The sequence below is a fragment of the Phalacrocorax aristotelis genome, chromosome 8 (assembly GCF_949628215.1).
Source record: "Phalacrocorax aristotelis chromosome 8, bGulAri2.1, whole genome shotgun sequence".
NCBI lineage: Eukaryota > Metazoa > Chordata > Aves > Suliformes > Phalacrocoracidae > Phalacrocorax > Phalacrocorax aristotelis.
This window is the reverse complement of record NC_134283.1, coordinates 25,828,749-26,100,368: the sequence shown is the minus strand read 5'-3', so window position 1 is coordinate 26,100,368 and position 271,620 is coordinate 25,828,749. Positions and strand designations below refer to the sequence as shown.

Here is a 271,620-nt window from a genome sequence, read left to right as displayed (position 1 = left end):
ACCCCAAACCATAAAGTTTCCAATTTAGTGGGTTTCTTGACCTTTCTCAATAGATTTCCTCATGATAAATTCTTCAGAACTGGACAGAGGGCTTGAATACCTAAACATATTAATATATGAACATTGAGCCGTGAAAGCTGGTTCTGGTTCTGGATTTTTGATTTTTTTTGTTTGTTTTTTAATACTAAGCTGTTTGAGGGCTACATACACAGATTTCACTCTGTCTTTAAACCAGGGCATTACTAGATCTTTTCTTAGAATTGGAGGTCCTTACTTTTAAACCACTGGCCTTCTGTTTCATCACTAATTTTGTCCTGATAAGTACTGACTGGATCATTACTGTCCCCCCCTTCAGTAAGCGTGTTAATGTAGTCAGCCCTAAAGGAAAATAAGTTCAGGCTGCGCCAGCTTTTTCTGTGATCATATATCACTTCTTATAAAGCTGATGAATGATGTAGCACCTATGCCATTTAGCTACACTGTAAACAAAGAAATTGGGTCAATTTTATTTCCTTATGGTGATACAGAGGAATGGATAACTAGACCAAAGTAAATTAATTGTTTTCATAAAATTTTGTTGCATAAACCACATTTGCATTAATGACTTCTAAGCATGTATATTTAATTATCAAGCAATGGAAAGTATTTGCATGAGACCCATGTATTTAATCAGCAGTAAGATTAGATGAAGAACAACACTGGGGTTCTGTGCTCAAGTTTTGTGTTTAAGAGAGACTGTGATGCTATAAAACCAAGAAAATAGAAGAAGCGATTAAAAATACAGGATATCCTCTGTCACTGAGTCCCTTTCCCTGTTGTCATGGGCAGTAGTGATGTGTAATCCATGTAGGTGGACTGGTTGCATGCAGCCAGAGCTCCAGCTCTGCCTCTGAACAATTGTGAACCCAGATTCCTGAGATGCTCTGGTGCTCTATGGATACACCAACGATGTGATATCTGAATTCATTATGAAATAGTGTAGCTCAGTATTTTTGTTGATACTTGGAACCATTTATCTGCTTGAATTTATTCACAGACAATAGCACTACCTCTATGAAAGATCAGAGGCTTGTATGAACTCTAGGTAGAAAAGGGAAGTCAGCAAATCAGAACCTTCTGGGGGTTACATTCTTCTAGCTGGTCTTCATTTAAAACCTACCAGTTTGAAATTTCACCCCATTTTTGAAATACAATTATCTTACTGACATGCTTGAGGCTTTTGTGTGCCTCAGTCTTCTCAGAACATTGAAACTGCATTTAGCATATATGCTAAATGTAGCACCACTAATATAATATACACATATGCTAAAATAGCACTACTAATATCCATTTTTGCAAATATGCTTCCACTAGTATTAAATATGTAAACACATTTTAAATTATTTTTTTTTTTCTTTTTCTGGCTCCTTTGGATCACTTTATTTACTGCTAAAGATCTATGCTCCGTGGCTTACCTTACATCTCCTTTCAGAATAAAGTCCTTTTCCTTTTTGAATGAAAGGAAGAAGAAATCTTGGCAAAATGGTAGCAGGTGTATTCTAATGTCATTCACAAAATGTGCAAGAGGAACAAACTTTTTAAAATTAAGCCCGTGCCTTGTCCAGTCAGCATCCCCCAGCTTAATTGTACAGATCCAATCTGTCATCTTTTAAAAAGTTCATTTTAGTAGCTTCTTTTAATAAGCATCTCCTGGACATTAAAAGCCCAGTGCCCAGCAACCACTCCTTATTTCCTTTACTTCACTTTGTCTTGTGAATTAGACAAAAACACATTTTCTGTTAAATGTGTAACTTAAAACTGTCTTTTGTTTAACAGCACCCTGTTCCGGATTAGACTCCTATTGTGTAAAAGACTGTCTCATTCACTAAGAGTAGACTAGGGTGTGAGTCAGAGAAATGGAATATATGGGGGTTTTCCCCCTGGAAACTGGGGGGGATTAATACATTTACTTTTTGGACCAGGCTAGACCTACAGCACAGCAGCTGTTCTGGGACATCTGTGCTGGTCTTACTAGGTAACTATGTAAGCATAAGGCCTAAGAAATTTGGGGTTAAATACATGCCCATTGACGGAAGCATAATTCATAACTTATCTAGACTGAAAAATAGGTGCTTTGTGGAGAAAACAAAGAAAGAAAACAGAGAACAGAAACACTATAAGAATTCAAATATTCTAGGAGTTCACTGTGCTCTGTTTATCCTTTTCGCTTGAGGTGAGCTAAAGGGATGATTTGGACAGATAAACAATTCAGTATTTGCCATCAATATGAAAACATAAATCATACCACTTGTCCTCAAACAGGACAGTTGTGTTGAATCCCAGCCAACAGTTAAGCAAAGTCTAGCAGTGGCACGTCCAGATATCCAAGCTTAGTATTGCCGCTGTGAGATGTGTAGTGTAGCACCTCTTGATGCCAGCTTGCCCTGCTGAAAAGGATAATTTGTAGGAATAGCAAAGTAAATTAGGATGGGATTCTGTGCTACAGAGCTATTCCCTTTTCTGTCCCTGAGATAGCTTTCATACTGCTACACAGCACTGGATTTTAGCTCTGTTGTTATATTACTGTTGAAATAAGGAATGCTGTCAATAACGGAGTGCAAGCTGCAAGTTGGGAGCTGAATATGAGTCCAAGAGCAGTCAAACAGTGAGTTTAGAGCAAATCCACCTTAGTGTAATATGTGTATTGATGAAGCTAGAGGAAAGTATAAGTATGCACAGGCTTCAATGCTCTCTGGACTCCCTTGGTTGTCTATTACTATCTCACTTCTGAGTCTGGCCTAGCAATTCTTGCATGGCAGCGTAGATCTCTGATGGCAGGGCAGGTAACTTGGGCAAGTGGACTCCAGTGTTAGAATGAGTCATCTAATTTCAGTCTAGGATTTCCCTGCAGGAAAATGACATAATATTCTTTGTAAGGAATTTGCAGAGAAGAGTCAGCAACAGGTAAAAAAATCTCAAAGCCATTCAAAATCTTCCAGTTTGCCTTCTTAAAATGCTAAAAACAGCCTTTGTATGGTAAAAGCAGTAGAAGGGACTTTACCGTCCGTCACAGAACTAGATGGTTTCATGAGCTAAAATAGGCTTTGGATAGACCTTTTAATCTATTCTATCCTGAACTTTCAGTTAATGTTTTCTTTTTGTGGATTTGGAATTTTCAAGAGTGAAAAGGATATATTGCCTTTCTCAGCAGTTCTGAAATTTTTTGAACCAAGAATTTTGTACTCTCATATTTGTTTTCTAATTACGAAGAGAAATGCTTACACTATCAAATGCACAATTTCCTTTATCAGAGAAGATTAAACCCCCAGCAAATTTTAATGAGACTTGTTATCAGGCCAGTTTGAGAATACATATAGCTGAGAAAATTATTTGGAAATCATAATTTTATAAGTGATCTGAGCAAGCTTTATAAAAGAATAGTGACCATGGAGACGAGAAGTTTCTTGGGAGACACAGCTCTCATGAGAATAACGAGAATTATTATCTTATAAAAGGCTTGCCAGCAACACATGCTTTGGGCATTTAAGCAAACAAACAATTTGGAAATTTGTTGAGAAAGTGGCACGAGCTAGGCAGCAGCTTGGAAGAAGTGCATGGCAAATTGAGAAGTGTGGTAGCAAGATTACACTTTCCAGCTGCTAATTTTATCACCTTGTAGGATGTCATTAGGACTGTGATGAAAGGTTATATTTCTGATTCATTTGGGAATACTATTGCTGAAAATTAGATGAGTTTTGCAACAGCTGCAAACCTCTTGAGAAATGGGTTTGTTTTCTTCTTGAAACTGAGGAATTTGAAATGAAAATAGATATTCTGACTGAAGTTTCTGTGGCAACTAACAAATTTGCCACAAAGGCTACAGAACTGCAGTTAAGCCTCTGGTATTTGCAGTTAATCTGATACATGCTAACTGTTCAGCCCCTGATAGAGGTGTGTGTGTCCCTCTCCATTTCTTTTTCCTCAGCATCTACATACTAAATAAGAAGAAATAAGCTTTTATGGTGTGGAAGTGATTACAGAATTTGTTGAAGGAACATAGGGAAATTTTCTTTAAAAAGTGCCTTTACTTCATGGAAAAAATTTAGATTTCAAGCTTTTGTTGTTTTGGGGTTTTTGTTTGTGGTTTTGTTTTGTTTTTAACTAATTCTATTTATTTTCCAGTGAAGAAATTAATTTTGTAGATGATATATAGTGGCGATATAAGTAAAATAGTTTTATGTTGTACAATTCTGTGTAAATGAGGTGCATACTAGATTCCTATTCCTTCATGGTCATCTTCCTGTCACAGGACAGTGTTCACCCTTTCAGTACATTTCCTCTGCCTTCAGAAATCTTCAGGGAGAATGTATTCACATATTGCTACCTGTGCTGCTCACCCCACCCTGCCACTGAGAACACTGAGTGCAGACGAGTCATCTGCTCACAGATTGCCGAGGTGGTACCTTGCGACACGGGGCGCTGGCACAGGGCAGAGCCACTCGCAGAACAGAGGGAACACACTGTGGCAAAGGTGCCTTTGTCCTACTCATTCTTGTCCTGTGCAAAGCTCAACCACAGTGGAAAATTGTCTTCTAACTGAAGTGTGCAAATTTGAGTTATGCACCTGCAAACACATATACAAACACACATTCTTGTTTTTGCATATTAAATACTTAAATATTTGAGCCTGTATGCATAGGAGATTGAACTTGAGTTTGCTTTTATGTCCAGGAAAATCAAAAGTGCAAACAGACAGAAATCGTAACACATTGTCCCAAATCACAGATTGATTCTTAGATATTATTCAATGTGCACGGAGTCTAGCATAAACACTTCAGTAAAGGAAGGAATCTTGCTTTTGGCAGATCTATGGAGCAGCAAATTAAACAAATTCTTCATTAAACATTTTTGAAAGCTATGGGTCTGACTGCTGTTCAGTTGTTAGTACTTGTTCCATCTACCGTGCAGGTATACAAATGACATTTCAAAGTACAGATGGAACTGGCTGTGTAGTGTATAAATCAATACAAGTATTGTGTTTCTTGGTTTCCTTAGCGATTCCTGTCAGTTGTAATAATGATTAAACCTTTCTGGGGAATGTGAAGCATCCACAAATAATTCTATGGAAGCTGATGGCGCTCTCTCTAGATGCTTCATACATGCGCCATCTACAAATATCCTAAACTGAACTGAAGCCCACAGGCTCCTTCCCTGCTCTATAGAGGTGAAACACTGCAGAACAGAGATGGTAGGAACCACATAGGAGTAAGCTGTGTAGCTTTCCCTTGCCTCAGTAATTGAAAGGCCTTTTCTTTTGTTAGCATTTTTTGCCATCTGCCATACCAGCCACCTTTCAACATTGACTGACAAAAGGGCTCTTAGATAATGGCAGCAACTCTTTCCTAGTCCCAATTACAGAGTGATAGCAACACTGTTTTAACAGTCTGTGTCGTCTTGTGCTTCTATATGTTTCAGTCAACTTTTTGTAAGCACCATCATCAACAGCAAAGCTGATGGCTGAGTGATCATTCTGTAAGCAAATAAGGGAAGGAATGCTTTACTTTTTGAAACCTTTATTGTTCTCCAGATGATCAGGTTCCCAATTTTCGTATGCTATTTCAGTAGTGTGTGGTTGAAAGACAGACCTGCTTTAAAGGAGGATGTTTTCTCGTACCTCAGAGATACTATCTGGAAAGCAAAAAATCTGATTCATTAGGTTATATTAACTGTACTTGATGCGAATCATCCATTATTATTTCAATATAGGTAAGCTTTACAGAGCCATTTACAACTAAAGACCGAGGTTTAGCATTAATTTATCAGGAAAAAAATGGTATCATTTGTCTCAGGACAGATGGTTATAGTAGGGGAGAAGCAGGTTGTACTGTATATTCTCTATTTTTTCTGAATCTTGCATAAACTTTGCCATCTTGACTGCCCTGGCAAGTGTCCTAGTCCTAATCTAAAAGAAGCAAGTTCTCTGTATGTGGCTGTTCAACCCAGCACACCATGGTTGGGGATGTTTCCAGCACAGGTGTAAGGTGCAAGCTCCAAGTGAGAAGGAAACCCTCCTCCAGCAGCAGCAGCTGGGGTAAGAGGCCCTGGCAGCTGCAGTTCACTGCACCTGGATGGGTGTGAAGCTTAGTGAATTCAACAGTGTTAAGTAATAGTAATCCTTGTGATTATATAACAGTAATGATGGTAGCGATTCTTTCTTTACAGTGAAGAGGAACTTTTTGACAAGAGAGAGGCAGTTTCTAGCTGTCATTCTTCTTCACATTTCAAGAATCAGTGAACACAGATCCTTAAGTCTCAAGATTTCTGCTTTTTTTGGAGGTCAGTCCCTTTCTACATTGTCTAGAGAGAGTGCTAAGCCCAAGTGCATGGTGAAAAAAGCCCAGTAAATCCATGCTGGCCTTTTTAAAGTTGTGTTGTAGTAGATAAATGGGTTTCTACTCATTCATGTAGATGGTAGACTACCAAGGATTTACAGACACACCATAGTAACACTGAATATCACTGTCTTTGATGTAAAGGTGAAGCTGCCTGGACAAAAATATGCAAGACCGCACAAGGTACAAAAGCTAGCGAAGTTATTAAAGAGATTGTAATATGCCAGTTAAGATTCTCTCCTTGAGCACATTTCCTTAGAAGTACACATATAGAAATCAACCTAGAGGAACAACCCACTTTTCAGATGTGTGTTTAATAAGTCTTTACCAACTATTACCTAATGAGGTTTATTTTATTGTAGAGACTTAGGGTTTAATTTAATTTAATTTGTTTTCACATAATTTTTAGATACAGGTAACTTTCTTATAAACTTCTCAGATAAGGGTATTTCTATACTTGATTTTTCTTCAAAAGTGTGATTAAAAACCTGCAACTCATTTTAGATGTGAAGGAAGGTGAAATAATGAAATTCTTTGGGGATTTTGTTCGTTTGCTTTTACACAAGAGTGAAATGCAACAAAAAAAGAGGGAGAGAGAGCGCTTGTTTGCCTCTTGCTTAGAGTCACTTAAACCACTAAGTTGCCTGGATGTCCTCTTATACGTCTAGAGAATCCATATTTTTCTCTCAGAATCCTACAGTTCACTGCTTATTGGGTTGTACGTTGGTTAACAAACTAACGTAAAGGTGTTAATTCATTGCAGTAGCTCTGAATAAGATGAATACATGTTAGTCACAGAATGTCTTAAGGATATATTTTATTATACTAAACTCATTAATATATCACTCTGGAGTAACTGGAGAATACATTGATAACCAGTATTATTGCCTCTAGCTCACACTCTGTGACTGTGATTGGATTTGTCACTTCCCTGCAGATACTCACCTAAGCACTTTAGTAAAATTAATTAATCTAAATTTGTCTCTATTTTATATATTCTCTCAGAAACAGTTAAATAATTGAAATAGATAACTTAAATGCATGAGTTCCAAAGTCATGCGCCTGTATTTTTATATGTTTAAGAACGCGCTATTAGCTGCGTACTTAGTTATACAGAAAGCAAGCACCTCATGTAAGTTGTTTGGCAGTCCAAAGTTAATCTGTCTTTGAAATATTGCATACTATAGAGCACCATTTATAAGAAATCTGATAAGATAAATATATTAAATGAAAAATTTTAATTGCCCCTTTAAGTGTTGCAAATAATTTTCATGTAATTATAACTGTCAGTCTTTCCCCTCCTTATTTCCCACCCCCTCCTAGGTAAAAAAAAGGGGAGGGGGGAAGAAGTAAGATTTCTCAAATTATTACTTGTGTATTATTTGGTAATCCTTAAAGGTTTCTCCTTATTTTCCCTTGTTTCACAATACTGAAATTTCTTTTACCTCCTATGTTGAGATTATTTTGTATGCTTGCATAAAACACCCCTTCTGACATGTGAATCTTTCCCTCTTGTTGACTGCTTAGAGATAGATAAGCCGGTTAAGTGTTCCTTAATTAGGTTCATTCTCAACAGTTGCTTGAAGTTATTAGGAGAGATTATATGGCTGCATTATAGAAACCAGTAAGATGCGTGTTTAACGGTCGGTATTAGTAGAAAGAGTAAGAAAATTGTTTTATTCTCAACTTTCCTGACATACTAGGAGCAACGTAAATGACAGTTCTCACAGATTTTTCCCTGTGGAGATAGCAGCTTTTTCTCTCTCTCAACCTTTGTATTCACCCAACCTACATATTATTCATAATAATATTAAAATGTACTTATTATTTTACATCAGTGTTATATTGGAACATCATCAAAGCTACAGTACTGTAAAAGATTAACCTGCCAAACATCTTGAAAAATGTAACCTGTCTGTAAATCTCCTTCTGCGGTATTTTATACTCAAATATTTGGATTACCTGTTTGCAAACATTTCAGACTATCAAATGAATGCACTAAACTATTAATTGCTCATACCGCAAAAATCTATATGCCTTGTCTTATATTGCAGTTAAATCACTATATATTTATGTCAGGAGCTGCATTTATTTCTTTTCTAACAAATGTTGTTAGGTCTCTTAGAGAACATAAAACTTTTAGTTACTTTGCTGTATATTTCTGTAAAGATTGTCCCTAAATGCCCTACTACAAATGGGAGCTAGCTATCGCAGTCAATTGACATGTGTACTTGAAGGCTTCAAGTGAAGCCTGATACAATACTGGTTTAGGACAGAAATTTATATCTATTTTTGCACCCTCTCCTAGCTTTATTTATGCGTAAATATTTTAAAAAGCAACCAAAACAATAGCTTGAGCTGTGGGGGGAAAAAACCCCAAACACCACAAGACAACAGAAAAACATAAATTATTTTCAGTAAATATAAGAAGTACCACCTTTCAATGAAATCCTGAATAAGAAGATAATTTAAAGATGCAGGTTTATGTCAAATGTTTCATGAAGAATTACTTAGATAGCAAATCATGTGAATCAAAGAGGTTATTAGATTGCTCATCTATTTGCTATGTATGTAACCTAAAATATTTTATGATGCATTTCACAGAAAAGCGATATAATTTATTAATACTTTAATCATTTGCTGTTTCACAGACTCACAATTCTTAAGAATTTTGAATTATTAGTCCCTCTTACGGCAGCATTCAAAATTGTTATTTGTTGCAGATTTTTTTCTATTTTCAAAGATTTGTGGTACTGTATATACTATTCTTCACTACTGTTTTTACAGTGGATAAAACATCATAGTTCTCAGATGAGCATCTTGGAATCAGTAATTTGACACTGGTTATAAAATATAGAAACACTAATTAGAATAAGTCTTTCTATATATTTATAGCCTTTACTAGAAAGGGGATCTGGCAGGGGCTGAAAGGAAAGAGAGAGAGAGAAAAAAAAAAAAAAATTGTTTGCTTCAAATACTTGCCAGATGTTCTTTGAATGATATATGGTGAAAGAATGACATATATTCTAGAATAATTTTATTATAATAGATATAATACTCAGAGGCTTCTCAAGTTGCTACACTTCTTTCTTAATGAAAAATTGTTCCTTTGAGTCTTGAAATAGAAAGATACATAAATAAACACAGTGTCAAGAGCAGGAGTGAAGTGAATTTTTGATAGTTCTGAACTCTCACATCTTCTACTATAATCATCAGGACTTTTGCAAACAAAGAAACATGGACAAGGATTATGAAGTCTGAGCCTGAACATTGGTTCCTATGTGTAGACTTACGGAGGGAGAGATGTAATACAGAATTCTTGGTTTTGCTGAATGACATGGGGAGATGGCAGTGAACTCTTCCATGCAGAAAAACTCTAGATCTCAGTTACACAGTGACACTGAAACAGTTGGGTTGCTACTTTACTTCGAACCTCGGAGAAAGAAAGTCTCAGCCAGCTGTTGCATTATGTCATGTACAGTAAGACAAATATAATGGGTATGACTGCTTGCAGCAACAACAAAGAAGCCATTGTGCTTTTATCCACTGGCTGCACAGGGTTAATTTGTGAAGGGAGTAGTTGCAGCATAAGCATGGACAGAGTATTTGTATCTTCCAATCAAGTGAGGCTATAGTTTAGCAGATTTATTAGAATGCTACCTAACAAACCTGCAGTTTCATGGGATGGTACCTATCCCCAGTATCTTCATCTCCTTCCCCCTCATCTTTGGTAATTTTACTTTACATAACCTCATTCAAACTTGATAATAGTGAAGTAACCCATCAGCTTCAAATTAAATCCATCTGAAGGCATATATTTGGTTCATCTAAAAGGTTTCCATTTCCTCCACTATTTTGGCAGCTTTGTGTTTATTAGTTCTTGTATATAGTAGGTAATACATTTATATATATCCATAGAAATATATAAACTTAATCAGCTCTGCCATCTTTTCATATATGTATTAATACATATATTATATAAGAGACAAAATAGTTTAGGCAGTGGACAAAAAACATTATGTTATAGGACAACTGGAGGAAAAATAGCACTTTAATGGCAGCTATTTTTATCCTCTTTATCCTATTTCCCAGTATAATTATTTCTGGATCAGTGTCCTCCTTTCTGCATGCAGGCTTCTATGAATATACTAATTTTTTTCCCTTTGCTGTAATGCATCCTTTAATTTGTTTTTCCCAAATTTTATAGCTAACCTTTCTCCATTTCTCACAAAAGTATTCATAGATTTTAAAAAATTTGCTTAATGCTTATATTATTTTGTAAGCACATCATTTCCATTTAAACATGTCAGCCCTTTCTTTCTGACAGTGTTGGTATTTCTAATTGAATCTTAGACATGATTTCTCTATGCAAATGTTATAGATGTAGATAATAAGATACAGATGCTATTCCTCTGTTTAATCAGTGTAATGTGTCATATGGCCTTAAAGTCCTAACATAAATTCAACTTTCTAAAGGCTGAGTGCTTGAGTTTATGGGGAGAAGGACACCAATTCCCTTTGAAATGCCTTGAGAACAAGGATATTAATTATCACTGATCAACTTCAGTCATGTTCAAGATGAAACTGATGATCAGTGGATGAAAACTGTTGTGTATAACTTCTGAACTGATGAGACTATAATATTGTGTTTGCTATATGACATGTATGGGAGCTAGGCTGGATAAAGAACAACTTCTGTCCAATTTTCAGCAGAGGAGGCAGTTCCACTATCAGTACAGTGTATTACTGTGCTTATTTTTTACATAATTATTACCCAAAGTTTAAGTGAATAGAATTCTCTATCACCAAACTCTAAACTTTCTCCCAGGTAGCCTTTGCTTTAAAAATAGTGTTTGAAAAATGCTACAACTGTAATTTTAGATTACCTGACTATGTTCATTTTTGCCAGCTTTCATTGTGGACAGTGAGTTCTGACCACCTTTATAGTATCTCTCTGCAGACTCCTCATTTTATGTCTTTGAAGCCTCAGCTACTTCTGGTTAAGCTTAGCTACACCAAAGTCTGAAATTATTAGTCTGAAATGTCTTTACTTGCATGTATTATTCTAATTATAAAATTTTTGAGTGTGAACCTACAAGCACATATGTTTAAGCTCACATAAATGCAAGAATACTTATACATGAGAGGGACCTAGCATATACAAATCTTGCCTCATGAGAACACTACAGCTGACAAAAAGATGGGATAGCCTCATAAAGACCCAGGTCTTACTAAAATTTGTTTCTGTGTACAACTTTCTGTAAGAGTCCACACTTGTGCTGAAGGACAAATTATAGTAATAGCCACATGGAAAAATTCTGACAATAATAAAATTTCTTATTGAAATCTGTTTGTCAAAATACTCTTAGGGAACTTTTAAGTTTTGTCTGAGCTGCAGAGAACCTTGGGCTTCTTCCTCCGAGGAACGTCTGTAGGCTTCTGAATCTTTTCTGATTCAGGTCCTCAGCAGTCACACTGCTAAACAGAGGAGTATGGCCTAAGCTTTTGGGCTTCTGTCCTTCCAACAACAGCTCTGGAGAGAGTGGTCACTTGCCGTGTCTTATTATCTGGGCTCCCATTACCCACGGATCAGGAAAGCCCTCTTGCAAAAGGCTGCAACAAAGTGGAAGTTTTGCAGAGAACTTTCGTGTTTCTGGATGTTGCCGTCCATTATAAATTCAAATGTCAGTCCATTGCAAAAGAAACTTTGCCTTTTCCTAGTCAAAAATAATGATGATACTGCCTTTCTCATCCTCCCTTTCCCTTAAGTGTCTGCCTTACTCATTTAGATTATTTAGCTTGCAGAGGTCTGTTGATAATCTTAGTTTCTACGCTACCTAGTACAATTAGATCTTGTGGTGCTACTGCATGGCAGCCTTTATTGATGAGGTAACGTTTATATAACGAAGCTTTGAAAATAATTTATCAAATACCTAATGAGAATTGCCAACTTTCCTCAATTAGGTATTTTTTTAAATCAGTGGCAGATTTAACAGCTAAATTCCAGTCAAAAATTCTTTCTGTGGGAGTGTTGTTGAATGACTGTCAGTTTCAGCAACCAAAGACTACCAAATAATTCCAGTTATCATTATCTTACAAGTATCATTTTAGTAGCAGACAAAAATATTAGTTTTACTAATATTTCTTTCCAAGTAGATTGTCTTTGTTCTGATTATTTCCCATTATGTCCTAAAAAATTAATTACATACAAAGTTGCTTTACTTTTTCCTTTTGCTAATATCATGATATTTATACCTCTTCCTTTGGTATCGCTGAGGTAAGAAAAGGAGTAATATACTTTCATAGAATCATACCGTTATTTAAGTTGGAAGGGACCTCTGGAGGTCGTCTGTTCTAGCCCCCTGCTCAAAGATTGGATCCAGCTCTAAAGTCAAGGTAGTTTGCTTAAGGCCGAATCCACCTCTGTTTTTAGTGTTTCCAAGGATGGAGTTTCACAGCCTTTCTGGGTAGTCTGGCCCAATGTTTGACCTGTCTTCCTGTGAACTTTTATTCCTATTTATCTAGCTGGAATTTCTGTTCTTGCAGTTTATACCTGTTCTTGGTTATTTGCACATTAATACTGTTTACCAGAAGGTAACGAAACAATCCAAATCGTCTCAATGTATAACACAAAACCTATCGAGAAGTGGGAGGAAAGGTGTGATTTGGGTTCAGTCTTCCTGTACCGTGTCAAAAGTTAGTCCTATCACCAGTGAAACTCTTAGTGTTTGAAACTTAACCTTCCTCCCCACCCCTTCCAATCTACCATGGTGTATTGCTGCTGACAGCCTGCACAAGTTAGCTGAAATGCCAGAAAGCAATACAACTACACAATCAGGATTTGACACTGTTTGTGGTAAACAGGAAATAATAATAGTCTATGTCACAGAGTATAACTGAGCATGTGAAATGGTAGATGAAAACGGGAAAGGAGGGGAGTTGGGTGTAATAATGACAGAGTAGCAATGAGCCTTCTTCAGCCCACAGCGCTCTCTCACAATGCAGTTTCAAAAGCTATTCCTATCAATTGTACTGAGTACTGAGGGAGAGGAAGTGTTCTTAGAAACAACATCAGTAAAAGAAAACACTGATCTAGCTAGGTTTTGCAATGGTTTTGACAAATGCAGATACCTAACAAAAGAATGAAAGTTCAACAGAAGTTGAACATAAGTTGATTGCTCTACACCAATTTCATTTGTTTTCCTATCCCCATCTACTGGGAGGAGGCTATATTACACAGCTGTATGCAATGGCACGTGTGGTTGCCTAGACTGTAAGACTACTTTAGCACTAAGCTCAATTTTTATGTTATTCATCATATTAAATGACTGCAATAACTAATCAAGAGAATATGCATGTGAATCAGATTTTTTTCTCTTGAAAATATTGTTATTAATCCCATTTTCAGCTTCTTCTGCCCTATAATTCATAGGTGCATGGTTTTGGAGAGTAGCAACAGAAATGAAATGCATTGATCATGAGTAGTAAGGCATCACTGATTTTTAATAATCTGGTTTTGGCTCATAGCACTAATTAATTTTATTAGTAGTAGTATGCACTTATTAACGCATTTACAAAAATATTTAATTTATTGCAATAGCAGCCTGTAAAGTTTAACAGTTTGGTTAGATTACAGCAGCAAATCTTGTGGAATTGCACTGGTAAATTCTCTAAAAGTAGAGACATTAGTGCTTTGAAATAGCCTTAATAAAATGTGTATTATATTCCATACCCTTACCAAAGTTACTTATCTTTTACGTCCATTATATATTTCCACAGCTGTGGAAATTTTGGTCATGTTCTCTCATTTCTGTCCTGGTGGACAGAAAGCTCAGCATGAGCGAACAGTGTGCTGCTGCAGCCAAGAAGGCCAACAGGAGCTGGGTTGCATCAAAAAGGGCATCACCAGCAGAGATAAAGAAGTCATCATCCTGCTCTACTCAGCGCTTGTCAGGCCACACCTGGGGTACTGTGTACAGTTCTGGTCCCTGCTATACAAAAAGGATGCAGACAGGCTGGAGGGGGTCCAGAGAAGGGCCACCAAGATGATCAAAGGACTGGGAAGCTGCCATACGAGGATAGGCTGGGAGAGCTGGGTTTGTTCAGCCTTGAGAAAAGGAGGCTTAGAGGGGATCTCATCTCCATGTACCAGTACTTGAGGGGCAGCTGCAAAGAAGATGGTGAGTCCCTTTTTACACGGAGTCCCATGGAGAGGACAAGGGGGAACGGACACAAGTTGCTCTTGGGGAGATTCCAACTGGACGCGAGAGGAAAATTTTTCACACTGAGGACAGTCACCATTGGAATAATCTTCCCAGGGAAGTGGTTGTGTTGGCCACGTTGGACACCTTCAAGAGTCGTCTGGACAGGGTGCTGGGCCGTCTTGTCTAGAGTGTGCTCTTGCTAGAAATGTTGGACTAGATGATCCCCGAGGACCCTTTCAACCTGTGATTCTGTGTGATTTGTTTATCCACAATGTGCTGAATTATTTTTTTTGTCAGTAAAGAAGAAAGTAGGGTTTGACATCTGTAGCTCACTGGACCAATTGAGATTTACATGACTATTCTGCATGATTACTGCTGATGATGTGTTCTGGAGGCACTAGAAGTTCCCAGCAGGGAAGCTGCTAGTCTTGAAGTTTACCTTTCTCTGGTACACCAGCAGCCCAATTTGATTAAGTGTAGACTACAATTCAAGCAGAATATCTTTATGCCCAGCCTTTCCACTGTGCCATATTTTACTAAAATATTTTTATCTGAGCATAAGCTATGTATACAGTCATTCATTCAACCCCATGTGAATCCAACCAGTTATCTGACTCAACTGTTGCTTGAACTTCCCAGCTTATTTTTACTTTTATCTGAACATGATTACGTAAGTAACTTTTGCTCACTAAGAGGCCTGATCCTGAGTTTTTTTTAATAGGAACAGTGTGAAAATTTTACTATTTCTGTCAAGAAGATGATCAGGCTACTATTTATGTGTTTTCTTCTATCTGAACTATGATCAAACTGAAGTTTAGATGTGCATTCATTATATAAAAATTTGTTAATTTTCATCCAAAGACAGTAACAATTATATAACAGTGGTTATGATATGAAGAAAGCTATATTGGTCTCTAATTGCTTTGTGGTGAATTTTGCAGTTTATTTTTATTTTAAGTCATGTAACATGGATGTTACATAACCAAGTAAAATGTATATGTGTTTCTTGACATACTTGACAATAAAGCCTTGGTTTCGAGGCCAGAAAAATTCCATGTGCATCAAAATTGAGTTTAGAATTCTATTGTGTTTCAAGAACTTGCACCAAATATTACAGCTTATCTCAGCTGACCCTAGTCAGGTACTAAAATATGGCTGTGGAAGTGTTATGAAGTCCATAGATTTTGCTCTTTGAAGTACAGAAAATCCTTTCCTAAGGAAAGGATATCCATACCTTGAAATTTAAGAATTACATATTTGCTGAGTAGGAGCTGTAAAATGGGGTTTTCCTTTGAAAGGGCAATGACTTCAGGTATGACGGATGATTTTTTTCTCTATGATATTATAGATTCACACTCATGTAAATATAGTAGGCAACAAAAGATTAAAATGACCAATCAGTATTCAAAAAGCAATTATTCTTGGTATAATACACGATAACTGGTATTCAACAGCTGAGAAATATACGACTGAAGTATAACAGCATTTGTAGAACTGTGTTTTTTGTTCAGGAATTAATTAATGAAGGACAGCTCATCCCTTCTCTAATGCAAAGCATGAACTGTGCTTTGAAGTCTAGTTATTCTCTGTTACATAATTTATATATTATTTGCAAAATTTGTAACAATCCTCTTGAGATGTGACTCCTGTGTAAATCAGCAAGTATGAAAGCATAATGCCTGAGTAGTACCCCTGTTCTCCGAGGTACTTTTTATAGATTGATTTTTGGGTTTGCAGAGTGGAATTTGTACTTCTCGTGTTGAAAGTCCTACCTGAAATTGTTGACACATGAACTTCTGACTGGGTCAGTCAACAACAGCATCTAGTACGTAGCTTAGTTGTATACAGTGAGGAAAGTAATTTTATTTTTAGCAGATACCTGCTTTTATGTGGAAGTCTCAAGGCAGAATCTTAATAAAAATCTGTTGTATATTCCCCATTTCTAGCAGCAGTTCAGTGTATGCTACGGGTGTGGGCAATTTTTTGTGTATCTGCAAAACTTGCCCCATCTGAACTTGAAACTGTCTTTGCATAATTCCTAAAATCCTGTAGTGTCATTCAGCAAGCAAAGTCTCAATTCTGTGATTACCTGGCTAGCAACATTTAAATAATCTAATTAAAATGTTTTAGAAAGTGTTTCTGATCTTTCTACTTCTTCTAAATCTTATTACCATGTCTAATTTTTCCAATAGGAAAGGAGTCTTTAAAATTTTTCCGGGATCATAGCATGAATAAATCATCCAATTTAACGAAACGTTAAACTTAGAGCTTAAATGTGGTTCAGAAAATCATTAGCTGATCTACACTAGAGATATGATATGATAATGATTTAACTTGGAATCAGTGCAGTCCTTTTAGAAACTACCTTGTCTTTTTCAGTACAACTTTACCAAAAGAATTGGGGGTGCGTGGTGGTGGTGGTGGTGTTTGTTTTCCCCTAATCTTTCCAGTTATTTAGATGATGATTAAGGCACAAAATACCTACATTTGTTGAATAATGCCAATGATGAGGAATAATATCAGATATTTTGGAATAGAACTGGTAGTGCATAAAACTATGATTAAAACTAAAAAAAGGTTACAGGTGGACTAAAAGAAAAATGTATGACCTTTTTGGTACATCTTTAATAGTTGTTGTCCACAGTTACACCTATGCAACACGTGTACTTCTGTACCTATAAACACAGTTATTTCCTTCAGCACACTGACATTTATGCTCAATATGGGTGAAAATACTTGTATATATTCAAGTTAACTAATTTTTCTCAATTTCAGTATCTCAGGCTTACGACCTTTTCTTGCTTTTTGCAAGTGATAAATTTGTCAGCTTTGCCAGAAATACAGTTTAGGTACTGAAATTTTATTCTTGAGGGAAATGGGAAAGATTTTAACTCCTAAAATTCTTCAATGAGACAAAAGGAGACTTGAAAATTCAGATTAAATTTTCCTTATTTAAACACCTCCATTATGTGACAACACTTAGAATTCAGGAGCCTTTGCAGCACAAGCAAATTCTCCTAACTAATCTTTCTCACTCATTCATGAAAAAATTACTACCCCACCTATGAGAGAACTCATTAGGGTAAGAAAGCAAGCATTGGATGGTAGCATTGCTTTAGTTTGGAACTCAATAGTATAATATCACCAGAACTATCAAAATTGTCTTCTGCTTTCCAGTGTCCAAACTGAAAGCTAAAATGGTCTGGTTTTTTTAGAGGACATCCAGTCACTTTCAGAAAAGTGTTCTAGCTTAACTCAACGTCTTCAGAAACTCAGTCATAATGTGAAGATGTTGAAGCAAACTGCTTCAAGAGGGTGGTGTACACAAGCTCAGTACTCCTCAATTTTTCTAACAATTGGTGAAAGGTAACTTTTTTTAAAAATCTGTCTACAGCTTTTCTGTGGTAATAAGCAAACTTATAAACTATTATGAAATATTTATCAAGTAATGAACCCTTTAATATTACTTATTCAAGAGAAAGCTGGGAACAGGTTTTAAGAAAAGTTTTTGAGGTTTGGGATTTTGCATCAAAATCAAATATTATAATTAGAGTATAAAAATATATATTTTAATAATATATACCAAAATCCAAATAAGAGACTATAATTCTGCTTAATAAAAAAGGAATTTTGTAGGATCTGATATGTGATCTGATTCTCACATTTCTGTTAGAGTTAATGCAGAAGGTGGGAAGGTAAATCCTTATTGTTTACTGCTATATAGAGAGTTTAATCACAATTTTTTAAGGAGAAGGAAGAAAAGAAAAAAGCCAGGTAGGTAGTGGAAGATATTCCTTCTTTTTTAATTTTTAAATGCCGTATATTTTTTAGACTAACAATTTAGCCTCTGAATAAAAGAAAGATTTCCATAACAGGTCACAAAGAAAGTAATTGCTGGAAAACTACTAATTGTTTAGACTTAAATAAAAATTCCTCCTTTTCTCAATGTTCTGATCTCCAACAGAGTGTAGTAGAGGAACTCATTTGCAAACTTATTAACACAGTAATACAAATACTTTTCCAGGAAATAAGATTGTTAGAAAGTTCAGTAGTTTATGGCCTGATTTGAAGCCCGTTGAAACATTTTCCTTTTGAGAATGTGGATCAACACATAATATATTACATGGAAGTCAATTCCCAAAATTCCCATTTCCTTTTACTGCAAACAAGCTTAAAGCCTTCTGCTTTGTTCCCAGACAAAACAAAACAGCTTTGTTGAGGTTAAGCCCCTGAGCTATAGCCTAGTAAAGTGGGAATTTAAGTAAAGATTGTACATAAACTTATTTATCAATATGATAAGCATCCAGTTTTTGATAATTCATGTATTTGCCCTGCAAACTGTGTATATAATGCAGTTACATTACAGGAACTAAAGCTGATTAGAATATTTTATATGTAAGATAGGCTGTCCTGAACACAGGAGTCTTTCACTCTTAAATCTCTAACACTGTTGTGTATCTGAAGAGTAATAACAATATTTTGAGTGCCTTCAGGTTTCAAAAATATTTTAATTAATATGTGTTTCTAAATGTTGAAGGGATTTTGGATGTGGAAATTAAAATTAAATATCACCCGTCTCTTAGATGCCAGTTAAAAGTTTATTCACATTGAGTGCTACCAAATACTTTGGCCTAAGAGAATAAAATATGTTTTTGTGCTTAAGATTTTTTACCCCAATTAAAATTGCTATACACCTGCTAACATGGGATAAGTTCCATAAATGATAACTTAAGGAAAACTACCCTTACAGTAATTAAATTGTGATTCTCAACTCTATCATCTTACAAAGGTTTTATTCAAGATTCCAGTTTGATTCTCCTGATCATTATAAAACCTCTAAATTTGTTGCTTAGAAAAAAATGAGGTAATACTTCCCCTACTCATCTATTGTCTTACTTAGTAATACAGAAAGGCTAAGCTACAGATGCTTTGCGCACATAGCTCTTCTGCCATTATATTTATGACTTTGAATGTGTTTTTTTTTAAAAAAAGTTAAGTTCCAGAACTACAACTCATGTATCATCCAGCCGGACTGTTGATGCATTGTCAGCCTTCCCTTCCCAAGTTTGTGGTAGCTTGAAAGTGTCCAATTTCAAGTGTCACTTTTCTCCCTGGCATGAGCAGAATGGAGCACCTTTGTGAGTTGCTAAAGGTGTGTCACTGACGAAGCTTGTTAATGGGCTCAAGATGAGCATTATGCAGAGATTTACTAAATTCTTGCTGCACGCATGTCACCGCAAGAGGATTTGAGGTAAATAACAAGACTGTTTATCTACATCAGTAGATAGGGTCATGGAATGTCAGTACGTGGAGACTTCTCTGGTACTCTGGAGCATAATATGTTGGTTTAAGATCTGTTATTTGAAACATTCTCATTAGTACCATTTTTACAGCAGATATCTTTGTCTTGATCATGGGAAAGTTTGACAGCACAGATTCACCTATGACAGCAAAACGTAATTAGATTTGGTTTTATAAGCTGTAATACAATCATCAGTTCCCGGCAGTACTTTTTTTGTCAGAATTACTTAATTTAGGCAGTGTGGAAAACCTGCAAACATTTTCTTAGATCTATAGAGTCATCCTTTTCTCAGATGATGGCCAGCAACTTATTTGGAAGCAGAAATTTCATTCATTGTTGCCAGAAGTATCTATGGCTGAGAAAGATGAGTGGAAAAAGCTAGGATTTTTGGATGAATGTGTAGATCAGAACCTATCTTTGAATGCTTAACACTTTTTTCTGGAGTTTCAGAAAGCATTAGAAATTGCTTCCCTCCCATTTTTCAAAGAGAATGAGAAAACCCTTGGAAGAGAAAGCCATACATTCTAGCTAGGGTTCCTGAAGGGTATGCATTTTAGAATCTGCTTTTATAAAACTAAAACATATTTTAAAAAAATATTTCAAAAAATTTTAAATATCTACCTTATGAGTTCCAAACAGTTTTCTGCTGCCTTTCACTCTTAACTTCAACGCTCTATAGCAAATTTGATCTCTTTTATCAAAACTTGATGGGCAGGTGACTTTGAAAATTTGTAAGATTGTTAATCACAACTCATTGCTAAGGGTCTACCTATCTTCTTCTGGGTAATGCACTTGATTCTCTTCTACACCATTTTAGTATGAAGTGTTGACTCTGAGTGACCATGTACAGGCTGATGCTATTTTAGCAGAATTTGTCCTAGCTTTACATCTCAAGCTCTCAAACAAGTTTTCAGTGGCTGGAGACAGACAGTCCCAATGTAACTGGCCACAGGTGAGTCACGAGGTGGAGAGTACCATTATTGGGGAAAACAAAGTCCCTTCAGTGCATCAAATATGCCTGATAGGAGCACATGCCCTTGTTTCCCATTTTACAGTATCTGATCTTACAGTTTTCTGATCTGAAGGAGACACTTAAGCGGGCAGTAAACAGGTGAGTGATGGGTATCCAGCCCTTGCAGCAGGGAGGGAGGAATGCAGAAGACATTCTCTTTGCACATGTCCCATTAGCCAGTCAGAGCTCCCAGGGCAGAGCCTGATGAGAAAGATGCCTTAATACATATTTTTCTCTCAAAAACCCCAAGTCCAATAATAACAAAATAACTTCCTTAATAGATTGTAAGTTGAATCTGAATTATGAAATCCAGAAGTAAATTGTCCTCTCATATATATGTGTTATTACAATAGTTTCACCTCTTCCATTCTGCTGCGCACCCCCCACCCCCCACCCCATCTGCCAGGGACATCATTTGGTGCTACATGATCACAAGAAAGTGATGATGAAATAAATGTAATCAAATAATTGTAAAAGATATTCTATTTCAAAAGTAGTGAAACTAAATGAAGACTTAATTTTGTACGATGCAGGCTATTATATTCAAAATTTGAAAACATTCTGGTTTTGAATTTGAGAGACTTCAGTGGAATATGACTTCCAGATTCTAAGACACTCTGTTCTTCTTAGTTACTTCAAACAGTGTTTCCAAATGACCCATTGCTTCTTAATATCTCAAAGCTGGTGTGATTACTGGACAAAGAGAAAAGGTCTATAACAACTAGACACATCCAGCAATGCTGAAGACCAAAAGATAGGTTTACTAAGGGAAGATTTATTTAGGTGCTTTGATGAAACAGTCAGATGTTTAACAGAATTATTTAAAGGCAATTTAGACATCAGTACCTACTTCCCACTGAATTTCACTTAGTCATTTCTGTAAAGCCCATACATATCTTCTACATCTTCAGGCACTTTAAATATCTGGCCCAAAGGCTTTTTGAACAGCTGAAGTCTGTTAAAACTATGGGCAGAATTCTGTTGTCCACTATTGGAAGAGAATTGCATTTTTAAGACTAGTCCTTAATTTAATAAGAGTCTCAACTTTGGAGACTGTTGTTCAACAGGGACATTAAAATTGTTTGTGACATTCAGTCATTGTGACCTGTTAGAAACTTCTGTACTTATTTCTTTTTACTAATGCAATTAATTTTGTAAGAAAAGTAACCACAACTGCACTACTTATATCAGCTTTCCTTTTTCTTCTTTCTTTTTCCTCTCATTCAGTGATTAAGCTATTAAACATTTCTGGACGAATACCAATTCTAATATTTTGTAAAACTAACAAATCATAAATCAAAGTAAATATAGCTGTTTCTTTGTAGGAACAGATTTTTTTAATTTTCTAAGTAACAAACTCCTACAGAATTGGAGACATAAATTATAGCGCTTGGTGTTGGTTTTTGTTTTGTTTTTTAACTATATATATTAAGCTTTTCTACTTTTTTTTAAGCTTACTCAGTAGTATGAACTAGGAGTGAGTAAAGCCCCCACTGCCGATATTTCATTTCTAAGACAAGCAGCCAAACCCTTTGTTGGGTTTATTTAATAGATGACTCACATAACCAACACAATGGGAAACACATCTTCATATACAACTGTCTGTTATGACACCATGCCAGAACATGGAAGGGGAGAATGGACAGTGGTTTTCTTTTCTAGTCTCAATTGATATTACCATTTGCTTTTCTTTACATTATCAGACTGAATGCATGGAAGAGGTTTCCAAATGCATCATCTAATATGCTAAATCTGTTTACAAAATGTGCATGGCTTCATAATAAATATAAATCTTCACTCTGGAAAAGGTAGATATGGGTAAGGATCAGGGGGAAGGCCAATAAGGGAGACATCCTGGTGTGAGCCTGTTATAGACCACCCAACCAGGATGAGGAGACAGATGAAGTACTCTGCAAGCAGTTGGCTGAAGTCTCACAATCTCTAGCCCTTGTTCTTGTGGGAGACTTCAGCTTACCAGATATCTGCTGGAAATACAACACAGCAGAGAGAAAGCAGTCTCGGAGGTTCCTGGAGTGTGTGGGAGACAACTTCCTGACGCAGCTGGTAAGCCAGCCAACCAGGGGAGGTGCCCCGCTGGACCTGCTGTTTACAAACAGAGAAGGCCTGGTGGGTGAGGTGGTGGCTGGAGGCTGTCTTGGGCTCAGCAACCATGACATGATAGAGTTTTCAATTCTTGGAGAAGTAAGGAAGAGGGTCAGCAAAACCACGACCCTGAACTTCAGAAGTGCAGACTTTGGATTATTAAGGAGTCTGGTTAACAGAGTCCCTTGGGAGGCAGTCCTGAAGGGCAAAGGAGTCCAGGAAGGCTGGATGTTATTAAAGAAGGAAGTCTCAAAGGCCAGGAGCAGGATGTCCCCATGTGCCGTAAGTCGAGCAGGCGGGGGAGAAGACTGGCTTGGCTGAATAGGGAGTTTTGGCTAGATCTCAAGAAAAAAAGGAGAGCTTACTGCCTTTGGAAGAAGGGGCAGGAGACTCAGGAGGACTACAAGGATGTTGTGAGGTTATGCAGGGAAAAGATTAGAAAAGCAAAGGCCCAGCTGGAACTTAAACTGGTTGCTGCTGTTAAAGATAACAAAAAATGGTTTATAAATATATCAGTGACAAAAGGAGGGCCAGGGAGAATCTCCCTCCTTTGTTGGATGTTGAAGGTAACCTTGCCAGGAAAGATGAGAAGGCTGAGGTACTTAATGCTTTCTTTGCATCAGTCTTTAATAGTCAGACTGGTCATCCTCAGGGTTGTCAGGCCCCTGTGCTGGGAGATGGAGATAGTACGCAGAATGAAGTCCCAGTTGTTGGAGAGGTGGCAGTCACTGACCTGCTCCTTCACCTGGATGTTCACAAGTCCATGGGGCCGGATGGGATCCACCCGAGGATACTGAGGGAGCTGGCAGAGGAGCTCGCCAAGCCACTCTCCATCATTTATCAGCAGTCCTGGTCAACCGGGGAGGTCCCAGATGACTGGAAGCTAGCGAATGTGATGCTCCTCTACAAGAAGGGTTGGAAGGAGGGTCCAGCCAGCCTGACCTCGGTGCCAGGAAAGGTCATGGAGCAGATCATACTGAATGCCACTACACAGCACGTGCGGGACACCCAGGGGATTGGGCTCAGCCAGCATGGGTTTATGAAAGGCAGGTCCTGCCTCACTAACCTGGTCTCCTTCTATGATAAGGTGACCCACTTAGTGGATGAGGGGAAGGCTGTGGACGTTGTCTACTTGGACTTTAGTAAGACCTTTGACACTGTCTCCCACAGCATTCTCCTGGAGAAGCTGGCTGCTCACGGCTTGGACAAATACACTCTGCACTGCGAAGGCGGAGCCCAAAGAGTGGTGGTGAATAGAGTAAAATCCAGTTGGTGAGCAGTCATGAGTGGTGTTCCCCAGGGCTCAGTGTTGGGGCCGGTCCTGTTCAATATCTTCACTGATGATTTGGATGAGGGGACTAAGTGCACCCTCAGTAAGTTTGCAGACAACACCAAGCTGGGTGGAAGTGTTGATCTGCTGGAGGTTAGGAAGGCCCTACAGAGGGACCTGGACAGGCTGGATCATTGGGCCGGAGCCAACGGTATGAGATTGAACAAGGCCACATGCCGGGTCCTGCACTTGGGTCACAACCACCTCATGCAACACTGCAGGCTTGGGGAGGAGTGGCTGGAGAGCTGCCTGTGGGGAGAAGGACCTGGAGGTGTTGGCTGACAGCCGGCTGAACATGAGCCAGCAGTGTGCACAGGTGGCCAAGAAGGCCAATGGCATCCTGGCTTGTATCGGGAATAGTGTGGCCAGCAGGAGCAGAGAGGAGATAGTGCCCCTGGACTGGGCACTGGTGAGGCCGCACCTCAAGTACTGTGTGCAGTTTTGGGCCCCTCACTACAAGAAGGACATTGAGGTGCTGGATTGTGTCCAGAGAAGGGCAACAAAGTTGGTGAAGGGTCTAGAGAACAAGTCTTATGAGGAGCGGCTGGGGCACCTGTGGTTGTTTAGCCTGGAGAAGAGGATGTGAGGGGAGACCTTATCGCTCTCTACAACTACCTGAAAGGAGGTTGTAGCGAGGCGGGGGTCGGTCTCTCCTCCCGAGTAACAAGCGATAGGATGAGAGGAAATGGCCTCAAGCTGCGCCAGGGGAAGTTTAGGTTGGACATTAGGAAAACCTTCTTCACCGAAAGGGTTGTCAAACAGTGGAACAGGCTGCCCAGGGAGGTGGTGGAGTCTCCATCCCTGGAGGTATTTAAAAGAAGGGTAGATGTGATGCTTGAGGATATGGTTTAGTGGTGGACTTTGCAGTGATAGGTTAGCGGTTGGACTCGATGATCTTAAGGGTCTTTTCCAACCTTAATGATACTATGATTCTATGACTGAAGGATAAGATTAGTGAGAGTGCTGGTATGGTCTCAGGTCAATACTATTTTTTCTTTTTTTTAAGCACCTATTCTTATAATGAATCAATTTATATAAAAACCAGAAGCTTATAGCCTACAAATACTTATTCACACTTTAATGTTGAATTTTCAGGCTAGAGGAGCTTTTTTGTTATTAATCATTAAGGGTGTCTGAAGATACAGTTTCATATAAAACACAGAACATTGCTGCAGCATTATCCATGGCTTATTGGTACTTGCATTTTAGAAAGGAAATGCTGTTTGCAAGATTATTAATGAAAAGGTAGCACATAAATTTGCAAGCGAGTATGCCCAGTAAATACTTGCATGCTTCTCAGTAGGTTTTAGGTAATTGATTCAGGAAGTGAAAGAAATATCAGGTATCTTTAGTGATGTAGCTAAATTAACTGAAAGGGGTAAAGGTTGAACACATAAATCAAGAACAGATCTTACTAGTTCATAAGTGAGCCTGTAACATTTTTTTGCATGCAACTATATAAAACAGTTAAGAGGTGATTAAATAGTTGTGACTTGCAAAAAGATTTTATTAGAAGGGAATAACAGTATACTGATCACTCACACATAATTAGAGAGTTGTAAATGGTTTACCAACTGTGAATAAGAGTGTGGAGGAGAGTCTAATGAGCTTACGGATGATATGCAGAGATAGTGAGTGACCTTATTTACTCTCTAGGCTGCTATTGGATGCTTATGCCCAAAAAAGGTTCTCTTTTTATTTGCTTTATTTCTTCCTCTGCTATGTTTTTCTACATGAATTAAATGACCATGTACTGTCTTAAGAAATGCTTCTGTAGCACTATGAAACATTCTAGAGGTCATTATTAATAAGATGACACTCAACACTACAGTAACTTTTTCTCTAACCCAGATCTTGCAACTTTGCTGCTCTTATGTTAGCTAATTATTAGAGGACTGTGGATAAAAGGGGAATAGCTGTAACTTGCTGAGACTAAAATAGGCCTTTCTCTCCCCGATGTGCCCTTATAGAGATGCACTCAAATGAAAACCTAAATGACAAATGGTTAAGGAAAAAAATAAAGTGGAATACAGCAAGTTGCACCGTCTTTGTTAGAGCAGATTGCAACATGGTTCAGGTTTAATGTCTTCATAGACTGAAATGTGTTTTGGCAGCTTTGGTACCTAGGGATTACTTCTGATATGCAAGATGAAACTGCAATGGTTTTCAGAGCAAAAGACTTGGCCTATCCTTTGCAGGCTACAACACAACTATATATTAACCAAAATCTCCACAAAGGAGCTGCTCTACTCTTATGCGCGGTAGTGATTTAACCAGATACAAAGAGCTCTAGACTGGACTATCAGAGGACACTATTGATCATAGCAACTGTCTATCTGCTAATCTTAATGATCAATTACTTGAGAGGAGTCTCTGAAGCTGGTTGGTTTATTTGGGTAGTCTACCAAGAGTGATAAATGAAACCTAGCGTGGAAAGAAACTGATGGCAAGAATAGTATTTCTAGGAGAGTTATATTCTGTGCCCATAGTACAAAGCACAGTATTTCTAACGTATTTATTTTACAGACTTGAAAAAGAACTTGACTTATCCTGCATCAGAATGTGTATATAAGAGCTGACATTTTCATAAGGCTGTTGCTGATTGCAAGGAAGCGAGACACTCCATTCTAGCTAATATAATCTATTTTGGTAACAGACATTTGGGTCAATCTGTTCTCATACAAATTCTTAATAAATACTTTCTTCCCCCACCCCACCCCATGCAGTCTGAATAGATGGGAAAATGTAAAGCAAATGGGCAAGACAGAAGAACTGCATCTTTATATTTCCAAGAAATGTTGTTATTGTTTACTACTATATAGTATGAGGACTATAAAAATAAATCTTACTTTTTATTGTATTCTATGAAGTTTCAGGATACAATTTCAAAACATATTTTCTGAGTCAAAGAATAAAAGCTGGTATTTCTGCAGACAGATGGCTAAGCATGTAGTTATCCTGTCTGCATGTGCAAACAAAGGTTATTGCAGTCTCATTGGCTGCACAGTGCTTTTAAAATTTGGTTTTCATTTTATTTACAGAGCTGTTTATTAAATAATGTAGGAAGTTGATTCCACTGTGCCTCTTTTTCACAAGGGCTGTGGAATATAAATGAATTAGGGTTGTGTTCTGAAACCATTTTATCTTACAGCAAGATTTGATGTGAAGTACATGTAATTAAAATTAGAACTTGTTTGCCAAATTCTGATCTACTCTAATGCTTATATATTTGGTTATCTTAGTACTAGCATTAAATTTTTCAATAATTGAAAAGTATTATTGCAGTTAAAAATACTTAGCAACTACTGCACCGTTGTTAAATTTAATAACCTAACCAGTTTGACTAAAATAATTTAAAATTATTTGAGTCTGTAGTACATTTCAGACCACTCAGAATAATCTGTGAGCTGGAAGAGTTGGTTTCACAAGCACCATCAAATAGCTTGTGTCATTCAGCACGTTATAAAATAAAAGATAATTAAATGCCTTCTTGAGGGATTTGTCCTTGTGAACAAGAAACATTCCTTTCTAACCACCGAAGAATTGCCCTGTAGGATATAATAATCAGAGGGCAGAGAGAAATAGTTCCAGTGACTGGAGTCTGGTGTGTGTGTTGTTGTGTGTGTACCAATTTGGATTTTTCTACTTTGTTTTTTTGTTGTTGTTCTTGTCATTGTTCAGGAGCGGTTTTTTTTTTTGGTTGGTTGGGTTTTTTAGAAGGTAGCCCTGTAGACAAAGCAGCTTTTTCTTGTTGCAGACAGCATTCCTCGCTTCTAGAAATCAAAGATTAATTTTTTGATGAATTTGCAATAAAAACCAAGCCTTGGGATTGTATTAGATTCTGGGGAATGTGGTGTCTATCTGTTATGTGGCTTTGTACTAAGAAACATGACTGACAATCTCTGATCAGGAAAACTTCAAAATTAGAGAAGCTCTGCCAAGATGCTTCTCAGGAAAACCTTCCTGCATTAGAACCCATTATCGGGTATAAGCGCTTTATTCTTGACAATAACCACTGAAAAAGGTCCAAATATATGCATGCATGATGCTCGGTGCTGTTGTCGCAGAACCTGTGTGTTACTGAATCCCAATTTTAAGTCTTTAAGTAATAGAAGCTCAGTTTTGCTCTTGAGGGTTAATTTTGCCAGGATCACGATTTTCTCAGATATTTTAATTAAAAGAAAATAGAACCTGAAATTATGGTGTCAGCATGAAGGGGGAAAAGAAAAAGCCAAACAAAAAAACCCCAATATTTTTTCCCCTGCATATTCTGCTTTGAATGACAGGATGAGATGAGAAAAGAGGAGGGTGGGAGGGCGAGTTTTTCTAATGAGTAATTTGATGACTCCTCCTTTACACTGAAGTACGGTTGATCTTTTCTGTTTGGGTTGGGATTTTATTTTTTTGGCTGACAACTTATAGTTCTAGTATAAATCTATGTAAAAATCAGTGTTTTATTGTGCATCATGGCAAAGGTGGTTCAATTCTGCATGGATCACGGACAAAAAAAATATCAATATAATAAAGTATTTAAAGGGGCAAAACAGAGAAGGTGTCCTAATTGTGATGATGAGAGGCTGCTGTCATTTTCCATGGTTCACCAGTGAAGGGAGGGGTGCATACTATAGTTTATGAGAAGCAGGGCTTCAAGAAGGCTCTATAGCCCTTCTGAGTCACTAAAGACAGAAGTGCTTCATCACTGTCCCTTAATTCTGCTTTGTTTTTTTCTACTAGTTTTGTCAATAATGATTTAGGTTTTGTAGGATTTTATAATATACAATCCAAAGTACTGAAAAAAGTGGAAATGCGGCAGCATTTTTGTGTATGTCTTTCCACTGCGTGCAGTCCATGTCGGTATCTTTGTTGGTTACCTTGGAAACTATCGCGGGGGGAAATTTGATTGGCTGCATTCTCCAATTGATTATTAAAGTCGTGGGCAGTTTCAAGTGGCAGACATCTCATAGGTTGCACAAAGTAGCACTAAATGATTCACAATTTAAGATTCTTTTATTTTGAAGTAAGCCACATGAAGCGGTACATCTGTAATGCCTTGAAAGTTTGATTGGAATGAGTAATGGCTTGGAAATTTCATCTTTTTTGAAGCTATAGTGGGTTTGGGTTTTCCTTCCCTCCCAACACTTTTAACCCTTCCTTTCATGTCTAGAGCTATTCCTTGCTTTTTTTTCTGATGATATCTGCTATGGAACATATTTCTGCCACTAAAAGCAAGGAGAAGAAAAAAAAAAAAAAGAAAATCTTAAACAAAAAAAGTCCCCAAACAATCCCAAAACCCCATACTGAAAACAGGACTGGGTTTGTAAGGAACTATTTACTGTTACAAAATATAAATTTATATTTTATATTGTCAGAAGAATAGGAACACTTCACATCCTTTCAGCTGCTTATTTTCTTCCCCTTTTTTATATCTTAAGAATTTACATCAAAATTATTTAATAGCCTGTCCTCACATTGCTGCCTTCATGAATACTGATAGGCTGGGAGTGATGCATTCAATATGCTTGATTGTGCTTTGCTTACATGTTTTTCAACAGTATAGGAACACATTTTTTGTTTTCAACCAAAAATTCCCTGGTGACTAAGGGCTCCTTATGTCAAATTGTCTGAGTTACTTTTGAAAAGGTAAATTGTATGGCATAAAGCAAAAAAACCTTTGTCTCAAGAAATTATTTAGAAAGTCATGGATGGTAATGTAGTCCCCCTATACTTTGGTGTTCTCTTCAGTATCTTATGTTACTTGACTATCAATGTCTGTCAAAAGGTAGAATATCTGATCTTAGTGAAGAGTTTATATCACATTGCTAAGAGCAAACATCCCAGATTACTCTACAATGCTTATATGATTGTATTAGGAGGAAGGAATGGGTGTAAAGTAAAATTACTGTGCCGTTTAGAGATATACTTACCATCTATATTTTCAGCTGCTACTTTCTTAGGAGTAGCATTTCTTTTTCATTCTTGAATGACTTCTTTTTTATATATATATAATTGTAGACATTTTTTCAATTCAGAAAATAATGTATAGCTAAAGTACTTTTTCATCTCTGTGCTCAGTCCTCATAATAATTAATAGCAATGGAACAGGTTGCCCAGGGGTGTTTCACAGTCTCCACCTTTGTAAGTTTTCAATAGCTGACTGGATAAAGCCCTGAGTGATCCTTTCTGATGTCAGAGCTAAGCCTGCTTTTTGCAGAAGATTGGGCTAAATGACCACTGAGGTCTCTTCCAGCCTGAATTATCCTATGCTATGAATCATCTCCTTGATAACTGTGTCTTATTTCCAGCTAATGTTTATCTGGCTGTAGCTTTTAGGTACCAGTTTCCATTACTCCTTGTCCTGTTAAAGAACTCTTTGGTACTTGGTGCCCCTCTCACTGTGAGTGAATACTTACATGTAACAAGCAAGTTACCTCTCAGCCTATTTCAAGACAAGCAGCTAGACAGACACTTAATTTGTCTACCCTGTAAGTCATTTGCTCCATTTTGCCCTGGACAGGACAGGAGAAAAATATTTAAACTTTTTTTGTAATACATATATGGAAGCTGGATGCAGAATTCCCCTTTCGGAGTTTTCAGTGATGCCCACAGAAGTCTCCTCTTCCTTCCTGTTCCAAGTTGGACAAAAATATTCTGAGCAACACTCTGAATCAGAAATGTCCTGATCAAATAATTTTCTGTGCAATTTTTTTTTTATTATTTATTTTGTGAAAAGGGATCTGAAGCAATTCCTGTCCTATTTCTTACGAGGTTGCTCACTTGTTGGACAGTCAGATATTAAGCACAGACACCCTGCAGGGCTGCTGCAATCTCTCAGTCTAGCTAGATCACTCATTCTTTCAAAGCAGAAAACCCCAGTAGTTCAAGGGCTAACCCTCCAGAGCAATAGCTACTTTCTTCTGCATGGAGAGAGTACAATATTGAACTGTACTCATTTTTGTCGCCCTGCAAAAATTAAGTTTGTTACATATAGGCAACTACCTTCATCGACCAAATTTGTAATCTTTGGAAAGAATAAAATCAAGCCTTTTGTCCAGATCAATTGTCTCTAAAATCATGTAGCTGGGAATTAAGTACTTTTCTATACTTTAATTTGTCAGACTCTTGCAGCAGCTTTCTGTTATTTTGCCAAGAACTGAAGTTGGGCATCTGGCCTGTGGTTACCTGATTCACCCCTCTTGGCATTTTTAGTATGGGTACAACGTTGGCTCTCTTCTAATCTTCTGGAGTTTCTCCAGTTTTCCATGATTTATTAGAAAATTAACACTAGCGGACAAGAGATTTCCTCTGCCTCCTCTCCTTTAGTAGTCTTTGGGGATTTTTGTTTGGGGTTTGGGGTTTTTTTCTTCTAGTTTTTCTGATTTTTACATTTATCCTTGGTATGATTTCCTTAGCATCCTTCCTAATAATTAATTGACAGCAAATTTTTTTGTCATTTTTCTCTGCAACAATTTGTCCCGGGCGTTGGGTTTGGTTTATTCCCCTCCCCGACCCCACATAAATCACTACTGTTTGTACTTTTTTTAAATTGAATCCCTGATTTTTATGCTATGAATTATATCATTTGGTACTGTATATATACTACAGCTAGTTTTTTCTCCTTTATATGGGGCTTCTACTTTTCATGAAACTACACTAAATTATTTAGAACAGTAGGCTAAGGCTGATTATACCTAGGAGTTAAAAAAAAAATAATTCAAAATTTATTCCAAATTAAAAGTGATGGAATTAACTTAATCTTAGCAGTCCAACTGTCAGTGAGAGGATCCTAAATTCAAATTGTGACAGAATGGATCGAGATGGCTATATTTCTTACTGAAACATGAAGACTAGAACTTATTAAAGGTTTTCTGTACAAATAATGCTAAAATCAAAGATGAAAAATAAGAATATGCTTAAATATCTTAAGATTTCCTGGGCTAAAGACACTATCTTTATTTTATCTGATAAATTTTCCATGCTTTGTAACTTTAAATTTACATTACTTACTTTCTCCTTCACTTTTTTTATTTAACTAATCCAACTTCCACCTTCACCTGATCACTGAAATGAAATTGTCTCTTTCAAGTACTCCTGGTCTGTAGAAACCTTTGATTCTCAATCTTATTTTTCTAAGTTTTTCTTGCTGGCCAACAGATTTCTTATTTTGAGGGAAAGAGAGCCTTCTTAAGCACTGAGGATGGGGAGTGCTGTCTGTTTGTTCACCTGAAAGAAATTGGTCAGGATGATTAGTCTCTAAATGACTACCAAAGTTCAGAATACATTCAGCTGTAGTGTTTTCTGTGTTTTGAAAATGTAATAACATTTTATTACTCTGGCTGCGTGAAATGGTTGGCCAGTCTTCCGTACTGCAGTTCTCCTGACACGCTGCTGAGCCATGTTCCCGGTGTGTGTTGAAGAGATGTTTCTTCCTGTTCTGTAGGCTGGTTCAGAGATCGGCCTTCCTGGGCTTGCTAGAGCATGAAATACTCATTTATAGCTATGAATTTGAAGTTCTTGGATCTCTGAAACAAGTGATGAATTTCCATCTGCTTGCTAATTTAAATGGACTATAATCAGTGATTTCGATTCCAGTAACCATATAATATCAATTATATATGTATTTGTTTCTCATTAGTGAGAATTGCCAATTTATCTTTCATGTTATCCAGTCTTTATCATGAACATACAAACAAATGAAACACACTTTCTCTTGTTCTTTACTTATATTTGATACCTTAGTATTTTGGTTACTGTTATGTTAAATAATACTTTACTGATGATTTTCTAGTCCTCTATTCAGAAAGTTAGCCTCTTTTTATAGAAAGATTGAGCATGCTCCATTCATTCTGTCTTTCTCATGGAAAGTTTATTCAATATTATACAAATTAATATCATTAGTTTCATACCAACCATCCAACAAATTATTTCCTCCAGTTTTAAGGGCTATTAAAATATTGCCTGCACCCCACCCACCCCACCCCCCCAAGATCTGCCTGGAAATAGTCTTACTATGTTAACTAGTTAACTAGTATAACTTATGTTAAGTTTAGCAAACTGAACAAATACTTAACTTCACTGGGTTTGCAGTATTACGTTTACAACCGTCATTTTCTAAATTTCTGATTTGACGGAGTCCTGATGCTTGTGGTGAATTCCCTAATGGTTTTTCAAGGACCTGGAATGTTGCATAGTGCTTTCTCTGATGGATACTTAAATGTTTGAAGTCAGATTCTGACACAGAGTAGCACCCTCAGGTGTCATCAGTTAGATGGGAAATCCCAGCATACTGCGTTATGGCCGGAACGGCTGCTGCCTGGTTTTCTTGTATTGAGCTGTCCCATTCATTCTGTTTCCTGTCCCCTGGACAATCTCTAGACTTTCCTTCTCCACTGGTTCTTGCTCTTGCTTCAGCTTTTCTCCATAAAACGTTCCTGTCATTCTCTGTTTCTAAGATTTTGTGGTACAACTAACTCTATCCTATTGCAGATTGGACGGGGTGTACCCTAGCTGAACTGCCTGATCTGTATTCTGTGGCAACTCACTTGGGGCCAATTTGTAAAGATGTTTAGGCTCTTAACTAATTTTGAAATCAACAGGATTTAGGCATCAGGAAGTTTTTTAAAAACAGTGATATGCCTAAATATAGTTAAAAACCCTTTTACTTTGTTTCAGTACCTTACTCACGCCTCAAAGATTTACTTGTGAAAGTGGAGCACTAGAGATTTGGGAGGTACTGAAACATATACCCCAGATAAAGAGCTGCAGTGCTAGACAGCTCTCATACAGCATGCTTGTTTACCAAATGATTCCATAGATTATCAGGTGCTGCTGGTAGCAACAAGTCCCAATGGCTATGTATGAAGTCGTGAGGATGCAACAATACTTAAGAGATGGTGTTCTGAATATAGAGTTAGGCTGGGAAACTGTCTCCTGTAACATCTCACTAGTTTGCAGAAATGAACTGACTTAGGAATAGTGCTAAGTGGCCAGTTATACCTGACTTCAGTCATCATCTCCCCATTAAGTTGGCTGTAAAATTCTCAGCCTCATCATACTTGCATCAGTTCATATTTCCATCCTAGGAAACATTACTGTGAGGAACTGATAGATACAGAGCAGCTGTAGCAGGTGTTTTTTGCAACCGCCACCACCAAAAAAAACCACCAAACCAAAAAACCCACCCTCAAACCAATTAATGTCTATCGCTGTTTTGATAGTGTTTAGACTGCTTACAGGCCCAATTCAGGGAAACTAAATTTTTGCCTGACTGGATTTACATAGGAATGTTGTTGCTTCTTGTAGTCCAAACTTGATGATAGGCAGTTAAAGTGCAGATATATGGTGACAGGCTTTATATAGCTATAATTTTTCAAGAGGAAATAGGTGAATCAAATTGGAAATACAATTCCTTGTCTGTGGGGATTCTGAGATGAAGCATGGTGTTATCTCCCTTTTACCTGAAATTAGGCAAGTTAATTTACTGCGTCCTACTACCTACATGTATTTCAGGTATTGAAATAGTTCAGTAGCTGCTTGCTGCTCATTTCTTACCTTTCTGATAAGTAAGCCACTCTGAAGCCTGCTTTTAGTTTATTGTATCCATGCTGTATGTATTGTTCTGGACAAAGTATTAGATTTGCAATATAAGAAAATCCATAGAATCATAGAATCGTTAAGGTTGGAAAAGACCCTTAAGATCATCAAGTCCAACCGTTAACCTATCACTGCCAAGTCCGCCACTAAACCATATCCTCAAGCACCACATCTACCCTTCTTTTAAATACTTCCAGGGATGGAGACTCCACCACCTCCCTGGGCAGCCTGTCCCAATGCCTGACAACCCTTTCGGTGAAGAAGGTTTTCCTAATGTCCAACCTAAACTTCCCCTGGCACAGCTTGAGTCCGTCCCTCTAAACTTTCTAAAAGGAGCTTTCTGTTTGGTACTATTTTGTCTAATTACTATTTTTCATGCTCCCAGGCAAGCAATATTGGTCGGGCTGTTGTATATGGGTTTTTTTTCGCTTGTTGTTGTTGTTTTGTGGCTTTTTATTTCCCTGATAACACACACACTTGATTGTTAGACTGATGTTCAGAAGAATATTTGATTAAAATCGTGTAAATACTTCTTGAATGTGTTACTAAAATCTATATAAAATAAATGCAGAAACTTGCTAATAGAATAGATGAAGGATGCCTGCCTTCCCCTCCTTTTCTTTCTGAAGTTGTACACAGACTAGTAATAATCTACAGTGGTTTAAACTTCACAGAACTACATGTGCTTAAGAAATGTCACTAGATATTTTAACTTGAAACTCATAACTTACAGTAAGCAGCAGGCGTTGCTTTGTAGGAAGTAGGAAGGCTTCACAACCCAAAATTCTCTAAATTCTTACAGCTATTCTGACTGAAACTGGTTGAAAGCTGGTGCTGAGGTGTGGTTTGAGGATGTCTCTGCCTGACTCGGGCTTGGTCAAGCACTACACAGTGAAGGAATTCAGAAACATCCTTCAGTCCATTGATGCATATTACTAGAGCTCACTGAAAGATCCCATCTGCAGATCCTGTATCATACCTTGGTCCCTTTCTGCCCTTTTAGGAAGGAGGCAACACAAAAGTGAGGGCAGGCAATGACCAGCTGAGATGTGAATGCCTTGCCCCTTTGTAAGTTTAATAACATCTCCTGCCAAAAGCTCTCTCATTTGCCTACCAAATCTTTTCTCTGCTTTGATTAATATAGGTTTTTCTAAAGCAAAAGCTAACTTGGCCATCTAGATTTGACTCACTGACTTTTCACTGGGGTCGACCTAAAGACAAGAAATTCAGAGCAAGTACTTCAGAATGTGACTAAGTTTGGGGTTTGAGGTATGCCTATTGTTTTAATGTGGAAATGGTTGTAATTTTGCTACTGTGTTGTAGAATAATTACTGTCTTCTTTCACTTGAACCCAACATTAATCCTATTTGAAATTTCAGATAAACACTACTCTTGAAACCGTTTTCTCCTAAGCACTGGATAGTCTTTGTCATAAAAAATATATTTAAGTGCAGAGTTCCAATCGATTTGTTTACTTTTTTTTTTTTTTTTTTTGTCCTGTGCTTAATAAGAAACCGTCAGCAGATTTAACCTTGGATGGTGGAAACTAAGCCTGATGTACTGCATTGAATAGTCACAAGTAATTGTCAAATGTGTTTTATTTGTGATAGGATCAGAGCCAAAAGTTGAATGTGTGAACTTGGAAGAGATGCTTAACATATAACGCTTACCAGTTAGTGTACTTGCTGTTGATATACAACATCTTTGTACGCATCTTTATTTACCTGAAATGTTGAAGTGTCCTCAGAGAATTTGACCGAAAAAACACTAATTTAAATTCAAAGAAGTCGGTTGACACAGCTATAGTGCTCATTCTTTGATAGACTGTAGCACAAAGATAATAACGAGCAGATGAGCCCCTGCTTCTCTGGACTGGCTCTTTCAGCAATCATAGGAGGCTTCCCACTTTGGATTGCTTTTCCAATGCCCCAGCAATGCAGATTACCTAACGTTATAGTTCTTTAAGGGCAGGAGAAGAAACAGAGAGATAAAAATAGGTATGCAGATGGAAACTGTTTCACTTTTCCATATGCTAATAGCAAACTATTAGGCCTCTTAATCATCCCTCTCATTAGTGGCTGCATTTTTAAAATGGTCTGAAAAGGATCTTTAAATGTGAATAGCCAGAAAGAGATCTGCACAGATAAAATTGAGCAAAATTTTGAGGAAGACAAAATTAGATGCAAAATGTTAGTGTTGTCGTGGCATAACTGGAACACAATTTTGAGTGTGCAAATAGATGGCACATAATAAAGCATTTTTTTAAATCTAAAAGTGTCTTTAAATACCATTCTCTTTGAACAGTATAATGGGAAGTCTTTTACATTATTGTCTATTGTTAAAGGTGATAACTTTCTTAAAATGTTTAAATAAGAATTTTTTTACTTACGAAATTTTAAGAAGAAGGGATCAGTCTTAAGGCCAGGGACCCACTGATGTCAAAGACAGTAAGATAAAACGTAATGTTGGAAACATACAAATGTGTTCTCAGCATATCAGTGAATACATATGGCGAAAATGCAATGTGGTGCATCTTTGGACCTTGAGAATAGGTGGAGACTTACTGAAAGGAGTGTAATATTCAGCAGATTTATCTGTATATGTTCAATGAAAGTCTCAGATTCAAATGTCCAATTGCATATTTTTCTGAGGAACAGAAAGATACTCCTCAAAGATGGAAAAAACCCCAGACAAACCCAAAAACCTCTCCAGCAACACACTATGTTGTTGATGTTATCAGTGGTCACTGCATATTTTGTAATTATACATTATTTTAGAACAACTAAAGCCTTGTTTATTTAAAATTTAAGTAAAGATAAATGAAATGTGTTGCATATTATGCGAGGTGTTATGAATATACAATAAGACATCTCAGTTTATCCATGATTTATAATATGGATGAATTTCTTAAAATGGACATGATTAATTTCTAAGAGTTATAATATTGTGGCAGCAATCACTGTCAAGTTTTAGCTGAAATTTTCCTTAGAGTCCCTTTACCATAACATGCAATGTCTTAGCTTTTGATTTACTTTGCAAAAAGATTTATACTGAGCCTTCTAAACACTAAAATCTTCTTAACATAGATCCCATCTTTCCTACATTGTATGTGATGGATTTTGATGGATTCTGTTGAGCACAACAGAATCATATCTGCCCAGTGAATATTCGCTAGTTCCCTGATTTATCTATCTTATTTGCAGATGGAATTTTCTCCTCATATTTTGAAACAGCCATTTATAAAACGGTCCTGTATTAAAAATGAATTGTTTAATATTGTAAAAATATTTATTATATAATAGAATATGCAGTCATATTAATGACTAAGCACTAGAATATATTGTTTTCCCCAAATCCAAGCGGTTCCTAGAAGATCCATGGGCTGTGTAGTTAGAAATTTGGGGAAAAGCATTCCTACTAATTTTAAGTTTAGGAAGCAGACAGACAACACACAAACTGAAATTTGTGCTTCTAAAGCCCACAGTAAAGATACACAGAACTTGCAGATGTGTATCTGTTTTAAATAATTTTAAGAAGCTGTTCTAAGTACTGAAACAAATCACTGGTTTCCAATCAACTGATACCTCTTCAGTTATCGAAGAGTTTCTGATAGTAATTGCTAATGTTTCAACTCTTGAATTGCTAATCTCAGTTATCACCTGTAGATGCTAAGTTATTGCTACTTTTATCTTTATCCAATGTTACTTCACCTCAGTTTGTCTTTATTCTTTTGTATAACACACATATAGCCCTTAAAATAGGTTAATATACTTAGAAATAAGTGATTTATAAAAAATTCATCTTCCCCTATTGTCTACCTCCCCAACTCCTCTTAGTTAATAGTTCCTTATTCTGTGCCCAGTTGGAAGGCCTTTGAAAGTCTCTTTTTAGGAACAAAGCTTCCTGCCCAATTTATTGCACAACTTTATAGAACAGCATTGAAGATTTACACTGTAAATGTCAATTTTAGATTATTGTTTAAAATCTGTGACTTAACAGCTGTTTATTAATTATTTGAACTCTTTAGGCTTCCTCTAGTTTCACACAAAACCAAAAAAAGGGCAATATATTACAGTTTCCCTCTTGAAAATTCACTACGTTTCTTTTAATCCACATTTAGGCTAACCTCAAAACAGTTTATGGTTTCCCTGAATCTATATCATGCTTTCTTTAAATTTACAACAACTCTTGCCTTTAGTACCTCATCCAAATAAATACCACTAATATGTTTCATGCATTCTGGAGTATCTCTTGAGGTTTTTAAGCTTTGGTTTTCAGCATCTTGTTGAGACCATAGCTTGGAAAGGAATGCGACATTAGATGGAATTACTCCAGAAATTAAAGGACAGCACCACAATTTTGAAAGCATGTGTCTGTTGCCAGAACTCACCGGTCACTTCAGTAAGGGTGTTTTCCTTTGAGTGTTTGGTGGTGGTTTTTTTTTGTTTGTTTGTTTGGTTGGTTCGTTGGGGCTTTTTTAATAAGTAAAGCCTATTCTTTAGGATTTACATGTTTTTAATGTATCAGAATCAATTTGCCAAGAATCAGCAAGTTGTATTGTAAGTATAGTGACATGGAGGAACATATTTAGAAGGCATATGGTAGAGAAAGCAGGGTGTGCTGCACCCTGGGAGATCTCTTCCTATTTTCCTGCAGTACTTCACTAACTAGAGCACATGCATATGGGGCTCTCTTGAATGTGTATTAATTGAATAAGAGATCATTTCCTAATGATAAATTCTATGCTCATTTAGTTTCTTTCTTGTTTACAAAAATAACACCCTTGAACAGTCAGTATATAATAATTGCTGGTCTCCTCTAAAAGAATTAAATAACATGCCTTTGTTATTCATTATTCAGTTGTTTCGTGTGTAACATACAACTTTCAGCTGAAGCAAAGCAAAGAAAAAGCAGAAGCATATATAATATTATATGTGATTCAGGTATCTATTCCCTCTCTACACATATGTAGAGAAGATATGATTAATATATGACATAACATAGTATATGTGTATATCCTGTATTCATCCTCAACTTCCTGATGTTTTGTTTTCAAGCTCATTGATGCCTGCAATCAAGGGCAAAATGCATCTTTTTGCAGGGTCTCCTATACTGCAGTTACAACAAGACTAAGTTACCTTTTAGGCTAGCACACGTTCCAAACACCAGCAGTGAGCTGCAGCGTCGCAGAGCTGAGCGTGGCCTGCAAGTGCTTTCTGAGAAGCCTGACTAATTAGTGCATGCTGAGCTTCATGCTGCTATAGCTGAGTTCCTGATACCTAGGCTAAATATAGTTCCACAGGAAACCCCTCCAAAGACACAGTAGTGTAGATATGTTTTTTGAAAGGTACAAATTCAGAGACAATGTACTACTTCAGTCTCTCTTGAACAGGGCTTCTGTGGCATAGGTCTAACGGACTGTTTTGTAGCCCACTGTAAACATTTCAGTTTCCCTATTATTCAGTGGAATCTGTCCTGAATTATACATCATGAGGAAGAGTAAGCCATGCGCTGACTCCAAAGCTAAGCAAGAACTAAAACCAGCATGAGTACTCTGCATACTGCATCTAGAGATGAATTACCCGAGCCAACGGTTTTATCATACGTATTCCATTCTTAACTTGTAATAGTAGTCTATCCACTTTAATGGCCAACAACAAGGAAGGTGTGAAACCACATGGTGCAACTAATTTGGAAGTCTTATCCTTTGACCTTATGTGAATTGTGGTCTAGAATTTATAGCAGGAAAGAGGGCAATAGATATTTCCCGTTCTACTTTTGGCTAGCTATTTGTTTTTGAGAAAGTCTCAGCCTTTCACAGATGTTTCATCTGACTGATGGAGATACTTTGAAGTGGTAATATATATTATTTTTTATTTATCTTAGTAAGCTTGGCATGGAATTTTACTATAATGTTAGCATACCTATCAGTCCTTAATTAGACTCTGTATAGCAGACCATATATGTCTCAGATCAGACTTAACCTGAAAGAACATTCTTGCTCTTTGAGGAGTTCTACAGGTATTACCTCCCAGTTTTCTGAAGAACTCTGAGAAGTTAGAGAAATACAGTTCTTTCAAAACCTAGTCTGGTGTGTACACATCATGAAGGTATTAACTCTGTTTCATAGGTTGTCTGATAGTGCTTTTTCCTGCATTCATCAGTTCTTTCAAAACTCTGGGGTAAAGTAATGTAATTGTTAAAACAATTTTATTCCCTCTCTTATTTCACCCACTGCTCTTATACTTCTTGATATCTCTATCTTTGGGAATGCCTCAAAAGTGGCTTTCCACTTCACTTCTGTGTATCGATATCTCGTATTCACTATGTCTAAAGAACTAAGTAAAAAAAGATTGTCTCACTGCAAGATCTCTGGGGGTACTGAAAACCCACACGTATTCTGCTAAGCTTCCAAAGTTTGTTTTTTACCATATTTTGTTCTTATTTTTGGCAATCATGTTGGCATTTTAACCTCCTAGCCAGCCATTGTTTAGGATCTTACTTACTGCCATAATCTGAGTTTGATTCAGAAAAAGTGCCTTGAAGGCCTACAAACTTTATATTTAAACCACTACCTGCCCAGTTCACTTCATTTTTGTTGTTTTGATATGCAAGAGTTTTCAGATCTCTCCCCTGACTGTCTAACAGGATGGTGTCCCAGCTGCTTCCTATGGATCCTAGTTTCCTATTCTTTTTACTTCATTGTCTTTCAAACTGCTGTAGCCTACTCACGTAAAAAGAATCTGGCTTCTGAATTTCAGTGTTGCAAACTACTGCTTAGTTTGATCTCACGAAGCATGTCAGATTTAATTATATTATGTTTTTTCTTTAGCAGTTCAATCATACTTATTTACAGGAATTATTTCAGAAAGTCACTTAAGGCAAAGTCAAGAATAGCCTATTCTCTTGTATGCTTCAGAATGAGCTGTTCCAAGATGCAATTGTCTATTACTTTCAAAATTGTCTTTCCAATTTGTGTTGTGATGTGACATTCAACTAATTTATATTTGGTATGATAATTGTCCTAACAGACTTTGTTACAGATTGTCCTAATCTCTCTAAAGACCAGCAAATGCTCAACTGTAAGAGTTCTACAACCTGGACCATACTACCTAGATTCTGACGTATGACCCGCATACACAACATTGCATACTTAGAAATTTCTCTGAATTGGCCCAAGAAAGACCATCTTAGAATAAGAGTTATCCTTCAGGTGCACAGAACCAAAAATTTCATGTACCAGTCTGGTGCCCATCTAGCGGAGGAAAAAAAGGCAGTAGTGTTGGGGTGGGGAGGACAGACATGACACTCTTCTCATGTCACATTGATACTGAATGACATAGTGCAGTGTGAAAAGACAATGTAAATTGGTGTGACCTTCAAAATGTTGTACTGCTGTGTTGGATGCATATAGTCACCAGCAGAATCATTATCATTAGGGCAATGCAAAGAGCCACCGCGGGTAACATTAGTAAACAACCTTTGACATGTACTTTGCATTTTTCTTTTCAGGTTACATGGTATATGCACACCCAACTGTGTACATACAATGTCAGCACACTACATACTCCCAAATCTTTATACAGACCCTGATTTCTTCATGTTCATGTATTTGTGTCTTTTGTCATTGGCCGAAAATATTTGTCTTGTCATGTTTCAGAAGTGCAAACTTGCCCCCAAACCCTGTGAAGCTTACTTTAAATCTCATGTTTGCAGATTTTGTTGCTAATTTATTTATTGTACCAATGTATTTATTTCGAAAGGATTTATTATGCTATTCACAATTTTCCTGTTCTGGCATAGACTGCAGGAATGAGAATTTTAAAACGCTTTTCTTAAAAGAGAGGCAGGGTTACTGATGATATTCAAAACAATAACACTGGTGTGCTTACATTCCTTGCAAAATAAGTTTGTTCTTACAAATAAATTTATTATGAGAATGTTTCCAGGTGATGAAATAGGAGGTGAAAATGGAAGGTAGTTGGTTTTTTCCTCAAAACAAAGTCTGAAGTGAAGGAATGGTGAAAGAATCACTTCACTTGTAGAGGCAGTATGAAATAGAATCATAATAAACTTTCATATTATAATAATCTTAAGAAAAAAGAGGTCATTCATACAGAATTATATTTGGCAGTAATGGACAAATCTCCTGTGCATATGGCATGTTTCCCTGTGGGGCTATGGACTCATACAGCATCGTCAGAAAACTGATAGGTTCAGGAAAAAAAATGCAAGTGAATGACAGCAGCATCCATCAGCCTTGCCCTGAAAAGAGAACTCTTTCCATAGCCTCAACAATAAGTTGTGACAGTGTCAGCTGTATCTTTTACTTAGTGTAAAAGTCATAACAGGGACTAATGCTGGGAAGAAGCTGGTCAAACCCAAAGCAGAAAAAAAATTAAATGGGACTTAAACTTCAAGAAACTAAAGAAGAAAGTGTTGAACTCTCAATGTCTTGACATGTTCAAATGACCCTTGGTGCCTTATGGTGGTGCAAATTATCTATATTTATAGAATGGAACTGGAGAAATTAAAAGGTATTTGAAAGACAGGTCCAGCTCTTTTTGAAGTTGAACTCTGAGGCATGACGGACATACAAGTTATTCACCTATAGGATCAGGGTTATCAAGCTTTGTTGTGGAAGTTATATAAAGTATACTTGATATTTTCATAGAGAGCTGATCAGCTGGATATAGCTAAATGCATAAATAAAGGCGCACAATTACTTTACTCTACAGAGAAGATCTTACTCTAAAATCTGCTTCTGGTGGTTTTTGGTAGTGACGTAGAATTTATAGAGTTACTCCTGATGAGCATGAGATATCCAAAATGGCCATTTTAAGACATAAAATGCAGAGCAATACTTTGAGTCTGCTGTGTAACAACAACAACAAATACGAGTATTACTCAGCTGCTTTTTTAACCTGTGAGAATAACTTTGCAAAGTTAATACCATGGTTAGTACTACTACCCAGAGCTGTTCTTCTGTTTCCAGTGACAGACTCTTGGTCTGACTGGTTAATTCACAATTCTTCAAAGCTGCTCCGAAGACAGTTTTATTGCCCGGTTTAAGATATCACTGATCTGTCCATGTCTGGAGGAGTAACCAATAATACTAGTTGTTAAAGTGACCTTATGCTGGCATATGGGGGATAGATAGGATGTGTCCCTAGACGTTAAGGAGGAGGTCACCCAAATCAAATTCAGAATGGCAGTTTACAATTGCTTCAGAGGCCCTCTTAGCTCCCCCACCATGGCTTGAGGACTGAGCATACTTGTACTAGACTTCGATCTCTCTACCATAAGATGCATTCTCTGTTTTGGAAGCTCTAGCTTCAAAAAAATTTAAGACCCTGAGGATGTTTTCATTTCCATCTGGTACTTCATTAGATAGAAATTACAAAGCATTTCTTTTTAATTTCCCTGGAAATATGGTAAAGACCATATTGGTAAGAAGTTATTGGATAATCATGACTCTTGGGCACTCCTCCTTGATGTTGCTGTTCCTGAGCTGAATGTGGGTTTTGCCATTAATTTCAGTAGGAATTGGCTTGTGTGCTTAGCCAGTGTGTGCTCCATCTACCCCATCTGTGAAATAGGCAAAATAACAGTGTAGAAATTTAGTTATTTGCATGAATGAGATCTCTTCCAGGTCATAGCTGTTGCTAAATTACTAAGTATGAGCACAAAATGGGGTAGGAGGAGATAATGAATGATAACCCTCCACAGAAACAGTGGAGTATTTTAGAGAGATCCTTGGATGCAAAGTGATAAATACTGACTGTATTGCTAAGTTTTGCATATAGCTTCTTGTGAGGGATTATTTCACTGTTGGTTTTGTTGTTTGTTTGGGTGGGGGTTTTTGGGTGGGGTTTTTTTATTATTTTTTTTTTCCCCCTCCTGTCCTGGCATTCTGAATTGTTTTTCCAGAATTATTATAATTTCCCCTAGGACTGATTTGCAACACCTGCAATACTCCACACTAGATTTTACTTTCTGTTTTCAGATTCCACTTTTGTGGTTCATCCACTCATCTGATCTTACCTATTTTGCACTGCTTTAATGTGCTTTGATGCATACATACCCATAAAGTGTAAGTTGCTTCTTCGAGTGCTCTGTGTGATAAGTAGAAAGAGTGTTTTTGCATTTGCTGGATAAGTCCCTTGCCATCTTGACTGGCCTTCAGTCCATTTCCATGGTATACCATTTAAGTAATAACACCCTTTCTGTAGAGGGTAAAGCACTCTCTAGTCAGCAAAAGTATTGCATTCTGACTTAGTAATTCCTGTTGAGCAGAAACATCTGTCTGTGAAATTTCTACCTTCTAGCATCTGTAAATAGAGGCAGATCACATGTAAACCAAGTATTGATTCCATGAAACATTTGGCTTGCATGCTCAAAGTTAGAAAGCATCAGTCGGGCAAAATGTGCTACAAAACCTACATTTATGGTTACTGCCACACTGTGGGACATCTCCACCTCACTAGGACCAGCTGAGGATTTAGGATAGCAAGGAAAGAATAGGAATATTGACACAAGCTCGTTTAGGGTAGGCATGCAAGAATGTGAAAGATGATGAGGAGCACTAGTGTGTTCTCCATTTGTCTCCAAAAACAAGACTCCAGTCTCTGGGACTGGACTCTTTTCAGTGGTGCCCAATGACCGGAGAAGGGGCAATGGGCACAAGTTGGAGCACAGGAAGTTCCAGCTAAACATGAGAAAAAACTTCTTTCCTGTGAGGGTGACAGAGCAGTGGCACAGGCTGCCCAGGGAGGCTGTGGAGTCTCCTTCCCTGGAGACTTTCAAAACCCGCCTGGATGCGTTCCTGTGCCCCCTGCTCTAGGTCTGCCTGCTCAAGCAGGGGGGTTGGACAAGATGATCTCCAGAGGTCCCTTCCAACCCCTACCATTTGGTGATTCTGTGAAAAAGGCTTGAAGTAATAGCACTATACGTTTGCAGAGAGCAGTTTTATCTCCCTTTCTAGCGCCCTGATAAAAGGAGAGCTGTAATCTGTTTTACAGTAAGATACAAACTTGTATTCTCCTAGTTCTTGCTGAAAGAAGTCTGAAGAGCAGTTAAAGTATTGCTCAGACCCACTGACAGCACTTCTCCTTGAACTATGACTAAGTTTTTAACCTGGATGATTGTTTACCAGAAGATATAAGGAGCTTGTTTGAGTTAGAAAGTGCGTTGCATAATACTGGTATCTTTTTAAATAAACGTGTGAAATATTTTGCATTCTTAAAATAGAATCCACTGATTATGCTTTGGCTGTTGTATGCTGGTCACAGTTAGTTTCTTCAGGTTTTGTTTACTTTTATTAAGGCATTTTTTATGTGAAAATATATTTTACAACTATAAATGGCAAGTTAGAATAAAAGTATCCTGTCAATTTTCCTTATTTAGAGGAAAAATAGATTTTAAGTTTCAAAATATTTCATCTGGACCAAAACATGTTTGACAGTTGGTATCACAAAGGTCAGGAGTCTCAGTAATCTCCCTTTGTCTAGACAATAAAGAATTGGTGCAGGAACTGTATTTTATTTCTGAGATAGAAGGTATGTTTCATGTTTTACATGTTAGTTTAAATGAGCATTAATTTTTTTGGGGGGGGGAGGGAGGAGTCACTGTTAAATAAACGGTGCTCCCCTCTTCATATTTTATTGTGCCATGGCATAACACTTGCCTCCACTATTCTTTCTCCCCTCCCCCTTCACTACTTGTTCATGTGTCCTGTTAATTTACTTATTTCATTTTGCTGTCTCAGTTCTTACTTCTTTTCCCCATTGTTGTACCCTCACCTGGTGAAGGTGGTGGTAATAACGCAGAGGAGTTTTCTGAAGTAGAGAAGTCCTTGCAGCTAAGAAGAATCCAGCTAAAACTCTGTAGATTTCCATTTTAGTCTTAAAACTGGCATACAGTTATACCAGACCGAAGACTGATATTTGAAGCTAAATGGCTTTAAAAAGAAAACAATTTTCATTTTTCATCAAAAGCTTCCAACCTAAGTTTCGGGACCCTCAGATATTGTTTATAGCAGTATTCTGGAATGTATTACCCAGTATAAAAAAAATTAGGAAACCAACTCTCTGTCCAAGAGAGCTTAGAAGGGAAGACCAAATCCTGCAATCAATTGATGCAGACAAATGCCACTCCATTAATTTAATAACAGGTTTCTGCAATCTGCTTTCAGGGCTGAATCTTACACAAAACAGCATGGAGGAGATTTAGACACAGAGTGACAAAATCTTGGTGTACGTTTTGTGCTGTCTTTTAAGTGCTTTACTATCCTTACCCTATGCAATCACTCCTTGTGCCCTGTCCTGCCTTTCTAGCAGAGGATGTGTATACTGCTGGTATTTCCTAGCTATCTAAGAGCCAATGTAGCTAAAATTGAGGAATTCAAAAATTGCTGTCTATATAGCTGTTAAACTAATTTATGCCACCACTTTGAAGGAAATAGGGCTTTTTGTGGTGCTTTCATGATTTGATAAGAGGACTGTAGATTTCATTCTATCATAATTCTAGGTGCCAGACATTTTGTATTTCACTCCAGTCCCCATTGAGTTGCTAACAATTGTCTGCAATCAAAGCACTTGTGGATGTCTCACACAACCTTTTACTTCCATTTTTTTAATCTGTAATTCCATTTCACATTAAAAGACTTTCCTCAATATATATCTCAGATCTGCTGATCCCAAGCTACACAAAAGATTTCTGTGAAAAGATACAGCAGGTCTTTGGCTCATGAAGTATAGCCTAGGTCGTGATCTGGGGTAAGTTCTTACCTATAGCCCTGTGGGGATGCCATGCAGTGAGTCACAGAATGAAAAAAAAAAAATAAGCTCCAACAAATAAAGTCCTACCTAAGGATGTAAACCGATAAAGGACTATTACTTGCCCCTCCCATTTGCTCTTCTCTCGCAATTAAGTGAAATTCATGCTGTATCAAGCGGTACTTGTTTCCTAAGCAACTTATCAGACTCAGTTTCTGTACAGTAATGATCATTTCATATTTTTTAAGGGCCAAGTGGAGTATAATTGACAGGTCGTACACTATTGCTTTTGTCTGATAGCTTTACCACTCGGGTTTCTTTTAGATATACAGTAGCTGAAGCTAATATGAACCTGTAAATCACAAAAGATTGTCACTGTGCAAAAATGAATTCCATTGCCCATGAAAAGCAGAATCATGGTACACCTGCATGAATAATTTTGTCTGTGTATGTGATGTAACAGCGGTCAGGCTGTCAAGGCCTGCTGACAGGCCGATTGCTAATGGGATGGTGCGCGGTGCGTGGACTGTGACATCCTAGATCTGAAGACCTAAAATGACAAGTGAAACCAAGAAAAAGTATATTGAAACTTTGATCAGGAAAATTCTACAAGGGTTGACTATGTTTTGTTTTATTTACATGAATTTATAGACTTACAGGAGTCAGAAATGGAAATAATATATCAAAATAAATTATTACTAGCATTCTTCTGTAAATTAGAGAATAAAGTCTTACCTGACACATGGAAAAAACTCTTATCCGGTGTTTCTGATACTACTGCATCTTATCCAAATGCTCAAAACCTCAGGAAACATCATTTTCATAGAATTCCATTCACACCAGCCTGTTGGGGTGCAGTGAAAGAATTTTTCTTTTTTAAGAGGGATTTTGCCCTTGTGATTACTTGTGATTCAGGACTACTGTTCTTGGGTGAGCATAAATTCAGCATCTCTTCCGTCTCTATTGACTTGAGTGATTGGATCACTTGAGAACTTATCTTGAAAGTCTTACTCCATCTGAAAGCTTACTTTGCATAATCTACACACTTAGAGCAAACCATTTGAAACCACTTCAGAGCAGTTCTCAGCACATGGCCTGGGATACTGCTTGTGGTGGCAGGAATGTACTGGTACAGTCAAGGGTTGACAAGACAAGCAAAGTACGACGTTACTTATGGCCCATTTCTTGCACAGGGTCACATGTGGGTTGGCAAGGACTGTGGGTCATTCATCTTGAGCATTTCTGTTTTGGAGGGTATTCTTTTGCACTCCTCAAACTTGAAAGCCAAGAAACAAAATAATCTGCAATTGACATTTAAAATATGACCATCTTTGCTGGCTTCTCTGCTAGGTTATGGTACTTGTAATGGAACTGAGATATTTTAGAGCTAGCAGTATCATATCCAGCTCGGAACCAGGTTGTGTTTCCCTATTGTGAGACACCCAAAATCTTAGTTAGCAATCCTTAAACATGTTACATGAACAGTTCTGTATCTTGCCAGTACTGGTGTTTGCACCAGTTATTTCCTCTCCTTTTCAATCAAACACACAGACACAAGTGAGAAAAAGAGGGGAACGATTTCTTTGACAAGTTGCTTAAAATAAATGGGAGATTTTGAAGGTGCTGAGAAATTTTGAATGACAGAGAGATCAGAACCCTGTGGTCAGAGAAAAAGTGGTACTGTCAAAAGTGCATAGCAAAGCATGAAACCAGTTGCAAAAGGAAACGTATTGGATCACTTTGTGTCCGTGTATAACAATGGTACCCCTGTGCCATACGCTGGTTTGGGCACATAGAGCCTGGAATGGTGGTAAGGAAGAGTTGGTGGTATCAACCCATTCGGACAGTGGTGCATTTACAGCTAGCAGAAATAATGAGTTATGCACATCATCCCAAACATGGCTCAATAGTACCTTTATGCTTCCAAAACCCAAGGATATACATTAGTTTTCCATGCAGAATGCATCAGGATATCCTTATGTACTGAATTTGTTGGAGATGCATTCCATTCCTTTTTTGCCAGAATAGCAGGACTGAGAGCAGGTTTCGCTACATGTGGCACAGCCGTACTATGGGCCCAGAATGAGCGGGCCCTGATCATTTGTGCATACATCAGATCAGAGCACAAATGCTGGATATATTGGCTTGGCTTCTTTGGGTGTACTATTCTAATACTCCCATGGAAATATGGTACTTTTCTGCTCCTGATTTTATGTTGATGTGTAAATCAAAGATTCCTGTGGGTCCAGCACTGCATATAACCAGCTTTCAGCCTCAGGTTCTTGTGGATATCTGGTTCATATTCAGATGCGAAAGAAACATCACTGTGGTGTAATGGTAATTAATAGCGGAGACTCAGAAACAGCTCTGAAATCAGGAGTGTAGGAGGTAGTCCCGAGGTTCACAGCGCAGGGTTGAAGTGTTTTACCTCGAGACCTCCGGTTCTCAGCGTATGATTGCAGGAGGGGAAAAAAGTGCCTATCTTACTTCCAAAGTAAAAGCGCTTCGCTGCCCTGAGCATCCACCATCTTCCGTTCAGGGCTAGGTTTCAGGAGGTCTGGCAGGGACGCAGCCCGGCACTGTGAGGACAGAAACCTCCACGGTCGAGCAAGGAGAGCGGCTCCGTAACGGCAGCCACGCAACAGCAAGCTGAAAAATCTGGAGGGGGGGCGTGTAATTTTAACAAAGGCTTAAACGTTCTTTAACGAAGCTGTTTGCGTTTGGTGGTTTGTTCTTTTTTTTTCTCTTGACTGCACAAACGAGACATTTAACGTTTTTCACACACACAAAATCTTGTCTTTCATCTGGGAAAGCATTATCTTCTCCCTCCGTATACTCCCAATCGCCACGAAGAGGAGAAGGTGGTGACAATATGCCTTGGTGAGTTCCCCCAGCCCCCCCAAGAGGATGTCCTTTTTTCTTTTTCCTGGAAGCAAAACCCCAGGCAGACACTTACTTGATCTCAAAGGCACAGTGTGGTGTTTCAAGGCACTGACAGCGGGGGAGGGCGGGGGCAGAGGGGACACGGTTTGTCCGTCCGCTGGAAATAGTGCCGCTGCGCTCCGTGGCGGGACGGGGCCGGGGGCGCTGCCCGGCTCCTCGCGGCCCCCCCGCTCTTCAGCGCTCCCGCCGCCGCGGCTGCCGGGCCGGGTTAAATGGCTGCCTGCTTTTCGGGGCTGCCGGCTGCCTTCCCGTTTTGCTCTTTATTTTTTTAGCCTCTTCGAGGGCAGCGCCCCCTCCGCCCCGCCGCTCCCTCAGGTGAGACTTCACCCTATCGCCCCCCCCCCCCCCCCCCCCGCCATTCCCGGGAAGCCGCCGCCGCCGCCTCCTCCTTCTCGGGGGCAGCCCCCCCGGCCCCGCACCCACCCGGGCCAGGCACCCCCGGCCGTGGGAGGTGGCTACAGCCGAGCACCGGCGGCCCGGCCCGGGGGCTGCGGGACGGGGCGGGACAGAGCAGGGCAGGAGCCCCGCAACGCCCCGGCCGGGGTGCGTGCGGGACCGAGCCGTGCCGCGCAGCCAGCGGGCTCCCCAGCCAGCCCCGGTCTCCGTGCAACACCCTCCCCCTCCTCCCTCCCCTCACCCGTGTGTGGTTTTTTTTTTTTTCCCTCCTCCTCCCTCCTGCAGCGAGTTAAATATTTCTTTTGTTAATTGACGCCCCAAGTGCTCCCAAGCCTTCCCCGGGCCGGCCGAGGACGTGTGCCCGCCCAGATCCCCTCCCTGAAGCAGCGCAGATCCGCGGGGCCGAGCGGCTCTGTGCGGGAGGAGGAGGGAGGAGGAGGAGGTGTAAAAGGAGCTACGAGCCTAAAGCAGATTTGCGAGGAATAATTTAACTCCGGTGTCTGTTGTTTTTTTGGGGGCTTGGGTTTTTTTTCCTTTTCCCTTTTCTCTCTCCTTTCTATCTCCTTTTTTTCTGCTCAGGATTTAAATGTCACTCAAAGCATCCCTAAATCAGCGTTCAGCTCGGCTCCGGTTTCTTCCGAGGCATTAATTGGATCACACGCTGCATTTGAAGAGCTCGGGTGTTTTACCCACGAAGGTAAGTGGGCTTATGAACCTGCCCCGGCTCTGCCTGGTCACTGAAAGCTTGCCCTGCGTGTCAGGGTGTTGTTTTTCTTCTTCTTCCCCCCTCCCCCAGCCCCGTGGCCCCGCTTCGCTCTACCTGAGGAACTTGCATCGCTCGAGGGATGGGAGCGGGGCTGGGAGGCTCCGCGCCTGCCCCTCGGCACCTGCGAAGCCCCCTGGAGCCGGCGGTGGCAGCCCCCCCCCCCCCCCCGTGACCTCCCCCCCGCGCTTCTGCCCCGGAGCAGCGCCGGGCAGCGCAGCGAGGAAGGAACCAGCCAAATCCCCTCTTACAAGAAACTGGTCGTCATCATTTTTTTTCTTTTTTTTTTAATCCCGTGAGAGATACCGTAGGCGCCCATCTCCCCTCCTCCCGCACCGCCCGCCCCCGCTGCAAGCCCCGGCTCCTCTGCCCGCACCTCGCCTCCCTTCGGGCGGTCCTTTCCAGAGACCAAAAAAGTTCAGCTGCCCCCCCCCGCCCCGGCACCACACGTACGCTGCGCGTTCCCTTCTTTAACCTGTTCCCCTTCTGCCTAACGCGAGCCCACCCCCCCCTTTAAACTGTGTTGCAAAGCCGACGTACCCAGCAACTCCTAAAACTTCTCTCCTTGCTGTGATTTATATTCTATGCTAACAAAAAGGACAAAAAAAATATACTCGAGCCTCCTGTGGATGACTTTTTTTTTTTTAATAATGCATTTCCTTCTTCCCCTTTAATTTTTTTTTTTTTTTTGGCAAGGAAATTTGCTCCATCTCCAGCAGCAACCACTGCTCCTTTTGATGTTGTGGTACGCCGTGCGCATGCGCCTCACATTAGAATTACTGCACTGGCCAGAATAAGTTGGATCTCTTCTTCTCTTCACTGAAACCCTAAATCATATCAAAAGCTAAAGGGATGCTGAGAGTCCGGAAAAAGGGTTCCTTTGGGATATGGTCATTCCCGTTAATAATAGCCGTGGTGTGTGCACAGAGGTAAGTGATGAAGATATCTCTTTTGCTTTACTTTGAATTGCAGTGCATGCTGCTGCTGAGAGGAATGAACAGCTCGGGGCTGAGAAATAAGGAATAATATGGTATTATTCTTCTTTTTCCTTTAGTGTCAATGACCCTAGTAATATGTCACTGGTAAAAGAGACCGTGGATAGACTGCTGAAGGGCTATGACATTCGCTTGAGGCCGGATTTTGGAGGTAATTTGACTGCTTTTGAATGAGAGGTTGCATACCCGGACTCTGTACCTTTGGTGTCTGTGTGGTTGCTAAACGTGTCGTAGGTGCTGTTGCTTTAGGGGGTGGGGGGTTGGGGGCGACGCTGTGTGTGTTGCCATTTTCCCAAGCTGATCCGAAGTTAAGCCCGTTGCCACTGGATTTTCTTAGCACCGGATGCTCCTAACGCGATCACTCGCATCTCTTGCATATGGGTAACCGGTCCTTCGTTTTGCGTGTGTGCCGACACTTTATTAACATGTAATTAAACCCTCCTTTAACTGGTTTGCTGGAGATGCAAATCTCTTAAGTTCACCCAACCTTTGTTCCTCGCAGTGTAACGTGCTTGTGATCGCAGTTACTATTTTCGAGTGCGAGATGTGCCGGTAACTGACACAAAAATGGCATTTAACCCCCTGCGTACGCCTACTTCCATCCAACTAGTTGGTTTATTTCGGACGGGTTTGCTGGGGGTGTCCCCACTTTTTCCCCCCACGCCCGGTTTCGGGGCTCGCCGGAGCGCGGAGCGTGGCCAGCCGGGTCGCGGTCGCGGAGGGCGGGGGAGCCCCCGGCCCCCCCCGCGCCGCTCCCCGCGGGTGCGCAGCCGGCGGCGGGGCGCGGGGGGGATGTTAACACGTTATCACGCGTGTGCGCCTTACATAAACGACGGCTACCGCCGGCGGGGGCCGGGGGGAGCGCTCTCCGCCTTCCCACTGACTTTCTGGGTTTGTTCAAATGTCGTTTCACTTCTGCGTGGCCCCGGTCCCGCCAACTCCCCCGTACGAGCGGGTGCAGATCCCGGGGATCCCGTTACGGACCGTCTCCTTGCCTTGCAGGTCCCCCCGTGGCCGTTGGCATGAACATAGACATCGCCAGCATAGATATGGTCTCGGAAGTCAACATGGTGAGTACCCGGGGGTCTGGGGCCGGTCGCACTCCGGCGGGGTGGCTGTCGGTTTCCCCCGCCCCCGCCGAGGCGGAGCGGTGCCCGCGGGCGTGCGGGAACCCGGCGCGGCCTCCCGCCGCCGCGGGTGGGCTGCGGGGGATGGGGGTGGAGGGGCGGCGGGAGGAGGGCCGTGTTCACCCCGCCCCTCCCCGTCCCGGTGGGGGGCGGCGGGATCCCGGCGGGTCCCTGCGGCCCCGCGGCCGCCGCGCTCCAGCCGCGCTGCCCGCCCGCGCGGCCCCGCCCCGCCCCTCGCCTTTCCCGCGAGCAACGGCGCCCCCTGCCGGCCGCGTGCCCGCACGGCAGCTCGCCGCCACCTGGCCGCGCTGCCGCGCCGCGGGGCGCCGCGCGCTCGGCCCCGCCCCCCGGCCCCGCCCCGCCCGCCGGCTCCGCCCTGAGGTCGAGGTGTTCGTGGCTAAACCCGGTTTACCCCTTCCGTGGCTTAATTGGTTTTGGGTTTTGGGGGCGTTTTTTGTGATGTTGAACAAATAATTTACCGTTTTCTGTTAGCACTGCACTTCTGACTAAAGAAAAAGCAGTTTTTACTTCTGTGTACATCCAGAACATACCAATGTTTTTGTAGCCTGGTGCTATTTCGTTGGTTGTGGCCGAGTCAATGATTTTTACAAGCTTAATTTTTCAAGGCGTTTGTCTCCCTTATCTAAGCAGTTTGAACTGACTGTGCTCAGATGCCGAATGTTTGAGCGTAATAACTCAACACTTTCTATGTTTCACTTTGGTTACCTGGGAGACTAATAAAGCATGGAGAGAAAACTGGAGAAGTCTCCGATTCATACTGTGGAAGAAGCTGCTCTTGGTTTAGACTAAGCTTTTCTAACATTTACTTTTCCTGTTTGGAAATGTTTGGGGTCAAGCTTTGAAGTTTTTATTTTAACTTGTATCTTACTTGGCTCAGGACACAGAATTTGGCCTTAATACTCTTAGGGGTTTATACAAGAAGCACACATTTATACAAGACAGACACTGAAGCATGGTAGCAGCAACTGATACAAAATAAAGGTGGTTCTGTGAAATAGTTGTTACTTGTGACAGAAGTTCATTGTTTGAAACAAACTCTCCATTATTCTTGAAGAAGCTGTAAGCAAACATCTTTCTAAACACGAATGTGGTTTTAGGGTTACTGCTGTAGCTGTAATGACACATTTGAATAGAATATTTTGAACATTATCAGTTGTGTTAATATAAATACTGAAATATTTGTTTAATCTCTCAGGGGTATGTTTGCTTTCTCAGACATGTTGCACTGACTGAATTGACAAGCACTTGCTCTCAAACTGGACGCATTTTGTGACATACAGGAGTTTTTTCATAATGTAAAATATAGCCCTCGGCCCAGTTTGGGGGTGACTTTACTGGTGGTTGTCCTGTGAGGCTGGGAGGTTCTGATGACAGGCAGCTTAATGCTGCTCATTTTCAGGATGCCAGGAAAACTCTGAATAATTTCACCTTGAGCAACGTGACTTGTGAAATATTTCAAAGTGGCTAAACTGGGCTTCCAAACTGTGTTTCACTGAGCTTGTAATTCAGTATTCTACCTACAGAAGCTTTAAGTGCAAAGAAAGAAATTGCATTGTATTTTAAACCAGAGATATGGACATACAGAGTTATTTCTGAGACAGCAGGGTGGGAATGATGAGAGGTTTCTTGATGGAACTGCCACCTGCTAGGACAGCATTATATGCTCACGTCTCTTCAAAACTGGAAGGTTGTCCCAAACGTTTTCCTTTCCAGTGAAGATTGTTGTTCTCTCCTTCTTTCAATGATATATAGAAATTTGGTCTCCAATTAAAGGTGATAGCATATCAGAATACTGGGATCTGACACAGACTAACTGTAAAACTGAGTGTTTCTAGTATTCCGTAGTCAGTTTATTTTGTTTCTGTAATGGGATGTTTGACCTTTGTGAGAAAAGTCTTTTCAGACTGTCTGCAGGACTCTGGGGGTAGGGTGGGGGGTGGGAAACTTATAGGCAATTTTGTCCCGCACATTTGCCTGAAGCATTGAAGCTCTGAGCTTATTTTACTCTAAGAAGCTACCAATTTCTTAAAACCAGGCATTCATTTTACAGATTTTTTATTTATTTACAGTTTCAGACGAGATTCCAAACCGAGATTATTTTCATAATTTCAAAACTGCAAAATGTAACATGTAACAGTTCATTTTCTGATGATCTGTATAGCATAACAAGTACTAGTATACCCTGGCAGGCCTGAAATAAATGAGACGCCACACATGCAAGCAGACGATAAAATACTTGGCATACAAGGCCTTAACCTTCTTCCTTACGAAGTCACTGGTATTGGGGTAGGAACCAGGAGGAATGCTGAATGCTAGAGGATACAAAGCCTTCCGAGATGGTGAGACACGCAGAAAGAATCTTTTGGATTTGGGGACCTATCTTCTGAGCCGTGGGCTTGCTGTTTTGCCTGTAGTCATGGCAAACACCACTGACTTGAGATAAAGGCAAATCATTACGTGGGGTCACGTATTAACATTAATGGGATCAAACTTTTGCTTTGGGAGGAAGGCTAAATAACCATAATTATTTAGCTTGAGATCATTTCTGTTAATTCCAGTGTTAGCTTACTTTAAAATTTTCATCCTTGTATTTCTTTTCCAATCTTGACCTGTTCCCTCGACCATATGCATTTGTGCCGCTCTGCAGGCAGAAGGCCTGTCTCCAGTGTCATGAAGTAAATCATAAAAGTCTTTACTCTGTTGAAGAGGAGAATTTAGAGTTGTTGTTATAGAAAGTAAATGTGTGTTTAGGATGTTCACAAATATTATTGCTGACTTTGAGTTCTTAAAGAGGTGATAAATACTTCCCATCACAACAAACTCATAGCATAATAGGCTTTACAGCTGCCTTCCAAATATTTCCTGTATGCCACAGAGCTAACTCTGTAAGCTCTTTAACCTTTCGTAGTCAGAAACTTAAACTGGCATGTATCTTAGTTTTCAAAAATGTTTTCTAAGTACTGGTACTTCTGAACATAATTCTTTCCAGCTCTGGGGAATGCACTGAATGCACATGAGAAAAGTGACAGCTTCAGGCATATGCGGTTGTTGACAAGTGTCACGAATATTTGGGCTCCTTTTTTTTTTTTTTTTGTATTTTTTCCAAAGAAATCATGCGCATCAGGTAATGATTTTATGCAGTACAATAATGATGGTGTCTAACGCCGCTCACCTCTCTGGACAAGGCCCTTCAGTATTGTTGAGTCTATGCTTTATGCTGCTTATACTGTAGATTTTCTTAAGGTTTCTCTTGTTCAGGTAACAATGGAAAATAAACATGGAGGGGTGTGAAAGCTGCTAAAATGGTTTCCCTGGGCTAACGAATTTGATCTTACATAAGATTAGCTGTATTGCAGTGAGTCTAATGCACAATGTTCTCAAGTTAGTTTCCAGGTTGTTTTTCTTTACTGTATGTGAATTTTCTTCTTGGCTTCCTTTTCCTTAATACTAACCACTCATTGTAAAAATAACATCTCCAGAGAGCTTAATGATCTCTATTTTTGCTCCTCTCTTCCCCCCCCCCCCCCCCGCCCCAATAACCAATGCTGGCTGGGTTGTCACACTTCCACATTTTCATCTCCTTTAGTTAATTATTGGAGTATACCCCTTGACAACACAGCAACTAAGACAACTAAGACTGTTCTCAGTTCTAATTTTCTCCCCTTTCTTCCCAAGAGTTCCCTTGTAAACTGTAAAAGATTGGTACAGGTTCATTAAGACATACAGAAATAAATTTTCTTCCCTAAGCACTGCTGAAGATTCTGCATAACATGTTGTGCATTTGATCTATCTAGATAAGAGGTGAGGATTTCTATAGGTAATGTTGGTCATGTGGTGGTTTTCAATGTCTTGGCTTATTCCCTAGGAAATAGGTCAATATCTTCTTTCTTTTTCTTTTTTTTTTTCCTTTTTTTTTCTTTTTCCTCTTCCTTGGTCTGTGGCTATTCTGGGATTCTAGTACAGGATGTCTTGAAAGACAGACAAATGTTCCATGGAGATAGATATATATTTTTTTTAAACAGGAAATATACACTTTTTGAGGTAATGGGTCATATATTTAACTAAATATAACTGTTCATACTGTGGGTCATTAGGGGTCTGCAGAGAGGAATCCGAACAGTTTGTTTAATTTAAAGTATTTACTTGCTTGTCATTGTACAGGTTTTGGCACGTGAACTCGGTATGTGTACATGGAGTTAAATAGATACAATAGATTGGTTTGTCTTAGTGGGACCCATTAGGGTTTATTGAGTGCATAATCCTTCCTTCAAGTGGGAGCTGGAGAAACAAAGGAGCTGTTGTTTTCTGTCAGGGAAGGGTTTATTAGCGTATGTCAAGATTTACACAGCAGAACCTAGAACTTCAAAGCTCTTACAACAACAAAAAAAGTTTGATAATATACTTCACTATTGTATTCGAGATATGCCGAAGTTGCATAAAATAGTAAGTATAATACTCATAGATCAAAATATTCTCAGTCCAGGCACAGCTGTAATTTGCTGATAGATCTCTGACTTTCAGTTGCTTTTGATACTAGAGACCCACTACTGGTTTTCTTACAATCTCTCATGTTTTCTTGAGTTATTTTCAGTAGGGGAGATTAACAAAGCTCAAGAGACACAGGTTTAGATTATGAAAACAACAGAGGCTGTGTGGCTACCTGTCAAGTAGCAGCAATTATCTTCATGTGTGAAAAGGGAAGAGATGGCTTGTGATATAAAAAGAAATGGGGGTTAAGTGGTAAGGAAGTAGGGTGGAGCTGTTCCAAACCAGAAAACTCAGGGGAAAAGTCCTGGTAAAGAAAAATGAAGAGAAAGAAAATAATAAATCAAGAAAAAGTGTCCTGTATACAGTGGTACAGAAAGAGGTGAGGACAATGGCTCCTGTCAGCAATATCTTCTTTTGTCCGTCCATTCTAGTTGTACATGTTGCTGTACGTGATCCATAGAGAGAATAAGGAGAGGACAAAACTGGAAATGCATTGAAAAGGAAACATGGTCAAGTGTTGCTTCCCTAATCCTAAATACTTCCCTGCTGCTAGAGACCCTTGGTTTTATTATTTCCCCTGTGTCATAGATGCATATGCTGCTTCACACAAAATTACATTTCTCAGTGGACATTTTGAAGTTGGCTTACACCAAATTATTGTGCTTGTACACTACAGACTCATACTGAAGTGTCTACAAAGAGTCCTGTGAATATAGAGCAGGTGATGTGTATCTGAGACATGAGAACAGCTTTCCCTGAATCCCCCATTTCACCTGTTCCTTCAGTTATTGGCTGGGACAACATCACAAGACCTTTATTTTCGAACTGGAGTAAATTACGTTAGTATGGATTTCCGTTTCTTGTTACTACATGCCTCTGTGGCATGTTGTCTTTTCTTAGCTTTAAGGTATGTAAAAATAAATAAAAGCTCCCATGTTCACATAAAATGTTTATTCTTGGGGACCAAAGAGTGCATTCCTACTGGTAAGCTAATGTGGATCAAAGTTTTCAGGTTGGTTTTGCTAGAATATATGTAGCCACACAATGAATTGATTTCTCTAGAACATATATGCAGACTTGTAGTGAGTTTGTAACTACTTTTAGAAGCTATTTCAGAAACGATAATATATTATGTATCTTTACATATATTATCTGTATCTATGTAATATATATCTAGAAGCATGGCGTGATTCTTGTTGTTTCTTTTTAAGGTCAGTATAAATGGTTTGTTAATTGGATTGCACTTCCGGTGTGCTACAGTGCGACAAAATTCTAATTGGAAGAAAATCTTCTTGTTTCATTGGTGGTAGTGATTTTTCAAAGTGATTGCTCACTTGGGCAGACCAGGGGATAGTTGTCAGTAATTTACAGAGATTGCCTTGGAGGTGATTTGTACAACTGAATGAATAATTATTGCCGCCTTGTTTTTAGAAAGCCTTGACTTATAAATATTTAAGTAATTTGGCTCCTGCCACACAAGAACAGATTTATTTATCTTTAATACGTTTTATGGGCAGTGTCTTGGTCCTAAAGTGTGGGAACGAACACGAAGTGTACTTTGTTAGCTCCCACTACAGGCTGCTTTATTTCATAACTTCTCTATTGAAAATCACATAAAATCTTTATAGATGAGCCATGTAGTAGAATGAGAGATTTTTATGTTGTGCTCTGCAAGCTTGTTACAAGTTTAAGCTGTTCCAATGGTTGTATTTGTGCTTCTTTGTGACTCTAAAGTCTGTCAGTGCCTTATTATTCCTCCCTCCCTTTTTCTATTTTCATATCCCCTGCAGCCCTCTTCAAGGTTTATAGCAGAACCTTTAGTATTCAACTGTGTTGAAGTACAGCCTTGCATAGTAATAATTTTTTTATTTTTCTAGAAGTAGTCCAGATTCCTTGTAGGCTTCTAGTGGTTAATGCTGTAGGTCTCTGCAAATGCTTATATGAATTAGGTAAACAAGATTTAGTCCCTTTTGTTTCAAAGGAGGGTGCTCATCCATGAGGGAATTTTTGAAATCTCTCTTAAGGAATGGAAGATAGCATCTTGTTTATCTTTAGAATTAAGAACTTTAGAAATAGTCAAACGTCTTACGTTATTAATACTAAAAAATTGGCTACTATGGGTGGATGCAATCTGTAAATTAAGTGAACGTGCATAATTAAAATTGTAGGCATACTCTGGGATGTCAAAAAGATAAACAAGACAGAAGCAGCCTTTGTGCTTTTCTTGTAATTACTCTTACAATGTTTCTACAGGGATTCCGACCCTGCTCACATTTCTTGACGGCAGTGCTATGTACAATGGACGTATAACGGCTAGGATAACGCAAGCCTTGTTGGAATAGCAATATAGTGGGTGTATTTACAGTTATATAGCCTTACCTGTCTGAAGGTCAGGTTGTGAAGTAGCAGTACTTTCACTTTATAGGTTTTGCCTGTGAAGATCTTTGCATGCAAGTTCTCTGGCTAAGTGTTTTCAAATTAGCTAATCAATGCAAAGGTTCTCCTGGGCTTGAAATCACATCTACTGCAAGTGTCCTTTTTGTATGAGTTTGCAAATAAGTATGTAAAAACTTCCCAATCAAAACTAAAGTTTCTGTTGTAAATATGAAAAGACATTCAACATCGACACGTGTGCAACTGAATACAGAATTTGTAGATACTCTTTAACATGGGTTATCCCAGGCTAGATAAAGCGTTTTGAGTGTGAGCTCTTCCCGTGTCCCCAGACTTAAAGAACAAGGGGACTGTGCTATTTCTGTCTATCTTGAACTGCTTTTTGCATACTTCCATCAAGGTTAAATCCTATTAATTTTTATTCTGTAAATACCGACAGAGGGATTAATTTGTTAGTTTTCAAGTAATAAGAATTTAATTACATGGCAGAAAAAGCAACCCTTCCAAGAGATGCATTTTTGCAGTTCAAGTGCGTGCTGTTGTAGTAGATACAGCAATTCAGAGCATTTCTACTGACTTTCCTATAGACAAACTACTGACTCATTGTGATTATGCTGAAAGGCAAATTCAGCTCTATAAATTTTAAACAAGTAGAGGAAAAAATTACATGAAGTTTGGCCTTGGACAGGGGTAGTATATGAAATTGCCCTAATGAATGCACATTAAAAAAATCCAGGTGCTTGAAGTGGCAATTCCTTGTTCCAGTGTGTGCTCTCTGGACTATTCCTTCTTTTTTGCTTCTTTCATGAATAGGTATTTCCATTAACTAAGCAACTCTGTGAAGGTGGATCAAAACCCAGAATTGTCCTTCCCAGTTGAGTGTCCTGATTGCTGCTCTTGAATGTCTCCTTCCTGTGGTCAAGAGTTTTGAATCCTTTGCTGCATAGTAGCCTGGGTGAAGTGAATTCTGCATGGCTTATTAGCCAATGGTGGCTGCAAGTGGAAGTACTCAGATTGCAGAGGACCAGGAACAGAGGTCTTTCATGTAATTATTAGCCTACGAAAGGCTGCCAACACATCCTTTACCTTCTCCTCTGTTGCTGGAAATGTTTTTGAATTACAGTAGCCATGACTTGCTATTACGTTAGGCATGAGTTAACCATACTAGCTTTATCGACTTTTTCATGAGATTTCGATATTGTAAACGTGTCTGAATGGGCTTAAGTAGGAACAACATGCCTGCTTACCTGGAACAGATCCATCCTGAATAGAAGTGCAGTACAGATGTTTGGGAATTGGGAAACTACTAAATAGTCAAAATGGCAGAAACCTGTGAATGTAACATTTTCCAGAGAAGTCATCACAGACAGTTTTCTTGAAAAGCTGTTTTGGATTGCTGTAGGATGAAGGGCCCTAATGTGCAAAATGCCCTAAAAGGTTGGTTTTGGTTTTGTGTTGGGTTTATTTTTAAATTCTATTTTATTTATTTTTATTTGACCCTTGGAGAAAAAAGGTGCAGAAAACATAGAGTTATATTAAGCTCATGCTAAATCCGTCTGAGATGAGAAGAAGGTCTTCCAGAAAAATGCTTTTCATATATTTGGGATGTCCAAGAACTGTGACTCTGGTTTCTAATTCAACTCCCATTGCATACAGCTGTGGAGTAGCCAGAAGTTCCAGTAGCTTTCAAGGAACTGAAGGCATATTTTTCCTCAGTGAGAACTACCTATTAAAACATATATGAATTATGTGTTTGAATAAGATACTGAAGCCTTTTGAAAAACTCTTCACTGCCATGGATGCAGTGCCCTTTTGAAAATCTGGTCCTAATCTGTATTGTAGATTTATTTTTTTTTTAATGAAAGTTTAAATTGTTTTCTTTTAATAGCAAGGAACAGATATCCTTTCTGCTCAGCTGAGTAAAGTTAGTGCTCAAACTTGTTTGCTCCCGGTATAGGCCTTTAAAAAGGTATTTTTTAAAAATAAAATAAAAGACGACATACATTATTGCATCCATTTAGGAAAAATAGTGGAATATTGTTAATTCCTTATGGTCCGTAAGGATAAATATGTCTTGTCATTTGCATAACAGTTATTACCCAACAGTCCAGAAGTCGTTATTGTCCATTGTGTAATCCATATTTGTTTCTTTTATAAAGTGTAGTTTTGAGTTAATAGACCCTGCAGCTCCAGAGGAGTTGTAGAGCATTCTGGCAATTTTTTTTCCTCTTTCAAGGACTGCTGCCCCAATAGTCTCTGTTGACTCCCTCTGGGGTGTCAGAGTAACAATGTTAATCCATGTTTGACAAGATGTGCACTGAAGGAATCATAAATTTTAAGTAAAACAAAATTAGTTTGAAGGTCCAGTAGACTGATTTTCTAAATTAAATAATTTAGGAGTGTAACTCCTTTTATTATTCCTTATTATGAAATGATTTATTCTTTTAGATAACAGTCAGGGGAGAAGGAAGTAGGATTAAGCCAATATGCATGTCATATTTACAAATGAAAAGCAGCATTTGGCAACTAATTGCATCATTGTTTCACTAATCGTGTAAATCCAGAAATGACCAAAGAAGCTTTTAATCAGTCTGAAATATTCCTAAAATTTGTGTGAATGCTCAATCCATTATATTGTTCTGTTGCTCTTTTTCACTCATGTTTTGCCATGCGAGATATTTTTAGGAATTCCATCCCTAATAGAATTAGAGATGTAATGTTCATATCTTGTAGCATATGCCACCTTAGGTTGCTCAGGATAAAATGCTTAACAACCTAAGTAGACAGAAAAATTACTTTAATAAAAAAGTAATTTTGCAATAATTTTGAAAGAAGCCTTTTCAAAGGTGTAGGAATGTTTACTGACTTAAGCATAGCTGAGACCTTTCGTATCAAGTCTCAGTCAAAAATATATTATTATAGCTGATGTATAAGTCCCCCAAAATAGATTTGTAATGGAAATGCCAGGAGACCCATAACTATAATCATTCTTGTTAGTGTAAATGCCTGGAAATGAATACAGTTTTCACTGATCTAGTATTATGTGACACAAGTGACCACTTACAGAGAAATCCATAATAATTCTAGTTAACTGGCTGCATTCAAAAATGCATCTAAAAGTACCCACCTCTGTGCATAAGCTTTGCAGAACGCTTTTGTGAGTTCAAGTCCCACATGAGACTTGTTCTGAAGTCTTAAAAGGTGTAAATCTGATGCTGATATTTCCACGGAGGCTCCTTCTCCCCCATTTTCACAGAAGATTTGTGGGTACTTAAATGACTTGAAATGTAATACAAGATTGCTCCTATAATGTCTCAGACATTAAGTGTGAGCAGGGACAGGGCAGAAGTCTCCAAAATAGGTGCTGTGCAATAGGTGCTCTTTTGGAGTGAATGGAGGTACTTGGTAGATTTTAATGTCTCGAAAGTCACGACGTCTTGCTGGCAGCTTTGATTTAAGGATATTGAAAAACTGACGCGTCCAATCTTAGGAAGAGTGTACTTTATTTACTCCTAGTCTTGAGTCTGTACTATAACCTAAGTCATTGGTGAGGGAACATTTGGAACGCTCATGCGGTTCCTACCAGGGTCCAACTTTGCCTGTTGGTAAAAGGAAAACACCAGTTTACATCAATAGCTTTCTGGCGACCTTTTTTACTTTGAGTTAAATGAATAAAAATGAAACTTTTTGTTCTGAATCATAAAATCAGTGGGGGTAAGGTAGATGGTAATGCAAAGTATTAAGTATTTTTGAAAGTATTAAGTTAATTTTGATTAACTTCTTAACTGAATTGACTTTTTGAGAACACAGTGATGTATGAACTTTTGGTATAGCATTTGACATTTTAGAGCTAGACATTTATGCTACAATATGCTGACTAGATAACAGTTTTGTTAAAGCGTGAAGGTAGCAATTATTTAGCAAAGATTCAGAACGAAACATTTCAATCAAAACTGCTGCTCTTGTATACAAAAGGGTTTTGTTTTAATCACTTTTATGGGGAAACAATTGGTTTTGTAAGGAAGTATTTTGTATTATATGTAACTTAAATTATCTCGAGTTAAAGGCTTAGAAAACAAAGAAATCATATATGTGTCTTCTCATTAAGTAATTAATACCAAGGAACACTTCCAAATGGAGCATGTAGTACTGGCAGCAGGTAAAACCACTTTTCACTTTTCTTTTGTAATTTTAAATAGTTTGCAGTTATTACTTTTGGTATCCATTAGCAAATTATATTGGAGAAAGCACTTTTTTAAAAAACTGTATATCATGTCATCATACTTAAATAATATATAGGCTTTGCAGGTGTTAGCAACAAAAATATTATTTAGCTGGAGAGATTAATATATCCACTTTGCTTGGGTTCTGTCTAACAAGATATCACAGATCCGGGGGTTTGGTGTTTTGGGTGTGGTGGGTTTTTTTGTTTGTTTGTTTGTTTTTCCCTTCCCTTTTCTGTCCATACTCTGCTGTGCCTTTCTTGGCAAATGACATAACAACCAGCACTCTTACATCACCATCTTAGAAGCAAATCCCTGTATGCTTGTGGTAACTCAGTAGTAAAATTGCTGCTTGGGTTTTGAAAATTCTTTCTCAGATCTCCGTGCTTGAGGGACATTTGCTGTCAGAAGAAACGTTGCCATGGTGTTTGGCTGGTGTGAGGCCTGTGTCTACCTCTGCCACTTTGAAATTTATTGTTCAGAACTGCAGGATGTAATAGGAATAACACGTCGAAACCACAGTGTCAAGGTTCAGGTCAAATATTAGCCAAAACTTTTAGGAGTACAAATAGTGGAGGCCTGAAATTTATGATTTATGTTACTCTTAAAGAACCACTATGATTTCATTGGAAGGATTATAGATCTAGTTAATTCTACCTTGGGAGAAAAGGAAGGAGTGAGAAAGGCACAGCAGGAGTTCTACATCATCAATGCCTGACTTCATTACAGTTAGCATTCTAAACAAAGATTTTTTTGTTGTTGTTGTTGTTTCTTTTGAATACTATCTTAAATGGGAAGGAACTGTGTTTGGGTAGCCTTAATGATGAAATAAAGGGGTGAGCCAAAATCTGCATTTCACTGTCTTAGGTATTGGGGAACTGAATATTAAATAAATTTTTATAGATAAATACTTTTTATCTATTGTTAATACATAAATTAATGCTGTTTCATAGCTCAGATGATAAAAGACAGACTGCTTACTCAAGCTTGAAATCAAACTGTTTTCCACAAATTAAAAGAGAGTTCTGTGTATCTGATAGGTGAATCAGGAAAATAGTGTTGTAACGTATCAACAGAATAGCCAAATTGAATTATTTTTCTATGACTCAGATTTCTACTTAAATTTTGATTTTTGCCTCAAAAATGTATCACTTAACCTTTCATTTTTTTATTGCCTTTAAGGTAGGAAAAACTGCAGTTGAGCTCAAGTAACAATAGTCATTAAAAAAAAAAGAAAAACAAACACCACAAACCAAAAAAAACCAAAACCCACCCACAAAAACCAACAAGGCAGACATTCTTCTCTGTGTAGACATATAGCAAGATCCCAGTCCTTTAATCTCTGCTTTTTATTTCCTTAAGCCTAGGTAGAAAGGAGGTGACAAGGAGGAAAGCTTGGTTTGAAAAGGCAGAAAGGCAAAAGGGTGAACAAGGGAGTGTGAGAGGAATAAGCACATATGGAAGTAGGTCTGGTCCTATTGCATGGTGTTTTATGCTAGTTTATGAAAACAAACTTTGATTTACATTTCTGATAGATGTGATATTCAAGTATGCAAGCTGTACAAAAGCAGTGAGAGCAAAAGTAATTCCAGCAGTTAAGTGGCAGTATGTACATGTATTACATTGTTTGATTTAGTTATGGCGGTACATATAAGTCATAGGGTAATGTATCATAAAAAATTATTTTGCACAGCTTAAACATTCTTTGCATTCATGAACCTAGAAGGACTCAAGTCTTCAAGCTTTTATGTGCTGTGTCATCAAAGTAATGGAGTTTAGCTGTGTTTCTGTGTGATTGTATTAAATTGCCAGATATGGCCTACAAGTCATTTTTCTGAGAATGGTGAGCCTATGCTGTGGCTTGAAATGGGAGAAAGCAGTTTCACTCCTACAAGTGATTCTTCTCTTTTCTTTCAGATTATAGTTTAACTGATTTTTTTTTTTTTTAATTTGATTTTTTTTAAAACCATTGAGGATGAATGTTGTTTCAGTCTAGTACCTTTACCAGACACTGTGGTCAGTATATTAGGGAAGATCACATAAATTTAGTAATTTGCCTATGTTATTAATGTGTAAACTATGCCTTATGATTTCAGCCTCACTTTCAGTATGTATTTGAGACTTCTAGCACATCTATTTGCAGCATATGTCCGTGCTACGGTCAGGTGATTCTGGTGCTTATTGGACAGATGTCACGAATATGATGGTTGCATTGTTAAATACTTCCTGATTTTACCAATCATCTTCTGCAAGAATATTCTTTTCTGAGAAAGTTCTTAAAATATACATGCTGTGATTATTTGGAAACGTCACTTCATGGCTCCTTATTTTCATGAAGTAATAAAATGGCTTCAAACCTGAGTGGTTCTAGTTGGAGGGTCCCATGGTTTGAATTCACAGAGATCAGAAATGTAAAGGTGGCTTTGTTTTTGTTGGCATTAATAATTGTATTGTATATGTTTTTTTTGGGGGGAAGAGGCTTCCTGACCTGAAATGTGTGGTTTTTATGCGACTAACATTTGTGGCTGAGGTTTCTGGCATCAATCATTATTCCTTTGCAGGCATACTGACATGAAGTTTTTGCTGTTTTGTTGTTGGTTGTGGTTTGTGGTGGTTTTTTTTTGTTTTGGTTTTGTGTTTTTGTTTCAAGTTGTGGTTTTGTTTTTGTTTCAATGTTGGTGTCAGTGAAAGCAATTATCTAAGAGATGTTCCATGTGTGTGGAGACTAATATTCTGGGTGTGGTTAATTTTGTTGTTGGTGGTGTTTTTTTGTTGTTTGTTTGCTTGGTGTGGGTTCTTTTCTGTGTTTTTTTTTTAATTTGGATTGTTTTTTGGGTTTTGGTGGTGGTGTTTGGTGTGGGGGGGTTGTGTGTGTTTTTTTCATTATCTGTTTAAGGAGAGGCAGTCTGTAAGGCAAGGCTGTGTTTGTAGAATTGGCAACTTGGTCTCCAATGAAAGATGCTGGGTCCTGACACCTACAAGGACAGAAGGGCTTCTTTGCTACTGTTGAATCTAATTACAGCCTGTAAGTGGTGGCTTGCACAGTGGTGTGTTGAAGGCAGTCTTACTTCTAGAAATTTCTTATATCTCATCTACTTATGTTTCAGGAGAATGTTAATTTAGACTGTCTTCTAAGTTGCTACTGTTCTTCAGGTTTTAGTGCCGTATATGTATTTTATTAGGGCCACCTCATTTCTAGATTTTTGAGTTACTCATGCATTCTTCAATAATAAATTGAGAATATATTCTTTATGGAGCCTTTAAATATATTTAGGAAACTTTCATTTCATAATATGTGAGAACTCATATTAAAATCTGAGTGGAAATGAATAGAGTTACTCAACATCCAGACAAATTTTTGACAGATACTGGAATTTGATACCTCATTTGCAAATATGTACATGTGCAGTGTACCAAAAAACTTGAAATATTGCATAAACAATGACTATTTATGTTTGAGATCCTCCATTTTGATATATTTAGATACTAAACCTTAGCATACAGGAACGTACAGTAAGTGATAAAATGAGAGAGTGTCCAAAGTAACCATGGAAGATACTTCAACCTACGTGCTATGACTTTGGAAGCCCAGGTTCGACGTATATTTAGGACCACTTGTATTCAGTAAGCTTAACACAACATCAGTTCGAGCAAGAGAAATAGGATCCTAGGGGAAGTCATAACCAAATACTTACAAGATGCACCCTGATAAAATCAGAGATTGTAGAGAGAATGAGGTATAAGTATTGTGAATCAACAGCGGGCAACTTGTCAGACTTGTGAAAGAAAGTAAATCATGTGAACCAGTTTAACCAGTTTTATGTGAACCACAAATACACAGATTGTAATTCACAAACCTTGAAAGTCTTTGTTAGTGTCAGTTGAACCAGATGTGTGTAAGATATCTTTAAAATGCAAGGCTAACCTTAGTGTTTTTAAATTATTTGTCCTGCTTGGGAGAGAAGTAAATTACTCAAATTGGCTTGCCAAGAGAGATGGTTGGTCTGCCTTTGTTTAGTTTTTGAAGTAACACAATGCTATAGAAAAAGCATTAAAACACAGAGGAAAAAAATGTTCTGTAAAAGGTGATTGACTTGCATAAAGTCATTGACGAAGAAGCATACAAAAAGATACCAATGCATGTGAAAGGCAGAAGGCTTAAACCATTAAGAGTGTTGTGGAAGGTCAAGGATCTTTAAAGCTTACTGAAATCTTTTGATGAGTCATTTATAAATGTTTTGTTAAAGGTATAACAAGCATTTTGTGGCATTTTTTTTTTTCACTTAATACATCACGGAAACATAATAGAAAAGGGTAGTGGGCAAAAAATTCTGAGGCACTACATTTGTATGGCTCCTATCAAGCAGCCACTTATGTCCTATGGTGGTGAATTCCTTTGTTTATCCCTGTTTCTCCTGTTGGGTATTTCCAAGATACTGTTAATACAGAAGGAAGCATGGAGGCAAATTCTGATGGTTGTCTGTGAAGGCATGCTGCCTTCCTGCTGTGCAAGAAGCAGGATTTAGGGCCGAAATTGGCATGCTTAAAGGTCTGTTGGAGAATTAGCTGGACAAGGACTGGTGGTTTTTTTTGTGTGTGATTTGGGTGTGGTTTTTTTTTGGTTTTTCTTTTTTTTTTTTTTTTTACTATCAGACAAAACCTGGTAAAAAGCTGTGAACTGGTAAATCTTGGGGTCACTGTTCGTTAGTGTAGCAGAAGTCACTTAACAGGAAGTACTTATTTTTGCTGTTACTCACTGGGTCTGTGGGCTGGAATTGTTGAGAATGTTTTTGAATGCAGCTTTCCATCTACTGATTTTTACGATCAGTGTCTTCTGGGGGAGGGATGTAAACCTAGTATTGGAGCAGATCTTCACCTGCATTATCTTTTGTGCCAAATGCTGAACTATTTTGCAGAAGTTGGCAATAATCAGGACCTTTCTGTACTTGTTCTCCAAATAAATTCCATGGTTATTAGATTTGTGGGTCTTTTACTGCTAATATTGTTAAGACAAGCTTTCCTTTTGAGGGGGATTCTCATGCAGGAATCCTAAGGTAGGTGAGGAAGAGGAAATTGCACTGTTTTGTGCATAAGGTCTGAGAGAAGGATAAAAATGGAAGAACAATGTCTATTTATAAAAAGGAAAAGATAGAAAAGGGGTTAAGAACTAAGCAGGTACATGTCTGAGTGCAGGGAGGCAGAAGAGAAGAACATGTTGGCTTTGAAATTTTCAGCCATGGGCTGCAGACTGCCACACTAGGAAACTGAAAACCAATGATGTCCTTTCACTGAAAGGAAGAAACTGTCCAGTTCCAGATTTTCTGTTCCTTTTAGAACCTACCCCAAGTAACTGAATGGTCATCAAGACAAGTAAAAACCACAGCAGTTTAACTTTTTTAATGGAAAGTAAATTTAAGTGATGGTTCCTGTCGTTTGTCCTGGGATCCAGGGTTAAGTCTGAACATGAACAACATGGTACTATGGAAAAATAGAGTCTCTTCCATCCCATGGTCATCTCTCCTTGATCACTGAATTCTGGACCAACTGATAATTAAAAGATGAAGGTTTAGAGGCCATAGTAATAAAGGATGACTATAGTAAGTAGCTTTTAACTATATTTGTTGTGAATGTTGATACATCAATGCATCTTCAAAACTCGGAGAAGAAATCAAGTAGTGTGTATATATATCTATATATATTTGTAGGCTGGAGGAACTCATATAATTTTGAAGATCAAGAAGAGAATGTCAGTGTATATGGCAGTGTGACTAGCTTCTTTGGTCGAGATGGATATATCATATGTCATTTTGTAATAGGAGAAACCACATGCTGTTACTGGTGTTGTTTGGGCTACGTAAGTAGAATAGGTACTTGTACTTTCCCTTGCCTTCCTTTTCTGTGTAAGAGATAAAGCTTAACAGAGAAAGATAAGTGAAGGTAGGTTATGGACAGGGTTTTGTAAATCAGCATTTCTGTATTTTAGTACAGTCGTACTTGTTATAGGTCTTGTGGGTCTTTAAAGAAAGAAATACATAGTTCCATTTTAAACATACGGCTTCTTCAGCACAACTTTCTGTTAAGGGTGCTTTAACATAAGATGAATAGTTGGTTTTGAATTTGAAATATTAATTCACTTTATAATGCCCACTGTATAACCAAGAGCTTGTTTAAATTTGGCTTAAAAAAGCATACCTGAGATTTAGTTTTAATTGGTATATGCTACTCTTCCAGTGTGCCCCTGTTTTGCATGAAAACACGTGACATTTTCTTGAGAATTGTGACCTTTAAAAATATTTTTTTATTTGTGCAATAGTCCAGTTGTAAGCTTCCCCCCAGTTAACTCTTTTCAGGTGCTACTGGATCCTCATACAGTAGGACAGTAAACCATAACGTAATTGTTCCTTCCCCCCTTTCCCAGTCTCTAGTTCAGGTTAGGTCCACATTATTGCAGCAGCATGTCTGGGAGCCCATTCTGCATTCTGAAAACAGCCCTTTTTTCTCACTGGTTATAGAACAAATATAGGGAGGGGTGGTATTCTGTGATAAAGTCATCCCTTGTGGCTTTTATGCCCTTCATGAGTTTTTCTGTCATATTTTTTACTTACAGTTTGACCACAGCAATGCTGGGTAACACAGGCACACAAACAATACATGTATGAAATCTGAAATACATTCATGGACTTCTTTGTATTGAACAACAGCTGAAGTGCAAACCTCATCATAACTGATCTGTTTCTCCACTGTTTTGTCTTGTTCCTACTGTTTGTTCATTGATTTATGTCAGTTTGGCCTGACTCTGCAGTGCTCATTTCTCCTGCTTCCCCTTGTATGCATATGTAACAGTTCCTATTCATTTACTTCCCTGGGTCCATTATGTTTATTCTGGCTGATACAGTAAAATGGTTGAGCATCAATGGTTCAGCAAGCGTAAGCATGCTTACAAACAAAAAAATGTGAGGTTGAATTTGTAATGTGTAAACATATGACCGTTGGCCTTAATCTAGCTGACGCTGTCTGCAGCAGTAACGGCAACCGGACTGCTTACCAAGGTAGAAAAAGAAATTCTGTATCTTTTGTCCTCACATCTTCATTTGCTGAGGACATGTGTTCTTTAAGACATAAGCATGTGCTAGAACTTAAGCTTCTAAGTGTGTTGCTGAACAGTGTCCTTTCCATCATCCAGGGTTCAGTCTACAAAACGGAATGTAGCTAGGAGGTGGGGGAGTTTTCCATTGTAACTAACGGTAATGTCATAAACAGGATTGTCTTGAGTTTTAAGTAGTGGATTAGACAACCATCAAGAGAGAAAATCTGTTTTCCAGCAAATATTCTCAGTGATAAAGAACCTTAGGAGAGAAAGATAAAATGTGATATATAGGCAGAATTATTTCTATGCAGAATATTTTTTCCAAATTTCCCTTGAGGTGTCAGCTGTTCTCTGAATATCCAAGAAGTTCGCTGTGCTTCTGATCAGCTTCCCACACATTCTCACCCACACCACTTCACTGTGTCATCTTAATGCCATTTTTAAATACTAACAAAAGAAACATTTTGTTTATAACACAGAAATAAAAATCTTGAGAAGGAAAAGTATGTCTTTTGTATGTTATTTTAACAGATCAAAGCTGACTCATGAGTAGCGAATATGAAATAAAGTAATTAATGTACTTAAAATTCACAATTCCTGAGTTAAGGATTTGTTTTAGAAGTGCATTGATTATAATAATCAGATTTCATAGGTTTCTTTCATATGTGATTGGTATTTTTAGCAAGTTTACCTTGCTGCAAAGTGTTAAATTTAGAATATACATCTAGATTTACGATTGCTATACTGTTATAACTGGCACTTTAAATAATTGACTGCTAAATTGAACAGTGGCCAGGTACACTGGAGGCCAAGTGGGAAGACGAAGAAGCAGCCTTCCTCTTGGGGAGGGAAACAAGATATGATATAATTTACTTGGCACAGGAAGTTTTAGTCAACCCTTGTCATTTACTGCCTTTGCAGTGGCTTGATATATGAAGTTCTTGGAAAAAACAAATATGTTACTGCCACCATTGCAGGCAAGCACTCATGCAAGTTACCATTTGCACCCAAACTGAAAATTTTCAAGATTACTGTGTATTCTCATGGAACTGCAAGGTGGAAAAAAAAATTGCTCCTTGAGAAGTCAGTGAAGCTTGAATGAGTTTCTTTCATGGAAGAGGGAGAAAGGTGTTGATTTTGGGGTGAGAGCTTGATCTTGGTGGCACAACATAAAAAAAGTCTTGAAAAAAAATAATGTTCCAGTTGTATGTGGAAACCACTGGCAGTATATGAATAGCAATGGGAGAAGAATTATTTGTATTAACTATATCACATATTATAAGTAGAACAAGTGCTCCACTGCATGTCTCCTGTACGTTTCTAGAAAAAAATCAGTCTAGTTTTAAATTTGCTATTTGGTATTGTTCTGGACATGCAAAATAGTTATCTCTATTTTTCATTGGCTATTGGGAAACTTGATTGAGATTTTGATTGAACTAGGGTGGTCTTGAGATATCTGAAGTGAAATCCTCATTATTATCTAGATAAAAAGAATGCTTAAATTTGAATTGAGGTTTAATTCAATATATGTAGAAGCTGACTTCAGGTTTTAAATTTTTGCTTCACAGTACCATGACTTTCTTCACATGTGGCTTAATAAGAGCTTCCAAACTGTGGGGTATGTAGTGTTACAGTTGCTGTTTGTTTTGCAGTAGCAGCCACCAGAACCTCGTAATGACCCCATTGTAATAAGGACAAAGATCTTGTGCTTGAAGGAGATGAACTGCAGTTTTTGTCTCAAAGTGGTAACCAACAGTCTAGCTCCCCTGCTATCTGAAATGAAAGACTCTCAAATGATTAATTTTAGAACGTGTATAAGAGCTTCTACAAAAAACAAGAGAAACATTGTCTAGCTGTCGCTAAATGGAGCATGTTACGACAAACTTCACATCTGAAGCTCACTGGTGAGAGGGTTTCCAGAACCAGTCGTAGTGTGGTGCAAACTTGCAAACTATCCACTGTAGAAACATGCACCACAAGAGGGGCCAAGTTTTATCCCACTTGGATTGTGCTTCTGTATTGAAAAGCAAACAACCAAAACCAAAGAGTACAGAAAAGCACTTATTTTCCAGTAACCTTAGAACATGGGTAGGTCTATAACTTATAAAAGTAAGATGGGCAGAGTTGCTAAATTTTATGGGCAGAGTTTTATTGGTGTGTGTTAGATTTTTTTTTAATTATTTTTTCCCTTTCTCTCTCCTTGTGTAGTTATGCTTCTGATATTAAGAGAACTTGAGACTTAAATGAACTAATGTAAAAAGCAATGATGTGATAAGGAATTAAGGTTTTGATTAATTCCTTCTATCTGAAGACCTCAAAGGTCATTCTTTATGAACTTGAGTGGGCTGTTTAAGCCTTGGAATTCTCTCTTGAGTTAGACCGATGTTATAGTAATTTGTTGTTTCCCAGTTTCAAATGCATCCTTTTCAAATCAGGCATACTAAATACTGGTTGACCTTCTACAGCTGACTAAGGTGGGAGAGGGCAGTGGCTTTTGGTTTCCCTGCATTTTACCCTTACATCTACTTATGAGAAAGAATTGGAGAGAGAATGAAGCTAAACAATTACTTTAACTGTGAATGGGCATTAACTTGTAATGTATATTACCTTTTTTTATATGTGATGGTAATCGTTGCTTATCACTATCTTAACATATGATGAAAACTTTAGAAAGTATTGGAAAGACATGGGTTTCAAGAAGGCCTCTCAATCCTACCAAACTGTTACTAATCCTATTTTATAGAAGGCTGAAGTACATTCTCTGTTAGATTTTAACAATGTGACTATGTTAATCACCTGACAGTAGTAAGCTTATGTGAGAGCAGACTTTTCTCTGACAGTGGAACTCTACTAGCCCTTGTGCCTGGGCTCCCAAGATGCTACTTATATATATCTTTTAAGTGGTGCGGAACAATGATATTGTTCACCATATAACCTCTGTACACCTCTGACACAGCATTTTACACAAGTAGATACATTATAAAGGAGACTTCAGTTTCGTGGTTGTATACCATTATTACTGACTTTAGAAAATGTTCCCTTCCTTCAGTACCTAAGTTACAAGAATTAACAATAACAAATATTTTTATTCTAAAAATATTGATTACTAATTCACAGCTGGAATTTACATAGGTCTTTATTCATGAAGGTAAGAACAGTTACCATATTGCTTCTGTCCCAAACGAAGTCTTCAGCAGCAGAAAAAAATTCCTGTGTTGTGCTGTTTTGCCTCATGTTTTCTAAATACAGCTCAACAGCATTCTGTTTCCTGAAGCCATCTGCATTAATATGTCTAGAGAAAATAAAATATCATATTGGTAATTTATTTTATAAGTGAGCATATATATAACTTGACAATAATGAAAATAATTCTTCATAAGGAAACACCCTTTTAAGCAAAGACAGAGTTCTTAATGCACTGCAGCATAGAGGCTTTATGAGACTACTGATGGTGCTTGTCTCCTGTTTATATGCACCCAACTGTGGAGGCACTTTCAAAATGGTTTTTTTAAGACCTGGTTTTGAGTGAGTAGTAATTATTCACCTTCATTGGAGATTTTCACTTCCTCTCTTTTCAGAAGAAAGCATTGTCTGATAGGAAAAGGATAATGATTTCTCTAAAGGTGAATCGGAGTAGCAGAAAGGAAAGAGGTTTAAAGTGAACAGGCAGCGCTCAGGTTAGCCCATTGTTCCAGCACATCAACAGTATCAGTTTTCCATAATTATTGTCTTCATGAAAACAGTCTTTGAGAGTGACACAGGCAAAATAACCAGCATTTCATCTTCTCTGTAATGTTGCTAATGTTCTTCTATATGCTCATATTTTTTCTGTCCTTTCTTTGGTTTGTTGCCTTTGTGCGTTTCCTTGTAGTGATAAGTCGTAATCAAACATTTCTCATTGTTCAGACCTGCAAAGAAATTCACAGAAGGGCTACTGTTTAAATGGAGCATTCCTTAAGTTAGTGACACTAAGATTTTATAGGTATGCTCTTCAGTATTCCTCTCTCCTACTAGGAATGGTTATGCTGTCATTACATTGCGAACCAAAACTGGGCCGCAGTTCTCCCAGGAACCTAGCTGCCTGACAGTGACACGCTAAATCCTTAGTATGACCTCTTTGCCTGGTCCTCCATGCATTGCTGTTATTACTCTGCATTCCTTTATATTTGGGTCATGGTTTTGCTCTTTGATATTTGTTATTTTTGTTACTTTTGTTGTTTTCTTTTTTGTTTGTTTTGCTGGCGGCTTTGGTTGGTTGGTTCCTCTTTTTTTTTATTTTAACCCAAGTGTGTTTTTTATGGAGGTGACTGTAGTATTTGTAATGATGGGAAACATTTCCTTATGAACCTGTATGTTCTTTACAGTAAATAATGCTACAGTAGAGACAATTTGACTTACGAAACCTCAGGACTGTTGCCGCCTTCTTTAGGCACCTTTCGGCACTTAGCAGCTTTCTCTGGAGGCTGCGCAGTCTGGCTGCACATGCCTCCTTTTTGATTAAAACCTAAGATTTTCATTCAAGTATCAAATTGACAGTTATAACAGTCTTCAGACAGTGTATGAGACCTTGAGTGTTTATCCATAAACTTTGACTTACTGATTATTTTAAAAGATTTGAAGTAACTTCTGCAGTGACTGCCTTTAAAAAAAACCTTGCTTGCTAGTGGCATCCACACAGTGGTAACGGAGCTAGAGCTTTTGTATATTTGGAAGTAACTAATCTAAAATATCAATGAGTACCAACTCCAGGTAAATGCGGCCTTCTCCATTTACGACACTTCTCATACATGCGCCTGTCTATTCTATGTAGATAAAGTTTGATAGCGTTTTTATCAGACACACACTGCTATCCGTTCCCTTCTTCCATCTTCATAAACTTTCCTTTAGAAGAATGTCAGTGTGGGGCCTAGAGAAGGGGATATTGCTAGAGTACATCGTGCAATCCTCTGGTCTGGCAAAATAGTCTGTGAAGGCTGATTTTAGCGCACCATGTATTGGAATTGGAACATCTCAGCGCTGGCTTGGGTTTCTTCTCAGTTCTGGGGAAAAAAAAATCCTTTGAGAATGGGAGCTGAACCCCGGTTTCCTTTAGCCATATTCCTGCTGTCAGTCCTGTGTAGTTTGATGGCAAATTAAATGAGTGGTCTGTGAACTTTAAATGTCTGATTATGAACTTCTGCCCTGGCTCTAGGCTGTCTCTAGCACAGAGGGAATCAGTAACAAACTTGTTTTGTTAACTAAAAAAGTAGTAACAGTAGCACTTAGGTTAGCGGCTACTGTGAGTGTTCTCTAGTCAGTGTTCATGGAAGAAGGGATGATGTACTAGGTACTACTAATATGTAATTATTTGTTAACAGTTTCTCCAGGTACTGTTAACCCATTTTTCTTAACAGCTTCTTTTAACTTTTTTTTGTAACACTTCCCAAACCATTATTACCGAAACAAACCAGTGAAACAAAAATGTAGGATAAGAGCATTAGGAAAGAATGTGAAAAACAATTCTGTATTCCTGTGACTATCCAGTGCTCTGAGAATTTTACTGAAGTACCCATTCATACTGCCTGTAAGAAAGCAAATCCAGCAGCAAAGAATGTGAGAACATCTGGAGTGCAAGCCAAGTATCTAGGTCAACAAATAATGGTTAAGTTGTTGCTTAAAAATGGTACAAGTTAAGGATAGTGGTTGAGCCTTATTTCTGCAGGATTATCTTAAAGTCGTAGTTTGTTGTTGTTGTTCAGTGATTTCATTTATCTTTCAAGTTGCTGGGAGAACACAATTTTCAGCTTCAGCGGCTTTCCGCATGCCGTTATCCTATGGCTGAGGTAATTTTATTGATCTTGTTATTAATGTGCATCAGAAAGTATGATTCTAACAAATTTTGTCATGTGGGAGCAACATGTCTTGAGAGACACCTGCAATACAGGATAATGTGCCTTTGATGTCTGAATGCTATTTCTCCAGAGAAGAGAGTATTTATTTAAATTTTCATAAAGCTCTGAATATGAGATGTTTAAATTCTTTATACCTGTAACTTATAGACCTTATCTTCAGTGAAGTCTGGGGTTATTCTCATACTAGCAGAAGGCAAGTCAGAGTGGCCTAGAAGACATGTATATGTCTTTGATGGAATACTTTATTATATGTGTAAGTGTATTAGGTTATATAAAAAGAGAAATGACTAAGTGAATGAGGGAATTCAGTTGAGTAATAATGGACATGTCAAAGTAATTTGGCAAACATGGCAGTCTTTTAACATCGATATTCTATAGTTGTATAGTTTAGGCAAACGGCAAGTTATTTTCAGGAGGCTGTCTAAGAGTTAATGTACTTTTAAAAATTGAAGCGAATATGGGTAAAACGAATGTACTTGCCTGCAGTAGAATATTACCTGCTTTTCTGTAAGTATATTGAACAGTGCATTGCTATTATCTTAGTGTTATTCCCAAACAGAAAATTCAGCTGTGGTTTTAAAGTTTCTTCAAATATTTTTCTACCTAACTGATTATCTTCATTAACTGGGATATAATAAAGATTGCACAGCTGTGCATGTCCATATGACCACATATTGTAATACGTAGAAAGCAATGCAGGAAACAAGTCAGCAGTGGAGCTGTACTCCACCTAACAAAAAAAAGATGGCTCATTCTTTAAGCAGTCATGAATTATTGGAAAGAAGCTTTTTGAAAAAACTTTTTATTATTTTTTTGTAACAGTAAATAAGGAAAAATCCAAAAAGAGCTATAATTAATAGAACAAGCTAAAATTAGTAACCAGTTAATGGCATGCTCATTTTTTAGGGCAATATGCTGCTGACAAGTGGTGGGATGACACCAGACTATTTCCATTAATTGTCCACACAAGATTGAAACTAAATGAAATATTATTTGGCTTCTGTATTGTGGAAACCTTAGTATAACATATATAACATAATCTCCAGAAACGTTCTTGCACTCCAAACCTTTTCTGGCTCTTTAGAGTTGTCAGATAATTCCAAATCTGTACTCAAATCTGTACTGTAGATGATATTTTCATTCTCACTGGGAACTGACTTGCCAATCTGTGCTTTAAACCCCGTGTTTTTATCAGGGACAAAGAGCTGTGTGGCATCCTTATGGCACATGCTGGAGATGATGGGAACGGGGCTTCCCAGGAATTAGTTCTCACCTCTCAGGACTGAACTGAAGAGTAAAAAGGAAAGACAGAAGCATGCCGTATGTGAAAATGCTTCACCTGAACAGCTCAAATTTTGGGCACGCAATGCAATTAAAAATCACTGTCATTTAAAAGGACTTTAATTAAATGAAAAAGGGAGGTTCAAGAAAGCTTTAGTATCCCCATAATTGCCTTTTGGATTTAAGGCTTTAAGGAAAAAAAACAAAAACAAAAAAAAAACTGTGTAATTGAAGTGACTCAGGCAAGAATAGCAGACTCATAGTAACGGATGATTCTTCTAATCGCAGCTGCATGCCATAATCCACTTCTCAGCATTGGTGTTAACTGGTTCCATTCCCAATAGTCTTCAGGGTAGAAAATCTTGTATTTATTTCCATGCTTCATTTCCATAATATCTCAACACAAATATTTTCTGAGAAATAAGAATGAAAACAGATGAGTCCAAAAACTGCCAAATACATTTTTTAAAGCAGCAGCCATTATCTTTTATGTCAATTGTCAGTGTTACTTAGCTGATGTTTAGTAGTCAGAAAAGTGCTGTTTCTTAATTCTGCTTTTACTTTTTATGACAGTCAGTAAGTCAGTTGACACGAGCTAAAGAAGTGAATGAATTTGAAGAAAATAAACTAAAAGTAGTTACATGATTTTCTTGCTGTGAGCAATGTGTAACTGGTTCGTGATGTGATGACAGTAAGGAGACAGATCTTAGTTTTTAGTTTGCAATCTATTTGTTCTATGTGTTGAGTGTGCAGCTCTTGCTTATTTGGGAAATTCCACCTTTTCCCCTCTGTCTTTATATTTTGTTTATAAATTGGGAGGTATATAAGAGGAACAAAGACTTTTCTAGTAGAGTATGAAGAGTGTGTAATTTGGGTGTACTGTGAAGCAAGATTTTGGTTCTCCACTTGTTCTTGCTCCCCCTTAGCCAACCTTTCTGAAAAAGAAAGGTTTGGCTTTTTGCTTTATGCTTCTGACTTCAGCTTCTTCTGCAGCTCGCCTGCCTTTGCCTGCCCAGCCATCTGTATGGGCCTGTTACCTGCTGACTGCCTCCTCCTATTTGCAGGTGCTTTTATTTGCTTTCCTGCACCTTCCCTGTTTTGTACTCATGGCTCCTTACATCTTTGCCCAGATAAATTCTTAAGGATTTTTCTGATGGAAAATGAGAATTGTGATTTCATGAGCATGTGTGTTTTCAAATTTTCAAGGTTATTCTGAGAACCAGATGGGTTTGATGCGTCTTTGATGAGTAGGTATCTGTGTGTTAGAAGTACACCAAGCTGAGGGTTGGGGTTTCTTCTTTTGAAGTGTGTTATTCTCTTATCTACCTGCCATGTTCTGAATCTTGTTGCATAAGCTGTGTGTTGAGACAAAAACCAAAATGTTGATTTTTAAAATGTAAAAAATCTCCACTTTCTACTGAGAAAATGGTCATTTCTGGAGCATTCTGTTGTGCGCATAATTGTGTGTTCCTGTCTGTGAGTTTACATTTTGATTCAGGTGCACTACAGGAAGTAGAAGGTCATCTGGCCAATGCTCAGAAGTGCAAAATGGCACTGAGGAAACCTGTTTAAAGAAGTAATTTGAATGAGGAAGCGGGACCTATTTTAGAAGATAGAGATAGGTACTTAACTGAGGCCCACAACATGACAGAGAGGAAAAACACGTGGCACCTGGGGAGTCAGCCAGAACTGGTAATTTTATTCAGTGGAGAAAGCCAGCTGTAAGTGGGAAGAGCAGTATTTCTATTTTCTGAGATGAAAGTCTTTGTGAAGGTGCACCCTTGGCAACTCTGAACAGTTGAATAGTGTAATCATCAACTGAGTTTCTTGAGGCAGAGACCAATTTTTTGTATACGTTTGGCCAACACCAAACCTATTGGGGCTTTAATTTGTTGCCAGAGCTTTTGAGTGCTAACCATAGGCAATAACGCTTGTGCAGTTGTTGCTGTCGGGCTAAGAATCTGGGGCAAGTGGCCTTCAGGAAAAGGCATGACTTTATATGGATAAAGCAGTTAATTACAGGCAGTTTTATTTTCAGGGCTATCATTATGTATCACAATTTAATTTGTAATATACAGGTGCAGAAATATTTAAATGCAACCATTACTAATAGCAGCAAGGATGCAAAGAGGCATTAGATTCCTAGAAGCTAGGAGGTAACGAAAGGAAGTCACCTTGCCATAAGATTCCCAGTGACTATGTGGAAATGAGTGGATCTGTACAGAGAGGCATTTCTGGAGGTATGAAGCAAAAGAAGAGAACTTGAACAAGAAAAAAAAAAGAGGTATTTGATGGAGTCTTTTTGAAAAGGGGCCAAGAATTATTATGGAGGAAGAGAACAGTAACTTTTCCAGAGTTCCTGAAGCAGAGGAAGAAAAAAACTATGTCAAATTTGTGTTAAAAGATTTGGCACTTTAATGATGTCACACAGGTGAAATCCATGATGGTGATTTGTACAAACTTATCTCCCATTTGTTTTCACTTTCTTAATGTCTATGATAGTTTTATATTTTGTAATAGTCATAATAGATTTTTTTTTGGATGTGTGGAAGTGTGTTTTTTGGGGTTTTGGTTTTTGTTTTTTTTTTGGCCTAGCCCAAAGCTGGGTTGTTTGGCAGTATTAGCTCTGGTCTTCGCATTTTTGCTGAGAAAGGAAGGCATTTTTGTGCAACTATTTGCATTCTTCTCACTATAATACTCTTTCTTTTCTCATGTCAAATCTTTAGGCAGACTAAGTTGCTGCTTGTCTGGAGGAGCATTTAAGTTACAAATTTTAGAGGAATCAATACGCTCTTCAATGCTTTTGGAGGTATTAAGATGCACTGAATAACAATAGTTACAAATCCAAAGTCTCAAATAAAAGCAAGCCAATTACTTCCTTCCTTTCTGCATCACCCTCCCTTACTCACACAATCAACAGGGAGATGAAACTCATAATGACTTTTACTGGCATCCCTGAGAAGGCTGTGTGGTAGAAATAATTACAGTTGGGAAAACGTGTTTTATATCATTCAGAGTTTTTGTTTTAAAGCAGAGCAGTTTATGTAATAAATGCCATGAGATGGCTTATGGGAGGTCTTGCTCACAGGGCAGAAAAACATTCAGAAAGACAAATGCCCTGTCGAGCCAAAGCAATACCCATTAGCCACAAAAGAGTGGTTGAGGTAGAGAAGTTTGGACTTCAAGAGCTACTTCAGCACCATTTTAAAAGGGTTTGGGTTTTGGGTTGTTTGTTTGTTTTTTAAATTAATCATATGCTGGGCACTTTGATTCGTTTCAGAGCGCGTTTGCAGTTATGTTAACTAGGGTAAAAATTAGGTGATCAACGAGTCCTTCAGCTTCAAGGCAGTATCTGTGTTAGCATCTGGTTTTGGAAAGAGGAAAAGCATGTCATTGAGATTCGCATTTTCCTGCAAGGCTTCCGTTTAAAGGAAACATTAACTGAAAGACTATTACTTTAATAGGTAAAAGACTTTTTGACACTGGTTTTCTATAAATACTTGGGGAGTACACTTGTCTTGAAATTTGGTTTGTTTGTGCATTGCTCTGGAGATAACTGACTTTCAAAGATAACTTTTAAGGATGTAGAGAAACAATTCTCACATTTTATGTATTACTGGGAACACAGGAGAGCACTTCTCTATTCACCTGCATGGATTCTCAGGGCCAAATTATCATGTATATGCTATATACTAATTTCACACCTGATCTGAAGCAGGAGGAATCTGTGCAGTCTTTTGCACTCTGAAAAGCACATCTGTATCATGACGGGAGCTTGGGGGAATGATCAGAAATGATCAAACCAAAAGAGGGAAATATCTATGATTTCAGAGCAATTTTAGCAGAGGGAAGACATTTTTAACTGGTGGTACCACAACTTCTCTGTGTTCAGGGTCTGTTCTGGTTTATTATCCTGCTCTATTTTATGCTTGTAAGTCCATTGGTGTTGAGTTTAGGATTAAACGAGCCTATTTATGACTCTACAAATATGGTCAGCAATTTAATTTCAAATATCCTTTGACTTTTCATTTTCCTTTGGTATATGACAATACACAAGTTTGTTTATTTGGACTTTATGATAATACCTTGTTAACATATATCACCATGTTTTAAAATCAAACACTTGTCATTGGCTCTGCACCCTTGACTATTACATACTGTTAATATTGTGGGATTCCTTTCTGTAGTATACTAATAATATCACTTAAACATTTCTGAGGCAGTGACAGGTTTTAAGTTGTTCTTATAATTGCTTTGGACTTTTTAAAATGCAGGAGACATAAATGAAAAAAAGAGTTGTGTTACATTTTTGGAAAATGAGCACCTTCTATTCTCATCAATGCTCTTTTCCCATCAGAAGAAATACATGTAAGAAAATCTGGTAAGCTTTGCCTTAGTTGCAGTCACGCAACTAGTAACACTATAACAGGTCTCTGAACAAAAGAATTTTCTTCTTCTCTCTCTGTAGTATTGATGCATTTAGTATCAGCAAAGGTTTCTATCTATTTTGGTGTTATATGCACAATGAATTTTTTTTTTTTAAAAGAGACAGACAGACCTGCACGGAGAAGTGCACTTTATGCATAGATTAAGACCTGAATCACCTGAAATGGTTCTGTAAGAACCCTAGGAGGGTGCTTTGTTCTGTAATATCTGTATCAATTGGTGATGGCGCACTGGGATGACCTGATGGTGAGAACAAAAAATTAGAAAGCAGTGGAAACATCAGGGCAAAGGGGTACAAAGAAAAATGGTTCTTTTTCCCCCACTTCCTCCCCTCTTCTTACAGAGGTTTTTATTGAACTGAACTATAATGCATCCATTTAGTTTGCTTAATTCCTTCTGGTTTATTCCATTAATACCTAAATGTCAAAAATACTAATGTCACAGAACCTATCAGGATAGTAGGTGAGTTTTAAGAAAAATAAAACAATTTACATGTAGCCTGTGGATACCTCTGTACTGTAAGAAGTATTTTTTCGCTTTACAGTAGAATTATGCTTAAAACAACATAACTTTTTAGACACCAGATCAGGTGGTGATAAAATATGTGGTGTTTGGGTTCTTTTAATGTAATTCTGGTTGTGAAAAGCAGACTGATGTGTTGGGGTTATTGCTGCTGCATACCTTGTAATGTGGAATGGAAAAAGATCCATATTTTCAGTGCTTATTGTACAAGTATGTCAGAGGTTTTCAAATAAAATATTTGAATAATGGTTATGGCTTAAGATGAACATATTTCTCATGATTAAATAGAAAATGGCTCTGCTAAATACTGAGGAACCAGAAAGAGCATATATCCTTAAAGCATAACTTTTTGTAATTGTTGTCTTGTGATGATTATTAACATATGTATATGTATGATACATATGTTACACAATGTATGTAACATAATGTATGTAACTTACACAATATATAGGCGTTGCTGGTCAGACAGGGGTTTGTAGGAGTGTCATTTGCCTTGTAGTTGGCTACGGTTTTACTGTGTCCGCAAACTATCACTTTTTTTTTTTAAATGAGTCATGAGAATGTGGATTGACTATAAGTGCGCAATCCTCTCACTGCAAGTGTTTTGTCTTCAGAAAATTGTTACACTTCTTACAGGTCTGTTACACCTTTGCTGTGTGTGTGGGTTGTCTGTGGCATTTATTTATTTATTTTAGAACCAAGTCTGAAGCTTCTCACCCAGGATGTTGGATTAGAGCTATCCTGGATAGCCCCATTATGAATAAATAATACTAACGACTTAGACTAATACATAAAATTTCTTGCTCACACCATTTACAAAATTTAATGCAAAAGTTGAAATTTTTCCTTTTTTATAAGATCGTTTAGATTTTGCAAAACTGAAAAGGGAATTTTGCACTTCTTTAGCACCTTTTAAGCTCTGACATTAGTCATGCAGTATTTATCTGAAGATAATCAGGTCAGCTTTTTATGAGGCAGGCAAAAATTACCAAGAAAAGTTGCACATAGCATTCTGGAAACAAAAAAAGTAGACAATGGTTTTGCAATTAAAAAAGATGTCGACAGCTGTTTTATAGATTGGTCACTGAAGCTGTAATGGGGGATAATTAACTCCACCTTACATAAGGTAAATTTTGCTTTCACTCTTTGGGTGCTGCTAATGAAAGGCCCTTTAGGAAAACATAGGATGAACTGTAGGATCAATTTTTAAGTCTGCCTGGTGCTGTTTACTTCAGCTACCACATTATCTTATGCCACAGGGGGTATAAGGAAGCAAAACCAGTCCTTTATTCAGACAGACATAAACACAAATGTGTAGCACATGCAATTTGAGTATACCTCCAGAGCATTAATGGTTTCTTGGTGTCTGCTGAGATAAGTTTAAAAATCTATAGATTTCTGGTCAAACTGTAGTAATTTTTGGCATGTCCAGGTCTTCTAATAAGATCTTTAGACATTTGCCCCAGCAGGAAAATATAGCTTAATTCACAGAATGTCTTAACTGGTTTGTTCCTGATTACAAAAGAAGTTTGTAGGAAGCAGAGGAATTTAACTGAGGTTTAGTGCCCACATTGCTGGATGATCACTAGACAACCAAACGAGGAAGGGAGCCTGCATAAAGAGAGGGGAGGGTAAAAATGCCCTGGGCCTAGCCTGACCTCTCAGATTACAAATGAAAGAAAACTAAAGAAGGTCAAGGCTATAGGCTTTGGGGGTTTATGTCATGTTGGTTTTGCACGCTTCCTGGTCTGAACATCGGCACTGATGACGTAAGTTACCTCTGAATTGCTGATTTATATGGATGGTTTTACTTGTGACAGATCCAGTGCTTTTATTTATTGTGAACGCTCCCTGAAAAATTACTCATAATTCAGATATAAATTGAAAGAAAAAATAATACTGTAGTTGTGTGAGACACAATAAATCTTGAAGTTTCTGAAAGGAACCACATAAGCTATATAGTAACAGCTACTTTTAAACATGAAATCTATGACAGGTAACTGGAGGTAGCTGGATGACAATTACACTAAGCAAAATAAAATATTGGAAGCAAGCTTCTAAAAATCAATGATTCCATAAAGTTTTTACAGTAGAGCTGCTCTATTAGTTGCTGAAATGAACAGGGTTATCATTAAAACAGTCTCGTTTTTCCTTCTAGTGACTGTCTGTATACGTGTTTTGCTGCAGATATGCACGTGTTTCGAGCTCCCAAATTGCAAGATATTTTCAGTAGTTAAAATGTGAAAGAGGTCTTTTGTTGTGCCTTTGTTGTTCTCAAGTGCCTGCTGTCTGAGTTATAGGCAAGCTTAATTTTTTACTATATTCGGCTGGACCACAGGGGGAATCATTGCTTTAATTAGTAAATTGCTTTTCAGTTATGTTTTTCCACAAACTAATCATGGTTGAGTTTGCATTGGACCATGGTGCTTATCCACTGTGTCAAGTTTGTGTTAGGAAACCAGCTCACCAGCTGTGAAGGAAGGAAACCAGTCAGTGGTGGTACTTTCTTAAATCCAGAGATGCTTATTCAGCACTGAAATACTGATGCACAGAAAGTTTCAGATTCTTCAGCTTTCATCTCCTGATACTGGTAACTCTGAAAAGCCTCTTAGCCACAGCTGCACCACCAGTGTGCAAGCCACCATGTGTGTCAGGAGGGATGCTGTTGCTCCCTTGTGTACCAATTGCACTGAGCAGACATGCCTTGCTAGCAGTCATTTGTGCAACGGGTCATGTTAGCACTGCTGTCGCTGAGGGTCATAGCCCATATAGCTCTAAACTCCCTGACGGGTTTCCATGTTATTGTGAGGAATCTTTGCACTGTCTTCAAATGTTGTGTAAGCACTTCTTTCTTCAACAGTGCTTTCCAACAGTTAGGGCAACTTCCTTGCTTCGTTACACGTTTTGAGATGGCTGTTGCTGAGCAAGCGTTTTGGCTACAGTAGCTCCATCCGCTGTTGTTGTGCAGTCTTAGTAAGAGCTATGGACACACGCCAAGGGACTCGGCAGCAAGCCCTGCTATCATAGTTCTCTCTTCTTTTCAACTAGATTGCCCCACAGGCCATCCCAAAATCTCCAGCCACCTAAAGAAAATGGAAAGCATGTCTGAAGTTACAACCAGTCCATGGACATGTGAAATCTTGCTCAAATCATCTGCGTTTCCCTCAGGTGAAGAAGGATGGCAGGGCCTTTTCAAGGAATTGTTTGTTTGTCTCAGTGTGGAAATTTCAGAGAACAAACACTTTTAAAGTAGTAATTTGAGTCATACTTCTGAGACTTCGAACAAATCTCAGAGCTAAGTTATTACTTCTTTGAGGCCCCCACTGCGCAGGAGTGGTGCATGAGTCAAAGGAAAAGTGAACTCTACTTTCTTTAGATACCTAAAATCTCTGAAATATGATGCCCTCCATGCCTTCTTTCTTGGCATATGGCATATCTCATTCTGAAACTTGAAAGGACACCAGCCATTCATGCTGCTGGTATAAAATGCATCCAGGTTTTTGTGTGCTAGTGAACTGCTGCAAACCCAAGTAGAAAAGTGTATGTCTCCTTTAAGGTAAATACTTTTTCTTTTCTGCTTCTGGTCATTCTGTTAAGCTGTACTGGAAGCTGTACTTTTGTAGACAGTTTCTGTGTCTACAAAATGGCCATAAAAATGTATATCTAATGTTACTTGAGGCTTGGCTGAGGTTTATATGCTTAGATTAAGGGTTACAAATGCTGCAGGATTCTGTAGGGGGTCAGTTCAAATGCTGCAAGTTCAGAGCAGCACATTTGAGCACCTGTTGCTCTGTTGCAATAGCAACTATCAGATCAAATGACTGAATCAACTTACCCCATCCAGTACAATAGAAATGTCATTTGTAGTAGAATATTATCACAGGATTAATGTCTTTTGCTTTGCAAATAAATGGTTTAGCTGTGCCTTGGCATTTAAGAGCAGCAGGAGACCATTATTCTCTAACAATGTGCTATTTCATTGACATTATCTTTTAAGTAACACAGTATTACAGAAAGAAATTGTCAAGGCATAACTGTTCCTTCTACACAAAAAACCAAAATGTAAAGCAAAGTTTATGTTAGTTCAGGCAGCTAATTTCTGTTGATCTTCTGCATCTTCCTTTCACTGAGATAGCAGTGTTAGCAGGGGCAGTTCTTGAGGTGTTTTATTGATAGGAGACATTTAAGATTTTCTTACAGTTTGGCTTTTTTCACTTTGTTCAATCCTTTTTTGATGATGTTTTTAGGGGGGGAAAATAATCTGAAAACTTTAATTAGGAAACCACACAAGCTAACCTACTTTTTTGGAAGACAGATCATGATATGTGGTGGTTTGGTTTTGTTGGCCTTTGCCTGTTGGTGGCTTTTGTAGTTTGTTTTATTTATTTATTTTTTACTTCCCCCTTTGTAACAGCCAAGCTTTTGGCAGAGGTGGTGTTCCTCACTACACAAGGTCCTGGATTCTGCCATGTGTTATACTGTGACACCAGCATGCTTCTTTGTGCAGTAATTTTCTTGGCTATTTGTCTCTTTCACCAAATTCGAAGTGGTCAGGGCAAAATCATATATGAGACTTCAAAAAAAAAAAAAAAAAGTCAAGGAATAACTTGCTCAGCCTGTTCCATGGCAGAAATTGTATTTGCATCTGGAGATCTCTGTGGCATGACCTATATTTTCAGAAGCCGCAATTTGTGTTCTTTTACTTCCTCTACTTGCCTCATTGCCATTTTCCTTCCCAAAGCTTGAATTTGCAAATATGTGGTTTGCTTTTGTGAAACGAATATTGTTAATGTCTTGTTACCCTGCATCTGGGCAAAATACGAAAGTATCGTAGTTGCAGATCGCTTGACAAAAGGAAATTACATCTTTAAGGGACAGGCATGTGGAACACCAGATGTTAGGTCTGTAACACAGCCACTGAAATCCGTATGGGAAAGGCTAGATGCAGTCTGCCAAAGGGAGATATCAAAGTGGTTTCTGAAATCTTAGTTATGTCTGCATTTAAGCCTGTTGCTCGTATACATGTTGTTCATTTATAACGATGGCACCTGTTGCTTTCAAAGTGGTCTTTCACTAAGTTCTATGTATGATGTATGGTTCTTTTTCGTAAGACACACAACAGGATTGTTTTTTTTTTTTTTTGCAAGGTGTTTTAACTGAAATTTTGAAACTTGCAGTTAAGTTGCTTCAGGTCTTTGCTAGACTCTGGACTTTCTGCTCTATGCTGCAGTCTGGACACTTTCTCAATTTTTTTTTCATACTGATTTTACATATATAGTGTGGGATACTGTAAGCTGGGTGGGATAGCCAGTTCAGATAGGTAGGATATGATGTAGTCATTGAAATCCCATTCTATGGGAAGAAAGAAGGAAGAACAAGAGATTATGGAGGCAAATAGATCACTGCACGAACAAACAGAAATAAACAACAAATTAAATGAATATGTAGAAACATGCAACCATCAGTGTGTGTGGAGAAATTGCTTAATACCCTTGAACCCCTCTAGGTAGAAAAGTAAACTGAGTCACGGTTTGATTTCCCTAGATATTAAAAACCATCTGTTACAGTTGCTTTGTCACAAGAAAATTTCAGCAACTTTGATTTGACATATGTGTTCCACTTAAATACTTTCAATGCATAATGTTATTCTTGATCTAGAACAACAGATAGAAAATGCTACCTTGCAGAAGCAGAAATTAATAAAATTATCATGCTTCTAGAGACAACTAATTTGCTGCTAGATATGTATATCTGGAGGGTTTCTTAGACATTTGAAAAGGCTTTCTGGCTTTATAAGCGTATCAAAAATTGCACACTTCATATTGCATTCTTTTCAACTTACTGAGCCTCTGAGTCTACCTATTGTGAAATTGTGGTGCATTAGAGTTTATAGGCTGTTGTTATCATCTTTGGTACGAAATGGCCATTGCTTGCATTAAGCAAAGACGACTGAAGTATTATTGTATGCTGATACAGACCATCACAGAAAAGAGGGGAGGGACTCTTCAGGGTTTTCCTTGGGGTTGTCACTATTAGAAGGACTTAACCTCTGTGAAAACCTCTGCTGCATACAACCCTCTTATGAATACGCAGAAGCAGAGTAAAGGATTGGAAAAATTCTTAAGCAGCTGAGAGGTAAACCTAACTGCTGTAATTAGCATATTGGACTAGGTGTGCGGTAATGTGGAACCTTACAGAATCAAAGAGAACAGAATGGAGGCTCCTCTGCTCAGACAGATCCTCTGCCTGTTTGGCTGCGGAATGTTGCAAACTTGTATTGGGTTTGTACATGTCTGGGACAGATCTTAAAACATCTGTGGTAAAACTAGCAATGCTGGGTCTCTGATGGCCGTATTAACAACTAAACAGGTGGACACTTTATAAACACATCATCTAAGAATAATCCTGTATTCTATAACCCTGTTTGGAAGACAGATAAGTGAATTGGAGAAAACCAAGGGAATCAAAGTCTACATCCCTTTTTCTTTGAAATGCCAGATGAGATTAATTCTCAAAAAATTGTCAAGGGCTATGGAATATACACAAGCTACCTTTATGGGAAGAAAGGATGGTACATTTAGATAGTATGAGAATATAAACTGGAAGGTTGCATTAATCCCCAAAAATAGGTCTGCCATGCTCAGGTTGACTGGGTAGACATGGAGGAAATCATATCAATATTTCAAAACCTTGCATGAAGATGGAGAACAAGTATCTAAGAACAAGTCAAAAGTAAAAAATATTCATAATCTTTTTGTCAAATGCAAGCAAAAAGACTTTGTCAAGCATTTTTCATAGGTGTGAAGCTATCAGTACTTTTTTGTTTGTTTGTTTTTTGGTATCATCAATTAATGTATTGCCAGTACTGGGGGATTTAAGTAGGCATATTTTTCTACAGTTAACACTGTTTGGTGTAAAAGGATGCAAAAGATTGTTAGTCTTTGAAGGAGCAAGAGAATTCTCTTCTATTACATTTTTCTGAATGTGAATTTCTGAATGACATCCACCACAGTTCTCCTACATCATGGTAGGGCCAAGAGGTACTGAAGTCCAATCTGCAGGATGACCCGTCTCATCTACCGGTGCATTCTAACAGGAAGGAAATAATTTTCTTATGCCAGTGTATTTTCTTCAATTTGAGAGTAAAATGAGAAAGTTTTCTGGGCAAAATAGGACCACTGTTATCACTTGTGCAGGTTAATACAGCTTCATGCCATGGCATGAGATTTCAGTAATAAAACTGAGGGAAACATTAAGGTACTTTAAAAAAAAAAAGTTAAAAAATTAAAAATTATTCTTGGGATTCTCCCTTGTAGTTTTTAACTCAAAGTACAATTTGAGGGGGTGGTTATCTTGAAGCAAAATGGTAGCAGATGTTATCATTTTGTCATTCATATTCTGTCTCCAAACAATGCGGAAGAGCAAATTAGCCGTACTATATTATCAGTAATCTATTTAAATGGCCAGTGTGGAAAGGGAAGCCCAATATGCAGACTGCCTTTACAGATCTTTTTAAATGCTTATTACCGGTTAATAGGGGTTAGGGACTCATTTATTCAAATTCTTAGTGAAGGTTTCTGTATGTGACACGATTAACATATTTAATAAATACCTATGAATAGTAATATATGGCAGTGAGTGATTCAGAATGTGACCTAGAAGAGTATGTGCTATGAATAGACAGTAACGCTTAGCTGTACATTCTAAACCAAAAGTTCCACAGAAGAATTAAGATGTGCTTTACTGCATTATTAGCTCTAGATATAATTTGAATTTTACTTCCGAATTAACATAGTGTATACATGTGCATTTGCGTGTACAAAAGTCTAGCACAGGTTCAATGATACCTTAAACTCAAGCTGTCTGCTGTGTCCAAGGATCTGGGTTAAAGCATGAATACTGTTGACACTAGAATGGAAAGGCGCCTATCATCTGCTTCTGAAAGACCACAACAAACCACTTAGGTCTTGTTCCACACCATCTGCTCCTGCTACAGCAAGACTGACTTCTTCACAGCATGGAAACAACATGTGTTCATGTTAGAGTGAAGAGAACCCTTGACTGCATAATGAAAGTGCTGGCCTAGTTACTATGAGCAAAAGCCATTGAAGGACCATCTGTAAGGTAGTTGCATTTTCATGACATGACATGACATTAGGAAAACAATGAAAAGAAATTAATCTGTGTATTTTGAATTATTCCTGATACTTTAAATATTTAGCTATGTATGAAAATGTTCACTTAATGTATTTCAAGTAATATACAACAATGTAAGTGTGGATAAGATCATTGGCTTTCATTTCAGTTTTTCTCTAGACACGGAGACTTAAATAAAGCCTTTCTCAGGGCTGCTTACAATAAAGTGAGGTAACTCCACCAATCTCATGCACTTACATCCCATTTACCCTTTCCCACATTCTGTTGAGCTGACTTTAGGCAGTGCATTACCATTTTGTGACAGTATAAAGTACCCTTAAAACTACAAATTAATTGAATTATTGTGATCTATGACATTTCTGATAGTGCCCTGAATTCTTGAGGTGGGAAGCTAAGACTCAAGTCACTGAAGTTCACAAGGGAACAAATTTTGCCCTTCTCAGTTTATTTCCTTTTCTATTTTTGATTAAGGGTCTCAACAGATAATCCTCTGCTTTTTGTGTGATGACACATTGTCCTAAGAACATTTTTCCATAAACATTTGTTTCATAAGTAATTTTAACTAATGTCAAATACTTATGAATCATCCTCTTATCACTTACGAAAAAGAACTTTTAGTCTTCCATCTGCTTCTCCTTAATTTTCAGCTTTATTACACATGCAATTACAATTTTCCCCTTCTAAATAATTCACTGCACAGTTCATTTCACACAGAAGGTAAATGAATAAAAATTTGTTTTCTTTAGCATTAGCCTGTCTGTTTTCTATGCATGGCTGGCAGCCAGGAATATTAGATTTCAACATCCAATTTTTAAAAGTGTGAGTTTTAGTGTTAATAATAGATAATATGTATGAGTATTGTGTAAATTATCCAATGGTTGGAATCTGAATCCTCTTTTGCCTGGTTTTACCCCTTCATTTCGTTGTCTGTTCTTTTCTGAGCAGAATGGCTAATTATACTGAACTAAGAGGAATGTAAGAAGTGCTATTGTGCTACAAATAAGAACGAACTAATGAACACACTGAGGTTTCCTTATCAACTAGAAAGTTCCTGTGAGATTTTACTGTTCTTGAACACGGGAGTTAAAAAAATAAAAAAGAAACACCAGCTTCCCTGCCCTCCCTCAGCAAAAACAGTCTGACACTGATGGGAGTAGAAAGAAGTTTTCTCACAAAATCCAGACTGTGCCACCTGAAAGGGGTTAAGAAGGTTAGAAGTTATCAGCAGAATACTTAATGGTGGTCGATTTAAGGTTCTTTCACTTCGTTTGAAATGACTGACTGACATATTGGAGGAGATCTCTCTTTGTGGGCTGCTCAGATTTCCATTATCATGCAAAGGCGGTTCTGAACGATGAGGAAGAAGTCATGTCCTGATTTTAAAATTACTGTTGATGGACAATCTACCAGAATGTACAGAGCACCCTCTAAGACTGCATAACAGATTAAAAATTCGAAGTAACAGATTAGATCTAATTAATTGAGCAGGCAGTGGGTATATTGCCATGTTCCAGAGCAATGATAATCCATATATTGTAGTAATGAAGTGTCATGGTGTCCTTTAGAAATATATTTACTAATTCAGTAGTCCTGTCTGTTTTGTTGTAACTTCATTGGGGTAGAAGAGGAGGGTAAAGCTTAACTAAATCAATGTAACGTGATTATAGAAGTTAAGGTCTATGGTATGGAGTTGTAAATTTCTGATTAAGTCATCCAAATGGATCTTTACAATTGTGCATCTTGATATAAGAGTGCAGATAAAAGTTTGTTCTTGTTAAGAAAAAATATATTGAAGTTTATGGCGGTGGTGTTACTTTCCCAACACCCTTGTGTTCCTTTGGCTCATATTACAGTAATCATGCTCGTGTAGGGATTTAGAATAAACTTATACTAGGGATTAAAAAAGATATTTACTGTTTATTTAACTGTTTAACAGTTAATATTTTTACTGAGTATGACAACATTGTAAATAAAATGCAAGTGAAACAAAGTTACTAGAAATGGAATAGGGTACCAAGAGGCTTTCCTTGCACACAGATCTAGAGAAATAAGGATTGAAATAGAATCTCAGAATCAAATAGAATCTTCAGAAGAATATGCTTATAAATGCCTTGTGTATCACCAGTTCAGGGAAGCTCAGAATTATGAATTGTCTGTATTAATAGTCCATAGAATTCAAAATCTTTTCAAAGCCCTACACTGAAGTTTGGCCATGACTTCACTGGGTGCAGGATTACCAGACCTGTGTGGAATTTGTGCCTAAAATCTCTGGCCCTTCATGAAAATGCAAAAATGAACTATTTTTGCCTGTGAATTTACATGTATATTTTTTTAAGACCCTTCTTAGTATTGATTTGGTAAAGCACCCAAAGCATCTTTGGAAAGCACTGGAGGATATGCTTAGTTTTAAGCACTTAATACTTTCCTCAGAAAAGGTGCTTTCATGAAGTATTGAGTGTGTATTTGCCTTCTATTCATGCAAGCTTTGATATAATTAATTTTAGGTGGTGTTTTTTCCCCGTTTCATCTATATATTCACAGGTTCTGAGAGCATCTTCAGCTGTAAATTTTCCTTGCTGAATAGCTCAAACCAGCAGATACTAAGTTTCATATTTCAGTGAGTTCCTAAATAAGTGTGTTTGAGAACACATGGAGCATAAGTATAATTTGTTAATTATGAACTGCTATAGATAATCATGTTGCGCTGTAGGCCAGTTGAGGTCTAGCTTGACTTTTTGAACGCTGTAGAGATGAGGAGATAATTTAAGAGGAGTACTTAATTGTAATATTCGGTGACATTAATCACAAGTTGTCTAATACAAGAAATTAAGCAATTAATTTAGGGTGTACTTGTCTCAAAACGTTCATAGAACAGCCCAGGTTGGAAGGGACTGTAAAAGATCAAACATTCTTGCCTCCATTCCCTGTTCTGCCCCTTCCACCCTCACTGAAAAAAACCTCAGAATTTTGTAACCATTCTGTTGGGTAGGACCATAAGTGTCTGTGCCTGGTCTAGCAGGCTCAATGTTTTCGTTACAGATACTAGTGCTATTATAATATACTCCAAGCATCTGTAATATACTGTAGTAAAGGGGAATAGAGCTTTGGTACAGGTAGTAAAGAAATATTGCATCAAGTAACAAAGCAAAAAGCAAGCAATAAAGAAACTGTATTAGAATTATCATTCAAATGTTCAATTTGTATGCAAGTGGTAAGTGGCAATAAATAAACTACTTCAAGTAAAATCAATAAAGGCATTTTCAGAAGAAGCGTAGAAGTGGTGGTTCTGAAATGATGTTTGAAATTAATAGTTGGTGTGTGTTTCTTTGGAAGACTTTTGTTTAACATATTAGGATTGATTAGGTACTGGGATAGTAATGTCATGAGGCAATATAAACATCTATTTATAATAGTAAGATCTATTGAATAGGATTTTTAAAATCTTCTGCATGGTTAGGATTCTAAATTGGTGTATGTAAACATTTGGTATATTTTCATAATATATTTTAGATTTTAAGTAAAAAATTATTTAGTTCATGCTAAAGTTTTTAAGTCATTGTACCGATGTGAGACCATTTCTGTATCCTCTATCTGTACTTTAATTGATTTTTGGACATTTGGAAAGCAGGGATATCATTAAGAGGAGATAACACCAGTACTTTGCACTAGCATAATGTCCTTTTTTTTTTTGTTTTTTTTTTTTTTTTTTTTTTTTAAGTTCTACATCCTTTAACTAATATACTGTAGATGTTATTGACTGTAATGATTTTAGATATAGTTATTCTCCCAGGAAAGCACTCTAAATAAGAGAGAACCACAGGTAGAATCCCTATGTATAAGTCTCATTTGCCAATCCAACTTTCTAGCTAAATTTATACCCTAAATTTAAATAACCTAAGGTATGACACTTTTGTCTCAAAATTATTGTATTGCTAATTTCTCCTCAATACTAAGGCAATGCATATGGGGTACTACTCTTGAATTTGCTTTTTTTTCTTTTCTCCCCTTCTGGGTTTAAGTCTTTTCTTTTGTAATTATTTCATGGCAAAGAAAGTATCATGCTTCTTAGTGGTTAGTTATGGACCATCTGCAAACAATAACAGTATTTTAAAAACCCCTGTCTGTAATGGAATGCAGGGCTCCTTTTCAGAGGTGCTGGTATCAAATGTTAGTTCTATTGTGGTTCCTTAAAAATTTGAATCTATGTCCTTTCTCATCTTCACTGTGTCTTTCTGGAAAAGATTATCAGAATTCAAGAACACAGCATAGATAAGCAAAACTCTGTAGGAACATATTTGTAGGGTATAAGTAATGCTGCAGGTCTTGTGCTTGCTTTCTTTGTAATGGGAGGGAGGGAAATGGGGAAGAGAACGAGATCACTGACAATTCAGTGAAACACCCTTTTTGACAAGTGTCTTACTTAAGATTTCACTTTTTCAAATTGGACAAAATTATTCTTAAAGGGAAAATTTTAGAGAGTTTCTGAATCATTTAGACATGGTTGAGAATGCATCTCAAAGAAGAGTTTCTTTAAACAAAATATCCTACATTTTAACTAGTGTATAGAAATATAAAAATATGTTGTAAAGCATTTTTGTGACTCTTGAGGGAGAAACAATGCTGTTATTCTAAAAGAATAGATGTGTCATAAATCAAGCCAGTGAACTGATATAAAAATGCATTTCATGCATGAATTAATCACTCCTAACTAGTAGATTTCAAATCCGTATGTTCTGCTTGCTGACTAACATGTAGCATGCTCAAGCAAAAATATTGTATAAAGTACATATGAGGTTGTGGCTAGAAACACATGAACTACTTGAGATTTTGCTTGTCTAACACCTGCTAAAGTCATGCACTTATTGTGATGGCTTAAAGTCTAATAATTTGAGAGAAAAACCAAAACATCTCATGCGTTTTTGAAACTCTTAAGCCTAAAATATTGAAGAAAATCTTTATGGTGAAGGTACAAAATTAATTCAGAAATCCAGCATTACAAATTCATCAAAACTGAACAAGCTGCCAGGAGATGGGTTGTTGTTTTCAGGACAATCTCAGTGCAGTCATCACACAGCTTTTTTGATTATTTTTTTGTGTGTGTGTGTGTGTATGTGTGTGCTTTAATAGTTCAAAATGGATATCCTTAGTAATGTGTATGCATTAAAACATATCTGTCTATATACTCGGTATATATTATGGAACTGTATAACTGTATGGAATTCACTGTCTATTACGGAACTGTAATTTGTACAGTGCAATGGCAGTTTTTTTAGCAGGGGAGAACAGTGACCGTACATCTGAGCTTTAGTAAGTGAGAGACAATTAAGGGCTTTTCTTATCCAGTTTTAAATTTTGAAAAGGGATAGGCAGACACAAACACAAGTTAAAGAGGAAGTTGCCTTTGTTGTGGAAATACAAACATTTTGCTGAAAAAAAAAGTTTTGTTTTTTTTTTTCAAATTTAAATTTGGTGCACTTGGAGGAAAACACCTCTTTTCTTGTTGAAGGTATTGGCTGTCTACCTAATTGCAAAGTATCCCGTGGGTCATTCTGTGGTAACTTACATAAAAATTTTTCTGTGGGGACATATTCTTGGTACTCTCCAGCTCAGCCTTGAGGAACAGTTTAAGAATTAGTTTCAAATCACCACTTTTCGTTTGCCTTCAATATTCCACAGTAGGACTGCAAAATGTGTTTGACATTTACTGTCATGGGAGGGAAAGTTTGTAACAGCTTTTTCAGAAACTTAGGGCTTGAAACTCTTTTGCCAAGTCATCTGGTGAATTAAAGCATGTTTTGTATATATTTTGAAGAATGTTTGATTCGTGCTGCTGCAAATCTAGTGTTTGTTTCTGATCCCTGGATTAGTCTGTTTTCCACATCTTTATTAGATTTCTGAAAGAGCTCTTAATGTAAAAATTGAGGGGGATTAAGTGGGAATGCCCCCTTGAGAATTCTTTCTAACAGCACATTCACTTGGCCAATTTTGATCTTATCCATATATACATAAAGATGTAGGAATGATAATGCAATTCCATACGCCAACACGGGCAGAAATGCATTGCTTTCTGTCACCTGTACAAAATGACTACTGCTCTTGCAAACTCTGGGTTAGCGTTCCTTCAGGGGTGGAGAAAAAAAGCAAAACTGTTCTCAGTTACTTTGTAGTATTCATAGTTCATGATATCCTAGGCAGTTTGTCTCCCAGAAATTTCAATAAACCTCAAGTGAGTAAAGTGGAGAGAAGGCAGAAGAGGTTGTATCCAGACTGCTGGTTTGGATGCCTAGATGGAAGGAGTAATGTAAAACTAAGCATTCCAGCAAGTTCTATAAAAGGCTTCCAATAAGAGTAGCTGGAAGGAACTGCTGTGTCAGTTGAGCGCTCTGTGCAAGATATGAAAATTGCTTAAAAATCATCCATGTTTCAGACGGGTGTCTGCCAAATCGAATACATTCAAAGTATGATTATTATGAAGCTTCTTAATTAAAAATGGGATCTATTTTTTCTGTATAATTTCCTGCTGCATTTGTATCTGAATTTGGGAGAAAGGATGAAAGTCTGGGACCAGTAATACTTTTATTACCATTTCCACGACGAGCAGGCTGACCAAAAAAGATGTATGGCATCCTTATTTTGTTAAAATATACTGGATTTGTATTAGCGCTAAGTAAGAAATACTTTTTCCTGCCATTTCCATTAACCATTTACCTTTCATGCCTTGAAAAAAGGCAAGCTTCTGTCTTGCTCTTGGTGTTTCCGGCTGTCAGAGCAGTTACTTCCATTTGGTCACTGAAGTACAAGCTTGACTTCAGCTCTGGGAGGAATAGTGAACCACAAAGAAGGAGTCAAATTTTGAAGCTTGATAAGATGAGACATTTAATCTAGTAGGAGACAGACAAATAAATAAATCCATTCAGTAATGAAGGATGCCAGGTCAGGGTTTTTTGGATTCTCAGAATATGTTTCTGAGAATTGATGGTTGCAAGTGTAATGGCATTAAATTAATGGGTCTTGATAATAGGATAGAATTAACCTGTCAAAGTACAGTCAGGATTGTTTACAATTGTGGAAAATGGAAATGAATTTTTTAAAGGCATATAAAGTTCTCTGGCACAGACAGGAATCCATGAAGATTAGGATTAAAAGAGAGGGAGGCTTGTTTTGTTGTGGGTATTGCAACTGTTCTTTGCTATAAAGTTTGCTGTATCTGTCAAGGAAAACACACCTTTGTAACAGGGGCACTCAGAATGGGAATGCTTCCCTGTGAGATATTCCAGTAGGCTTTGGCTTTGCTGAACCTCAACAATTTAAAGTATAATTAAATGCAGGCACAAGGACTACTAAAGATGTAATATTTTTCCACCTGAATTTTTTTCAGATTTTTCTCCCTAGAACATAATTATATTCATTTCTTTTTCATCTGAATACATCACTTATTCTCTTGGAAGTGTCTCTACTAAGTGTGTTCTCTTTGCTGAGGTGTTGGGCTGTCATGCAAATTGGGCGTTCTATCAGTTTCCACAGGCTTGTCATCACTACGGAAGAAACGATACGTACTTATTTAAAATTGTCCTTTTACTCCAGTGCTGGCAGTTCTCTGCAGTGCCTGACACTTTTGAGAGAAGCAGCCTGTCACATCTTGGGTTACGGGGAGGAAAGCATTTAAAATGCGGGCAAAGGCCTATGTGAGATGATACCTTTTTTTTTCATCCTCACACTCTTAGCTGTTCAAACCCCATGGAATCTGTATGTAAGGTTACAGGATTCGAGAGATTATTGGCCAGGGAAGGCAGCTAAATCAAGGTGTTTGGTCTATTCCCACAAGATTTATGTGTAAACAGGAAAGAAACACATTAGTCTGGAGTGCAGCCTCTGCACAGTGTAGCCTCTGGTGTATTAGGCTATGATATATAAATGCTTATAGGAACGTATCTGTGGGAGATTTGTACTCTCCAGAGTACATTGCTTCTTTCAAGACATCAGTTTGTTGCTAACAGATTAATGAGCCATTTTAGAGAACTTCTTGGAATCAGCAGGCCAGAGAGACGAAGTGTTGCAGGATCTGTGACAGCGTTTAAGCATTGAGCTGCTGCTGGTGAGTGGAGAATGGCATTGAAAGTAACTGGCAGCCTACAGTTGCCTCGAACCATTTCCATTTGTGTTTCCAAAATGGGTGCATTTGATAAAAGCAGGTGAGGTATTTGGGGTTTCCACCTAACCTTTGTTTCTTTTTTTTTATTTAAAAGAAAAAAACCCACAAAATTACCAAGAAAAACAGCATAGAAATCTAGCATGATTAGTAGTAGTGGGTGAGAAAATGCATACATAGAGATAGAGGGAGAAGGACTCGGAGTTCATCTGGAAGAAAAATAGAACAAAACCAAAATCAGGGTATGTCATGCACATATCTGGCTGTTTTTCTCCTGTAAATTTCTGTGAAGTATCAGCAGCTCTTGGAGACCATTATAAGCTAATTAAATCAATTAGTCTAACTTTATTTCAGTTATACAGTACATCATTAAAGGAAATGTTACATATCCTCCTGTTTTTATAATTTTGAGATGAACTCAAAATCTTAGAGGGTATGTGTTGGGTTCTTTAGAAAACTTCTCCTCAAACTCATTTTCTTGCTCTTTCTCACTGTCTGTTATGTCAATATTCTTGGACAGGTTGTTGTTTAAGCTCACATTCTTTTGTGAGCTGATCTTAAAATTTTAACTTATTGTTAAATATATCCTTGATGATTTAGTTTTAGAAGTGTTACAAATATATGATAATCATAACTGCCTTGACAAAACTGAGTAATAACTGAATCTGTAACTTGCTAAAGTATATTCCAAGTCAGAAGAGAAAATGTGACAGCGTTCAGTGTCAAGCACTGAAGAAAGCAATCATTTAGTAAATAAATTAGCTGTATCAGATTATCAGACACTTTGTTTAGGGCAACACTTAGAAAAGTGCTCTGATTTTGTCCACTTTTCCAATGCTAAAATAACACAGTTATTGATGGACTACCTACAATTTAAATTAAATTTTGAAAGAGTTATTAGGGCTGCCCAGATTGATTAGTAATTTGATGCCTCCTAAAGTCTGTCCGGCAGAATACTTTAGTCTGAGCAGCTCAGCTCTCTCTACTTTTTTGTCTTTTAAAATGGAGGTGATGTTTAGGAATTGCATAATGCTGAGACTGCTGAGAATATTGCCTTAGTATTGATTAATAGTCATACTTACTCTGTCTTTTTATAAGAACTGTTGTACTTACTGAAAGGCTATCTGAGATGTGTCTCGGGCCCTCTCTCAATCAAAAGGGCGTTTTCAGATAGGTCTAGAATATTTTAAATATCTCTATCTTGCAAATCACAAGCAAAGCAAAAATTAATAGTGTTCTCTCCTGTGAATGAATTGATAGAAGAAAAATAATCTTGAAGGCCAGAAAATTGATCTGAAAGTCACCTGGAGTGTTTTGGTATTCAGTGATACAGAGGGAACATTACATAGATCTGACAAACAGAGGGTAGTAGTAATACCAGAACTTGAACAGCAGAATAGGAAAATGACTTGAGCATATTTAGGAAAATGAAGAATATACATATATGTGCTTTCTTTCGTGTATGTGTTTGTGGAAGTTACCTTGCAGAAACTCCTCCATTGCTAACTGAGGAGGCAGCTAGCTTTTTACCTGAAAGGCAATACTAGCAAAATAATCTGCTTAGTAAAACAAACAAAATACTGCAAAGTAAATTCCTTTGACTAGAAAGATGAACCAATAAAATATTCTTATAGTGTTTTTCTTTTTCAAGAAGTGCATTCTCAGGCAGCCCAATTAAAAGGGATCAGAGAAGGGACATGTTTTTGTTAGAATACTGCATTTCTCAACAGCACTAAGAGTATAGTTCTGTGTCTGAAGCTCAGATAATCAGGTTTTCTTTGTCAGCTATTTCTCTTAACTTTTTAACATTAAAACTAAATTTATACTTTTTTCACTGAGACAACTTTGTGGCTTGTTTTAGTATTTCTGAAAGGAGGATTGTGTCATCCCTGCTAATGCAGTGACGGGAGCGTTACTATTATTGTTTTCAATAGTTTTGTAAGCATTTAGAGTGACCCTGTTACTTCATAGCTCAAAACAGCTCAGAGGTTCACTGTATCATCCCAAACGCAAACATGCTACCGTTACTTTGCAAGACTGAAGCGGCACAAGTGACTGCTTAGTGAGATAAGTTGGGAATCTGCTTGTGGTTTAGTTTGGACTCAAGGGAATTACTGATGTAGTAACATTGGGAAGTTTAGACCTAGTGCTGAGAATGGTCTACTTACAGCACTTCAGATTTGAATTCTGGAGGCTGAAATATTTTGAATTGCTGATAATTGTTAGTAGTTCAGAGAAAATGAACACTCTGGTGTATAAGGTGTTAAGTGAGGTGATAGAGGACTCCTTAAAAGGAAGGAAGAACTGTAGCTGTTCATGAGGGTTTAACAGGTATTGCAACGGGCAGCCAAACTGCCAGCAGCTCATCTTTCAGCAAACTGTGAAGGATGTAAATAAACAACCTGTTCAAGTAGTTAAAATGCTGAGCGCATTTCAAACTGTTTTATACTCGTTAAGTCTCAGTTTCTATTGGACCACAGCCTGCAGTTGGGAATTTAGGGATTGTTATACATCCTTTTAGATGCGGAAAGGCGGATGGAGCTAGCGAGCGTTGTAACAGGCATATTAATGGTACTTTTGTCACTGGAGTCTCCTTGCCTCCATTGAGTGACATCTCGTTGATTGAAGGAAGCAAGGCCATATTTAAAAATAAATAAATAAATTCTGGGATTATTTATTAATTTCAATATTCACCTTTAAAAATACTGCAAAATACTTATCTTAAAAATAAGGATTATATGCATTAAATGAATGCCTATTCATTTTATTATTAGTTTTGTAAGTTCAGAAGTTAATTACAGTGATACAGAGCAACACTAACTTGGCGGTTCTTTCAGTTTCTAAATGTATTCTTGAGGCTTTGTTTATCTGTATCAACTCAGGAAACTATAAAGCATCAGGAAAAAGAGCACTCACTCAAATGTTATGCCAGTATACTTCTGCATCTAAGCACAGCCTGAGTTCCCATGTTTCAGCGAGGTTTAATCTCTATCAATTACTATATTTTTATCCTGGAAAAAATATTTTAATTTTTTTTTCTTTCATTAAAAGTATCAGTAAGACGCGCAGGTTTCTGGTGGCTGTTTCTGTTTTTTTTGCTTTGGAGTCTCTTCTGCAAAACAGCTGCTTAAGCCACCCTCTGGTCTCATCAAACTTTCCAATTGGATCTCCAGGTCTGCTTAATCACTGCTTTACCTCCACTGTATTTAAGAAGAATTTTAATTTTTTGTTGTTGTTCTTTAGTATTTTCAATAATATTTTCTACTCTTCTGCAATACTATTAATAATAGGCTACAAAAAGGGAAGTCTAGTAATGAAAGCAGTATAAATATAATTTCTGTTGGAGGTATTTACCTTTCTGAAGATCTGTAGGATTATATAATTGCATAGGAAATGATCAGTGAACTTAGAATTATTCTCCCTTCTCTGGGAAATGGCTTGTAATACATTAGTAAAGAAAATTTTGAAATTCAAATGTAAACAAACTTTTTTGATATTTCTTGTGGCTTAAAATATTTTATTCTACTTCAGATATTACAAAATCATAATAACACATAATTTTGTCTGAGGCAGAAAAATGCTGTTTCCATAGCTTTTGTTTAAAGTGGATATAGTTTGCATTTATTCATCTTACTTTGCATTTTATTGTTCATCTGAGAATCCTGCAATGCTGCGTAAAGAGGACTAGATACTTTCAAAAGAGAAAGATCTGAAGATATCAAGATACGTGACTCTCTTAAGCAAGTAGCAGTTAGATTACAGTTTTCAGTCCAAGTTCACTTTAATCAATCTTTCTCTTATTATCAAGAGACAGCAAATCAGGGAGAGCTAAAAGACATATGGCAGATGCTTTTTGATGGGAATGACATGCAGATTGCTGGCTCAGTAGAAGTGCAGTATCATGGTTCAGTCAGGATGACTTGTCAGAAATTAAAATCAAGTGTCACAGTGTCTTGCTAAACTAATTGATGTTACAGGAAACACATTGGCCGTAACTGCTTTATTTCATTTCAGTACATGAAGTAAAATGACACTGCATCGCAGTGCAATATATAAATCACTGTGTAGAGACAATATAAATATTGGCTACTGTCAGTAGTGCTAAGGAGACACAATTCATGATCTTGTCGCTGAAATGGTAAGCGGTCTCTTACAGATTTCATATAATCAGTAGTAAGAAGTTTTATGTCTAGGAGTCAATCTCTGCTGACAGTTGTTTGGCTGTCATAAACAAGTCTCTTGCTTGATTCAATAATGCTGTGTTTTTCTGAGAACTGTTATAGGGGATAAACGGCCCATCTTTGCTTATTTGTTCAACTGAGAAATGAGAATTGCTGATGCATAATTCTGGGATAGTTGCTGCAGAACAAATGGTAAGCTCACTGGCTGGGATCTTTTCCTTTTTGGAAAGATCATGAACTTAAAATCATAAAATTCCTATCAATAAAAACTACCTGGTAAGGAGACACAATTAACTAGAATTTTTTCATGGATTTGAAGCCAGCCTAGGAAGAGGGACTCAATATACTGAGAGAGTTCAACTTGAACTCTGTGTAAGGTTCTTGATGTCATTGTCATTTTTTTGAAGTAAAGATTTACAAAATGTGAAAAATACTTTTTCAAAAGGGCATATGACAGAATTTATTTTGACAGTTCTTTGGTATCCACTATTCTTTCAACAGTTCATTCTACTTTCATGTAAGTCACTCAGTGGTGTCTCCAGTGTTAACAGAGCAGACTTTTAACATTAATTTTTTTGAGGTGAGTGTGAGATAGGTAATTATGAATCGAACATGTTGTAGTGGTTGGTTTTAAATGAAATGAGGATTAAAAGGACTGTCAGTCAGTACTAGGGGAAAGACATTGCTTTTGAAATAAAGCCACTGAAGCTTCTTTAGCTGAAAGTGCTTTGTTTTGGATTGATTTATCTACCATTTGCATTGTGAAGTATGTTGTGTTCTTCCCACTGTAGAAACTGAACGTGTCAGTGATAACTACATTGGAGTCTGAGGAGGAAGTAGAATTAACCTTTACTCTTTTCTTCTTAAGTATGTAGTATTTTTTAATAGATTAAAATACATTTTGAAGTGTAGATGTATACTTCTAATAATTTGGCATTTTTATATATGTCATCGACAGCTTTTTAAATGTACATGGTAAATAAATATAGTGTTCAGGCAAAATCTTTGGCTTCAAGCATTTGCAGAAGGATATTTTTTAGCTTTAAAAATGCTGTACTGAGAAATGTAGTAAAGTATTTTTACAAGTTAGGAATAACCGGGAAAGTGATAAGAAGTGGACTTAAGCCAAACCACAAATGAGTTGTCCATTCATTACTGATGAGTAGAGATAAATAGCTTCTTCAGCTCCACGCTGCTGTATGTTGTATTTATAATAATGTTCCTTCTGCTTATTTTTCTTTTTCCTCCAAACTTTCCTAATTTTAGTACTTCCAAAGTGTTTCAGTAGCTGTGTTATATCCCTGCTAATACAAGTGTTCACACACATTTTTAAGCTGCAATGTGAATCAGTCCTGTTTTTTATAATGTAGAAGAATGAGCTATATTTTAAATGTTGTTTTTCTCACATTAAACCGTATCCTCATGCTTTGGAAAAATGTACATCTGGCACAGCCTTTTGCATTAGACTTCTACTGTCATTGAGAACATTAATGAAATTTACTTCCCTTTTTGCTTTGATCCTTTTTCTAATCGAAAAAAGAGCACGAGCAACAGACATTTGACAGTTATTGGCACATGGGTGGGTTTACCTGAGGCCTGTGTTCTAATCTTTTAAAGCTAATAACAGACCCAAACTGCCTTTTTGGTTTTTTTGAGTGCCAATTTTCAGGTTTGATGCTTTCCTGTGCAGAATCTTCCCTTGGATCTTTGAAATTGGTGGTCATTAACTGACAACTTGGCTGTCTGTAACAATTCTATTTATCTAAATTCGTTTAAATCTCCCAGTGTATATACATTTCCAGCAGCTAAAAGTGTTTACAAACAAGCACAGCACAAAGATAACATTCAGGATAAAAGTTACTCATAAATATGCTAATACTAATAAGTGTTCATTACTTTTTAAATTCTTATTAGAAAATTTGCATTAAGATTAACTTTGTCTCATATTTGCTGCTCTTCAGTTCATTGTGTGAAATAAAGAAGAAATCTGGGAAGCTGAACTTTAACTGGTGAGGAAAAGAGGAGAGATCTTTTCTTTGATCAGGGTCGAATAGGAGTAGCCATCCATTTTCTGTTGCCTAAATTTCTGTGTCTGGACAGAATAAAGTTTATTAAATTTAAATCTATGTAAACAGTGGACTAAAAATTAAAGCTATACAAATGATAATGTTTGTGTATTTACAGAAAATACAGTACTTGTCTGTTCTAGGTTTTGCTTGTAATTTTGTCTATACTAATCAAACTTTGTACAGCATTTCAAGCTTCATGTGCTCAGGGTAGCTGATGAACCTATTTACTTGTACAATGTGCCTTTCTATGCCTGTCTTGTAAATAGCCTGTACCTTTGTAGTTTATGTCTGTGTAATGGTATTCACAGACATAGTCCCCCTGAGGTTTGGTTTCATACTTCTTTCAGCTCATTGTAATTACTGCCTTGTTCTAGGCTTTTTAAATGAATTCATTCCTGTTTCATCTTCATACTTACACTAAGCTTCTAACAATCCCATCCTGTGAATTCAATAGGATGCTAAGGCCTTAAAAAATTAAAATCACCCTTTACTAGCCACTTCTATGCCTCTACTTCTTTTGTGTGCCTGTCTTCCTAAAGAGGCAAGATATCTGGATGTCTGTTTTGATGTTTATCCTTAGAACAGAGGCAAATTCCCATATTTAAAGTGAATTTAACAGACTTTTTTCTTGTTGTATTTCTGCTAGACAAGAAAGTTCTTAATCTCAAAGTATAAAGTGCCTTGGGATACTTCAGGGACATTTTGTACCTGCAGACCTTCTTTTTGAATTACTGTTTCATTTGGGATTTTGAAAACAGATTCCTCCCTCCTTTCTAAGGAATGAATTGCAGTTTACGTGACAGGTTTTCCTTTTTATTCTTTTTTCCAAGTAATAACTTATACTTTGAAATATGTAGCTTGGAACACACTTACTTTTAATAATATTTTTAAAAAAAAATCTAAATTTGCAAGATTATCAGGGTTTTATAAAAAAATTATTTAAGATATCTTGTTTTGACCATTAGAAATTCCAGTCACATCTGAAAACTAGGACCAACAGATGACAAATAATTTTTAGTTGGCATGCCAGCTCTGTTTCTGGAACACAGTGTGTTTGATTCTGAACTCCAGCCTGGTGATTTGGCTTTTCTTTCAGCTATTCCAGTGCTCCAAATTTACAGTTCTATGTAATTGATTTTTACGCACTGAACAATGCATGGTTAGTTTTCTTTCTCCTTTTCCTCTTTTACTAAGGTGTAAAGAAGGAAGCATATTCTGTGTTTTTTTATATATATATATATATATGTGCTATATATGAATACATGTAGATTATTCCTTAGAGTAGGAATAAAATGCAACATTCCAAGGATAATAGGGGAGAAATTGCCACAGCTCATCTCCTTTATGTTGTGGTATGTCAGTGTAATGAAGACCAATATATTTTCTTCCTGGCAATATATTACTGAACATTTTCTGGTATCTGGTTATGAATCAAATACTGCAGAACAGTGATGAAGCATAACAGTAAAATTCTTCAGATGTAGGTGGAACATACTTGAAAGCAGACTCTCATCCTGATCCTGGTGGGTGGGCAGGGGAACTGGGTTCAGATCATTAAAACTGATCAGATTAGAACAGTTACTAGGTAAATATATTTGGTAATAAAGTAATTGGAACAACTTATGTGGCATTTACCTGCTTGTAACGGTGCAGTTTTGTTAATGTTTGTGACACCCTACCAAAGCTGAGCAGTGTTCTGTGTACGGGCTGGGCATGTGTGCTTCCGTTGGCAGCTGCTGCGTAGGGCTGGAGGCAGAGCAAGTGAAGATGATTAACCTCTAACCGTCACAAACAGAAGACGACTGAAGGGACAGCAGTGCCGTTCTGGTTTTGTGTTGACGAGGCAGAAATACTGAAACTGTTCTCAACAGGAACATGTATTTCTCCCTGCTTCAGTGAAAACTGAAGAGGCATTTTGAAGCTCTTGAGCCACCTGTATGTGGGCTTTTCTGGGGAAAGATGCATAAAAAATAAAAGTGTTTCCACCATGGAAATACACATCTCTGTAGAAAAACAGTTTCTACTGATTCATCTGAGTGCATGTTGTTGTGCAGAAGAGGCATGGTCAATTAGTTTCTAGGTGCTGTGTCATTGCCTCAAGAACTCTGCTGGAACAGCCTTAGCTGTCACAGGCCCTCCCTCATGCACATTTTTAAGGGTGGATCATACATGTTTTACAGTGAATAATTAGAGCAACTGATTTAGGCATAAAAAGTTTTCATTAGTAAAAAAAGGAAAAACAATTTTCTGGATACTCAGACGTTGATTGGTAATAAAAAATTATATTTTGATTTTCTTTTCAATTTGCCACTTAACTGGAGGCGCTTGGCTGGGACTGACTGCCCTAGGTGCTCCAAAGTCAGCGGAGAGAGACATGTCCCCAGGGCTTGGAGTTCAGTAGGATGAATCCCACCTTACTGCATAGCAGTGGAAGAATGTTAGTTTATCTGTTTTCCTATTCACCGGGGAAGGCAAATTTTCCATGTACCTTTTGTGTGATTCAGTGTTTACCAAGTCTTAGACTGTACTGTAAGAAGATAATTTCTAGAAATATAAAACTTTAACTTTTTTGTGTGTGATAGTAAATTTCAGTGATTTCTTCCAGGGGCACTTCTGTAGAATTTTTTTTCTTTAAGTTTAGTCTGTGAAACTGCAAAATAAGAAAATGTCACTTCAGTATTCTGTGAGAAGTTCTGTATAGTGTTCATGTGTCTTTTTTTTTAATGAAAATGCTTGTAAAATACAGTTGTGGCAGGTGTTTTTAAAGTACTTCAGCAGGAAGATTAATGTTTCTTTGCCAACTGTAATAAAACATAGTTTCAATAGTGGTCTCTCCTTTAAAATATAAAGTAGCTACTGAGAAATATTATTGCAATTTCTGCAATAAAATGTACACGTCTTGCATGGTTTTCTCTGTTATGCAGTGCTGGAAATTGGTCTGAGAGATGTAATCACCATGCTAATTATTTGTTCTAAGTTAGGTGGTGTTTCTTGTTTTCAAGTGCCTCAGACTGATGCCTACAGGCCTGCATACTCTAACATGGCTGAATCCTGGGCTTGCTGATAATCACAGCAGCTTTTGTTGACTTTCTGTTGAAAGCAATCTTCTGTAAGCTCACAGCTCTCACTATTTAATGAAGTCCATGTTAAATATGAATTCTAAATCAAAATAGTCTGAGAACTTCTGTAGAACAAGCAAAACAAAATATTGGTTTTAGAATACTACTCCTTTTGCTATTCCTGCAGTATTGTTTTACAGCCCTTGACCCAGTGATCCGTGATCAGATATACAGCTCCTTTGTGTACGATTTATGGAGTTTTTTTAGTACAAACTAATGTCTAATAAATATTTTGCCAGTGTATAACCAGCCTTACAAAAATATAATCTTTGTAATTACTTTGTTTTCTAAAACACCGAAAGATCAAAACATCTCTAAAGTATGGTATATCAGTGGCCTGCATCAAGACAAAGCAAGTCTCATATTACTGCAAGTATTTACCTGGATGCTTAATTGTACTCTCTGAATTGTTTCATTGAAGTAACCAGAGTTACTTCATCTGTAAAATTAAGTAGAAGACTAAGACTCTGTAGCGTAGAAACCTCAGAGACTTCCCACTGATTTCAGTGCCCAGGGGAAAGTTAACAGATTTTGAAGAGATTTAATTTAGAGAAGAGTTTGGGTGATAGCTACAGCCTGAGAGATGCAAGGCCTGATCCAGACCTCTACTGAAAACAGTGGAGACCATGAGATGGAAATTCAGATCTGTGATTGTTCCTGTTTCCTAGAGCTCCCAGGCTTGTAAGGTGCTACGGGAATTGCAGACTGTTAAGTGTCTACAAATTTTTTCCACTTTGTTTATAAATATTGAAATGGAAACTCCCAGCTCATTCATAAGATGTAAATACGCCATCTCTTCTGTATTCTCATTTCTGTTATTAAGTATACACAAGATGTTCAGTACTGTAAAAATAAATAAATCTACTTATGGAAATTCTGAACTGAAATGTTTACCTTTAAGAACAGTCACAATGAATAAATATGTATTTTCTTTTTCTTTTTTTTGTTGCATATGTATGCTGCCTTTTTCAATGCAAACTTTTTTTTGTTTGTTCTTATAATCACAGGACTATACCTTGACAATGTACTTTCAGCAAGCATGGAGGGATAAGAGGCTGTCGTATAATGTAATACCTCTAAACCTTACTCTGGACAACAGAGTAGCTGATCAGCTGTGGGTTCCCGATACCTATTTTCTGAATGACAAGAAGTCATTTGTACATGGTGTCACTGTGAAGAACAGAATGATCCGTTTGCATCCAGATGGGACAGTCCTTTATGGACTCAGGTCAGTTGGAACCATTTCTAACTCTTCTGTCTCTTTTGGTTTTAGTCTTTTAATCATGGCTTCAAATTAAAACCCATACTTTGCCTTTTTTAATGCTGTTCTTTTTATTGCTGTATTCTGTAGAACTGACGATATTGCAGGAAACAATTTTAACTTAAATCTTTATCCATTCTTAGAATACTTTCTTTTAAAATATAAATTTTGGAGATGAACTGCCATTTAGTTCAGACACTTGTATTAAGAACAGATAAGACTAAATGTTTTTTTAAATATTCATTTGGATTAAAAGTCAGTTTTAGAACATTTCCTCAAAGGAGTTGAAATAAGAAATACATAAAAAGGATTAGAGAAAAAAAAAAGGGGAAAAAGGTATGACAGCTGAATTGATAATTTAAGTAAATTATATGTTTTATAAATATTTTTGGTTGACCCTTAGACTGGTTTGTATGCTACCCAGATGAATCAGTTTTCTGATTCTCAGTAGATGGCGTATGACTTGAAATGTTTTTCAGCCTGATGCTGTGTATGACTGCACGGAGAGTGGTAACTGGACAAATCAACAGAACAACTTCACTCTTAAAGTTCTGAACACTAGGGGGAAAATGTCTGTTTAGCAGTGATTACAGAAAAAATAATTACTAACGAAGTGATTTAAATATATTCCTGCAAAAGACGACTGACTTAATATGATGTGAGTAGGTAACAAAATAGAAAGCATTGACAGGGTTAAAAAAAGAAAACGCTGCAGAACTTGAATCCAGAATGTCTCATGTTTTTATATTAATAATATATATTATTCTCTATATGAATGTAATAATTTTCGGGAAGCTAATTCTTAAAACTTTTGTTAGTGTATTTCATTTTCAGTGAGATATTTTCCATTGTCTCCCTATAACTATCAGATCAAGAAGCATGCACTTTTAACTTGGATATTTTCTACCCAGCTTGTAAAGGAAAATGGCACAGTCTTAATATATTTAGTTCTGTTACTTGAACAAACATGGACCACGAGGTTCACCTCTAATTAAGATCATCTATTACAAGTCACTGATCTGGATGCCTTTAGTTTTGTTATTGCACTGTTAGCATGCAGGTGTGTCTGGAAATCCTTACCATGAACTACTTGGACTAATGAGGCAGCTGAGCAAATATAACTGATCTTGATATATATTAATATGTTTCTCTTTAGAGGCTTTTGTTTAGAACATGGCTACCTAAATTGGAACTCAAACATCCAAAACTAAGCCCTAAGCTGTCCTAGGATTTCAGGCTTAACACTTTTTGGCATATGGCTTACATTTTCACACCCAGACATGAAAATTTCCAGGGTGATAAAGTGTAGCCAGTCGCTTGTGCCAGGAAGTGCCTTTCCCAGGATAAGCGGCTTCTAGCTCTGTCCTGGTTTTGGCTGGGACAGAGTTAATTTTCCTCCTAGTAGCTGGGCGAGTCCCGTGCTTTGGACTTAGCACGAGCATAATGTGATAACAGACTGATGGTTTAGTTGTTGTTGAGCAGTGCTTATACTAAGTCAAGGACTCTTCAGCTTCCCGCACTCTGCCAGCGTGGAGGTGCACAGGGAGCTGGGAGGGGACACAGCCGGGACAGCTGACCCCAGCTGACCCAAGGGGTGTCCCACACCATATGATGGACCTCAGCATCTAGAGCTGGGGGTAGTTGGCCGGGGGCAGCAATTGCTGCTCAGGGACTGGTGGGGTGTTGGCTGTGGGTTGTGAGCAGATGCATCACTTGTTTTTCCTGGGTTTTGTTCCTTCCTCTCTTTTTGTTGTTTTCCTTTTCATTACTACTACTACTTATTATTATTAATTATTGTTAATTATTATTATTAATTAACTGTTCTCGTCTTAGCCCATGATTTTCTTATTTTTAGCCCTCTGATTATCTCTCCCCTATCCCACCAGGGAGGAGAGAGCGAGCAGCTGAGTGGGGCTTAGTTACTGGCTGGGGTTAAAACACCACAAGCTCTCAGGTAGAAACTATTCTCTTTGAGACTGAGAGACTAGATCAGTGCTCTCACCACTAGGCCGGAGTCAGGCTTCAGATGCCTCCTGTCTGGATGATCCCTGGACTCCTACAGTCTGTGCCAGATGGCGGTACACCTCCAGAAAAGTGGGGTGAAAGTGTGAAAATGTTCACTTATCAGGTATTTCATGGTTTTGAGGCACTCTTCTAATGTGCTAGATGCTGATTTCATCCTTCATTGTAGAAGGTAGAACAACTTCCACTTGGTGGAAAAGACCTGGGCTTTTCCTGGGTCCTGACCTTCCCCTATGTTTAAGGAATAGCACTGCCTCTTACAGCTGACAAATTATTTTTCTACTTAAAAAGTAAAGGAAGAAATATAAAAGGCTGTGATAGCTACTGAAAGAAACAGAACTAACTCCTTACATCTGGTACACAGCAGAAGTATGCCACCTTGAACTATGACCGCAGTAGGAAAGTATGTAACTGAATTTAGGAGCAGCAGCATGGCAATTTTTATGAAAACTGAGACCAGGTAAAGAACTTTGTTAAAATATACAATAATATTTATTTTTTTTGCAGAAACAGAAACTATTTCATTGTTGTATCTGTAACACAGACCAGATATTCCTTTATGAACTGTAGAAAAACATTTTGTCATATATAACTAAATTAAATTAATTTTGATTTACAAATTCTGCTCTTTTGGGCAGGTTATTGTATTTGCCAATTTGTATTTTGTCCAGTTGTGTTTTCTGCATGAGAGCAGTTCAGGCTTTGGCACTAAGGCTGGGAGCAAGTCTGGAGTTTCTGTTATTGTTCAGTGAACCAACAGATACTTAGTTCTTTAAAATGGTGAAACTTTTTATTTACAGTAAAGTGGAATTTATAACAACTACTTATAACATGTTTGCATTAATGGAGAGAGCACAATAAGAGCATAACAAAGGTTTTGGTATAGTTTTCAATTTAAGACTCTGAAATCATCATATTACTATTTTTCAGACTAAATTATGAAATATCACATTTAATGTTTTCAATAATTCTGACTTTTTATTGCTACTTGTGACAAGTCACTTTTATTCTGACTGCTTTAACAATCTGTAAGAATTTCTAATTTTGAAAATGGAAAATGTTGGTAAACAGTAAGTGGAGCTCACAAAAATTTGTTCTACAGAAGGAAGATTTTCTTTAGAAACTTTAGAACCATTCATGAAAAATACTTTTTCTAAGGTTTTGGGGTTTTTGTTTGTTTGCCAAAAGAAAGAAGGTATTGATGACTTTTTTTCTTTAAAAAAAAGAAAAAAAGAAAAAAAAGAAAAAGACAACTAAAAGCCTAGGTTTGCTTCTTTCTTTTTAAGAATTCTGATTTTCACAATTTTTAAAACTGTAATTTTTTAATATACTTAGATAAGATAACTTTGTCTGAAAATGCTTTGCATAAAATATTCTGGACCACTACAAGAATTAACTTAGCTGTCTTTTTTTAGCTGAATTGATGTTGGTACTGCTTCATGGTCTTGGGTGAAACCGTTCCTACTTTTCATTGAGTGTATATAGCAAATCAGGTCTAATATCTTTTATGATGTGATAAAGAGAAATCTTGTATATTTTTTTACTTAAAGCTGTTTAATGCTTTAAGTAAAAAAGATGAAACATTATTAAAGCTCTGATCCTTTACTTCCCAGAATTATGTTTTTCAAGAGTTGCAGTCACAATATGGTATCCAAAATGGTTTTAGAATAATCCCCTATGTTGTTTCTATCGCAGAACTTGCACACAGCCCAAAGTAAAGGTGTTAAAAGAATTTTTTTCTAGGTCAAGAATTTCGGATCAGGAAATAATTTTCGAGTATTGCAGTATACCTAGCAATCTCATACTTGTGAATATCAATTCTTACATCCCCTTTAAGACTTTGCTTGGTACATTTCAAGTTCTCTTTGTTGTGTGAGCTGGTACCAGATGAATGAGGGATGTGAATTTTGCCTCTCTTCCCTTATGGTGCTGAAATTAATTGTACGCTGAAGGCAGTAGCAAGATGACTGTCACCCTGTGCTCCCCCTACGCACCATGAGAGATTAGGGGTTACAGTTGTCATGGGTCCTGCTGCAGCTATGTACTTGAACAGCAAAGAGGGGAAGGACGCCTCTTGTTTCCTGGAGAGGCAGTGTGTTCTGCTATAGAGGCTGTGCTGCGTGAACAGAAAACTAATAGATGAAGACGTGGCACGAAAATGTCCAGCTTTTGAACATAGGACACTCATAAAGTGCAGTTTGTTTTCTAGTGCAAGAATGACTAAATAGCCTCTAGTCCTGGGAGGACTGTCAGATTAAATCTATCATCTGTTATTAGAAATAAAACAATTATTATTCTTACTTGCATGGCAATTAGGACCTAGCGATGCCAGTTCAATAATAAAAATCTTTCTTTTCGCCATAGTAGCTTAAGCTATACTAAAACCTATGGGGGATGGTCTTTAAGATTCTTTGCTGTAGTTAGAAAGATGCACTTAAGAGTGGATACAGTAGATAGGTCACCATATAGCTCTCCTCCTCTTATGTAAATTCACACACACTCTCTCTCCTGAGTAATGGAAGAGACATAACCCTGTTTGTTCTTCAAGTGAAAAAAAGAAAATTATGGTTAAGGATTTTTCTTTAGCTTTTGTGACATAATCAGGCTAAAAAGAAAAACAAATATTTAGAGGCACAATAGGTATTGGACTTGGGTGAAGAATTTTTCTTTGGTCTCAGTTATTTGGATAAGTACAATTGTTTTAGGGAAGTGTTGACTGCATCTGTGTACAGATATGTTCGTAATGTGTGTGTGTATATATATCAAAATGTTACACTGTTTGAGTAAAAATGTGTTGCAAAGGCCATATTATTATGATTTTGAAAAGAGGTATGTCTATTTCTAGTTTTATCTTTTTCTCTTCCAGTTTGTAAGATTTCTATCTGCCTGTCCTGCTCAGGATGTAGCCTTTTTCCAAGGAGGACTGCAGAGGGGTCTGCTAAGGGCAAGAGACAAACCTGAATATCAATATAGGTTCTTAATGTCCTAATTACTAATGATCCATGGACAAATTTTTGTGATCCTCCCCGTTATATGACTGAGCTGGGTAGGTTAGAGAGGGGCTTTCTGGCTAAGATATCTTTCAGACACCAGGGTGGACGGGGCAAATACACACGCTGGTAACACAACAGAATTATGTGATTGGCCGTATTCTGCTTTTGCCTTTGCCAGGCCATGTGGCAATCAAATATACAATTCTAATGTTACGGTTTCAGTTTTATGACTTTGAATAGATTTAACTATATATTTAATCTAAAACTAATTCAAAGTTGATGTGATTTACAGTGTCCGCGGAAGTGATATGTTTAATGCCTGCTTAGTATTAATTTCTACATATCTTTAAAAACATCTGCTTGGTATTAATTCTGATATATCATTTAAAAAAAACACCCTGTACACTACTACTGTTCTGAAAATCACTATTATTGCTGCATTAATTCACTTTACCTTATATTTGCAGTTGCATATTCTTACTTTGCAATAAGTTCTACTGAACTGAGATTCCTTTAAATATCAGTCTTAAAATTTTACTTTTGCCTCCCCATACATCCATATATAAACATGTGTGTAAAACTGCACACACACACACATACGTACATATGTTTCTATGAATTCGGTTTCATTCACTTTGATTGCTATAACAAAATTCATTTATTCAATTCATCTTATTAGCAAAATGGTAATGTATAAAGGTAACCATCCCTTTCTTTTATGCCCCTGTAGTTTAATTTCTATTTTGGATATAGCAAGCGGTGATCCCATAACATTGTTCTTTCTGTTTTTCCTAACAGAACCAGTACATGGTATGCATGCTAGATCTGATTAGATTTAATGTTGTGAAGGTAAATTTCAGGAAGGATTAGGAGGCAGTTTTGTAAGCACCTGTCTTATCCTGCCGCTGGAAGGGGTGGGGAGAGAAAGAGAAGGCTGCTAATGAATGTAGACATCTATATGGTAGTTATGAAGTCCTCATAGCCTGCCCTGTTCACTGCTACAAGGCATTAGTTAAGGGCATAACTGAATTGTGACCAATTTTTTACAGAGAACATGACATACTGGTTACTTTTGGGTTTAGAGGATTTTTCTTTCTGACGGATAGCTGCCAGTTATTTATGTTTTGGGAAAATGCTTTTTTTCACATTCCAATTTCTGTACGGTATTTACAAATATGACTGGACTTTCTTTTTTCTATTAAAAAAATTATTTCATATTATTTTTATATTCCATCTGGCAGGAAAATTCTTCTTTGCTGCCAAGACCAGGACATTCAATAGATGATATACTTAAATCACTAAAATGGTGGAAAATTGCAACATACAATCTTAAACAAAGAGCCATTACAAGGAAAATTACTATCCATTGGTAGTTAAGATGACTTGCAATAGGATATTAGTGATTTGACAACATATATAGAAAAGTAAACTTAGAGGACCAAGATTCAAATCAAGGATAACAATGAGTTTGCAGTAGGCTGAGCAAAGCATGAATAAGATATGCAGCCAGAACTCAGGAAAAGTTATGGCTTTAACTAGATTTCTGTATGTTAAAATATTTGGTTTATATAATACATGTAGCAGAAATAGCTGCTATGGTAGATAAGATCTGTTCTTTCTTAAATTTATATTTATATATACATATATGAAAATACATATATAAAAAATATAAATATATATATATAATTTTCCCCTGACTTTTGACATCAAATCTGTTTTAAAATGCAGACAGATGATTCATCTGTCTTTTGGATTATTCTATGTAATACTGGTGAAGAATAACGTCTCTGTTTTTTGCAGCCTGTTGAAGCATTGGAAGATTTTGAGGTTCTTTTCCAGGGTTGGAATGTGAGATTTGAGAAGGGTGACAAGGAAAACCCTTCTGTTTGCCAATTTGGAATTGCTACTCCTTCTGTAACTTTCTTAGGGTGTCTTTCTGGGACTCCTCATTGCTGGAAGAGAGCATTTGGGTGTTGTGTGTCAGGATAAGGAGGAAGTAAAGTTTAGAATACTAGACTCAACACAGTTGAAGATGTGGCTGAAGACAAAGGTGCTTCATGTGGTTTTGCACCATTAACAGACTGTTTTTAGAAATATTGACTCTTATATAAGCTTCTCCTAACAGTCCTCACAAGTGAACTCTGTGACAGTGGGTTAGTCACTGAGGACTGATAAATCCACGATGAAGAGGACTGTATACTTTGGTATCTCTTCAGTAGGCCAGTTTTATGCTTAACTGAAGTTTGTGGGTGGTTTTTTTTGCTGAAAAATAGAATATTCACAGAACTTCTGACAGGGGCTGCATCCCATGAGGTGGTGACATTTCCATTCTTTTTAGTCAAAAGAAAATCAAAAGGAAGTAGAACGGAGTAGTTTTGTCAGAAATTAAAGACTTGCCCCATTTGAAAGCCCAACAGTTGCCAAAATGTATTTAATGCATTGCTGGCTATAACTTTCCAACCCAACTAACAATAATTCCTAAGTATTTGACAGATATAACCTACTAATCTCCCATAAATGAGAGAATTATGCATATGACAGTGTTTGCCCTTTCATTATTTCTTGCTACCAGCATTGCAATATATTAATTGAACATAGTCCTGGGATGCTTGGATTTTGAGTTGTCTCAGCTGTGCCTTCTGCTGTCTGCTCGCTCAGTTTCAGGTGTTTGGAAGTTGCAAGTCAAATAGGTTCTCCCACATTTTGCTGTATTAAAATAGCTTTGGGCATTTTTGTTGTATTAATAGCGTCGTTCAGGAATTTAACTTCTCATATACAGCTTATTGTCTACAAAATCTGATGGACAGTTTAAAAAGCAATTGCCTTTCTAAATGCCTTTAGTTTTCAGAATGTACTGTTTGAGAGGTGAATTGTTCACACCAGACATTCTTCAGTAAACCATCTGATCTTTATGTTGCTACTTTTCGTTACTTTTCTTTATCCCCCCGGCCCTTCCTTCCCCCCTCCCCGATAAAGCATATTTTTTTATTGAACTCCTAAGCATGATTTGGAAGTAAATTTCCTTTTTTCAGTTTCAGGACCATGAAACCATTTGTGTTACCTGGAATTAAAATTACGTCTTTGGACTGCACATAAGATTTCAAATATCCTTGTAATTCCCCAACTTCCTCTGCAAGAAAGAGACAGAGAGATCTGTCCTTCCTTTTTGCTACAAAAGTATATTTCCAGATGGTAGACAGAGTTGTTTAAAGACTTTTTAATGACCTTTCATGCTAAACAAAAACTTTCTTCAAAAATAGAGCATTTTCATCTTTCTCAATTTTAGGATTTCAGAAAGGATGAAAAGGACCTGGGCTGCTTTTCTGGCTGGGGGGAAGATGTTATTTTGGATGCTGTGTTCCTGATCATGGTCACTGCCCAGGGTGCAGGTGTTTCTGGCTGCATCACATTGATGCCTTTCTTGGCTGTGCAACCGTCCCTACTCAAACTGGGGTCTTGGCTAGCCTCAGGGGAGAGAAAAGAAACAAACACTATAATGAGGTACCCAGTAGTGGCATAAAAAGTCCTACAATGAGATGCGGTTCTATCACTCTAGCATATCAGCTGGAGCACGGGTTTATAATCATGCATATCTTCATGACAGTGTTGAAAGTGTCATGCCGGAGACATCAAATCACCAGTAAAAGCATAATGTGAATTTGAGGGCCAAAAATTTAATGTTAAAATGCCAATTTGAAAAATATGTTAACCGTCTGTGACATCAGGCCCTTTCCCTGTCTCTGTCCTGGTGATTTTGGCCCAGTGGAAAGACAATGTGTCATGCAATGACACAGAACTTGAGACTGAAAATGTTTTCTCAAATGAGAAGTTTCAGAAGCTTGTCTTAAAATAAAAAATGAAATCAAATGGTACGGCAGCCTTCTGTTGCCCCAGTTGAAAAGAAGGAGAAGAAGCGATAACAAAAATTAAGAAAACTTATAAGTTTAGGTCATGTAAACATATAACACTAGGTTTCTTGATATGACAATAAACGCATATATAAGCATTGCAAAGAGTAAGAGAAAAGTAATTTGTTCGAGTAAGACTTGTTTGAATGTGAGAATCTCAGTACTGTGAACAAGTGTTTCCATTATGTTAACCGGGTGATTTTATTTTGTTTTTTGCTAGTGCTCACGCTCATAGGTGTAATTACTGACCTTTCAGTTGCCAACACTTGCCAAAGTTAATTCACCATCTGACATGGAGTTGTTCAGTTTTGCACGAGAAATGAGGCAAATTGGATTTCTGTGTCCGAATTGTCAAGGCTGTTAGAGTATATACATACATGTTTATAAGAACCCTTAACTCTCGCGTGCAGGTATTCAAAGCAGAAATAAGTTCAAGTCAAACAGTGTCTCAAACTGCAGTCCTGTAACTGTTGAAGACCTGAAAAAACTCTTGAATTGCCTATGAAGAATGCTGCACTATTAGAGTAGAATTTTGAGTGTGAAGCATCACCTGCATAGCAAGGAAGCATTACCACCCCAAGTGCGTTATTTGGAAATCCTAGGGCAGGACATGTCAGATACCAGCCCTTGTCTTGCACAGTGAACATAGATCCAGCATAAAGAAAGGAACTTGAATTCCAGTGTGTTGCTTAAGTAAATTAATAGTTGTTTTAACTAAAGGGTGTATCAGCTCTGGCCCAAGGTATGGGCCAGATTCTGTTTTTGTTACTAACGCAAATAGTTCCTCTGAAGGTCCCAAGGTATTCACCACAGAAATAATGCTACTGTTATTTCTGATGATATATAAACTGAAGACCTGGACTCTCTTTGCAGCATGAAACAAATCATACAGCTCCTCTGCCTCAGTTATTCCATTTATTAAATTGGAATATTAAGCCCTACCTTCCCGCAGGGGTGTTGTGGAGATTAATTAGTTAGTTTGTAAAGTGCTTTGATCCCATAAAACACTACATAAGTGCCAAGCATTATTAGGAAGAATTATGAAAAGCCAGCCTTCACATGCACCTTGGGATAGCTGTTTTATAGACACAAATCCGCTCCGTTCTCCTTAGAATCACATTGTTCGATTTTTCCTATGTAGTAGCCTGTTCACAAAATAAGCCAATTTTAGAAAAGATGCAATTTTTTGAATAGAGAGGAGATCTCTGACCGTCATAAATTTCTTTTTCAATTAAGGACTTGTAGATTCCAAATCCTACAGCAAAATACATCTTTAATGGTATAATTTCAGAACACGTCCATCAGCAGCAGGAGGGAGGGTAGTTGGATTTTAAATACTTCCTCTATCTGAAAGAAAAGAAAGATATCTTTCTACTTCAGTTCCTTTATTAGGTCTTAAGTATGGGATAAGTATTCAAGGGGGTCTTTTGCTTTTATTTTATATAGAGTGGCTGTTAAATCATTAGTATGTGAATAATTAATTCAATTAAACTTAATAAGGAAAAAAATTTGTCACAGGAATCTCTTCCATTAAAAGCCCTATTATCCAAGATTATTACATTGCAATGAAGTGAAAAAAATTCTGCGTTTTATTGCCTAACAGATAAACTGTGGCATTTACTCTGTATTAGCAAGAAAAACTCCATCAGCTATAGAAGCATGTAATAGTTTAAGTTGCTCTAAGGGTATTTCATATTCTAAAAACAAATAGAGGTCATCAAACATTTAATCTTTAATTGAAATTTAAATATTAGCATAATTTAGAATTACAGCAGTCTATCTTATTTCCCTTATGTAATGTCTTTTAACATATCATTTTAGCTGGTAGTTGGTGATCCTGACAATGGAAATTTTCATCTGGGAAGACATAGGTAAAATCTCAGAATTCTCTGGTCATGACTTAGCTAATGAGGTGGATATTAAAGGTGTATATGCACACATATGCTTAAATACATGGCATATATATTTGGCATATAAATACAGTGCATGTATGTATTTATAAAGTTCTACTTGCACATATTTTTGGTATAAAATTAATAAAATCTGAGATGGGTGTCAAAAGTAGGGGCAGGGTCAGAGAGACTTATGAGTGAAATTTTAAGGCCTTAGATGTGTAAGAAAAATAAAAGCTATGACACTGTTTAGAACTAGTAATACTTCTTTTATTTCCTCTGTTTCTGTGGGTGACAAATAGTCACTTTCTAGTTTTTCTTGTGATTGTACAGACGAAGTTTTTCTTTTACAGTTTTGTGAACCTTACTGTAAGACAGTGTTGAATACTACTTCTTAAATGGAAGGAGCATTTTGTTTTTTTCCTCTAGCAAATGTTTTATCTGAAGCTGCAAGTAATTGGGCTTATTTTTCATTCCACTTAAAGTTTTAGTGATTCCACTTCTACTTTTAGTGATTTTTTTTTTAATAAGTTTTCCTTTTATTTTTGAATGCGCTTTCTGTGAAAAGAATAGCTGGTTTGTTCACCCACTGTTTCATCATATTCTGTTATTGAGCTATAAAAAATGGTAAAATTGTTTTTGAGAAGTAAGATTTGCCTAAAATCCTAAAACCCAAGTATTATTTTTCTAATATTTTTCCCATATCTCCTTGGGCTATTTTCTATTTCTTCATTCCTCTGAAAATTTAAATTTCTTTTGGCCCTCAATGTGCAAAGCAGTTGAGGAGACCTGTTCTTGGAACAATGTTCAGTCCTGCTTAGAAAGAGAGAAACTAGTGTAAGTTAGAAGAAATTCTGGGGGGTTTGTCTCTCCTGATAAGTTCTCCAGACTCCAGGGATATGTGTAAGTATCTGCAGGAATGCCCTTTTAAACATGCTTATCACTGATCTTTAGGCTATAATGCAGGCGTTTGCATTAGCCATTCCATGAATAGGATTTTTTCTCCTCTAAATCATATGTGTAAGAAAGCAATACTCTCTTTCTTTTCTGATGCTTTTCTTTTTCTGAATAGGGATCCCTAGAACACTCCCTGCTTTTGCTAGTCTAGAACCATGTAATTTGGAGAGAGAGGACAGGAAAAATTGTGGAAAACAATTCTTTTAAATTCAATTGAATGTGCCATCTGTATGAGCAGATGGGAAAAATGTGTCGGGGCCAGAAGGAGAGTGCGAGATCAAATCACAGGGAAAGAACTACATGCAGATGTGTTCCTAGTGTCAGAACAAAAAGGGCCTTAGCGATTACCTCAGTGAAGTGACCTGGAGACTGGTCCCTCAGAAACTGCTTTCTCTGTAGCAGAAGGGGTTTCAGGGGTCAGTAATCAATACCGTATAGGTCCCATGGCGCGTAGTCTGTGGGCATTCTCATTTCTGGGCAACTGCCAGAAAAGAACAAATGTTCAGGTCCCTAAATTATCCTCACATATGAACTGTAAATCCACATGCAGCATTCTGTGGGGAGGGGTTGCCAGAGTGCATTATCCTCCTCAGCTTCTGAACTAAGAAATCATTACGTTTTCTCCATCTTTATGTGGTACAATACGTCATTCTTGAGAACACTCTTTTTTAAAAAAAGTTACAGTAAAAGCAGACTACCAAGTAGACATGACATCTCTCAACAGGTTATAATTTCTGCTGTATGATGACTGTTACTGACAGTGAATGTCAATTCACAAATGGTCTGAAAATAGTTACAGCTTGTATGTTTTCATTTACAGATAAGGGTCTCTCTCTTGGGACTGTATTTTTAAACTCTGACATTTAAAAAGTACTTGTTCCAACAATTTATCTTGAAAACTGAAAGGCATATAAAAACATATGAACTTTCTATGCAAAAAATATCTCCTACTTTTCCAAAACCCCTGTTGCGTTTGTAAAGCCACTGGGGACTATAAAGGTAACATTTTTTTTTCCAATTAAAAAATGTAGAGATAGACATTAACAACCACTGCAAGACTAAGTTAGTTTTACTGCAGAAGGTGTTGCATGCCAATGCTTTGCCTATTTAAAGTGTTTACGGAAAATTTATTCAGCGTATACTGACAAATGTTATGGCACATTCTCTTCAGTGTCAGAATGGAAAAAAAATGAGGGATAAGTAGCTGTTGGGGAAACAATTTTTTATCTCTGTTTCATTAACAGGAGCTGTTGTGGTATGGTTACGACCAAGTGTTCTAGCATTTATTTTGTGAGCTTCCCTCTCGTGGACCAGAACTTTTCTAACCTGCTTTAGTGTTTTATTTCTGTCAGCCCTGAACCTACCCCCATTTGAGAGTCTCTGGGTAAATATCAGCAGCGTTGGAGCTAGAAGAAAAAGTTCTTCATTCCAATATTGCCATCCACAAAATCCATCCCTTTTTTTTTTTCATTTGCTATTTGTGATTTTCTTTGTTATGCCAATTTTTACAGCAATTGTTACTGGTGGAAATACTAGCAAAAATGAGCTAACAATAATTGGTTTTTATGTAGATTTTTGTTCATTTATTTTTTTAATAATCTAAATACAAGATGTGTATTTTAGAATAATAGCCATCTACCTTAACAAAGCGGTATAGCTGATGCTGCATGGGAAGAAACACTCCCAACAAAATTCTGAATGCTTCTGCTTACATGGGAGGGCAACAAAACATTAACTTACCAGGATCATAAGGCTTCTCACAATCTACTTCATAGGTATTTTTACCAAAATATTACAAATTTCAGGCAATGAAAACCACTTTGAAAGAGCTCAGAAATCCCCTGAGCTTGGATGGCTACAGAACGTTTGTATGTGGTCAGCCGAGGAGGTAAATTATTTTTAGACCTTGCTGATGAACTTTATCCTTTCAGTGAGATATTATCACCTGTGTTTTCATCTTATTCTCTCTCTAGAAGATGGCTCGTATTTGCTCCATTTGGTTCAGTATGTAAAAAGCAGAGATGACAATCAGTGCACAAAAAGGGAAACAGGACAAAGGCAAGGAGGCACGTACTGAATATTCATCTCCTTCTCTCTCCTTTTATTTTTAATTATAGACATTAGAAGCTTATTTCATAATTGCATCTCAGTCTACATTTTATTCTCAGCTAACAACTGAGATTAAAGCACTGTGCATCTTTAAACATTAGTCTGTGGGATGTTTCTACAACAGGAAGGTCTCCAAAGCACATGTAATTCTAATGTACAAATACCATGTTACGGTTCTCCTTAAATGCCTTTGAATATTGTTTCATAGTGTTAGTGTTGCCAGAGAAATGTTGTGTATGACAGATGACTTTTGTTGCTGTTGGATTTTTAAAGAGGTGATAAAGTAGCCATAAGAAAGATATGCCATTAGTCATTTTCACATAACTTTGGTACGCCTTTAAGAAAATACATCTGAGAGCTGAAATGTTTATCTGAAAAAGAATTGTGTGAGGGCATTGCTGTGTGTTAAACAAACAACAACCCCCCCAATCCCCAACCTGAGTAGTTTATTTCCTTTTGAAGAAAGGCATACCAAGAATATAGTCAAGATTATTACTTTTCATAGCCGCCTGCATTCAGCTCCTGATGCAAGATGTTTTTATTTTATAGAGAAAACACAGTATAATTTCAGGGAAATTATTTGTATGTCATTAAGACTGAAAGATACTGATAAAATATTGGATGCTGGTGTCCAGGAAGGTGATCTTAGTTTGCAGTTTTATACGACATTAACAATACAAATACATAAAACTTAACCTGGTTCTGAGGGGCCCTGAAGTCTTTTCCAGATACCTATCCTACAGGATTCAGAGTTATGATGTTTTAAAAAAATTTAGTTAGCCTATAAACAAACAAAAAAGCCAAACCAAACAAAAAAAGAACCCCAAAATCTGAGGAGGTGCGGGTACAAGTTACAGTTCCAGAAGAGATTAAAATCCCATTGACTGAGAGCATAAAGGCTGTTGTACACAATGATTAGGAAGAAGCATTTCCCCTGCAGAGGTGGTTCTGTAGGTACCCATTGATGCTGCATGTTGGGTCCCATTCGTGTAAATCAACAGCAACTGCAGTTTGCTGTTTAAGTCGGGCTTCCTGTTATCATCTCTTTTCTGCTCCTTCCTCGATTTAACTGTACAGACCCAAAGCTTATAACGCATTTACATATCATGGCACTCTTTCTCTCATTATATTGAACATTTGACATTAATTATTTCCAAAAACATCTAAAAACTTGTGTAGGGATGTCTCAGAATCTGATACTGTGGTGTTATGGTATTTTTTCCCTGTGTTATTATTTTTATTTTAAAAATTAATAAAATATATAATTAATAAATTTGTTTATTATATTATTTTATATTTATATTTTTATATTTTATATTATATATTATGTATATAAAATTATATATAATAAAAATATAATTAATAAATTAATTATAAAATACTGGAGGTATTTTTCATGTATTGAAGGAGATAGACTCCCATTCCATCTGTCTTTATCTGGTCACATCTTGTCTGCTTCACATCATTTAATTTTCTCCAAGCTTCATCTTTTAATTTTATTTTAATAAAGCTTTAATTTCAATATAACCTATATCTGTGATCTGTGGGATTGATAGGAAAATATGCTGTGTCCTGGTCATGGAAATAATGGTAAAACCGAATAAAGGCACTGAGTTTGTTAGCAGTGGGAAAACTACCCCACAAAATCAAATACAAGAAAAACAGCATGGAGAGTAGTACTGGTTTCGTGTCAAGAATGAAAGTAAATATTAAGTGTTGCATTTGCTATTCATTATAGCTATTAGAGAATCTTATTAGAAATTGTTCAGAGGAAGGTACAGATATTAGATCAATATAAGGCAATTAGGAAATACATGGCTAATAGATGCAATGCCTGAACTACATAGCTTCAAGAAGGGAAAGAAAATTATGACTTAACCTGATGAAGGAGAAAAAAAAACATTGATAAAGCCATTTTTCCTCACTTAGATTTCTTTTTTTATGAAGTTGCATTTGTCAGTGCAGTAAGTAGCAAAAACAGCTTTTAGTTTCTCTTTGTTAAGTAATGGATCTGTATATTGCATTTGTCTTCTGCTGTCTATGTTACTGATGGCCAAGCTGATAAACCAAGAGAGTTTTCTGGACCTGAGAAAATATCTCAGAATATCCCTACTTTAGCCCCAAATTTTCCACCCCTGCAAAATGGAGTGGGAAGGTGGCAAACTTAATTTTGTGCCCATGGCATAAAAGCAGAAGTATTGATAGAAATAAGGTGTCCTCATACTTTCAGACTTTTTAAATTCCATTTGAGCTGAGAGAAATGAGCAGAAAATGAGGGTTAACTTGTGTTCATTAGTTTTGACAAGGATGAGCAAGTGAAAAGTTTTATTCCTTGCAATTATTTGGTGTTCAGCAGTTCCTACCAGCCCTGGAAAATATGATGTTCAAGTGCTTTTTAAAAGGCATTGGTAGTTCAGGTCTAGTGTGACAAAAGATCTTTGTCTTGCATTCTGAAATTGTGATATCTGTTAAGAGAACAGCTCTTCATCAGAGGATTTAACTACTAAAAGTGTTTCAGTGAAGCCATTTTGTAGCCAGGAACATGGGACAACTTTCCATTTAGATAAACAAGTGCCTGTCTTTGTTGGTAAAGAGGGTCAATGTTAGCAAAAACATTCTCCTTCCCCGTTTGAGCATTACTTTTTTATTATTTTCAATACTGAGCAGTAACAAAAATTAACTGCATAGGTAAATCGAGATCTGTGCCTGTCAGCGTGAGAAGTCCCCCCCATTTGGGATTGATCAAATATATTTTTAGGACTCAAAGTTCTCCTGCTTCCTTGTGTTTGCATTGAAAATGCATCATCCTCTCCACTTCTGGCTTTGGTTTAACTCTACTGTTCTGCCTCATAACTGCATGCACATCCAGGCTTTCTGTTCAGCAATTTCCTAATGTGAAGTCTGTACAACCTCTAAATCTTTTGGAAAGCCAGTTGTGTTTTTGTGGTCAGTTTTTCATGCAGTTACAGGCCTTGTTTATCCCCTGAGTTGTCATTTTCCTCTAAAATTTGTGAGGTGCTCTATTTTCTTTTGCTCCTTATTGTAAAAATGGCTTGAATTAGGGGGGAGGGAGGGTTGTCTTAGATTAATAACGTTAGATTATCAGTTTATCTTGATGTCATGCTTCTGCTTACTAACTACTCCTTCAAAATGCATCGTTTTCATCCAACTCCAGTGGGACCATTTTTAGAGTATTGTTTTGGAGCCACTGTGACAGCTTCAGTAAATGGTGAGTTTTAATTCGCTTGTCTAACAAAGATTAGGATCTTGGCTAATGACTACATAGTCATAAGTGATGATGCTTTTCCCTCCTACTCCCTCGTTGCTTAGAACATATATTAATTGTGCAGATGGTAGTGGCTTAGTTTTATGTGATAGTTTGCTTTCCATCTCCTCCTCTCATGACATTTACACCATGCAAAGAGGGTGTATTGCCATCTCCTTATTTATGAAGATTTGTGATTCATCACCTGCCTTTTAAATCAAATACTAAGATTATAGCTTGTTGCTAGGAGGCAGAATTTAGATGTGTGTTTCTTCTTTTAAGCACACCTGTGGCAAGCTTTGTCTGAAACCTTCAAGCAAATCAAAGCCAGAAGCACTGAATTTTCATCTTCCTTCCTACTGACAACATGTGAAACTTGCAGTACTTCTTTTATGTGGGTAGCTAGAAGTCATTGCTTACGCGTTCAAAAGATTCACAGACTTTTCAGTCTGTAACCTAGCCAAAATTCAAGCCAAGATTTACAGGTATTTAAGTTTCACTGCAAACACTTTTTGGAATTACTAGAATTTAGGTGTGATTTGCATGTCACAGATGGACAGTAAATACTTTTACTGCTTCTTTATTGTTTTGCTTTTCTTTCTTACTCATACATTTATTCATTCTTATGGTTTGCAAGAAGCACCAGGAAAAAGTAATAATTTAGGCAGAACTAATAAAGAAAATTTCATTTCTTCTTTGATGTCATTTGTCTGTCATGGCCATCCTACTCACCAGATTGTGTACTATTGCTTCTTTCATGGAACAGTATTGCCATTTCTGTGTTCGAATATTTTCTGGGTTTGTTCTTCACAAAAGTCACTGATTTTGTATATTTTATTTATTTATAATTTAAAGGCTTCGTTACTTTTAAGTATCACTCCTGGGTTCCTGATCATTATTTCCAAACACTAGAGCAGCTGTGTTTTGTCTTCATACTTTATTTTGCTCTTTATTTGCTTAGGAAATATCTTGTGTTGCAAGTACAATCAAAGGAAGTTCAGGATTACTCTTTAAAAGTTATTTTTGCAAAATGAAAGTACAGTTCTTCTCCTGTCAACAAGAGTTCTACCTCTGGTGTCTCCTTATCAAGAATATATAGTGTCTGTGGCAATGCAGGGATTAATACGTCTGTACCTGAAGCTGTTCGCAAGGGGAAGCAGGCGAGGGGGTAATGAGCCTTTGGGTCACAGAGCAGTGATGCTGTGAGAGAGAGGGAGGAGTGGCTTTGTGGGGTGTGTTTGGCAAGTGCCAAGCTTCCTAAGATTCAGTCAGTCAGAAATGTGAATGGAGAAGTGACCTAAAAAGGAGTAGAAAGGACCTGAAAGGAACTTGGTTTTCCTATGTGCAGAGATGTAGGCTTGCACACAGTGCGTGGTTTCTGTTACCTAGCACAGAAGATTGCATAATATGTAGTTTGCTGTCTAAGGTGCTGGTATTCTGAATTTAGGAGGGTCTCTGCTATTCCAAGACGAGAGAATTTATTAAGACCTTGTCAAGGCACTGCAGTCGTGATTGAACCTAGTGGACTTAGAAAACTACTTTATTTGAGTAAATGAAAAGCTGAGACAAATCCACTGCACCACAAACATACTTGTATGCTTTCAGCATCATAAATTTCAGATTGTTGACTGCTGAAGAATCTGAAAAGTGCAGCAGTTTTGAGCAAGCTGGTTATCACCTCGGTGTCTGTATCTCTGTGAAATGTCGATTACAGTATAGGCAGACTCCATCTAACTTCTGAAGGCCTGCTTCCTTAGTGCAGTACTGATGTTCATATGATTGCTCTTCTCATTTGTCAGCTTGGAGGAACATTGGGGAAAACTATTTAACCTTAACAAGAAAGTTATTAAACTGATGACATTATTTGCTAAATTTCTGGTCTATGGTTAGAAATGAGATTTACCATCTGTAAGAGAGATTTTGTGGAGTCACTAGCTCTAGCTTGGGGTTAAATGAACATATGTAATGCACGAGAGTAGTGATTAAGTCTGGTCAGGGCTTGAAATATCTGAAAGTAAGTTTGTATGTGAAATACTGAAATGTTGTGACAATTAAAAAATAACAACAACAAAAGAAACCCCACAACAACAAAACAGAACAAAAACCAAGCAGATGGATATTTCTCCTTTCTCTTTGGGAATATACATTGTGAAATGAGCAGAATGCTGGGACTGGCTTATACAGAACTATCTTAATCATTCAAGACATGGCAGAGATAATTTTCATGTGCCTTCCCATATTTCTCACATGAAAACCGCTTGCCTGTAAAATTGTGGCTGTTTCATTGTACAGCGTTCTTTCCTTCTGTCCCCATATTGCAGGCAGTGCTGATTTGAAGGTCACATCCCTGCTAAGACTTTTCTGTTGAGCTGTTATTTTTAAAAAGCTCTTCAAATATCTTTCCCATAAGTATTATGCCTCTTGGAGGGGGTGGTGCAAACTATTATTATCCTTGTACATTAAGAAAATTAAAAGGTGTTCTTGGGAGGTGGTTAATGGAATCCATCATGTCCTCTTACCATCATTTAGTATCAGATAACAATGTTGACATGTGGACATTCATAACATGAAAAATAACATTTAAAGAAGACGGTGCTCTTCACTGTGAAGATTCCTCTGATAAACACTAGATTGGACTTAGGGGAAAAAACTCAAACCCTTGGTTTTGAAGTTCCTGCTTTATAAATGTGAATCCTAAGAAATATTTGGTTTTCTGCTGGTAATTCTCTTCTCTAAAGCCTATCAAACAGGCTGATTTTGTGAGAAGTCGTCCACATTTTGCCAGAGGACTGTGGCTGGATGGCCATTGCTCCCATGCCTGGGCTCAGGAGTGGGTAAGAATGTGCAAAAGAGGACATGGCAGCCATCAGACTCACTTCTGTGAGTGGCAGTGGGATGGCTCTGCAAGCGATGCTTTCACCTTGCCGCCTTATGCCAGTGTTTTCATTCACCTCAAAGCACCTGTGCGTTTAATCAAGTAAATTCTTTCCTGATGATCTGAATTTAATTTACGGAGTTTTGGCATGTCTTGTTCTATTGTTTATGTATAAAAGACTTTTAAGTAAAGCATGGGAGTAATTTTAGAGATGGTTTAAAAAAAGAAAAAAAAAAAAAAGAAGGAAAAAATATGCACTTCCTACAGCAAAATCATCACTTGAAAAACATCTCTGCATACAGGGAATGGTTCCAGGACCGGTCCAACATATCTCAGATGAGCACTTATTTTCTCATCAAATGTATATTTGCTGTATGCAGGGTAGGACTAATATTTTTCAGCTGACTTCATCAGTCTCAAATGTGAACTCATCATAACTTGTTTCTTGGAGAAAAAGTCTCACATACAGCCAAGGGAACATGAAAAGCAATGGGGGGCATGTTTTCTAAATGGATTTATAAAAGTACACAATGCAAAGAAATCCTTCATATATAGCCTATGTATTGACTCAACTTCTGCTGCAGCATGAAGTGTTCAAATGCAGTTCTGGGTATATAAAATGTTAAAAGTGATACCCACTTGTCTGCATAAGTATGCGGGAAGCAGAGACCTGACTAAACTCTGATTAGAATCAGTTGACCTCTTCTGATTCTCTTTGAGACTCAGGTCATATGCTGTCTGATAATGGCATTGTGTACAAAATCATCTCAGGCTGTTTGGCAGGTCAGAGTCAAGTATCTTCCAAAGCTAATAGCTGTATTGATCATAAATGCAAATAACTGACTACAGAAACTGATGCATCTTACTAGCATTAAAATGGAAAAGAAGGAACTGTGGCAAGATTACTGAAGCTTGTCTTAAACAAATACAAATTTTATTCAATAAAAAAATGGATTCTGCAACAAAATATGGTCATTAAGAGGAAACTCCCTCTTTTTCTTTTTTTGCAGTGTATGGATTAGTGTTCTAGCCCTTGAGATCTAGTTACTGAGAAGTTTCAAAGGTATTATTTCAGAAACAGGAAAGGACCAACTGAATATCAAAAAGCAGCCTCTATGCAGCTTTTCTGTTTAGATTTCCAATGTTCAGTGGCTTATATAGCTTATCAAGCTTTCAGTTCTTGCTAGCAGGACGCAGCTAGTATGTCAGAAGTTTTTTGGGGTGTTTTGGTGTTTTGTTTTATTTTTTCTCTCTCTGGAACAAAGTTATGAATGTTCTGAAATGAAGATAAGGAAAAGAATGGTCGTAACTGACCATCTGAACTTTGGCATGGGAGATGTAGCCCTTGGGAAATGGTGTGGATTTCAGCAGGATAGCTGAGCTAACTTAGATGCCTGTTAATTGTAGTCATTAAGTTTGACTCATTGTTAAAGAAAAAACAAACCTGTATGCTTCTCTTATGCATTCAATAAACCCTTATCTAAAGTAGAATCCATCTGAAATGTAGATACTGATTTGGAAATGTTAAAGGAGAACATGGCTTCCCATTTTCAAAATACTGCTGCTACTTTAATACTACACTAAAGCAGTAAGCATATTTGGTGTTTAAAATTGACCAGATATGAAATGGAGGATTGTCGGTCTAAGCCCACCACAATAGACGAGAAGAGCACTGAAGCCTGACATGACACCTGGAATGTGATAGGAGGTAGTTTTAAGTAATTTATTTTTAAATTGTCAGAGAAAAAAAAATGCACTGGCTTTAGGTATCGTGTCAGTAGACCTACCTGTCAGAGGAAAGCAAAGAGGGACTATGATCAGAAGTAGCTGCAAAACAGGGTTTCTCCACAGATGTCTACTTGCAGATTAGCCCAATTAGAGAAAATATTAATGTTTAAGAATAAAATGTGCAGAACAAACTGCTAATATTTTGCCCAATTCAGACCTATCTTAAAGCATTTATATGAATAAGAAAGATTGCCTTTCTTCCCCAACACGCCATTGTAAGATTTTATATATAAAATCATCTGTGTGTGTTTCTTGTCTTTTTTTTTTTCTTCTCCTCTCCCTCTGCAGGAGCTTACCTAAAGACAATTGACATTAATAGGACTCTCTCATTTGAAACCTGGATGCTGTGAATTAGGCCTAAAAATATCTGCTAAATCTTTATTCATTGTCCTCAATTAAATACTGTTCACATGGGGATAGTAGTTCAGATGAGGTATGTAGCTACGATGCAAACAGGTGATTTACGAAAGACAGCTTAAACAGCCCAAGATCTGGCTGCTAATTAGGGTGGAGAAGCCCCACTGACACTCGACATACAGGGCTGAGGTGAACAGTGAAGTTCTGTGGCTTTATATCCCTGGGGGTTAGTTCTTAGTGTGTACATATAGGATGCTTTACATAAGACGTCTCTCTCAGCTATGCTTTATAGACAGTACTTTAATACAAATCATGATTAGCAAAAACTGGAATGAATTGTAGCCAATTTTAAGACTGCCAGTAGTTGTTTTAAATGAGCAATTTCTCTTCTATGACTTAAAAATATTGTTCTGAAATAGAAAAAAAAGTATGGTAGTGTAATACATTATTTTTTATATTTGCATACCCACTACCTGGGTTTTTATTATCCATCTTTGCCACACATGGCATCTTATTTACAGTACAGGATTCGATGTCCTGTTTGGCACATCTGCTTAGGTCACTTGGAAAAGTAAATACGAGCACTAAAACATTAATCGATAAATATTAAACATTTTAAAAAAATATTAAATAAAAGTCTATTCTACAGAAGAAATGCTGTTATATGCTCAATACCACCAAAACAAATCTTCTGGAAATAAAAACAAAAGCAGGTGATTCAAAACGATTCAGCAGGACAGTTGCTTGTCCTTCTTTGTTTGATACTACTGCCTCCCACTTGCTTACTAGTGCAGCGCCAGCCATGGCAAGCGTGTGAGGAGGAGTGATTGCTACAAAAAGTTAAAAGCAAGAGAAGTAGTTGGAAGTAGCCTATGATTAACCATATTGGACTAAAGATTTTGACTGTTGAATCCGAACTGAGACTGTGCCACTGAAAGAATTCACTCTGCCTTTAAAATGTCCTTAACCTATCCCTCTGCAGCACTATGAGTTCAGTAACTGATGTCTGTAATGCTCTTAAAGATACTTGGATCTACAGGCCTGCAGACTGCATTTGTACAAGTGGACTAGTGTGAAGTACTTGCTGTGTGGTGCATGATTAACATCTTTGAGTGCTTTTGACCCTTTAAACTTTTCCCTGTTCTAGGGAAAAACTTTCTCACTCATGAATGATAAACTCAATACTGTTCAGTAATAACTAATCTATGGACATGACAACTGCTGACGAAAGATCCATTAAATCCTTCCCCCAAGGACTTACCTGTAATTTCAGTGCCCACATTAATTCCATGAGATGTTCCGGGTCATTATGTGTTATGTCAGTTGTACCACTCTAATGTCTTGAAATAGGCCCTCAGTACTCCAGTGCCTACACTCTTAAGTGCAAGAGTTAACACAGTTTTGGAAACTGGCCAACGATATATGTGTATGCAGTGTGTATGATAGGCTGACATCAGAGCCTAATTATTCAGTCTAATTATATTCATTACTTTTTCCCAGTCATATGATGGTAACTTTTTGCTATAAACACTAAGACCTAAAATATCTCAAGATAAGATAGATTTATTGTTAACACCTGAGTTACGGGAATTAGTAAATCAAATAGTGTAAAGAAATTAAATAAAAATCATGGTAAAAAAAAAAAGATTCTTAGGAATTAAACTGTATAGATCAGTGCTAGGTATTAATTGGGGTCTCACGGCATTAATATTTTGGTCAGCTTTTGTTTTCTGTGGTAAATCTATAAATTGACTTAGGCGATGCAGCAGTGAAGTACAGTTCATGAATGATTGATCATAAAGATTTGTGTAAAATGAAGGGTAACAAAATAGGTGATATGGAATACTTTCAGTCCCTGAAACCTGTTAGTCTATTTGGCCGAGATTGAAAATAGCATTTGGCTGAAAAAAAAAACCCCAAAACCAAAAACAAAACACAAAAGCAGGGAGAAACCCTACAAATCAGAAACAGGATGTATCAAGGAAGAATGGTTAAGGAGCGTCTATTGTTTATGGTGTTGTGTATATATATGTGTGTGTGTGTGTATGATTGTATTTGTGTTGCTTGTCATTCATGGTGCATGTGAACACAAAATGAAATCAGTAGTAGTTTTGATATGGCTGCTCAGTTGTGAACTTAATTGAATCACTCTAAATGTTTCAAAGGTATTTTTATCTTCTTTTTAAATCAAGCTTTCATATAATTTGAGACCCACTGTGTATAGCAAGACAGGTACTTCCAGGGAGTATTAAAAAACTAGGATTCCTGTTTTCCTTTGTCTTTGGGTTGAATTTGAGTCCAGACAGACGTGTGTTTTAAAATAGCAGATCGCAAAGCTCACAATCAAAAGTGAGGGGTGGGAGAGAGGGGGGAAGAAGGATTCTTGTCACAGGTGTAGTTTTATTTGTTTGTTTATTTTCAAAACCTTGTAAAATTAGAAGTGAAATGATACATTGATATCTATGTGCTTCTCAAGCCAATGGGAGCATCAATACGTTAGCATAGTCTGAGGGCAGTGCTTCAGCTGCTTTGGAGCTTTAAGGTCATCCGTGTTTTTTGTTTGTATTCTCTTGTTATTGACAGCTGATATTACAGTGATATTTGAAAGGATGTCAGTAGGGTGGAATTATGTATTTGGAGATGTGTCTCTTACTATTCCCTAAATACAAAGCTGAAATGTTTATTTGCAAAGCAAGACATACTGATCTTATGACTCTAGTCAGTTACAAGAATATTTTGGTTATTGTACTGAACAGTTATGGTAGATTTAATCAGCTTGTTCAGTAGCAATACCAAAAGGGGCAGTTTCTCATTCTCTTTTTGGCTTGTCAGCTTGTGTTAAGCTTAGATGCAACATGAGGGGAGAGGGAAGGTGGGGACAGCAGAGATTTTAGCTACATCAACATGAAGGCTTTTCTGATTTTTATTCAGGAATTAAAAAAAAAAAACAAACCAACATATTTTGATTTCATACAGCTGTTTGACAGTGACTGGCCTGAAGGAGGTATCTGTCACCAGAGGTAAGGAGATCCATTTTGCAAGAGTACTGCAAGGTGTACAGAGCGCATTACAGCTGCAGCAGGTAACTGCTGTAGTGGGTCAAGCTGCAGAGGACGAGCTCCCTTTGCCAGAGGACATTGTGGCTCTTATTTTGGGGGATTGCTCAGCATGCTCTGTTTTCTGATTCTGAGTATGTGGTGAATGGCAGTTTGGTTTTTTTAGACCTATTCAGGGAGAAAGGAATGAAAGAACATCTTCTTGGTCATCAGTAAAACCAGAACAGAAAAAAAACCCACAAAAGAATCTAAATTTGTTTAAGACTTGGTCATAGAGGTAGCGTTACTCTAGGCTATCTGGAAAGTTTACACAAACGGGGCACTAGAAATGGCCTGGACAGCAGTGGTTACTCAGAGGCACTAGTGTTAGCACACAATGCACTGCCTGTAGATCTGCCCAGAGGAGGAATTTTTCCCCTACCCATTCTCTTTCATGGTAAGGCAATCACCCACGGTTATTTGTAGCAGTCAGTTTGACATGCTACTGGAAGAGGTTCTGCTGCGTTTTGGGGAAGTTGTCTGAAGTCAGAAGGTAGAAGAAATGAAGAGAAGGTGATTAAATGCTTCTTTCCTAGCAGTGGTGAAGTTCTGTTAGAGCAGAGGAAAGAAATGACATGATCATGAGCTTTTTTCTGCTAAAATTATAAAGGTTAGGGTAAATTGTTTAATGGGGGGAAAAAAAGCATAGAAAGTAAATGCTCTAATTGAAATACTACAGTGATATAGGCAGTGCAACTATCCTTGCATTCCAGTCTGTGTGGATGAGAATTTCTAATCATAATTGAATTAATAATAACCTGTGTCTATTATTCTACTGTGCTTTACACAGTTTGCCTTCATTCTGTTAACTGTCTCCCTGTTTGATTGCCTTTAAAGTGTGACTCCTGCTTTAGGGCAGGGAGAGTTCATTTTACTTTTGTCTCAGCCTTTTGTGAGGGTTAGAATTTTACGGGTTACTCCTTTGTTGTAAAGGTTCTTGAAAGAAACTTAATAATTTCAGGTCTGTGCTAGAGGGTTTTTACTGGCTTTTTTTTCCCATCTTTTTGGATCTGCAAGTAATTTTGCTTATGAAGAATCCACTTAAATTTATTATTTCTATTGACATTTCCCTGTGGAAAATGAGCATTCTTATTCTGACTCACAAAAGCCAGAGGAATAGGAGCCTTGGGCTCTTATCTTGCTTCTCTAAGAATTACTAAATAAGCTGCAATCATAAAACTGAATGTGCCTTTTCCTCTGAAGATTGTTTTGACTTTCACATCAATTTATTATCTTGGGTAGAACTTTCTTTCTCCAGAATGGTGAAAATACCTTCCACTCAGATGTCTCCCTGAATAGGCAAGTAATTGGTGATATTCTTGGTGGCGTCTTGTGAGAAGAGAGGATTTTGCAGGGTTGACTTTGTCACAAAAAGTATAGATTAAGAACGTAGGGAAGAAGTGAATGCCGCTTCTGCATGAGCTCATCATCCAGAGCACAAGTTCTTCACTTACAGAGGAAGGTGCAGGAGCTGCAGGTTGTGTAAACACCACCGACATCTGCCTTAAATGTGGCTTCCACAAGGAGATGTGTCCATCAGTCGCTGGAGGCTGACTACTGCAGGCATTTCAGGGGTGGGGAGGACAGGGTTGCACACTATTTTCAAAGACCCACATAATTTAACATTCAGACTCTGGCTTCTGCAGGAAATAAGACAGTGGTCTTCCAAAGACAAGTTGTCGCTATAGGGTGGAAGTGCTACTGTAGTTGTTACTCTCTTAAGGCATAAAAAGGTAGCCTGTGGGCAAAGTTCATACTATGTTACCTCTGATAATCTGTACTTCCTTATTTCTACGTTTGTAAGAGCAATATTATCTGCACTATTTGTGCATTGAAGCAGTGGATGTTTTGTGGAGAAGATATTCCCTTTTTCCCTAGCTCCTCAATTATATAATTAAACATTTTAACTTTATCATCCTGGAATAAAAAATGTTGATGTAGGGTGCGTTTACAGTCCAACATATTCACTAGAACTAAGCACCGGTTATTTTAGGCACTGGGAGTTGATTAAAAAGCCACCAAATCCATGTGTCTCCTTAGAAAGTTCCAGCTCTTTTCCATAGTTTAAAGGAGTCTGTATTAAATGAAATATCAGACTTCTAAGTCAGCTATTTTTAAAGAGAATGCAATAAATTTAAATCTTCTTGTACTCTCATATATATAAAGTTGAATTACTAGAACACACCCCCTCCAACAGCTTGTGAGAAAGGTGTTTTGTATGTTCTGAAATGCATTGAGTTGTACAGTTTTCTCTAAGAAATTTGACTGAAACTTTTTTCCCCCTGTTGAAGAGGACACAATTAGTTTAAAGTTGTTTTGTGTATATATATATTATTCATTTGTAGTACCCAACATGTCTTGGGTGGTAGCAATATACATTTTTAAGAGAAAGAAGCTGAAATAATGCACTTTTTCACTTCAGTGCTGACATTACCTGAGTGAAATAGGCATGCAGTTTTCACAACCAGAATAAGGAACAGGTTTTGCAAAATATTTGAAAGTAAAACTTTCAGTTTTCTAGTGATGGTCATAAAACAAAGAGACTATGAAGTGTGTTTAAGTGGAGGAGATGTACTAGCTCCTTACTCCAAGGTTGGTGTTACACGCTGAGTCACTCAGCCATCATGCTCATATTGTTTCATTCTGTCCTGTAGCGGTTTAGCATTCTCCCTTTTATTTATTTTTATTTCTTTTGAAAGGGAGAGGTGAAGTGAATGCTGAAAGACAAGGATACATTTCCTGGTGATAAAATATGAAAATTATGAAGTGTTCCTCTGAGCTCTTCTGCCATAGCTGCTGCATTGTGTTATATGGGTCTTCTCTTCTAGAGGAGCACGTATTGCTTCAGAGACAGGCTTGAACAACTTCAGTCTAAAGCTGAAGTTATTGTACTAGAACATTTTACTGCAGAGTGGTATGTGCTTTTTGTAGGGATTTAAATTATGAACGTGGTGTCATGGCTGAGTTTTGGACTCAGTGACAGGGTAGTAGGCAATGCTATCTAATTTAACAATTTAGAGAGCTACATGTAGAAAGATACAGCAGAAAATCGGGCACCATTGCATGGAAATCTGTAGCAAAATTCTGATTCTTCTGAGTCATGAAATAACAGCCAAATTTTCCAGTTTTCCACGACTCTTCCCAGCTGGCATGCAGATGGCACGACAGGCTATCCTTCAGCAGAGAAAAGCAGAGCTACTTCCTAAGAAAGATCAGAGGCATATATATATATGTCAGTTTCCTCTTAAAAATCTTGTATGCTTCTTTTACCAGCAATATAAACAACAACAAAACTTAACAAGGTTGAAGTTTCTGTATGTGTTCTGACTCCCTGTGTTTTATCAGCTACAAAAGTTTTTTCCTATCTTGTAGTACGTTTAGAAAATGCTTTAGCATTATATCCTTCTTATCCTTAACTTGTTTTATCATTGTGCCTTCCAGCTTTTACAAATACACGCAGTGTTTTCAGAGAATACTTAACTATTCAAGGATTGCACACAACAGAACAAGGGAAAATATCTGTATGTCATGAGGTAGTGAGTCCCAAATGGAGTAAGAACAATTAGCTAAATTGGAACGTAGGTTGGAATAGTCATGAAATGTTGAGAAGTGGTATGAGAAGAGAGCATGTTACAGATTCTGGGTAGCCTGAGCATATAATTTAATCTCAAACCGAGACACAAACATCAGTAACACAATTGCTATTTTTTTCCTATAAAACTACATTGAGAAACTCTATATGTGGTTTACAGTTGAAAGATTATAGCGGAATATTCAGATTTAATGATGGACTTGTAGAAATGCTGCTATTGTTTATCCTTTGCTAAAGCCAACTCTTAACCTATGGTCATACAAGGGAAGCTTATCTTTTACATGAATAAGCAGAAGGAGGAAGAATTCTGTTAACTCGAAAATTAGCAATAAATCTATTTTATTTTAAATGTAGATCTGTTAGTATGTCTGACAACCTTGACAGATATGTCTAAATCCAATATTATTGTTCAGGAGAGAGATTTATCACATCACAGTTCTGTTCCCAGATTTCCCCGTATTTGAAATTGGTTCTGCTGGCTGCTGCTGCCACCGGAGTTTCCAACTGTTGCGCAGCAGGACTGTTTCCAAGAAGCAGAAGCGAACAGTGGGTTTAGCTGCAGTACACGGTTTCAGTAACTAATTCAGAGAGTTTGTGAATCTCAGTCAGTATGTGCAGAGGATTCTTATGAAGTCCATGATAAAGCGATGCAGTCTGTTATAGACCCTGGTATCCTTGCAAGCTCTTTGGATCGCTCCTGATATTGTTAATGGGGAGTCATAGCCTGCCTTCAGATATGCAAATCTGAAGCCGAATCTCACACTGCTTTCAACAAAATGTATGTGCACACATTTAAAGAAAAAATTAGTCTTTGCATTTTCTTAGGCTTCAGCTCTGCCTTTGAATAGGATCATGATCTCTCAGTGCTAGAGTTAAGAGACCATACGTGGTTCTTGTATGTTCCTCTCAGAGGAGCTATCGGAAATTGTCACCTTCTTGCTCATCATTTCTGTTGTGTCTGTAATCCTGTAATTACAGGGCAGGGCTGCTTCCTTCCAGGGCAGAGATAAGCTGCTGTTGCTGCTTATTCCCCATAGCTTTGCAGAGCCACTGCAGCTCTGAGAGGGAATTGGACTCTGTCCATCTCCATGTGTCATTAGCATTGCTCTCCTGTCTTTCAGTGCTGCTTTTTCTTCACTGGTGATGTCAGAGCTGTTTAAGTTGTGATTTTGAATTTCAAATCCCATTTGAATTTGCCAGAAGAGCAAAATCTATGGGACTTCGAAAAACTGTCCTCTGTATAGCACCGAAAAATAAGAACTATTAGCACTGCTGGGATAGTATTTGTTACGGATGTTATTTTCTGCATCACTTTAAGTTTGGAGGTGTTATAAAGAAGTTATTTGTGGCCTTCAACTTTGGCCTGTGAAAGGATCGGTGCCAATTTCCAGCTCTTATTTGAATCATAGAACCTCCACAAAGATTTGGAGACAAAGGCAGAGTTTCAGCTTTCTCAGAAATAATAGTTTATCTGAATTATTTTCAATTATTGTCAGCAAACTTTACGTTCCCTGCAAGTTAGTTGTGGTGCAGGTTACTCTGTGCTGAAGCGATGGTCGTGTTGACACACGAAATCGTCTTTAGGTCTAGTTCGTAATACCTTATTTGGTTGGTTTAGTGCTTTAGGGTTTGCTTTTGTTGTTGGTTTTTCCTTTTGGGTTTTTTTGGGGTGGTTTTTTAGTTGTGTGGGGTTTTGGTTTTGTTTTTTTTTTTTTTTGGTGCTCCATAATCAGTCTGCATTCAAAATACAGATCATAAAAGAGGAAGCTGAGGACCGGTTTGCATTGTTAAGAATCATAAAATAAAATATTACAAGGTTTCTTTTTCTTTAACAGCAGATGAAAAGATTAGTGTATGAGACAGTTCTGTAATGTGCTGCATTTCATACAGTGTTTCTGAGAGCACTGTTATTCTGTTATCATCCTTAATGACTGTAATGTGTTGAGTCACAGTGTTGTTTTTTAAGAGCTTTCACTTTTTTCTTTGTTTGTTCTCAAGGTTACATTATGCAAAATACAATGTTATATTTTGTGCACTAGTCCAGGCTGTTTTAATCCTTTTATGAAAATTGAAATAGCTCTGCTCTGGGGAAGAGGCTTTATGCCTGTTTCAAGTATTCCTAACTGTTATAATGAACTGCTGTTTCTTCCTCCATCTGAAAACGTATAGGGCATGTGTCTTGACTTCAAAAGTTTTCCAAGGTGGTAATTCTTGAATGCTTTTGCATTGATAATTTGGTTTAGCTACTTGCCATGAATTGCAAACCACTAAGAACTATCAATAGGAGGTTTTCTTGTTTAAATAATTTTGAAGATGAAAGAGAACTACTTCTATTTTACCTTAAATGTGAGAAAAGTCAGGGTGAAAATATGAGGGAGGTACAAAGAGAGGAAAGGACAGGCTTCTTTCTTTATTTCAATGGATTTGCATTATGGACAAGTCAGCTGAATTAAGTACATTGTCAAAACTGCTGCTTTGGCTTGATTAAAACTCTGTTCTACCAATCCTTTTCATAACTGTGCCACTTTTTTTTCTTTACTTCTTGATAAGGTAAGGCACTATGTCTTTAAATGATTTGAAAATGTTCCCTACAGAGCTTTTGTCCTAGCTGGCTGCAGCCTTTGGCCCCTTTTGTGGTACTGGAGATATGTCAGACTTGTGAGTGCTCAGCTCCACCATCAGTACGAATGAACTGAGGATAGCACAGGTGTGGTTTTGACTCTGTGTTGACGCCCCTGGTCTGGTAGACGCTGGTAGGAAGAATGTGTTCAGTGCAGATAAAGGTATTAGAAAACTTAGTAGTCAACCAGGTTAGTATTTACCACAATTCTTTTGTGCACTTAAACCTTGGCTGTAAATCTATGCTCCTGCCTTTTACTCCGTGAACTACTGAAGTTCTTCTAAAACTTATGACTATAGGTATGGCACATAGATACGGAAACACTGAGGGTATTAAACAAAACAGAACAACAAGCCTCCTCAGCAAAAAAAAAAAACCCCAAACAAACAAAACGCTTGAGCTGTATTATTTTTTTTCCTAGTCTCACTCCACCTTTCCTGAAGTTTTCCCCAAAATAATCAATCTTACATTGATACTGGAACAGGGCAATTTCTCTGATTTTCCTCCAAATCTTAAAATAAGGACCCAAATATGGACTGCCAAGGGTGGGGTTTCTTTTAACAATATATGCTGCCACTTGGTCCATTTGCATTTGCTATTGACAAACATATATTCCTCAGCAGTCTGGTTTTGTTAAAAGCTGGAAGACTTCCATTGAGGGGAGCCAAAAGATTCTTTTCCCCTGCTTTTGTCCAGTCCAGGAAGCTTTTTCTTCTGAAACATCTGTGGTGACCCACATTGATGGAAAACAATATATTTTCAAAAGTAATTCTGTGAGTACCCATGCAGTGATAGAAGAAAGAACTTCAAAAGGTGTTCCTTTTCCTGAGAGCTCAATACAAATGAATGGTCAAAATGTAGAATTAAGGGAACTTGTCTAGACTGACAAGAAAGAGGGAGGACTTATTAAGTGTTTATAGGTATAATTTACCCCTACTTTTGTTCTCTTTTCTTTGAAGGATATACAGGGATTATTTTTTTCCTAGAAATGACAGTAAAATATTGATAGGACAGTAAGGATACTAACGAAAAGGTTGTATATCTTTAACGTGTTTTAATCCTTGTGGAAAGGATTGATGGAGAAAATTTTGAGTTAATTTTGAGCCTTTCTCATGCAGTTGTAGTTTTCTGCTTCTTACAAACTCTTATTAGGCATTTAAGGAGAAAGAATGAGGCTCATCAAAGGAAAGAGTTCTCTGTCTTGTCAGATTGGAGAGTGTAAAAGAAGTTTTCTGAACAGTTATTGAACAGTCTAAATATCTACTATGAAAGGCCAGTAACCCCCATACACGGGGACAGGATTTTGAGAAGAAAACTGTTGGTCACCCAGTCTCTCGTGGATGCCCTGGAATGACATAGCTGCTGATCCTGCCTGGTGACGTGGGGTCTACAAGTGCTGTAGGCACTCCATCTATTCCCCTGCGTCCTGTTTTGGAGGCACACCTACACTATCTTGGATTTTATGATTTGAGCTAAATCATTTGGTCAACTTCAGTATGAAGAAAGCTTGTACAGTTGGCTGCCGTGCCGTGCTGTCATTTTTCTAGTCATGTGGGAGCAGGTTCCCGAAATGCATTTGGCCACTCAGCTGTACTTATCACATAGAAGAAAAACCTTCTTGCTCTGAGGCGTCTGTGTAAATCACCAGGCTCTAGCAGCTGTAGGAAAAGGGCTCTTATGAGGTAGAAGTGGAGAGAAGAAAGGCTAGAAACCTCTCAGCTTATGAACTAAATCCACACCTGGTCCTATGGGGAGTATGCGCAGGACATACTATTTTGACTGTTGGCAGATTCCAAATTGTAATATTTTTAATTACTACAGAGTTATATAGCATGCTTTCCAGGGTGTGTGTGTGCGTGTGTGTGTGAGGGGAAGATTAAGAATTGATTTTTGTCTACACATTAAGAAGACTTGATGGGAACACAATTAATAAAATGCTGCTGAGAATTGTGCCTTGGTTCATATTCAGCTCAGGGTCTTATTCCTCTGTGAGGTTTATCAGCAAAAGATTTATTGATGGTACAGATGTTTCTCTCAACATCTAAAGCTACAGTTGACACATGTTAATGTTATAAGGTTTGCTGAAGTCTGAAGGCACAAGTACAGTCTAAATGTTTTGTGAAAATAGTCCTGAAAATGTTTGCTTTCTAAAGTGAAGATAAAATAATACTTCATTTACAAAGCACTATTGAACAGAAGAAAGGAGAATTAAGTTTCGTAAAGGGATTAGGGTATTAACCCAGGATACAAAGTATGTGTCTTTCTCTGTTCCTCCTTAGATTTCCTCTGCCACCTTTCTTTGAGCCTTTCCTTTTTGGCTTGAAGTCCCTCGCTATGAAATGAAAGAAGTGCTGCTATCCTAATTCGTGCTTCATTTTGTCAGGATAAATTGGTTGGCAATTATTAAAGCTTACAGTACTGTGATAATGGGGTGTAAAGGAGAAGCTCTCTGCTCGCCCACCACACTGGCATAACCGTCTTAAAACAGCATTAGTTACAAGTGAGCAGCACACACGGTATTTCAGTAAAAAAAAAGCAAGAGTGTCAGTTATGTAGAAATGTATTTTCTTCTTTCAACTATGTGTGATCAAGGAAAGATAGGAACAAGATGCATTAACAAGCTCTTCTGTTTCCTTCCTAGAATTACAACAACAGCTGCTTGTATGATGGACCTACGGAGATATCCTCTGGATGAGCAGAACTGTACGCTGGAGATTGAGAGCTGTAAGTACTTCTGCAAATCCCACTTTGGTCAACTGCTGCAGAATTTTTATTTCTGTATTTTGTTTAACTTGCTACTAACCTAGTTATCTTTCTGTTTAATGACATTTACACCCTTGTAAGCACATGCAGAAAAACAGCTTTCCAGATGGATTAGCAATTTGTGGCACAAGGATTAACAAAAATTATTCTGTGTTTTGATGGACAATTTACAGCTTTCAAAGTCTCGTTTGAACGCTTTGTTGGAGTTCATGTGAGGAGCACAAGGATTATTATCAGTTCTTTATCCTTTTTTACTGCTGAACTGTGTAGCAGCTTTTTTCCATTTATGAATGGTGGCAAGAGGTTAGAATTGTCCTTGAAATAGGTGTTTTGTAGGTGTTTTTCTAACCTCTGTGCTGTAGTTAAACTTTCAATGCATGCAAAGCAGCCTGTTACATATACTGATTTAGTAGCTGGTGTCTCTATCAAACTTTCTATGTGGATAAAACTTGTGTTGTGAAAAAAAATTGCAAATCTCTTCACTGAAAAATCTTCAGGGAGTCTAAGTACATCAGAGGAAAAAAACATTCATGATCACTTTTATGAAGACAATATTGTAAGCATGCATTATTTGGTGCTCTAATTAAGATCGTATCAGCACTTTCAAGCCATATTTCCTTTTTCAGAACCATAGGTAATTCAGCTGGGGTGTATTATTAGGTTGAATGGGGCAAGCAAAATGGAAATTAATGGCATGTTTTAAGATACAGTACACAAAAGTATGTGTATTTTTAAAGTAACTTCTGTATTCTAGAAGATTATGTGGGATTTCTCTGTGCACTGAAGTACAAAATGACAGTAGCTTGTGCTGCAGTCTGGGAAGGACTTGGTACAGCTGAGCTTTCCTCTATTCTAGAACCCATTGAAGAATATGCTTTAAATTTGTGACCAGGTTTCATTAATTTTAGCATAATTTAAAGATATGCCAAAATTCTTTCCCGAATTAAATTGTGACACTGCTGTCTGAAATAATTTACAGTGATAAAATAAGCAAAATGAGTCTTTATCGTTAAAGTTCTTCCCTTCTGTATGTGGAAATACACAAGCAGCAAATGTGATGATGGACTTTGCTCTTTTGAGAATAGATAAAATCTTGGGGGTTCTGGAGGTTTTTTTTATTTGTGGTTCCCCCACCCACACCCCCACAACCCCCCAGTTCATTATAGAGTTTCTATTGACAGCATTTGATTCAAGATTTCCTACCTGCAGCTAGCTATATTAGGCTGATTTTAATGTGCGAGAAAACTACTAGCATAACTGTATTCAGGTTTACATAAATTTTTACTGCGAATGTGGCTTGCTATGCTGGTGCCTTTCAGTTGTTGTAGCAACCTGGAATTTTTCTTTTTTCCAACTGTGTGTGTGAGGCAGAAAGCTGGAGAGTCAGACAGCATCCTTTCTTTTTATTTACAGCATCGTTTAAACAGTCAACAAAGTCTAGCCATCTCTCTGCATTGCTGAGATGCCTGAATCTTCTTGGGATTCACGAACTAGATATCCCCTGCCTGTCATGCTTGCAGAACGCACTCTGGGAAATGCTTCTCAAATCAGTCCTTATGCAAAAGTGAAAGTTAAATCACATCCCTGCTTTTCAGTGAGAGGACTTGTTCTCATTCAGCCTTAGAATGTAGGACCTCTAGGTTGAAATTTCCCTTTCATCTGATTTGGAGAAGCTTGAAGCCAGGTCAGTTCAAGAAACAATCCTGGAAAACAGGGTACTGAGCTTTTGAAATGTTGTTCCTCTTGGTATGAAGAGCACAGTACTCATTGTATCATAGCAAGGGTAGGAGTTTAATTTACCATAGCAGTTAGGATGCTTGTAGGAGAGCTCCTTTGTAGATCTATTAGCCATGTTGTGTGATCTATTAATTGTTTTGTGATGTGCAACATTACAAAAATAAAATGGATTTAAATCAGGATACTGTATGTAGCTAACCTGTCTTTCACTGCAGTATCAAAGGCCATTGAAGAATGTAGATAGAAGTAATACTGGAACTGTGTTTTGAAACACTTTCATGCTGCTTTATGAAATTATTGCTCTTTATATATGTCATTCTGTTCAGCTAAAAACCTGAGTCTGTCTACTCTTTATGAATTGCTTCAGACAAAAATGCTGGTGGCTAGATAGGTAGAGTGAATAAGATTTGAAAGTGACTTTCTACATTGTTCAGTGCAGGTACTCAAGTCATAATCAATTTTTTTTTAAACTGGTTAAGCGGCATGCTACAAGTAGCTTGGTTTCTTACCCTACTGATCCTGTTGGATGGCTGTTTCACCATTGGTCTCTTGTGATGGTTAGAAATTTTCCAAATTCTATCACAAGACTTTTCATGGCTATGGAGGCATACTCACTGCTTGTGTCAACAATTATTTATTTTTATTTATTTCAACATCTTTCTCAGCCCTGTTGGGACTCCTATAATACCTTTAAAGAAAGCAGTCATAGTTTCTCGTAGGCTTCATTTCATGAAACTGAATATGCCTGTCTCTCTTAGCTTTCCCATACAAGACTGTGTTAAGAGAAATGCGGAACTAGCTACTCCTCGTTCTTCATGAGGAATAACTAGTATCATAAACAGTACCCCAGATGAAATCTCTCTTACATTATGGCATTAATCCTGTCCTTTTTCCAAAAGCCACCTTTACCTTTCTTCACAACTGCATACTTTCATAGACAATAGACTTTCTTGGAACAGTGCAGCAAGGTCTTTCCCTTCCTCACTCATTTTCCAGCAGTGGGTTCTAGCTTTTTGTAGAACTCCTTTTTTTTTTTAGCATGGTACTAAGAGCACATGACTTGGCATTTCATTACACTGTTCACATAAATCAAAATTTTTGGTATTGCTACAGTCCTCAAGGTTATCCAGTTCTTGCTATAGTTGTTCTGATCATCCTTTGCCTTAACAGCATCTGCAGATTTTCTTTCATTAGAAATTTCATTAATGCACAAATACTAAAGAATATTAGTGCCAAGAAGGAAGAGCTTTGCTTATAATCATTCTCTGTAATAAGCGTGATCCATTCTTTCAGTGCAGTACAACTTCCTACACATCTTTTATGTACCTTTACTAATTGTCTGTTCTATAGGTCTTGACAGTCCTATAGCAAATGTCTTAATAAAGTCCAGGTTAGATATACTTTGTTGAAAAAAAGGAGTTTTGTCCAGCCAGATCGTTTTAGCTAAGTCATGATAGATTTTTATGCCATTTCCATACATGTTAATGTCTCTAATGCCCTTCCATTCTTTCTCTGCTTCCTCCTTCATTTCCCTGTTATTAATGCCAGAGTTGGTTGACTTCTTAGCTGCCTGGGTTACTTTTTTTTCCTGTGTGTCATTGTGTTTACTGAAATTTCTGGCCAGTATCAAATTTTTGTTAACCTAGATTTGCATAAATCTAGATTAATTTGCAAAATAAAAATGATGGTGGAAAAGAGTTGTATGTAAAATATAAAAAATGAAATGGGGGTGGTGCTATAATCTAATATGATAGAGGAGAAAGCATTTTTCCTGTTACAGTTTAAGGTAGCGTTAGTGAGATTAGATACTGAAAGTGTAAGAGAGGACTATTCTCCAATAGTTCAGAGTATCAGTTTTGAGAACTGAAATCCTATTTTTTTCATGTGCGGCTGTTACATTTCTGTGACTTTTTTGCTTTGCTCATCCTTAAAAGGCAGAAACATGTGGAACGTTTGGTTTTGCTATGATGCTTCTAAACTTGTAGGCCATGTTTTTCAAGGGGGTCTGATCTGAGCTATTCTACATCTCCCTTTCTTTTGTTATTTCCCAACACACTGAATTGCAGGGTTATATTACCAGAGGGAAATCAGTTTTCCTGTGTATTATTCATGTCTTAGTTTCCCAACTTGCAGGCAACAGAGAGCTTTTTCCTTTTTAGTTGAATATCGACTTGACTCGGTAGAATACCTCTCCTTTCTCCTCCCTGCCTCTGCCACTGCAGTATGCATTGCTGAGTTTCTGATGATGCTCTAGAATAATTTTCTTTCTCTGCTGTTTCCTGCCTCTCTGGAGTTGGAGCTGTTGAAAGGAATGTCTTAGCTAATCAACCATAAACCTAGTGGGAGCTCAAAGGCAAAAAGAAATACAAGGGAGTTTGAAGAATCCTTCATGTTCATATAAACAAATAAAATATCATATTGCACATCCTCTAGCATAACAGAGAGAAATGATTGTGATTCTTTTGAATATTTTTAAATGTAATCATTCAAGATTCAGCTGGTACCTTTGTCCATTTCAATTATGTAGTGCCACATAAAGACAAAAATTGAATTCCTTCTTATCTCATTTTATAATGTGTTTGGCATAACTATATTTATGTTATACTGAGGTATAATTCAGAAACTGCCTGCCTGGTGACAGTAATTTTTTTTTTCATTTCTTTGTGCTGTGGAACAAACAAGAACACACGGAGTTTCTCCTTAAATGCAAGAAGCGTATTCTCAGAAATATTTTCCACAGTGTATTAAAGATGTGGCATTAAAAAAAGTGCATTAAAGCCCTGCTGTCTGATGCCTTAGCAAACAGGGAGCTTGCCACTCAGATGTACTGACCAGGGAAAAGGGCAGAGTTAGAACAGCATGCACAGATGGGGAGGAAGGACCGCTTTGCTGACGAATGAGAAATAATTGTTTTCAGGATATTTCATTTATATAACAGCCTGGGGTGTTTGTATCAGAAATCATTATTTGTTTTTTCTTTTCTCTGTTTCATGACAAAAAGACCACAGAAGCACACTAAGATAAGTTAAAAACTTCCATTAGATAACAGAGTCTAGAAAAAGCCAGAAAGAACAGAGACAAAGGTATATCATTCCTCCCAGTGGCAGTGCAGCCCAGTATCAAACACTTCCTAATCAGATCATCTGAAAGCTCATCACCAAGAGAAACAAGTCATCTTTGTGTGCTCAAGGTGACTTTACAAGCACATTTAAGCCACTGAAAAGAAATCAAAGATGCCTTTTGCTGAAGCCTTGAGTACTTTGCAGATGGCTGCTCTGGCCATCGATCAAAACTATAATCAGGTCACACAGGACAAATGGTAGAACTCCAGGAGCCGACCAGGCAAGGCTTTTCTGGGTTAGAGGTGAATGTGCTTGATGCCAGGCAAGAGGCTCTGCCGATCCCCAGGGAGTGGGGTGTTCAGCAGAGGAGGATACCATGGGAACCTGTCACTTCCAACAATTACACAGGAAGTGGAAAGCTGAATACATGACTCTTGGGCCTCTGAAGGTTAGAATCTTAATAGTGGTTCATTTTTTGGTTTTGGTTTTTTTTTCCCCTCCTTCTTTCTTTCCATTTAACATGTTTAGTGTGTGTCCTGGCCCTTCTGTCCCTCCAGCTGTCTGCTTTGCATAGTGGCTCTTGTACAGGGAGGATATTCCTCTCTCAGTAGGTGACCATACCAAAGTACCACTTTTTTCATCATCTATATGTTCAGATGTGTTAGTTTGGATTCTATGGCAATTCAATCTGTACAGCACTTTGTGGGAGGAAGAGACACAGATTAACAAAGAGCGATGAATTCCACCTCCATACCCACACTCTGTCCATTTTGGCAACATCAGCTTATAGTGTGGCTTCCTTGGGACAGGTACTTGGTTCTTTATTTGTCCTTAGTAATTTTGTCTGAAGTATGTTGAGAAGAGAAGAGGTATAATTTCAATGGCATAATGCACACTGGCAATGAACAGGAAATCCGTGACTCCTCTTCAGTGTGTAGATAGGATGACTCAATAAGGGCTAAAAAAACCCCCAACATTAGGTGATTATTCTGACTAGTCTGAAGAGGGAAAGGGAATTTAGACTAACCACCAAAGTATATGATCGGGGCAGGCTGTATACAAGTGAACCAGGGTTTGTAAGGTTTTGATAACCCACCTCAACTGTGGACTTTGATCAGGCTTTCAGACTGCAACTGAAGTAATATCCAAGATATATTACACTATGGGTAGACAAGAAGGAATTATACTCCTTATTTTCTTTATATCTCTGTGCATCTCTGCAGCAGTCTACATCTTGGAAGCTCTCATAACAAACAAGATGATGTACTGTTTGCAAATGAGCAAAGAATTGTACAGAAACTCTGAGACAGCTTCTTCACACTTTGAAGCAAGCTGGAGTTAAATTTAAAAGATACTAATATCCAATCTCTGGTTATCAGCACCGGACAATATAGGCAATGTAGATTTCCACAGAGAAATGCATAGCTTCAAGCTCTTTTTTTTTTCTTATTATTATTATTCTATGGTTGAATATGGAGAATATTTAGAACCAAAGATATAGAGACAAAATGCCAACAGTTTTAAAACTTCTAAAGCATTTTGCCTTTTAAATCTAGTCTGAGCTAGAATACATTTGTCCTTATTGCACATAACCCTGCCTTTTATCAAGGGATTACTGGAAACAAGAAAGGCCCGGTTCAGAGTCCATAGTTGCGAAGCACCAGATTCATTTGCTAAAGTTGTGGGGAAAAGCTAATATCCATGAAGGCATCTCTGATGCTTTAGAAAGATGCCCTCCAAGAAAAAAGAATATATTGCTAACAATTACTCTGATAATCTTTCATATGCAATAAATTATGTGGAAATGTGGACAGCTGATGGGCCGGCGCTTTACAGTCCTGTTTCCAGAAGGTACGAATTTTACAAGGTAAATATTCTTTTCTGGTTTGTTTGGTTTTGGTTTTTCATTTGTTTGTTTTTACTAAACTGAGAAATAGGATCTTTGTTATAACTTCTCATACTTTTAGGCAAATGTTTTTCTGTAGGTCTAGTATTTTCAAACACCTTGTGATTGGTGATTTCTTCAAGAAAAATAAATGTAAGTGCTATTGGAAAGAACATCTGTGGTACTCTTACATATCTTAGGTCTATATAGTGTGTGATCTGAGATTATAGTTTATTTTCCTTGGAGTGCATGTTTTTTATTAGAAGTTTGCTGTACTTAAAAGGGTTTAAAGGCTTGATTCAGTCAGTAGGCAATTCAGGCAGAATCTTTGGTGTATGTTGAGTCTCTCAGTAATATTCATTGCTCTGCCAAGTTCTATTTTGGTTTAGGCACAAAAACAATTGCTTTTAGTTGAGCAGTAGTTGCTCACTTGTGTTTTTTTTTCACTTGCTGCCTGGTGCTAGTTGGACCCAATCATTGTCAACTGTAGAATCACCGTTGAAACTACACAGATCTCTCAAAGGGGCAGAAAAAATATGCTCAGTGCTGGCACGAATTGTCTTCCTGCCAGCAAAAGGTCATGTTACATCAGAGGCTGTTGTCCCTGGTAGTAAGTAGCCATTGTTTTGAAGTGGCAATACCAGCAATTTTGTGATCATTGTGTTAAGGCGGCAGTAATTCTTGAGTTTGGCCTAATGACATGTCAATAGTCATAGCTTTTTCTATCATTGTGACAGCTATAGGTTATGTTACAGCTTTTATGGACTCTTGTGGGGTTTATTTGCATTGGGTTCATAGCAGCTAACAGTTCATAACTTTGCAGTGGGATGTGAGAACAATCCTTTCCCTCTCTTTTTTTTTTTTAACCAAAAAACTATTGCTTCCCTGTCACGCATGGCTTATTTGGATTGCAGGGTTTAGTGCTAAATGAGGGTTTATTTGGGACTTAGTGAAATGACCTAAATAACAAAGTGCTATTTGTAAATAATGCACTTACTCCAACCTCTGTCAAAAAAACTTGTATGTGGCTGTTGTGTCTCGCACATAGAAATTGTAGTATGTAATTACTGCGCGCTTTTTTTTTTTTTTTGTGGAAGAATGAAATGTTTCAGCATTTGTATGTAGTGCTAAGTCCACTTCCAGTTTTCAAGCTATTTTCCTTCAAATGTGTCCAATTCATGATGAACTGAGAATATCCATCAGGCTTTCTGAGAGGAACAAACTTCAAATATATTTTAGTCTATGCTTTTTAAAAAAACCAGTCTACATTTTTTTGACAGAAGCTTTATTCAACTAAATCCGTGTGTCATTACAAAACTAAAAATGCTATGTGGCAAATTCAGAGTTAGAACAATTTATCCAACTTCCTGTTAGTACCAGGAGACTTTGAATGTGGAAAGTTTTATATAAGTAAATAAATAAACCTTGGTGGTTTCCTTCCCCATTCCCATGCAAGCTGTCATATTACTTCATTCACAGATTTAGAGAAATGTTCCTTCACTTTGCAATTCCTATACACTATGGCTTTCAGAGAAGAAAAAGTTAAAATTGCTTTTCCTTTGAGGAGAGAAGACCATCCTTTCTTCTCTCAAGGAGAACAAAATCATGGAGTAAAATTACTGTGCCCACATGTCAGGTCTCAAGTTGTGTTTTGAAGGTAAGTCAAAATGAAAGGAGGGATTTAAAACAAAACAGGAACTTCAAAAGGTTAGGTCCTCCTTTTAAAATTTTTTTTTAACATCATTTTATACCAAGTGGTGCTGAAAGCTAATAATGGCTGATCCCCCATAGTATCATTTTACATTGGTCAATTACCTTCTTCAAAATGAAATAATTTCTTCAACATGGGACAGCTTTTATGAAATAGTAATATTTATTAGATGCTGGAATCACTTAACCTCAGGTCTTATGCCTTGGAAGGCAGCAGAGACTGATTATCTCACAGTAAATCACATACCTGTAAAAAGAATTGAAATATGTTTCTACTGTCATTTTATTTCTTAAGATAGTTTTTTTTCTAGCACCTCTCTCACTGTTTTATAGGAAACAAGCATCAATTCATTTTCATTGTGAGAAATCAAAATATACTCCACTGATTCACCTTTTGCCCCTTGATTAAATTATATTCAGTTCCTGATGTCTTTTGGAGACAAAGAAGCAAAGAGTAGTCAGTGGAGAAATTCATGGAGATGTAGCTAATGGCCAAAACCCCCTTTTCTGATGGTTTTCCCCCAAGGAAATAGTTGCAAAATGTTGAGCCTTTTACCTAAAAAAAATAGTTTATTAACTATTTATCCTTAATTTTAAGGGCCAAGACAAACATCTGTCTGGATACCTTAGCTTTTGGTATTTAAATAACAAGCAGTACTAATGTGGCTTCAGGTATTTTTTTTGCTCATCAGAACATTTCAGCAATGAGAAGTATTTGTCTTGGGTAGCTGTAATTGTCCTTTGTTCATCAAATTAGATTATATACATTTAAATAATTAATTTTCATTTATTTATTTAGGTAGGTAACTGTGCAAAACATCTAGGAACAGGAAGGCATTTGTCTGTTATCGGTATGATTTGTATTTGCACTTGGCCACTGATAACAGCGATTCAAATAGTTATGCTAACCTTGAATTACTTCAGTGGGAGTTGGACTAGAAAATGTATGTTTGAATCATCATAGAAGTGTGGATTCAGATGAAACTTGACAAGCAGTTTTGGCCTGTTTACAAATCAATGACAACAAAAAAACCCAGAATCAACTCATACCCTACACTGGGAAACAGTGTCCTTTCTCTCCCCACTGACAGCAGTCAGGGACTTGGGTGAGATGTAGCAATGCTCGTTCAGGTTCCTCCTCTGAAGTTAATTGAATTTGCTGCTTGAGGGACAAGCCAAATAACCACACTTGCAGTGTGCTCTGTATTGGGGCACTTTCCATTGAGCGAGTTCCATTTGGGATAAGTTTCTGGAGTAGGAATTGGAGTTTCATCGCTCTAATGTGAGCTTAACCCTTCTCAGTGGCTCATATTAAAGAGAAGAAATATCTGTTAAAGATATTAAAGAGAAGAAATTCTCCAGCAGGGTTGGGGTTTTTTGTTTGGGTGGTTTTGTTTTGTTTTGTTTTTTCCCAAACTCTGAATTTCCTTTACTTTTCCTACTGATGCTCAAATGCAAAATACTTCAGTTTTGGTTACTGAACAGGAAAACAATTTCATTGTTTTTGTTTCAGCAGATAGAAGCCAGAGTGAATAAGATCATCTTTTGTTTTGATTATGACATTGGATTTGGGTGGAAGAAGGGTTGATGTTTCAAGTAGAGAAGCCTGGGAAACATTATTTTACTTTGGAATAACAGAGGAGAAATTGAATTAGCAGAAGTACTGGCAAAATTAAACATTACAGTCCTTTCATTCCTTTGATCAGTATATTGCACCTTTCTAATCATGACAGCTTTGTGAAACAAAGCTAATTTTGTTCAGTTGTGCATGTTATTTGGTGCTGGTAATTCAGACTGTTCAAAATCCACCTGTGTCTAGAAAATAAAAGCTACTTTCTGTATTGGATGCAGTCCCATTTTCCTATGTCTTAAATCTATATATTGAGTTCAGAGTCAGTATTGGTTACAATAGTAGTAGTTCACTTTTAAAAAGTTCAGCCATAGTATTAGCCAACTTTTGGCAACATTAAGGGAATTAGTTTTCATTTTCTGTCAGTAACACTACTATTACTGATGTGAGAAAATGCGACTGCAAATTTGCTAAGGCGTTGCATTGGTGTACAAGTCATAAAAGGAATACTACACAAAGAAATCATTCTAGTTTTAGAAATATTCCTGATACATACGCCACTGATAATATTTAATGTGTATTTGACACACTGTCCAAAACTATTCAGGTGGAAATTCAAAAGAGTCGTATCTTTTATGTATGAGAAATTCTAACTCTTAGGTAAACTTTCCCATTATGTGCACCTGTTCTGAGCTAAAATTAAATGCAAATAATATTGTTATTACTTTAAGTATCCTCAAAACTATGTTTTGTGAAAGAACATTTATAAAGGAAAGGATATCTAAGTATTTGAAAGACGTCGTAAAGATCATAGTCTCAATCATTTATGTTGTATTTATAAAAGTGTTGGGTTTTTTTTTGCCTTTTTTTCCCATCTAATAATTTAGATATAATGTTTTTAGTGTTGCATTTTATGTGGGGAAAGAGAAGTCACTAAGGAGATAGTTGATATGTGCTTATATTTCAAGGCATACTTCAAGTACAATTCAGGATGGAGGGGACCTCAGGAGGTCTCTAGTCTAACCTGCTCCAAACATGATCAGCTTTGGGGTCAGACCAAGTTGCTCAGGGCTTTTTCCAGTCTGGTCTTGAAAATCTCCAAGGATAGAGTGTGCAAAACCCCTATTCCAGTGCCCAGCCCTCCTGACAGTGAAGGACTTTCACTGCAGTTGCGGGAAGGGGCCACGTTATGTACCTGGTTTATCCTGTCCTGGCATGCTGCATCTGCCTCAGAAATGAGTATTTACTGTTATTAATCTGAAATACAATATAAGTGCTGTGCAACCTGTTTTGTAAAAAAGTAAGTTACAAATCACATAACTGAATGACAATATCATTAAAATGTTCTGAATAAATTAATATGTTGTACAAGTAACCCTGTAATTTGACAAAGCTATCTTTGAGTTAATGAGTTAAACTACATAGTTTCTTTCTATTTATGATTTTCTGGTGTGGTGTAATCTGATCCATATCTCTTGATTCAGCTACAGAAATACTATTCCCACCATATATACTGAAGTGTCTTTGTATGCCTTGTCATTCTCAGTGTCTTGTTAAGATTTAAAAACTCTCAAAATAAGGATTCTTTTCCTCCGGATGATGATCTAAGGACTTTCACTATGACCTTCGGCTCAGTAACATGTTTATTGCTGTAAGCATCTAAAAGGCAATTCTTTGTCTTCTCTAACTACACAATGTGTAAGTTGTCTTTATTCTGTAAGGAATGCATATGAATATGTCAGCTTTACGGGAATATATTGGAAATGCGTTTGTTTAGGTTACACATTTGGAACCTGTGGTATGTCATGTTTCTACTCTTCAACTGCAGAACAATCAGCTACTCTCATTTGCTGTCATACAAGCTTGTCTCCTCTTGTGATTGATGTGTTACTGTAGCCAGAATTTGAGATATTACCTCAGCCAAGGCAGTTATCTTGCATAATAACAGGGTAACATAACAGGAAAAACAGGGAACTGGTGGAATTCAATAGTCAGACATATGTCTAAGAATACACCTTTCCACTTTGACATTATGTGTACAGGTACCGTGCTCTAGAGAGGATTGTGCAATATCGGAAAGAAAAACTTGTAACAGTAGCAGTCTACAATTATCATTACGGAATCAAGTACCGTGCTGAATCCGGGTACTTTATTGACATGTGAAAGAAGATTACCCAAGCGTTTGGTGGTTTTTGCGTAACCTCATACAACAATATCCTGGTAAAAACACTGCTTTTATCCTGTTTTCTGAAACACTTAATTGGCAGTCGACATATGTATTGGAAGTGAGTGTGTTCAATAGCAGAACCAGCTTTGTTCAAGGCAAAGACCTGTTGTGGGCTGCTACGAGAACTAGTTTCATAAAAGCAGAGCAGGCACCTGCGTCTTACTGTGTGGGAGCTCACCTATGCACATCAGGGGCTCTTCCAGAAAATAGGAATTTCTCCTGACCACAACCTGGAACAGTCAGTTCTCTTCAGCAGCTTACTTCTGGAAGGCTGATACGTGCCAAAATGTTACACAGACAGCCTGAGTGATACTGAAATAATGCTGGTAAGTTAAGTTTTTGCTTTTGAATTTTGCTTTTATTCCTTTGGATTTTTGTGTCTGGACCTTTGTAACCTGTTACCTCACACATGTTGTATCACTGTTTTGGGGAAATTCTGGAAAGGGACAAAGAACGCAACAGTAGATTCTTTTTCTTTTTACCACCAGTCCTTCTCTATCTTCTTGTCTTTGCAGAGCCAAAATGAGTAATATAAACAATAACATTGGTGTCTCCTATTCTGTCAGAATTATCGTCCCAGGGATGGTATTCATGCCAAGGAACTTCTTATTCTTCACATACAGCTGACATGAATGTGCAAGGGAGCAGATGAGCATCGATGGGCTGCAAGTGCAATGCATTTATACTGTGAGTTGCTGTTGTTGCTGTAGCATACTTGGTATTGGTGGTGCTATATACATGTGCTAACTAGAATATTGTTTTCATTTCAGGTTTCAAGAACAGCTTTCTGCAAGTCCTGAAAGATCCATAGCCTTATTGGGTAAATGCATTATACTTTTCTCCTGCAAAACCCACTTAAGTTCCTATCAAAGTTTGTTCTTTTGCTGACCAAGAACTAGCTTTTGCTTATCTATATTTTAATTCATTTATGGGAAGATGGGCTTAAAGAAGTGGGTTTTACATTTTGCTATGAGGGCAGAAAAACCTCTGCCTCACGATGTCCAAAATTTGCATTTTACTTATAATGCACTATGTACAGCACAGCCTTCTATTTTGCTTTTACAGTGACTCTTCATGTGCTGCTGATAATACTGTGGAATTGATTGTACGGGAGTGGGAAACTTATTTCATTATAAAATTACCAGGTCTTTGCTAAATATGTTTGCTTTCTTAAAGAAATAAAGCAGTGTTTTTAACTGTTGTATCTGTGTATTTCATTATGAGTATAAAGGAATTCTGAACACAGCCCATTTTTCTATTTTTATATATGAAAAATATATTAAGAAAGATAAATGTTGTATAAAAAATATTTTTAAAATCTTTATTTTGGGTGGGAGATCTTGAACGAGATGCAAATATAAGTAGCATTTGTACTGTGCACGTTCCTGTCAATTTGTGCTATTGAGTGATCTGTGTACAGACTTTGGGTCACCTTTTTTTGAAGAGACATTTTTTTGCAACTGAACAGTGGGCTCCTATTTGCACATATTTACATATGTACTAGCTCTTACTTGGCCTTGAAACTGTACTCAGGGACACTTCTGTGGCTGGATGCCAACTTGCTTTTGATTTTTACAGAATTAAAAAAAAATATTTGATAAATTAGGTCATTATGCCTGTTACAAATGGTACGGTCATAATTTTACCAAACATCAAATTGTAAATACATTGATGTAATTATAATTTAAGGATGATTTTCATAGCTTTAATGGCCACATATGAACAGGCATCTTGACATGTTCTCATACTTTAAAGCATATCTTAAAATTACTGGCTTTTACAGGGAGCTCTCTAGTCTAAAATTTGAGCTTTGGCATTCTGGGAGTACTGAATCAGAGTTCAAAACTGGAGCCAAGGTGCTTCATTTACACCTCTGTTACAGCCATTTCTGAGCAAAGTTATCTTCTGACTGTCTTACAACCAGTGAAAGTCAGCCAATCTCTGCTGCCATTCAATTTTCAACTTGTTCTGGTTTTAAAGTGTCCATAAGCAATCTTTCAGATTTTTTAATTCACCATTTCCATCCTTGTTCTGATATAATATAGCCTTGAGGTAGACCATTGCAAATGGAAATAGCAGTTTCACATGGATCCTGTACACCAACCTCTCACAGTAGCCTTGCAAGCTCAAATTAAGGGCTTGCTATTTTAATATAAATATAATATTATATATATAAAATATATATTTTAATATATATTTCATGTGATATTTTCTACTTTTAAAAGATGACTATTAATGAGGCTTGTTGGCAATTTACCATGGAGATAGAAGGCAACAAAAAAATTGGACCCTTGACACTTGAGGATTGTTTGAATTCTGTATTGTTTCTATATACTGTATATTAGGAGTCCCAATTTTATTTAGATTATTCAGAACATATTCACTCTAGATTGGTGTATCTATAGACCAAAGTGTGGTCAAGGTTAGCTGGCTGAGCTTTTGCAAGGGGAGGAACATAGTTTTAACAGATCAGTTCAAAGTTTTAAAAGCAAAGCGTTTTATTTGGGATTCTAGCTTTTTAGGGGAGACATCAGAGAAGTACTTGAAAAACTTGTTGTCTATGGCATTCAATAGTAAGACAAAGAAAAAAATCATCCAACAAATGAGGACAGAAGGAGGCTTTTACAGATGCAATGTTGAAAAGTACTTTGGGACATGCTAAATAAATGATGTATCACCAATTCAGTTCCGTGAGAGCAAGATCAGAGAGCTACTCAAATTCTCTGAAAGCTCCAACCAGTGCATAAAAAGTATTTCCTGAAGCATTATTTTTTAAAAAACACTCCAAAACTGGTTCTGTTTTAAACTCTGTGCTATGATACAGAGAGAGATCTTGCTAAATAAAGTCTATAAATAACAATGATATCAAGATTTTTAGCTTCATCTATATAATATTTTAACAACTTAATAAAAAAGATTAGTGACTGTACCTGTGCTATTGTAGGAAGAAAACTGTAGACCCTCTTTAAGTTAACCACTTGAATCACTGTCACAGCACTATCCTTTAGAGGAAAAATTAACTCTGTAGAGTCCTGAAACATGTTGTAGTTTCATCAGTACAGATGGAAAGGAATAGTTATTTAACTTGCACCGTTCCCCACAGAAGCACATATGGGAACAGCAGCGTTAATTTTGTCTTTCTTACAGCTGGCACTCAACAAAAGCAAGTTTGAGCACAGACTAATTCTGAATGTGAAATACTGTTGGGGGAAGGGGGGGGCCATGGTTCTGAGAATTCCTGGTTTCCAAGGTGGAATACCAAGACAAGGTACGCATCAGACACAGCCTTTGAAACGTAAAACTGATTTGGCATTTTGTCTTGGAAGCAAAGGAAATTGTCTGTAATATCTCTCTCTGTCAGTACACTTAATGAAAACCAAGTCAGCCCACTACTAAACGTCTAGGGAGATAGTCTCTCTTGAGACAAACCAGAGAAGAGCTAGGCACATGGTGTGGATATATGTTTTTACATGCACTCCAGCATGGTAAAAACAGTAATTTAATCTGAATATGCTCAATTGATTTGAGGGTATACTTATGGGATTAGGAAGATATAGCTACTCATTGTACAGCAGCACTCAAGGATCTCATCAAGGGTTAGATGGCTGTATTTCCCTTAAGTAACTCTGGTGTAGTATTTTTCTCAAATCTGCTTGCGAACACAGGGCAGAGTGTCTCTGTGTTAGTATCTGGTTCACTACCTTAAGCATGAAGTGATTTTAATCTTGCATTCGGGTAAGATTTGATGACTACAGTAGTAAATATTACTTTTGACAAGGACAGATATGCTGGAATTTATCCCTGTGTTTCTTCATTTTGAGGCATAGTACTAGTTTCAGTAGCCTACATGTGGCAATCTGACTTCTTTCAGAGAAAATGCCTGCTGCCTAGCTTCCTGTGCTGCTGTTAGTGGTCAGACAGAATCAGCCATAGTCTTACTTTTGCTCACTCTTCAGTGCAGAAACTCATTGGCTTACAGATAGAATGAGTGTGAAGATTATGCTGAAAAGTAGGCAGTTAGGTACGGTAAAAACTTACATAGCTAATAAAAAATAAAGTTCTCTTGTGTTGCTGTACCTGTGAGATAATATCCAATAAAACAATGCTATATTCTAAGCAGTAGTTCTGTCTCTGCTTTATAAAGCAGAGTATTGCACTTTTTTTCTGGGTATGAAGTCTGCTGTTGGAAGAAGAACTTTCTTGAAAAGGCTGAATGCACTTGCTTTTCCTGCTTGCGTATAAGACAACACCTCCCACTGAGTCAAGCTCCTGGGACCACTTCTGTAAGTTTGTTTCCTCTTGGAATAGAGAAGCATTATCTTGAATTAACACTATGAGATTAACATGGCTTCCCTGGAGATGAGAAGGATCTCGGGTTATACAGAAACAGTGTAATTTTGTGATACCACTTGCTCTTACTGGGAAAATTTTATGGTTTTGAAGGCAGCACGTTTTCCTCAAATACAGTGACTTAGGCAACCTAGAGCAGCTGCTTGTTTTGTGTGTGTGGTTTTTTTTTGTGTGTGTGTTGTTGTTTTTTTGAGTTTGCCTTTAATTCTTTTTCCCTTCAGGGATTTGGATGATTGTGGAAAGTATGTTAGCCAGAAGGTAGAACAAAGCTCACTAGGGACACTCCAGCTGGGACTGGAAATACAGGGTTGTTGGTGCCACATGTTCAGGAGCTAACACATGAGGCCACTCACTTGACCAGCCAAAATGAACTCGGTCTGTTAAAAAGGAGATAATAGCTTGTTTTAAATGCTACTATTAAGGACCTATCATTCTGTTATGACAGTTATATCTCCAAATTTCCTAATTTGCTTATGAATATTAGCTATTCCATGAGTGTCTGACCTTTGAAGAAGTAAGTTCAGCTATCAGCTTGAGCGCTATCATCCCCAGTGAGTTATTCAGAATAGATTACAAACTGCTTCCAAAGGAAGGATAAATGTGAGCCTTAAATAATTATGAGGATGATGAGTAGGCAAGCCTTTTAGTTAGATCTTTCCTTATCTAAATTGTTTTTGCAATCATGATAAAAATATCAAAGTATGCAGTAAAAATATCTGAGCAGAATATCAGAATCGGTTGCGCAGAGGAAGATAATTAGCAGATAGTGTGCATCTGTTCTTACAGACTCAAAGAAGGGCAGATGAGCTGATGTGGAGCTTTGTGTACTTTAACCTGGACTATTTTCAGCCCCTTGGTTATCTTAGTATCTGGCCACTGCACTGCAGCTTTCTGAAAAAGGAGTATCTAACAGCAATTTGGTGTTATTTTCTACAGTGCATCCTACAGCATATGTGGAACTTTAAAGTTCTGATTTTGCTTGTGATGGGAATGGCTGATGCCAGTGTAGTGTTCTGGTCAACATGGACAGAGGAGTTCACGGCAAAGATATACAGATCCTTGTCTCTCATTAGTATCTGACCAAATAAATGTTGACCAAAAACTCACCATTTAAAGATAATTGTATAAGAAGAGATGTTCTCATCTAAAGACACCATTGTTGCAACTGGAACACATGGTCTGAAAAGTGTGTGTACCTCTTGAGCTCTGAATGTTCCTGGTCTCTCAAAATACCTGCTACTGTTGACACGTGGTGATACCTACAGCCTTTAATAAATGCATTTGTAATCCAAATTATTTTATGAGAATGGGAAAATGTCATCAGTGTACTGAGTTTTACCCACAGAAGCATTCTGCTCTCATCAGTACGATATAGTGGCTAAATGAGATTTTTCCTGTTCAGGGAGGAACTTACGCAGTCTCTTTTTGATGGCTAATGTTAGATGTCAAGGTTGTGAGCTTAGCCTGCTCTGAATTGCCATCTGGACAAGGCAAGTTTTGGGGCTTTGTGTTGTCCTCAAGGAAGACCTGTCTTCTGTGACTATCTGGGTAATCTCCTAGCTTTGGCATCAGTGCCTCAACGTACACAGCATAAAATACTTCTTGACTGACATTTCTAAACTGATTGACGTAGCCACATTTGACAACACAGCATTAAAAAAAGAAACACACAAAACAATATGAATTTGTAAAATTGTTTTGTCTGGTTTTCAAAATAAATATAATAATTTAAATGTAATTTAAGCTCTCTTTATTTGTAACTTTGTTTTGATGAGGAAATTATTGGGTGTTACTTACTGTGTGTCTGCAGTTCAGTTACATATTGTTGCATTTTAAGTTGTTCAAGCAAGTGCAAAAAGACCTTGGGATGTGTATAATCAGAGAGATATCTCGGACATTTCTGTTTTGCAAGGATGCTGGCTTATGAAAGCATGATTGTGCTTCCATAAATCTTGCTAATGGTGGTTGAATAGTTCATCTGTAGGACAGGGTTATTGTTCATTCCTCATCCATTTTTTACCTCTCTGTATGCTCTGTATAACTTCTTTGAAAACTGATGATAGTAAAGAATGGGGGAAAAAAGTTCTGTAAATTTGAGTGTTTTAAGAAAGAAAAGGTGGCCTATTGGAGTTGATGCCTTGTACGGTATTCCCTTTTCTGAACATGAGGAAAAGCTAGCATCTTCCTGAAGACTCACCCAGCCAGTTCAAATGTTATGTATGCTTGTTTTTGATGATGTGTATTTTCAGGTGGTTAGAATCAAATAAAAGAAGGTAATTTATAGATATAAAAAATATATATTTAAAACAGGGGTTGGGGTTCAACCTGGATTAAAAATACAAGTTTTCTGTTTCCCTTTTGGAAACAGGGGGGAAAGAAAGAAAAAGGGTCATGAGGCATGTTTTGTGAACAAGAGGAGAGCCCTGTGTCAGCAGCCTTCTGTCATAATTTGTTTGTAACAAGGAGGAGTTTCACTCCATCCCGTTTGGGGTTTTGTCATATGCTTAATGCCTCATTACTGTGCTCTTTATACACAGAAGATGTTTTTTAGTATCTTACTGCAGATTATGGCATTTCCCTGCTTCAGTGGCCTGCATGAGTTTCCCATCCACTGTAGCTATTGGATTTTTTTACCCCTAGTCCCAAGTTTACTTTGTAAATTCAGATTTCATTCTCTTTTTTTTTTTTTTACATGGTCAGTCTTAATTCTTCCATCTCTGCTGTTAAGGTATTTCCAATGTACCAGCCTTTGAACCTCAGATTTTCTGAGAATACCCATTTTTGCTTACTAATATTCAGTCTTCAAATGAGGGGGAACAGCTGACTTGACCACTGTTTCTTCTTATATAAAAGAAGGTTGAGGTTATCACAGGCCCCTTGAGCAATGTAAAAGGTCTTGCACGTATCTGTAAAATTCCACCCATTCTTAAAGCATCTGGATTTTTTCAGAGCTCCCAAAGTCCACATTCTTGTGAACTCACAGCCTAACAGTTTGGTACTAAAACCCACGATGTCAGGACGGCAGCCTAGCACCAGCTTAGCAGCTGTTATCCATCTGTTGTAAACCAAGGCAACTACTCGCATGTGCCCACGTTATTTCTAGGCATGCCGATTACGTAAATTCCTTGTGGTCTGTGTCATAACTGCAGACATGTTAAATGTCTTGTGAAGTATGTCCATACATTTAACAAAACCAGAAGCTATTTCTTGGGTGTTTTCCTAAAAGGATGTCTGCCTATAAAAAACTGGCAAGTTGCCATTTTGGTCATAAAAGCAGTTCTAGGCTGTCTGGATTTTTCATGGTCCTTGTCTTTTTCTACCTTGTTTTCTGTCACCATTTTCCTTTGTAGGAGTAAATCCATGCTTGTGCTTCCCTCTATGCATCTGTTAAGCAGATTAGTGAGGCATGCCCCACTCAGAAAAGGTATTTCTAGGTTTCCTTATGCCTTTAGCAGTATGTCCTGCTGAGTGGCACTGCCACAAATGTTGAGAGTTAATGCAGTCTGTGTGGCTACCCTGCCACATTATGGGGAGCGTAAGCTGTTTCACTGCTGACTGTTTCATGCTGAACCACCGATTATTTGCTTTCTGAGTTTCTGCGTTGGAATCGTCAACAAGGGTTTGCTTTTTTCCCAAACCTTCTTTAATAAAACATGCGCCAGAGTATTTGCAAAGCTGGCAGCACGCTGAGACCTTGTACCCTCTGCTGCCAGCTGAGGAGCCCTTGAGGCTGCTGCCAGCACAATGGCACCAGTAGAGGCACAGTCTCTAGAGAAAAATCACCTCTAGGCAGTCACAGTAAGAGTTGGGAATGTTAATGATTTTAAATGAACAACAGAATTATTTGCCCAATTATTGAGTTTAAAGCTCTCGTCTGCAAAGCTCATCAGCTGTCGATTTCCCCCCGCCCCTGCCAGTGCAAATATTTCCTGTTTGTTTGACTGTCTTTTCATTTTGAACCTAACACTCCTTTTCATGAGTGGACCGCATTTGGTGGTGCCTGGACCATTTCTGAACAGCAGAGTAGTTTGCTGGAGGCGGTATATGTCCTATATTTTGACATTAATAAGGCTCCTGACATTGTCTCAAATGGCATTCTCATAAACAAGGTGGGGAAACACAGATTAGGGAAAACCATGCTTGGAAAATAACATGAAGGACATGATTGTTCAGTTTACTGGAAAGAAACAATTTTGAATCAAGCCTATCATCAGTGTTTTCATTTAATGATCTGAAAATTATGAAACTTGCCTAAACATATGAGTATCTTGAAAAGATAGACATAGTTTTTAAAGGATCTTGCCTAGCTGGAGAATTAGTCTGAAAAAAGGAAATTCCAATTTTTACACCTAAGACTGGCACCTCTGAACTGGGAAATAGCTAGGTGGATGGCAGACCAGGGTAGAGGTGTGGGAATCAAAACAAAGTTAAAAAAACAATCCTGGGGATATATCATGGATTGCAATGTGACACTGATTCCTTATCAGCGTGTTGTGACAATAGTAAGGCTGACATCAGGGTCTATAAATGGAACTGCTATTTGTAAAATAACTAAAGTAATCTTTCTGCTCAATTCTATAGTGGCAAGTATTCAGTGGTCAGGCTATGTCTTTCCAGGGCCTGCACCTCGAGAAAGGTTTGTGTCAATGAGAGAATATCCAAGGGATAGCAATGAAGTTAATCCAAGATCCGGAAAACATGACTTAGAAAGAAAGATTGAGTGGGGGTTGTTCCAGCAGAAGAGGAATCTAAGGAAGAGGTGGGATGAGTCTTCCAATATACAAAATGTACTGCAAAGAGGAAGAGGATAATCTGTTCTCTATGACGTTGATTAGTACAAGAAGTAATGAATTTAAATTGCAGCAGTGAAAGTTCAAAGTGAAGATGGTGGGAATAAGAAAGTAAAATAATAAATATTGAGAGATGCAGGGTTAGACTGTGGCTCTTTCACACACTGTAGCCCACCCGCAGGAGGGTTTTCAAGGCAAGCCAAAAAAAACCCACCCTGTTTGACAGGAATGGTGGAGACACAGTTGCCCCTAACCTTGCAGGTATAGCATGTTTTTGCATGAATGGCAGATGGATACACCAGCATGAAATTATCATTGTATAAACAGTTGATTAAAAACCAAAAGTAAGGCTTGACAGTTCAGGAAGTTGACATTTCTTACTGAAGGACTGTATTTGCATCTCCCTGCTACCAGCTCTGAAGCAGAGCTAAATAAGTTTCTCTGAGTGTAACCTAGAGCACTGCCCTCCCCTCTCTCCTCTCCCTTTTCAGATCTCAAGAGAATAAAGGTTGTTTAGATTTATTTTCTAGTAGAAGGGCATCTACACTTTCTGCATGTGATGGCATATGCTTCCTCTTGAGATGAGTACAAGGATCAGTAAATACTCAGTATATTGCTGTTCATATTGGGTAGTATTTCAGTATGCATAAAGAGGACATCTTTTGGTATTGGCATCTGCAGAACAGGTTGAGCTTTATAGACTCCAACTTTGTAAATCTGTGTTGGGTCTTCCTCTAGAATAGTCCTGGGAAGTACGTATCATGTCCTAATTACCTTGTGTGTGTAATTTTTGTGCTATGAAAATAGCTTAAAAGAGAATGGATACTAGTGGTTTTGGTTGGTGGTGGTTTTGTTTTGGGGTTTTTTGGGTTTTTTTTGTTGTGGTTTTTTTTTTTTTCCCCTTAGGAAGAAAGTACTACCTGCAGACATGCTCTGGCTTCAGTGCTGTGTGTGTTTTATTCATTGTTTCTGTTGCTTATGACAATGAAAGTAAAAGTGCATAGAAAAGTGTGATGTTATAATCCAGGAAGTGTGGACTAGTTGAAAGGCTGTTGTTTAATTTTCTCTGGATCTAACAGTGGCATTGCTGGATTTTGAGCAACTTCAGTTGGTCAGTATTCCTGGCTTTGGGTGTTTGTGAAATTGGCAATGTTCCGTGTTGCTGTTTCAGAACTAATATATTTCTGTTAACCCTGTTTTGCTTCCGATGTTTTGCTCTCGAAATCAAGTTTTGTTCTTTTAGTTTCTTCTGGTATTACTGCTCAATAGGCATCATTCTTTTGGGAATCAGGTATTAGTTATAGCTGGTCCTAATATCCCAAAGGAGACAAGTGTGAAGAAGAAATGGTGATGTTGTGGTTCTACTTCTCTTTACAGAGCAGACTAAGCAGGAGAGGGAGTGTCATGCTGCATCATTTAAAGATGCCTTATTGCAGCAAGTATTTCCAGGATTTTTCAGATGAATACGTAGGAATGAAGCAGAAATCTAGTTCGGATGCTTCATGCCCTGTGGTTTCTCATTATTTGTTGTTTCAAATCCGGGAATCATCTTTCTTAACCTAAGAGTTTTCAAGAAAAAAATTCAACCTTTAGCAGGAAGGCAGAATAATACTGTTTCTTCAAAAGTACATATGCCAGGGATCTCCCCTGTCAGTGCACTCGTGTAATGTATGATCTATGGTTTATGCGCAGAAAGTAGAAAGAGGTTGTCCATTTTCTATCTTCAAACATTGTCATTTTATTCCCCTTTGCTTTGTGATGTACTCTGTCCTGCTCCTTGTAGCTAAAGAGTTGTCTTCCCTGTGACTAACCTTAGCAGGTTTCTGTTACGATATGGAAAGGTAATGATGGAGTATTTAAAGAGTCAATAAGTTTCATATTATTAACATGTTCGGTCTAAACAGATTGTGATAAAAGTAGCAAAACATGTGGAAGCACATGTTTATACACGTGTATAAAATGAAGTATTATTCATCTTAGTACTTGTAAAACAATATGCAATATCAGTGCAAAATATTTTTCTTGCTAAAAGTCGTAAATCAAAAAGCAGAGTTTACTGTTTTGTAACATATGCTTGTGCTTGGCAGAAAGCATGTCAAACGACGATGCTTAGAGTATTAAAGTTTTAACAAAATGTCAGAGAAAAGTGGAAACTGGTTAATCCACAGAAATCTGTAATAAAGATTGCATTGTAAGGTGGTTTCAGCATGAATTCTAGTGACATATGGGAGCTTAAATTATAATCTAATGATATATCTCTATTGGTGAGATGTTTATGTAACATGATTGCAAGAGAGATGTCTTTTCTTGTTAATTTATTAGGATAATGAAAGTCACAGTCTTTTTAGAATGATGCAAAGATCAAGTTTTACTCAAAAATTCCACCACAATTGAAACCAGGACAGTGGAGGGACCAAAACTTTCTTTTTCTTCTATATACCTTTATGAAAAGAGAAATGATGTGTCTAGTTTGGAGTGTGCTGAAGACTGGCAGTCTGCTGTATGGAAATCTGAGTTGCTGCTGTCTTCTGTTATCATGGATTGCTGCTCTGGGCATTAGTGTGTGTAGCCCAGCAAAGAGACGTAACGGAAATACAATATAAACTGTGGAACTGAAGTGCCAAAGTGGAAGACAAAACTTTGTTCAGAGGAAGCTCTGAGGGAAAGAATTTCACATAGGAGTAATGAAGTGAAGGCCTCTTCCAGTGGAACTGGAATTTAAAAAGCTCTGTCTGTAATGCTGAAGAAAAACCCTAAGTTATTTTGATGTGTTGCAATTTATAAACTAAGGCTTATAAATTTATAAATTACTGTGCTGCTTGGTTTTATAGAAAAGCCATTACATGGAAAAAATATTTCAGTCAGTTATTTTCTAGTACTCATATTGGTCCTCAGTGTAAATATTTTTCTGTGTTATAGAAGGCTTTTAAATTCAGTTGTTTTTCTGATGAATGTGATTTGTAATGTGACAAGCTGTAATATATCAGTAAAGCCCCATAAAACCATATCTGATTTGGTTAAAATTCCACAGGTGATGCAGTTAAAATACTTTCTAGTATACTCTATATCAATGGCTATGCTTACACTGATTAATTGAATATTGGGATAGGAAAGCAGAAATCTCTTAACTGGATTTTTTATCAATAAGTAATCTCATGCTAAATATTGTGACGGAGGACCTTTGCTGCTCTATATGCCACAGCAAGGCAGGGCTTGCCCGTGATGGTGGAGAGGCGTTTCCTGGAAGGTCCCCTGGGAGACCAAGTGTAAAGCATGGCAGAGGGATGGCCTGTCCTAGCCGTCTTGGTGCGGTCTGGAGAGACATGACGGCCATTTCACTGCACTGTGCTCTCGGGCGCCTGGGGAGTGCCAATGCCCAAGAGGGCAGGTTGTCATCAGTCTTGGGCTGTTAGGGCGAGGAGTCGGAAAGGCTGAGCTCATCACAAATGGTGACAAGGCAGGCACTTGATTCTGGCCACCCTAATAGTTGTCTAAATGGACATATTCCAGCCTCTTTTTAAAAGTTGGGATTTGCATTTTGTAATTATTTTAAATATGTTACAGGCTTAGGAAATCCTATCTGATGGATTGCTATGGAAGAAGAGTTCTTTTAAATAAGTATGAAAGTTATTACTGCCTATGGTTTCAGATCATGTTTGTTCTGAGTGATTTTCTGGATACCCTGGAAGATGATGTATGCTCCTGAACATTATACTACTTTCACGTATTCTTACTTTCCTCTTTGTTTTTTTTAAAAAACAAACAAATAAACCCCCTAATGATAGTGGGAGAGAAATCAGTGCCCAGTTTTATAGATTCTGTAATATGAAAGGACAAGTTTGCAACAAAAGATTCATGTTACTTTTAGTTGTTGAAATATTTTCTGTATCTGAGAGAACAATGTTTATAAGTCACGATTGGCTTGCTTTGTGTGGTAAGGAAAGCTGGGGGGGAAAAACACCATACAATTGCCTTGCTATGGACTGTATCATAATGTCACTATACAGCACAGTGAATTAAGGTAACAAAGTTCAACTCGAGAGATCTACTGTTGGATTTAGGAGAATACTTCATGTGAGATTCTTCATATACTATGAGAAGAGAGATGTCTGAGGATATTAGTCCTTTTAATGTTGTTCAGGTATGTGCCAGCAGTATGCGCGATATATCTGTGATGCTTTACTTGTCTTGAGACCGTTAGTGCTCACAGTTTATATTAGGTTTAAAACTGGCATGCTTTCACAGGCAAATTGAACATATTGTTTCATGACCATAGTATGCCTGTGGCTACATAATATTTTTGACAATTTTTTCCCTATAGTATGAGACCAATATTAAAAGAAATTTTATCCTTCAGTTCAGAAGTGTGTCATTTTGCTATGTGAGTCTGCAGAATTCTGTAGGTGTTGAGAGAGATAGGAAAACATTTGTCTGATGAGTTAGGGTTTAGCTCACCTAAGGATAATGATCTGAAAGTCAGGCATCTAGCTAAATAAACTGTTGGGTCTCCCTGTATTGCCAAGGGAAAGGTGTATATCCCCCAGAAATCAGGTCATCACACCTATCTTAAGAGGAGATGAATACTCTTCTGGAGGTTGTTCATTCTTTCCAGTTTCTGCAGACGGTATCTAGGTGTCTAGTCTGAGTCTCAGGATTAGGCACCTGAAGTTAGGTAAGAATGCGCAGTCTCTCTCTAGCCCAAGTTGCAGTGGTGATATCCCCAGAATTCTCAGTATGATAATTTTGTACTTTTGCAGTATCATCATTTAAGGTGCATTCTGTCTTGTTTTTTTCTGACAACCCTCATTTTCTGTGTCTACAGAATGTGTGTTTCACATCCCAGCAACAATTCTGTAATCTGGATGTTGTGGCTTAGCCGGCAGCTCAGCCCCACAGAGCCGCTTGCTCACTCCCCCACCGGTGGTATGGGGGGAGAGTCAGAAGGGTAATGCTCATGGGTTGAGATAAGAACAGTTTAATAATTAAAATAAAAAAACAACAACAAAAATGGAATGGAAAGGAAAACAAGGGGGGGGGAAGGGGAATGAACCACAGAAACAAACGGTGCGCGCCGCAGCCGCCCGCCGACCCGACGCCACACCGCTGCTAAGCGGCCCCTGCCCCCCCTTCATGTACTGGCCATGGTGTCACGTGGTATGGAATGAACCTGCCATTGGCCAGTCGGGGTCAGCTGCCCCCGCCATGGCCCCGCCCCTCCCAGCCCCCCTCACCACGCGCTCGGGAAGCTGGAAAGGTCCACGACCACCACAGGCACCACAATGAAGAAAATTAACCCCTTCTCAGCCAAAACCAGCACACTGGACAATTGGCCATGTGTCCTTATGCTTGTCCATGTGTACCGGTCTTTAGATAAATAAATGCAAATCCTAAAAGGCTTTAATCATGGTAGTTTATTCAAAATGAGAATGGTTTCAGGTTAGGTATAAACATGATTTGAAGAACTGTACTACTTCGGTCATCATCTTGTATTGCAGGAAAAAAAACCTCTTATGTGTTAGAAGTACTTATATGTCTAGATTGTCTCAGAGAAAATGTCTTCATTCCAAAGTTGTCTTTAGAACGATGGGTCATCCAGACTAAAGGAGCTAATGATGTAACTTTGGAAGCAATACTTACTGTCTCTAACACTGAGTGCACTTTCCCCTTGATTTTTTTTTTCTTAATTTCCAGGTTATCTAAACACAGCCCATCACTCAACGCTGTTTCTTATGTGTTGAGCAGAGCCTTTGCAGCTCACTCCTGTGTGGTTCATGGATTAAAAGCCAACCTGGTGACATCATGCCATACTAGTATGAGTGGTGTTGCTTTGGCTAAATGCATACCTTGTCGACAAAATTGGTGACTATGCTAATTGATATGTGAGTACATTTGTTACAAGGAATAGGAGCAGGAAATGTCAAGTATCTCAGGTATGTAACCCACTTCAGAGTGGTGAGCACTGGCACCAGCCCCTGGAGGCTGTACCTGATGAATGTTTCCATTTAATGAGAGCTGCTGTAAGGTGTAAGAGAAGATGCATTTCTTTTTATGGATCAGGTCACTAAGTTTTTGTTACTAGGTAGAGAAAATCTTGTAGCTCTCAAAAAACCCACGTTTATTAGAGTTGTGTCTCGGTAAGGGTAAGCCTCTGGTGTGGGATAGTGCCAGACTGGGAAACAGATTTCTAATTCTACATTTATTACTTATTTGTCACCTCTGTGACCTGCGGTGACATCTATCTGTGCTATAGTGTCTTTTTCTACCATATTAATATTTCACTGGCTAACAAACACAGTGTAAAGGTTGAAGCTGTTGTGATCTAGAATGATTTGGTTGTCAGTAGTATAGAATACTAGGGAGAAGCTACTCGTAGCAAGAGAAGTATAAGTGAAATATAATGTATCTTCTAATAAAGAATGGTACTACTCTGGAGTAACTACTAAACTCAGTTGTATTTTTAGGCTATCAGCAATAATTGCTATCCACATTACGCCCTTTACATCTAATTACCTCTTTATATAAAGCTGGTTTTGTAAAGCTTTTTCTCTTCTTCCACATCATGTCATTTTGTGATTCAGGCATCAAATGATTCCTGAAGAGAAAGCATACCATATACAGATTGGCCTCTTTAGTGCAAACCACCTAACAAGGTAATACTATAGCCTGTTACACACTAATTTTCCAATGATTGTTTCTTGCCTTTCTGAGAGATTCCAAGCAGAAATTGATAACATTAGGCAGTATGTAAGAGTACACAAATCTGATTCGTCTCTCCCTTAATATTACTAGCTATATGCTGTCTGTCCTGCTTGAAAACAACCAACAGATTGGATTATATTTTTGATACCTTTACTTAAAAAAATATTTATATGTAAGTATGATAGGATATAAAACATTAAAAACAGAGGAATTCAATATTATTTATCTATGTATTTCAAGGAAAGTAAATTATTTCAGGTATCAAGAGATTTTTAATATCAAAAAGATTTGAAAAATAGAGCAGATGTCTTGAAATCCAGAAGATAAAATACTTCACCTGATTGCATTTATGTAGCATATGCATGAATTCCTGATTTGGTCCTCTTTATTTCTTTGACTCTATACTTCTTCACCCACCCCCCACGCCACCCCCACGCCCCCAGTTACAAAACCAAGAAATGCTTTTATTTTTGCTAGCTAAAAGAATGTAATTTTCAGAAATACTCAAGCCAGCCTCCTTCTATCTGAAATGGTTCAACTGGTGCACTTTATTTTTTACTGTAGAGGAAGTTGACATTGACTTAAACTAAGCACTTTGAATATTGAGGGCATTTGCACACAAGAACGTGAGTGCAGCAGGGAGGAAAAAATGTTGTTTCTCTGTCATAACCAATCTTCAACGAAGACATAGAATTTTGTATTTTCTTTTAAAACTGACGAGTATCAAGTATGAGAATAAATCTTTGTCACAGAAAACAGACGTTCCTTTGTCAAACTTTAAAAAAGCAACAAACCTTTCCCCCACCCCCGCCCCCACGACCAGAATAAGCCCTGCTGCACACGTCATTAACAGCAGCAGAGCTGAAGGAGACATGAGGATCTGGAACGTCTCAATGAGGAACCCTCAGGTCAGAGTTTTCAGCAAAACTTGAGCAGCAATTCATGCTGGTTTGGATGCTGTAATGATTTTGCCATCTTTGCAACCAGCCAGGGCTGTCAGCTGGCTTGTAGGATGGGTTTGAGCTGCTTGTTTGGGCTTTGGGTTTCTGTCTGGGTTTTGGTTTTGTGGTTTGCTGTGTGTTTTTGTTTGTTTGGTGTGGTTTTTTTTGTTTTGTTCTGTTTTTTTCTTTCTCATACCTGTTACCGATAGTAATCTTTGTCTTGTTTTACTATCATAGTGCTTGTGACCCAGGTGACGACAGAGTTGGAAAGGACAGTAATAGTGATCAGCATAACATAGACTTAAATCTCCTGTTGTTAAAGGCAATAATGGAAAGTGAAGATTCAAGCCTATGCTGTAATTTTTTATTCATTGTGTCTTTTGTCAGACAGATTTGGAGCAAACTTGGACTCAAAACTGCAACTTGCAAAAGCGGGCAACTGCAATAGACAAATGGAAAATAAGTCTAGAGAGGAGCTTTTCAGAATAAGGACTGCCAGTGCTAGATACTTGTCTCTACTCAAAACCTGACAGTGCTTCACTCATTCTTCCTTTATTGCTTCTATATTTTAAAGATACACTCTCACTGTGACTGCTGAAAAGTGCAAATATTTCAGGATGGAAGCATTGTCCTAAGGACTATGCTTCACAGATTATACCCCACTGAGCTTTTGAGATACCATCTCAGACAGCACCTGTTTTTCAGAAGTTCCTTAGCAATCAAGATTTTAGAACTGAAACTCCCTGTGTCTTAAGTCACATTTTAGTCTCTTAAAAATTGAGTTAATTCCTACATATTGGAGAGTTTTTAAACCAGTGCTGTTGTTGGAAGAATTAAAATACCTGATTTTATAGATGCAGGTGATAATTGATGCTAGATGCACACACAAGAATTGAGTCATTTCTTTAATCAACAGCTCATAGCCACTTTACCGTGGATAATTAATGTCACTTGCTGACTGAGAGCTGAGCTAGGGCAACCAAACACTCCAGGTAGAAGTGGGTTGGGAAGAAAATCCACAGTGCACAAACAAGTAGGTTTCACGCAGCACACATCATGCCTTGGAGACTTTCTTGCCAGTGTAAAAGTAACTTTACAAAAGCAAACATGTTTACAAAATAAATTGGATTTGTTAAAGCTGCATATATTTAATACACCCACTAAAGATAGTAATTTCTATTGTTTTGATGGCTTTGTGAGATGAACTTCCAAAACATTCTTGTTTTCACTCAAGATATCTATACTAGCCATCGCTTGTATTCCAACCAAACTAGATATATTACTCTAAACATTTTCTTTTATTATTTCCTGGTTGTTCATGTTCTTTCTCCCCTCTGCATGAATCTATTGCATTATTTCTCCCTATTTATGCCACCAGGAAAAGAGGTTAAAATTATTATTAGTGTATTACTGTAGACAGCAGGGCAAGGATTTGCCATAGACAGGCTTGTCTGTAGTAATTTCTACTCCACTTTGACATCGTAGCCACATTTTCTCATTAAAATGTCAGACTATAATGGATTTTGCATAAATTTATATAAGGCAAAGCCAGATAGTTTGACATCTTCAGTATCCTTTTGTTTGCTAGAACAATATAAAGTGCCTCAGGTTTTCTCAGTGCATTTCTGAAACTTTTTTCTCCATATGTTCACTGATTTTTCACTGTTGTAATTACCATGTGGGACTTTGTCCACTCCAGCTGAAGGATTAACTACTTCCACCCTTCCTCATGGTACACAGTATGATCATCCCCTTCTATTTCAACAGTACTATTCTGGGCAGTGAGAACATTTTAGTTAAAACAGCAGGTCATCTAGTACCAGATATTTCTCCCTTTCCACTTTTCAAAAAAGAGAGTTTAGTAATCTGGCAAAGCCATGTTCAATCATACACAACTGAACTGGCCACTTAATTCCTCAATTATTTCCTTGATCTTTATCTATATATATATGCACACACACACGTATATATATAGATTTAGATTAACCTTAAGTTGTAGCAGTTGATTAGGTGAATGAGTAATTTATAGACTTAATTCACATTTTTCCAAATCACAAGACTTTATGTTCCTTTCAGTAACAGTACTTGTAAGAAACATGGAGCATACACCTTCATTTTATCATAAAAAGTTATATTTTCAATATTGAATTAAAAATGCGAAATTACAATTAAAGTAATGTTGTTCCATATTTCTGCTGTTCAAAGGACAGCCTCGAGGCAAAGATGAACATTTTTGAAACTCTCCTTGCATTTCTGCTTAGAAAGACATTGCCAGAATTTCTAAGTGAGGTTTTCCAAATTATTTTCTCCCTCACTATTTATGCAATTATCAAAGCTCAAAGCTTTAATCTTGATGATTTATTTGTCCTGCACACGGCTACACATGGATTTACTAACAGTGGGGTTCATTAATGCTGGGTTTTTGATACCTATTCCTTTCCTTTAATCTTTAATAGGATAGGATTTTAATTCATAAGTATAATGCTGATGGATATACTGAATGGCTTAATCAGTGACTTCTTCTTTTCATCGGTGAGGTAGTCCAGTGACCTACTTTAATGCTAATGAAGTTGGCAGTGAATCTAGAGAAAAAACATCAACTGCAATCTTTTAAGATAGTAGCATTGAATTTGAAATTTAATTCACAATGTTGGTAACTGTAAAAACTTTCTAGATGTAGAAAATGCTCCTTTTAGACTTTGCAAGGTATCACTTCTAGAATTGGGAATGAAGGGTATGTTTCCATGGATGCTTTGTATGCATAGCAAAGAAAATACCAACTTTCCCCTAAGCAAGTAAAAAAATACCAAAAGAATGTAACAGAAAATGGTGATAATTCACTTCATAATTTGTGTCAGTTCATTGTTGGGAACGCTTGAAATACAGATCACTCTTTTTTTAGGAGGTGTTCTAATACCTTTAAATAAATCAGTATTCTCATTGCTACTTTGGGCAACCAAAAGATCCATAGTAGGATTTAAGAAAATCTCAGATCAAGTCAATTTTAAAAATACGATGGAACTGAGTCATCTTGGTGCTGCATATGCTGCTGAGAAGGTGCTCTTGACCATCCTCTCAGACACTCTCTCTCTGCTATCTCCCCTCCCAGGGGTCCTCCAGCTGTAGCCCAATGAGAAAGCCAATTTCATTCACTGGTCACCCTCCCTGCCTGTTTGACCTTGTTTTCTTCCAAAGGCAGCAACACCTCAGGATGGTTCACACCACCTCCTTGCCCGCTTGCCCTGTGGTGTAGGCACAACCGTTGTATCCCTGTGGCCACTCACAACAGCTTATAGGAAGCATTGTAGCTATTCACAGAGAGTAGATAAAAGACGCTAATAAGTGGGATTTAAGCTGTGTGCAGAAATAGGAAAATAAGCATATTTCAGTGTTTCAAGAGTATTGATTGGGTTGGATTAGGATTTTGAAATGAGTCAGACTTCTGTAAGCAGTGCTGGTAACTGAGAAAGCAGTGCTTCTCGCAGACTAAGGGAAACAAGGATCTAAATGCAAACATAACTTAAATTATGACCCAAGCGTTTGTTACTACATATTCCTTGTCACTTTACACTTCAGAACAGGTGTTAGCCACAGTCTCCTGGCAAAATTGTATCTTTGCTAATTAAATTCTGCCCTGCTAAATTCCCCTGAAATTTTAATTGGATCTTGTATTCCTCACTGTATGCCATAAATTGTTGTGTGAGGCTGCTTTATGCTATTAAATGGCTGCATTTAATTGGTAGGTGACATACTCCTTATCCCCTAATACCATGTCTGATCATTTGTGAAGTAATTTAAAATTTATTAATGCTGTTAGCTACAATCCATGAAATCTTCATCAGACAAAACCCATTCTTAGTTTTCCCCAGTCTTCTCAAGTGATTTTATTTGGCTAAAAACTGTGTTAGAGAACTGTCTCAAGGGAATATATAGGTAGAACCGTAAAGTGCTTCCTTCTTCAAAAAACCCCCCAAAACCCAACTTCATCTATGCTGAGAACTGATTTAAAAGGAGAGTATAGTATAAAGACAGGCTATAAAATGAACTAAGCTGAAACATTCTTCTCAGGAGGCAGATGTATTTTGGAAGTATGCTACCAAAAATTGTTTTTCTCTATGCATTAGACAGTTCACAAGTCAGCACTTCATAACACACTATGGATTAATTTGCAGATACCTTAAATATATACTTGAACTGGATTTAGGTAATAATAGAGCCATAAACACTTTATAGTCTGCCAAAGTTGAAGTTAAGGCAGGCAGCTTTAAAGCAAAGGTGTTTCCCTTGTTTTTTTCCTAATATGCTTCAAATTAATTTTCCTTTTTAAGAAGGGTCTGTCTTTCACAGAATCCCAGGTTAGAAGGGACCTCAGGGATTATCTAGTCCAACCTTTCTAGGAAGAGCGCACTCTAGACAAGATGGCTGTCGTGGTTCCGCCTCAGTCGGCAACTAAACACCCCGCAGCCGCTCACTCACTCCCCCCACTCCTGTGGGATGAGGAAGAGAATTGGAAGAGCAAAAGCAAAAAACATAAAATACCTGTGGGTTGAGACAAGAACAGTTTAATAATTAAAATAAGATAATAATTATAATAATGATTATTATAGTAATAACAATAATGATAATATAATAAGAGGGAAAAGGGAAAAAAGGAAAGAAAACAGAAACACAAATGGTACAACTGCTCACCACCCGCTGACCGACGCTGCCTGTCCCTAAGCCACAATTTCTGCCTCCCTCCCCTGGCCAGCTCCTCCCAGTTACATACTGGGCATGACATTACATGGTATGGAATATCCCTTTGGCCAGTTTGAATCCACTCTCTTAGCTGTGCCCCCTCCCCTCCCGGCTTCTTGTGCACCCGGCAGAGCATGGGAAGCTGGAAAAGTCCTTGACCAATACAAGCACTACCCAGCAACAGCCAAAACATCTGTGTGTTATCTCAACATTGTTTTCATACTAAGTTCAAAGCACAGCACTGTGCCAGCTGCAGTGAAGAAAATTACCTCTATCCCAGCTAAAACCATGACAATGGCCCAGCACCCTCTCCAGCCGAAACTTAAAAGTGTCCAATGTGGTGGAGCCAACCACTTCCCTGGGAGATTATCCCAACGGTTGTCACTGTGAAAAATTTCCCTCTCATGTCCAATCAGAATCTCCCCAACAGCAACTTGTGTCCAACTGCTGTCTTTGTTGTAATACTTTTTGTCTTTTCCAAATCTGATTTTTTTTTTTTTGCCTTCCTGTAATTTAAGTGCTAAAATACTTCTAGTCTTTCTAAACTGGAATTAGTTTTCCCTTGATAATGCCATTTTTCATATGCTTGAGTTTCTAATGCTGTCTAGGTTTGCCATGACAGTACAAGCAACTGAAAACAGGTACCCACTGTTAGCTTGACATTCCTTCAAATCACCTTTCTGGGCTGAAAAATGTCTATTGATGGATCCTCAACAGGTGTAAAGCCTCATTACTGTATGGACAATCCACACCATCTGAGCATCTTTATCACTATTTTTTCTTAGAAGAAAATTCTTACTGCAGTTTCCGCGTTACCAATGACTCTGAAATATTGACATATAATAACTCTGCAGAACACAGATGATATAAGTGCGACTTATATCATCTATGTAATAAGCGCAAGTTCGGATACGTCTGCTCATGGTAAAAGGGCACACTTAGAGATTATTCTCATCAAAATTCTCTTTGAAAATCGTTTTTCAAAGAAGATATCATTCCTGAATATGCCATTCAGGTATAAGTCCTCAGGAATTTTGCCATTATCATGTACAACTAATAGGACTGTTTGGTGATTTCCTATTTTTCTTTTTTCCTGATATTCTTTATTATTTATATGGGAGCTTTCTTGATATACTTGATATTCAAGTAATGTAGACAATGTCTGTAGCTAGGGATATGTTTATATGCATAGTTTTATGCATTAGACCATGTATTCATACTCTGGTATTTAAAGTGGTTAAACATTTCAAAATCTGGATATTTAAAAATAAATTTAGTGTATTTTAATATATGTTTTCAGGGAAAAAAAATCTCCATTTCTTTTTTTCCTGTATTCTGCTGTTTTTAATGGATTGCTTGTTAGTTTGCCAGTAGGCTCCTCAAATGTTGGTATTATGTTAATTCCATATCTTCAACTATCGACCTTATTCCAAATGCACTGATGATCCTACAGAAAGCGTTAACAATATAGTGCTATTTTCCTTATTTAGTGATGCATCAAATAGCTAAAATGAACAGAGTTATGAATACATTTGGGTTAGTGAAGGGGGCAATAGTTTGATCCTTGCATGATAGTTTCTTATTTTATTTATTCTATTTAACTGATAAGAAGCCTCCCATGTATGTGATTTCATCCAAACCAAGCAAACAAACAAAACAAACATGGGAAGGAAAGTTATAGTTAAATTACCGTCGCTTAGTATTTAATATTATTAGGCCCTTTTCCTCCCCTTTTTCCTAGTAAGTGTTCTACAGATGTTGATCTATATTATTATTGTGGTTCTGATATTGGAAAGAGTTTTTTTACTAGAGATCTCCAACTATATGTGCCCTAAGGCTGCAGGGAGAATTTGGGGTGTGCCTGAGGAGGTGCAGAGGTTGAGCATCCATCTTGAAGCTCAGTGATGCATCCTCTTAGAGTGCTCCTCCTCGCCATCCTCCTCCTAGGCTTCTGGTATTTACTGTGCTTGTGACCACAGGAATTTGCATGCTTTGGTTTTTGTGGGGTTGGGAGTGACCCTCTCCTTGATATTCACATGCATTTATGTTTATGGTACTTATTAGTATAGCGTTTACTGTTGTTAATGGCCAGACAGTTCCATCAAAATGAAAAGTCTAGCCTGTGTGGTCCTCCAGTAAGGGCTGTTTCACCTCAGCCCTTTTAGGATTTTTTTTTTTAATGTATCTTTACTGACAGTTTTTAAACAGTGCTGCATTGTTATGGGTCTGCAGACCTGAATGGGCTTTGGTTTCCTTGAAGAAAAAGTATCCTATTTCTTCCCCTTTGATTCAATAACATTTTTTGTTTCGATAACTCTTGGCACTTTACAAAGCAAGAATCAGACTCAGTCTGTGTTTCTATAAGAGTGCTTGGTACAGGGAAGGTAATAATGTATTTCTTGGCATTTTATCACTGTACACACACGTTGGATGTAATCACAGGCCTTGTGCCCAGGAAAACATTGGGTTGGTGGTCTTTCTACTCGCCCAACAGCTCCATGAGATGTCCCAATTCAAAGTGGCAGTTAAAAGCCACTTGCGACAGTTCAGCTCTTCAGTGTTTCCACTTCTAACTTGTGACAAAATGACAGGATAACACTCAGCGGGTCGGGGGAGGTGATTCTGCCCCGCTGCTGTGCTCTGGTGAGACCCCACCTGCAGTGCTGTGTCCAGCTCTGGAGCCCTCAGCACAGAAAGGACATGGACCTGTTGGAGCAGGTCCAGAGGAGGTCACAGAAATGATCCGAGAGCTGGGGCACCTCTCCTATAAAGACAGTTTGAAAGAGTTGGGGTTGTTCAGCCTGGAGAAGAGAAGGCTGAGAAGAGACCTTTTTGCGGCCTCCCAGTACTTAAAGGGGGACTATAGGAAAGATGGGGGCAACCTCTTTAGCAAGGCCTGTTGTGACAGGACAAGCGGTAATGGTTTCAAACTAAAGGAGGGTAGATTTAGACTGGATATAAGGAAAGATCTTTTTACAATGAGGGTGGTGAAACACTGGCACAGGTTGCCCGGGGAGGTGGTAGATGCCCCATCCCTAGAAACGTTCAAGGTCAGGTTGGACGGGGCTCCGAGCAACCTGATGTAGTTGAAGATGTCCCTGCTCACTGCAGGGGGGTTTGACCAGGTGACCTCTAAAGGTCCCTTCCAACCCAAACCATCCTATGATTCTAATGAGAGATCTCGGTATGTTCAACTCAGTGCCTTCCAAAGATATGTGTTGTGTATTCCCATTTATTCTTTGCCATGTAAGAGGCCTTTCATTTTAAGCTTTGGACAAATAGTTACCTTATACAATACCAGTAATAAAATATTTCCTAATGAAGGATATAGCTTATCTGTACTTGTAACATAAAGAGACTGCAGCAGTAATTAAAATATTATACAAAGTTGGGAGCACCACATATAGGACAATGACTTAATAAACATGTTGAACAGGCGGCGGTTAAATACCTGTGGCACCAATGTGCTTCTGAGCCATGACAACCTCCTGGAGACCAAGGATGCTACAGGGCAGGGGAGGAAGGTAATTTTCCTGTTTATGGTAACAGAGCTCACTGTACTTTCAGCTGCTTCCTTCTACAGCAAAGCAAAGTAATCCCTGCAAATAATAATTTTGTTTTATGAATCCCACATACACATACAGGATAACGCCTTCCAAAAGAAGGTCAAAGTTAGGAAGTAGGAATATAAATGTAGATACTGACATGTGTGATGCAAATATGTCTGGGGTTGTAAAGATATGCTAGGAATGAAACTGAACAAGGAAGAAGGCAATATAAATAGCAAACACACAGCACAGGTATGAAGTACTGTAGGCTCATGTGAAAATATTGTCAAACTGCTAGGGTTTGTTTTTTTTCTGCTTTGCGTTTTTTAATGTGTAGCTTGGAACAGAATTTGAGTCATAATTCCTTCAAGAATAAAGCTGTGCCATTGTAAGTGTCAGAAAAATGTAGTGATTATGAGGTACTAATAATAGTGTTTTCCATTGCTGCATTGTGTATTACACGTTACTGTATTATTCATGTATTTTTCTTAGATTTTTTTGAAGAAGGGTATTTATTTCAAAGGCATGAGTGAGGTGCGGTCCACATGGGGCTCTCAGCATAAAGATGTAGTGCTTTAACTTTTGTATTTGAGGCTGATTCCCTTTTATTTATGTTAAAATATTGTACTGGATCCTTTTTAATGAACATCTACATGCAGATATCCTGCTTTTTCAGCCCAAGAGGCAACCTTATGTAATACATATTTGCATATTGACACAGTTATGATACTAGAGCTAGAGGAAAACAGACTAAATGTCAACAGAGTATGTTAAAATCTACTTGCAGGGAAAAGTTCCTTTAAGGGTTGCATTATCTTGTCTCAGTCACATCTACTTTAAGAAATAGGCATAGCCTCAAGCAATGCCTGGAGTTGCTACTCAGAAGAAAAGTGAATGTTAGAAAAGTTATAGACAATTTTGTTAACTTAAAAACTTCTGAAACGTGAAATGCAGTGACGAATACTTCTTGGTATGGTGCCTGGGAATGTCAATGCAAACCAGAGGGGAATAGAGTAAAACAAGTAAAACAGATTATTACCTGTAGAGTAGGATTTAACATGGCTTTGTGGTACATAAAAGCCAAAACTTTAAACTGGAATAGAGTAAGCAAACTCTTCTAGTGAGGAAAATGTGAAAGGAAGTTGCTTCTGCCATGGATTTCACAGAAGGTAGCTGATTAACGGCATGTTCGGGGTTCTTCAGGGTTACAGTCTTCTGTGCCAGTTAAATACAGAAAGCAGAAAGAGATTTATTTCTCCTCCTTTGGCTTTGTCCCATCTCCTGTTAAAACACTTCCGCTTTCTGCTGCCTTGTGCATACCTAACCACAACAATTAGCATCTTGTTACCCGCCAAAAAACTTCTTTTTGTACACCGCTTCTACAGCCTGGAGGGTTGGGTGTCAAAAGAATTTATTCTCACATCCTTCAGTATCCTAGGAAAGTGGTTGGGCTGCTGACATCAAACCTGTGCTGTCTTTTCTGATATGGGTGTCACCACAACAGAGTTTCCTGCAGAAACATCCTCTGAGTCTTGAGGCACACAGCTCCTGCTGAAATATTTTTGAGAAAGCATCAACGTGGTTTCTGATACCAACCAGGCTGTGTGAAGGACATCTAGGAATGTTACAGGTCTAAAGCAATTCTGAGGAAATATTGATGTAGTTCTAACAAGATCAGGGTCTATAATTAACATTTCTATAAACTTCATTCATGCAGTATTGTATAAATAGTGCTCCACAGCAAAGGTATATGTAATTATCCTTGAAAAACTTTTAGAACACAGAGGATTTATCCAGATAGGAAACTATATTAAGAAAAAGTTCCTAAATCTATATATATGGATGACTTTATAAAAAGTATTCATTATAACTTACTCATTACTAACAGAAAATTAATTTTTGCAAGATCAGTTAAGTGTCCAAAACCAACCTTCATTCTACATTAGTAAATACATGTGGGTTTTTTTTTAATGTTCTAATGATGTCTAGCTCTTATCAGTAACAGTTTTTAGCATATTGTTGTTGGACAGTCGATGGGAGCAGTGTTCCTATTCTCTCATAACCAAACCTTTACTTAAAAGTAGAAGTGTTTTAGATACTGTGGTGTCCTGAATGCTGCAGGTAAAGACAGAATAATATTCCAGGACATTGCCTCACACAGCATTGCAAGTTAACATATCTTAATGAATAAATATTTTTCTAAATTGGACAAATGGCACAGGCACCAGACAGCAGGGCTTTCTTCTACAAACTGCAGTTCTTTTCCTTGTGGCTTTGCATCAATACAGCTATGGAATAATTAAGCAGAGTGGAGTATTAATGCAGTTTTAAAAATAATGTTAAGGTTGCCAGATGTCACTCATTTTTCCTCTCCTTTTTCTAATGTACATCATTCAAAATGTAGGCTGATAATGGGTTGTGCGGAACTTGGGTATGTAAGACCAAATATTGTATTAAAAATTAAGCTTATGTAGATGATGTTTACTCTTTAATTTGTTTGGATATAAACCTCACTTCTATTTCCAGTTTTGAAAAGACTAACTCTTAAATCAGATAAAAGGGCAAAAGTCCAACATATATAGTCTTTCAATAAAGTCTTAAGCAAGAAAACTGGGAGATGTATTTACCTGTTAGAAAACAATAATCATTTCCAGAGCATGTATAATTGTTTTGGGCACCAATTTTCCCCTGTAAAAATTTCAAGTTAATGTAGCCAAATGAGGTAAAATGGTAAGGATCAGCTCAAAACAAGAGAATGAGTGCAGAGCGCAATGATGAAATTGATGGTAGGGTGCAAATGTATTTGTTTTCCCCACATGATCTTTGTCCTTAATAAAGGGTGAGAGGAGAAAATAATTTCTTATTTGCACCCATTCAGTGTGGATATACATTTTACTATAAAAGTTGTGTTCCTGGAAACATGGCCTACTCAAGGGTAGAAGGCAGTTGCTAATAATTGTTTTCAAACACCAGAAACAGCTTCAGTTTTGTGCAAAAAGTTGGGGTCTAGGGCATTTCCATCAATCTTAAAAATTATATTTTTGGAATACAGTTGAGAAATTCAGTATATATTTGCATAAAAGTACAAAAAATTGTTCCCTGTGCACCCAAGTGGGGTATTCAATATTATGCAAAAAGATAACTACTTTCAAATTGAATCATTACTTATACATATACCTCATTTAAAAACACTGAGATTAAAAAATACTGAGATTTCATATTTGATTCTTTGGTTGATGAGACTACTCATGCAATATCTATTCAATTTTTAGCTATTTTGCAAGTTATGTCCTTATTAATACAGGTATTTCCTCAAATCTGCAAGTTAGGTGCCACCAAATTAATTTGCTCAGACACACAAAAGCATGCACAGGAAACTTGCCGAGAGAAGACTAAGCAGAGGCTGAAAGAGGCTGATTAGGTTCAAGAAACTGGCAGGTCTTCAAAATTGCTTTGGTTGAGGAAATGCACTGTCAAGGAACAAGGAGGCCAGAATAATAGCTTAGGACCAGGATGATGGTATTTACTACCTCAGATATCTCTGGCTTCCTTCCACTCATTCAAAACAGCCCTGACTGGCCTCTCGTGGGTGATTTTGCCCTCACTATGCTCAATCAGATTATCCAATTGTTTTGGGCTGCTTATGCAAAAAAAAAAAAGTACTGTAGATCATTTAAAAGATCTATAAAGTTGTTTTCTTTTATACTATACATGTTTAATTATTCAGTCCCTTAGGAAATAAGTTAGCAGAACACTGCACAAATCCACTGGAAGTATCACAGTCAAACAGAGCTCTTGTCCACCTGTTTATGGATTTTATATAATGATGTGATTAATATTTAAGAGATATATGATTAATTTACTGAATTTTGTTGAGGTGAAAATTTTTAGACTTGTATATTAAATATGTGCACTTAATTATCATCCTTTTTATACTCAAGGTTTTTGGGTATGGTAGAAGGTTCAGGTAGGCCTTAAGGAGTCTCTTCACATTGAGTTGCTCCTTCAATGTGTATACCACAGTTCAGCTTCCTGCGGGATGTTCTTACTTTCTAAGGTTAAAACTTGTGAGTTGGTTGAAATGAACATTGTTTCTCTGTAAGCAATTTTTGACACCAAAGTGTGGTATTGAAGATATTTATTCTTTTTATTTAACTTTGACTTGATTTCATTGACTTAAGAGTGGAAGAAAATAGCTATGATTGATGCAGTAACATTTTCTTAAGGCTTGAAACATAGTAAATACTTTATATTTTCACTTTGTAGATTGCTCTGAAAAAAAACCCATTGTCTGCTTATACCTGATTGCACTTGTCTTTTCAAAATGGTTATTTTCACTTGAGTTCTATTCATTTTGTGATCTAATGGCATTGAAATAGATCACTTAAGAATTGATGTATTCATTTTCATCATATTTACATCAGCTGCAGTTCACATTTAAATAGTAGTTTGTTATTTCTGCCTAAATTTTGCTTTCCTCAGCAAAGACTGAAATCATCCTCACAGTTATATATTGCAGTTTCCTACCGCGTCTTTGAAGATCTGCTCTTATGAGAAGTGAAAGTGAATTTCTTGGTTCTTCTGTAGAGCTAATAATCAAGTTGAGCTTCAAGAAAATAGACCATTTTCCTGAGCTTCTTAATATTCAGCTTCCCAGTATACTATTGTAGTCTACTTCTAATTACAAATTCAAACTAAGCTTCCTTCACTCCCCCATTAAAATGTCTCATACATATAAGACACGTTTGTCATGTTTAATATAGGTACTTGTGTATTCAGGATCTCATTTTTTGTGTGATATGTTTAACTGGGAAATAAGAAACTTTACTGTAGAATTGTAACATATACTAATCTGCTTTTTGAAATTTACAGATTGAGGTGGGTTTTTTTGAATAATTTTATTATTAAAGGACAGGAGAAGTAAGTATGTTTAGTGCTATCTTTATATCAGCAACAGTTGCCACCCATGTTTTCTTCACATAAGGTTTTCTTAATGTTACCCATGCTACACTAAAATGCCCCTCAGACATGATCCAAACTTAATCAGTGCAACGTCAAGTCTTAATCAAAGACTCAATCAACTGACATATCATTGTCAACCTTATCCTCAGAAGTGGTCTTCTGCTAAAGGAAGTAAGTGGGTTCCATAATATGAACTATGGCAGAACTATAAGAGAGGATGTTTCTAGGTACTGTATAAAATGTGCATGGTTACCTAACATTATGTGTTTGCCTACAGAGATCAGACATGTAATGTCAATAGTGATGGAAATCCCTAAACTGTAGACAAATAAATAAAACTAGACCAGATGTATTATCCATTATTGTTTTCTGGGATATAATTAATACATAAATATACCACTTGGTCTGCAGGAAACACCAAGCACAAATGGATGATGGAGATCAGAAGGAAAAGATGAAGGGCATTCTTGTATGTGATTTGTGAATTCCCACAGAGCTGGGAAAGATCTGTGCTCCAAGCTACTCAGAAAGTGCCAGTGTACAGCACTGCAGAGACTAGCACTGGACGGTGTGGTGCCCAGTTGTTGCTGGAGTCTCAGAAGGAATATAGTTCTGATGACGTGGCACCTGCTTTGGGCTAATTAGGCATCATTAGCTTCATATCACCAGGCGCCGCTGTGCTGCATATACTCATCCCTCTGTTACGTGAGGAACACTTAGACTTGCAAGATCTTCATGGTGTTGAATCCAATAACTTTTTAGTTTATTCATACTGGTGGGAGTAACTGAGCTTATGGAAGCAGAAAGATTGCAAGAAATTGCCAAGTTCTAGGGGCTAGGAGGTTTTTTAATATTATTGCATATAGCATATAATGAATTAATATTTGAATATGAATCTTTGAGTAAGATCCCTATCTGTTTCTGATCTCTTTTTCTTTTCTAGAAGTATTGTGACAGTGGAAATCTAGTTATGAAACCACTTTGCAGCAAGTTCTCTAAAGTACAAATGGTTTTCATTGGAATCATTAGGGATAAAAAACAGCAATGACATTTCCTGGGTTGCGCCAGGACACCTATTCTGTAAGTTGTCAGGCTTACCATAAGCGAGAATCAGCCTGAAGTACCTACAGGAAAATTAAACATGGTTCTGCTGAGGCCATGAAAAGCCTGCTCTGAACCCTGGAATCTATTTTGTAATTTCACTTGTCCATCAAAACACCTTATTTAATAGCTGTATACTGTCCTATAGTAATTATGGAGTCACATTGCCTTCTTCCCTTCTTTCTTCTTCCCACCCCATTCTCTCCAGTAAGGAACCATTTGTACAACTTGAGGATGATTGGTTTTTTATAATGTTACCAATTTAATCTAAAAATCAATTGAGTTTCACTGTAGTCTGAAAACTGTACATCCCCTTTTGTATCCAAATCCTCAGAGCCTTAGGGGAAAAAGTCTTTGAAATGAAATGTAAAAAGAATCCTAATGTCTTATGCAGAAAGACAGAATTTGGCAGGGGGCGGCAGAGGGGGAGAAAGAGGAGAAAGAAACAAGTACAATGGGTTTTTTCCGTCTTCTCCAATGCCAAATGTGTTCAGCAATGCACAAGCTCTGACTTTGCTTCTCCCCTTCCTATCACCCCACTGATTTCAGTGTATGGTGACTTGTATTCTCCTCAGCTTTGAAGATCTCTCTAAATTCAAAGAAGCATTTCTACCTTATTCTTTCTGGCTATGTTTTTGAATTACTAAAAGGAAGGTGAAGAACAAAGTGATGCAGTGAACCAAGTTTGAGTGTTCTGAAGGGTTTCAGAATTTCAGAATATACTTTGCATGTTACTGGTGATTTTATAAGTAATTTTGCTGTTTGTTCTATGCAAATGAAAAACTGCTGAAGAAATTCTTGAAAAAAGGAGAAATTGGTGTTTTCTGTGTTTAAAAATAAACAAAAAGCATGGATATTGCTACTAAAGATGTCCCATGATCTGTTGTATAAACAGGATGAACTATTTATTTAGTATTTCTGTGTAGCATTCATCTCATGGTACAGGGCCTGTAGGTGTCAAGTTTCTCAATTAGTCTGATAGTCTGTGGCCTGCATTTAAATAAATTAATATGTCTTAAGACTATCAGCTAAGTATATTTTGTGTATTCTTAATCAAAACATTCAGTCTGGTATGGATATCTTCCATCAGTTCTCTCAATTTTATCTTGAGAAGCTACTATATTGTGAGTGACTAGGCAAAGAAAATCCAATTGATAGCAGCAGGTTTACAAGAAATTAAGTATCTTGGTACTCATTCCCTACCTATGAGTTCATAGATTTTTGTATATTGTGGAATCATTTTGTGATTCTTTTTTTCCCAAAAAATACCACGTCTATAATATATGTCTATAATAACTATGTTATTCTCCACAGTGTGTATGCTATTCCTTTTGTAAATGGTTGCTTTATAATAGTATTTAGTTCCAGAACCTGCTGTAAGATGAGTTCTCATGTGTTTTATGTTGGTGAGCAAAAGACAAATACCTCAAGTGATCAGAAAGATGGTATAACGCCAGCTTTCACTGAGCCTCCAGATCTGCTAAGCAACAATCTTGCTGAAGTGGCCAAACTGTGCTTCATCGTACTTCCATGCTGGCAATGTCCAGAACAGCTGATAGGAGATGTAACTGGAGGGATGCTTTTTTGGATAAGCTTGAGCATATGGGGTTAGGATCAAGACAGTTCCCAACAAGGTCCTTTTGTCTCATGGTTAATGGGGAAGTAGCTCTCCTTAGCTCGGATGTGAGGCTCATTGTATACATGAACCACCCAGTGCTGTTCCAGTCATGCTCAGACACTTTGCTGATGGTTCAGAGCAGAGTGAGGTTAATGCATGGCCTCAGAATCCTCTCTCTGTTTTAGCCACATTTTCACTGATTTGCATGTTTATGTCATTATTTTTTTTCCACAAAGCAACGAATGACTTATCATTAGTCTCCAGGTGCTACCATAGCGTTAGCAATATGGACCGCTTGAATTCCTACATACTGTGCTCACTGTAGATATCTGTGTGTATCTATTTATCAGTCTAAAATATAGCCCAGCTGTCAAGTACAAACAAAAGCATTGTGAGACAGTGAATCTTACTGATAAATCCTGACTTTTTAAGAAAAGTTGGCTTCTTTTTTTTCCATTGTGTGGTGATTCTGATAGCTCTCTTGTTTCTAAATACTCTCATGTTCAGCCAGTAGTGCTATAGCTTTCTTTTAAAGATTTTCCAAATGTTGATTTCTCTTAAATAGGCTGGAAAAAAATAGGTGTTTTTGTAGTTTCTGTATGAAGAGGGTTTTATTTTATGTTCTACTAGTTGTTCATTTTTCTTCTACAGTGCTTCATCACCTGTCATTCCTTGAAGCACAGGCAATGATAAACTCCCTGTCCATGTTAATGGGAGTCGAGTATGCTTTGCCTCTCTCGGGACTGGTGCCATATTACCAGGACAATGTATTGATTTTGTTGACTGCCGATGTGTGATGCATGACAGAAATAAGAAATTGAACTTTCTGAATGCAAAGTAAATCATGCTGCTGATGATATATAAATGATTTAAGAGAAAGCAATCAATCGAATTATCTGTTCTGGTAGCAGTGCTACATACCACGCAGTAAAACAATAGTTCTTTTGCAATCTAAATCAAGCAGTGTTTTGTGCTAAACTTAGATTCTTGCAAAAAAGACTTGCAGTGTTTTTGAGTCTAGTGTTCTTTACTTTCTACATTACTGACATGTGGTTTGATAATTTAGAAATATTGAGCTAAGATTCATTAATTCTGCCTTTTTTCTTGTCAAAAGCCACAGATTATTCTTTCTAGACTGCTTATTACTATTTTAAATTGGCTGGTCTTTAAAATAATTTTAATTGTAAGTAGAGTTGGTTTGGGTCTCAAATACCTGCAGATGGAATTTATTATAGCCACAGGTAATTGGACTGTAATATCTGTAAAACATCCACTAGAGAAATGAATAGACCCATTCTCTCTTCTGGCAGATGTTTCGCGGATATTAGACTTGTATCCAGTTTTATGTGGGTACTTTAGCAGTGCACAATAGCATTTATGTGCAGATGACTATAATAGTCTTTTCTCTTCTTCTCCATGTTACGTAATGAATGGGATAATTTATCCTTGGAAAGAGAGAGAAGTATTTTAATGAAAGCTTGAAGAGACTTCCTGAAATTCTTCTTATCGATACCTGCTAACAAGTCTTGTCATTCGGTGTCAAAGTCTCAGCGTTTCCCCAGCCTAAGTACCTTAAGCAGCAGGGAGTTCCTCACAGTCTCCCAAAAGCCACCAAGAGCTGCGTATTTTGGAATCTTCAGTTTGAACTTTTGGGTGAGATTTTCAAAGGAGTTCAGCTCTCCTCAAGCAGTTGTTGATATTTGCTTAGTATTAAGGCTGTGAGAGTACAGGGAGAAGCTTCACCACCTCTTCCTGGTAAAGGAGGAATGCTGGTGCGTTTGGCAGTCTGCTGGAACAGCGATCCTGGAGTTCTTTCCTGCGTGAACGGACCTTGAGCCTGGTATGGTTCAGGGCTAAAATGAGTATAGGCAGTTGGGCAGAAAGTTCTACTCACAGATGTTCTAAAAAATAAAATAAAAAGCCTTTTGGGCTTTCTATAACCATATTTTCTCTTACATAAAAAAGTGGTATTTTTTCTTGCTGTAACTTATTTTAACATTTATTGTGTTAGAAAGAACAAGATTAACTGTTCAACTTCATAACTAATAAATCAAATTACCTCAAAATTACATAAATTACCTTGATTAATCCCACTGAGTTCAGTAAATGGTATTAGAATCTGGAAATGGCTGTTGGAGGGCGAGGTAGATTTAAGATAGGACACCAGAAAAACTCAGCAGTATCACAAAGTGAGAGCAAACCCTCACAACAAGTTATGTAATATTATTATTTCTAAACTCTCTAAGGATGTTCTTTCATATTTTTCATAACATACACTTGCTCTTACACCTCAGGATCAGCCAGTTTGTTTATTTTTCTTTATTTTAGAGTTTATTTTATTTTTCTCTCTGAAAGCCTAGAGTGAGACTCAGCAAATATAAAGTGGTGATAGACAAGGAAACATAAATAAACTGTCTGTCTTTTTTCTGAAGATTGACTTGTGAACAGAAAATTAAAAGATATTGTGACAATCTGATTAATTTCAGGTCTTCAGAGTCTGCACATATTCCTCATACCATGTAACCCTTGGAAAAATGACCGAAGAACTTACTGCACTGAATGAAGGATTTGTGTTTCACATAAATACTGAAACAGATGTGTTCCCTTTAAATGTCATATTGAAGTGGGACTCACTTGCCACGAACACAGTCATTAATGACCTCCATCCACGTACCATTGATCTTCCTGGAAAAGTACCCATTAAAGCAAATGAAACACATCTAGTGGTACTTAAAATCTAGTATCCTGCAGAAAGTAGAAACAACTTGCCAACAGCCAGTGCTCCAGAGCTAACAGTAATTTCCCTTCCTGTCAGGCAACTGCTTCTCCACTGGGAGAAGGTACACCAATAGGTGGTCCTGTGTTCATCACAGAAAGGGCAGAGAGCCTTCATGCAGTATTTGGGAACACGACAACAGCTTTTGTTACTAGCAGATGCAGGTGGTAAGTAACAAGTTGCAAAAACAAGGTCCATTTGCTGGAATACAGCTTTTGCAGGTATCCACTGGAGAGCCATCGGATGGGGCCAGACAGGGTGAGACATTCACACCCACAACCCAGGGAAGAGGAGGGGAGTTACCAAGGTGTTACATTAACAGTGTCAGAGGCAGAACTTGGCATAAACTTTTAGCACAAGAAGTAATGAATATAAAAAAGCTAAATTAAAGATTACAGAATATTGTCAAAGGTTTTCAAGTTATATTTCACAGCTCAAGTCTGTTAGTTTAGAAACTATGGTAATCTCAATTACATGGCTCAGTGCAAGTATTCTTCATGTCTTAAAATGTTCAATATTTAGAAGTCCCTCAGTATTTCAGGTTATTTTGGAAGAAAAGAAACTTTAAAAGTACTGTGCTCTTCCATTGTATACCTTCTGCTTTCTTTATATTGTGGAGGAAAAGAACAAGGTTTATTGAAGAAATGAGAGATAGGGAGGGAGGCTGTCATATAATTAGGCAGTCTCAGAAAAAAATCAAGCAGCAAAATACATTATTTCCTTGTGAGAACAAAATAATTCCAGTTTCCTGGGTGAGTCTGTAATTTGACTCTTTTGAAGTAGTTTAACTAATACTATAGAACAATTCAAAATCTGTTCTGACAACAGTCTTGGCTGAACTAAGGACACCTTGCTTAGCCATTTGGAAATCATTGTGCTAAAACTATTCTTATCTTTAAATACCGCATCTCTTTGTCAACATGCAACAATTTGTTCTGTGAATATCACCTGAGACAATTCTATGTGGGGTGCTAAAGGTTTTCCTGTGCAAAGTCGCAGTAAATGAAAACCAAAGTTCAATCACATGTTGATCTCCATGAGAACTTCAAAGATGATGCGCTCTGATTATTAAAAATGCAGATTTGAACATACCTTGTTGTATCACAAAGTGTGTAAGAAGCATCTGTATAATTGTGGAGTCATGGTTAATGATTGTTTGATTATAGAGGGTAGGCCTTCTACTAACAGATAGCAGTAATCTTGGCTCCTTTTCAGACTTCTCATGTTTTAGACTCTGAACAAGTAACGTACAATAAATGCAAAGATTATATTATCTGTGAGATTCCTTGTTTTACAAAAATTTGGTGTAGAGGAATTTAACCAATTTTTTTTATGGCACTGTCCAAACAGAGGGGGGAAGCTCAATATTAAGGGAAGTTGTTAGTCCAAATTATGTTCAGTTATTATTTTATTTGATGATTCTCCACTTGGTGAAACAAGAGAGAAAGTATGAAGGGAAACAAATCAGTGACCATTGACTTCAGCTATTTGTTGGTGTGAATTTAAACTCTGTTTCTTAAGGAGTTCTGGATATGTCAAAAGCATATCATGTTCTACATTGTAGGGCTTTTTCTTCCTTAAGTATTGAAGCTTATTTAGAAGTTACAAGCCTCTTTTTTTCTTTGGTTGATGTCATCATATAGAGCCAGTGAGCTTTTGGGTAAACGGAAAGAATAAGGAAGAACTTATTTCACAACAATTTTTTAAAAATCTATTCTCTCATCAGTTTTGCTGTCACCATCTTTGAAAGAACAGCAGCTTCCATCTAGAATTCTTGATGTTGACAAGTTGTTCCAAATCTGTCCTATATGAATGAGATGGCTCTGATTCCTGAAATTAGTTTTCCATTTTCTGCCCTCAGACTGCTTTGGATTTGCTGCTAGCCCAATGAACAACAGAAAGAAAGAGTCATGTACACAAAAAAAATTGAATTGCTATCAATATGATATAAGAATGTAGCTACCAAAATACTTTAAAATTTGCTATATGTTGGGTAGATTTTTATGGTTGTTTCAGTGTTTTTACAGGTTATTGGGTTCATATCTTCAAAGTTGCTTGCCTTCTGCTACTGCTGTGCACCTGGATTGTACTTGGATTATCAAAAATTAATGATGCCTGCAAACAGTTTTATACCTTCTATGTTATCACAAAATGCACTCTGCATGATTCCTTGAAATTAGATGCTATTTGAGCTCTCTAAGATGTATATTATTTAATTTTGTCCCTTCTCTGTGGGTGAGAACTTAAGATCGAGGTCAAATATATATTATTTTATTATGTCAATTTCCAAAAGGTCATAGTCATTATTCTATCTCCAAGTTGTTCTTTTTATTTTCGGTTTTTAACAGCAAAAACCTATAAAAGGCTACAAACTGAATGAATACCTTATTTTCGGGTTTTGTAGCAGATTTATTTCTGATGTCTACTGATCAGTTCTGTGTACCAGCTCTGGAGTATGCAAGTTAGCTCAGCTGCAGTTTGGCGAACCCAGATTCATATTTCATGCAGAAGTTTTATAATGGTGTGAACATGTGCTGTCTTCTGGGGTTTTTTTTTTTTAGCTGGTGGTATTTTTTCTGTTGTTGTTGTTTTTTTGTGGGTGTTTTTTTACCATCCAGAGTGATGGCTGTTGCATCTGCTACAGCTGATGGTTACAAGGACCTTACTGAATGTGGCTGTCTTTTATAGCAGTCAAACCATTTTAAGAAAAAGAATGATGCTGGTTTTACAAGTAAAATCTGAATGGGTTTGAACTAGAGTTTGTCCTTTTCATCCACATCCAGATTATAAACTACATAGCGTACAAAGAAAAGATGATGAGATAACTGTACGCTGAACTTCTCTTTTACCCATATTACCCTCACTGTCTCTCTCCTGTGCTGATCATGGTGCACAAGACAGAAAAACATCTCTTCCAGGCCTTGCTTGGTGACCTGGTCATGTTTCTGTTACCAGTAGTGATGTTTCAGCCCAGGGGCTGAAATTACAGCAAACCCACACTGTTTTATCCAGCCTTGGGATCAGAAGTTGCCTTAAGCTGAATGTACAGTTACTATCACGTATATATGGGATGTGTGTAGTCTTAATTTGTTTTTAAAGGTTTGGTTTATTAATGTATTGATACAATGTATCTTTAAAAACACAAAGATTAAAAAAAGCACCTAGGGTTGCCATTTGAAATTATATTTAGATTTACCTGTGCCTGTCTGTATGTTTATATCTGTTATGTTAGTAACGGTTTAGTTTTAGAAATATATTTGAAGTTACTTTCTGAATTAATTTTCTGGACTGTTCTCCATGATGTCAGAAGAGGTGTGTATCTTAACTGTTTACTCCTGTTTTTATAGATGGCTACACAACAGATGACATTGAATTTTACTGGCGTGGGGGTGATAATGCAGTCACAGGAGTGACAAAGATCGAACTGCCACAGTTCTCCATTGTAGACTACAAGCTTATCACCAAGAATGTTGTTTTCTCTACAGGTCTGTGGAGGGGATGTTAAAAGGGGAATTCACGGGGAAGATTTCTAGAAATGGGTTAATTCGCAATGTGCAGTTCAGGGTCTGAGCAAAAATTTTAGTAACAGGAATGAATTAGAGCAGAAACTGTGAATTTTGAAAGGAACGGTTTTTATTACAGCTTTCAGAGTGTATAAGGCATCACTCATTAACATATGAAGAGGATACAGTAGTCTGTCATGTTAAGGCTCAGTCAAATATACTGTATTTTCTGTTTTCCTGTGAAAACTGATTAAGCCACTTACACACCTCTGTGCCCTAAACCCAACAAGAAGTAACCCAGCCTGTAGGAAATTTTGGAACCTTTCTCTCGCTATTTCTAGACGTTCCTTGTGCCAGGCTGTGGATGTATTAGACTAATTAGTTTGTCTTCAGTGTAAAACCTTTAAGATCTTTGTTCCACAGGATTTGTAGTTTAGCCTGTGCTAGCAAGCATATGATATTCTGAAGGCTGAAAAGATGCTTTGTGAGGAGGAGTAGAAAATAAGATTGGATTTCATAAAATTAAAAAAAAAAAAAAACAAACAAAAAACCAAGAAACAACTAGAACATTTCAACGACATTACATTATTCAAGAGAGACAAGAGTTGGGTCAAACTATTACTATGTGATGTTCTCTGCCTACTTGAGAAAGCTGCTAGGTGTGTTTAAAAAAATAAATGTTCAAACCTCACTTTCTAGATATGGATAGAAATCATCTTTGAAGGGAGTATAAAAGGACTGAGCATCGCAAATTCTTCAAAACCAAGCAGAAATGGGACTTGAATAGTGATCTCTAGGCACCTGTTTCAACAAGTGTTTCTTACACCAAAATATTTCTGGTGTCCAGTGACAGGGCAAGTGTTGCAGTGCTTGGAGAGAAGGTTAGAATAAGGGTTGCACTGAAGGAGGTGTACTGCGGCTTGTCAGGGAAGAAGCATTTCTATGCTTTGATGCTCTGAAATGTATTTTGGCTGTTGATTGTTAAATATTATGATTACCAGCAGATATGTACCTAGAGGGTTCTTGTACTATTAGAATAAAAGATTATTTAATCCAAATACTTGCCGGAAATTCTGCAGCTGATTATCCTGGATCTTTCAACTCTGTGTGTACCCTATGTTGTATGAAACAATAAAACCAAAATGACAGAAAAATGTTTTCAGGCTTTATACAAGTAAATTATGGCCATACCAAATATTCTCTTTTAGGTGCCTACCCAAGGCTGTCTCTCAGCTTTAAACTTAAGAGAAACATTGGTTACTTCATTCTGCAGACCTACATGCCTTCTATTCTGATCACTATCCTGTCCTGGGTTTCCTTCTGGATTAATTATGATGCTTCAGCTGCAAGAGTTGCTTTAGGTAGGCATTTTTACACATCTCATGCAGTGTGCATTAGCTGAATGCTTTTTCTTGCTTCTGGCTTTGTGGATAGTGCATGATTTGAGAAGTAAATCTGTTAGATCTTTTTATGTCTGGCTTGTTAAGCTTTGTATTATTTGAATCAGCATTTAAATCATCACAATTTAAATAAAAATTAAAATGATTTTGTGTCTGAATTAGCTAACTGCATAATCATTGTAACCAGAATTAGCCTAATTGTCTCAACGTTTTCTGTTGTTGTTTTACTGCTTGTTTTTCTCCAAAGAGAATGCATGTAGTTTGCTTTTGCCTATGGCAGCCCAGAATACACATTCAGCACTGTTATGGGTTATAAATTTCTTTTCCTTTCAGGTGTGAATTAAATAAAGTTTTACTAGGGTTCTATGGCTAACCTCTCCTTCAGTTGAGGGAGGTTTTCCTTACTGTTGCCTTACCTTTTAAAAGCACAACCACTTCCCTAAGTAATCTCTAGAGTAATTTTATATCTCATCACTAATCCCATGTGTGTTTGTCTATACTGTGCCCCCCGTCAGTGGATCCAAACATGTTACAAAAATAAATATGAGTATTTATTGCCAAATTTTGTATAAATCAGACTGATTCCTACCAGTACAGCTATCAACTGGGTAAAATAAGTAAATTGGCATAAAAGATACAATTGAGAATTTGACAGTTTATAGAATACTGTCGATGAGTTTTACCAGGCCTTTCTGTGTAGCATTTTCCTGTAAGAATTCAAGGCAGCAGACATCCCAAAAAAGCTAGAGAAAAGCAAGATAACAGTGACTCTAGGCTGGTAATTTATAACTGAGATTTGTTAGAGGCAGTTACAGTTTCTCTGGTTAAAAACATACAGAATCCAACTACTGTTGTTTGAATGCATTTTATTACAGCTCTAATCTTTGTGGTACAAAAAACTAAAGACAAAAATAAGGAATATAGACAGAGGTTGGGGATTAGAAGTTTTCAGCTCTAGCGTTTGAATATTATGAGCTATTATGCTAGAAAATTAAAATTAATTCAGTCAATAGACTTGTTGCTTCTTTTTTCCAGGAATCACAACTGTGCTCACAATGACAACAATTAACACCCATCTTCGAGAGACTCTTCCCAAAATTCCATATGTGAAAGCCATTGACATGTACCTTATGGGATGTTTTGTCTTCGTTTTCATGGCTCTGCTGGAGTACGCATTGGTCAACTACATCTTCTTTGGCAGGGGACCTCAGCGTCAGAAGAAAGCAGCAGAAAAAGCTGCCAGTGCCAACAATGAGAAGTTGAGAATGGATGTCAATAAGGTAAATCGAAATGAGGATATACTATTAGCATTTCCCCAGGTAGGCAGACTTGAACTTCTGCCAGACAGAGCTTTAAAACGTAATTTCTTGTAGAGAATGAGTGGAGTGGGATTATTATGATCTTGTCTTAGCTCTGCAGAGCAGTGTACTTAGCCACCTCAGCAATGAATGCTGCCCTCTAGCCTGCAAAACTGAATGACTTTTCTGAAGCATGCACTCAGTTAAGCTTTACTGTGAGATGCTTTCTCAGTCAGGATGTAGAGTTAAATATGTCTAATCTGTTTCCAAGGGAACAAATCCAAAATGATGGCTGTAGCTGATATTCTAGTAAGAGCTGTATGGAACACTGGAAATAAAACTAAATTTAACCTACTTTCATAAATCTTTCAGATGACCTGGATAAGAAATATTTGCTACAGAAGTGTTTAAATCTTGAAAAGTTTGCATATTTTCAACGCATAATGGCCCAGGATACTGTTGACTAAATGAGAAACTGCTCAGAAATAAAGCATCAACTTACTGTGCACTGAATTTTGGGTCAAAAAATGGTCCCTGGGGGATGGAGAATTGAGGCAGAAAATACGTTTGCCAAGATACACAATTTTGGCAAAAGTATCCATTATGCTTAATGAAAACGGAGCACTTATGAAGCACTTGTCATTTTTCACTTTGACCATTTTGGATTAATTTCACACAGTGGCAAATCTGGGTTGAATACTAAAATGTACTCGCTCTGAAATGTATAAACTTCCACACACATGCAAAATTGGAAAGTTAAATAAAGTTAAATTATCTTTTTTTTTTCTTCTCTTTTTGGCATAGGAAGCTTATTGAATTTGTAATTCTATGAGATACTCCAAGGGAGGGGAAATCAAAATCAGAAGTGAAAAAAATCAGAAAAAACCTCAGTGATTATTTGTGAAGTGGAAACATAAGTTTCATACAGCTCTAATGGTGGAATTTCTCATTTGTTCAGAACTTCTACACTACCATAATGTGCCTGTGGACAGAAGAACACTTTTTTCCGTTTTTGTTGGAACAACAAAATCCGTCACGTTGATAGCATAAATCATTTTTATAGATTGTAGTTTATACTCTTTTAGGATGGAGGTTTATATTGTCATGGGTCAGATCTCACCCATTCATTAATTTATCTTTTTCCTTATTAATTTGAAAGAAACATGAATGAAGAAAAATGCATAATGTTGAGATTAATTTTGATGTTATGGTACCATAGATCACATTTCACCATTGTAAAGTTCATGAAGACTCTGTGGGATCTTCTTCTTTCTATTGGTGATTTTTCAGCAGTATACAAAAAGGTTGCAAGCTTTTATTTAATTTAACAAGTTTATTATTTAAAAGTCTGTTTCCTTTTAAACAAAGCTATTAAGTAAGAAACAGTGTAGGTAATTTTATGAGACCAGATCTGTGTTTACCAGAAGCCTTTCCTCTAACATAAATAGAAGTTTAAGATCCATAGGGGTCAGAGTATCACCACTAGCTGGGGTATATTTTTATATATTGTTTCACTTCTGATATTTTCTATATACTTATTCATACAACAGATCTTTCAGCCATGTAACAGAATAGCCAAAGTCTAGTGGCAAATTGCTAATCATGAACTAGAAGTTGAAAGCACTAACTGGTGTACTAATCCAAGTCTGTAAGCAGAGTAAATTAATTCCCATAGCTGTTGCAGAAATTCACCGTCCTACAGGATTAACACAAAGTATACTGGGAACAACTTTACATTATTTCTATTTTTTCATACTGAGCCTTTTGCTTAATATACCAAGCTAGCACGGTTCATCATCTATGGCAGTTCTGCTCTGGTATCCAGACAGACTCTGATCTGATAATCAGGTTTGCAATCCCTTAAGCAATAGATGGAGAATCAAATAGGAGAGGATCGGAGAAGAGTAGTGATCAGAGAACACGTACAGACTGCTCTGGAGAGGAGGAAAGGAGCTGACAGCTGTTCTTGCTGTTTGACCAGCAGCAAGAAAATAGATTCATATTTAATGGATCTGAACATTTTATCTATGAAAGGGAGACAAATATTATATAATTATTTTCATGTACAAGAAACAAAAATGGGTCTGAACTGCCAAATTGGGTTCAGATTCAGGTTTCCATGAAAACCTGAGTATTTTAGAAATGGGACCAAATGAACGCTCCATCATTAATTATGATCCAACATTAAAAGACTAATTTTATGAAGTATGACTATTCTTTTGTGATATTACTAAATTCCTCTTGTATCACTACATGTAATACTATGAATTTATGTTTGTGACTTCAGATACTATGTGAGAAAAGATTAATACCATCAGTAATAAACCTCAAAACATGAGGATGAAAGCTCTGTACAGCTCTGTTACTGCATTCAGCATAGACATTGTAAAAAAGGTAGATGAATAGTTATTGGAACTGCTGCTTGCAGTGCAGCATCTTTGTTTATATACTGTAGACCAGCAAATTTGTACTCAATTTCTGCAGATTCCAAAACCAATTTTCGTAACAGCATCTTACAACAAAAGGTGATGGGAGAAGTGCTTATTAGTCCTTCCATCCACAACTACTTGCAAAATCAAAGTCAAAGTTAACACATACTCCCTTTATGCTCTTTTGTTCTCTGGTATGGAGAGATTCCAGGGCATGCACAGACATAGGTAGTCTCTCTATTTTTGCTTAGTATTATTCAGAAGATACTAGAGAGCGTACAAAACAGTATGGAAGCACAACAGAAGCTGTTCTTCCATGACTGTATCTGCTCAATCCAGTATAATGCATTGGAGATTTGGTGACTCAGGAGGAGAATGTCCTGTTTTTTTCCATTTGAGAGAACACTGTCAGGCTGGCTGCAGAGCTTCCCGTGGGCTATTCCAGATGAAACAGTGGCCAAATCTTTTTTTGAAATTTCATATTCTATTCATGTCATAAGCCCAATGAATGTGGTGGGTTTGGATTTTTAGAATCATGGAACCGTACAATAGTTTGGGTTGGAAGGGACCTTTAAAGGTCCTGCAATGAGCAGGGACATGTTCAACCAGATCACGTTGCTCAACCTGAAGCCCCATTCAACCTGACCTTGAACATTTCCAGGGATGTGGCATCGACTACCTCTCTGGGCAACCTGTGCCTATGTTTCACCACCCTCATGGTAAAAAATTTCTTCCTTATATCTAGTCTGAATCACCACAGAAGATTGTAACTTCATATACTCCCTCATTTTCAAAGACTGTTGGCCCTGTTTGGGGTAAGGGAAAGGAAGAGAAGGAGTTGGGCCTATATCTTGATTTCCTCTTGAATTGTGAAGCCTGAATAATAAAATCATGGAGTAATTTAAAGGACAAGGAAGATTCAGACGCTATTACCAACAGATATGTTATCACAGACTTGTTAAATCATATTGGATGTACTCCATTTTCTTTGCAGTGACTTCAGGATAAAATGGCTGTACGTATGATCATTCCACTCTTGAAGCTTCTCAAGCTGCATTCAACAGTTTGTTCCTTTAGACTAACTCATCTTTTGCCTTTGTTAAGGATAATTGTTCTCTCTGTAAATAGCCATATTGTTGCTTGCAGGTAAATCACTGTCTTTCTTCTTATATTGGACATTGTTCATTTACTGGAGATAGTATTCACATAATTTCCTCACCTCTCTTTTCAAGCTTATAGTCTTCTCTTATGTTATTTCTTCAAATGCCTTTATTATCTTTACAGTCTCAAGTTTTTGCATCTCTTCTGTTTTGAATGGCATAGTACTGCGGGTATATGTATAAGGACAGGTAAAGTGGGAGTGTTGTATTTCCGCTTGAAGACCTAATATGTGTCATAAACTGTGGTGTATGTACTCTAACCCATTGTTATGCAATTTTATTCTGTGGACTTTTCTATTTTAAATAGGAATGTTGATGGTCATCAGCATCCTTTTGTTCCTTTGTAGGCACATTTCATGTTATCTTTTCTTTCAGCTCAGGGCACATATCTAATATATTGTCTGTGCTTCGTCCAGATGATTAACAGATAGGTTAAAAAACAGGGGCAAATTCTAACCTCTGGCTTCACAATATCATTCAGCTGGCTGTCGTCTTATGGGTACATATATCTGGGACATATCTTTATCAATGATCTAGATGAGGGGATTGAGTGCACCCTCAGTAAGTTTGCAGACGACACCAAGTTGGGCAGGAGTGTTGATCTGCCTGAGGGTAGGAAGGCTCTGCAGAGGGACCTGGACAGGCTGGATCGATGGGCTGAGGCCAGCTGTATGAGGTTTAAGAAGGCCAAGTGCCAGGTCCTGCACTTGGGTCACAACAACCCCATGCAACACTGCAGGCTTGGGGAGGAGTGGCTAGAAAGTTATCCAGTGGAGAAGGACCTGGGGGTGTTGGTTGACAGCTGGCTGGACATGAGCCAGCAGCGTGCCCAGGTGGCCAAGAAGGCCAAAAGCATCCTGGCTTGTATCAGGAATAGTGTGGTCAGCAGGAGCAGGGCAGGGATCGTGCCCCTGTACTGGACACTGATGAGGCCGCACCTTGAATACTGTGTTCAGTTTTGGGCCCCTCACTACAAGAAGGACATTGAGGTGCTGGAGCGTGTCCAGAGAAGGGCAACGAAGCTGGTGAAGGGTCTGGAGAGCAGGCCTTATGAGGAGAGGATGAGGAAGCTGGGGTTGTTTAGCCTGGAGAAGAGGAGGCTGAGGGGAGACCTTATCGCTCTCTACAACTACCTGAAAGGAGGTTGTAGTGAGGTGGGTGTTGGTCTCTTCTCCCAAGTCACTAGTGATAGGACAAGAGGAAATGGCTTCAAGCAGCATCAGGGGAGGTTTAGATCGAATATTAGGAAAAATTTCTTTACTGAAAGAGTGTTCAGGCATTGGAACAGGCTGCCCAGAGAGGTGGTGGAATCACCATTTAAAAGACATCTAGTTAAAAGACATGTAGACGTGGCACTTGGGGGCATGGTTTAGGAGACATGGTATTGTTGCGTTGATGGTTGGACTTGATTATCCTAGAGATCTTTTCCATCCTTAATGATTCTATGATGCTGTGATATCTTCTGTTTTAAGATGATGTGTCAAAGGCTTTACTGAAATACATAGCTTTAATCTGTTAATTGTAATTATAAAAAACTGGTCTGGAAGGATCTGGTCTAGAAACCTCTATAAGGCTTTTCTTCTTCTTATAGTAATTTTGGTTTCTGTTTCCTTTTGGGATAGAAGGGGACAGGAGGAGGGAAACAAGCGACTGTGATATAACCCTTCAAATTTTCTCCTTTATGAAGCCTGGCTTTGTCTTCAAGGAGATGATTAGCCTAACCAGGATCTCAGTGTAGAGCCTGGTACCACTGTGAATAATTTCTTATGTAGACCCCCAGCCATTGCAATATATTTAATTTCTGTTACCGTAGTTCAAATACTGAGCTGCTTACTGTTCTCTCAGTTCTGATTTATTCCCTGTAGGTTCTTTCCAGAATCCAGTGGCCAAGGTATTTTTGATTAGTTTATAAATTTTTCTCTTACATTGTTGGATCCAGTAATTTTACCTTGGATGTTTCCATCTTCCAGCTGTGGCTTAGGTGGGCTTGCTGATACTGATCGCTGCAATGTGTCTGATGCATCTTCTGGTCTTTGTGTTGCTCAGGATTTGCAGTCTGATCACCTCCCAAGCTCTGTATTTTCAGTATGTTTTCCTGTGTTACTAAATTCCCAGTCAACCTGCTGATTATGCTTTTGTTACATCTTTTGGATTCATTGCTGGTTTTTCCACAGTTGTTCATCTAACTCATTTGATCCAGACTACTACATACATTGACTTCTCTGGAGGTTTAGGAAAGATTAAAATGCTTTTCAATATCAAGGATATCTGTGTATATATTATTCTGGATAGATCAGAAAACCTCTGTTACAGCTATGTGGTAACTTAATGGCAATAAGAACTGTCACTGTAAGACCATGGTAAAGGTACTGGGCTGAATGAAAGGCTGATTCTATTCTTCTTCCTCTGTAAAGAAGTGTTTCTTGCATCTTGCCAGCTGTACATTTGACAAGGGGTGATTATAATGGAAAAGCAGCTGTATGCCATCCTTTCCCAAAGCAACAGAGATTGGAAGTGTGTCAGGCAGCAGAGACAATACTCACTATGAGTATTTGTATCAGTTCCTACATCAAGGCTCTTGTTAAATGAAGGGCTACAGATCCACCTCCTGATGGGGCACCTTGTTAGTCTTTTCTTAGACATCACTATGGTTTCCTTACCTGGATATTAGCTAGATACAGGGTATGATACTTGCATTTTTTCAAACCAGATATCAAACCTTATAGAGGCATTACCATATAAAGATTTGGTGCATCTTGCCTTCCATTTCTAGTCAGGTCTTCCTAATTCTTGCATGGTATTGAGGTAGTGTCTAAATTATTTCTAAATTATTCTTTTCTTTATAGTTAGGTCATCTAGGTTTAGAGCAGTTAATTATTGCAAATTAATATTTCTTATATCAAATCTGTTTATTACATCGTTTTAAAGTAATTTGATTTGCCACTTCACAGAAGTGGCATTATGTTTTGCGTAATGTAAATACATCACTGAATACGGCTTTAGAATGTATACAGTGGCAGTAGTAATCGAAGCCTAGACATTTCCAACCTAGCTTAAAGCACAGAGATGCTGTAAGAGTACAGGCTATATATCTGAAGTACATGATACCATAAGTTGCATAAATTAGGCTCTACCTCTAATTTTGCAATCATGCTGTTGCTAGTGTGAGCATTAATAAAGCAATTTTCCTCTGGAAAAGAGGGGAAAAATGTCAGGATATTATGCAACACTTCATAAAACTGTTTATACAGATTTATTCAGTCTTTTTTTTTAAAGTAAATGTGAACTGACATCGCTAACCTCTGCATGTTTAGATAAGGGTTTTTTTCTGAACACAAAGACTTTTTTGAAATATACTGAGTCTATTTTTAAAACAATGAGTAATTCTTTACTCAGTAGTCTGTATTATGTAAGGTATTTGGTCAGCATGCCTGAAAATTACAGTGCGCTGCTGCTATACATCTCCAAGTCACAGGCAGGTAAAATTGTCAGACTAATGACATTTTTTTCTATCAGAAATTTGGGGTTCAAAGTAGAGAACATGGAACTTAAATATGATAATGAGATTAAACAGCATATTAATAGATTTGAATCACAATATAAATGTTCTCTTGAAGAACGAATGTAAGGCTTAGCAAGCTAAGAAAGTTTAAACAAATATAGGTATCTCTGCAATTCATTGCCCTCCTGACACACTGTTGTTATATCCAAATTAGCACAGCATTGCTAAAGGAGACGATATAGCAAAAAAAAAAACAAACAGAAGCTTAATCTGCCCTCAGCTGCACTTAACATGGTAACTTTCTTCCCCTTCAAGTTGTCTCAGCTGCCGAGTTTTTCCCCTACACCTTTTTGACCAAGGAAAAGAGTCTGACCAAGTTTAACTAGAAAAGTTGAATAGTTCTCCTCAAATATTTCATTTTTAGAGGACTCCACTGCATTAGCAGAGCTTTATGACAAACAAGACCATGCAATTACCTGTTTCACAAGTGATTGCACCTAATTATTTCACTTACGCAACTGAGCAGGCTGAGGATGGACAGTTTCCGGCCATTGTATAGTCTAGCAAGGAAACGGGGCTCCCACAGCATCCTCCTTCTCCAGGTGCCCATTTTCAGATTCACCGGCTTACATATGTGTGCTGTTTGAACATGAAGGCTGAGTACTTTTGGTTTCATTGTGCCAACAATGCCATCCATTACAGTAGCACGCTTTGAGACGGCATAGAGTCAGCTCAGGTATTGCTTTGCTACCAGCTGTTTCCCATGAGAGCTTCCAAACTTCACCAGTTTGCTAGTCGATAAATGGACGAGCCTGTACATTTTTTCTCACTCTCATATCCATAGGTGTCTCTTTTGAAAAAGGAGGGGTGGAATTAGATGGAGGAGTGTGCTTACTTGAGCCAATGTGAATCTGTTGATGCATACATGTGGCCCTTTGCAGGCCAACTTGTGATAGCTTTGTGTGCTGCAAACAGACAAGGTCACTCTCTTCAATATTGAGACTAAGGTATAAGGATGCATTAACAGGGCTGCAGGCCCGAGATAATATACCTTGCTCCAAAGCAATGCTCATTAGCTTAGGCTTGGCTAATGCCTTTATTTCCGCTCTGATTTGCTGCTGGCTTGCCTCCGGCCTTTTCAGTTCACAGCAATATTTGTTCATTTCTATCTGAAGAAATCACATTAATGCACCTCTAGTGAGGAGCAATTATTGCAAAGGTACCTAAAACCAGCCAGTATTTATTACATGGAACTGCACCTTACACCCTACGCAGTAGAGGTACTTCTAGTATGGTATACTCTCTATAAAACCTGAGTAAGCAGAAGACTGTAAAAGCTTTTGGAAAAAAGAGGACCTTTAAAATGGCTACATGCACAGACTCAGTTAGTAACAGAAAAGGATATTTCAAACACTAAGGTAACCTGAATCTCTTAAAATTTCAGTTTAAAATCTCAAACCCTCAGCGCTCTGTATCGCTGGAGCTAATGCTGCCACTGTCCAGATTTCAGTGAAAGCATTCATCCTCTTCCTTTCCCCTCCAAGGAGAGTTTTTTTTTTGTTTTCAGTACAAGAAAAACTGCGCAAGGACTGACTCTTGATCTGGGGTCAGAAGGTATTTCTTACCCAGAAGTTTATTGAAGGACATGTAATAATAGTAGGCATGGATTATAAAAACTCAACCTTTCTCCTAAATTTACATTCATGCATTATTAAGGAACAACTTGCATATGAAACAATCAGCAATGCACAGAGTGCTCGGTCAGCCTCTTCGTGTTTTGTTGAAACTTGAGGTTTGATAGGAGTGAAATTTGAGGAAGTTCCAGTTTTAGCCTGCAGCACTTTGCAGAAGCAGTCAGAAGGTGATTTATCTCCATGATCCATAGTTGTATTCCACATGACACCTGAATAAAGGTCAAGTCAACTGCGTGCATTTTTCTTTCTGCAGCTGCACTCCTTTGAATGCCATGTTTAATTAATGTAAGAACAGTGCATGTACACTCTGTTTAAAGTACAATATCCCTTTTGCTTTTGTAGTGCATCTACAAATGTGCTATCCACCAGTGACCCTGAATTAAATACACTTTTGGTTGCAAAAAACAATCCATTAATGCAGTTTATGTCATTATTTCAGACTGTGGGGAAATAAGGCACAAAAAAGGCAAATGATGTACAGTGAAATAGAAGAAATGTATGTAGCTCCAGCCCAGAAGGTCTGTCTGGCTAGCAGATTTGCTGAACTGATTTCCCACAACAGATCAGCTGTAAAGACTGACAAGGTTTAATTGAATGGCCATGAGTCAGCCAATTTCTATTGAAAAATAAGTTGTAATTCTGTTATGTGCTAGGGGATGTAACCTAGTTGTGCTCATGAATCTTGAGATCACTGGAATGTCTATGCTAGGGTGGCACTAAGTGGTAAAAAATGTTATTATAATGTAGAAGATGGCTGTTTGTCAACACCTTTGCTTTACAGTGTCTAAAATTATCATCTGTTTGGTTTTGTTTTGCACATAGCAATGCATTGTTATATCTAATTTAGGGGAAATCAATTTCAAGTGATCCAAAATTCGTATCAGAAATGTTTACATAATCAGAATGATAGTATCCCAAACTGGTAAGAAGGGGATACATATTTCAAAAACTGGTAAGAAGGGTACATATTTCAAATGCCTTTTTTATAGTTTTTACCCATCTTTAGTCTATGGGTAACTATCAATTATGATGCTTTACCTTTGTTGTTGTTTGCTCTTTAGGCTGTAAATTTACCTAGACTGAAGCAAGGTAATGCTTTCAACACTATTAAAAAACAAAAACCAAATTGCTGTGTTAGAACACATTCTAAAGTCTTTTTCCCAATATTTCAAAAATATTTTTTCCTCAAAATATTTTTTTCCCCCAACAGTGGAAACATTCTAATTCCCAGGAGAGACATGGTGCAGCCACGCTGCAGCATGGCACAGAGAGTGCTTGTCTTGCATAAAGATAGAGCAAGGTTAAAGAGCAGAATAGCCCAAACAGCCTAGAAATAACATATCTAGCAGTATTCAGAACAAAATATTACTAATGTAGCATATGAACCAGGCATCCATGCAGACACGTGAAAATTGTATAACTTCATATACATATATATATATATTGTTTTTTGAAAGGGTTTTAGGTTGTGTATTGCATACATGTACGTTAAGTTTAATGAAACAGTTATGCTGGGCCATGAAGACCTAAGTTTATCACTAAATTCACTTAGTAAATTGTTTTGGATACTAACTGCTTTCCCAGTATTCTTTATATGGAGACGATAGACACCAGGAGTTAGGTTCTCACATGACTTAGGGAAAAGTTTAGGAGGTTGGTAGGAGTAAGCCTAAATTTAAATACATGTGTGTATATATACAGACATATATGTTTATACATATGAATACCTTTTTCACTCCATAGATACTAGTTTTCAGAATCCCTCTGTAATGACGTAAGATTATCTTAAAACGTAGAAGTCTAAATCTTATTTATCCCTATGTCTCCATTCCTCTCTTTAGAAGTGTGGGAGACTGGAATTTAGTTTTCTGCGCCACCCAAAGGACTTGCTGAGCCTTCTCGCAAAGCTTAATGCATCTTAAAGCTCTGTACAGAAAGCCCTGCATACCTGTTCTTGCACATGTCCTCAAAATGAACTCAACTTTCTCATAATATGGCTGTCAGAAACTTAATGCTTTTGGACTGGCCTGAGGGATGCAACAGTAAAGGTCACACAGTCTAAATCAACATGTTTATTTTCATGTAATGTTTTGTTTGGGGCACTTTCTGTCCATGTATTCTTTGAGTATTCAAAGGTTCCTGCAAGTAACTGGAAATGAAGGTCTGCAGAAATGGAAGATTTTAGCTTACATTTTGCTAGATGGAATTTGGAAGTGTTATACTTTCAAGCTGTAGCAGTTTTGGGTAAGAAACGTGTCTTTATGTAGGTTTCAATTGTTCCGTGGAAGGTGGTTTTTTTTTACTAAAGTATACAATAATATAGTTGGAGGAGAAGATCCAAAAGCAAATTCCATGTAGGTATCGTTTGAAGAGCACTAGCTGTTGTAGGGGATGATTCTTTTCCTGTTACTTCTTCTTTGTATCATGAGGCATATACAATGTATAATAATTTGCCATTTAAAAATGAGACTATATTTGGTCTTATTAATAGCTTGTTCAGTTGTGAGTAGATCACCCTTCCTGAAATGCATCTTACGAAACTTTTATAACATTGGACATAATCATGTTTTATATAAACACCTACCTTGTTTGCATGTTAATAAACTATTTTTCTCTTGTTTCCAAAAAGTTATGTGTGAAAAACAAACTGCACACTATTGCCAAAAAAACCCCAGTGTTTTTTCCTTCATTTTAGCTGTGTTCTGAAGTTTCCCTACTATCCATATACTTATATTTTTGAGCGTGTGTGTGTATATATATTGCTATGGAACTATAATATGTTTAACTAATCAAACTCAAATTTGATTTAAATTTAAATTTACAAGCACAAAAGGCCACCAAAATATCAGGAAGAAGACTGTAATTCAGTTTTTATTTTCTCTAGAATTAATGTGTACACACAGCCAAATTAAGTATAATACAAAATTTGCAATGATACATAATATTGGTATATATTTTGCATACACAGAAATTTAGTTAGAAACAAATCTGAAATGACTAACCATGTCTTGGCAACAAAGTTGCTTCATTCTTGTCACTCATTTTTAAGACTGACAAAATGTTAGACTCTCCCCAAAACAGCAGACTATCAGTGTACAAGTAAATTGTGCGGGTATGTTCTACATCAGTCAACAGATTCAGATTTTTTGATTATTTTAAAGCAGAACACTTTTAATTTTAATATTGTCAGGACTAGTCTTCTAAGTCTTGCACTGTCTCTAGCCATGGAACTAGCTGTATTTCAGGCTCCTAACATGATCACTGAACATGATCATAATAAATACATTTCTATATTTTTTTTAATTTGGAAATTACAGAATCATAGAATCTGTTGAAATTAATTGTCAACAGTTGGAAATTAATCTTCATTATCCTTATAATGAAATCTTGTCAGAGATTTTCCTTAGAAAAGTCCTAAGATTTTTTTTATATTTTTTTTTTACTTAACTGCAACACCTTCCAATGTTTTATCTGGCCTTTGTCACCGCTCCCAAAGTTTTCCCTTGGACCTTGTGCCTTTGGCCGTGTTAATCTTTGGGCTGGGCCCAAGAATTATGTCGTTGGTCTTCCCCAAAAATCATGAGCCTAAATCTGTTAACTGAGTATTTCATGGTCAGATGGATGAAACACTGGCAGACTTCTATCCAGTCCACCCACTCTTGTGACAAGTATATGCTGTATAGTGTTTTGCTTATTGTGTTTGACTTAGAAAAAGAAAAATAACACCTAAGTATTTTACAAAGGTCTGTTCTAGAGGAACGGCTTTATCAGCCTTACCTTTACTGCCTAGTTCATATATCAAAACCATAACTATGTGAAAATTATGCATTAGAAATTTTGCCAGTTGCAATGAAAACCAAATCTTCCGTGCATTTTTCGTCTTTCATGGTTTCTTATATATAAAATTTTCTTGCATTTCCATAGTAGATTTTTGGTACGAGATATACCTGTTAGAGTATATTTTGTGAGACAACATAATAGGAGACTTAGCTTATGTGCATAATGGAAGTTTGATGAAGTTTTGGTCTTATTTATCACAGATGGAAGAGAGCACCTTCTGGGTTGTAGTTTATTGCTGAAGTGTTATTCATTTATATTGTCTCCAAGAGATTTAAATGTATACATGTAAATGGGATGGTATTTTAACAAATAAATAGCAAATAATTAATCAGAGCAGTATCAGTAAGTACCTGGCTGCCTAACACCTTGTTTCTTGGTGAATGGTAAAACGGTAAGATTTAGGGCTGTTGTTAATTGGCACCCCAGAAGACTGCTAAATCACCTGCCTTTGCTTCCTCCAAAATGTCTCAGTAGTAAAAAATTGTTACTGAAAAAAGATGCCAGTTCTACTTACACTGCTCCCTTTATCTTTATTTTCAGTCAAAGATTGATTCTGTGTCCCCCCGTGCCCGTCCCCCCCTTTATTATTTACAAAATTTGCCTTGTAAAAGTAAATGCTTTCAGGAAGTTCAGAGAGATTAATTTTTAAATTTTTCAACTTTTCACCTAGAGACATTTTTGACACTTATCTTTAACATGGAAGAGGTTTCTTGTTTCATTTTTAAGACAGAATGAGTTATAGTGTTTTGATCTGAGCGATGATTTTGCAATCTCCTTGAGGAAAAAAGATATCTGTACCTGAAATTACTAGAAGGGAGGGCTACCTTTAAATATCATCAATGTAAAGCTTATCCAGATTTGAAGACTTACCAATTAGAATTCCCCTTAACTAATATTTAGCTCCACCATTGTCATATGTTCTTGCAGGTTAAAAACCAAAGATATAATTTTTCCTCCTTCTGTGTATGTGCATCACTCATGGTTTTGGATTGAGGGCAAAAGTCTCATTTACAGGAAATCACTTGAAAACATGACTAACCTTAATATTTATTTAAGTCCTATTAAATTAATGAAACTACTTAAATAAAGTTACAAGCTCATTTTTTGAATCAACTCTCTTTTTACTGTTTATGGTCAACTATATTTGCTGCACCAGAATGGAAATAACTTGTACAACATCAAAGCCTTACTTAGATAATTTATTCCTTCCACTTTACTAGAGATTGCATTGGACTGAATTATCTTGGCCAGAAGTGAAATGGAGGACGTTTTTCCATAGAATCACAGTGTACCCTCTATTTCTTTTTCTTGGTTAGTTAAGGTGATTTATCCCCCTTTACTGCAAAAATCCCAGGGATGTTTTTGCAGTATTTTAGAAGAGGTTTCTGTAAGGTTCAAGCTGAGGACAGGACACCAGTAGGCCATTTACCATTTTTTCCTATTCTCTGCCGTAATTCAGTCCTGATTTTGCCTATTTCACTTGTTGGCTTTTGGTTTAGAACATTGGATTCTGTGCAGCAGACTTCGCCTGTTTCATTTCAAATGGGCACTTATTTTCCAGTGTCTTAAGTATTGAATCTTGTGTGTAAGTAATGGATGCCAAAAGAAATTATATGTTTTCAACCATTTCTTCAGAATCCTGCAATACTTACAACTAAGTTATTGATGTGTTACTAATGATAAGGATCAAGAAATCACATATATTGGGGGTAAAACTGGATGCCTAGAAATTGAACTACAAGTAGTTGGAGCAGTGTTAAAGCTGTGTGTCCAGATCTTGCATTTTCTCTCACTTTCTTTTTTTTAATTCTTACAGGTCTCTTTTTTTTTTGTTGATTTTTTTTTTTTTTTTGCTTAGATTTTTAGGCTGTAAAAGGCTCAAGAACCTAAAGAAAATCCTGGTTGAATTTGCAGAGTTTCTCTGGATTTTTTGACCTGAAACCAAACAAAGTAACCTGAAATTATGTCAACCTAATTCTACTGTCCTCTAAATGCATGCTTTACAGCCTGATGCAAATCTTAGGTGTATAATGCAATCCAAGGCAATGCATGCTAACGTGGTTTCATAAAGAGTTACTGCAATGCTGGCAATAAATTCAATTTCGTACAGACAACGTAAATGCAGTATTTGTTATTCTTAAGGACGTTGTTTCACATATGGATGTTTTGAAATATTAGGCAATTGTGCTTTCTGAGCTCATATAGCTTTATCTCAGCAGGCTTGTTTATCATGTCAAAAATGTCTGTATAGCTTTAAGCAGGTGCCATCTGAAAATCATTAATGCTTTTTTCTTCCAGAGTGAACCTAGCAGCAGCTTATACAGGACTAGCTACTTTCCACACATTACCTTGTATAGTCAGTGCAATCCTAATCAGTAAGTAGGAACTTGCTGATGAGGTGGACGAACCCTATTATATGTAAAGTGCACTTCGTACTATCACCTAATCTTGCCAGAGCTACTGTGACTAGTCAGGAGTAGGATGTCACTGGTTTTCCAAGCAAGCTCAGCTCTAAGAGGTGGGAAACTATACTATAGATAATACAAGATCTTTATCTCTAACAAGTTAAATTCTACGTATAAGCATGTCATGTTGGTCTTCATTGTGAAAGGGATCTTTATTTGTGTCTTCAGTTCTTAAGAATGTCAGTTCACAGGACCTATAAATGCTGAGACCTAATCTCGGGTGTTAATCTTTGTAATAGACTGGGTACTTCTGTTCTCCCTTCTTGGTTTAGCTCACCTTATTTTGCTTTTGACTCGTCGCAGCCCTACTTAACAAAAGGATATTTCTTTTTAATTTATAACTGTTTTGTTTCACATGGTTTTCCCATCAGAACTTCCAGCCCTACTGTCTATTTTATCCATAGATTCTGAGCCATTTTCCCCTAAAATGAGCCATCAGTACCTGCCTGTGATTGAAGAGTATAAGTGAAAATGAACAGTATCTGAGGAGTAAATGTGTCAATATAATATCTTTTCAATTCATCAATATAAATTTACATCCCACTTACAAAGCTGAGTTTGGCATAACAGTAGAGCATAATCACCAAGCTGCTGGTTTACTAGATGTTACTAGTTTCAAATATCTGGTCATCCTTGGAGGATTCCTAATATACATACGTGTGTATGTATGTGTGTAGGAGTTGTAATTTCCTGGTATTTTACAGTGGCTAATATATTAGTGTAAGAGGAATTCCTCAAGAAAGCCATCATTTTGGAGTTTCTAGATAGCAGGAAGAATATATAATGGTAACATTTCTACACTACCCTCTGTATTCCCTTTGTCTGAGGCCATCAGAAAGGTCATGGCCTCTTTCAAGGCTCCAGAGTCAGCTTTTCCTCCAGTTGACCTGGACCTACCAGTGAATATCATTTGCATCATATATTTTGTCATCCACCTTTAAGATTGATTTATGAAAAACCCATCCTCTTGCATGGTTGCTGGGCTCTGGTCATTTATCCTCCACTTCTGCTTTCACCTTTTATTTCCGTGGTACTTGTTGCTGCTTTTTCTTCATCTTCACATCCTCCCTTCCTCCCTTGTCCCTGGGAATTTCTCCATTAATTTTGAACTTTCCTGTTCACCATAAAGAGCCTAGTTCTATGGTTGAACAATTCTTCAGCACCAAGAGATCTTTTTAACCTTCTTCCACCTCCTTTTGAAACCACTTTTACTCTTATTTCCCCCCCCCCGAATAATTTTAACAATTGTTTTCATATCATCATATCTTCCTTGGTCAGGTGACCAATTGGAAAAAAATACATTTACATCACAAAGTTATGTTACCTTGAGGAGCAGGGCAAGGCAGTAATAGCACCTCTGAAGCCAGAATGTACTTATGCGAATTGTTGGCTTAGAGGTCCCTATACCTTCTCATTAGTTGTCCTATTATTACCCTAGAGTGCTTTAATTTTACATGAAAGATAATAGCTGCCTTATCTCTAAGGAAACTGGTCTTGATTTTATTAACTTACAGGACAGAAGAATAATTGGCACATATCATTGTCCAGAAATGTATTCAACAAAGGTATCTTTCAATGTTTTCTAATTTTTTTATCCTCAGAGACTTAAAATTCAGGTCCTGACTACTTATGGTCATTAAAGATCCCATGGCACTTTTTTACAACATGGTCATCTCAATGCCAAGCATCTGGCCAAATACCAATTTATGTAACTGTTCTGCTTACCTAACGTTCCCCACCACCACTCACCCACCGCATAGTTTCAATTGGCTACAGCATTCTCCATTTCCTTGACTAAAATATAGTGTATTGTTCTGCACTGTCAGTCACCACATTTCGCCTCAGAGGTGATTGCGCTTCTCTGGAAGTGAAGTGGTTCTTTCTAAAGCTTGTAAAGCGCTTTGGGATCCTTTTGAATGGGCGGTGCTCTGTACAAGAAATGTAATTCATTATCATTCGATCTCAGGCTTCATTTAGTTACAAAAGCATGTTTAATTTAGAGTTGGGCGAACCTGCTTGGTGGAAATAACACTCCCAGCTCTCACTAATCTGAGAGGAAACCTTTTGTCAAAGATTGAAAATTTAGGTTAATTTGTTTCTAGGGTTTTTTTGTTGTTACTTGTTTCTTTGTTTCTTTAATTTTCACATTCATTTGTACTTCTGGATTGGAACTTTGGGGCTCTTCAGATTGGGAATTCAAAATACTATGAAAAATCCACTGTTCCAGGTACAGGAGAGTCAAATTAGTGTTCAGGAAGCACCTGAACTTTGTGGTGCTTACCTGGCTATTCTAACACTTGAAGGTTCGCCCATCACTAATTTTTACTGTATTTTACATTATGTCTTTTGAAAAAATCTTGGAATATTGAAAAATGCTGTGCTCCAACTCTAATATCAGTGAGAGATGTGCAGAAGACGACACTTTGCCCTAGAAGATAGTTTAGAATATTGCTAAACTTTTTTTCTGCCCAGCATCGCTAACTTTACTAACTACTGCCAAAATTACCAGATATCTGCAGCAGTTTGATATGTTAAGAAATTTACTGAAATGAGAACACAAGTGACAAAAGAATCAAAGCAAATAGTTAACTGAAGGTGTGATATCATGTCGCTAAAACATGTCTATATCTAACTCCAGTAGACTAAAATAACTTTTCTTGCATTTGTGTTGCATAGGAAGTGTACGAGTGTGTAAAGAGCACTCAGATTTCTAATATCATTGCAGATCAAAAGGATAAAATGCTTTAAGTAGATTCATCCTAAGAAGATTAAAGATGTGAACGAATTTGCTGGCACTAAGGTCTTTCCAAAGATAGTATCTTAGAATGGGCAGCGTTTAGGTGAAAATAACCCAGGCTCTGGGCTAAGGGGTAACACCATTACATTAGTGGATGTTATGTCAAACTTCCCCTGATGTCATTGGATCTCAAATTTTTATTATTTTCTTAAGGCTGAGTGAAACTATGGAAAATGTAGCTTTCAAATGGCTTTGCACCCCTCTTGTAAGATACTTCCTGTATTTGTTTTCAGATGTTCTTGGGATCAGTGAATGCCAAGTGCCTATAATTGCTTTTATTTTCAGGATACTGGAAGTCTTATTATTTGTCTGAGATCGTATAACAAAAATTACAGCCAGTTTTGTCTTACCCCAAAAACCACAAAAGAATTTTCTAAATAACTACACTCATTATAAGAAAATGTTTAAAAGCTCACTTGAGAAGTTTCATAGATCTGTTTGAAAGGTTTTACGTATGTTTGCTTTTGTTTGTATCACAATAGCAGAATACTCTTTTTGCCTTAGTTTTTGTCTAATGGAGATGAGAACTGATTTGATTGCCTTCCTAGCTAGAACAGTGTTTCCTCAGCATTCTCAGCATCATGCTACTGAATTCTCAAAAGGAATTTTGCTTGAGTTCCAGCTCAACTTTCCCACTTCTCCAGCGCTTCTCAAAAATGAATGATTTCCCTACCAAACTAGAAATTTCAAAGATTTCGTATGGCTTTGATGAAAAGCAAGCAAAAATAGATCGTTTTGGCTGTTTCACATTGAGTCATTACATTTAATCTAAAACTAAAATATAATGAAACTAGAGGGGTGCAAACTCACATAGATAGGGGAAAAAAAAAGAGAGAGGGAAATCTGGCATCTCAGTGATGCCACTTTTTATGCATCACTTGAACAGGTGTAATCACTCAAATGGCAGTGTTTCAGTAGGTCTGAAGTACTTTTCTCACTATCCAACTTCCCAGTTCATAATATTGTGCAGTGGATGCTACTAAAAAGCAACTGTTTTCAACCCAGTTCTCTCACCAGGCCATGGGAAATATTATATAGTTGTGGGGGTTTTTTTTGATAATGGCAAATACATTGCTATATTGGGTGGTGCAGCGAGGTACCTGCTGCTGACTGCTGGCTTCTAAATACTACAGAAAAGAATAATGCCATATTATTGTTTAGAAATCCACAACCATCACAGTTTGTGTACTTTCAATAATTGTAGTATATATTATGTACATTATAAATGAATAATGTGGATGAGTTATTCTTAAAGGAGCTCTGGGACAGTTACGTCTCTTATTTGGCCTGGAGTAGATCTGCACTACCATCAGTAAGTCAGCGTACATAATTAGCTGCTCATTAGCTATTGTTGCTTTTAAAGTATTTCTATTTAAACATAATCTGTAATCATAAAATTCAAAATATATACTTACAGGGAAGGCTGAGAGAATTAGAACTTCCTAATTAACCTGATATTTGTTTTCTATAAATGGATTATTTTGAAATTCTGCTACCATACTTCAGATCTACTCCAGATTGCTTAAGAGTAGAATTTAGTTCCTCATCTTTGAAGTCCTCTTAATTGCTAAGGGTTTTTTTTACAACATTGCATTAATAGTTTTTTAATTGAACTGCCTTTAAAAAAATACATCATAGCCAAAGCTACCCATTGAAACAACTGTTGAATGTACATTTGATGTGATTACACTCTGTATGTGTTTTTCCTTGCTCTAAATGGCAGATCTCTGCTATTCCAGCGTTCAGGTCTCCACAGCATGCACTGTGCTTCTGAAATTCATTAACACTGGGGGATGGAGTTTCCATATAGGTATAGTTAGACTAAATCTGTGCCTTTCCCCAAGTAACTAGCATATATTCCTGTTTGGAATATAGGGACTTAAAATTTGCATTCTCTTGTGCAGTGCCCTGGGCCTCGTTTTATAGAGGCAGGGGGACATTGTGAATACCTGCAGTTTTTGTCCGAGCAGAAGCTTTCATTTGAAAGAAGAAAACCAGAACAAAGCAGACCCTTTTCCGTTTGATTTCCCTCCAAAAACCCCAAAAAGTTCAATGTTCACCCAGATGTCCTACCCAGCAGGAGAATCCCACTTTCAGGAGCTAGGCATGTATTCCATTTCCAGGTATTGCTTCTGCTCACTGAACATGGGGTCTAGGGAAATACCATTTATTCCATTACACTCTACTGGCTTTATCGCTCCTTGAGTTCACAAATAAACGGCAATAAATGTAGTTACAGCTATGCTTAAAGTCTTTTGGACAGGCTGACATCCTGTGAATTAGTTATGTTAGATCTAGCCCTTGTCAGCATGGCTTCGGTTTGCAACTGACTGGGTTTCCTTTCTCTCCTGTTAAATCTGCTTTCTTATTTTTTACAGATGGATCCACATGAAAATATTTTGTTGAGCACACTCGAAATTAAAAATGAGATGGCTGCCTCCGAGGCTGTGATGGGGCTTGGGGACCCTAGAAGCACTATGCTGGCCTATGACACTTCAAGCATCCAGTACCGGAAAGCTGGCTTACCCAGACACAGCTTTGGTCGCAACGCCCTGGAGCGACACGTGGCACAGAAGAAAAGTAGGCTACGGAGACGTGCATCTCAACTGAAAATTACCATTCCTGACTTGACTGATGTAAATGCCATAGATCGATGGTCGCGCATATTCTTCCCTGTTGTTTTTTCCTTCTTCAATATTGTCTATTGGCTTTACTATGTGAACTAAGAAACAAAGCCACACAGGAAGCAAGAACTGGATTTCTCTTCAAATCGGTTGTACAGCCAAAAGTGGGACTTAGAAAAATTCTATTCAGGACAAAAAGTTATTTTAAAACACCTTAGTTGCTGGCCCACTCTATGGTCTGTTTTTATAATGTTTTGGTTGTATCTATCTGCTAAATCGTAAATATGTTAAGTTGTAGTATGGACATATCCCCTCATCAAAATATAAGTGCATTTTGAGTGTGAAGGCAAATTGGATTTTGACAATCACTTCTGTCTCATTGTTCCTCACTTTTTTTTTTTTTTAATGGCCGTTTGAATTTAGTGATACAAATTACAGAGCGGCATTTGAGAAACAAGTTCAAGTTTCAGCAGCAGTACATACCTCTCCCAGGGATACTGCATATCCGAGACATGCAGCTACACTTAAGAGAGTGTATTAAGTTGTTATCATGCTTGTGAAACATATACGCTTTACCTTTCAAATGTGTAAACTTGAAAACAAGTAGTGCCTATCATCTTTACAAGATGACGAAGGTCAGAGGTTTCCCAACCATATTCAGGTATGTCCTGTTACTTAGCGAAAGAACTAAACCTTTGACTGAGAATATTAGGGTTGGGCGTTTGCACAGAAGCTGAAGCAAGAAGCACTATTTTTGTCTGATTTTTAAGGAAAGAAGGTATGCTCACAGTCACAATGACTGTAGTTGTGATCAACAGAAGAATGTAGCATTGGTGTAAAAACACATCAACCCTGAATGGGTAGATATGCTGCTGTTCTGTGTTGGGGAAAGGAAATCATCTGTCCAAAGTGCCAAAATTGGTTGGCCAAATAGTAAATATCTATCTAGGTGGCTGAAGGAAACCAATGGTGCCCTGCCTTTCTAGGGTAGGGATTGCTAGAGAGCAATTATAAGAGACAGGGCCAAGGAGAGGGAAGGCTACTTATATGTAAAAGCGTATGTGTGTGTGTGTGTATATATGTATATACACATATGCACACGCTGTGCAAATGAATGTTGTCAGTTATAGTAGGTACCTTAGTCTGAAATACTCGTGTGGAGCTGTGTGATTTCTTCCAAGTTTGCAATCTTTCCAGTGTTACGCTCGCCCCTTGCTGTTATGCTTAAACACTTTGCATCCAGTTTGATTAAAGGTATCGTCCCTCTTTCAGCACTAAAGATTCGAGCGTATGTACTTCAGTACACAAAATACTGATGGGACTTTCTCAGTCTGGATCAGGCAATACCATTTCACTTGTTATTTCGTTTTCTTTAGTGCACTGTTTTAAAGGGAAAAAATTGGTAGCCATCACTTCAAGACTTTAATTGCACTCTTGGATGTTTTCTGCTTTAGGGTGAATTCCATTGAAAAACCAGTAAATTTCAGTTTTGCTTTAGGAAACTTTTTGAAATTGAAGGGTTTTTTAAATCCCATAGAGCTTTTCTCTTACAGGCAAAATAGAATATATAAAAAAATAGATTTTTATAGGAAAAGTAGAGTTTGCCATTTAGTCCCTTGTGGGACCTTTTTCTTTAATGAAAAAAAAAAAAAATCTAAGAACTGTATAAAAAGAATAAATTCTGGATGGCTTTTACTAAATCAGATCCCCAATGGTGTTTGACCCAACATATTTCATAAAGCAAAAGCCACATCTGTTGTATCTATGCTACCTCCCATCTGCATAAAAATTTTTGAAAGAAACAAGAATTCCAGTATCTTCCAAATAGCAAAGGATTTTTTTTCAGGCAGATACTTTTTCCCCATTTAAGTATTCCTTTGGCAATACTTTAAGAGGGCTCTTAAGAATATTTTTGATAAAATATTTTCTTTGAATTTTTTGTTCCTGCTTGAGAAGAGGAATTTTCTTACAGGTTTCTGTGTTTTGGGGGGTTTTGTCCCCATTTGCAGTGAATGACAGCGATAGAAGGAAAACAGTTCTAGGAACTAAATAGGCCAATTTTCTGACTTTGTTTTGAGCATATCATATTTTTATTTCTGCTTCAAATGGGAGACAACAGTTTTGAGCCTGAAACGGGATTTGCCAGGCATACACACCACCTCTAGTTTTCAAGGGAGTTGCATGTACGTTCGCGTACTGCCTCCGGGTTCGGACTCTGCAGTATGTAGAGACAGGCTTCCACCATGTGATTAACCTTCCAAGTCAAAACGTTGTTTTTTGTTCACATACTTCATTTCTGCCTGCATTTCATGCATAATGCAATAAGCTTTGTAGATGCATTTGGAATTTCAGCTGATAGGTATGAATCATGTTGGAATTTTTTCCCAATTCTAAGAAAAGCAGCCACATCAAAAGCCAGTGTTTCTCTTCAAAGTCTGTTCTTTAAAAATGGTATTAATTATCATAAATAAAAGCAGTCTTATAGTATTCTTCTGTACAAGCTTTTCTTTCATTTCACAAATTGCTGCCAACTCCTTTTTTATTTCACAGAAGCATAGTGTGAGTACAGGGAGCTCACAGCCTGTTTGTGGCTGATACACATCAAATATAAAACCTTACAGAGAATATGTTGACTCTCTGCATTGGTTTACTGCATCAGCTATTATGAAAACCATGGAGAATGAATCCTAGAACTGCACATTAATTTCCCTGAAGTTACAGTACAAGCCATAATACTCTCTGATGTCGCCATTCAGAGTGAAAGAAAATGTCTGGTTTCTGCTCAGGTGTCCACTAGGAAAGATACATTATCTGGGGGGAAGGAGCACTTTCAATTTTACTATGTCCTTCTGGTTATGAATGTGATGTATAAAATTAGTGAAAGAGAAGGATTCTATCATTTTGTACTAAGGCTTAACACTGTGATACAAAAAGATGGGGGTGAGAAAGACTGGTGAGGCACTGTCAAGGGAAGAGTATGACCCGAGCCCAAGGCGAGCACTTTCTCCTCTTCTGAGGTACTGGAGTGAAATTGAGAAATTATGCCTATGTACGTGAGATGCGGGGTTTGCTGTGTGTGTTACCCTCCAGGTAAACTAGAACAAATTTTCCTTTAGTTCAGAATTGACCGAAAACAAATATTCTAGATCCTTTTAATTGTGTTAATTATTGTTAGTTTCAAAAAGCAAAGTATCAAAGTTCATAATTTAGATAAACCTTGTAATATAATTATAGCTGCACATTTTATTGTTCTATTAGACATGATAGCCAGCAATTAAGGTGTTTTTCATCTTTGTGAAATTCATGGGCAAATTATGACTATAACATGGCACAGTTTTAATGAAATCTTTGAGATAATCTGTAAATATATACTGTACATGACTGCTAGTAAGTATGATACACATTTTCAGAACTGAAAATTCATGCAACATATTTCTGTGTTTGCATAAGGAATGTTATGTTTCTATCCTATCGCAGTTTAATGACTGGGAAGAAAGATTCAAGCAATGACATTGTGAGCATTTCTTTTCTCATTCCCAGGGGAGGAAAACAGTCTTAGATAACCACATGTCACAGAGTTCTTCAGAGAGTTTTGACATTCTAATACAAAGGACATAAAAACTGTAAGGTACAAAAGCACAATGCATAGAGAAAATGAGTGGTGGTCTTACACCTGGGGAACAAATCCCATTTATTTCAGGCAAATATGCATTAAAATTAAAGCTCAGTTAATTTTCGCTATAATTATTAGACTGTGTTCCAGTTCCATGCTGTAACACAATACTAAACACAAGTGAACGGATGTTAAACATTGTCCAATTATATGTGCATATGGACATGTACCTACATGTCTGTATGGATATAAGTGTCCATATAGACGTACTGAGTATGTATATGCACACACATTCATATGTTGGCAAGTTAAAGGAATAAGCTAATACTAGTTTTGTTTCTACCATCAACCAGTGTATTAATATATTTTTGAGAAAAAAAGATTAATGTATTTAAAAAAACAACTTACTATACAGGGTAACCGGGCATTTCTATATCAGCAGATCAATGATCAATGCTTATAATTCGTATGGAGCATTGCACCGTTTGACATGATGATAGTACTGTACCTCCTAGCATCTGAAATTAGACTAGTCCTCACGTTGCTTGCCTATTTCTTCTCTCTTTTTATAACAGCATTGTCCACTAGTAAGTTTTCAAAACCAACAAATTCCTTAGGGAACCAAGAAAACAAGGCAAAAATATTAACTATTTCTAGAAAATAATCTAGGGTGGGATGGCCAGGGTACAATACTATAGCAGTAGTGATCATAACATTTTGCTATGTGTACATAGAACATACAATGTGAGCAACCATAACAAGCTGAACGTGTGTAAATATTATCAGATTTCTTAAACATTTTTAACTTCTAATTTGTACTTTATGGTAAGGCAAAAAGCTAATTCTACTTATGGTTTAGGTTAATGTGTCCTAAAATTCTGTAAATAATTAAATAAGCTGTAAATGAGCAGTCGATAGATACAGTAATTGTTTAGTGACTTTTTTTTACTAAGTACAACAATTGCAGTGCTCTAGCAGAGTAATTTAAACACCCTTTTGCATAAACTGATTTGGATTCCAGATATTAAAAAAAGTACAGAGAGTACTGTAGTGTAAAACAGCCATTGAGGCAATGCCCCTGCTAGCACAATCGAGGCTTTTGTATGGCTAAGCTGTTCAGGCAACAGAAGATGGTAGCTGGGCACTCAGTACTCAGATTAGCATAAACTGATAGGGCCTGGTTTTCACTTACAATAAGGCACCTTTATGTTGCTCCAGTGAGTGGAGAGATGAAGGAATCCAGGGTAAGTGAGAATTCAGCTGTTCGTGATTTCATTACAGAAAGCCTGCATATTGCGTCTGTCTGTTTCTGAAATCTGTATTTCCTATGGTACCTAATAGTAGGCTTATATTTTTCTTTGGAAAAAAAAAAAAGGATGTTTGACTGTCATTAGATAGCATAGTCCCCCAAAGCCAAAGAATCTTCACTCCAGAAATTGTTTAAAAGGGAAATCTAATAAGTCACTGCTTAACACCAAAGGTAAAGCTTAATAAAATGCACTAGGAACTTTGTCTAAATTTTTAAGAAGCAAATGGAATGTTGACTAAAAATACTGCCCTATTCTACTTTGTAAAAATAGTAATAATTTAAATATCAATTAATATAAAATTGAAATAGATCATCTCTACAAGAATATGCAACACTAACATTTCATAAGTATAAAATTATTTTCTTTGTAAGTGCTTTGACAAAAAATGAAGTTTAAATGATAAAAAAATCTCACCTCTACTTTCATACTAAGGGTTGTATTTTTTTAATGTTTTTCAGACATCTATTCAGGTCATCTATTCCAATTTGATAACATTTTGTATGTTTTCACTGTTGGTCATTTGACAGATACTCACCAGACTGTATTGTTCGTGGTCTGTTCTGTTACTTTCAGTTGAAGAAAAAAGAACATTTGAAACATGATTAATTCTAACAAGCTGGCTATGATTTGACTTCTCTCACATTTTTATTTGCATGGGTGTTTAAATGGTTCTGTTAGTACTGTCTTTGCACAGTTCTGATTTCTCTTTTTTTTTACTTAGTACTATTTACTTCATAATGTAGTAATCATCAGCCTTACTAATGACCTTGTAGCCTTTCTTATATGCACATAATGCACATTTTCCAATGGCTAGAAAATGCAAAATACTAGTGGATATCATTGCATCAGTTCTTCATGTTTCTCAAAAGGACTGCTAACCTCTGGGATATATGAGGTAGTAAAATGATGATTGTAAATGAGTAGCACATAAGAGATATTTTCTTGAATTTAAAATTATTGCAGCCAGTTTCAGCATGTAAATATATAATAATGTTGGCTAGTGTGTAATTCTTGAACTAAAAAGATATAAATAAAGAAAACCTAAAAGATGTATATGTAGTTGTATTATGTTGGGCAGGCTCTTTTCTCAAAGCTGCAGAAGATTACATTTCTCATCTGCAGTGAACAACAGTGAATTTGGGTCAGAAAGGGACACCAGGAAGTCGGGCACTGCAGCATCTGAAGCGTAGGCTCAATATGCGAAGGGGTAGCCATAACACGGTGCTAATTTGCCTGGGGGGGAGTTGAGTGTCTGGGGAACATAAGCAATGAACAGTGAGGTGCTTAGTGCTAGTCAATAAGGAAATGCCGAGAGAAGGGGAACAGCTGAACAATCTCAGAAGTTCAGTAACTCCTTCTCAGAGTCAGCTCTTGTGAATCTGTCACTGATGGCAAGTTGCTGGTGTCCTCCTTACAGAAATATGGTAGCAGCTGTTCGCGGTGGGATGGTATTTCCTTTTACAGAAAAAGGTCTAAACGGTCTTAAGTCTGTCTGTGTGGGCTTAAGATATGGAAGATTCAAGTACCGTTTCTTCCTCTTCCTACTTAACAGCTAACAGGAGAGAGCCTGGACAACCAAATTATTGACTCTTTCAGGATGGTGGATTTAGCAGATTTCCCAGTTGGAGCAGTTCTGTTGCATAAAAAAGAATTCAAGGTTAACAGACCAGGAGGAGAGTGCAGTCAAGCATGGTCACGAGAGGCGTCTGTACTGCTGTGCTTCACCTGCTGTCTGTTTTGTACAAACTGAAGTTTGGCAGTCGCAGGGACCAGAAGCTGGGTCTCTTTCTGTACTCCCAAGGTGTAAAATGTCCACTAATACAGCTCTGGTCTTGCTGCTTCTTTCTGTCCGAACAGATCTTGAGCATTACATAGACTTTGGAATTAGACTCGGTTGTTTGCTCTGCTGAGGGGTTCATGTCTAGTTGTTTTTCTTTTTCTCTGCCAGCCCAGCTCTAATAAAAGGGAATTAATAGTTGTGTTTCCAAACCCAGGTATCACTACAAGGGGGAGATGGCAGGGTATTTATTGGTAGCCTTAACTGTACATACCTATGAGTTCTGACACAAGTCGACTCTTTGGTTGATCCAACCAGGGGGAGCAGATGGAGCACCAGAAAAGAGAACAAATGGCCGTCAGGCAAAAGGCTGCCAAAGGCTAAAACTGCCAAATCCTCATTTTTGTCTGGAAATGCAGACAGCAGTTGGTAATTCCTTTTGAAGTTATCCACCTGGCTACTCTGTTCCCAGCCCTGCAACAGCACTGCTTTAATGACTGAGCTGTTCTGTCCTGCTTTTCTGTGGATAAAGAGCACCAGTTCTGCAGAGGAAGAGCAGAGATCAGAGATGGGAAGACCCATGAGTCTTGCCTATGGTACTGAGGTGAGGAGCTACTGGTTGCAGGATGCTGGCTCTGTGTCAGGAGACGTAGAACATGAGAAGTAAAATATTGCAGACTGTTAAGGAAAATTCAAGTATGACTTCATCTCTTCACTCATTAAAATATATCGCATCTTCCTCTGAAGCTTCTGAAAAATAGATCCAGGTTCTTAAAAAAATACTAAAATGTCAGCACAGTTGCTTTGTTACAAGTGTGTGAGGTACTGTTGGCGCTTATTTTCAGAGATTATTACAAGCTAGAAAGCGAAGTATTTCAAATTCAAGACTGATTTATGATTTTAGGGTGTAAAAATATTTATACTCATTGATGAGGATCATTGTCGGAGTCTTTGCATAATTTATTCCCTTTATTCTGTTTTGAGCTTTAACACTTACTTTATGACTTGTGTAACATGGCTTCTCCTTCATTCAATTCACTTGGCTGCAAATTAGAAACATTAATATTGGCATCTTATTGTTAAATTTTGCTGTTAAATATATCTTGATAATCTAATATTAACAAAACATGTCAGAAGTTATCTAACATCACAGTTCTCAAATTATAAAGGGAAAACCGATGTTTTAAAGAACAAAATTGTGCATCTGTCAAATACTGAACAGCTGCGAAAGAATCAGATAATGGGAACTGGCTTCTAACATATTGTACGTGTTACATATTAAATAAATGTAACATCAACAACTACATAGCAAATAAGTTCACTAATGCAAATTCTTTGGTTATCAAAATTAATGACCAGCATGACATTATTAATTTGTAATGCTTGTTATTCTTGAAGGGTATTTGGAGTGACTGATTTATTATAATGTTTGTCTGAGTCTAGGCAAGCAATAAATTTTAAAAAATTACAGTTATGTCCAGAAATGGGGGTTGGGTATTCACGTGATGTAAATTGCTTATGTAAATGGAGATATCCTTGCCTGGACTGAGTCTCAGGCCCAGGCAGGGTTATTCTGGGTTTTTTTGTGTGTGCATATGTTGGTTTTTGTTTTAATTTCAGGGCAAAACTTTGAATATGTGTTATCCTTGGAACAAAAGTATTTTTTTCCCTCTTTCTGGCAGATTGTCAGAGCTGACATACTGCATTCATTTTGGCACTCTAATGGCTAAGGGCATGCTTCCAGCTGAGACCACTTTTTTTTAAACTTTTTCTTTTTTAGAAAGAATATAACCAAGGAAACAAAAATCTTCCTGAAGTTCTGGGTCTTCAGTTGGCTTACTAGGTTCCCTTACAAATGCTTTAAAAACTAAATAATGTGAACTGTGTCCATTTTGGTTTTGGTGCTATTTATTTTTCAAATGGTACTTGAGTAGCGATACGTGTATAGCTCTGGATATGTACAGTCACACATACTTACATTTCTAAGCTTTGTTGATATGTCTAAAGACTGATGCTTTCTAAACCCGCATGAAACTGGTCTGTGGCCTTTGAGATCTCCATGTTAAATGTTTCCAAAGGTCTTTTCTGAAGAGTGTGATTGATCATATCAGTCTTTTATCTTCAACTTTTTGTTGAAATTTTATGGCAATGATGTTTATGAAGGTACTGCAAAGAGAGATCACAGGCAGGCACAGGAGTACGCTGTCATGCAGGTTACAGGGAATGGAGTCCTGTTGTAAGCTCTTTGACAGCGGCAAAAAGGGCAAGCTGTGGAGTGATAAACCCACAGCACAAAAGCTGATTTGTTCAAGGAAGGATCAGTGCAATTCTGTTGCTGAGGATATTTCCCCTTCCCTGTCATGCAAACAAATTATTTATTCAGGTGAGAGGACAGTGACAGGAGAAGGAACGTGGATAATAAACAGAATGAAACCTTTATGTCAGGGCAGCAAGATTTATCTGCAAGATTTGCAGACAAATTCAATTGTTTTTGCTGTTCTTCAGTTATGAAAGATTGAGGCTTCTTTATTGCTGTTAGTCACCACTCAAAAGATATCTGAAGTAGAAATAGATGCCAATCAGACAGAAAAAAAATTCACTGGAAAGTAAAAGGAAAAAAAAATAAAAGAAAAAGAACCCCAGCATGGGGAAATATAGCTTATACCCTCCCAATCTCCCAAGCAGCAACAAAGCGTAACCTGCATTACCTTTTTTTTTCTTTTCTCCCATTCAGAACACACTTTAAAATTAGAAGGGTTTAAGACTGTAGTCTTAAAGACTATTTGTCTTAAAGTCTTTAAGACAACTTTCTTCTCCCCCCCACCCACCCCCCCACCCCAATTTTGATGTTTTCTCTCTTACACAATTTTGGAAACTTAGCATGAAAGACCCTGGATAATTCTGGAATCATACAAGCCTAAATCGGTTTTGGAAGGGTCTCCAGCTCTCTCTAAGAAAGGCTAAGCATTATTTATTTGCCTTCATTACTACCCAAAGCAATGTGATTACTGAACAGGTTTGACATTTAAACTAATTAAGGATGAGCGAAAGAGGGGAAAAAAGCCTTTATATGAGATCCAAACAAAAATTTACAAAAGGATGAAACAAAAAAATGGAAAGGACAGGCAGATGAAAAGTAAAGGATGTTTTCTCGCTCATGTTATAAGATTTTAAAGTAAATACAAGCTGCTTTTCTGGCACAGCATCTATCTCTGTCTTTTAACTGCAGCCTGGTCATCCATCACCTGGTTTTCCTATTTCAGATTGCTTACAGGGAAAAGATATGAGGTAATAGCTCCTGATGTTGATGAAAGGATAGGGTGTCCAGCATAAGTCTATAGCTCTTCCCTACATGTATATTTTACAACTGACAAGGCTTGAAAATCCTGCTCCCTTTACTCAGGTGAGCAGGCTCGTGCCCAGAGGATTTTACAAGCAACTTGCTGAAAAACAAGCATTTCCATTTACTGCACACAGCCTGGAATGCATTTGAGTGGTTAAAACAGTGGAAGAGGGGAGTGAAGATCTTTCTCTCTTAATAACTGAGATAACAAGACAAATCTGTTGAGCTGTAAATGCAAACATTTTGCTTAGAGTTTTCGTGTTGCTGAACTGGAAACTACACCGTACGCCAAATCTGTACAGTACTGAGAACAGACTTGACTTTGCTCGTTTGTGCCAGAATTAGAGTTATTTAATTCTAATGAAATAGAGTGATTTGGACATTGCAAAATATAAAAAGCCATGTTGTAATGCCCCTGCACAATTCTTCTTTAGCAGAGAAGAGGTCCAGAATGCCTCTTGCTAGTTTCTGGGTTTAAGAGATCCATCTCTGAAAAAGGAGGAGAATTGTGTGCCAGTACATTTCTAGCTTAAAAGCACATGGTAAACATGCCTTTGTCAGGAATTTATAATGCACAAAGTAATATGTGAGTTTTTGTTTCATTAACAAAATATGTAGATTTGACCTTTCCGGATACTTCTTTGTTTTTTGAAGACACTGAATGATTTTCTTGTATATACTTTATATCCCTGTTGGTAGTCGGACTGCTCAGTTGTGACTCTATGAGCAAAACAAGGTGTTCTTTCTACTACTAGGTGAGTCTAGCTCTAACAAAAATAGATATTGGAAAAATACATATTGTGGGCATTTACTGATGAAATCATGGTATTTGTTTTATGTGGATATTTTATGTTATTGTAAACTCTTGCAATATATTGGGATTTACATTTATATAAAATATTTATTTAAAGAAAATAAAAAAAAAAACCCCACAACATTGTTTTTTCCACAACACAAAAGAGACATTATCGTGTTAGTACACTATTTAACACTTTGGTTTTTTAAATGCTATCCTAATATCCTACCAGAAATTGTTTTCTTTTCTAGGAGAGTTCATTCTTCCTTTCAACTAAAATATTTTTCAATTTTCGTGTCAAATGTTTGGGGCTGAGTTAAAAATTTGGTGTTTTGGTTTTTTTTTTTTCCATCAAGGTGTCTGGAAAAATAAAATCTAAACACATCAGCTCAGCATTCAGCTTACCTATGAAATACTTAGATTTGGCATGAATCAGGATAACAGGAAAGGACAAGAAAACTCTAGCAATGATTTGACATAATTTTAGACTGCCAAATTTTGCATGCTTTGGTGATCATACTCTTAAAGTTTCTGATTCATTATATAAAATTTATAAGTGATTTAGCTGATGTTTCATTTAAAAGCTTGAAATTCATACATGAGATATGTTGGAGGTATAGCTTTGAGACCTGGTAGAGCATGAGCACTAAGTTCCTGCATGGTGATATCTCTGCAGACTTGGCCACCTCAACTGCTTGCCGCAACAGGTAGGACCCCCGGATATGCATGTCTGTGAAACAACCTGTCCCTTTGCACTGTGCTTGTTGCGCTTAGGTCACTTTGTTTTGAGGAATTAGGTTAAAAGTACCATAGTTTAGCATATTGTGAATTTAGAAGGATGCTTTGGGATTTCTAAATACAGTTGTCAGACAATAAGCTTGTTGTCAGATAGGGATTTGCTTATTTGCCTCAGTTTTGCATCCCCCTTCTCTCCTTGGAGAGAGAAATGCCCTTCTGCTATCCCTGAACGGTTGGGTGTTATGTGTCAGGGCGAAGACAGCAAACTCGCTGCAGTCACACGTGGAGGTCATGGCACTGCCCAGGCCACTGATACGTGCTAACAATTTGCAATAGGACAGTCCTACAAGACTTACTGTGGCTCTTTACCTCTCAGCTATTGTTAAATTAGATGTTAAGTATCACATTGATACTATGGTAATACCTGTGCATTATTATATCATTAATTTATAACTGAAAAGCATGAGGTAAACGGAGCATATTTTTTACTGTTATTTCAAAGGGCCAAGTGGCAGAATGGGAGAATGTTAAATGAAACTTTCTTTTCAGAGATCCAAGATAATAATGTCCTTTAAGAAGTTAAGATCCAGAAATGAAGTTTCTGGGCCTTAAATAGCAATGGGTTAACCTGATTGTTTCATTAACTGTAGTTCCCTGCACTGAGCGGACGTGCTAAATACACCTGTGTTTTGGAATAGAGCACCTTTAATCTACTGTTTGTTCCTCATATTTCTGCACACGTCATTAGGCATCAGTCCTCGGTAGAGATGAAGAGAGCAAACAGATACTCACAGTCTACCTGCACGGACTGTGTGAAATAATGAAGTAACAGATGATGTCAAAAATCGAGTGCATTTGTAGACAGCTGGTGCCTAATTAATGTGCAGCAAAGCTGAGGAAGGCAGTGCCTATGGCCCTGCAGGTATCGCTAGATTTCATTACTGCACCAATTACCATAAAGCATTGCAAGCCCAAAACCAGAAAGGCATTTGCTGTGCGCTTGCAGGAAAGGGAAGCCAGTTATTAGTCAACTGAAGAAGTGTACTGTGATCCTTTGTATTTGTTTGCTTTCTTTTAATTTCTCACTCTCTGAAAGGCAAAGAAGGAGAGCGTCCATTCTGGCACTTTTTTAACCAACCAACAAACCAACCAACCAACCTCCCCATTGTTTCTCAGATAAGTTAGAACTTCAACAGGGCCTTCACATAAGACAAATAGACCAACATGCCTTATTTCCTTGGAACCAGCTCCTTTTCTGACTGCTGTTACAATTTATTATGGTTAGTCCATTATAAATTATATTGTGTCTCCAGGGACTTGTTCTGTACTTGAAATATCACAAGGCTGCTGTCATGCATAATGCTGCAGAGAGCTGCTAAATTTATATCCACTAAAAATGTGCTTTACGTTGCAGAGTGACCCACTTTAACTTTGATGCATAAATGGGTTGCTTCTCCTTTTCTTTTAAGTATTATCTGTTACTTTCTGTTTGTCCACAGTTTTAACTTGCTCAGAAAAGGCCCTTGGAAAATCTGTTATTTGTGCTTGGTGTATAGCGTGATTATCATTATTTTATAAAACTTGGACATACTTCCAAATTCCCTAGAGACAAAGCATACAAAGGGCAATTTTGTCTGCCAGCCCATGTGAATTCTATCAGACTACATAAACAGACAACAGTGGCAGATTGGGTCCTGGAGCTTATGGTTTCTTCTGCTCCTAAGGAGTTTGCACAGCAAGTAGAGAGAAAAGACTGTGAAGCACAAGTTGCCCTAACATAAAGATAATGGCAGTCTACTTGTATAGTTCCAAACTGTGCCCTATGAAGCAGTTTTAAAAGCTTTTTTTTTTTTTTTGAGATACACTGAAAATAGGAGTCCTTCCAAATTCCAGCCTATTTTTAACAAAATTTTAAAACCAAAGCATAACTCTCTGATTCCATGTTAAATTTTCACCTTCTTAGAGGGGAGAAAGAGAGAAGACTTAGGCTCAAAATGCCTTCGGGATACTGTATACTACAAATCATTATCTACAAGAATTACATCCACAGAAATTCTGCCATAAAGCTTTAGTGTCTAATAAGAAAAATACATGGCAAGACTATTAGGCTACCAATTGATATGGCTTCCTGACATGGTTAAATAGCTAATAATATATTCCACTGAGTGGACATTTATAAGTGAACATAAGGAATAATAAAGACAAGTAAAAATTGAAAATATTTCTGGTAGGTTTTTTTTTTTTTCCTAAATTGTCTCAGGATGGTGAAAAATGGTCAGCAGCTGTTATGCTTCTTTCAGGCAAGAAACATCTCCTTGGTCATAAGTGATTCTACACAATCTAAGCAATTGGACTAGGTAATCGTTGTAGGTCCCTTCCAACTGAAATATACTATTCTCTTCAATTCTCATTTTTGTCCTAAGAAAATGGCAGATCATCCATTGGTCCTGAAAACTGTGGAACTGAAGTGCAGTGATAATGGACTTTTCTGGACCATAAGCTCAATTTCTACTCTTGGACAGGTAGAGATGAGTGATGAAAGTATGTCCTCTTCCAAATGTCTTGGCACCACAATGATATTTAGCTCAGTGTCGGGCTGGATTTATGTTACAGTGATGGTCTTTGCAGTGGTAAACATCAAGCTGCGCCAGCTCCTACCCCTTCTTTGGAGTCCTTCTTAAGAAAATAATGTCTCCCTAGAACAGACAGGGACTGGGGAGTTACTTAAGAAACCCAAGGGAAGGACTCTCTACTCTCTCTGAATGCTCCTTCTCTTTCACCAGTCAAAGGAGTGCAGAGGTGAATTTCGAACGTCTCAATGTCTTAATTTAAAATTTCAAATTCAGAATGGTTATCCTGAACTTTTTACAACTTTGTATGTCTAGTCCTCTTATTTTTTCAATAGACTTCAGTTAGGTGTATCTGTTATCAGCAATGCACGGAAAGAGGTGTATTCCAATTGAACTTAAAATACACTTCGAAAATATAGGGTCTAAATAAGGTTTGTTCATCTGATGACTTGAAGGGGTACTAAAACACATACTAAACCATATTCTGTAACAAATACTTTCCTTGATTAAGCAGTTTGCCAAACATATCTTTCTGCTTTTGCATAAAAACACCTGTTGACATGCAGGTGTTTGCAACTTTCTTTTGGCTTGAGAGTGTTGCACTAAGAAGATATACCTGAATGAGACTCAGAGAAATACACAATATATATATCTTCATTCATTTCAAATGAAGTTAGCGAAAATGTCAAGTTTTGAGATTTTGAAATTTGAACCATTCCTTGCAGGCTGTGTGAAGTCTGGGAGCTAATAAGCTCCTCTTGATCAGCCAGACATCAGGAAAGTTCATGCATAACCTGAAGGTCTGTAAATAATAAAAATGATTTTTTTAAGCTGATTTTAATGAAGAACCAGAGCTTTCATAGGTTGGCTTTTGAATGGAAAAAGGTTAATGTAGACTGTAATTACTGATCTGTGAAGACAACTGGAAATGTGGTTTTTCTTCCTTGTTTGGGCTACTCCTGTGTAGGAAAATAGTTCAACAATTTAATGAAGATCCTTGTCAGACTCGAAAAACCAAGCGTTTCTTTGCTAGATTTGATGATTATGAAGGATGTACTTAAAATAATCCAGAAGAATGCAAAAATGGCTCTTTTTATAAATATCTATTTTGTAAAAGAGGATAAGAATGTGAAATTTGGGTTTAGCAGGATTCTTTTTTGCTGTGAGCAGTAGTTTTCTGCCATTAGAAAATGTCAGCTTTGCAGAAGGCAGCCTGGGAGAACCTGGGCACAGCCTACTACCTGCAGGTCTGTAGCATGCCCTTGCAGTGATGAGGTCAACTGTATATTGGGGAATATTAGCAAGACAACAGCCAGCAGCTAAAGGGGAAAGGCTCTCCTGACATATGACAGCTATGTGTAAATAACACACACTGGCCAAAAGTTGTCCTTAAAAAAAAGGAAATTATCTGTGTATAAACTGTTGCTCCAAAGACAATTTGTTAATTTTGCCTCATTACTCTTTTTTGTTTCATTGATAATAGCATAGAAAATTCCATGCAACTGAGATGACTTTAAGTGCAATACGGGCAACGTCATTAAGTTCATTGTTCATATAAGTACTTCATCCTGGGTACTTCATCATGGGTATGTTCTACATTTACGGTGTCACTTTACTGTGGTGTAATTTGAGGAAAAATTAAAAGGGAAAACTTTTATTTTTGACCAGACTCTTTACTCATTTTTGTGGAAATCAAAAATGAACGTAACCTCAATGTTAAGAAAATGAAATATCTAGAATAATTCATGTGTTTAATATTACTTGAAGCAATAAGCCAAATTTAGGGAAAAATTCTGTTCAAGTATTTAGTTCCATTACATGAAACCAGAGCCTACTTGTCTGCAAAAGCGATTCAGAACCTTAAGCACTGTATGTTTTCTGGGGGTTTAGGTTTTAAAATTCAACATAGCCTTCTTCCTACAAGCAGCACATTGCTAGGTGATTTGCCATTGTTTTGGCAGAAGCTGCATGCAAGAATCAATTTTCCTTGTTTTGTCAGGCAGCTGCTGTTCCATATCTTAATAGCTGCTTTCTTAACTACCTCTCAGGTCTCTTGTCCACCAATATAATATTACACAGTTGTCACTTTTTAAGGCCAGTAAAGGAAAGGCTGTACTCCTCCCAACTTTCATTCTAGACCTCGTGATTTTGGGATGGCAAGAAAAGTCTTATTTGTATAGCAGCTGCCTGTTGTCTTATTTGTGTTTTACCCGGCTTGCTTGGGACTTCTATGCACATGTCAATAAACATGTTGATAACTAATGTCACCCAAAAAACAGTATAGAATTGTGCTATCTGGTCACCATAGCTACTCATAAGGTAAAGTTAGATAATGAATCTTAGGTGTAGGTGGTAAATAAAGAACAGGGAGGAAAAGCACTGATATAATCCAACATCTTAGTTTGCTGTGGGCTCCCCTGTCCCAGGATCCACTGAGATGGAGTCTACAGGTGAGGCACCAGAGCATTAGCTATATAGCTGTAGGACTATAATAAACATGAAAAAGGGACATACAATTCTTTAACTACTTCTAGGACGAGGAGCAGATGAGGGTTTCTGTGTTCTCTGAGATATTGATTGTGATCTCCTACATTATGAAAAGCCTACTCAAACATTCAGCACAGCACTTGAAAGAATCCTTTAACTATGGATACTATCAGACCCTGATGGTGTTTAAATCCACATAGATAGAGTCTTAAATTATTGGTCCAAGTTAGCAGCTGGAGCTTTCAATTTTTTGGACACACTATAGGCCTGGCCTACGTAAGTCTGTCTAATGCAGTATTCTACCTCTGGTACGTGCCATGAGCAGGTGTCAGGGAAAACACGAGAGGGTAGACTGGTATTTGGTAGCTTCTAGTGAGTTGTGGCTCCAGAATTCACTGAATTAAAGATGGAATCCTGTGCTTGATATACCTAGTACATTCTCCTTCCATAAATTAGTATATGTACATTTTGAGTCTATATAAACTTCTGTATCTATGCCATGCATTAGCAATAACCTCCATAGTCTAGTTTGTGAATATGTTTCTCCTTTTGGTTTGAATTTGGCTCCTAGTCATTTTATTACAACAAACAATGGATGTTGCTGTTAAGCTTCTCCACAGCACTCATAATTTTATAGATCTCTATTGTATCTCCCTTTCATCTCCCTCTTTACCTAACCCAGCTAATGATGCCACTGAAGTTTTAAAATATGAGAGGAAAGATCACTGACTCTCTGCTCTACATTCAGTATTTGGTTGTGTTAGAAGTGTTAGCAGAAGTATCATAAACACTTTCACTTACAGGAGTGCTCTCTAATAAGGTTATTATTTAGGAAGCTGAAAACAAAAAGCAAACAACCTAATGGAAGACATAATATTTAACAGCAGCGTTGTTTATGTTAGCTTTAAAGTATTTGCCTTAGAAAATTATTTGATAATATGTGATGGTCTGAGCCACCATTCATATGAAATTGTGTTGATGCAAATACACACTGAAGAGATCCTCAAGAGTATGGTCATGTGAATATACTGGTAATTAAGAAAGAGAAGACAAAAATGGTTAGGTGGTTAAGTCTAGGGTATGCTATGCCAACTGGGGTGACAGCTTTTACTCATCAAGAAAGAAACCATTTTGTTTGGAATGCTTTCAGCTAATTTATTATGACTAATTTTTAAAAATCTGCCTCCTATAGGTGTCACCAGTTCAGCTGCACTTCAGTTAGCAAGAGCAGAAAAACTCGTGTACTTTTGCTTACTAATAATCTCAGGATTTATGACGATGAATAAAGGAGCAGATGAAAAACACAAAAGAAAGGGGCAGAATCATAACAGCTACGCTTTCCCTGCTTCAAACTTACCAATGAGGGAGATAAAACATACACTCTAAGTGGGAAGGAAACTGAAGGAAATCAAGGGTTGACAGAGTAGGGACAACACAAAAATTCATTGTACTGGAGAGACTGAAGAAGCTGTGGTGTGGTGGTGAGGGGCAAGTGTCAAATGAGGTGATATCACGGGCTGAAAATAATGAAAGCTGTTTTAAAACTCTGTGAATGTTTCCTTGGAAGGTCCCTGCTTTACCACCGTAATAGTTGTTCCCACCACCCAGTGGTGCTCTCTGGACTTTCCCTGTTACCTTTCTTAATGACTTACAGGTGCCACCTGTGGCTCCTTGGCTGAAATTTAGAAGGATGTTTGGAAATACAGGGTCTTGGTTTGGCCCAAATGGTCCAGTGTGCCCCTCTGCAAATCATTCTTTGCCTGGAGCTGATTTTGCTTGAGCTCCCTGTGGCTACAGTGAAAGGTTTAAGTAGTGTTTAGACAAGTTACTTGTTTGTTGTAGTTTGGAGGAACCTGAACTCCATACGAATGTGTTTGGGTTCTGTCTATGAGAATGTGACTCCTCTGGACCATAGGAAAAGTCTAAAAATGGTAGGGAAGGATGTCTGAAAAATAGAAGCTCTGTTGAAATTGCAGGGGTTTGACATTTGTTCTTTATTCTGCACTGAAGCAAATTAAGACTGTGCAAATTAAGTTTGTGAAAACATCAGAGAGAGCAACAATGAAAGAGCTGCTGGGAGCCTGAGGTTCGAGATGTTGTTCTTCCTGGTTCGTTAACGTCATGGGCAATGTTCCAAATCACCCTTCATTAGTTTGATGAATATTTAAAGAAATACAGGAAGTGGCACAGAATACCAATATCCCAGGGATTAGGACTTCAACCAAAGGTACAAGTGAGATGGATATTTGTCCCTGTTCTGTGTAAATCCTTGCTCTGACTGGAAGACCCCACTACTCCAGCCTAATCTTGCTCTGAATAACCCTTCTTAACGGTATGTCTCTGTGCAAAACTCCTTCAGAGGATCTTCATATATTAAAAACACTTTTTTTTCAAAAATTTATCAGTGTATTCTAATATTGAAGAGCAACATAGCTTTCTGTGAATGCTTTGGAATGCGTCACAGACAGACAGTGAACATTTCAACAGAAAGACAAAATTCTGTAATGAAGCCATATTGTAAATGGGTTTGATTACACTGTACCTCATCTCAAAGAAGTGCAGTGTCTCTCGCACACTGAGGTAACATAAATTAATACCTTGATTTGCAGCATGCTAATAGATAAATGGTAATTTATTATTCAATCCATGTTAAAAGAACTCCTCCCTCAGATTTATGGCAAACATATTAAAAAAAAAAAAAATCACTGGAAACCTGATGTGCCTGCAAATGAATGTTTGGAAGGCAAGAATAATAATCTTAATTCAATTCCATGGACTTGTAGACATAGCTGAATCCTCTGAGAAATTAAATATACAAACACTGAATTTTAAAAAGATAGACAAATTTGCTTGAATCAAGTCAGCAATATGCAAGAAGCAGCAATATTTATCTATTTGAAGGCAGAGTGACAGAGGGAGAATGTGATCCTATGAGATAATACAAGATTATTTTTTTTTAAATCAATTTTTTCCAAATTTTCCTTTGTCTGAATCATTTTTAGTAAGTCATCCCACCCTGAACAGACGGGCTCCTCTTGAAGTAAGATGTTACTCAGTGTGCTGTGAGAAAATCAGAATGTAGTTGAAATGAAACTGGCAGTTTCTCATTTAGTTGATATTTGGAGACAGGGAAAGTTAAATGTCAACATATAGAATCTTCAAGGATGCAATCTTGATTTGGTTCATCTTCTATGAATTTTTGCAGTCTGGATGACATAAATTTTTCATTTTCATTTAAATACCAGAATGAAAAAATTAGGAACTATATACAGCAACTATGATGTAATACTTCTCTAATCAAATCACTGTAAGTTGATACATGCAATCGCTTTAGTACCAGTCAGTACAAGGCATGATTATTACATGGATATATATCTGTTGTCACCTGGTTTCATAACCCAAGAAGTAGGCTGTAATAGTGGCTCTCACACAATGACCCTGTAGGACAATGGCTCAGCAAACCCAGAACCCTGATTTTGTAGTAACACATGAATCTTATTATGTGAGTTAGGAATTGATAATGTGAAATACTAAAGTCTCCTTGGATTTTATTGGTTTTACAAAGTGCTCACTGAAAAAGGCCACATGCATGGTGCAAGTCTGACATCCTATGACACCAGATGCTTATTTTCATGTCTGTTTAATACTGGCCTTAATTTTTTTTTATCAGTACTTCAATGGTGAAATACTCAATAAACTCTAGACCAGAGGTAAGTTTTAAATGCTTGGGAAAGCCTATGCCATATATTAATTGATATATTCATATGTTATCGTATTTCTCAAGAATATATAATTGTTCTAAAATATGCAAATTTATAGATGAAATCTCAGTGATAAACTTTTACAAATAAACTTGATGCACTCAAGCATTTTTTCTTTCACCCAACCCAAGGAAGAATCTGACTGCAGTATTTAAATTCAAACTAAGCTACTGCTGACAGGAGAGGGATGAAGACTCTGTTACATGTGCATTTCTGGAATATTTAATTTCACCCCCGCAAACTTCTTTAAAAAATCAGAATACCTCAGTTATCCCCATTCCTTTTGTGGTTTTGTTTTGGTTGGTTGTTTGGTGGTTTGTTTTGTTTTGTTTTTTACATATATGTAACGTCCTGCTTTTCTTCAGAGAATAATTTGGTAACAATAATTATACACCAGCAGACCTACAACTTCCCATTCAAGGCTAGAGCTTTCATGACATTGGTATTTGAATACAGTTGATCTTAATGGCTACTTGGTACTTTTGGATAGAGTAATTAAACTTCACAGGGTGACAAAGGAGTATTGCCAAAACTTTTTAAGCGATATCTCAGCAATGTGGAAGACTTGGCGTTTCCCACTGTCATTTTTCATTCTTGAAGTAGCATAAACATATGCTGAAGAAGTATTTCACCTACCTGTGAATAGTAGCACAGTATACTATCAGCTCAACTCCTCTGGACATTCTCATTTATTTTTCTAAATTAAGACACTATAGTTCATGAGAAACTAGTGCTGATGCAGGTAGCTATCACAGAAAGAGATACTATCTTTTCCCTTACTGTTACACGGACCTATTGCAGCCCTCCAACATCTCTTTTGTAGTAATCAGAATAGAAGTAATTCTCCTGCCCTCTTCCCCCTAGCCACATATTATACCGTAGATATCATACAACCTGCTGTATTCCCAGAGAACAAGCTTTAAAGGCTAGTCTTCCGTTTTCAGATTTCTTAATTTGTCCCTGTATTTAATCCAGGAAATGGCACCAGGAAAGGAATGACTATATTATTGCAGTTTATCACCAATGCTTCCATTGACTCAATTGGTTACTGAATTCCTGGAAGACATGTGGTTTACATATATCCTCCACCATTTGGAGTGTGGGTGGAAGGCGTGCTTGAATTAAAGGTGTTAAAAAGACACTATTAATGGGTTTGGATGATGCTCCTCCTTTGAGAATAATATAACTTCAGCCAGTTAATTATTTTGTCTGCAAAAAAGTAACAAAAGGACTAACCGCTGTCCTTGAAAAGGCAGGAGTGTGAGTGTCTATGTACAGAGACTCATCCATATATTTATACAGACACACATAAAGATAATAGTTCATTATAGTGAGAATGGGGGTGATTTAAATTATATCTGTAGTATCCTTATTCATTTTTCCATGCTTGCTTAGAGGCACTCTCAGTCCTAATCTAGTTAACACAAAAGGGAGCGGGAGAGAGGTCCTGCTGCCTCCTCTTTGCCATCCTAATAATTTCTATCTGTGTGAAAAAAAAACCTCCTTTGCACACATGCTTATATACTGTGCAGGCTGTTGATTCTGCTTTGCTTGGTAAGAATAGTGCATAGGACACTTAAAGTGGCACTTATCCTCAGTGCTTCCTTTTCTCTCTTTCTCCCTATTAGTTATTTTGGGCTGCTGGAATGACACATTAATGATTCTGCTAGGAGGCTCAGAAAAAGCAAAACTGAAAAAAAAAAAAGCTAATGCTATCACTAGAGCACTCCTTCCATTTGTTTGATATAAAAATTATATTTCCTTTATGTTGTCCTTGAACAACAACTGTGCTGAGCTGCCTGCCTGGCCCTGTTGTCAGAGGTGGAGGTCCAGGTAAGCAAGGGTTTTGGTATGAAACGATGAATAAATGAAGTTTTGCATTTTATGCAAAGAGCTCAGATAAATACTTCTGAAAAGAAAGATCAATATGTTTTTAGCAATGATGAAATTGTCACTGATTTAGTTGCAGTATCTCCTGGTGTCGCAGCTTCCCAGAGCTATGCTTCTGCAGCAGTCTGTGAAAGGACTCTATGGCTTATAACCTCTTCTTTTAGAATTATTTTCTTTAGAAAATATTTTTAAAATACTAATGAGTTATTTCTAAGAGTTATTTTCTGAAGACAGATTCTAAACCATAGTGAGGATTTAGCAACAAATGCCCTGACACACTGGAACAGAGAAGAGAAAATACCAGTGACAGCCAACTTCCTGTACCAGGCTCAGTGCCAGTGCTCCAGAGCCACACAAGCACCTATCTCCAATCTCATGCTTATGATTCAAGACACTCTTATTGATGTATATCAACAATTTCTCCTCAAAGCAATGTAAAAACAACTTCCAGATATATTTTCAATTATGATATTTTTCATTTAGACATATTTGAAACTACAGCAACAACAAATCTTTTGCTCATTCGCTCCTTTTTCCTTCAGGTTGGTTTTGTTGTTACTGGTTTTTTTGTTTTTCGTTTTCTCTCTTGACACCATACTGCAGGTTTGCGTGTCTCAGAGCCAGAGAAAAATTGATATTGATACGTGCTGAGAATGCATGGTAGTTACCAAGGAAGTGGTTTCCCAAGCAACAGTAACCACATGAAATTTGACAGAATTTTTTCCCCTGCAACTGTATCATGTTTGCAGCTTTGGAGGAGGCAGACTGTGGGTAGCATAAGTGATTTTCTCATTGTTAACCTTACTTTTTGAAGCAGATATGGTGATATTTCTGTCTTTGTTAAAGAAAGAGTTAACCTCAGTTACAGCTGAATGCTTGTTTTTGTGTGTGTGTTGTGGGTTGGGTTTGTTGTTTTGTTGGTTTGTTTTTTATTTTCCTGCTAGCAGGCAGACTGTGGATGTGCCAGATAGTCCTGCAGCATGTGGGCAGATGCTAGAGGCAACATTCTCAGCTCTTTGTTACACACTCAGTGATGATATTTACCATTCAGGAAAGCCATGCCAGCACCTTGGTTTGCTCCAGCCAATGGGATGAGACATTTACCAGCTTGATGATGTCAAAAAGTGTAGGAAATATGCACGTGTTCAGTATTAGTGGAGGGATGTGAACCAAGGGAAATGCAGGGGAAGAAGTTCTAACTCCTCTATGGTGGGGCAAACAAAATGACCATGTGTCAGCTGGGCCTCACTCAAATAAGACAGTATTATAGTTGTTCTATTTTCATGGAGAAATAACAATAGCACTGTAAATGTAGCTCTCTGAAGACTAAGTTACTTAATCCTTGTTCCTAGAAGGATATAGAAAAGAAGAGGTTCAACAGCTTAATAAGCAGTGCAATTTAGTGTATTTTCTTAACAGAAAAGATGAATAATTTCTATCTGCTTCTATGTACTGATATTTGATAAGCAGCAACACACTGCAAAGGCACTGTTAACAAGGGCTCAATCCTGAATGACAAAGAAACAGAAGACTCGTTCTTCAGCTGAGTTTTAGGGACTAAGAAAATCTCAATTTCTTTCAATAATTTTTCTTATATTCAGCAATGTCTCTTTATGTTCAGTTCACATGCATGGTGAAACCTAAAAAAGAAAATGTCATAGATTTACATGAGCAGAATCATGAAGGCAGGCATGTATCTGAAGCAGGAGGCATGCTACTGTAATGCTTATATAGGTACATGTTGCGTTAGTTCTTTTATATCTTCTCTGAAAACTTAGATTTCTGCCTTGACTAGGATAAAAAGATCTTTTGTTAACTGTCTTTAAAAAAATTTTTTTTAAGTGTCACTTATCTTCTGGATTGCAGGTCACCATGGATAATGAAACATTTGAGCTACAAAAGCTTTTAAAGTGTATGAAGAGACCATTAAGTATATTATGAAACTGTTGAGCATCACAGACCTGAGCCAGCTCTGTGCATACCCCGCTGTAATGGACCTACCTTTTGCCCATCATTGTAGGTCTCCAAGTAGAGACACCGGAGTGAATCAGCAAGGGGATGGCTGGGTTTTATTGGCTCTGGATCTGTACCAGACCTGCCAGGTACAAAATGGCTCATAAAAAGCCTTATTCTTTCCCATGACTCATTTGTTTCTACTTTGCTGGACTAATTCATACAAAGAACTGCCTTCTTAACCCATCTCTCAGCCCTTCTTCAAGTTCCAGAACTAACACACCCCTTAGCCAAGTATTATGTTCTTTTCAGAGAAAGCTGCCTCTGTCTAAGCAAGCCTCTCACATTACCAGGAAATACGCAGCATACACAGACCTGATAAGGTTATACATTCAGTTTCAAGTTGTGAAAGTACGTAAAAAATATTTTCAGATTTAAAGGATGAAATGCTTGATAACTAGTATTGTTTATTTAAAAGTTTGGATTCACTCATAGTATGCTGTTATGTGTGGGATAATACCCCTGTGGACTGAATATCAAAGAACACTACAGTGCCAAGATGTGGAATAAAGTATTTTCTCCGTGAAAAGTCAAGTGATAGAGGTCTGAGTCTGCTGCTGTAGCTGGAGTGAATGAAAAGCTTTTCCTTCCAGAAAGAGGAGGAGCTCCTCTTTCCCCTCACCTACTGGAATGGCTATCTTACCTCGCTGCCTGAGATGTGAGCTGTTAGAGAGAGTCTAATGTCTGGAGCAATGAGAGGAAGTTAAAGAAAATAGACCAGAGCACTCCAGCTCTGCAGCTAGAAAAGTTTCATATAAGCTAAATATAAAGACTCGTAACTGTCTTTCAGGATATTTTCTTCTAGATATGAATATATACCTATGGATAACATAGTTTTGTCAGAAGCCAGAAGTGAAGGTTGGTGTGAAATTTATAATTCAGATAGCTTTTAAAACTGGCACTCCAGTATTATATATCTAACTAAACTGCCTATTCAATCTGGTAGCCGTCCATCACTCTACCTTTTCCTTCCCCCTTGACTCTCTTTTTTCACACACCACTCATTTGCTTCTTTGTATGAGATGATTTATCACCTGCTTTTCCTATTCTTATCAATAGGCAAGTTGCCTCTTACTTCTCTTTATTCTAATTCACTCACACTCCTTTAAATCCACAAATTATGATCTACATGCCTTCTCCTCACTGTCCCCTCGCGCCCCCGCAACATTCATACTACAAATACACTTTAGGCATTTCTTCCAAGTGTCTTCTTCACTTCCACCAACTTGACCTACAATCAAATTTATACAGTATTTTTCCTTCTTCTGTCCTAGTTATAACCATTTATTTTTTTCATGGAAATTAAATAGCACTCAGGTCACATGATTTAGACTGCTCACCCTAAATGCCTGATGTTGAACTAGTATTTTTATGAACTATCTACTGCAGTGCCAAAACCTGCTGATTTGAGTGTGTTATGGGAACAGGTGGTCTAGGCATAAGCAGCAGTAGGAAGCCCTTAACTACGTATTAAAAAATAGTTGCTTGGCTGGAGGACAAAACTCGAGCAGAAGGGCAGAATTAATTTTAACTCCTCTTCTTCAAATTTTTCCCTTCGCCTTAAAGATTAGCATCATTTGCATTTGGTATGTTACAAGAATATTGATTTAGTTACTGTTTTGCTGAGAACAGGGAAGCCGCTGTCTCCTGGGAACAATAAATGTAAACATAAATACAGAATCAAATATGGTGGTAAAATGCCACAGATTCAAGTGGCACCCTGCAGTGAAAGACTGACAGATTTGCTTTAAAGTAATTTATGTTTTCTTTTTTGCTTTTGTTATTTAATTGAATTGTATTTATATCATTAGCACATCATTTACTCAGTTTGATTTCCTTCCAGATGATTAATTTATTAAAAAAAAAAAAGAAAAGGAAAAAAAACCCAGCAACAACTCCTCCTTCCCACCCCAAATTTCTGGTAATTTTTTTTAGGGGTCACCACTGCCATTGGTAATAGACCTTTGGCATACACTGTTTGTGATAGAGAGTCAACAAGTGCAGCACATGCACAAAGCACTCAGCTGGGTAGGAGAGAGGAGAGGAGATGAGGAGATGATGCTGTGCAGGATACCCTGGCTGTCATACTGTGGTTCTAGTAAGGAAGGTGGGGGTGGCATTTTACTTTAGAGAACGGAACTTGCTCTGCTTTCTAGGCATTTTAAAAAACAAACTGGGAAAGGAAGCTGCAAGGGAGGTCACCGCAGGGTTTCTGCCAGGAGGTAAGGGGTGAATACACAACCAAGGCCTCAAGGCAAGGGATGGGCATTGCCAAGGACCAGCAGTTTTGTGGGGTTCATTCACCCTCAAAGTCACTAATAGTAGAGGAAAGGAACTGCCCTATCAGGACACAGGGAACAGGGCGGATTGCCTCTCCCAAAGTCAGTCGCACACAGCTGACCACAAGGTGTCATTATTTCAAGAATTATTTTATTCTGGTTTATTGTGTTCTAATAAAACCTGCCTTCGGGGACTGGAATTCAGGGTAGAGGGCATATTTATTTCAACGAAATGGTGGGCTGATCCACCTTGAGATAGGTCTGGCTATGTCAAGCTCCTGCTGTGTGGCATTTAATATTTTACGTTGTTTTTTTTTTTCCCCTCCCTCTCCACTGCCAGTGTTTAGGAGGATATTGAGATAGGTTGTGCCCTGCCCAGCTTGGCAGTTCCCTAAGTTTTGTTGTAACAACTGAAGCATCATACCAGAAAGCAGCAATAGCAAAAAACTGGACCATGTGGCTCTCTGCTGTAGTGAGCTGATTTAGAGGTCTGTAGTTAATTACAGAGTCAAAACCACTTTCTAGAGCAGGAATCCATTCCATCACATTCTCAACTTTTTCCTGCATTATTCTGCCATATTGCCTCTCAAACTTAATCTGAGACAAATGAACACTTCTGACACCATGTCTAGTAGCCTTCTGAGGTGTTTTTAGAAGTATCACATATGTTGCTGGTACATCACAGGGCTGCTGAGATCTGTGAAATCTAAATCTGTAAATTCACCCTAAACCCTCTATCATCCCAAATTGCTTGATGTCTAGCAGTCATAAGGAGCTACATACACTGCTTTGTACCTGATTCTTTAGCTGATTGTCTACATGTGGTTTTCAGCTTACAAAGAGCAAAGCTGCACACTAAGTGTGCAGTTCTGCAGGACCATAAGTGTTACTGAAGTTCCACCATATATCCTTGCCTCTGGGTAAGCAGTCCTTTCCTTTGTGTTGTCTGTGCATTTTATCAGATGAAAGTTAAAATTGCTGAGAAATATTCCCCACCACACATTTAGCTTCTGAATTTCTTCACCTTGCAAGTCATTAATCATGATTGCTGGCATCTAGGAAGAAGCAGGAATGCAGAGCTAGAGCAAGACAGAATTATGGCAGCACTGATTTAAATCAGAATTAAGTGCTGCAGAAAAAAATCTTGAAGTTTCATATCAGTACTGTAGAAACAACAGTAAATTCAGTTTTGCTCAGGAGATGATTGTCTAGTCATTCTGAAGGGATGTATTACATTTAAAGTTGGGAAGAGGCAGACAATAGTCCTGTTGCAGTGTTAAAATCTGTACTTAGAAGTAATTTTCAAGTTGATGAATTTCATCATGTCCCTATGGGGTCAGCTAACTTTGAATATAAATGAGACCTCTAGAAGAGAGCAGCTATTTACAAATACTTGTGTGTTGTCATCAAGATTTTGGTAAGTGAAAACAACATCCAGGCAGAAGGTCTCCTTCCAAAAGGTTCTGAGTCCTGAAAATGTTTTAACCAGCTGAAACTGATACTTCTTGAAACTGGAAATTCAGATACAGCCTTGTCCAGTAAGTGGCAGTAAATTGAAATATTGTAATTCTGGGCTACAACATTTGCAGAAGTGTTTTGCAGTTACAGACATTAACCAGAAGGTTCTCTTTGGGGGACAGAAGAGCAGGAAATAATATTAATTCTGCATATTCATTACATTAGCCATTTTATTTTATTTTTTTTTTAATTCCACACTATTTCTTCAGTAGTAAGTCTAGTTTTGCTTTTCAGCAAATGCCTTAGTTGTGTTTCAATGATTTTCCTGAGTTAGAGATGTAGTTGACTACTGATGAGGATGTTTGTGGCCATGGATATGGTTCATTACTGGAGATGAGCCTTGGTTTTATGATTTGCTCAGCCTGTACCAGCAGCCAGAATGGTTCAAAGTATATCAAACTGCACATTTGCCAAAATGCCATACAGCTTCTGTACGCACGTTGACCAGAATTATCCATCCATCTGCTTCCTTTATTTCATATTGGATTTAAACAGTAACATTATTTGCTGAATGCCATTATTTCAGAAAAGCGCAAATTCCACCAGCCCACTTTTCGATGACTGCCTCCTCCCTAACTGGAAACACTAGCTTTCATCCAGCCCATGAAGGCAATTCTGTTTTTAAATTATGAGATACTGGAAGGAGACTGCTGATAACATCTTTACACATTAAAAAGTTTGTTGAAGCTATGGTGGAATAATAAAGCTATAATAATTCATACATAATCTATGACATTTATATTCTTTCATTACATCTGAGGAAAAAAAGATCTTATTAATGCATTCAGAGATTTCAGGGCTTAAAAATAGAAGTTGTCACTGAAGCCAGAAAGAAAAAATGCTAAGAAGCTTATTTTTTTTAATGCAATAACAAATGTTATAAGTTTTCTTGTAGAAAATATGAAATTGTTGTTTCTAATGGAATCAGGTTTCAGTACAGTCAGTTACCAGAGTCTTCACTTTATTGTCTTAGATGAGGAAAAAGAAATTGTATGAGCGTTTACAGCTATGATTTCTGATCTTTCTGGTATGTTTGAATCCTCTTGAGGTACAGTGAGACAACTCTTGTAAACAGGGGAATTTGTACTGAAGTCAGTAGGCTAACATGATTGATATAAGGTGAAGATGGAGCGGGTGATAGCTCTTTTAATATATTTTTAAAACTATATTGGGAGAAAATGGCTCAATTTTCACATTAATGTCTTCATTCTCACTTCATGAGCACTCCCTTCAAGCTGTAGAGGTGCGAACAAATAACAGAAGAAAAGTTGAAATGTCACCATTTCTGCATATATTTTATAACAGTAACCAGACTTAGCAGCTTTCAAATCCAAATCTCTGGGCAGCTAACAACTCTTCATGATTTCTGTAAAGACTTGTCCAAAATTTGCCTTTAGAATCTTCTGGAAAGCAAACTATTATGGCATTTTCATAATATGCAAATACTTTTTGTTTACTTTTTCCCGTCTAATTTTATGTAAAGCCAGGTGGCTGAAGAGCATTGCTCTTTCATAGGTATGTACAAATCCTTTACTGAGATCTGCAGCATACAGGGTATCTATGACACCTGTGGAGAATAGTACAGTTCTGAAAAAAACTCTTTTGCCAGTTTTAGCTCCTTTTGGCCTAGGCACACTAACATTGTCAGACTGTTTCTAAAAACCAACTACGGTAAACAACTAGCAACAATCTTCTGCTCTTGGACTACCTATGAACAGCCTGTCAGTTTTTACAGATGTATCTGTTCACATTGACTTCATGAATACTGTGTGTCTACAACAAATAGCCTGCAACAAATTATGGCCATGAAAAGTTTCTGCAAATGTTTCTTTAGGCATTACACACACTTTCTGCCGTGATATTGCTGCCTGGGTTAAGAGGACCATAGTGGAGGTCATGAGACAAACATTTCTGCAGGTATGTACTCGGTGTCCATTCTGTAAATATTTCAATGGGAGGAAAGGGAAAACACCCCTTTCCACCCCTAGCTTTTTTGGGGGGGGACGGGGGGAAGTGGTGGTGATTATACTTGCAAGATGTGTTTAAATCAGCCTTTATTTCAGAACAATAATGTGTATTTAGAGCATTTTGAACCACATAATGGTAGATACATGTGGTACTCAGGGCCAGACTGAATCTTATCTAAAATAAAACTCTCAGACCATGTGTAGTGTAAAAGTTGAGGCCTCGGCACCAACTGCCGAGGTTCTATTGGTCTGTTACTATGCTTCCAAATTACTCATTAATGTGAATACAATCAAAATTCCTTTCAAATACTATTTAAGTTCACTAACTTTAGTCATCTTTTTTTTAGCAAGGTTTGGGTTTTTTTTGTAACTTCCCGGCTTGTCTCGTTGAAGAGACACAACTATATAATGAAAATGCATTTGAGGTTGTTTTACCAAAATAATAGCAGAAATTACATTGAATTTGTAATAACACAGGACAAACGATGATGCTAGAATTCATGGCTTGACAGTCTAAAAAGGTTAACCTAAATAGTACAGGACCAATTTTCTCATTTTTTCCTTTGTGTTCTGTTCTTTTCTCCAGGAAAAGAAAGGATGTCCTGCCCTGCCCTGTAGTGTATGATTTTCTACAGTCAAGCGTTTGTTGAGTTTGCTGCTGGGACAAATACTAAGAATATTCAATAGTACCAAATGATGGGATAAGAGAGAGAGGTAGGTATGTGTGTAAAGGCTGGAGAAGGAGTCTACATGTGTGAAATGTGCAAGAAGTATGGGTAATAGGAATTACTGAAAGTAGAAGAAAGATTGTGGAGGTGTTTAAGAGGTATTGAAAAAGAAAAATAAGATTTTACTGGTCCATGAAAACAGGAAGGAAGATGAAGGGAAACCCTTTATATAATGTTTCTCATAATTTTTTTGAGCCACATTTATTTCAAGGTTAGAAGACAATTATACAAGATCTTTTTTTAGTCACCATGTTCACTTACATCTCACTTCAAGCAAAATAATTTCCCAGTCCCTTTTCTTTTGACAGTTGGAACCACCTGGCTGTTCGAGAGGATTTTGACACACTTCCCTAGCAAAACCTTTGTTCCACTATGTGTTTTGGCTCAGTTGTTCTTTTATAGAAAGTTACAGCTTAATTTTAAAATAACGTCATTTCTAAATCCAAGGAGCAGTTAGAATCACAACTTTCCTTCTTTCACTTCCTGATATTCACTTGATTCCATTACACCCAAAATGGAATCTAGAATGTAAAAATGCCCTTCTGTGTATATGAGGGGTGGCTTTGCTTTCAAGTAGTGCTAACTCATGTTCTTTAAATGGTATTAGCTTGTTAATTCTACATGTTTTCTTTGTTACAAATTAATCCACTTCAAAATATATTCATTCAAGAAATGTTCAAACAAGAATCTATGGATGAAGCTTTTATCTTGAGGATCCAAGAAATAATACAGACACCTTGTGGCAACAGCAACTGCTTTAGTGCATAATTTCTCAGAAAGATTATTACTGAAGTTTAAATGATAAGCTTAACTTTAGACTTAGCCATTTGGCATTGAAATTTTGTATCAGTATTTTTACTGGCAATTTTCTACCAAGTGATCTTCTATTTAGTTCATTATAAGGTTTGATGGACCCATTAGTTAGCTTTCATTTCCATTTATTATATTTTCTAGAATGTTTGCCCACATTTCATCCTTTACGTTAACTGTCAACTGTCAACTGTCTGCATTATATTTCATACTTATGTCACTTAGTGTCCCTCACAATAATGAAGATACAAGATCTTCTAGAACAAGCACTTAAGGTTACTGTATTTAGTACTCATATTTTAAAATGGGAAAAAGTTATAGAGCTATTGCAAACACATTTAGTTCAGATGCATTTCATTAAATAAACCAATGAGAATAGATCGAGCAATAAATGCCATTGCCAGGATTAACTGTTGCGGTAAGTCTTCAGATCATAAAATGCTTTCTTCATACACTTCCATTTCTTTCACCTGGTATGGATAACACCCTTCCATCTCAGAAAAAAAGCACATAATCTGGTTTTGAGGTATTCAGTGATGACTGAGAGATCATGAATTTTCATTGGCTGAGATTTGAGGTTTACTTCTGTTTAGCAGAAACTCACATTTCAAAGTTAATGTAAGTAACTGGTAAATTCAGGCAACAGTGGAGCTACATCTGGTAAAGAATTTAGAAAAGGGAGACCACAGTGTCCTTAAAGTATTAACATGCTCATTCCATGTGCAAGCCAGATATTCTTCTGTGTTACCTATTCCTACTGGATCTTGTATTTCTTCCTATTTTTAAGGTGAAACAAAGAAAAAGTCTGGTCAGGGTTTCAACTAATATGCAAAACTAAATCCAGGATTTAGAAAAAATTACAAGTAAGTCCAGTGGTAAAATTCAAGTTAATAATTGAACTCATACAACAGAGAAGTCTTAAAGAAGCATAGAGCTGGGACTTTGATTCAGAATTGTCTTTCCAAACAGCCACTTTTTGAAAAATAAATAGCCAAATCCTGGGGCTCTTACTCAGCTTTGGCATATTCCTGGATACTGAACTATAAGAAAGGAAGTATTATTAACTTCTGGTGCTAAAAAGATTTGAAGGTTTTAAGCATATATAACAAGGCACTGAAGTAGTTTCTCAAATATGAATTGCACAAGGAGAATTAATTATATTTCACACTGTCATGTAGCAGTGCACATTCATATCCTTTGCAAAACCATCTTTACTGATTGCAATATCCATTACAGAAATTCAAAATCCCTCCTCTCTGCTTTTCTGATCTTTCTCAGAATACTGAGACTAATCTTTGTACATACAATTTCAGAATGCCATCTCTTTTTATTTTTTTCCATTCATGATTCTGTCAATTTCCAAGTGTGTTTATTTACTTCCACAGACCTTTTTCCAGTAGATGTTTTTATTTTCTTATGTTTATAGTATTTACCTTTGAGCACTAAAATTATAGTTTTGCTTCTATATCTGTTGAATTGTTCATGTTTCCTCTTCCTTTTTTCCTTACTGAGTTTTATTCTTGACAAAAATTCCAAGAATAGAATTTCACAATTTTGTTCCATTAGTAGGATACCAATGTGACAGTGAATTATGGAAGTTAGTGCTACAAAAGACAGGATTTTGAAGGAAATACTCAGCCTTGTTCCTCTTGCATTTTCTTCTGAACTGTACTGAAAAAAAAAATCCAAAAATAAGTATTAGATCGAACAAGTGTGTGGATGGTCACATCAATGCAATTTTCTCATCCAGTATTTTCAGTAACAATATGAAGGGTAAATTATGAATCCTTAGTATAGCTGGGAGTTGTGTGTTTCCAAGCAGAGAATGCATGTAGAATTTTGGAAAGATTTTTCTTAAATCTCTGTCTTTTCTTTGTTTCCTGCTGTGCTCAGTTACTGCCCCCATTCTTCAGACTCTAATCAATCTTCAAAAATCATCCATCTTCCTATTTGTATGAGAGTAACTGTATCCAATTTATTGCAACACTCCATTCCCACTTCTTATGTTCAACTTAAAGCACTTTGACATTCATTGTATGAAAGACAAGATAAAGCTAAATTAAACTAAACTGAATTCAGCTGAATCTATCTGACTAGCCTAACAACTTTTAAACTTGACAAGAGAAGTTAAGATAGCAAGTTAAAGTGATATATTAGACAGGAAGGCACTGTCCCAAACACTATTTCACCTTTTTTCCAAAATCTTCAAGGGAGAACTGATCATTGACAAGAATTTCCTGGATTATTTTTTATTTGCTGCTGATATTATTGCTGCTACTAAAACCTCAGAAAGAGCTTTTGGCAGTTATCATAATGTTCACTTGGAGACTTGGGAGGATCTGCAGAGCACTAAGATCTCAATTTAACTGACAATAAAGGAAAAAAATGACTCAGGTGAACATAAAGAAGTTAGAATGTATTGTAGAGAAAAATGACACATTATTTAAATCTAAAGGGAAAAAATTGATTTAGAGAGATGGAAATTTAGGTCCAGTTTATATACATTGATTAAGAGTTATTTATGATTGTACATTGAATTGAGATATTTATTTTACACTGAGCTATTTTATTACACCAATAACTTAGTACTGTTGCAAAGAAGAGCAATTATCCTGGTAGATAATTTATAAATGCTGGTAGATAATATCTAAATATAATTTATTTTCTGAAGCCAAGGAGCCCTGCATTTAAATACAGTGTGGAACTTGTCCTCTATATCCAGACTACATTAAACACAGCGTGACCAAGTACATTCAGCAATTATGAATCTTTCCTTTTAGGAACCTATGACTATATCTGATAAAAAAATTCAAAATCTTTTCAAATCATATATAGTATTTTTTTGCTCTGCAGAAACAAAGGTGATGTGAAAGGACTAAAATCGGTGAGGCTGTTAGTAGGTGCATTCTTGCACACAGGAGGTGGGTTTAGGATGACTCCTCTCAGTCCTGGGAACTCCCCACTACCTTCCTGCTCTCTCTAATCACTACCTGATTACCCTGGATTCAAAACTGGGATGTCTTAGCTTTAAGAAGATAAAACTTTGTCAGCCATGATAGCCATAGCAGAACTAGTAATGAATTGCACATGCATGTACAGAAAGGTCTTTTTTCAGTGTGAAGGCTTTATCTTTGTTATTGGCTTACTCCTTTTTGCTTTTTCACAAATAGCTTTCTCTGACTTAAATCTGGAATTCTAGATTGTTTCTGCCAAGCAGAAAACCCGAGAGCTATGTGCTATTTATAATAAATAGGTATACCACACATAGTTCCTAAAGAAAAATAAGCAAAGGACACATCTTCAAATGTGTGATAGTGTGATCTCACATCCTGGAGCCAGATTACACCAATTTACAGCCATTGTGTCTTACCTGCTGCTCTTATTTGTAAATTAGACTGAACTGATTTGGTGACGATTTGGGGTTGGTTGGTTTTTTTAATAAAGAGTGTTTTAAGGCACAGGGATTGAGTTCAAATATTAACATAAGACTTAACTGATTATTGACATTAAATTTATATTTGATAATAGGAATTAATACAAATTATGTTAATACATGACAGCACATCCCTTGAAATGTATGTATGACTTGGCATGAAAGTCCATTTTTGTAATTTCTTTTATATATTGACTTCAAAATCATGCAAAACCTTTGGCATATGCAGCTGTACTCTTTTTTTAAAAAAAATTATACCTCTTAATGAGATTTCTTTTCATGGTATGAAATGTTTTGTCGTAAAGTGGTCATTTAATTCTTGTCTTTTAATTGTAATGGACCATTATTGCTGCTGATTTAAAATATATTATCCTCTTACAAGCAAATTTAATCACAGGAAGCTCTATTTCCCTCTAATCTTTATTAGAATAGTGGAGAGAAAATTCTGCCACGTATATTATTTAGCAAACAACTATTTTCAAAAAAGACAATTACTGAAATCAACTGTACAAAATTGTTTTTGTTAAAGTGGAGAGTAACTTGCAAATATCTGAAAGGCTGAAAAAAAAGTCTAGAAAGAGAGTATAGCAGGCTTCACATATCAACATCAGATAATAGTTTGAATATTTGAAGTTGTGCTTACATTCTAAAAGAATAAGTGTAGAAAGTTACCTGAATAATGTTATCTCTGCTGTTATATCTAGGCAATCTTACCTCACTAATATTTTAATTGGTGTAAGTAATTTTCTTCACAACCATTTACAGATTTTCATAATTTTGGTAAACTAAAAAAGAAAAAAAAAAGGTTTTTTCCTCAAGAAATAGTAAATGATGATGCCAAGAAGTTTCAATTTACCTTGCCAGAATGAAAGTATGTGTCCTCCTCTCCTCCCATGTGCCTCAATTTACCAGTATGTTGAATTTTCTAAAGAAAATTATATAAATACCAGTTTTTAAAAAGCAAATTGTGTGGAATTGCAGGGGGGACTTGGGGGGGGGATAATTTTTAGTTACAAAAGTGGATTACTTCAGTTGACTTGGTTTTACATAGGAAAGAGATTTTTAGATCTTTTCCCTATTATTATGAGCCACGAAGCAAACATTTGTATATTAGGAGACACCACTGCCATGCTCTCCCAGTTGCTCTTTGAAATGTGACAAAATATGAAGCCAGGAAAAAAAAGGCTTTTTAACAGTATTAGAGGCATCTGCACTACCATATTACTTACTCAGTAGTAGTTCAAGAAATAACTGATAAAAGCAGAGTTATCCAGCATTTAACACACAGGGAGCAAATATAGGTACTATTTGTATACAAGTTTCTCTAAGCCTTTCTCTGCAAATCAAATATATTTGTGTAAATATCCTATGAGCAACAGGGGATCAAGGAAAGAAATCTGTTTACATACCATCCTGGTTGATAAGTCTTGGTTTCACTTGTCCTAGCAATGAGACCTTATGTCCTCAGAAGGCTAGAAAATGATGACTTCTTGAGTGCTTCAATACCTGCCACTTTTCACTGGGAGAAAGAAGAAAATGTGGAATAAAATTAAGTTCTAAGTTCAGAAGTGTTTAGAACAAGGAAAGTCACCAGATTCAGACAACTCAAGTAAAGCCCTCAATTTATTTCTACAACTTGCTTTTCAGTGACTGACATGGGAGATCCAAGTTCTAAAGTACTAAACAAGAGGAAGAAAACTTCAAGAAATAGCCCAGGACAGACAATACAGACAGGCAGACAATATCCTTACCCGAACAAAGGGATTATGTGACCGTGTCCTCCTTACATTTCTGCAGTTATTCCAGTGCACAAAGCTAACAACCCTATTCAATTTTCTTCATTTTCCATTACGTTCTTTAGTTCTTTATTAACAGTGATGTATCTTGCATTCTTCTGAGCAGGACAACTGCCTGTTTTTTGGCCTGGTACCACACCACTTCTAGAGAGCTTCAACAGTGGCTACTAGGCTTTTGTTCCCTGCTCAGAGTTTGATGCAAATATTGCTTTGTGAAATAAAATACGTAAGACAGACATTGTGCATACTTTGACCTCAGCTTATAGAATAACATGAGGATTTAAAAAAATTAGCTTCTTTTAAAAGAGTCAAATATTCATCTTTCATAAACACAAATACATAAAACAACAACAAAAAGTTCCTATATTCTATGTTATTACCCGTTATGTCAGAAGTGACTTTTGTCTTAACAGAGTCAGTAAAATTCAACAATGCTTCAACCATTTCTAGCTAAATTCTGGACCTTTAATTAAATTTTCAGGTAAATGTGTGTTTAAATTCAAAAGCTGAGGGGTGGGCACATGCTCTGTCCTTCTCACTTTGCAGGGAGCAAACCTCTACAGCAGAGGGATGGAGTGAATATCACTTGGTCTGTACCACTTGAAACCATGAGAGTTACTCTCATTGAAGTCCATGCTTTTGACGCAATTGATTCTTGCAAGGTTAGCAACTCAAGATATTAAGAGATGTCTATAATTGTATACACTTGTCCATGTTTTTACATCTGTTGCTATTCCAGCTTGAGGTGTGTGGTAGGTCAGATGTCATATCATACCTTGCCAAATGGATTGCTTGTGTTTGATCATGAGAACTGTGAATTTTGAATTCACAGTCAGAAGGCAGCAAATATTAAAATATAGGTTATGTTTGTAGAAATTCTGTTTTATGCATACTTGAAAGAAATAGTTGCAGAAACCTCTTTTTTCAGGATGAGCCTTAAAATAAACAATGTGTCAGAATAGAGCAAAGTGGTCCTGAACACCAAATCAGAGAAATGAGCAAATGCTGAATTCTAAATTGGATTGAGAACGAAAAAGTTCCATTTAATAACCAAATATTTTAATTACTTATTAAAAGGTTCGTAGGTATCTGTACAGAGAAAATCTATTACTTCAAAATAAACAGTAGAAAAAAGTAAATGCTGCAATTTAAGTACTGTGTTTTCAAGACAACATGCAATCAGAATAATTTGAAAAGTCATGGCAGTCAGGTGAAGTCCCTGGGGACTGGAAGAAGGGAAACATTGTGCCCATCTTTAAAAAGGGTAGAAAGGAGCACCCGGGGAACTACTGTCCCCCTACTGTACCTGGGAAGATCACGGAACAGATCTTCCTAGAACCTATGCTATGGCAAAATGGAGGACAGGGAGGTGATCCGAGGCAGCCAGCATTGTTTCACCAAGGGCAAGTCCTGCCTGACCAACATAGTGGCCTTCTATGATGGAGTGACTACATCAGTGGACAAGGGAAGAGCTATGGATGTCATCTATCTGGACTTCTGTAAGGCCTTTGACATGGTCCCCCACAGCATCCTTCTCTCTAAACTGGAGAGATATGGATTTGATGAGTGGACTGTTCAGTGGATAAGGAACTGTCTGGATGGTTGCATCCAGGCTCATGGCTCAATGTCCACATGGAGACCAGTAATGAATGGTGTCTCTCAGGGGTCCATACTGGGACCTGTACTGTTTAATATCTTCATCAGTGACATAGACAGTGGGATCAAGAGCACCTTCAGCAAGTTTGCAGATGACACCAAACTGAGCAGTGCAGTTGACACACCAGAAGGATGGGATGTCATCCAGAGAGACCTGGACAAGCTGGAGAGGTGGGCCTGTGAGAACCTCATGAGGTTCGACAAGGCCAAGTACGAGGTCCTGCACCTCAGTCAGGGCAACCCCTGATACAAATATGGGCTGGGAGATGAAGGGATTGAGAGCAGCCCTGCGGAGAAGGACTTGGGGCTACTGGCGGATGAAAAGCTGGACATGACCCTACAGTGTGCGCTTGCAGCCCAGAAGGCCAACCATATCCTGAGCTGCATCAAAAGAAGCGTGGCCAGCAGGTTGGGGGAGGTGATTCTGCCCCTCTGCTCTGCTCTGGTGAGACCCCACCTGCAGTGCTGTGTCCAGCTCTGGAGTCCTCAGCACAGAAAGGACATGGACCTGTTGGAGCAGGTCCAGAGGAGGCCACAAAAATGATCAGAGAGCTGGAGCACCTCTCCTATGAAGACAGTTTGAAAGAGTTGGGGTTGTTCAGCCTGAAGAAGAGAAAGCTGTGGGGAGACCTTTTTGTGGCCTCCAAGTACTTAAAGGGGGACTATAGGAAAGATGGGGGCAACCTCTTTAGCAAGGCCTGTTGTGACAGGACAAGCGGTAATGGTTTCAAACTAAAGAAGGGTAGATTTAGACTGGATATAAGGAAAGAATTTTTTACAATGAGGGTGGTGAAACACTGGCACAGGTTGCCCAGAGAGGTGGCAGATGCCCCATCCCTAGAAACGTTCAAGGTCAGGCTGGACAGGGCTCTGAGCAACCTGATGTAGTTGAAGATGTCCCTGCTCACTGCAGAGGGGTTGGACTAGATGACCTCTAAAGGTCCCTTCCAACCCAAGTCATTCTATTATTCTAATTAATGGAAATGCAAAGACAATACTAGTTTCTAGAACAGCTTTATCTTGTGAAACAAATAATTTAATTATAGTGACAAAAGTTGCAGCTGAAAGAGAAGAATGAAGAATTTTTCCTAGAAGTGAATAGGATTTTCTGATGGTGTATTTTTTCATTAAGAAAAGTAAGTTTATAAAAACTGAAACTTTCTTCTGAAATACACCATTTATTTTGCAAAGATCCCTTTTCCTGACCTGAAGGTAATTTCTGATTAGCAAACAAACTTATTCTGAGCAAAACAAAGAATTTCCCTACCCACAGTCATTGCAATGCCTATGAAAGGACAACTGTCTTCAAAGTTCGTGATCTCAGTATAGCAGACTGAAAACCAAAATGCAGGTTCCCCACAGCCTAAGTGAACATCCAAATAGTAGGTACAAATGCAGTTTTGGTCTTTTTCCCTCCTCTCTTTCCTTTGTCATGAAATGCTTTGTGAGTTCTATAGTTTGTTGCAATATACAGTGGGAATATTCTGAAATCTCAAAAGTCTGTAGCAATATAATTGCTGCCCAGCTCCCTTTTGCACAGTGTAATCTTCAGCTGTTCACTTTTCACAATTGACTCAAACCATATTGATATTGATATTTGATAACAGTTTTGTTCCTAATGCCCTCAGCATATATGTGAACCACAAGACTAATACAGATTAGGATGAAACACTCCGTGATACACTTCAAATGGTTTTGAAGTTTTAGGAGATTAGAGATCACTCAATAAGTGAGAAAAATTAATATGCTCTGGTTTTGAAAGGCTGTTTACAAGTATGTGATTAACCTGAAATAGATCTTACGCAATTTCTTGTGTTCTTATTGTTTCACAATAACCCTGAACTTAGTTTGCATGCAGGCTACTTAGCTACCCCCTTTACTCTTGTGGTATGTGATACTGGGCTGCCTGTCAGTACAAGGGAATTGCAGTCTTTTCTCTCTTATAAAAAATGTAAGATGGCATCACAAAAGCAAGCAAGAATGGCAAAAGCTGCAAGGCCAGAAACAAGAAACTTGACTTTTGACTGCATTCTAAAATGTAGGGTCTATCCCAGGCTACCCAGGTGTGTTCCTAGTGTGAACTAGGAGGCAAGTTCCATAGCAAAGTGATTTCATCAGCTGTAGCCTTAGCCCTGAGGGTCCACTGGCACAGGGATAACTTTATGGATGAACAGGAAATTGGTGGCAGACTGTTGTAGCTCATTTGCGTGGTTGTCTGCAAGATTAACGAGTCCTATCTGCCCCAATGTGGACACGTCTTTCTCATTTGACATTTCAAATAGATGTTTTAGTAAGGAATTAAATACAGTGCTTCCATTTCTGCAGTTTTACATAGGCCCTCCATTAAGTTTCAGCACAAAATGGCAGGCTTTTTAGTCAATCCTATGCAACAATTCAAAAGCATGTATTCAAGCATGTTGCCTTTCACTTTATTTCTGATAACTTATATTGTTGAAGATGGAAACAAGGCATTTACTAAAATTACATATACACTTGTACACGCAGAACTTTCACTGAAACTATAAAAATTTATGAACTTTATCTTATAAGATTAGCATGTAGGGAACCCACTAAATTTACCCAATAGATGTCCGACACGAACTTGCGTTATGGACAGCAGTAATGGCTATGACTGGTGCTCATTAGCACTAAATGTAATGAAGCAGCAGTATGGCTGATGGCTTTTTCATATCCTAGCTGTCAGAACTGTGTCAGGAATCTTAGCTGTCATGTAGACTCCAAAGAAGAGTTTCCTCTTACAGCCAAAGAGTTTTCTGCTCACCCTTGCCAAGCTTAAGCCCTTCCTGTGTGTTTTGTCCTATATATTCCAATGCTAGGTGAATATCTTCTCTACCTCAGCTTGTCTTACTTAGTTTTCTTTACCTACCTACTTATGTATGTGCTCTGTTTTTCAGGCTTCTTGACTCCTTTGTAGACTCATTGTTCAAGTTGTGGTCTGGTCAGCCCACCAATTTGTCTTTTCTTCTTAGTATTTGATTATATTCTCCTTGGTTGCTTATGCACTATGTTACTTTCCTCCTTTCCTTCTGGCTTCAGGTTACAGCACTTCCTTCTCCATCTCCACATTTCACTGTTAGTTCCTCCCCCGCTTTCTCACAGCAGTAACCCTGATTCCTTTGGTCCTGCCTTTGACTGTATTTAATATGTAGGATGCACAATGAGCAACTGGCCTCGATTTCTTCAGTACTGGGCTACACTGGATTTTAATTCAGACCAAAATGGAACCCAGACTCAGCACAAACTCAATGCAAGACAGGGCACAGGTGTTGGTTAACACTCAGGGATACAGTGTCTGTTCGGGGAGGATGAGTGATTGGGCTTTTAGCTGCTTTGCTGTACTTAGGGAGTTACGGAGAGGAGAAAAATTTCTTAACATTTGAAAATGAGAGATAAAGTAGATCTGATTGGTTTGTATTATGGTTTAAACACATTTTGCTTGCTTCTGATTCAAATCCATAGAAAAATTTATTGTAGTGAAGTTCTTTGCTAGAAAATATTAATATTATAGTGAATGAGTGGCAATATAATGCAAACCCAAGTAAACTCTATATTTCATCTTGTATTGAAAGATATGCATTTTTAAACTTCGAACCTCAACAGGACTCAGCTTATTTGTTATTCCTTTTAAGTAGTGTTCTCCATTTCAAAGTCTGTGAGGTGCTTAAAGCAAGGTCATCAAAACTGAGGCTGAGTTTGTAAAAAAATTTTGTTAGGTTTTTTTTTCCACTTTCTTCAGTGTTGAAAATATTTTGCTCTGTAGTTTTATAAAAGAAACATTATAGCCTAGAGTTACTTGGCTATCACTGGTGGAAATCACGATTTCAAACTTTTTATTTATGGAGGATACATAAGTGACAGAATAGTTATTCTGCACTTTTTTAAAATCAGCATTCCATTTCTGACTGTACCCTAATTGATATTATTGTTTGTACTTGACTGAAGGCTATGACTTTCATGGATATCTTTTATTATTATTATTATTATTAAATTAAAAACTTGTCTCTTAGCTTCTTTCTCCCACTTTTCTGTAAACTACTCAGTAAATTCTGAAACAAATTGATCTCCTCACCATAAATATGCAGGGAAAAATATTCTGCACAGTTCTCCAGAGGCTGTGAAATGTTTAAAATGAGTAATTAATTAAACAAGTCTTCTGAAAATGTAAATATCATCCAAGATTTGTAAGGATTGATTTTGGAATATTATGAACTGCCATAAATTAGTACAGATTTTCAGGCTTCAGTGTTATATTTTTCAGATGCTAATGAAAATGTCTCTCATAAATTCCTACTAATTGTATTATTTTCTAAGATTATTGAACCAAGTTATGTTACAAGGCTAAATGCATGTCTAATTTTTCCTTTCTCTAGACCTGCTCCTGAGGTATCTGACATTTACCTGTGCAGATGCAATCCCACAACCTTCCTGCTATTGACCATCCCTACAGTTTCCGGTATCAGCCATGCCTGCACACTTGCCTGCAGGTTTGGTAATTCTTTTCTTTGGTGATCTGGGACTTGTTATTTAAGATGGAAAGGAATCTCCTTTAAAATTCACATCTTTGATTTTTAAAATCAACTTTTGATTTGATTTGGAAATCAACTGTATGAAAATTAGAAAGAAACTTTCCTGTGTGTAAGCAGATCAGGAAAGTATTTTGAAAAATCAGTTTACATGCAAATTTAAGTTGCTTAAGGGATTGGCATACCCTGATGGTAACTAAGTCTGACCTAATTTCTTAGATCACTTCTGAAGCTGTCTTTTTCTCATCTTGCTTACTGCTGTATTGAACATTAAACCCTCCTGAAGGAGATTTAGTGTTTTTATACCTCTGTATTCCAGAATCTGGGCCTTTCTGTTTACAGAGAAGATCTAATCCTAAATGTAAGTGAGGTATTTTCTTACAGCTACACCCATGCAGAGAAAAACAATTCTGTGAGCTACTTCCCAGTGCCTGGGGTATACTGGCAATTTGGTCTCACTTGGAAATAAAAGGCTTTGTCTTGTCGATGAAGGGAGATCTTCTGAAGCCTGAGACATTGGGGATACTTTTTATAAGCAGGAGGTACTTTATGGTGGGGCATGGCCCATGAATCTGGCCCTGCAACAGGACACAGACCTTGCGCTGGCCTGCACAGGCCTGCTGCTCCCACTGCCTGGCAGGGAAGCGAGGGTGGGAGAGCAGGCAAGTGAAACCCTGCAGGGCAGCAAAAGGGACTGCTGTGGGGCAGGACAGCTGGGTGAAATGGCCACCAAGGGCTCCTCACACACTGGCTTCAAACCATCCACAGCTGGCAGGGACAGGGAAGCCAGCAGCAGCAGCAACCAAACGGGCCTGTGATGAGGGCACAAGGCCACTGCAGGCGTGGGGACACCATTGCATAGGCTGGGGCTGAGGGCCTGAGGTAAACATCGCTCCACAGGCTGGGGCAACGGTGCCAGGAGGCTTGCCACAGCTCTTCCCCACACAGCCTCTTCTAGCAGCCTGGTTTTGAAGGCCTATGGGCCTAAATTCATCTGTAGGGTTGGGATGCAGAGGTATTCAGGGTTTCAGAGTTTCTAAAACTGACCTCAGGCAGTTAAATTAGGCCTCTGCTCACTTAACCAAAAATAGTCTTGATCTTTTATGAGTGCTTTTAGAGTTTGTTTTTTGACAAGGGACACAACAAATGCAGTCTCTGGCACTACTTCCTTCAGAGTACTTAACTGTTTCTAGTCCACTGTAAGTGATGCTAAACCAAGCAAACTGATGCACAAAAAGGCCTTGGTTTTCTATGTCCAGAACTACTTTTAATTTCTTTCAGGCACGTCTTCATGGTTGCCTCTCTGGAGACACCTATGCTAAGGCTGTGCATCTGACTGGATTCCCAGAAGTAAAAACAAGAGACCCTAGTTCTATCCATACTCATGTAACTGTAAGGATATATAATACTTACTGCAAAGACAATCTGTGTGTGCATTATTTGATGGCAACTTAGTGTAACCAAAATTTTATTTCATTCTGCTATGAATGAAAAAAAATCTCAATCTGCTGTTCACTTTTATGTTCAAAGAACATATACTATGATACCACTGTATGATGCTAGCCCCAGTCATACAGATCCATTCAACACAGAAATTTAGGAGCTTCTATCCCTGGCAGTAGTTGATTGAATATAATATCTTATAATACTGAATCCAGTGTTACAATAAATATCTCATTTGAAGCAGTAATAGCAGACTATTATTCTAAGCAGCCTTAGCCTTCCTTAGCTGTAACAAATTATTTAGAATTATTGAGGGTAAAGTATATAAGTGAGATGTTAATAGAGAACCCGTTAGCCCAAAATACTTTTTCAATCAAGAATCTGAAACACAGACTAGAGTAGGATTTGATACTATAATAACACCTTTCATACTGAAGGCATTCTAAAGCAATTTTCAGTAATGAACTAGATAGTGTGGGTGCTCTGACTGTGGGGAATACAAACACTAATAGCGACAATTTGTTCAACATAAGCTTTCTTACACAAAGATTAAAGTATGGAAATATGTTTGATTGAAGAAAATTGCTGAAGAGGCTGCACACCTGCCCAAAAATAATTTTAAAAGAGTGCCAGCCCATTCACCTCAGCACAAAGAATTAAATAGCTAAGTCAAAGTTCTTTGCATTTTCAGCAGTCATTTCCAGGGCTCCATGTCCCTTCCTCCCAGTACCTCAGGCCTCAGAAATAACACACGCACATACAGCCTCCCTGCAAAAAATCTAGAAAAACAAGCAGCGGTGTAGCTAAAAGCCCAACAATATTAATACAGCAAAAACTGCAGAGAGAGAGAGAGAGTGCATAAGTGAAATGTGGTGAATTCTTTGGTTTCAGGGAGTATTTTACTCCTCAACCAGCAGCATACAAGGCTTCTGGAGTCTCACTGCTTCCAGGTTAGTGGAAGCAGTTAGTTAGAGTGGACTGTAGCCAAAAACACTCAGAAGATCAGTAAAAATGCTTTTTGTTTTAAGAAAAGGAGTAAGAAAAGATTCTGTGTTCTTGTCTCTGGAAATCAATAGTCATACAGTACAGATTTACATAATGAATTATATTAGGCAATAGGAGGGATAAATGACAATTTTTTCCTACCTTAATATCTTACGCATTAGAAAGTTTTGCGTAGTAGGGCCTGGTAGCAACTCTTTGGCAATGAAGTCTCTAAACTGTTGATTTATGTATTGCTAGAAAACATCCTCATAGTTGAAGTAAAGGTCTGTAAAACATGGAGAGCAATTTCTTCAAATACTGTACAAAACTGCATTAGCTTCACTTAAAAAAAATTTAATAACTGAAGAGAGAAAAGTCTGCGTTAAATACATAGTGGAAAGTTAAAGAAGCGATTTTGCTATGATTGAACCCTGAACTCAGTTTCAAAAGGCAACTTAAATTTTTTTAAAAATAAGAAAAGACCACATTATTTGACTAATAGAGAGAGGGATATGAAAATGTTTTAAAATAGTTACTCCTAAGGAAGTAGAAACAAAATCTCTGGCCAGTAGAGCAAAGATTTTGCTCTTCCAAGAATCAAAGATTTCAGTCTTACTTTCTGAGAAATGGCAGTACCTTAACCATGGATTTGAGCATACGAGTTTCTATGGAAAATATAGGATAAACCAGAATGACTTCCAAATAGACTTATGTGGGATAGCTACAGAAGAAGTATAAATCCCCCTGTAGAAGATGCTATAAAAGACGTTTCTTATTTTCACAAATAATTCTCTCATCAGCTCAAGCAAAATGTTGGAGCGATTACTCTGTAGTGTGTTGGAACACCAGATCCATAATTTCTTTGTTTCCTCAGCTTCTAATGTTCACGTTCAGTCCCTTCCTGCTTTTGCAGGTTTAGTGTCATGAGTTTCAGCTAACTAGTGTGGTTGATGTGTTCAGATGTCAATGTGAAAAGTATCACTCTCAGACATAGAAATTCAAATACATGTTTCTTCTGTGACATTTTTATCACCTGAGTGAAATATTTGAGTTCTGATAGAATTTCTTTGTATGTGTGGCTTTAATGATCGTCCATCTTTGTTCGTAACCTACCTGAAATATACTTTTCTGCAGTCTACCTTTTAAATTTGTCTTATTCCTGTTAGCTAGCTCACTTGAAGAAGTGACAAAATAATGTGTTACCTTAACATGTAAGTGTTCTGCAATGACGTGTCTCTCCAGATGAGCAAGGGAGAATGGATAACCTTTTAGATTTAAAAAGTTTAAGGAAGCAAGTGCCCTGTGGCAGTTATTTGCCAGTCTGCAGACTTTTGTAACAGGCAAACCAGTGGCAGCTCCAAGGCTTTTTAGGTAATATTGCTTCCTTGTGTGCCAAAATATTTGACAGGACAGAGACAATCATACTAAACATAATAACAATAGGATTGTCCACAATGAAAAACACAGTTGGAGGCAAAAGGAGAACTGTCTTTGAGTAAATAAAAAGATGAAAAATGAATATTGAGTTCATTATTCTGTGTTAATTCCTGCTTGCTTAACTTCACTTTGAACAAACTAGAAAGCCATTTGTCTATTAGCTACATGAACACCTAGAGATGTCATGCTAAAGTGTTGAAGGATCTGAAATGCTTTGTGGAGTATGAAAGAGGAAAAGAAGTATTCCCTAAGCAAAACCCTAAGCTACTAAATGTTCATCTTTTCCCCTTTTAATTCTATAACTTCATAAAATGTATGGGGGTTTGTCTTCTGAATGTTTCTGAAGCTACTTACCTCTACTTATATTGTCCTCATAATTGCCTTTCTAATAACTCGAAGAATTACCTTGTAAATATCTTGTCTCTTTTAAACTATGGTTGCAGTAATTTGTACTGAAACATACTTTGAGTTGGCTGTCTTACTTAAAATTCATCCCATAAGCATATTCTCTTTAAAACATATAAAATTGTTTAGTTCAACTGATTCTCCTTGTTCTTATTAATAATTTTTATAAATGCATGTGTATGTATGTATAGAGGGAGAGAGGATTGATAAGCAGTGGTTCATCTCTAAGAATGGCATTTTGGTGTTTGCAAAATGTATCAAAAGCTGCCATACTAGATATGAAATAATTTCCCCAGTACTTACCTATTATATAAGTAGTTCTTAAACATGCAGTATATTACTGCCTGCCTTATTTGCATTTGTCGTGTTCCAGGGCTATTCCCTTATCAACATAATACCCTCTGCGGTTGTACTGCTTGCAATAAATTACTTCTGCTTTTTCTTTTGTTCTCAAGGTTATCCTAATCTCTCAAGAACACTTAAGGACACTAAGGCTATGAAGAAACAGAGAATGACAACCAAAATTCCATTACAAGCTAGTAAGTTCAACATTTTGACATTGGATATTTACAGTTAAGACAGCAGAAAAGATATAGAGACCTTGCACTATTGTGCAACATACTATCACTCTCATTGCACTCTCCCAATTTGCACTGTGAACAAAACACTGCGTAATGGTGACATGGAAAATGTTAATAATTTTAAGATAATCACATGCCTAGTTTTCAAGGACAATTCCTTTATTTGTAAAGTGTCAGGGGGAGAGGGAGGGGAGAGAGATATGCAATTTATCTGATCTAATTATAAACATTCAAAGATGCCTCTTCTTCAATTATTAAAGGGATTGGAAGTGACTGGCTCGGACATATGCATCTAGCATTTAGATGTCTGAGTTAAGCCAGATCAGTCCCTCACTGTGTGTCTATGAATTTCTGAGTGCAAAAATTAAATTCCTAGTGCAGTTAACAGGAAATGTAGCTCAAGCAGCCTACAGAGAATCCAGGCATTTGTCACATTCTACGCAGAGGCAATAAATTCAATACTACTTGAAAATGTCTTGTTTGCACAGATATAAATAATTTTTAAATCACAAAATATTTATAACTGGTAAAGCATGGAACAGAATTAAGATAACATGACTTTGGATATGATGCTTACAGGACAGAATAAATATCTTTATTCTTAAAACTACAGGAAATTGCACAAGGAAGTTACTGGAGACAATAATCATGTAATCTTTTATATTATCAGGTTATTTTAATTTCTTTGAATAGTATCTGACTTTTTACATACTCCTATATATACTGTAGTTTTCAATGTCACAGATAAATTTCAGATCAATCATGACACCTCTGTAAGATTTTTCTGAATGTTATGGATGTTAAAATGTCATTATTTTGTTATTTCTACAAAGTATAGCCATCATCACTTTAATCCCATTGTTTCATTCTTTGGCTCTCATACGTACCTACTGGGCATTAATTTCAAATACGTTGATATAATTTTTGGTACCTTTTTTCGTTCTTCAAAACTGAGATAATATTCGAGGCCACTTTGAATATTGTCACTGACATAACCAGTGTTTTTTAGGTATTTTTTAACCAAAAGGATGATTTTTTGTTAACATGATATTACAACATAACTGTCACCCACTCTCCTGAGAAACACCTCAAAACATGGTTCTTTCTTCTGCTTCACAGTTAAATCCAGTGTTGCTTAACAATCTACATCCAGAAACCAACCTACATCTTGAACAAAATACTATTATTTGCTCTGCATTAAGTCCAACTAAACATTTAGACAATTTTTAAATGAGAGAAGGTTGGACAGTATAGTAGCAATTTGGAGTCGGGAGTAAAAGCAAAATTAGTTGCTCTGGCACAAGCCCTTGGCTTGTTATGGAGGAATATGATTACTATAATTAGTGGCAGTGAAGATGTACAATTCTCTTTACGAAATGGCTGTGGATGATTTCAAAAATATTATGCTGGCTGTCTAGCCAGAGAAATATCAAAAGGAGACACCTGTGTTCCAGATAGGAACATCTGTAAATATGTTGTTACATAAGCAGTCGCTGCACTGTCATGTACTGTACTTGTTGCTGGAGTCAGCCTAAGCTGGAGAAGTGGTTCTGTTTGAACAGAAACAAAAAGGCGAGAGATGGACAACATCTCAGCAAAGATCCCTTTCATTTCATTTTTCTTCCTTACTGTTTTTTATTAAATTTATCTTTTATTCTGGAGGTCAACCTAGGAATCCATCTTCCCAGTTGCATTCATTGGCCAGAGAGTAATACCCAACCTTTCTTCTCTCCCTAATTCCCAAACAAGTAATCTTTTAATTCTTATATGGGAAATTGGTACAGCCTCCATAGGAAGCTTGAAAGCACCTCTTTCTCTTCACCTGTGCATTTTTCTTAGGTGGTAGATACATAGGTTTGAACAGCACTTTAAAGAAGGAAAAAAAATGAAGCTTGGGTTGCTGCTCCAGTGAGTAAGTTTTTGTCTCAAAGCAGAGGGAATGAAAATCTCATTCTTTTTCTGGCCATTTTGAAAAAGAAAACAATTTCTGTATTTCTTTTAAAAAGGAAATGGGTTTATTTGCAGTATGCTTTAAAATCTACTGGCTCAAGAGCTGTAGAAGAGCAGGCAGAAGAGAGGAACGCTGAGGTTTGCCATCTGCAGTGAGGTACATGACAACTCTTCAGGACTTAATTGTTTCTTACCATTTAGAGAAGCTGAGATTATTTTTATCTGAAGAATTGATATATTGAACTCCCTCTTCAGTTTATATACTACCTAGAGTCTGTGTAACCCAAGGGCATAGTTTCAAGGTTGTGTCTTTGGATCTGGAAGTTTAAACTCCATGTAATTTATGTATTAGGCATTTAAGTCCCCTTTTCAAGCTGTGGTATCTAATCTGTTTTGGGGTGATTATACCATTTTAAATGTGCTGTATTTATTTGCTCAGTCAAGCGAGAAGTCTGTGAACAGAGCTGATCTGGTATTTAAGTGCAATTTCAGACAAATTGTCCATTATCCTGCTACTGTGACATACATTAATAGTCCTATATATCAAGTGTCTTCCAGCTGTAACTTCCCAGCTGTTATTGAGAGCATATAGATTATTTTTCTCACTCTTACAGTGCTGCCACCTATGGTGTACAAAGAATGAGGAAAAGCTTGTAACAGTAATGCTACATAAATAGTACTTTCAGACCAGGGAGAGGAATACAGTGTATCCAAATGAAGATTAAAGAGAATCTGTAGAGAAAGAACTACCTGATTTGGAAAGAAGTCAGGAACCCTGTGGCTAATGAGCTCATCCTTGAAAAAAGCCACAAGGCAAATTATGAACTCAGGCCCAGAAGTACAGGCCATCAAAAGTAGATCATTAATTCCATATATTTCATGGAATATGAAAAAAATATTATTCAGCAGTGTCTGAAATCATGACTTAAATTACAATGGTAGGATAACATTTAAATCTAAAATAAATTTCTATGGAAATTATACTACCTTTCTAAGTCAAGGAGAAAATCTGTCTCAATAGATGACAGCAGAGTCCTTCTGCTTTTTTTCTTTAATCTGTTTCAAAGGCCAACAGATATTTTATAACAGTCCATTCTTTCCCAAAGCAGACATTTGAGGAGGCCTTATATTTGATGCTCCATTTCCCAAACTAAAATCCCCTGCCTTGACATTGTTCAAGGTGAGCTTAAATAGGGCAAGACACATGCTGTTCTTACAGTTGTATTTGCTCAGGTGCACAGTTCCCAACTGCACAGGGCTCCCCACTCCCAGTACTAAATGCCAGAAGACAGAAAAAGGGGAAATGGGTAGGGAGGAGAATGTTATTTAAAGGTCTTGCTATTGTTAGAACAGTTACAATATCCAAAAGCATTGTAATTAACAGTATCAAATGTATGATTTTCTCTTCCTTGCTGTAAAAGAAAACAAATGACGTAATGGTTGCATGGTGATAATGTTCAAATTTGGCCATGTTTAAGAAATAGAGCAGTGCCCTCCTCGTTCTTTCCAAAGAACTGCAGGCTTTACCTTTTTCTTTTTTTTTTTTTAATTTCTTATAGAGTCCTTATTAAAGAAAATGAATGTTAATGGAATGCCTCTAGCAGTATAATTAAAACTTTCTGGCTTGATTAAAGTATGCAGACTGTCAACTGCTACACTGTAAGAGATTCTGCCATTGACATTTTGGAATATGTAATGCATTCAGGGAAAAATGTCCCAAAGGGGGTTTACTTTCTTCTAAGTAAGCATAATTCATGACAAAATTTAAAGAAGAAAACTATGAAGTGAACTAAAATAAACAAGACACTTTTAAGTATGAGTGAATCTTGCTAATGTTCAACCAAAAATTGATGATGTATTCCCAAGACAAGGCATTATACATTTATATATAAATAATGAGGTGTTATATAAAAATGTATGTGCTGCAGA

General features: G+C 37.4%; 1 protein-coding gene across 2 annotated transcripts; it reads left to right on the top strand.

The window, feature by feature from the left end:
• The first annotated feature begins 51,435 nt into the window (after nucleotides 1-51,435).
• GABRB2 (gamma-aminobutyric acid type A receptor subunit beta2) lies at nucleotides 51,436-222,341 on the top strand. 2 transcript variants are annotated; one of them, XM_075102104.1, is made up of 11 exons: nucleotides 51,436-51,724; nucleotides 52,487-52,719; nucleotides 52,845-52,936; nucleotides 53,788-53,855; nucleotides 110,948-111,168; nucleotides 145,316-145,398; nucleotides 196,498-196,635; nucleotides 197,862-198,014; nucleotides 199,089-199,333; nucleotides 215,956-216,006; nucleotides 219,617-222,341. In XM_075102104.1, the coding sequence occupies exons 2-11, from the start codon at nucleotides 52,643-52,645 to the stop codon at nucleotides 219,962-219,964; spliced, it is 1,476 nt and encodes a 491-aa protein (XP_074958205.1). In that variant the 5' UTR covers nucleotides 51,436-51,724; nucleotides 52,487-52,642; the 3' UTR covers nucleotides 219,965-222,341. The 2 variants fall into 2 exon arrangements, with proteins under 2 accessions (XP_074958205.1, XP_074958206.1); XM_075102105.1 differs by lacking the exon at nucleotides 215,956-216,006.
• The last annotated feature ends 49,279 nt before the right edge of the window (nucleotides 222,342-271,620 follow it).

Excerpts from the sequence above, each read along its gene's own strand:
- GABRB2 (XM_075102104.1), top strand. The coding sequence starts at position 52,643 with ATGCTGAGAGTCCGGAAAAAGGGTTCCTTTGGGATATGGTCATTCCCG. Across the intron at positions 53,856-110,947 it reads TGGTCTCGGAAGTCAACATG|GACTATACCTTGACAATGTA; the intron begins GTGAGTACCCGG and ends TTATAATCACAG. Across the intron at positions 196,636-197,861 it reads GAATGTTGTTTTCTCTACAG|GTGCCTACCCAAGGCTGTCT; the intron begins GTCTGTGGAGGG and ends ATTCTCTTTTAG.